Here is a 288,358-nt window from a genome sequence, read left to right on the forward strand (position 1 = left end):
TTCTTTACATGACAATGTATGTTTGTTGTTTGACCTCAATAAACATTGATTGCGTCAAAAAATAATAATAATCAAGTGCCCATTGATCCGCTCGACAAAGTTTGTGGTCTATATGCTTTACTGCCCATGTGGCTTACATTATGTCGGGAACACCAACTGCTCTTTCAAAACTAGGATGGCACAGGATTGCAGTGCTATCCGTGCAGCACTTTAGATGGGCACCAGTGAGCAACTGGTAGCTCGACACTTTGCCTATAAAAAACATGGCATGGCCACTAAAAGATACAAGATCTTGGATCATGTACCAGCTTCAATTCGGGGAGGCAACCGGTCAAAACATTTATTACAATTGGAATCTTGGAATTTATTACAATTGGATTTTTAAATTGGACACACTTCACCCGAAAGGCCTTAATGATAGCCTGGGCCTGCAAAATTCTCTGTAATGGCACCATGGCTCTAGTATAGTCCTTTTAAGCCTAGGTAGTCCAGTTCTCAATGTGTATACAAATTTACATCAACTGAGTAGATATATATAATGTTTCTTTTCTTTTTCGGTGTATTATCAGGTCATTTTCCCTGCCTCCGTTCTTGTTTAGCTGTGTATGCCAGCCTTACTTCTTATGTACGTTCACATTCATATCACAAGACTGCAGTAGATTGCAGTTTATTAAAATTACAGTTTATTAAAACCGCGGCCATTTAAAAGCAGGGCCACATTATCTGTATTTATCTTTACTGGTGCCATACTATATAGAGCTCCTTATATGGGAGCACTATATTAGGCTATTCTTTTCTGTTTTTTTTTTTCCCAAATGTAGGGTTTTTTATCATATATATTCTTCCAACACAATTTTTTTGCACTGGTGTCATATATTTTTAGGCCACTAGATGTCACCACCATACAATCTATTTCATATATTTTTGTCCATTTTTTTATTTTTTACATTTTTTTCCCTTTGGCACATTATTACAGTATACTGTATCCTCTTAAGCTAAGCATGTCTGGATACACTCTTGCAGTGGTGTAGCTAGGTGCCACGGTGCCCGGAGCAAGGGCATGTTTTGCTCCCCCCCCCCCCCCCCCAATTTGTAGTAGGTGGGGCTCTTGCGTGGGGAAAAGGGGGTGCGGCCTAACATTACCATACCACACACCGTAATGCCCCCCATTGCACATTTTAGAGAACTTTGTAATACCCATTACACATAAGCCACATGCCGTAATGCCAATTACACGTGACATAAGGCCACACATGATGCCCATTACATACTATATAACAAACCGTAATGCCCATTACATACTATATAACAAACTATAATGCCCATTACATACTATATAACACACCGTAACGCCCATTACATACTATATAACAAACCGTAATGCCCATTACATACTATATAACAAACCGTAATGCCCATTACATACTATATAACACACCGTAATGCCCATTACATACTATATAACACACCGTGATGCCCATTACATACTATATAACACACTGTAACGCCCATTACATACTATATAACACACCGTAATGCCATTACATCATACTATATAACACACCGTAACGGCCATTACATACTATATAACAAACCGTAATGCCCATTACATACTATATAACAAACCGTAATGCCCATTACATACTATATAACACACCGTAACGCCCATTACATACTATATAACACACCGTGATGCCCATTACATACTATATAACACACCGTAATGCCCATGACATACTATATAACACACCGTAATGCCCATGACATACTATATAACACACTGTAATGCCCATTACATACTATATAACACACCGTAATGCCCATTACATCCTATACAACACACCGTAACGCCCATTACATACTATATAACACACCGTAATGCCCATCACATACTATATAACACACCGTAATGCCCATTACATACTATATAACACACCGTAATGCCCATTACATACTATATAACACACCGTAATGCCCATTACATACTATATAACACACCGTAATGCCCATTACATACTATATAACACACCGTGATGCCCATTACATACTATATACCACACCGTTACGCCCATTACATACTATATAACACACCGTAATGCCCATTACATACTATATAACACACCGTAATGCCCATTACATACTATATAACACACCGTAATGCCCATTACATACTATATAACACACCGTCACGCCCATTACATACTATATAACAAACCGTAATGCCCATTACATACTATATAACACACCGTAATGCCCATTACATACTATATAACACACCGTAATGCCCATTACATACTATATAACACACCACAATGCCCATGACATACTATATAACACACCGTAATGCCCATTACATACTATATAACACACTGTAATGCCCATGACATACTATATAACACACTGTAATGCCCATTACATACTATATAACACACCGTGATGCCCGTTACATACTATATAACACTCCGCAATCCCCATAACATACTATATAACACACCGTAATGCCCATTACATACTATATAACAAACCGTAATGCCCATTACATACTATATAACACACCGCAATGCCCATTACATACTATATAACACACCATAATGCCCATTACATACTATATAACACACCATAACGCCCATTACATAATATATAACACACCGTAATGCCCATTACATACTATATAACACACCGTAATGCCCATTACATACTATATAACACACCGTAATGCCCATTACATACTATATAACACACCATAACGCCCATTACATAATATATAACACACCGTAATGCCCATTACATACTATATAACACACCGTAATGCCCATTACATACTATATAACACACCGTAATGCCGGTCACATACTATATAACACACCGTAATGCCCATTACATACTATATAACACACAGTAATGCCCATTACATACTATATAACATACCGTAATGCCCATCACATACTATATAACACACCGTAATGCCCATTACTTACTATATAACACACCGTAGTGCCCATTACATACTATATAACACACCGCAATGCCCATTACATACTATATAACACCGTAATACCCATTACATACTATATAACACACTGTAATGCCCATTACATACTATATAACACACCGTAATGCCCATTACATACTATATAACACACCGTGATGCCCGTTACATACTATATAACACACCGTAATGCCCATTACATACTATATAACACACCGTAATGCCCATTACATACTATATAACACACCGTAATGCCCATTACATACTATATAACACACTGTAATGCCCATTACATACTATATAACACACCATAATGCCCATTACATACTATATAACACACCGTGATGCCCATTACATACTATATAACACACCGTGATGCCCATTACATACTATATAACACACCGTAATGCCCATTACATCCTATATAACACACCATAATGCCCATTACATAGTATATAACACACCGTAACGCCCATTACATACTATATAACACACCATAATGCCCATTACATACTATATAACACACCATAACGCCCATTACATAATATATAACACACCGTAATGCCCATTACATACTATATAACACACCGTAATGCCCATTACATACTATATAACACACCGTAATGCCCATTACATACTATATAACACACCATAACGCCCATTACATAATATATAACACACCGTAATGCCCATTACATACTATATAACACACCGTGATGCCCGTTACATACTATATAACACACCGTAATGCCCATTACATACTATATAACACACCATAATGCCCATTACATACTATATAACACACCGTGATGCCCATTACATACTATATAACACACCGTAATGCCCATTACATACTATATAACACACCGTAATGCCCATTACATACTATATAACAAACCTATATAACAAACCATAATATCCATACTATATAACAAACCTTCTAGAACACCCCACGTGACCACGGGTGACGCGCAGGGGGAAGCGATACGCAGCCCATGTCGCAGATCTGGAGACTTAACGGTGTTAAGGGGAACCTGGCTGACATGCAAACAGTATGGGTGGCAGCACAGGACACTGCTTAGATTTCTATGTAGAGTACGTTTATGCTCAAAAAAGAAATACTAACAGGAGCCCCCCCGCTCACCGCTTTACTAAAAATCGTGTATTTAACAGGGTGGTCTGATCACTATTATAAAGTGTCCACTCTACCAAAGTGCGCTATGAAAAAATAAAAAAAAAAGCAGGGATATCTATTATTCTGACATAAAACCCTGGATACGTCGGTGATACTCGACTACATACAGTATGTGCAGCAAAATACAATTATAAATCTTTTCACACTGTGAATAAATCTGTTCTCCTTTCCCAATGTACACCGCCGCAAAAACACTGGTCAGCGGCGGGTCATGCCGTGTCCCTTTAAACGGGACTTCTACCCAGGTCCTAGGACCTGGGTAGAGGGCGGTGTAAACGGGTAAACCGGGTCATCAGCTAAACCGGGTCATCTGACCCGGCTCCCGTTTACAAGAATGGGGGACATCCAACCTGAGGACCGCTGCTGTCTGCTATACTCTGCAGGCGGTAGTGGAGGAGGTAAATGGATGCCTGTGTGTGGCATCCATTAACCTCCCGTATGACGGCCTGGGGGGGGGTGCACGGGGGCTGGGGGCAGCCCAGCAGCTTACCGGGATTTTTGGTGTAATAGGGGTATAAATTTCGTACTGGAATAAGACATAATTGTTGACACCTAGAGTGTCATAATATTGCTTGACAGCAGAACCAGGGACACATGTAAACTCATAGGGACACATTACCCCTGCAAATATTGGACCAAGATAGACAGTGGTCCCTTACATTTTATCATATTAGCCGCAAATATTAAGTATTCCCCAAATGTATCAGGAGGGACCGTAAAAGGAATCTCTGATCCCTGCTGCGAGCCCTCCTGTATCAACATCATGCAGCAGCGCATCCCTGGGCTACCGCCATTCTGAGATGGAAGTAGCCCATTGTAGCCTGTGGGCTAATCACTGCACTGCTGCCAGGGCAGTGCGGTCAGCGGGGGTGTCAGCACTAACCACGCATGTGCAGACCCCCTGGCGCCCAGCTCAGCACATTGCAGGGACAGGGCTCCTTTCGGGGCCCTGTCCCTGCGAGCGGGGGGTGACACATCCCGCCGTTAGGATCGCACTTTACAATGCAATCCTGGGCGTTAATATTCCGCCCAAATCGCATTGTAAATGCGATCATTGATAAATGGGCCCCTTATTCTTTTTCTTTTCACTCTTGTTTGCTACATTCTAAAATGTCACAATTTTTATCTTGAATTAAAGGAATATTTTATATACCAATACATATACTGTGTGGAGATAAGACAGTCCTGTATATAACAGCTCAGACTGGTGCGGGAATCATTCCTGTCAGCTCTGACTCCTCCTCTTATGTCTCTGACAACTCTTCAGGTCTGACTCCGCCTCTCATATATCTGACAACTCCTCCGCTCCAAGACTCCTCCTCTCATGTCTCTGACACCCTCCCACACACCTCCTCTCCTCTTACGTCTCTCTTCTTTTCATGTCTCTGACTCCTCCTCGGCCTCCAGACCCCGCCTCTCGCATCTCCGACTCCTCCTCCCGTCTGGGCTCCGGCTGAGGGCGGGGCAGCGCTCCGCCTGCTTTCTGCGTTCTCCCTGCAGTGCGGCTGCGCTCAGGGCGATGGGTGACGCCAGGGGATGGGCGTGTTCTCCTGCGTCACGTGGGCGGACTGACCCGGAAGGGAAGCGGTGAGAGCGGCGGTTACTGCGGGAGCCTGATCGGGACTAGAGCGTGAGGAGCGGAGAGCGAGCGCCGCTCAGTCCGGCATCAGGGTACCGGTTACATGAGGGAGAGGGGGCGGCGCAGGGTGACATGAAGATGAGGGGTGTACAGGGCAACGATTGGGAGCTGGGGGGGTTACAGGCTGATGTAAGAGAGGGGCAGTGACAGGAGGTGGTGTGTATTTGTATGTATGTATATGGGGCAGTGTCAGGAGGTGGTGTGTATATGTATGTATATGGGGCAGTGACAGGAGGTGGTCTGTGTGTATGTATATGGGGCAGTGACAGGAGGTGGTGTGTATGTATGTATATGGGGCAGTGATAGGAGGTGGTGTTTATATGGGGCAGTGACAGGAAGTGGTGTGTATATGTATGTATATGGGGCAGTGACAGGAGGTGGTGTGTGTGTGTGTGTGTGTGTGTGTGTATATATATATATGTATGTATATGGGGCAGTGACAGGAGGTGGTGTATATATGTTTGTATATGGGGCAGTGACAGAAGGTGGTGTGTGTGTGTGTGTATATGTATGTATATGGGGCAGTGACAGGAGGTGGTGTGTATATGTATGTATATGGGGCAGTGACAGGAGGTCGTGTGTATATGTATGTATGTATATGGGGCAGTGACAGGAGGTGGTGTGTGTGTGTATATATGTATGCATATGGGGCAGTGACAGGAGGTGGTGTGTGTATGTATGTATGTATGTATGTATATGGCGCAGTGACAGGTGGTGGTGTGTGTGTGTGTGTGTGTGTGTATATGTATGTATATGGGGCAGTGACAGGAGGTGGTGTGTGTGTGTGTGTATATATGTATGCATATGGGGCAGTGACAGGAAGTGGTGTGTGTGTATGTATGTCTGTATATGGCGCAGTGACAGGAGGTGGTGTGTGTATATATGTATATGGGGCAGTGACAGGAGGTTGTGTGTGTGTGTGTGTGTGTATGTATGTATATATATATATATATATATATATATATATATATATATATATATATGTATGTATATATATGGAGCAGTGACAGGTGGTGGTGTGTGTGTGTATATATATATGTATGTATATGGGGCAGTGACAGGAGGTGGTGTGTGTGTGTGTATATATGTATATGGCACAGTGACAGGAGGTGGTGTGTGTGTATGTATATGGGGCAGTGACAGGAGGTGGTGTGTGTGTGTGTGTGTATGTATGTATATGGGGCAGTGACAGGAGGTGGTGTGTGTGTATATATGTATGTATATGGGGCAGTGACAGGAGGTGGTGTGTGTGGGCATATATATATGTATGTATGTATATGGGGCAGTGACAGGAGGTGGTGTGTGTGTGTGTGTGTGTATATATGTATGTATATGGGGCAGTGGCAGGAGGTGGTGTGTATATGTATGTATATATTTGGGGTAGTGACAGGAGGTTATGTATGTATGTGGGGCAGTGATGGGAGATGTGTGTGTTGGCTGCACTGACAGGAGGTGGTGGTGCGTGTGTATGTTGGCAGGCACAGGGAGATGGTGTGTGTGTTGGGGGAGTAGTGACACATGAAGGTGAGGGTGGTAGGAGTAGGTGTGTGTATGGGGGCAGTGACAGGAGGAGGTGTGTGTTTTGTTGGGAGGGTGGCAGGTGTGTGTGTGTCTGGAGCAGTAACAGGAGATTGTATGTATGACGGCAGTGACAGGAGATGTGTGTGGGTGCAGTGATAGTAGGAGGTGTGTGTGCTGGGGGGGGTTAGTGACACAATATGATGAGGGTGGCAGGAGTAGGTGTGTGTTGGGGGCAGTGACCGGATATCAGGTGTGTGTGTGTAAATGGGACAGTGACCGGAGGTGGCGTGTATGTTAGGCAGTGACAAGGGATGGTGTGTGGGTACAGAGGTGGTGCGTGTGTTGGGGGCAGTGGCTGTTGGGCATATTAATAGGTGGTGGATAGTGAAGAAGCCAGGAGGGTGAACAGTTTGAGTTGATGTGGGGGTACAGTGACATATGGAGGTGGGTCATTATGACCTGGCAGGCATAGGATGGTAGTGACAGGAGTATATAAAGCACAACTATATGGCAGAGAAGGGACAATAGTGAGAGAAGGAAGTAAGGGTGACAGTTATATAGGGATTCCACAATGGGGTGACAGGTGGACAGTAATGTAAGGCAGACTGACGGGATGACAGGAAGAGATAGAGGGGGACAGTGATGTATGGTACAATGACTGGGTGACAGGAGGAGGTAGGGAACAATAATGTGGGGTGTAATCATGGGGTTATAGAGGGAGACAGTAATGTGAAGTACAATGATAGGGTGATAGATGGTAGGGGTACAGTGATGTGAGACAGGAGGAGATAGATGGACAGTGATCTGTGGCAGATTGACAGGGTGACAAGGGGGTAGGGGGACAGTGATGTGGGGTACAATGACAGGGAGACAGGAGAAGGTTGGGTGACAGTGATATGTGTTATATAAATGGGGCGATTTATTGAGATCTCATTTCTTTGCTCAAAAGTTTCAGTAATTGGAAGAAAATTGTTAAAATCAAATTTTGTTTTCTCCCTTTAGTGTTCACCATGTTGGTGGGGGAGCGGAGGAATGGCAATCTCATGGTGCAGCTGGGACCAACGCTGCAGGCCCAACCTGAGGAGCTGCTGAGACAGCGATGGAGCACAGATGGGAAAATCGAGTATCTTATTCGTTGGTCTGTACAAAATACGGAGGAAGGAGCAGGAAATAGTGGAATGGCCTTACAGGCTGAGAGCAAGTCCTCCAACATCCTGATGTGGATGTCTGCAGAGGAGGTGTACACAAATTGCCCTACTTTACTAGGGAAGCGTAAGCCTGAGGGACCAGGAATTCCAGAAGAGAAGGCAACTGGGGCCCCAGATGAAGGTGCTCTACAGGAGATGACAGAAGATGTTCGGATGCTGGTGCAGAGAGCTGCTAGACAGATGTCACAGAGTTCTGGTCCTGACTCATCCATCCTGAATACTATTCATGTTCTGAGTGCCTACGCCAGCATCGGCTCCTTGGCCGGAGTCTTTAAGGAGACTGGCGCGCTGGACTTGCTCATGAAGATGCTGTGTAACCCAGAAAAACCAATCTGCAAGAATGCTGGGAAGATGTTGCGTGCGCTGGCCTCACACGATGCAGGTTATAATCTTATTGCAGTTTTAGTACATAGAACTGAATGATGAAGGCTTGTGGCAGGTCCGCTTATGGTCTGTCTAGTATTGGGATCTGCGTAGGCCTTCCCTGTAGAGTAGGGTGGTGAATCCCTGGCCATTTTCTCAGTCCCAGGATTCGGGATGGGAAAACTGTCAATCCTGGGATTGGCCTCCTGACGGCGGAGCGCGTGGGTTTTCTGTGGTGGAGCGGGACAGAGAGGGCGTGTCGGGGGCCGGCGGAGAGGATGTGCGGGAGCTGTTGGACACCGCAGATGGGCAGACAGGTGCATGCCCAAAATCCTGCAGATCCCGTTCCTGGGATTGGCATCCCTACTGTAGAGTAAATGGGTTGAAGGTTTCATGTTTTTTTATTTTCTTGCAATGCATGTTGGGTAGCTATTGGGTTGTGCGAGAATCAGGTCTGTGCTTTTCAGTGTGCGATTGGTTCTGTCTTCTGCAGGTAGTCGGGCCCACGTCTTATTGTCTCTCAGTCAGCAGGATGGCATTGAACAACACATGGATTTCGAGTCCCGTTACACATTGTTGCAGCTCTTTGCTGAAACCACCAGCTCAGAAGAACATTGCATTTCTTTTGATGGAATACACCTACCTCAGGTAAGTGAATGCGCTGGGTATTATTAGTCATCGGGTCAATTATATATTGCTATGTTTTTTCCCCGTTCTGGCCAAGTTGTCTTCTCCAAGCTGAGACGGCCCAGAGTTGTGGTGCTACTAGTTGTCATTCCCAGGTAGTCGGTGGGCCAGTGTTACCTATAGAATGTGCTGAGACGTCTGGTGTTCTATAAGCGATGCATATAGTGATCCGCTGTCTCGTTGTCTTGCAGATCCCGGGGAAGCAGCTGTTCTCACTGGTGAAGCGTTACCTGTGCGTCACATCGCTTCTTGACCAACTGAGCAGCGACCGGCCAGACCGCAATAATAAAATCCGCCTCAAGCACCTGTTTGACTTCAGCATGGCCATGGGCAGCCTGATCTGCGAGCTTGTGCGGGTCATGGGCTGGGTGAATGAACAAGCTTCCGAGGTTGATATTTCTGGAGACTACGAGCAGCCTCGCGTTCTGCGATCAATCTTCCAGCCTAAAGTACCGTCCACTTTCCAGATGGCAGTCACACCGCCATTGCGTGCCGCAGCCGCTAAGAAGAAATCGGTCAAAGAATTCATGTCTCCGGCCGATTTTGTTTACCGAAATGCTTACGTGGATTATATCCAAGAAGCCCTGAAGCCTGGGATGTCTGTCCGGATGCTGGAAGACTATGACGAGATCAGCGCTGGAGATGAGGGGGTTTTCCGTCAAAGCAACAATGGGATGCCTCCGGTTCAGGTGAGCGATATTGACAGCAAGTGTAAGATCATTCCTTTTCTCTTAAACCAAATTGATGCTGGGTTCTAGATGGTGATTTTACGTTGCGGGGAAGAAATGTAGGGATTTTCCTGCAGTCGTAAGAGTTGCGTGATTTTTATAGAAATCAGAGCAGGTCTGATTTGCCTTAAAATCGCTAATTATAAGAGAAAACACCAGGGCCTGCTGTTCACCCCACTGACCCCTCTCTCCACTAAGTAATACCTCTTTTACACCGCCGCTAAACCCTGGTTCAGCGGCGGTGTAAATGGGTCACCCCGTGTCCCTTTACACTGGACCTCTACCAAGGTCCTGACCTGGGTTGAGCACTGCTAGTACCAGGGTCATCTGACCCGGCTCCTGTTTACATCAATGAGGGAAGCCCAACCTGCGGACCACCTTGTCATCTCCAAGCGCCGCCTCCGTCTACACTGCGGGTGGGCACCGTAGTGTAAATTGTGACAATCACGGATTTGACCTGGCTTGGATCCCTATTCCAAATGCCAGGTCGGATATAAAAGAATCTTCCTTTGACTGATCTTTATTCTTGGCATAGATTCCAGTATCACATAAGTTCTGTTTGGAAACCACCTAAGGCAGAATGAACGGTTATTTCCTATCCTCATGAAAAAGAGGATTTAGAGGTTTTGTAAACAGGTCTCCATCTCCGAAACCCTCCGCGCTGCGGTGATACTATAACCAGGACTAAAACCATTTTAAGAAACCTACCTTCCGCTAGCTCCTACCGTTTGGTGAGAGGTGGTGGGGCAGCGGTTGCTTTGAATGCTAAAAAAAGTGGGGTTCTGAAGTAGCTCTGTGAGGACTGTGTGGCTGCAGCACCTGCGTCATTCTCCGCAGAATACTGTAGGTCTGCAATTCTGTACCTTTGAGGAATGAAGTGTCATCTGCTTAAGTGAAACTGCTGCAAAAACAGAAACTAATGGGTTTACTGGGAATATGCCTTTGGAAGCATCTTCACATACAGAGATCTTTTTCTTTTAAACTGTATGATTTCTAGCCTTGGCCATGGAATCAAGAACCGTGTATGAAAACACCTTTGCCCTACATAAATCTTGCAGCAGGATGGATGGGTTAAGGTTACAGTAACAATACCTACGTATTCAAAATAAATTGACGGCATTTATACTGTCGCTGGTATTCCCACCAATCCTTGTAGAAATTTTGGTAAGATATTTGTCCGTACTGGGTTGATCACCCAAATAGCTTTTGGTAGAGGTAATATACAACTCCCATCTCCCTGGTATCTGAAGTGGAACTTAACCAATGCTTCTGGAAGAGATGTACCCCTCAATCTGTGTTTCAGGGTGGGTAAACTGTTCGTCATGCCAATTGTTTTTTTTGAGGGTTTGAAGGCCACTGGCATTGCAAGCAGCGGGGCAGATGTATTTAGCCTTAACAAGAGATAAAATGCAAGGGTGATAAAGAGAGATAAACGTCCAGCCAATCACCTGCTAACTGCCATGTTACAGGCTGTGTTTGAAAAAAGTCAGTAAGGAGCTGATTGGCTGGACTTTTATCTCTCTTTATCACTCTTACATTTATCTCTTGTTAAGGCTTAATACATCTGCCCCAATGTTTGTTGTACTCCACAAGAAGTAGATAATTGTCTTCTGGATATTGGACATTGTGTGGCAGATGTATTTAGCCTTAAAAAGAGATAAACAGGAGGGTGATTGTGGTTAGTGCAAAAGTCCGATGGTGGGCGCACTGCGCATGTGCAGAACCGGTCCATTCCTTAAAACCGAGGTGTGTGTCTATTTTTTTTTTCCTGAGTGCCGCCATATGGCTGCACAGATTGACTGTCCTCTGCTGCGGAGTGCGGACCTGAGACAGCATTCTGAGTAACGTGAAGACTACTCACATGACCGATGGTCACGCAGAGTGAATCGATGGAGCGTCTTGAGATGTGACAGCACATCACTGAAGCAGGAGGAGGTGTCTATTTACACTAGCCACTTCCTACTGCATATGGGCTGTACGGTGTTGCATTGCCGCTTCCTTGCAGCTATGCGATAGCATATTTATTTATTACCAGTTATTATATAGCGTATACAGATTCCGCAGCGCTTTACAGAGAATATTAGAACACTCACATCAGTCCCTGCCCCAGTGGAGCTAACACTCTATATTCCCTAACAAATGTACATGCACACACAGACAATCTAGGGTTAATTTGTTGAGAGCCAATTAACCTAGCAGTATATTTTTGGATTGTGGGCGGAAACCGGAGTACCCGGAGGAAACCCACGCAAGGGAGAATATACAAACTCCTCACAGTTAGGGCCATGGTGGGAACTCTTGAATCAGGCATAAAGTCAGCAGTTTGAAAGCCAAAGTAAATCTGATTGCAAATCCTTCAGCAGTTTCTCTGAACACTGTTCCACTTGCAGTTCCAGCTCCACCCTGTTGCCATATTTGTTGCAACTAGTAGTGCATGCAGATCATCTATATATACAGTATGGGTGAGAGAAAAATGTTAGAACTCACAAGGTGCGCACAAATGGCGGCTGCCATTTTACCGGTGTGTGTCAAGAAATTAGGTAATCCTCTATACCTCCAATGTGCAATAGTGGGAAATGTGAATTATGACACACACTGATATTGCGCCTCCAGCAAACAAGACAAGTGATGCAGTTAAACACAGTATACGTCCCTGTTGCCGAAAAGTATTAGTTCCAAGGGGATAGTTAACGTTGCTCCTCCGTTGTAGCGATGTTAACATACATGGAAAAAGAAAATGGTGCAATATAGTGTCATACCATTTTAATTAGTGACAAATATACAAACATGAGATTTAAGATAAATTCTGTCTGCTGTGGTGTTTCTAGCACAGGTCTGGTTTGCATATCAGTGCTGATATATAGACCACTCTGCTAGAAACACCATAGCAGACAGAGACACCCCTGGCAGGGAGGAGGAACTGCATGGGTTTTCAAATATGGCGGGTGCTAGAATGAACACTAGAAAACCAGGACGCCACTAGTTCTCAAACAGAGCAGTCGAGGTGTTTTAGACACATCCTTATCGCATAAGCAGTAAAAGCCAGGATCCGGAGGTCAGTAGTCCCTGCCCCCAAAAGTCCCAATCAGGACTTTTGGGGCGGATACTAATGGAACTAATACTTTTTCAGGATGTGACTCCTGGGAACAGGGACGTATACTGTGTTTAGTTGTATCACTTGTCTTGTTTGCTGGAGGCGCCATATCATAGTGTGTGTGTGTATATATACAGTATGTCTAGTATCTCTGACTCCGAAACACTGCTATCTGTTGTCAGCAAGTGAAACTACATCTACTAGTTTTCTAAGCATTTGCTTTGAGCAGGCTTACTAGTATGTTTTTTTTTTTTTAACATTCGATTTTTATTCAAGTTTTTGGTATACAAAAAACAAAAGGGAAAAAGAAAGAAAGGTATAGGATTATGCAAACAGTTATGATACAGGTAATGTACTTATACATGTCAGGCATAAGATATTACAGAAATCAACCCACAATAAACACGGGTAGGTAGCTGGTATGGTCGTCAACAGTTGTCAATGCTCAAGGGGGAACTGGGGAGTGTAATACAGACAGATCTATGGGATTAGTACTGGTACATGTGTATAGGCGACCTGATTTTTCCCTGTAAGTGCTCCAGCAAAACCCGGCTTACTAGTATGTTAATACAGATGTCCCTTTTGGAGGTTAGATGGCTGCTCATGGAGGCCTGGAAATGTATTATGTCGCCTATCGCTGAGCTAAAATGTTTTTGAGAGTATGGCCACCTCCGCTACATCGTGCATTTGCGGGTTGGTGCCATCCGTAAGACATTTATCTATATCTCCCTAGTTCAGAAGATAAAGAGTCTGTGATACCTGAAGTGTGCACAGATTTTGTCTACTCTTCACATATTAAATAGCTGGAGGGAAGAAAGAAAGGAAATCGATGGTCTGGCCGGGCAATCATGTCATTCTGGAATATACTGCTTGCCACACAGCCCGCACTAAATTATCCGCACCTTTCTGCATAGTGCGGCCCTCGTCACAGTAGGAAGAATCCTCCATTTTTGAACCAATAGCCACCTCCTTGTTTCTCTGGAGTCTGGTAAAACTCATCTGTAAAACTGTCCCTGGACCCTTTTAGTTCACTTAAACTCACAAGACAGGAGAGTGGTGCTAACTTACAGCGGTATCCTCATACATCATTGCTGCAGTCGCTCCAGGTCCCGGGAGACTCTTCTAGCATTGGACTTAGCAGAAAAAATGCATCTTCATCAAAGCGTTACTCAGCTAGGATGCACCACTAGACCATGCTGATTCATTGGAAATGTGACACTTGTATATCTGTGTGCAACTGAGTCTTTGAATCTCCATACGAAATGCTGCAATGGAGCAACTGCAGCATTTTTCCAAGTTCTATTCTAACCCATATATATCAAATGAATCAGCACAGTCTCGTCGTGTTTCCTAGTCCTGTTGCGACTAAGATGCGCTTTCAGCAAAAACAGATGCACAATGCTAGCAGAGATGCATGGGAGCTGGAGGCTCATGCTGCATGGTGTATTGAGGCTAGATGTATGAGGACACATCTTCACCGAAAGCTGCTCTTCTAGTCCAGTGGCAATGGTGTGCAGGGTTCCACAAGTCACTACCTGCACCAGCAGCTTCTGTGTCTGGGGTACGCCCAGAGGCAGTCCCTCATCAGTAGAGGGAAGTAACAGACTATTACCCTCCGGGCCCATTGCTGGCATCCACCAGCCCTGCAAGCTGTATTAAGTATTGAAGCCTTGTGTCTTTTGCTACACCAGATAACTCTGGGGCCTTGATGGATAACCTTGACACTACAGCTGTTGTTGAACTACACATCCCAGCATGCTCTGCTTCAGATTTAGCTTGACCAAATAGCAAAACTGAATCCGAGCATGCTGGGATATGTAGCTCCATCAACAGCTGGAGTGTCAATGTTAGCCATCCAGGCTCTAGAGGCTTGTTTCCTTTGTAACTGTGCCATATATGACTCCTGTCATGTGTCCTCCCTTCAGTTCTAGTAATGGCATGCTCACTTTATGGAGGGTTCGGTGCTGGTCCGGACCAGGCGCCAGGTGTATGCCAGCACCTTCTCAGGTGCAGGGATGCCGCTATGATGGGACAACTGTCAGTTGGAGCTAACGTTGCTGCTGGTGCCCAGAAAGGGGACACGGGGGAGACACTCTGTAAACTAGGCAAGTTCACTTGGTGGTAAGGGGAAACTGCCGTTCCTGCACAGCGTGAGTGGGGAACTCCGAGACATTCGTTTCACAGAGGCCTTCTCAATTGGAAGTCAGGTTTTCCTGTAAGGGCGGAATTTATGTAGCTGTCCGCCAATTCTGAATGAGACAGGGAGGGGGAGAGGTTACATCTGTAAATAGGAGCTGGTAGGAAAGACGAAAATGTATTTTGCCCTATTTTTGCAAAGCTTTGTGTCTGTAAATGGTTACGTATGTTTCTAAAGCATGAACATTTTCAATAGATTGTGATTCTGATCTGTGAACTACTGTTGAAAGGTGAGTGCACATCTGTAACACAAATAATCACACACACAGGTGCTCTGGAGGTCCACCGGACGCACCTACTGGGTACACTGGCATATGGTGGAGATCATCAGCTCAGGAGATCTGACGGATGAGGACAATCAGGAGAAAGCATCTTCCTTGGCCGAAAATACAAAGGTGTCTCAAGGTGAGTGGCTGTGATGGAAAGATAAATGATGATTATCTTCCGTGGATTCGAGGCTTCAATCCTCCGTTCTGGTTTAGTTTGTATTAAGAAATAGAATGGGATTGTGGGGAAGTTTGAACACCTACAGTAGTTGTGTTGTGAAACTAAAAGTCCCATCATGCCTTGCCATAGTTTTGCTATTAGGGAATGCTAAAACTATGGCAATGCATGCTGGGATGTGTAGTTGCACAACAGCCGGAGGGCCATAGTTTGGACATGCCTGACTTAGGGTTTCTGGGGCTGATGTATTAAGCCTGGTGAAGTGTCAAGTGATAAAGTGGAAGGTGACAGATAACACTTTATCAGTGTGTGTAATGTGGCCACGGAAGATGGAGAAACTGGACATTTTTATACATTACTTTTACTGGGCGTCCAGTAGAGGATATCGGACACCCTGTCCTCCCTTTGTTCAGACTCCTGTTCCGGTTTTTGTATACCCCATTCTGTCTTTGGCTTTGTTAGAGAAATTATGGTCTTCCCAGCGGGAGAGGGAGGAGCTTGAGTTTTTGGATGTACTTTTGAAGATGCCCCAGGCTCCTGTTACCGAGCGTATCCCGTGTCTCGTCGGACTTCCAGCGCCTGTACAAAAACCCCTATTTTCAGAATAGACTTTTCGACGTTGAACTGCTTTCCAATGTGTTATCCATCCCATTCACTTCACTTCACTAGTCACTAGGTTGTGTTTCCTCTGCAGTGTCCCAAACTTTGCATTGTAAACCCTCAGGGGGTATATACACCCTCCCTTATCTTGGAAGTGGGACCTGTGAGGAGAGAGGGAATCTGAGGCAGGACGAGTGGTGGGAGATCATGTTCTTTGTTCGCAAACTGGAGCCTAAGGAGCAGAAAGAGGCGCATGGGATTATAACACAGAACCTGGAAGATCCGGTAAGACATTCGCTGAATTATTACAGGGACACAGTGATGGGAACTTATATGGGACACAGTGATGGGAACCTACAGTATATGGGACACCGTGATGGGAACCTACAGTATATGGGACATAGTGATGGGAACCTACAGAATATGGGACATAGTGATGGGAACCTACAGAATATGGGACACAGTGATGGGAACCTACAGTATATGGGACACAGTCATGGGAACCTACAGTATATGGGACACAGTGATGGGAACTTATATGGGACACAGTGATGGGAACCTACAGTATATGGGACACAGTGATGGGAACCTACAGTATATGGGACATAGTGATGGGAACCTACAGTATATGGGACACAGTGGTGGGAACTATATGTGACACAGTGATGGGAGCCTACAGTATATGGGACATAGTGATGGGAACTTATATGGGACACAGTGATGGGAACTTATATGGGACACAGTGATGGGAACTTATATGGGACACAGTGATGGGAACTTATATGGGACATAATGATGGGAACTTACAGTATATGGGAACTTATATGGGACACAGTGATGGGAACTTATATGGGACACAGTGAAGGGAACTTACAGTATATGGGACACAGTGATGGGAAATTATATGGGACACAGTGATGGGAACTTATATGGGACACAGTGATGGGAACTTATATGGGACACAGTGATGGGAACTTATATGGGACACAGTGATGGGAACTTATATGGGACACAGTGATGGGAACTTATATGGGACACAGTGATGGGAACTTATATGGGACATAATGATGGGAACTTACAGTATATGGGAACTTATATGGGACACAGTGATGGGAACTTATATGGGACACAGTGAAGGGAACTTACAGTATATGGGACATAGTGATGGGAACTTATATGGGACACAGTGATGGGAAATTATATGGGACACAGTGATGGGAACTTATATGGGACACAGTGATGGGAACTTATATGGGACACAGTGATGGGAACTTATATGGGACACAGTGATTGGAACTTATATGGGACACAGTGAAGGGAACTTACAGTATATGGGACACAGTGATGGGAAATTATATGGGACACAGTGATGGGAACTTATATGGGACACAGTGATGGGAACTTATATGGGACACAGTGATGGGAACTTATATGGGACACAGTGATGGGAACTTATATGGGACACAGTGATGGGAACTTATATGGGACACAGTGATGGGAACTTATATGGGACACAGTGATGGGAACTTATATGGGACACAGTGATGGGAACTTATATGGGACACAGTGATGGGATCTTACAGGATATGGGACACAGTGATGGGAACCTACAGTATATGGGACATAGTGATGGGAACCTACAGAATATGGGACATAGTGATGGGATCCTACAGTATATGGGACACAGTGATGGGAACTTATATGTGACACAGTGATGGGAACTTATATGTGACACAGTGGTGGGAACTATATGTGACACAGTGATGGGAACCTACAGTATATGGGACATAGTGATGGGAACCTACAGAATATGGGACATAGTGATGGGATCCTACAGTATATGGGACACAGTGATGGGAACTTATATGTGACACAGTGATGGGAACTTATATGGGACACAGTGATGGGAACTTATATGGGACACAGTGATGGGAACTTATATGGGACACAGTGATGGGAACTTATATGGGACACAGTGATGGGAACTTATATGGGACACAGTGATGGGAACTTATATGGGACACAGTGATGGGAACTTATATGGGACACAGTGATGGGAACTTATATGGGACACAGTGATGGGAACTTATATGGGACACAGTGATGGGAACTTATATGGGACACAGTGATGGGAACTTATATGGGACACAGTGATGGGAACTTATATGGGACACAGTAATGGGAACTTATATGGGACACAGTGATGGGAACTTATATGGGACACAGTGATGGGAACTTACAGGATATGGGACACAGTGATGGGAACTTATATGGGACACAGTGATGGGAACTTATATGGGACACAGTGATGGGAACTTATATGGGACACAGTGATGGGAACCTACAGTATATGGGACACAGTGATGGGAACTTATATGGGACACAGTGATGGGAACCTACAGTATATGGGACACAGTGATGGGAACTTATATGGGACACAGTGATGGGAACTTATATGGGACACAGTGATGGGAACCTACAGTATATGGGACACAGCGATGGGAACTTTAAATATGGTTATCGGAAGCCGGAATTATTTAAAACCCCCTTTTTTTTAGTTGGGTGGAAATAACCTGGATTTGAGAATTATTGTGTGTTAAAATGGGATTACAGGAAAAACGGCCATGAAAACACCATCTGTGACACTGAGGGCCTGATTCAGATCTGCTGGCTATGCTACATATAAACGCCACCCCACAGACCAATTCCCAGCACTAGAAAAATAATTTGATGGTCACACACCTGTATGTATGGTCACACACCTGTATGTATGGTCACACACCTGTATGTATGGCCACACACCATCAATTTTTTTTTTTTTCCTCCCCCATTCGGTCTGAAAAGTAAATCTATATTTTTCTGATGGCCGCCCTCCGCAAAAATGGAGGTGGGCACTGACGTCATGTGACCTCACCACCGGCCCCAAGCAGCCAAGGACACGCCCACTGTATGTGCAGGCACGCCCATATAACGCTGGGTGCTCCCCTGCGTCCACTCCCCCTGCCCACCCATCAGTGAGCGAATGCCCCGGCATATGTGATACTCCTCCAAAGGCGGTCGCTCCGGGGGTTTGCACATGTGCATATTCGCGCATGCGCAAATCCCAAACATCAGTCGGGGTAGCGAATTCGAACCTGAGCCATCAGGTCTGAATCGCCCCCCACCCCCTGAGTGTCTTTTGGAGTAGAGCGGATAACTGTACCCATTGTTTATGTCCAATTGTCCTTCCAGCTGTGTGACCTGGATGAGCACGCCTTCATGCAGACATCTATATGTGTGGACGTAGCGCAGAAGATCCTTAGCTTTCTGGCCGAGCGTTGTCATGGCAGTGTCCATAGTGACCTACAGAACTCTCGCGTCTACACAAAATACGTTCTCCGTCCCGGGGTGGCCGAGAAGCAGTCTTCAAGGTCTGGCTGCTCCTCACAGGATACTCCTTCACAAGGCGTTTCAAAAAAGACAAAGAGCGAGGAGCCTCACAAGTCCGTGAAGAGTGGAGCCAACGCTAGTGCGGAACCTTCTGACCTCCAGCTGCTCAATGGCTTGCTGTCTCAGGAAGGCCTTCAGATCCCTGCTCCAGGAGAGGAGAAAAGCAAAGGTGAGGTTTTTATATAGAAGAGATGACTGGAGACATAGATCGTGTAAGCGTTGTTGAGAATTTAGGTGGGACAATAGAGTCTCTGGTTTCAGTGGGATGAACTTCATGTCCTATATCCAGAGATGACCATAGTAGAGTGTATGAATAGGGAACGGAAGCAGCTTATTGCCAATATCTGAGTCTTCCAAGACTTTTATTTAATACTGTCATAATTAACTGGTTGTGGGATAACATGCAGCCATTAGTGAATCGGCCCAAAAAGGTTGCGGTGAAGGAGAGATATGAGATAAAAGGACTAAGGTGAGTACTAGGCCAGAAGACAGCAGCCTCCTGATGGGCAAAATCCTGTCACCCTGGTGGTGAGTATTTGAACCCCACGGACTCTGCCGGCATTGTGAGCGGTGTCGGAATTCCAGCGAATGTCAGCTCACCAGTGTCAGTATTGCGGCATCATTATTCCAACTACCGGTATCCCAAGCGCCACTATGCTGACCGGATCCCACTGTATGCTAATACAGGAAGTAATGACGCCGAAGTTCGTCGGACGTGCGGGATACCGACTGAACTCGTGTTTTTTTTTTTTAAAGAGGCAATCCCTTTCGAGGCATGGTTTTGCCTAGTGAATGATTACCTCTTTAACAAAAACGTCAGAGTTAGGCCGGGATCCCACTAACTCGGACGGCGATACATCCCGCCCGTTGTGTGCTTTCTAGTTGCACTTTTGACAAATCATGGGCAACTATTACAAATACAGTGTGGGGGAATAAGGGAGAGTCGTTAACGGTCTGTAGTGGTATTTTATGAATGTTTTGTTGAAAAACGCCAAAAGGTCCTGAGAGAATTGGCTGACATGAATGCTTTGTTGTATTGGCTTCAGGCTTTGGAACCTCCTGGGGCACATCGTCAGGCATTTCTCTGGAGACATTACTGGAGATGTTGGAGAACGTAAAGAAAAGTGTCTGCGGGCCTGAAGTGTTGGGCTTTATTGTACAAATCCTGCAGCAGCAGCAGACTGGAGAAGAGGTCCACAGTATGAAAGCTGAGGGGCGGTCTTCTAACAGGTACCTACAAGGGGACATTGGCAGTCTTGTTCAATAAGTTTGGGTCAGACCTTTTGCTGTACGATAGCCGTTGAATGCACTGGAGATCTCGAGGTGGCAATTACTCCTTGAATAACATTTGGTTTTCTCTAAGCCATTAAATAGCTGCTTTGTTCTGCCTTAGGGACCCGACCGACTATGGGTTAAGAGCAGGGATGGGGAACCTTCGGCCCTCCAGATGTTGTTAAACTACACATCCCAGAATGCCCTGCAACAGTTTCAGCATGACCAAATGCAAAACTGTACCAGGGCATGCTGGGATGTGTAGTTCAACAACAGCTGGAGGGCCAAAGGTTCCCCATCCCTGGTTTAGAGGAAAGCCTGGGGAGGAGGCAGTAAATAGTTAAAACTGTTGCATATGGCCACCACAGCCGCTGGGTGGGGGTACCGCTGGGTGGAGCAGTGCACCATTTAAAACACTGGAACCTTAAGCTCCGGTTCTACTGGGGGGTGTTTGTGGTGCGCAGAGTTTAATGCCTGCTCTTGCTTCCATAGTTTTACTTCCTTCTGATAGGAGACTTAAGAGGAGGGAGGGGCGGAGTTTCAGCTCCAATAGTTTAACTATTTATTGCCTACTCCTCAGCATCCCCTCTAAACCCACAGTTTGCAGCGTCCCCCAGATGGGACTCGGACTCGGGAATTAATTTTAGGTGAATACAAGAAAAAGAATCTGCTTTCGCTTTCCTTCAGGGCTTCATATCCTGTTTTGTCTGACATTTCTTTACAGAGAGAAGATCGTGAAGATGTTGGTTGAAATTTTGACAAACCAAATGAAGGAGATGCTTCTTGTGGTGACGTGTCTGCAGCTGACTTATGTGGTGATGTCTAAATATGACTGGCGAGTTCTGTTTGCTACAGAAGGAGGCGTTCGGGCAGTGCTGGGCTGCATGCAAGAGCATCAGTCCTCGTCGGCCGTCCAGCATATAGGCCTGGCGGTGAGTGAGGTCATCGCGACATCGTCTTGGTTTCTAGACTGACCTAATTGCTCAGGGATTTGCTGTCTATTCCATTCGGTAATATGGCGTCTTCATTTCCTGGTAGGTCCTGAAGGTACTGACCGGCGTGGGGAGCTGCGATCTGCGTGGGGGAAGTACGCGCCGCTACACCCTGAATCCCGCGGACTCTCAGGTCATTAAAGAAATCTTCTCCAGCATCGGATCGGCCGCCAGCGGTAGCTCCACCAGTCTCCTCAGGGCGATCCCATCCGCCATCGGCAAGATGTTGTGTACACCAGGGTAAGCGGTTGATAATAAAGGTGCGTGCACATGGATAGATTTGGCAAAAGATCTGGGCGTTCCCGACCGATTTGAAACGACCAATCGCTCAAATCATTCCCTGTGTATGAACGATAACGATGCGCGTACCCGACGGCCGTTGGTGGAGGTTTTTGGTCTTTCCTGCATGTACAAAGATCATAGACCAGTCGTTAGCGATGCGTGCCAATCGTTTCATGTGTATTCACAGTTTGGTAAAGCTGATTGGCTGGCTCCCACTCCCCTCCACCATCGTTAAAGATCGATCATGTGCAATCGTTTGTAGAATCGTTCACTATTTGACACCAAATCGTTTGTCCAGGAGTTCTGAGGAAATCGTTAATGAGATTGGATCGATTGTTAAATCTTTCCGTGTGTATGCACCTTAAGATACGAACAATCTCATTCTGAGCCCTTCCTCCTAGCTTGTATGGAAATGGATGTCCCCACCACATCCTACAGATTTCCTTTTCTGTAAATGGAGTATGCCTGCGTATTTTTTTTCTGCTTTTATCTGTCTACTATACTATTGTATATACAGCCCATTATTTTCTTTTATCTATAAATTCAGTGCAACTCTCCATTTCCTGTATTTTTCAGTGTCCCAGGTTCCTCTCTCTGGTACATTGCAATGACATGGAACTGCTGTATCTCACCCAACTCTATATACTGTGGCATAGTTAATCCTGTTATGCCACCAGTTACAGGGCTAGCGCTGACCTCCGCGTAGGTCTCACCTCTGTCCTCAGCGTAGGTCTCACCTCTAACCTCAGCGTAGGTCTCACCTCTGTCCTCTGCAGCTCTTTTTAAAATGAACCTTGCCTTTAGGAGTGGGGAATCTCACCTTTCGCCTTCTGCACCGCAGGTGTTTCACCGCTGTACACAATGGACTCCTGGTTGTCCGCATGTTGACTGAGAACCACAAGGGTTTGACTGAGCAGCTGTCCAACTGTGAGCTCCCCTCCGTCCTCCAGAGCATCTCCGAGGACACCAGTAATTCCATGTATGGGAGGCTGGATATCTTCATGCAGAAACAGCTGTGCGATCTCTTAAAGAACACCCAGGAGAAAGGCAGCTCAGATGCCAAAGGTGAGGTTTTTTTTTTTCTTCTATAAGAAAGGTTCCGTTCTCCCTTATCGGTTCAGTTATTGATGGGAAACCAGAACGTAGTCTGCCGAATTTGTGTAAAGCTGGTAGTGATGAGGGGCGCAGGCGTTCTACAGCAGGTACGGTGCTGGAATATACAGATTATCAATACATTTATGGGAATATTCCTTAACTAACTGGGTATAAATAGTCTGATCCCTATTTGCATTTACAGGCTTCCATACTTCCGATATACTGGGTACAGTGTTCTGTCACTTTTCCATCTTCATTACAGTACTGAAGTCACGCAGACATATGGAACAAAAACCGTGTCTGGAGTACAAATGGGAAATACTTTAGGGAATGACCACTAAGAGCTGTGGGGATTGGTTATTGTATTTATCATGCTGATACGCTGCAGACTTAAAGGACTGTTGCTCCGTTTAATGGTGGATAAGCTGCTCGTTCTAGTGTGTGTGACGATCTAGCGCTACCAACTGTATACTGTGCAATGGATGATCAGAACCATGTTGATGGTCAGAAGGTTGACATTGCTCAGACCGTCAACAGGTAGATCGAAATCCTTACATTTTTGACAGGTTCACAATGCTGTCATGTGAGTTTCTGGCTGCTGATGGTTAGGCCGCAGCCAGTATGGTTAGGATTATAGGGTGTTGGATGTATCTGTGTGCAGAGGAGGGGAGTTAAGGCCCCCATACACTATACCGACTTGTCCTAAGGACAAGTCGGCCTAATGTCGGCCCCGACTTCCCCTGAGCTCCACCGGCAGCTCCTGATATGATTTGGCACTTGATGTGCCATTTTTTACATGTGATAAATCGGATCGATTTATCACATGTAAATCCGGGGGAGCTGTGGGAGAGCAGGGTCTGGGGGAGCTTGCAGGTAGGGGGGGCGTCAGGGTCCGTCTGGGGGAGCGGGGACCAGAGACCGGAGAGCAGGGTCCGGTCCAGTCCATGTGTGATGAGAGAGGGTAGTCACCTAGCGGCAGGAGAGGTGGCGGGGAGCGGGGTCCAGTCCAGCTGCAGGAGGGGAGCACGTCCAGCTGAGACTAGGTAGCGGCAGCTGCAGGCGGGGAGCACGGAGCGCACGGCGCATAGCAGAGTCCGGGTAGCGGCGAGTGGGAGAATAGGAAACATCCTATTCAAAAGACTGGGCGGGCAGGGCGGACGCTGATTGCCTGAGCTCTCGGCCAATCAGCGTCCCCCCAGTCTTTTGAATAGGATGTTTCCTATTCTCCCGCTCGCCGCTACCCGGACTCTGTTATTATGCGCCGTGCGCTCCGTGCTCCCTGCCTGCAGCTGCCGCTACCTAGTCTCCAGTCCACACACTAGCTCACTACCCCTCCTGCAGCTGGACCGGACCCCGCTCCCCGCCACCTCTCCTGCCGCTAGGTGACTACCCTCTCTCATCACACATGGACCGGACCCTGCTCTCCGGTCCCCACGCCCACAGACCAGCTGAATGCCGGCTGCACATAAGATTTATCTTATGTGCAGACCGTCCGACATCCAGATCTGATCTGATGCGCACGGGACCGTGCATCGGATCAGATTGGATGTCATACCCTACGCGATTTGGGCAATTTCACCCGATTTCTCAGCCCGATCCTCCAGAATCGGGTGAAATCGGGCCCAAATCGTGTAGTGTATGGGGGCCTTTAGTGTTGGGCAATAGGAGGAGGCTTAGATATGAGGCAGATATACTAACCAGAAAGAGCTGTATTAGAGGTTCTCTCTGTAAGTGACTGTCACATGGCTGCCGGGATCTGAAAGAAGATGTGGTAGCCGCACTACCGCTGAGTCAAGGTGAGAAACCATTATACCAGGCCTGTGGCTCTCCAGCTGTTGTGAAACTACACATCCCAGCATGCCTTGCCACAGTTTTTGCATTTTCTAATGCTGGGACTCGCAGTTTCACAGCAGCTGGATGGCCACAGGTTGGCTAGGCCTGCACTAAATCATAGACTGGTTGTAGACAGTTCACATATGTTCCTGGCAGACAGGTAGATGCATGTCAACAGTTCAACTTTATGACTGGCAACAACTCCTAGTACATAACCCATAAAGATTTATCCGGTCCAAGTTTAATACATATGGGAACAGGTTCAGTATGATTTCTCGACAGGCGTTTTGTCGACGGTCATTATACTGACACCCATTGGTGAACAGTCAATATACCGACATTTGCTATGCCGACATCTTCAGTTGACGACAAATTAAAAATGCCAACATGCTGACATGGTTTTTTGTGTCTGGACACCGTCTCAGTGTACCGCGTGCGCTGGCCATACTTTGGGCACGGTGCCTCATAGTTCTATTCCCCCCTCCAGGTGCGCTGGGATGGTAAATTATGAACAAGTTGGTTGTTGACATGTCGGCATGTTAATTATTTCTTACATCTATGCAGCGGGGTGGAAACCAAATGGTAGCAGCTACATGGCATTGTCAGAACATACAGTTGAGTGCTTGTTGTCTCTTTCAGAGAATACTCCAGTATTGACCCTCGAGGAGATGGATCTACCTGCTTTGCTGAGCGGCCTCAAGGACGGACAGATGTGTCGGGAGCTGCTGCCCTCTCTGGAGAGATGCGTTTCTGATGAGGTCTGCCCTCTACGTTGCGAACTCCCTCAGCTTCTCACCGACCCGGACTTCTTCCTGCTGCTTCTCTCTATTCTGGAGCAGTTCAGAAGTGAGAAAGCCCTTCAGCTCTCCGTGTACAGGTGCGTGGCCTGCAAGTATCAGTATTTATACAGTAAAAGGCCTTGGACAGGAACTCTTAGCCCTGGGAACTAAATGACAATATACATCATTTCTGTCTACCCCATCTGTGCCACCCCTGTCTCTCTGCTCCTCCCCTTTAGAATGTACGCTCTGATGAGCAGGGCCCTCTTCCCTCACGTGCCTTTTGTTCTCTTACTTAACCATCTTTGTTGGCATCAAATCCTGCAGTTTTCTGCCACGCTGATACTTATTCCAGTGTCCTCTGCTCATGCAGCTATGTGTATGTACCCTGTACTGTACTCTATTGTATTCAACTGTAAGTCACTGTTTTTGCTTATCCATTAGAACAGGCCAGGACTGGTCTTCTGGTGGAAGTGACCTTAGAAATAGATAAAACAGGCAGTTTTTACGCTGAAATTACTTTTACAAGCTTGTGATAAATATCCATTTGTAAATCTGCCAATATTGGTATCACCCGTCAAATGCCCAGTACTTCTTAAGCTGGCCATACATCTACAGTTTTAGTGTCTGATCTGGCTGGTTTGGAACTAATACTGTACATCAAGTATATAAAATTTACATTGTTTTTGAGTACTAAATAGTTAAAAATACTGGGAGATAGCGGCACTCGTGGGTCTTCATATGCTGTGTAGAATCAGGTGACAGATGCCAAGTAATCAGTCAACATTTCAGGTTATTTTCAAACTTTCCTCAGGATAAAGATAATAGTGAACATAACACCTACATATATAGACACCCAGTGAGAGACCATCATGCTACCCAGGGTGGCTGACAAGCAGGAGGGGTTGGTCTAACATTGGGGGGGGGGGGGAGTTGAAATTTGTAAAAAATAGGTGTATTTGTATCCAGAAATACACTTATTTTTGACATTTACTATCCCGAAAATACGGCTTTTCGTATTCGGATTGATAGCACATCAATACGACTACGAATTGCCGTATTTTCGGGATAGTAAATGTCAAAAACAAGTGTATTTCTGAATACAAATACACCTATTTTTACACCTTTTTTTTTTTTTTTTACAAATTTCCTTTAGTAAATTCCCCCCTGGGTGTCTATATGTATGTGTTATTTTCACTATTGTCTTTATCCTGAGGAAAGTTCAAAAAATAAACTGAAATGTTCACTGATTACTTGGCACCTGTCGTCTGATTCTACACAGCACATAAAGACCCATGAAAATCTCCCAGCGTTGTTGTTGTTGTTGTTGTTATTATTAAGCATCTTTTTTAGTAGTAAGTGATCATGTTCATAGTGTGTATATACTGTATGGTTAGTGGGCAAAAAACCTTGGTAACTGAGGGCTGGTGGACCTACATTTTACGCGCCACCATGGTGTGCTTCACATATAAGGGCTGCTCTGATTGCCTATAATTATGGTTGCAAGACCCGGTCTGTAAATGGGACTAATATTAGATGGACTTAGCTTACTTGTTGCGGTCTATAAATATTGGCCTGTGGAGTAATGATTTTCATGCTTTATTAATGCGTATGAACACCACTTATATCTAATGAGTTAAATGTGTAGTTTGCCTGATGGTATAATATATAGTGTTCCCACTAGGCTATTTTAGCGGGGCACTGCCCCCTGCCTGATTTTTAAAGGGCAAAATGTGCCCCCTGGCAGCGCCCCGCTAAAACAGCCTGCCTCCGACCCCTCTGGTGTGACCGGGGAAGCCCGGCGCCGCTGTAGATAGCGATGCCCCGCGTTTCCCCGGCAGGGTAGAGCCTTTGCCCACCCCCTTTCGTCACAGCGCGGCCCGGGTACACCCCTTTTGTGACGCAGGCGGCCCGGACCGCCCGAAACAGTGAAGTCGGCAGGCCCGGTCCGCCCCCCTTATGCTGCCCCCATGCAGTGGCACCCTGCCCGCCCTGGTTCCTAGAGGGAACACTAATCTATGTCTATTAGGATTTGATTAATAAAGTGGTTCCATATTTGTAATGCAAACAATGTAAGTTTGTGACTAATTTACATTAATTAACGACACTAGCTTGCGCTAATTGCTATTCCTTAGTGGAATCGCTCACTGTTAATTTAGTAGTTATAAGCCACAAGCATCACTGCGTATTCTTTATTTTATTTTTTATACATAACAAAAGGAAGTGAATATGTGAAAGCATTCACACAGTAGTCTGATTTGATTACAGATTGCGTTGCTTACAGTATCCATTCCATATCTAAAATAATGTTGTGTGAATGCTTTCTTGAAATTACTGTGTGCAATAACGTCATTCAGTGGATGAATCCGTGTCCTCAATAGTTTGGGAGAATGCTACATGGTTCGGGAGCAGTGTCTGAACTAATTATTTGCTCTAAGAAAACTTTCTCTGTTTACTTCCAGAATACTGAATAAGAGTCTTGATTTCTACCAAGAAGATGCTCTACCCTGGCACAAGAGTATAGAACCATGTCTGACTTCTCTCGGAAGCACCAGCAGTGACCAAGAAGTGAGACTGGGGTGTAATGAGTGCTAGGGGGGGAGGGGGTGGGCTGCATTTTGGGCTTCAGGTTTATAAAAATATGAATGAGGCTCTAGAATTGCGTCATACATGGTGCATGTTTTTCTGGATCTAGGTTCTGCAGGAAGTGGTGAGTTTTTTGCACCGCCTGGCGTCCACTAACAAAGATTGCGCTGTGGTTATGTGCCGGCTTGGTGCAAAGGAAATGCTGATCAAAGTGCTGGAGAAGCAGAGCTCCAGTCTCCTGCAGGCATCGGAACTGAAAGACCTACTGACGGACTGTGAGAAATACGCTAATCTCTACCAGAAAATGGCCACCAGCATCTTAGCTGGCTGCATCCAAGTGAGTCTGTAATTTGTAAACCGTTGTGTGAAGCCAGACACTCTAACCAACAGTACCTGTGAATTAGGAGACACAGTATTTGTATGGTGTGTTTGGTGTCCAGCTGCATTTACCTTTTTGTCTGTTACTCTCCCATCAGATGGTTCTGGGGCAGATAGAAGAACACAGGCGCTGTCAGCAGCAAATTAACATTCCTTTCTTTGATGTATTTCTGAGGAATCTTTGTCAAGGTGAGTGTCATGTCATCCGAGCGCCAAGTAGATCACAGTACCTCCATCTGCCTGTAGCAGCCATGCCGAATATTGGTCTATTGACATCATCCTCCGTAAATCTGGTCTGGTCGCTGCCAATAACCATGTGCACAAGCTTAGCACTCAACATTCAGTTTATATTATTGTGGTCTACAGACCCTTTAACAGCAAGGGTTTAAAAAAATAAATAAATAAATAACTTGAGCCCTACACATTAAGGATTTGAGCCACCAACATTTGATTGCAGGCGAATCTCCTTTTCTGCTTCTTGATATACAAGTGGAAACTCATGAGCTTTTGCTTGTACGTTTTTATCCTTTTTATCAGTTTTCCTAAATTCCCCTCTGATATAGCAATTCTGTACATACAGGAGCTGTCTTACTTTTTTATTTTTTTATTATTATTATGTCCTACATTTGTGATAGAACACCACTTTCCTACAAAATTTTCGGTACTTGTGAGTTATCTGGGCTGCCGATTTTTTGATTGTATGCCTTAAGTTAAGGCATACAATCAGATGCGATGCGATATCGCATCGCATCACATGCGACCATCGGATGCGATGACCCGATTTTTCCATAGGAATCAATGTTAAAATGGACTGAGTCCATTTTAACATGGAATTCAATGGGAAAAAGGGGTCCTTTTCATACCCCTACTATCCAAGTGGGCATGGAGTTGGATATAAACCTGTGGCGAGCGTAGCGAGCCACCGAGCCCGAAGCATGGCGAGCGAACGGTATTCTGTGTCCCCTCGCGGGGCTCGCTACGCTCGCCACGCTTCGGGCTCGGTGGCTCGCTACGCTCGCCACAGGTTTATATCCAACTCCATGCCCACTTGGATAGTAGGGGTATGAAAAGGACCCCTTTTTCCCATTGAATTCCATGTTAAAATGGACTCAGTCCATTTTAACATTGATTCCTATGGAAAAATCGGGTCATCGCATCGCATCCGATGGTCGCATGCGATGCGATGCGATGTGCCTGATCCGACCCGATTTAGAAATCGGCAGCCCGGATAACTCACAAGTACCAAATTTTCTTCTCTATGTGCTTCCACCATCTCAAACCATTCTTCTGGTTGTCTCAATCTTCTCAAGCCATCCTTTTGGGATGGGCCTCCAGTTTCTCAAGCCATCCTTGGGGATGGGCCTCCAGCTTCTCAAGCCATCCTTGGGGATGGGCCTCCAGCTTCTCAAGCCATCCTTGGGGATGGGCCTCCAGCTTCTCAAGCCATCCTTGGGGATGGGCCTCCAGCTTCTCAAGCCATCCTTGGGGATGGGCCTCCAGCTTCTTAAGCCATCCTTGGGGATGGGCCTCCAGCTTCTCAAGCCATCCTTGGGGATGGGCCTCCAGCTTCTCAAGCCATCCTTGGGGATGGGCCTCCAGCTTCTCAAGCCATCCTTGGGGATGGGCCTCCAGCTTCTCAAGCCATCCTTGGGGATGGGCCTCCAGCTTCTCAAGCCATCCTTGGGGATGGGCCTCCAGCTTCTCAAGCCATCCTTGGGGATGGGCCTCCAGCTTCTCAAGCCATCCTTCTGGATGGGCCTCCAGCTTCTCAAGCCATCCTTGGGGATGGTCCTCCAGCTTCTCAAGCCATCCTTGGGGATGGTCCTCCAGCTTCTCAAGCCATCCTTGGGGATGGGCCTCCAGCTTCTCAAGCCATCCTTGGGGATGGGCCTCCAGCTTCTCAAGCCATACTTGGGGATGGGCCTCCAGCTTCTCAAGCCGTCCTTGGGGATGGGCCTCCAGCTTCTCAAGCTGTCCTTCTGGATGGGCCTCCACCATCTAAACAGTCTTCCTTGATGTCACCCCAGCTTCTGACGTCATTCTTCTTAATATTTATCTTTCTTTTTATCCTTCTCTACGGCCCTCTACCTTTTCCTGCCAGCCTTTTCTATGGGCCTCCACATTCTCAAACAGTCCTTGATTTTACCCCATCTTCTCATCCTAAAGCATTCTTCTCTCTGTCCTTTTTAGATCAACACCAGTTTCCCTATTAGACTTGACTAAAAGAGTAGTCTAATAATAATAGTAGTAGTATTGATTAAAAAAATATGTATTAAATGTTTTTCATTTAAATATATCTTTTCTTGACAAGCAGAGTTCTTGTTTCACCAATGCAATTTCTCCGATTTGTATAGACAACCCCACCACTTTATAGTAGCAGTAACCGGATGCTTTCTGTGCAGGTTCCAGCGTGGAAGTTAAAGAAGACAAATGTTGGGAGAAGATCGAAGTCTCCTCCAATCCTCATCGTGCCAACAAGCTAACAGATGGAAACACAAAGTCTTATTGGGAATCAAGTGGGAGTACTGGATCCCATTATATCAACATCTACATGCACCGAGGAGTGGTGATCCGGTAAGATTCATGGTTTATGGCATGTTCCATACAACCCCTAATGCTTCATCTTGCCAGGAGGAGGAGCTATGCAAAAAGCATTCAATGCGAAGATGGGGAGTAATAATAATGATTATGATAATTTTCGTTTTGTAGCGCTTTTCTCCTGTAGCGCTCAGTCGCTTTACAGACATTTAGCAGTAAAAGAATCACAGAGAAATTAAAGAAAATGCAACCGAGGGAGCCCAATCAGCTTGCTGGGGTATCCTGTCCTGTATGGGCAGGAGGCACGATGCACCCTATTTTTCACTTCTTTTTCAGGATAGGCTGCTTGGCATATAGGTAGATCAGCTAAAGGTGGCACCGGACTAACAGAATCTCCCTTGGTTCATCTCCCTGTATCTCCCAGTTACAGCGAAATGACTGCGTAGCGCTTTAGTGTGGGCTGTGTGTCACGTTTGTCACTGGTTTGGCTGAATGAGTTTATCAGTCGATTGACAGCTGGTGAGAGCTGTTTCCTAGCAATAAACCTTCCCAATGTACACTGTTCAGTTATCGGTCCTTACATCCTGATCGTAAAGGAAAATGTCATGTGGGCATCATATAGATAAGTGGATAAAGTATACCCCTTTTCTACTGACCTAAAAATCCCAGGTTTTTGCACATGCGCATTGCACCTACCTGGGAAAAATCCCAGGATTTGTAACGAGCAGAATATTTTATTGGGTCTATCCCGGGGATTTTCAACCCACATAGGGGAGGCTGGCCTTACGCAGGCACCTCCCCCTGCCCGCCCGCTGGTTACCAGCCCACCACTGACCACTTACTGTCGCTGACAGCCTGCCAGTTCCCGCCCACTGCTCTGCTTTCCCGGGTTTCCTGTTCCTGTGGAAATGGTGTAAACCCGGGAAAACCCCAGGTTAAAAGGGCAGTGGAAACAGGGACATGTCAGTGGAGACCCACCAAAATCCCAGGTATGACTCGGGATTTTGGTGGAAAAGTGTTATAGGTCAGTGATCAGGACCTCAGGCAGTCTGTCTGCACAATGGGCGACGCCCCCACTCAGCGACAACTGGTTCCTTTCAGCAGAGGCGTAACTAGAACCTTGCGGGCCCCATAGCAACATCTCGAAAAGGCCCCCCCCTCCAGAAAGAGTGAGCATCAAAAAAAGTGTTAGAGAGAGAGAGAGAGAAAGGGAGGGAGAGGGGTGATCAGGAGAGAGTGCTTCATGCAAAAAGATAATGAGTGCAAGAAGGGAGAGCATGGAGAGAGAACAGGATAGAGACATGGAGAGAGATATAAATTAAAGATCAAGAGAGCTTGTCAGGTAGATACAGGGAGAGAGGGGGTGTCAAGTAGAGAGATAGAGAGAGGGTGTCTGGGAGAGAAAGGTGGAGATACAGGGAGTGAGAGGGTGTCAGGGAGAGAGAGGGAGAGGGGTGTCAGGTAGAGAGATAGAGAGAGGGTGTCTGGGAGAGAAAGGTGGAGAGACAGGGAGTGAGAGGGTGTCAGGGAGAGAGAGGGAGAGGGGTGTCAGGTAGAGAGATAGAGAGAGGGTGTCTGGGAGAGAAAGGTAGAGAGACAGAGAGAGGGTGTCTGGGAGAGAAAGGTGGAGAGACAGGAAGTGAGAGAGGGTGTCTGGGAGACCGTGCCAGGCAGAGAGAGATGTGAGGGATGGGGAAGAAAGAGAGAGGGGAAAAAGATGGGGTTCAGAGAGACAGAGGAGGAAAAGAGGGGATGAGAAAGATGAAAAAACAAGTGACAGAATTGGAGGTGGAGTGACAGAGGGTTGAGAGAAACAAGGGGTCAGGAAGCATGGGAAAAAAAAATAGAGCAGAGGAGTGAGGGTCAGAGAGGGAGAGGGTGGGGGAGCACAGGAGGGAGAAAAACATTAGAAAGAGCAAAGAACGAAGCGCAGGGTAGAGATGGCAAGGATGGAGGAGCACAGAAAAAAAAAGGAGAGAGAGCAGGGGACTACAGGAGAGAGGGAAGGAGTAGGGGAGCATGGGAGGGAGAGCCAGGCATCTTTTATGTGCATATTTAACCCCACCTCCTCCACCAGAGGGTATCTTGCCCCCCCCTCTCCCCCCAATTAAAACACTGAGTACCTTGCTCCCCCCAGTAAGACGAGTGCACCTCCAGTGTCAGTTCCGTGCTGCTGCTGGGTGGGTCTCTATCTCCCTCGCTCACCTCGTGCCATCTGTATCCCCACACACTGCTGACGCCGGGTCTCTTGTTTCAGCTCCCCTGGTCATTGCTGCCGCTGGCCTCCTGTTCTCCCGGTCATTCTGCAGCCAGGCCTCCTTCCCTTGTCACCGCCGCAGCCAGGACTCCTGCGCTGCCACCGCGCCTTCTGCTCCGGGTCTCCTCCCCTGGTCACCTGCAGGACTCCTGCAGTGCCACCGCGCCTCCTGTTCTTCGTGTCATTGCTGCAGCCAGGCATCCTCCTCCCCTGGTCACTGCCAGGACTCTGCTGCCAGCAGAAGCTGGACCTGGCTTCTGCTGGGTTATATCCTGCAGTTACCCCGTGTACAGATGCGGCTGCCGGAAGCAAGAATAAACTTAAAGGTCAGGTGGGGAGGATCCCCGGCTGCGGACGGGTAGGGGGACATTCAGCATAATTTGAAAAGTAGTAGAATGAAATAAAAAACTTGAAGAGGGTGCAGGGGATAGCCGCCTGGGTCCTCGGGCCCCTCAAACCGCCAGGCCCCATAGCAGCTGCACCTCCTGCACCCTCTATAGTTACGCCACTGCCTTTCAGATCTTCTATGATTTGCATTTTGGTTCTGTTATTTATCATCAAAGTTATTCATAAAGTTCAATGCAGGTGCACACTGGGGTGTGGTATGGGACTCCGACAGTCGGGAACCCGTCCGGCACCCGCACACTGTGTTAATCAGAATAATCTCTGCAATATAACTGAGAGTAACATTGAGGTACTTAGCAGACCATGCTCTGGACTTTAAGGACTGCTAGGGATCCACCAGATGAGGTCACCTGGTTGCGGCTTTTATATTGCAGATTATGATAATTATTCTGATTAGCAGTTCTTAGTACATGGTGTTCGTCTGCAGTGTCTTTCTTTTCTGTGTGGAACTACAAGGATCAGCATGGTAGCACTTCTCATTGTGTGTAGGATTAGGGAGTGCAGCCCAAATCCCCTTATAGACTGGGTTCATCTCCAACCTATTCTTGGTCCAAATACCAAATGATTTATATCACCCAGTATGAACATAAATTCCCCAACCTGGGTCTCTCTCCTTAGGTGCGGAAACCAATCTTTTTGGGGGATACGGTCATTGGGTCACCAGCATGTTGGTCGACATTCATTATGTCGACATGCAGGAAGGTCGACACGAGTCTAGGTCAACATGGGGTTTTTCATATATTTTTTTGAGTCGACATGTGCCGACAGGCAGTGTTTCATGCCCTACCATCCACTTGGGCGTGGTGGGAGAACAAAATAGTGTGCCGAGCATAGCGAGGCACCGTGGCCAAAAAATGGCAGGCGGACGTGATGCTACATTTCAGTGTCCATGTCGACATTCGGGATAGACCGTTTGACTTTCGACCTAACCCATGTTGACCTTTTGGCCCTGCATGTCGACCTAGACTCATGTCGACCTAATGGTGTTGACCTAATGATCCACACCCTCTTTTGGACCATGGGTTTGTTGTCTTTCACTAGGTATTGGTGCTCTGTGGTCACCAGGCTTCTGATCAATGTCTTGCATTATTGCTCTCGGTAAGGGTCCGGGATTCAAAGGTTCAGTCGGCATACATCAAGCGTCGGGATGGCACAATGGGGAGGAGCTAAGCGATCACATGACCAGAACAATGTGTTCCAGAAATACCGTAGTGGAGATATGGGAGAATGATGGTCTCACTAAGCGCTGCCTCCACCCGAGAGTGCAGCCTCTGAATATGGTCATGTCAGCAGATGGGGAAGCCAGACATCCTGGGTGTACAATCGGTGGCACGTTTTTTCTATAGGTCCAGGGAACTGCAGATTTTTGTCTGGGGTGCTGCTGGTAGAACTGGACTTGCCCAGATCCACACATATAGTTTCAATATGTCGGTGGGTAAGTTGTGGCGACATCCTTAAGCAGAATCGTGTAAGTGGAAGGAACATTCTTCCGTCATGGATTAGATGTCTGCTTATGTCCTGATTCTTTAGAGGAATGGATTTGGTTTAATCCCTGCCATGCTTCGATACAGACCCGGTGGGCCAAATGAAACCAATTGGTTGGATAGATAATGAAGGTATATCAGTCTATCAGATAGAAGAAGGAATCGCGGCCGAATAATCTTCTCTAGCAAACCCTTATACAGCAAAGCTTATGGCATTTTGTTCCAGAGTAAGATTCCAATATAACCTCTGGGCAGCTCCTGTATATTCCTGACAATTTATCATATCCCTTCTGGGCACTGCCATTGCTATCCGTATCTCAGTCCCTAGGTGAAGCTGCAGGTCAGAGGGCAGCTAGAACTGGGTGGAGTCTTTTCCCAAGATGCATCTCTGTCCAACATACATCTCTAGAAGTTAATTAGCTGCTGTGACTAAGCAGTGGTTTTTATTGCTCACAAGTGTCTAATGCCCGGAAATCCGTCACAAGTAATGATTTTAACCCCTCGGGCCACACAAAGACCACTATAGAGTGTAGAAGCTTCTTGGAAGAATTGGAAGTTTCCAATGGCTTATTGCCAGTTGACTATTACTGATAATCCCACAGGGTGATTTGGATAATTGAGGCTCTATACTAGCATACATACATTAAGGAGAAGCGTTCTAAGCTCACATAACGTGCGCTGGTACTCCTTCTGCCCCCCATAGTACAGCTTGATACATCTGCACCACAGCCTGCAACATGGCAGTTAGGAGCTAATTGGTTGGTACTTATACTATGTCCACTTTATCTCCCTCCAAGGCTTAGTAAATAGACGACTACGTTTTGATGGTTCGGGTTTCTGCTCTTTTTAACCCAGAAGAACTCTGTTACATTGCTCCTGAGGTGATCTGAATTGCCATAAAAGGTGCTGCCCCCTGATTCATTGGGGCAATCGTTCTAATGGATTTGGTATGAAATCCCGACGGTCAAAATCCCGAATGGATCATAAACAAGGCCAAAATCCCGACATTTAAAATACCGACAAGGACAAAATACAGACATATAGAATGTTCAGGTGAAACTGTCAACATGACTTTGGGTCGACAGGTCACGAGGTCGACATGTTTTTTTTTTACTGTTTTTTGACCCGAATGTTGACACAGTCGACATGGACACAGTTGGAGGTGAACCGCAGCCCCTTGCGTTGCTCGCTTCGCTCGTGGATGGTAGGGCATGAAATACTGCCTGTCGGCACATGTCGGGTCAAAAAACAGTGAAAAAACCCATGTCGACCTGTCGACCCAAAGTCATGTTGACAGTTTCACCTGTACATTCTATATGTCTGTATTTTGACCTTGTCGGTATTTTAAATGTCGGGATTTTGTCCTTGACGGTATTTTAAATGTCGGGATTTTGACCCTGTCGGGATTTTGACCGCATTCCGTTCTAATAGATGTTGCGATAACAATTGGAAATTGCAATAGAAATTGCTGGGGTGCCTTCTTTAAATCAACCACAAGAGGGAGTCATTTCTCCAAGAACAGGAGCGCATATAGCATGATCAGATGTTTTGTATTATGAAGACATTTAAATATTTTGATTACCAAATAGACTTTTCCTATTACCCGAAGTGATTCAAGTATAAACCATGCAAGATAGTGACTGATAGATACTGTATACTCTTGTATACCTTAATCAATGAAAGTATTTAGCATTTTGCTGAAGGATCAATTAAGTGGAGTCTTTGAGGTCACGTGCACGGCTAATTCAGCCTTTACTTGGCACTTGTGCTCCTTTTGTGTAGAGGTGCAACGGTAGCACATATCAGTAATAGATGAGTGATTTTAACTGCTGATTGCTGCAGTAAATTAGGACTTTGCAGGATGCTTATATCTCTGCGCTTACCTCACTAAGCTGCATGCAGACTGTGTATATCTCTGCGCCACCCTCACTAATCTATGTGCAGACTGTGTATATCTCTGCGCCACCCTCACTAATCTACATGCAGACTGTGTATATCTCTGCGCCGCCCTCACTAAGCTGCATGCAGACTGTGTATATCTCTGCGCCACCCTCACTAATCTACATGCAGACTGTGTATATCTCTGCGCCGCCCTCACTAATCTACATGCAGACTGTGTATATCTCTGCGCCGCCCTCACTAATCTACATGCAGACTGTGTATATCTCTGCGCCACCCTCACTAATCTACATGCAGACTGTGTATATCTCTGCGCCACCCTCACTAATCTACATGCAGACTGTGTATATCTCTGCGCCGCCCTCACTAATCTACATGCAGACTGTGTATATCTCTGCGCCGCCCTCACTAATCTACATGCAGACTGTGTATATCTCTGCGCCGCCCTCACTAATCTACATGCAGACTGTGTATATCTCTGCGCCACCCTCACTAATCTACATGCAGACTGTGTATATCTCTGCGCCACCCTCACTAATCTACATGCAGACTGTGTATATCTCTGCGCCACCCTCACTAATCTACATGCAGACTGTGTATATCTCTGCGCCGCCCTCACTAATCTACATGCAGACTGTGTATATCTCTGCGCCGCCCTCACTAATCTACATGCAGACTGTGTATATCTCTGCGCCGCCCTCACTAAGCTGCATGCAGACTGTGTATATCTCTGCGCCACCCTCACTAATCTACATGCAGACTGTGTATATCTCTGCGCCGCCCTCACTAATCTACATGCAGACTGTGTATATCTCTGCGCCACCCTCACTAATCTACATGCAGACTGTGTATATCTCTGCGCCGCCCTCACTAAACTGCATGCAGACTGTGTATATCTCTGCGCCACCCTCACTAATCTACATGCAGACTGTGTATATCTCTGCGCCACCCTCACTAATCTACATGCAGACTGTGTATATCTCTGCGCCACCCTCACTAAGCTGCATGCAGACTGTGTATATCTCTGCGCCACCCTCACTAATCTACATGCAGACTGTGTATATCTCTGCGCCGCCCTCTCTAAGCTGCATGCAGACTGTGTATATCTCTGCGCCACCCTCACTAATCTACATGCAGACTGTGTATATCTCTGCGCCACCCTCACTAATCTACATGCAGACTGTGTATATCTCTGCGCCGCCCTCACTAAGCTGCATGCAGACTGTGTATATCTCTGCGCCACCCTCACTAATCTACATGCAGACTGTGTATATCTCTGCGCCGCCCTCACTAATCTACATGCAGACTGTGTATATCTCTGCGCCGCCCTCACTAATCTACATGCAGACTGTGTATATCTCTGCGCCACCCTCACTAATCTACATGCAGACTGTGTATATCTCTGCGCCACCCTCACTAATCTACATGCAGACTGTGTATATCTCTGCGCCGCCCTCACTAAGCTGCATGCAGACTGTGTATATCTCTGCGCCGCCCTCACTAAGCTACGTGCAGACTGTGTATATCTCTGCGCCACCCTCACTTGCGCACGTTAAGCTCTGCGGCATGTGCAGTGTAAACGCACAGAAGATACGCTCTGCACAACAGACTTGTGGCACCGCTTGGCATTCAAAATAGTTTTTTTAAATTGTTGATTTTGTGCTTGTAGATATGACCACCTCAGGCTTTGTTGGTTTATTCCTTTTATTTATTTATGCATTGTAAGTAATATGAACATACAACTGTTGTCGCCTTGGTGTGAATTGCGCAGTATCATAAATAAACGCTTTTGTGTCATTGTCCCCCACCTTGCAGGCAGCTGGTTCTGATTGTGGCAAGCGAGGATTCCAGTTACATGCCGGCCCGGGTAGTGGTAATGGGAGGGGAGAACGCGTCTCTTATCAACACAGAACTAAATGCGGTAAGACCAGTGTTCCAATGATTGTTGGGCAACGTCAATGGATTTATTTGTTTACTATTCGTTCAGATAAAGGATAAAGTCAAACAAATACAGATTCGATTTACGTGCTCATAGAACACATCCGGGTTCATCCACAAATCGTCAGCCAATCAGGAACAAGCCGCTTACTTCCAGATGTCACTGCCTATTATATCAATATAAATTACCGAACTCTTCCTCTTATATCCAACAGCATCGGGGTTTAGAGACTCCATCTTGGACGCTGGATCTTTAAAATATTCTGCCCAAAGCTTTACTCATTCCCCATTTATACCCCCACTATCAAGGTACCTCTGTGACATTTGCTGTTAGACAGACCATTAGTTCTCCCTTTTATTATATGGATTCCTTCTTGCTGTAGACCTTGGCTGCGGTCAGTAGTTTGTGACCGTGAGGATTATCAGGGTGGGTGGGGAGTTGCCATTCTCTGTGTCTCCCCCTTGCTACCTCCCGCCATGGGAACAGGGTCGCTGGGGGAGTGTGGGCAGTCAGTGCAGACAGCTGGACTGTCAGTCTGACCGTTCTCCTCTGACCTCCATAAAAAGGGGTGGTACTCTTTACCTAGAAGGGCGCCCATCGCGACCATCGAATGCACTAAAAATCGGGTGCGACGCGATGGCCGCGATTTCCCATAGGGACCAATGTTAAAAATGAGATTGGACCCGATTTTAGTGTTCAATGCCTCAATGCCCGCGATTTTTACATAGGAAACAATGTTAAATGGGCCACAGAGCCCTAATAGTGACCGTGAACTCTGAAATGGCCCCCACAATTGTTAACGCCACCCCACGATCAACGTGAACCCGAAGCGTGGCGAGCGGCGGCGGTACGCGTCCTCCGACCTTTTCATGCCCTACTATCCACGTCGGCGTGGAGTTGAGAATAGAATAGTGTGGCGAGCGCAGCGAGCCACCGAGGCCCGAAGCGTGGCGAGGGGACGCGGATACCTTCACAGTTATACGCGTCCCCTCGCGGGCTTCACAGGTGTCCATGGCGAAAAGCGGACACCTGTGAAGCCCGCGAGGGGACGCGTTTACCTGTGAAGGTATCCGCGTCCCCTCGCGGGTCTCGCTGCGCTCGCCACGCTTCGGGCTCGGTGGCTCGCTGCGCTCGCCACACTATTCTATTCTCCACGCCGACGTGGATAGTAGGGCATGAAAAGGTCGGAGGACGCGTACCGCCGCCCCTCGCGGGCTCGCTACGCTCGCCACGCTTCGGGTTCACGTTGATCGTGGGGTGGCGTTAACAATTGTGGGGCCATTTCAGAGTTCACGGTGACTATTAGGGCTCTGTGGCCCATTTAACATTGATTCCTATGGCCAAATCGCGGGCATTGAGGCATTTAACATTAAAATCGCGGTCAATCACCGTTTTTAACATTGATCCCTATGGGAAAATCGCGGGCACCCGATTTTAATGTACCCGCGATTTACCCGCGATGGCCGCGATTTTTTACCCCCGACGCCCGCGATTCCAATCGCGGGCGCCCTTCTAGGTAAAGAGTACCAAAGGGGTTTTCCCAGCAGATCAGTATATTCTAAAATTTACCCCTTCCAGCACCAACAACCGTTCCACAGTCACATCGGCCCCAAAATCTGCATAGTACTGCTACCACATGATTGGCTGTTTAGATGGATTCGGTATGAAATCCCGACGGTCAAAATCCCGAAATGTAAAATACCGACAAGGACAAAATCCGACATTTAAAATACAGACCAGGACAAAATCCAGACATTTAAAATCCCGACATGGGTTTTTTCACTGTTTTTTTTTATCCGGATGTCGACATGGACACAGTTGGAAGTGAACCGCAGCCCCTCGCATCGCTCGCTTCACTCAAAATGCTTCGGGCACGGTGCCTCGCTGCGCTCGGCACACTATTTTATTCTCCCACCACGCCCTAGTAGATGGTAGGGCATGAAATACCGCCTGTCGGCTCAAAAAAACAGTGAAAAAACCCATGTCGACCTGTCGACCCAAAGTCATGTTGACTGTTTCACCTGTACATTCCATATGTCGGGATTTTGTCCTTGTCGGTATTATGACCCATTTGGTATTATGACCCTGTCGGTATTATGACCCTGTCGGTATTATGACCCTGTCGGTATTATGACCCTGTCGGTATTATGACCCTGTCGGGATTTTGGATTGCATCCCGTTTAGATATGTGTGTTAACCAGCAGATAACCCAGATAAATGTATACATACACACCGGGTCATCGCAGCTTGCCGTCCGCTCTGCCCTGTTCCCTCGGTACCCGCTGCTCTGTCCCGCCACATTTAGCTGATAATTAATATTCTGTGTAGTGTTACTCTTCTTGTTCTACGGAACAATAAATCCTCGATGCAGTCTCAGCTCACTGGTTATTGGGGGCAATCTGCGGACCGCCTGCAGTTGCATAGTTCCGTGTTTTAGATCCATCTCCTCCTCCTCACTGGTTCATGTACTTTTCAGGTGAACATCTCCAGCACCGCTGGACGCGTCGTGCTCGTCGAAAACGTCACCCGCTTCTGGCCGATCATTCAGATCAAGATAAAGCGATGTCAGCAGGTAAAGTCACGACTTGTGATTTTATGTTTCTCGTGATGTATTCGCCCCGGGTTTCTTAAACTATATGTGCGCATTTTCGTATTGACCCCCTGCAGGGTGGTATTGACACGCGTGTGCGAGGTGTGGAAGTCTTGGGACCAAAGCCGACCTTCTGGCCAGTGTTTAAGGAGCAGCTTTGCAGAAGAACTTTCTTGTTCTACACCAGCAGAGCCCACAGCTGGGGGCAGGAGATCTGCGAGAAGAAGGAACATTTGCTGCAGCTGTTCAGCAGGTGAGTGACGGCATCTGTGTCCTAGCGAGAGGTCTGAGATCCGTTCTGTCTACACTTCTACGTGACCTCATACGTTGTTGCTGCAGTCACATGACAACAGCCCTTGTCGCCTGCCAATGCAGACCCACGCTAGGCATAAATATAAGACCATAGAACAAATTGTGTGCAAATTTAAAACCCTTTCACATCACGCAAATATCCCAGTTCCGACCCTGGTTGTTGCTGGGTCAACCCAGGTCACTGTGCGTTGTGAAAGGGTCTTTTGAAAAATCCAGCAAACCGGCAATCCGACCTGGGTTAAAAGAAGGGTTTTACCCGGGTCGGACCAGGGTTGCCTGGGCAGTGTGAATGGATAACCTGGGTCCCGTTCACAGTAAAGGAAGGAAGTGCCGCCTCCTCCCCTGCCCCCTTGTGACGTTCCACTGCTCAGCCTCACCTTCCCAATGACATCAGCGACTTGGTTTATTGCTAGAGACAGGATGCATATTTGCATATGCATTTGCATATTTTGCCCATTCTCACTGGTTATTGCATATTTTACCTAAAATCTAGTGATGGTGCATATTTTAGGCCCTGCCCTCTACCCACCCGCAAGTCACAGCACTGCTTTGCCCTGCTGCTGCTGGCCAGGTAGTGTGCAGGCTGGGGCAATATGTACGCAGTGTGGGGAACCTTGGATGTACGCTATGTCTGACACTGCTCTAGGCTGTCAATCCATGTCTAAAAGTCAGTCGGGGCGGATGCCGTCACAAAGCTCCTGAACCGTTGCCTGCCCTTGGCCTGGGACTTTACACCAAGAGACAGACTTCTGCAGCAGAGGAGGCGGGCGGAAGGGTTGTGACATCACGCAGCGCGGAGGAAATTCTGTGTCACAGAGAGTATGCGGCACAGGGAGGAAGCCTTCCACTGCGCCGCCCTCACACGCTATGCTGACATTTGATCCATCAGCGCTGGAGATGAGGGTCCGTGTAGTTGATGCCAGAAGAGCCTAGGACGCTGCAGTATGCTGTAGCAGCCAGGAAGAAAAAAAATCCTGTGTACAGCACTAGACATCTGCAGATGCTGTGGGCCTATTTTTGAGGTTTATTTGCAACTTGTATGATGGTTTTTAAATAAGTTAAAAATTACTTTTTTTTATTATTTAATGTAGCACATTTTAACACTTTTCATGCATATTTTACGTATTTTTCATGCATATTTCAAGCTTTTTTATGTTGCATATAATTCTGTCTCTACTTATTGCCAATCACTACAGTGCAGCGGGGTTGGAAACCGGTTATGTTACGCAACACAGAAGCTGGTATCCTATTAGCATTAAATGACTGCGGCTAATGGATTTCCATGGGGCTGTCCCAATTAGCTCTGACAGTCGGCATTAATCCTGAGGCACACGTAGCAGGATCATTCCCCAGGAGATCTGTTTCTGCCTCTCATTGGTTCAGAAGCTTATACTGGTTCTCTTGTGTTATCGGATAGATCGATGATTGGATAGAATGATAGTGACCATTGGGCTGAGATTGCGATATTAGGCCATTTAGTTTTCTGTTACCTGGGAAACGAACGTGCCTATAATAGGATGGTCCTGATCCCTAATGTGTTCCTGCAGATTGAACCGCGCATTGTCGCACGAACAGGTGTTTGCAGAGCGCTTTCTACCAGATGACGAGGCTGCGCAGGCTCTGGGCCGGATGTGCTGGGAGGCGCTGATAACCCCACTGGTGCAGAGCATCACTACCTCAGGTACAGACGGTTCCGTCTGGGATTATCAGTAGGAATAACGGTGAGACAACTGAACTTGTGACATTTCTTTCTGTGTTCCAGACCCCGAAGGAGTGAGCCCCCTGAGCTGGCTCCTCACACGCTACCTGGAGAACATTCGGGTCTGTAAACATCCCAAGTCACGCACTTCTATCTTCAACTCCCGTGTGCGCCGGCTGACTCATCTGCTGGTTCATGTGGACAACAGCCCACCGGACACCGCGGAACTCAAGCCCCTGGGTAAAATAAGTGAGTTCATTACATGTGCACTGAAACGCGTTCCGTTCTGGGGGTCTGTGGGCACAAAAGCACTCAGGATAGTTCTAGAGTTCTATATGCAAATATTGTTATCAATTCTTAACAATATCCATAAAGAAATCTAACGCTCCCTGGGTGCCCTGGTCTCCAGTCAGCACCATGATTTGTATTACATCAGGTCAGTTGTCTGGTGGGTGCTAATGAACAAGGTTCTGGTCATCCAGGAGACAGCAGCTGCTGCTCTATAACTCCCTTTCTAGGTGCTGGTGATGGGACATTGGGTAGGATATTGATTAATGGTCTTTGCAGAGGAAAGGCAAGTCCTGGTACACTGGGGAGGAGCTGTGTTTAGGCTGGTGATGAGACATTGGGGGAGGAACTGTGTAGAAGGCGGGTGATCGGACATTGGGGATGACATGTGTAGGAGGCGGAATGATGGTATACCGTGTAGGAGGCTTGTGACGGGGAATTGGGTAGGAGGTGGAGGATGGGGCATTGCGGAGGAGCTCTATAGGAGGCGGGTGATGGGACATTGTGGGAGGAACTGTAGTGGAGGCGGGTGATATGACATTGGGGAGGATCTGTGCAGTAGGCAGGTGAAGGGACATTGGGGAGGAGCTGTGTAGTAGAGGGGTGATAGGACATTGGAGGAGGAGCTGTGTAGGAGGTGGGTGAAGGGACTTTGGGGAGGATCTGTGCAGTAGGCGGGTGAAGGGACATTGGGGGAGGAGATGTGTTGGAGGCGGGTGAAGCGACTTTGGGGGAGGAGATGTGTAGGAGGCGGGTGAAGGGACATTGGGGAGGAGCTGTGTAGTAGAGGGGTGATAAGACATTGGAGGAGGAGCTGTGTAGGAGGTGGGTGAAGGGACTTTGGGGAGGAGCTGTGTAGGAGGCGGGTGAAGGGACATTGGGGAGGGGCTGTGTAGGAGGCGGGTGATGGTACACTGGGGAGGAGTGGTGTAGGAGGGGTGATGGGACATTTGGGGAGGAGCTGTGTAGGAGGTGGGTGAAGAAACATTGGGGATGAGCTGTGTAGGAGGGGGGGGTGAAGGGACATTAGAGTGGAGCTGTGTAGGAGGCAGGTAAGGTGACATTGAGGGGGGAGCTGTGCAGGAGGCGGGTGAAGGACATAGGGGAGGAGCTGTGCAGGAGGCGTGTAATGCACATTGGGGGAAGAGCTGTGCAGGAGGCAGGTGATGGGACATTGGAGATGAGATGTTTAAGAGGCAGGTGAAGGGACATTGGGGAGGAGCGGTGTAGGAGGTGGATGAAGGGACATTGGGGAGGAGCTGTGCAGGAGGCGGGTAACAGGACAATGGGGGAGGAGCTGTGTAGCATGCAGATGAAGGGACATTGGGGAGGAGCTGTGTAGGATGCAGGTGAAGGGACATTGGGGAGAAGTGGTGTAGGAGTTGGGTGAAGGGACATTGGGGATGAGCTCTGTAGCACACAGATAAAGGGACATTGGAGAGGAGCTGTGTGGGAGGCGGATTAAGGGACATTTGGGGAGGAGCTGTGTAGCAGGTGGGGGATTGGACATTGGGTAGGTGGTGGAGGATGGGACATTGGGTAGGAGCGGTGTAGGAGGCGGATTGTAGGACATTAGGGAGGAGCTGTGCATTGAGTCAGTCTTTAAGTCACACATTAAGAAGGGTACTCTGTTTATATCTACTTGTCTTCTCAGATGGGAAAAACCGTGATTCTTCCAAAGTGTCTGCGAAAGTCACCAGTTTGGGCTTGAGCAGTATGGCTGGTATCGCTCAGTGCTGGCAAGGAGTGGTCCAGAAGCAGGTAAGTGACCTCATTGTGAGTGTGGATGAGCTCCACCTATAAAATCCTGATTAAGTTCTGTAGTACATTGTCATTTTTCTTGTCGCCACCAGGTGCAGCGCTTTCTGGAGGTGTCCTGGAATGATGAAGATGTGGTTCTCCGCTTCTGCTCGCTGTACCTGACCCTTAGGCGGGCAATGGAGGAGATGTTCGGCCAGCAGACACGCTTTCTGCTTTCCCTACGCCAGGGCTTTTGTGAGGGGCTGTTACAGCTTTCATTCCTGACCGCTTTACATGTGAGTCTGGGCTGCCAGCACCCTCATACATACCTGCTAACATTAGTCCTACCATTTAGAGCAGCATTGCCAACACATGTAACCAGTAGTAGAAAGCTCATAGATTTTGGCTGGTATGTATTGTATCTCTATGTGTAACCTTCCCCGCTTTCTTGTATGTGTCTTTGTGAAAGTACGTACCGGTTTGGCCAATCTGTGTACACCACCGACCTCTGTTGTGTAGCCTGGCTTTTTCCCTTACCTCATTGTGTAATCCTGCTTTTCCCACCCATTGTGTGGAATTGTGCATCACTCCATCTCCTTCCCCCAACACTCCACAACCCACCTCTCTCCTCATCATTGTGCAGTCCCCTGCCCACCACCACCATCGTTTGCCCTTCCAAGCTTTTAGTGTCTGTTGTGGTGGCACGACCGCCGGACGGGTTGCATTACTTTGATGCTGGTACATTGCAGGTAACGGAGCAGTTTGCACGGTACATTGATCAGAGGATGATTGCCATTCGCGCCAACTCTTCGGACTTACAGTCACTGGAGCATCTCCAGCAGTTCCTGGAGTTTGTACTTTTCTTGTCTGAGCTGGAACTTGCGAATTCCTTTGAGCATTTCTACAGGTAAGTGAGTTCCCAGGATAAGAGGGATGTGTGTAGAAGTAGTGTGTATGTGTGTGTTGGGTACATACAGGCAGTGTAATGTGTGTGTTGTATACAGGTATTGTAGCGTGTATGTTAAATGAATATATATATATATATATATATATATATATATATATATATATATATATATATATATATATATATATATATATATATATATATATATATATATATATATACAATGGTGTTGGACGGCAGCACACTAAATGGATAGAGCAAGCTGATTTGCCATATATATATATATACATAGCCAGTATGAAATGTGTGTGTTAGTTAGATACAGACATTCCAATCTGTGCCTTGGGTATAGACAAGTTGGAGGTAATGATTTCTGGGTATAGACATATCAAGCACATAATTGCTAAACCCTCATAGATTACCCCACATTGTGTGCAGCCACTAAACTACTGTATTATACATTTCTGTCACTGAGAGGAGAACGCCGACGTGCGTTTCGCGGCTGACTGCTTTATCAGGGTAGGGGTCTTGCTCTGCATTTACATCAGGACTGTGGAAGACTCAAGACTAGTCCCAGTCCTTGCCCAAAACCACCAGGAGGAGAGCAAAAAAGACACTGCCTCCAGCGTCCGGAAGTTGATGTTACGTGAGACAATATAGTGTGATGGGTTTATATAGACACTATAGTGTGTGTTTATGCTTCCATGGAACCTGTGGGGGAACAAGTTATTTGCCCACGATCTCTTCTAAGATTAACCGTCAGTGTCTCCCGCTCCAGATCAGGGTGCTTACAATTATTCCGCACACATTTTCAGCTGTGCAATAGCTTCACTCAATCAGTAGGACACCAAGGAAATACAAAATGATACCAGTAGCATAGCCAACCACTCTGAGCACAATCTGGTGTTAGTGTGACACCTCTTCCGTCACTGAAGGGGCCCTCAGTCCAGCAGGAGTCATGTTGCCTAACCAGGCCTGATGTCCAGCTTCTTCTCCAATCTAAAGGCTCAGCCAATAATTTTTTTTTTGTGGTCCAGATGCTGCTGCTACTTCTTGGTCCCCAACTGGAAGCACTTATCTCCCGATAGCTAAGGTCCGGGACTGGCAATATCCATCTCGAACAGCTCCCCAATATCTGCATATACATAGAGGTGCCCATAAAGGCACCTGGAGAAAGTCTGGTCACATGATCAGCAGAGGGAAGCCCCGGCTGCTCTGATGCGGGCCTTGCTTGGGATATTCCCTGGGTTGGGTTCCTTTAGCATAAATACAGCTGTCTGAGACATTGGTACAGTGTACATGCAGAAATCGTACATATAATACGTATTCTATACACATGGGGAAGTACCTGAAGAAGATATGGTTTATTTGAACATTCTGGTACCAATCTATACTTAAGCATGGGAATCTTGGGAAAAAACCAGTGTAGAAGACCACCGTCCACTTAATATCAGAAGGGAAGTACGGCAAGGTAACCCTTTAAATTGACATGTGAATGGACGAGTGCTTGTGTATTGAGGCAGTATAAGTGTGTGTGCGCGTGCGCAGTGCTGGTCCCCTGTATGCTGCTTTGCATTTCTATCTTCAGCCTGTCTGACATGATGCTGTGTTTCAGGCATTACCTAGCCGATCGCCTGCTCACCCTGGGACCGTGCTGGCTGGAGAACTCGGTGGTAGACCACATTGGCATTTGTTTCCCAAACCGGTACCCTCAGGAAATGCTGAAAAATCTACAGGAAGCAAATGTCCTGCAGAGAGAAGAGCATCTGTTCCGTCTTCAGGAGATGGACGAAGGACTGTTATCGGAGGAGGAGGATGAGGAGGAGGAAGCAATGGTGAGTTCTATCTGCTAGATGAACTCCAGTGACATGAGCGGTGGAAAGCAGGAGATCAACTTGGGATGTGGGGGCGAGGGAGGGGTGAGAAGGGGTATCACAGGTAGGAGATGAACATATAAAGGTTTGTGTGATTTGTCTGTGATGGCGCATTGAGATTCTGCAATATTCACTCATTTAGTCTGTATGATATAAATGATATGTGATCGAGAGCCAGGGACGGACAGGGCATCCTATTGACAGTCCTCATTATTGCCCCTATGTGGACTGGAGATCATTTGGGCATCAGGCATGGAGAACGCTGCTCACTGATATTCTGTGTTACTTATTCATTGCTCTGTATGTTAAATGGATTTGGGCAGGGGTGACCAGACTGGTCCTCAAGATCTACAAACAGTTCATGTGTGTCAGGCAACCTGTGGATCTGTAGGAATGAATGCAGCAGGTTTGACAATGTGACAGTTAGTATTGACAACAGCTGTGCACCAGCTAGGTGATCTGGGAACTGTGGCAGTTAGTAATGACTACAGCTGTGCACCAGCTAGGTGGTCTGGGAAATGTGACAGTTAGTAATGACTACAGCTGAGCACCAGCTAGGGAATCTGGGAAATGTTACAGTTAGTAATGACTACACCTGTGCACCAGCTAGGTGACCTGGGAAATGTGACGGTTAGTAATAATGACTACAGCTGTGCACCAGCTAGGTGGTCTGGGAAATGTGGCAGTTAGTAATGACTACAGCTGTGCACCATCTAGGGAGTCCGGGAAATGTGACAGTTAGTAATGACTGCACCTGTGCACCAGCTAGGTGGGCTGGGAAATGTGACAGTTAGTAATGACTACAGCTGTGCACCGGCTAGGGGGTCTGGGGAATGTGACAATTAGTAATGACTACAGCCGTGCACCAGCTAGGTGGTCTGGGAAATGTGACAGTTAGTAATGACTACAGCCGTGCACCAGCTAGGTGGTCTGGGAAATGTGACAGTTAGTAATGACTACAGCCGTGCACCAACTAGGTGGTCTGGGAAATGTGACAGTTAGTAATGACTACAGCCGTGGACCATTGGTAGAGTCCGGGACAGGTTTTGAGTAATCTCATTAGACTGTACTCAGTTGTGCTGATCTGCAACTGAAACTTTAGGCCCGGAATGAAGTCTCGGAATGGCCTGATGTTTGTGTTTTATCTCTGGTTTTCTGATAACCGTCCTGTCTATGTCTCTAGGTGATGGAGGAGAACTTGCATTCCCAGGATGAGAGCGCGGAGGATGTAGATGTACAGATTTCTGTCCTTTCCCCCCGATGTTGGTCTATCTCTCCCTTCTGCTACATGGCTGATCCCTCCAAATATTTCCCAGAATCCCTCAGCAGCTCTCTGCAACATTTCACAGACTTTTATACAAAGAGTAAGCATCCCAACGCCATTCTGTATTTACAGTATAAAGCGTAGTAACAGGTCCAGTACTGGCGGCTGGAGTGGGGATATAACAGCGTCTTGTTCATTACTTGCATCTCTTACTGGCATTGCATATTCCCCCCAATGTAGCCTATGCAGTGGGCCCAGGGTGGCAGCTTCACCCTGCACCTTTTTTTGGGTAGGATGTGTAATCCTTGGAACCAATATAGCTGCCGCATCTAAATGCGTGTGTCAGATGTGTCTATAACTAGGATGAGTGCGGTTCCAGCTGTTAGACCTGATCGTTATTGTGCCAATTAGCAATCCATGCGATTATTGAACTGTTGGGTGCGGATTGAAGCCTGAGGCCAAATAGTGTCTGGATCTATTGCCTTCGCAATTTGATGGACAAGAAGACGGTGCTTTGGGGGGTGGGAACCAGACGTTGTCTGGGAGTCTCCAGAAAAACGCAATGCATTTGCAATATTACCTAGGGTGGGTTTTTACTCTGTTTGGGCGGTGGCTATCTACTCTCAGTGATCTGCGGATCAGCGATCAACTCTGAATCAGGCCCTTAGTGCTCGGGTTTTTCCTGACTCCTAGTATTGAAGGGGCGTGGATCGTATTGTCGACAGTCATTAGGTTGACAGTCATTAGGTCGACATGGATGAAGGTCGACATGGATGAAGGTCGACAGGGGTCTAGGTCGACAGGGGTTTAGGTAGACACAGGGTTAGGTTGACCAAAACCCATGTTGACCTAAACCCATGTCGACCTTGTACCCTGTCGACCTTGACGCCTGTCTACCTAGACACCTGTCGCCCTTCCCACCTGTTGACACAATGGTGTCGATCTAAGTGCAGTCCACAATACGACCGTATCCCTATTGAAGACACTTTAGTTGCCTGAACTGTCTTTAACCCTGTGAGTGCCAACATCTCTGTAAGAGATGTGCAAAATATCCGCTAAAAAATGCCGGCGCCGCTCACATTTGTTATATAAATTCAAACAGGAAATGTTGGGTAAAAAATATATTTCCTATATAAGGTAACGTTACAGGTCATTATGATGAATAAAGATGTTTTTTTTTTCATTTTCACACGTATTTTGACAAATTCACTTGGCACTCAGTGGGTTAAAGGGTCTCAAAGAATATGATCATTGCAAAGTCCCCTTTGTAATCCGTCCATATCTGCGGCTGATTTTACTGGTTTCTTTTTCTGCAACAGCCGCACTATAAGATTTTCTGTGATTCTTCTCATTCCTCAGGTCAGTCTGTCCGTGGCTCCAGTCTCGCTCCGTCTCGGCAGCTGCAGTGGACGTGGTTGGGAAATGCAGAGGTCCAATACGGAGATCTGACCCTTCGTGTCTCCACCCTTCAGATGTTTGTCTTGCTGCTATTTAACCACCAGGAGGTGAGAGACAATTGGCAGCTTTGCTGCGCAGGTTTATTCTTACCGAATACTACATGTGGCGTATGGGAGAATACAGTCTGGTGCAGTGGTGGGGAGGTGGGAGGATACAGTCTTGTGCAGTGTGGTGGGGTGGGAGGATACAGTCTGGTGCAGTGGTGGGGAGGTGGGAGGATACAGTCTGGTGCAGTGGTGGGGAGGTGGGAGGATACAGTCTGGTGCAGTGGTGGGGAGGTGGGAGGATACAGTCTGGTGCAGTGGTGGGGAGGTGGGAGGATACAGTCTGGTGCAGTGGTGGGGAGGTGGAAGCATACAGTCTGGTGCAGTGGTGGGGCTGGGAGGATACAGTCTGGTGCAGTGGTGGGGAGGTGGGAGGATACAGTCTGGTGCAGTGGTGGGGAGGTGGAAGCATACAGTCTGGTGCAGTGGTGGGGAGGTGGGAGGATACAGTCTGGTGCAGTGGTGGGGAGGTGGGAGGATACAGTCTGGTGCAGTGGTGGGGAGGTGGGAGGATACAGTCTGGTGCAGTGTGGGGGGTGGAAGCATACAGTCTGGTGCAGTGGTGGGGATGGGAGGATACAGTCTGGTGCAGTGTGGGGAGGTGGAAGCATACAGTCTGGTGCAGTGGTGGGGATGGGAGGATACAGTCTGGTGCAGTGGTGGGGATGGGAGGATAAAGTCTGGTGCAGTGTGTGGGGGGTACAGTCTGGTGCAGTGTGGGGAGGTGGAAGCATACAGTCTGGTGCAGTGGTGGGGATGGGAGGATACAGTCTGGTGCAGTGTGGGGAGGTGGAAGTATACAGTCTAGTGCAGTGGTGGGGATGGGAGGATACAGTCTGGTGCAGTGTGGGGGGGGTTGGAGGATACAGTCTGGTGCATTGGTGGGGATGGGAGGGTTCAGTGGGAGGGTACAGTCTGGTGCAGTGTGGGGGGTGGGAGCATACAGTCTGGTGCAGTGGTGGTGGGTGGAAGCATACAGTCTGGTACAGTGGTGGTAGACTGGATGATATGATCGGGCACAAGGTTGGGGAGGATACCAGTTTATGGTCTGGTACAGTGTTGGGGGATTCAGTCTGGCACAATGAGTTAGATGGGAGGATACAGTCTGGCGCAGTGGTGGGTAGGAGGATATTGTATGCACACTGACTTTAATGGGATTATATAATAGGGCATGTTGGGGATAGGTGCAGTGTGTTTGCGGGGCTCCTGTATGTGCTATTGCTAGGTGCAGTGTGTTTGCGGGGCTCCTGTATGTGCTAGTGCTAGGTGCAGTGTGTTTGCGTGGCTCCTGTATGTGCTATTGCTAGGTGCAGTGTGTTTGCGGGGCTCCTGTATGTGCTAGTGCTAGGTGCAGTGTGTTTGCGGGGCTCCTCTATGTGCTATTGCTAGGTGCAGTGTGTTTGCGGGGCTCCTCTATGTGCTAGTGCTAGGTGCAATGTGTTTGCGGGGCTCCTGTATGTGCTAGGTGCAGTGTGTTTGCAGGTAGGGTGGCCAATCCCGGGATCGGGATCGGCGGGATCCCGGGATTTGGCCTAAAAAACGCCGGGATTTGAATCCCGGGATTTCGGGATTATATGCGCATGCGCATATCTAATGCCGGGCAGTGTCTGAGCGAGTGCTCAGGCGCTACCCAGGAGTTCCTGATCCCCAGACTGCAGTCTGGAGCTGGTATGGGCAGTTCGACCTGCGCAGCGTGACCTCTGACCATCACGCTGAGCAGGTCGGACTGCCCATACCTGCTCCAGAATCATCTCTGACCTGGACCGGACCTGGCAGCGTCGGCCGCCCGCTCTGCTGCCCGCCCGCTGGACCGGACCTGGCAGCGTCGGCCGCCCGCTCTGCTGCTACCGCCGCCGACGCCTCCCGCTCCTGTCTGCCCTGCTCCTGGCCGCCGGTGTAAGTAAATGAATGTGCAGGGCGGCTGAAGCAGGGGGTGGACTGGGCTTTTTGTTTTATTGTAGCGTGTTTTTTGGCCTAAACTGATTTAGAGATGCCAATCCCGGGATCCCGGGAATCCCGGGATTGAGCATTTTTCAATCCTGATTCCCGGGATTGAAAAAATGCCCCAGGATTGGCATCCCTATTTGCGGGGCTCCTGTATGTGCTAGTGCTAGGTGCAGTGTGTTTGCGGGGCTCCTGTATGTGCTAGTGCTAGGTGCAGTGTGTTTGCGGGGCTCCTGTATGTGCTAGGTGCAGTGTGTTTGCGTTGCTCCTGTATGTGCTAGGTGCAGTGTGTTTGCGTGGCTCCTGTATGTGCTGGTGCTAGGTGCAGTGTGTTTGCGTTGCTCCTGTATGTGCTAGGTGCAGTGTGTTTGCGGGGCTCCTGTATGTGCTGGGGCTAGGTGCAGTGTGTTTGCAGAGCTCCTGTATGTGTTCGTACTAGGTGCAGTGTGTTTGCGTTGCTCCTGTATGTGCTAGGTGCAGTGTGTTTGCGGGGCTCCTGTATGTGCTAGGTGCAGTGTGTTTGCGTGGCTCCTGTATGTGCTGGTGCTAGGTGCAGTGTGTTTGTGTGGCTCCTGTATGTGCTGGTGCTAGGTGCAGTGTGTTTGCGTTGGTCCTGAATGTGCTAGTGCTAGGTGCAGTGTGTTTGCGGGGCTCCTGTATGTGCTAGTGCTAGGTGCAGTGTGTTTGCGGGGCTCCTGTATGTGCTAGTGCTAGGTGCAGTGTGTTTGCGGTGCTCCTGTATATGCTAGTGCTAGGTGCAGTGTGTTTGCGGGGCTCCTGTATGTGCTAGGTGCAGTGTGTTTGCGGGGCTCCTGTATGTGCTAGTGCTAGGTGCAGTGTGTTGGCGGGGCTCCTGTATGTGCTAGTGCTAGGTGCAGTGTGTTTGCGGGGCTCCTGTATGTGCTAGGTGCAGTGTGTTTGCGGGGCTCCTGTATGTGCTAGGTGCAGTGTGTTTGCGGGGCTCCTGTATGTGCTAGGTGCAGTGTATTTGCGTTGCTCCTGTATGTGTTCGTACTAGGTGCAGTGTATTTGCGTTGCTCCTGTATGTGCTAGTGCTAGGTGCAGTGTATTTGCGTTGCTCCTGTATGTGTTCGTACTAGGTGCAGTGTGTTTGCGGGGCTCCTGTATGTGCTAGGTGCAGTGTTTTTGCGTGGCTCCTGTATGTGCTAGTGCTAGGTGCAGTGTGTTTGTGTGGCTCCTGTATGTGCTAGTGCTAGGTGCAGTGTGTTTGTGTGGCTCCTGTATGTGCTAGTGCTAGGTGCAGTGTGTTTGCGTTGCTCCTGTATGTGCTAGTGCTAGGTGCAGTGTATTTGCGTTGCTCCTGTATGTGTTCGTACTAGGTGCAGTGTATTTGCGTTGCTCCTGTATGTGCTAGTGCTAGGTGCAGTGTATTTGCGTTGCTCCTGTATGTGTTCGTACTAGGTGCAGTGTGTTTGCGGGGCTCCTGTATGTGCTAGGTGCAGTGTGTTTGCGGGGCTCCTGTATGTGCTGGTGCTAGGTGCAGTGTGTTTGCGTTGCTCCTGTATGTGCTGGTGCTAGGTGCAGTGTGTTTGCGGGGCTCCTGTATGTGCTGGTGCTAGGTGCAGTGTGTTTGCGTTGGTCCTGAATGTGCTATTGCTAGGTGCAGTGTGTTTGCGTTGCTCCTGTATGTGCTAGTGCTAGGTGCAGTGTGTTTGCGTTGCTCCTGTATGTGCTAGTGCTAGGTGCAGTGTGTTTGCATGGCTCCTGTATGTGCTAGTGCTAGGTGCAGTGTGTTTGCGGGGCTCCTGTATGTGCTAGTGCTAGGTGCAGTGTGTTTGCAGGGCTCCTGTATGTGCTAGTGCTAGGTGCAGTGTGTTTGCGTGGCTCCTGTATGTGCTGGTGCTAGGTGCAGTGTGTTTGCGTGGCTCCTGTATGTGCTGGTGCTAGGTGCAGTGTGTTTGCGTGGCTCCTGTATGTGCTGGTGCTAGGTGCAGTGTGTTTGCGTTGCTCCTGTATGTGCTGGTGCTAGGTGCAGTGTGTTTGCGGGGCTCCTGTATGTGCTAGTGCTAGGTGCAGTGTGTTTGCGTGGCTTCTGTATGTGTTCGTACTAGGTGCAGTGTGTTTACGTTGCTCCTGTATGTGCTAGGTGCAGTGTGTTTGCGTGGCTCCTGTATGTGCTGGTGCTAGGTGCAGTGTGTTTGCGTTGCTCCTGTATGTGCTAGTGCTAGGTGCAGTGTGTTTGCGTGGCTCCTGTATGTGCTGGTGCTAGGTGCAGTGTGTTTGCGTTGCTCCTGTATGTGCTGGTGCTAGGTGCAGTGTGTTTGCGGGGCTCCTGTATGTGCTAGTGCTAGGTGCAGTGTGTTTGCGGGGCTCCTGTATGTGCTAGTGCTAGGTGCAGTGTGTTTGCGTTGCTCCTGTATGTGTTCGTACTAAGTGCAGTGTGTTTGCGTGGCTCTTGTATGTGCTGGTGCTAGGTGCAGTGTGTTTGCGTTGCTCCTGTATGTGCTAGTGCTAGGTGCAGTGTGTTTGCGGGACTCCTGTATGTGTTCGTACTAGGTGCAGTGTGTTTGCGTTGCTCCTGTATGTTCTAGTACTAGGTGCAGTGTGTTTGCGGGGCTCCTGTATGTGCTAGGTGCAGTGTGTTTGCGTTGCTCCTGTATGTGCTAGTGCTAGGTGCAGTGTGTTTGCGGGGCTCCTGTATGTGTTCGTACTAGGTGCAGTGTGTTTGCGTTGCTCCTGTATGTGCTAGTACTAGGTGCAGTGTGTTTGCGTTGCTCCTGTATGTGCTAGGTGCAGTGTATTTGCGTTGCTCCTGTATGTGCTAGTACTAGTTGCAGTGTGTTTGCGGGGCTCCTGTATGTGCTAGGTGCAGTGTGTTTGCGTGGCTCCTGTATGTGCTAGTGCTAGGTGCAGTGTATTTGCGTTGCTCCTGTATGTGCTAGGGCTAAGACTGGTGAACTTTACTTGTTTCTAGGAAGTTTTGGAAGAGGCAATTATTCAATCAACAGGATTAGCAGAGACTCTTGTGAGTCATGCACTTGCCCCTCTAACTGCCAAGGGGAGTATCTTGGCACACAAGAAGAAAGGTATTCTATGTTTCTCCAGTCAGTCTTCCCGTTACTCCCGTCTTCCCCCGTCGGTGCCCTTCCCGTCTTCCCCCGCCGGTGCCCTTCCCGTCTTCCCCCGCCGGTGCCCTTCCCGTCTTCCCCCGCCGGTGCCCTTCCCGTCTTCCCCCGCCGGTGCCCTTCCCGTCTTCCCCCGCCGGTGCCCTTCCCGTCTTCCCCCGTCTGTGCCCTTCCCGTCTTCCCCCGTCTGTGCCCTTCCCGTCTTCCCCCGTCTGTGCCCTTCCCGTCTTCCCCCGTCTGTGCCCTTCCCGTCTTCCCCCGTCTGTGCCCTTCCCGTCTTCCCCCGTCTGTGCCCTTCCCGTCTTCCCCCGTCTGTGCCCTTCCCGTCTTCCCCCGTCTGTGCCCTTCCCGTCTTCCCCCGTCCGTGCCCTTCCCATCTTCCCCCGTCCGTGCCCTTCCCATCTTCCCCCGTCCGTGCCCTTCCAGTCTTCCCCCGTTCCTGCTCCCGTCCATTGAATGTCATCCATTTTTGAAGGGCTCCTGTGTTTGAATGAAGAGAAGGTAATAGAACAAGGTCCAAGATCGGTTTTACAGCTGTTGCCCAGACAGACCTACCTGAATGTGGAGGAAGATGATGGGTGGACTTTAGAAAAGAAAAGGAACATTATCCTCTGTCTAATAACGCAGATAATGAAGGAGGAGAGCGAGCTTCATATTGACAATCTGGTGTTCCGGGTAAGCCTGACATAGTCTTTATGCAGTGATTTTATAACCATCTGGGTTGTTAGTACAATGATGACCATGTCTCATCACTTTTCAAGTGCTAAAGGAACGTAAACCACTCTATACTTGATTTTCCAGGTCATTGAATCCTGTCGGAAATCGGAGTTTGGAAAGAGCCTTAAGTTTCTGAACTTCAGTTGCAGCCACACAGACGTCCTGTCCTGCATCATGTACCTCATCAGCCAGGGCTATGCCCGTCGCAGCGAGGATAGCCCCCATATTCTGGAATACCTTTCCAAGGATCCTTCCACGCCACACAAGGGCAAAGCCCACATCAGCTTCCAGAGTTCCAGCAAGAAGAAGCAAGACATGATCATCAAGTCCAGGTACCAATAAGGTTCTTCTGGGAATTCTGTATATGTACTGTATCTGGAATAATGGATGTCCTGCTGTTGTTTAGGGAGCCAGGACGGACGTGTTGTATTATATATTGTCATGGTGGGTCCTCTGTTTCAGCTCTGGCGGAGTCGTCGAGCAGGTGGTTTTGGAGTCTGTTCTACTCCCCATGGGGCGTACACTGAGCCAGGAGGAAGTGTGGGCCTTGATGTGCCAGATGGTTAATCAAGTATCAGAAACACTCAGTGTCACCCAGGATACCGCCCAGCACCTTCTAATCCACTGCAAGTGGAACGTGGACTTACTGCTGCAGAAGTACACTGATGACCCCGAAGTTCTACTGATCGCGTCCGGGTTGGAAGTTCAGGCGCCACTCGAGTCTGAGAGCCCACAGCCCGCGTGTCCTGTGTGTATGAGTCCGCTGAGTCCCTCTGACAGCCCCCCATCTCTGTGCTGTAAGCACTGCTGCTGTAAGGTGAGACACCATACAAGTTCCATTCTGCAGCAAGATAATGATGAGGATCCAGAGGATCAGACTGGATCAGTGGTTAGGGGCTATGAATGTATAACCATGATCTTCTGCCCTATGTTGTCTCCTCATACACATACTTTTATTCGGTTTAGTATAGTATAGTATCCCACCAGTTTGATAAGCGTGAGTGGACTGTTACTGATGAGTCCTAACTCCTCTGTGCCGCTAGCCGCCGCAATTGTAAATGGTTTGCCATATGTAGAGTCCTGAGGCCGCTCACATACCATATGATCGAATGGATGCGTATGCGCTCGGAAACGGGTCGCACTAGGGCTAGACTAGCCGCAATCGCAACTAACATGTCCGTGTGATCCTTTCGCTGGAACGAGGACCACGGACGCATCTGTAGGGATCAATTGATGTTTTTTTCTGGCCATCCTGTCCTTATGGGGCCCATACAATGCAATCATTTGAGCCAATTCTGCATTTGCAGACGGTTTTGGAAATGTATGGGGTTCAACTGTCAGCAACTTCAACCAAAAGGGGATCGGAATTGGTGAATGGGGTTTGTCCAACTTGTTGGATTTTGCAGACCAATCAGGGCTGTAGATTGCCAGTGTATGGTAACGATCAGCCATTTTCAGACTGTCGCGCTATTAGAACAATCTGAGACTTCTGTCTAGTGCTTATGAGCTGTTTTACGAGTTGAAGATCTGATCTGTGAATGAAAAAATTGCAAATCACTAAAATATCCCAATTGTATGTTCGCATATTGGCGGATTAGAAAATTGATAAAGCGAGGCTAACAAACGCAGAAACTCAAGGAATCTCTTTTTTTGTGATTGCTGATGAATGGGCCTCGTTAGACGGGCTGCCTGTGAGGAATGAGTCTAGGAGACTCTGATTTACACTAATGGCCTCCTTAATGTCTGCAGAACTGCTGGAATGAATATCTAACCACTCGGATTGAGCAGAACCTCGTGCTGACCTGCACGTGTCCAACTACAGACTGTCTGGCACAGCCCACCTCTGACTTCATCCGCAAGATCATATCCTCCAAAGAGGTCATTGAGAAGGTACGGCAGACGTATTATCTCATGGAAGCTCTTTTTTATCCTCTAAACTCTGATTACAGAGACCCCTCTGTCTGCATGTAAATTATTGGTCTTCTGCCCCATCTGCATGTAAAACATTTCCTTTGTTCTCCAGTCCCATAGGATAATCTATTTTAATCTGGGTGGAAAAGTGTAACCTTGTTCTTGCCTCCTGTAGTATGAGAAAGCCTTGCTGCGTGGGTTTGTGGAAAGTTGCTCGAACCTGACCTGGTGCACGAACCCCCAAGGCTGCGACCGCATCCTGTGCAAAGAAGGACTGGGCAGCGGGGCAGCCTGTGCCAAGTGCTCCTGGCTCTCCTGCTTCAACTGCAGTTTTCCTGAAGTGAGTCTTCCCCCTCTGATGGTTCCATGCACTGACAGTCTGTTGTGCAGCTAGAACTTGTTTAATTCTCCTTTTTTTTTTTTTTCTCTCCCATCCTAATTGTATCAGGCTCATTACCCGGCAAGCTGCAGTCACATGTCTCAGTGGATGGATGATGGGGGGTTCTACGATGGAATGACCATCGAAGCTCAGAGCAAGCACTTGACGAAGCTCATTTCGAAGCACTGTCCCAGCTGTCAGGCCCCGATTGAGAAAAATGAGGGCTGCCTGCAGTAAGTCACGTATTGACATAACCTTCTGCGCCTTACATATATCCCTTTCTCTGGTCTGATCACCGGTCTCTTTCTCTACCACAGTATGACTTGTGCCAAATGTAACCATGGATTTTGCTGGCGGTGCCTCAAACCCTGGAAGCCCACCCATAAGGATTATTACAACTGTTCTGCTATGGTGAGTGTGACTGCGTCCCCCCCCCGTATACGCTTGGACTAGGCCATTTCATTCTTTGATTGAGTTTCATTTGTTAAGATTAGTTAGAAGTTACATCCTTTATTAGGTTTTTATCAAATATAAATCCAGCCGCTGTCGCTTAGTACATGTAACATATACATTGTATCCGGAGGATGGGTCAATCTGTATTAGGTTGACTCCATACGGTGGACATGTCAACATGTACAAAAGATCAACAGGTTAAAATGGTCAACACAATGTTTTTCCGAACCTGTGCACAGCAATTGGAAATGGGAACCTGTGCCAAGCGCAGCGCTAGTGGATTTGGGCACCTTGCTCGAAGGATGACAAGGGAACGTGGTACACCAATTGTGACCGCTCCAGGGGTTGTGCTGTAGCACAGTCCAGAATTTAAATAGGGGTGAAACTCCAACTGGCAGTGAAGGTCCCCATACATGCTGCAATAAGCAGCGTGCAGTGCGATAAGCAGCGTGCAGTGCGATGCGTTATCAGGCGGATCGCAATGAATGCATTTTGCATGCGATGTGATCCGCGGGCAGTACAAAAAGTATGTGCAGCACAGACCTTTTTGTATTGTGCGATGCCCGTGGGAGCGTGCGTCGCATTGTATGGGGAACTTGAGTCAATTTGGAGTGGCAGTTGCTGTGCATCCCCCTATTTAAATTTTGAAGTGCGCGGCAGCCCCACCTCCTGGAGCCTCCCCTGGTCACATGTGGTTAAACATACAATTGGCACCAGAAAAGGTAAAAAAAAAAGTGACTATGTTGACCTTTTGATCCTGTCGATCTTTTCAAATGTCTACTTTTAAGCCTGTCGGCCATATAGGGCGGAGCTAGTGATTGTTTACCCAACATGGGAGATGTCTAAGGGAAGTCACACGAGGGAAACAACTTTCGCCATTTAAATAGAGTCTTCCAGGAGTGATCTCATAGACAGGATAGGTGGGAAGGAGTAGGAGGGAGTAGAGCCATCTCTGGGCAACCACAAGACCTCAGACAAATCCGGAAACGTGCAACTTCATCAAGGAGATGTTGGGTTGTGATTTTCCATGGTTAGGAAATGCCAAATGTACATGAGTTTTTGGGATTAGGTTGTGCGTGGGTGCTTCCAGTTCCGCACTCACTTGACTGATACTAATATGTGAGAGAGACTAAGTTCTAGAAATGTTTTCTTCTTTTTTTCTAATTTTTTTTATTTTTTTAATTTAACGGATTTAAACAGTTTGTCTGAACAACCATTATTGCTTTCCTGTGTTTGAAAGCAAATAGTTAATGGTTATTTGTTCCCATACATTACCAGATTTTTATTCACATCAGACAAATTGGAAAGATAAATGTTTAGGTGTGTACCCAGTTATAGATTTATGAGGAGGGTAAGCAAGCTAAAAACTAAAGGTGCCCATACATCTACGATATATTTGGGAAATCCTTTTGTTGGGGAATCAAGGCTATTAAGCATTTTTAACAATTCTAATCTTCCGATCCTGGCGGGGATTGTTAAATCTGGATTTTTTTTTTATTGATGGCCCCGATCAGCGGATCTGGTCGGAGCTTTTGACAGGTTGGGGCATCGCGCAGCCTTATATATATGGGCACCTTAAGTTGTAGTGTAGAAATAAAGCTGTCAAGTGTCTGTGGGCTGCAAAAGCAACCAGTATTTACCCTGCAGGGAAATATAATAAATGCATTTGCGCCCCCTGCAGTGCAGCATGGTTTCTTCCAGATACAAAACGACTTGCTTCTTTTGCAATATCTCCCAACTCAGAATGGTTTAGTTGTGGCTTCTGTATGTAACATCTGCTGATGCTCAGTTCGGAAGGAACGTCCAGTAAAGAGACGTTTGCTCAGTTTCCTTTCCGTTTATGCTTATCACATCCTCTCCTTCATAACATTGGTGGGGCACGTCCCACACATCATGGCTGCTACAGAGTTATAGAAGGGAATGGAAGAGTTATTTGAATGTTCTTTCAGATTCTTAGGCAGAGGAATTATGTCAGATGGATAGAACTAGAAAGTAATATAAGAGTTAACCCCTACCTTGTAGCTACCATGAATACTATTACTTTCTCTCTCTCTCACACACACACACACACACACACACACACACACACACACACACACACACATTGTCCTGTTTTGACGGCACTCAAACAATTCAGACAGCTGGCCCGGTGCATGCACCAAAACAATGCAGCATAACAATCAAAGATAGGAATAACGGCACTCCAGAGGCATGTGTATTAAGGTCAATGTTTCAGGGATTAACCCCGTCACCAGGACACACCTACAGCAAAGTACTACAGACACACTTACCGATACTTATACCCGGTGTCTAATGCTCCTAGCACCACCTCGTGCCCACGCAACCACGGACATCACGGCTGTTTCATTCACTGAATCGGCTGCCGGGCTGACCGTGGTGTCTCTGCATCTCGTGGTTATGCGGCACCTCTAAGACATTGAGAATTACCATGCTTGAGACATCATTGAAAATGTAAAATTCACTATGCATCAATAAAGGCTTTAAGCAATTTTAAGGTGATGTACTCACTAACAACTTGCTCTGCCTTGTGCAGACCGGATTGGTCATAGTTCATAAATAAATAAACAAAAAAAAAAAAATATATATATATATATATATATATATATATTTGCTCTGCTATATACATGATCGGGTGTTTGTCTTGGGACAGGTCAGCAAAGCTGCACGTCAGGAGAAGAGGTTCCAGGACTACAATGAGAGGTGCACGTTCCAGCATCAGGCGAAGGTATGTTATCCCTATGAGTATATGTGCAGGGTGGGCCTGGAATTGTCTGATGTTTAGGAGTCAGAGCTAAAACGGTTACATCTATCTTAGTATAGGATATGACCTTCATCCTATGCTCAGGCTTGATCCTCTTGGCGAGTACACACTGTCCTGAGTCTAGTATAGGGTATTCGTATCAACTTAGTCTATACCTAATTTAAGCGTTAAGTCCTCCCAGTCACACGAGCTTTTCTTATTTTAAAGGATTTTGCAATTTCACTGAGAAATCGATTGTGCGTCCTCAATGAAGAACCTCCGCTTCGTGCTCTGACCTTTGTCATCAGTGCCTGCAGGGTTCTAGAGATGAGCCGGAAGGTAAGAGCAGCACTGTCATCACATTATTCCCACATCCCTCAGTGATGGGGTCACGCTCCAGCACGTTCCACTCCCTCCGCTGGACAACAATCCTTTCATTATAAGTTCTCTTAGCTGAGGAAGAGACTAGAACGGTTTTCCACATAGAATCACAGGTGAAATGATTAGAACCACCTGTGGATCTTTTTATATTGTGTTTGTATATAATGCACCTGTGATTCAGCAAGAAGATATATGGAAAACATGACCTGTTGGCGCATCCTGAGAAGCACCAGACCAGCTAGTGGATTTTCTCGTGTTCTGGCTTCGGACAGAAGTTTCCGTTTTTTTCTTTCTTTTTCTTATTGATCTTCAGATTTTATAACCATTATTTCTCACATTGTTATGGAAGTAACTGTGCAGTAGCATGAGATCCATCTCCTTCATTTCTCCTTACACCTGTAATGTCTGACTCTACTACAATGACCTGTAACCTCTGGCGTGACCCAGTTACAGAGCTTTCACTGGGAGGAGAGAGCAAGGCGAGAAAATGGGTGAGGGGAGAGAGCAAGGCGAGGAAATGGGTGAGGGGAGAGAGAGCAAGGGGAGGAAATGGGCAAGGCGAAAAAATGGGTGAGGGAAGAGAGCAAGGCGAGGAAATGGGCGAGGGGAGAGAGCAAGGGGAGGAAATGGGTGAGAGGAGAGAGTGCAAGGGGTGGAAATGGGCGAGGGGAGAGAGTGCAAGGGCAGGAAATGGGCGAGGGGGAGAGAGCAAGGGGAGGAAATGGGTGAGGGGAGAGAGAGCAAGGGGTGAAAATGGGCGAGGGGAGAGAGTGCAAGGGGAGGAAATGGGAGAGGAGGAGAGAGCAAGGCGAGAAAATCGGTGAGGGGAGAGAGCAAGGTGAGGGGAGAGAGCAAGGTGAGGAAATGGGCGAGGTGAGAGAGCAAGGGGAGGAAATGGGCGAGGGGAGAGAGAGCAAGGGGAGGAAATGGGCGAGGGAAAAGTGCAAGGGGAGGAAATGGGTGAGGGGACAGAGTGCAAAAGGAGGAAATGGGCAAGGGGAGAGAGAGCAAAATGAGGAAATGGGCAAGGGGAGAGAGAGCAAAATGAGGAAATGGGCAAGGGGAGAGAGATCAAAAGGAGGAAATGGGCAAGGGGAGAGAGATCAAAAGGAGGAAATGGGCAAGGGGAGATAGATCAAAAGGAGGAAATGGGCAAGGGGAGAGAGATCAAAAGGAGGAAATGGGCAAGGGGAGAGAGATCAAAAGGAGGAAATGAGCAAGGGGAGAGAGAGCAAAAGTAGGAAATGGGTGAGGGGAGAGAGTAAGAGGAAATAGGCAAGTGGAGAGAGTGAGAGGAAGAAAATGGGTGATGAGGGAGCAAGAGGAGGAAATAGGAGGAAATGGGCAAGAAGAGACTGTGTGTGAGAGGAGAGAATGGGAGTTGGAGGGAGAGTGACCATACTGACTGACATGCAGCCTAGCAAGCATACAACCTACAGAATGGAGGTATAGAGGAAGGAGGAGCAGAATAATTCTCCCGTGCAATTGTCTTAGAGCAGTCTCCCCGTATCCTATTACCACTATAAATGTTATGATGAAAGAGAAATCTAATTTACACATTTGTGTTTGTATTGTTCTAGACCTTACTTTGTATCGGTGCTGAGTGTTCTAGATTCTAGTGTAAATCTGTATGTAATGCTTCACTTACAATCCTGGAGGATCCTGTGTATCAGCGCCCTCACATATTGTTGTAACATGCACATTACTGCTGTCTGTTCCAGGTTCTAGGCTACTCCTGTGTGTACAGTTACTACAACCAGGACTCTGAGCGGCTTGATGTTCTGGAGTCTCAAACAGAAAACCTCGAGTTTCACGTCAATGCACTGCAGATCCTGCTCGGTGAGAACGCTGCGTGACCCTAGTAACCGATGGTATCCCTGTTGTAGCTGCTTCCAAGGTTATCAGTGTCCGCTATTGCCTCTCTGCTTTCTCTGAGCGCGTTACCATTAGGGTTAGTAACGGAGTCCGCAGCAATGGGCAGGGACACTAGTAAATTACACTTATAATGGCAGAGTGCATATATGGGTGATTAGCTCTGATGAAGCAAGGAACAGTCCTTAATGTAAGGTAACACAAGAGGCCAGAGAAACAACATGTCTCATTCCCCTCCCGCAGAGTACAGCCTTCTGCAGAGCGAGGACCTCGCCTCGTCTGTGCGGCTGCTGAGTTCCGACAAGTACAACAGCGGTTTGGAACTGGTCAGGAGAGTGCAGGAGAGACTGAACGGCATTCTACAGCACTCTACCCAGGTGAGAGGAACCTCTTCGAACTCTGTTCTAGTAGCAATTATGAGTATATTAGGACAATTATGTCTCTTGGTAAAGATGGGTACAGAAAGTATTTGACAGGGTTATAGGGGCCAAAATTGATACTCTACTAAACAGGGAGACCATCGATGGAATATAATATAGTGTTTTTTTTCCCCTTGACTTGGAACACAGGCCAAAAATGTCAAACATTTTAATATACATTGCGGGGCTTTGCATCTAGAACAAACCCTGTTGCCATGCAAGTGGTTGCAAATACATAATATTTTGCTATGAAGGGCAAATACTGTCTGCTCTTGCATGTAGCCCACAATTGCTGGGCAGCTTTATTTTTACAGTGCAAGTTGGATTTCAGCTTGGACACGCTCCATCCAAATCTATTCTCTCTGCGCATATACATCTATGTCTCTTTCACGCAGGACTTCCGTGTAGGGTTCCTCTGTCAGCCAGATGACCGACAAATGAAAGCGTCCAATGTTCCAGATGTACCGGCTTTCCCCGGCGGCACAGAGTAAGCACCTCTGATTCTTAGGCCCAGTCGTCCCTTGTGATCTCTTGTAACACACTAAGCTCTTCAGCCTATTCACAGCAGTGTTGTGTGTTCAGGAGAGAGTATAACTGATGTTAATGACCGAGTGGTACCTGAGAGCTTGGGCTGTTTTTATGGAATGTTCAGTCAGCCAATAGGACAGCCTATAGCTCGGAGTTAACAGAGCACAGTGGTTCTGTAGACGGCAGCAGTCCATCAGTTAGGTTAATAGTCCAGTCGTATTCCCTCTCTGAGGATATAATGGTGGTTACCGGAATGTCGCTGCATCAGTGGCTTTCTCTTCACCACAGGCAGCGCCAGATCAAACAGGGCAGGCGGGCCGGTCACCCAGGAGTCCCCACGCATAATTACACCACCAGTGTGTGGGGAACTGTGGCAAAATGTGAATAGGGGTTTTTGTGGCATAATATGAACTTGGGGCACTACAGTATGTTTAACACATTTGCGGTGCTGGGGGGTATTGGAACGTTAAACTTTTTGATTTACATCACCAGGATGCAATTGACAATATTATCGGTAGGGAGGGGCAGAACAAGTCCGTTGCTCTGTGTAGTGGAGACTAACTCCTGTTGGTGTTTATAACTCTCGGTTAGTTACGTTCATTATTTTAAGGCGATTTTCAGGAAGAGAGATGCTAATCTTATGTATGTATGTATGTATCTCTATATGGGCAAGGTGTCCTGGAACACATTTTCTCATTATTGTTGGGTACACAGTCATTAGCATTATTAAGGTATACATGTGCTTCTGTACGGGTGCATTACTACCTTGCAGCACTGATCAGGGATCCTCTGGTATGGTCTTTGTACTGTATTGGTGCATTCACACTGGGCGATATAATGCTCATTTTGACCCTTCTTAATCTCCGTACACACGGAGCGATTAGTCGCTGAGCAACCAAATTAGTGAGTGTCCCATTTTCATCAGCCACCAGCGATGGTGGCTGATGAAAACGAGACCCTCTGCTGGGGGGAAGCCGCTGGTCGCAGGAACTCAGTGACCGTGTCCCTGCCGATTGCGTTCATAATATGACCAAGTGTGTACACATCTAACGACCACTACTCGATCATTACCGGCCCCCATCACTAATGTAGACCATGCTCCCACCAGCAAGTGTATGCATTTGCTGATGCCGTAACGTCGCAGCCGCTAGGACCGGCGGGGGATGCAATTGGCCAGTGTGTACGGGGCTTGTTTCATCTCCAAGTCAATTCTTGTGACACTTGTGACCTGTGCTGGGTAAAACGTTTTTTTTTTTTTCTGCACCTTCCTCTTTCCAGCACGATGGATGGGGCCTCTGATTCCGGAGACACAGCGGGTGAGCAGGAAGACGAAGACGATGACTATGTCCCCGAGTGGCAGGAGGAGTATGACGACGATCTAGATGAGGATGATTTCTCATACGACGAAGACGACGGCTCGGAGAATCTGGAGCCAGATTCCTTCATCTTTGAAGATTTCGATGGGGAGGCCTACGAGTGACCCCTACTCAGATTCATATCTTTCCTAAGTTTTGTCCAAAGTCTTCATTTCAAATGGGTGTGTCCATCCGGGTGCTTCTTTATACCCAACCTCTTTCTTTCCATCCGGCTTCCCTTCCCCCCAACGTGCCTCCACCGCGGATACCTTGGAAGTGGTGTGCTTGGCTCTCGGCACAGCAGGAGTTAATTACGGATAATTCATCACTTGACTATTACAGTTCTAACCCCAGTGACTGAGCTGGAATTATATATATATTTATAATTAAGAGTTATTTTTATTAGAATTAATGCTGTTTATTTCAGTCTCATTGTGATGCCTCAGTATAACGTATTATCTGGGGTCAGCGCCTCTGGCGGGTAAAAGGTGGTAAGACGGCAGCGCAGTCAGAAATATCTGCAGCTGTCTCTGAAAAACTGTCACGCTCATTTATTAAAGGTTCAGCTAAGCTGTTATGAGAATGGACTTGTGTGGTTTCTTGTAGATTTCAAGCTTGATCCTGTGTAGGGATGACCATCGATGAGTCAAAATCACCGATGGTTTATGGCCAATGTAGAATAGTCAGTGGGGGAGTACCAGATGGTTTCCCTCCATCGATGTCTGAGCATAACCGAATAGTTTCTCTTAGCAAAGGGGGCGGGACACTGAGCATAGCTCTGCCCCCCGACACCCGTAAAGCCCTGCCCCCCGACACCCGTAAAGCCCTGCCCCCAGGTTCTGATTGGCCCACCAGTAAAAAAAAAAAAAAGGGAAGGCCATCGATAGTTAAAACCATTGACTATGCTACCATCGATGGACATACCCAGATCTGTATACAGAGACCGGAGTTCTACTGCCTCCCATTTTCTGTGATGTGAGACTCCAAGAGACCGCCATTGTCACTGTAACCAGAGTGCTGTGAGTAATAGAATGAAGTCACTAAGTCCTGTACAGTCACCAGAATAAAACCTCTGCTGCCTCCATACCACTGTATGCATTAAGTGACAGCTTGAAGCCTACGCAGAGTATGTACCACCCCGAGAGAAATAAAACACTGGATATGAGAAGTAGGCCTGCGTCAGGCATAGAAAACGTTTATTACAGCTGTATGTGGAACGTCACAATGAGGGGAAAGTGACCGTAAAGTACTCTGACAGAATATCAGTCACTTCCTGCGGTTCGTAGTCTCTAACCTGCACCGAGCGACCGTTCTGGGCTCCCCGAATCATTGCAGAGAGGGCTGGAAGGAAAGGGAAAGTGTCACAGACCTTATACAGTATATCCCATCAGCCCTGTAACCACACACATACAATGTTACTGACACAGACCACTGTGCTCTCTCTCCAGAAGGCATGATGCCCAGCAAATAGCGGTTTATCAGCAATGTGTATTTAAACCCGCCCTCTACTAGGTTCAAGATGAGTCTCCTAGCCAGCGTGTATATATATACTTTCATTCTGGGTTGCCGATGCGTAAACACACGCTACTTACATCCCTGGTCAGCAGTGTCAGACGCATGCAGAATGGTTTGATCCAACATGCTTGTATGTACGTGCGTGCAGTTTCTAGGCTCCCCGCGTCGCTGTAACTCCCTGCATCTGTAAGTGTGTGCACATTTGCCCAAGCAGGCTCTCTCTGCCCGTGATGTGGACAAATTCCCTCCTAAACAGGCTGGATACATCTCCTGCTGTGATTTGTAGTTAACCGTAATACAAAAAAATTATTGGGGGGACCACAAAACAGGAGAGAGCTGGGATTGGGATCCAAGAGAGTAGGTGGGAAACCTACCTGAGGCGATAATATTCAGGGGCTATTGGGCAGAGGGTATAATGATATTAAAATGATTTGCCCTCTTTTCCATGCCTTATATCCGTATTGTAGCTGATGCTAGTAATATGATTCACATACCAAATTATATTGGCAATTGCTTTTATGGTTGGAGATCTCCAACCACTGGTAGCTATCGAAATATGTCTGATCAATCGATTTTAGCAGGGGTAGATGTATGTAAGTGCCTGGTACTTTATCACTGGCCAATCAGCTCCTGACTGTTAAGTTACAGGCTGGGTTCAAAAAGGGACAGTTAGAAGCAGATTGGTCAGTAATAAAGTTCCAGACACTTTATCACTGCTTCATACATCTACCCCTGAGTTACTAATTCTAACAATAATAAAACCGTCCTTATAAATCCTGCCCTGTTCAGTATCAGTAATGCTGAAAAGGTTTCAGAATCCTGCTCCGAGGCCGCCTTGATTTGGGCTAGAGGGCTCTATGGCATGGGTCTTTAACCTGCGGCAATCCAGATGTTGTGAAACTACATGTTCCAACATGCATTGCCACATTTTTTCCTATGAGAGCATGTCAAAAGTGTCAGGGCATGCTGGGACATGTAGTTTTACAACATCTGGAGGGCCACAGGTTGAAGACATGTGTTCTATGGTGTCAAGGAACCAAACCAATTGCAGGTAAGATGCCAAAAAGGACCACGGAGATGCTCAGCTGCCACATACACCATATATCCTGTGCCTACAATATGGCTAGTTATCCTATACATTGTTCTGGCACTCATATTGGGCACATATACTGGTCGATCCAGCTGAACGTATCAGGACAAGTTCATTCTGGTGTGTACCCAAATTTAGTTCCATGTGTTCACAAATCTTAAAAAAAAAAAAAAGGTAAGTGCAAACAATCCCTATTTATACAATATGCCTCAGATATAGTAATAAAGCTGCAGATAATACAAACAATATATGCTGCTGTATACAGTAAATGCTGTATGTGCATAATAACAGCAGGTGGCGCTGAAAGCACTTCAATGGCCGCAGCTTCAAGGAAATAATACTGAGTGGCGCGCCTGATTCAGACAGGGACAAAAATGCAATGAAGCCTAAAACCAGTATTGTATGTCTGTCTGACCGCCAGGAGGGGCCTGCAGGAGACATGGAGCTGCGAACTCAGCACTGCAAGCTGGGATCAACTATTCCACGCAACTGTGCTGGGATCAACTGTTCCATGCAACTATGCTGGGATCAACTGTTCCACGCAACTGTGCTGGGATCAACTGTTCCACACAACTGTGCTGGGATCAACTGTTCCAGGCAACTGTGTACGCTCCTGAATCAGGCCCAGAGAACGTTATATCTTTTACACAAGTAGGCCATATGATACCGCTCACCTCGGCCACTGGATGGTCTGAACAGGCACAAGATCTTCTTGTTCATTGCAATAGCCCTGCCGATTTCATAACCCACACCTAAGGATGGCTGCGTCACTTCTGCTACTACAACCGCTGCCTGCTGAAGCCACTCAACATCTCGGTCATGGATGTACTTGTCTCCCCCTTTAACATCCTCCCCTAGAAAGAAAGTGACTGAGTTACCGATAAATTATACAGATGTTTATGTCCCCTACCAATAAAAGGACCTGAAATACAGAGTTGGATGTAAATTGGACAATTTGCACAAAGCTGTTCCCACATTGCGTGCTCACTGCCCACCCAGTTTCTGTGTTTATTTCATTCAAATTCTCATTAACACTGCAGCAATATTGAGCCTTATTTCATGTGAATGAGCAGCAACCTGGGATATTGGGCAGTGTGAATGCATCCAGATGAAATAACCCAGGTCCTGCATTTCACCCTGAGCATTGGTTCAACCCGGGTTGACGCGACCGGTAATTCATTCACAGCATTTGAAGACTTGGGGCTTAAAGAGGATCTCATATTTAAGCGCTGGTCAATCACTTGCCTCTGGTGAGGTCACAAACCAGTCAATAAGCCAGTTCGGACCACCAGTTTGAAAGGGGTCTCAGCCGGTCATGTCCGGGATGGGCCGAGCGAGTGCAAGGAGTATAAGTGTACAATCGCACCTAACATGTACAAGGTGCCAAAACTGCATTTGGGAACAGGAGAGGATATCCAACTCTGCATATCCCACAGAAGGGTGCACACACCCGCACAGTAGTTTGCAATACAAGAATGCCGCTGCAAGCCCACTTTAGTGTACACACACACGGTACGATTTACTTTCTATTCAATCCTGATTAGATCATGGTGTACATATAAAGCTGTGTACACATGCTTAGATTTTTCCCTGTTTTCGATTCGATTTTGCTTATAGACTCCACATCGAATGGTTTTTAGGACACTTTCAATCTGCATTTGATTCGATGCGCGCTCCCGTGTTCTCAAAATCAAATAGAAAAATCTACTGTGCAGCCAAGGAAATCTCGAATTCGATCCAGTAAATCGAATGATTACATTGTGAAATCGAAATCGAATGCAAAAGTACAGATCTAATGCCAAATGGAATGGGATGCTCTAATGCCAGATCTAATAGAAAATCGAATCTAAAGCAAATCTAAGCGAGTGTACAGGGCATTAGATTTAGGCTATATATAGTCTTGACTGCACAGTCTATTTTCTATTCAATTTCAATGCAGCAAATCGGCATCGAATGCATTCAATTTCCATTTAATTTTGCTTATATAAGCAAAATCGAATAGAAAAATAGACCAAATTGAACCGTGTGTGCAGGGCTTTACACCTATCCAGTACATTTGGATGTGATCTGTACTTGTATGCTCAGCGCTCGTCCAATGTCGCATCAGTACTAGAAAACATCAGCACCATCCTGTTTACTGGCTACCAATTTCAGCTTGCACTATTGCTCACATCACAGCACGCTTATTGGGGGGGGAGGGGATGTTTTACTTTGTTGTTCACTTTACTAATCTTCCGAGTTGCGATAATTCTCTGGAACTTTAATGGTGTTAGAAATAGGAGCGACTGCGCACACAACCTACGCAGCAATGGTGGTAAGGAACACTGGCACACTGGCACCGTAGCGGGCGCTAAATGACTGCCCGACAGCTGGTATACTGACATCGAAATACCAACTGTTCGACAGGGGCTATACTCCCTTGTGGGGCTCCACAACCCCCCTAGCGGTGGAATATACCTATGGCGAGCGCAGTGAGCCCATAAGAGGCTTTTTTTTTTTTTGCACTCGCCCCCCCCTGTCGGAGTGCTGGCAGCTGGGATTCCGATGTCTGTACTGACCGTCGGGTAGTCATCCCACACCCCATTGTAGCACTTAGTCCAGCAGTGCTTCCATGTTGTAGCAGGGTATTACAGGCCTGGCTTGCGGACATTTACTATCACAGTTACTGCCTACATCCCTGAACCTAGAACTCTTTAGATGTAGGATACAAATGCATATTCCGTATACCAGAAAGAACATAATGACAATATTGTATAGTAATTTTCTGCGATTGGCCTAAAAGAAATCAGGGAGACAATTCGGAAGAAGAAAATATATATATTTCTGTTACAAAAGATTAAATATAGCCTCACAAGCAGGACCCTCGACCCTCATACACTTTTCCTTGCGTCAATTCTACCATCGTCTCTTCCCCCTTGTCAATTGCATGGCCAGGCTCACCTGGCATCGTATGCAGTCCTGCTGCCCAGGAGGTTCTTGGGTAGTTCAAGGGGGATTGCGGGTTAGGGTAAACACTGAACCATATCGGGACCAGCTGAACATGCAGGTTGCTGGCTATCTAGCCAAAATTGACCTGCATGTCGCAGCAGACCAGGGGTAAGAGGAGTTGTTAACGATGTGCGTGGTCATTACGGATACTGCGTGTACAAGGTATCGCTGACAAGGGCGCTTCTGATTGATATCTTCTACATTCTAGTCTAGTGTACGGGGCTTTAGTTTATGGATGAGACCCTAACAACCCTCGCAGGTAAGATACAGAGGGTGAATTCTGTGAGGGGGTAGATAGAATGGGGTATATTCAATGGCTTTTGTGAGCTGTGACAGCGAGCAGTGCTGACAGCTCGTACGGTCAGTATTCAACTGACCCCCCTGCACACGCCATTCCCAAGTCACTAGGTTTTTGCAGCATTGTGGAAACCGTGTGCGGCCGCTAAAACAGCGAGGCTCGCGGCTAATGCAGGGAGCCCGCTGCATTTAACCGGGGGAATCCTCGCCGTCACCTGACAGCGAGAGTTCCCCCGGAACATTGAATAGGGTGAGCGGCCGGGACAGGGGTTAACCAGTGCGGCTCGCTTCTTTTCGTCCATCCTCGTCATTTAACCCCCTCGTCTGACGCATTTAATACGGCCCAAGATGTAAAGGGAAATGAACTCCCCCTCCTCCTCCTTAGAGATTACAGTATAATACAATTGGGGGGTCAATATAACATTTCCCTTGACATTAGAGCAGTATTATAACGGTACCAGTATAAATAACAGATGTATAGAGGCCAGTGAGTCAGTATATATAGAGCAGCAGCAGTATATAAGCGGCCACACTGTTACAGGTGGGGTCAGTGCTGCTGTGTCCCTCGCAGCAGGTGATATGGGGAGAAGGGGGCAGTGGTAGTATATGGGGGTGCACCAGTATTATACTTCCCCCTCCCCCTGAGCGCGCGGGCCCCGGATGCGGCTCCAGCTGTGGCGGCGGAGGCAGCAGCTGGCGGGTACCGGCTTCCCCCCACCCCTCGTACCGGCGTCGGTGATCTCCGGGTGCGCGATGTGCTCGGTTAATACCGCTCCGTAGCGCTTCAGCTGCAGTATGATGCGCTCGTACAGCGCCCGGTCCTCCCGCCCGCCGCGGATGCTGCCGCAGAAGTAGATGGGCGTCTGCGCCATGCTGCCTGTGTGTGCCGCCGTCCTGAGCCCGCCACTACTACGGAAAGCACACGGATGTGACATCAGATGGGGATGGCCATCGACCAGAGCAGAGCTACCTGTCCTGACAAACATCGATGGGTAGCAACCGGCGGATAACGGGTTTGCTATCGATGGCTGAGAGCCAATTTGTCACTGCCATCGATTCCTGAGTTTATTTTTTTGCCCTGGCTATAGCACCTGCCAGAGAGGTGGTCATGAAATGACGCAAAACATTGATGATCACCCTTAGATGGATTTTTTTTCCATTCAACCGTTGATGGTTATCATACATCGATGGCTGTCCCTAAAAGCCGAGTACATACTGAAGCAATCCCCATCACCGATAATGTTGGCTATATTGGCGGTGTCGCAGAGGAACGATATAGTGCATACACAATGTCAACGACCGATATTGTGACATCGCCCACTCCTTGCTCCGTACATGTGGGCTTTGACGATATTGTCAGATCGACCTGCATGTACAGACAACAGGGGGAGTCGTTAACGATGTGCGAGAGCGTGCATCGTTAACGACATAATGGGTACACACTGAGTAATTTGCACTATATATCGTTAACAACATCAATATCATCCATATCCTTAACGATCTATCACCCAGTGTGTACCCAGCTTAAGCTCCGTACACTTGCCTATCCTACCCGAATGGCTGAGAGGTTAGAGAAAATTGGGTAGCCCTTCCCCGCTGACTGAAATACCGACATTTGCGGGTCCGTGGAGAGGGGGCCGGCCTAAAATGACATGATTTGCGTCAGTTTTAATCATTAAGTCCCCCCTCTATCCGCGGCTTTTCGAATCACGGTGTTTGTACAACAGGAGGTAGGGCTTATTGACGTCAGCCTCATCCCCGCCCCCACAGTGTGATTCCGTGCTTCTCCCGGAGAGACAACTTCAAAAGAAGGATACACACTAGACAATAATTTAAAAGATAGGGCCCTTCTGAGCGATATATTTTTTTTTTAAAAGTGTAATGCATACACTCTATCGTTAAATATGTGCGCATCGGTGACGACCCCTTCCGTCTGCTGAACATGCTATTTAGCCATCGACCCACCTGTTCAGTCGGTGCTGGTGATGTCACTGAATGATATTGTTTACCGATATTGAAGGTGATCTACTCGTAGACATTAGGGATGATTCAGTGTCATCAATATTGATTCAATATCATCGATGATCTATGGACGATTTTGAATACTTTCACCATTGATATTTAATCTTGATGGCGGGAAACCATCTGCAAGGGAACCATAGATGGTTTCGCCCACCAATGGTCACCACTGTTTTAGTATATACTAGGCTGTGGGCCAATCAGAGCCTGGTGGGGGTGGTTTGTGGGAGAATAGGGGGCGGAGTTAAGCTCTATGTCCTGACACCCTAAAGAACAAAAATATATATATATTAGTTGCAAAGGGATTGTCAGGAAGCTTATATTTGTGGGTGTCAGTCGCCCATTTACTAGGAGTGTCAGGAAAACGCAGGAGTGCCCAAAGGTTTTCATGGAGGTCTGAATAACCCCCATAGTGAAAACAGTGATGAAGAATGATTTGCAAGGCGCAAAACATTCCCTCTTGCAGCCACCTGTAAAAGAAGGATCGTCCAATCTTATAGACCAAATAGTAAAAAAATCAGGTATAGGCAGTGAGTTATGTTCCATATAAATATTCACCAATCATAGGGCCTTATTTTGGTTCATTCTTTCTGACAAAATCCTTCTTAGATGGGCAAAACCATGTGCACTGCAGGGGGGGCAGATGTAACATGTGCAGAGAGAATTAGATTTGGGTGAGTAATTTTGTTTCTGTGCAAGGAAAATACTGACTGCTTTATTTTTACACTGCAATATGGATCTCACTTTGAAGTAAAACCCCACCCAAATCTAATTCTCTCTGCACATGTTACATCTGCCCCACCTGCAGTGCACATGGTTTTGCCCATCTAAGAAGGATTTTGTCAGAAAGAATGAACCAAAATAAGGCCCATAGAGAGGATCGTGGTAACTATGTCCTCTTTTTCACAAGTCTTTCAAATCCCCAGCTGCGAATACAATCCCAAACGCTCATCATCCAATGATTCAATGGTGAAATTATTCAAAATTGTCCATAGATCATTGATGATATTGATTCAATATTGATGACATTGAATCATTCCTAATGTCTACGATTAGATCATCTTCTATATCGGTCTGTACTGCACTGAAGAGCAGAGGCACACTGTAACGGAATGCACACTGAAGAGCAGAGGCACACTGTAACGGAATGCGCACTCAAGGGCAGAGGCACACGAAGAGCAGAGGCACACCGTAACGGAATGCGCACCGAAGAGCAGAGGTACACTGTAATGGAATGAGCACTGAAGAGCAGAGGCACACTGTAACGGAATGCGCACTGAAGAGCAGAGGCACACTGGAACGGAATGCGCACTGAAGAGCAGTGGCACACTGGAACGGAATGCACACTGAAGAGCAGAGGCACACTGGAACGGAATGCACACTGAAGAGCAGAGGCACACTGTAACGGAATGCGCACTGAAGAGCAGAGGCACACTGTAACGGAATGCGCACTGAATTCGCATTGGTACGTGCGAACGGTTAGGCAACTGTGCAAGTCGCCAAGTCCGTTGCCCATGACCCTGCACATGTGCATAAATCATTATGTGCATGCGCAGAAAACCCATCACTCCCCCGTGAATACGCCTCACTGTATCATAATGCGCACTGAGGAGCAGAATCACACTGTAACGGAATGCGCAGTGAACAGCAGAGCCACACTATATTGGAATGCGCACTGAAGAGCAGAGGAACACTGAAACGGAATCCGCACTGAAGAGCAGAGGAACACTGTAACAAAATTCACACTGAAGTCACAGGGGTGTGTCAAGAGCACCCACTTTAAATGGAAGGAGGGCTAATCTTGGTGTAGTGTCCATAAACACAAACCAACCACCCAAGTTCATCCATGAGTCTATACTACCAGGTTGTTAACCTCTAGAGGAAGGAGCGGGGCGCGCAGGTAGTGGGGAATGACTGACAAAAGAATGTTCAGGATGCCACAAAATGGGTGGAGTTAAGGATGATGTACAGGTAGAAGACCTTGGGGAAAGAGTTGGGGAATGTGCTATCAACAAATAGAAGAGTGGAGGAGATATGGGGTGACATTTAATGGGATGAGTTTTTTTTAGTCACTTTCCAAAATCGCACTCTATCGCACTTTTTAAAATGGCATTTTTTTTTGTTCCCCGGAATACGCATATTTAATGAGATGCGAATTATCGGCCAAAAAAGTGCGATAATGGCCGATTTTTAGTCATGAAAATGGGCGAATTTGAGGGCATGTGTGATTTGTGTGTAAAAAAAGAAAAAAATGGCATGAGGTCCCCCTTCCTGAGCATAACCAGCCCCGGGCTCATTGAGCCGGACCTGCTTCCAAAAATAGGGGGAACAAAAAGCGTAGGGGTCCCCCGTATTTCTGATACCAGCAACGGACTCTTGGGCCGGGCCTGGTTCCAAAAATACGGGGCTCAAAAAATCTGGGGGTCCCCCGTATTTTGAAACCAGCGGAGCAACGGAGATCGCCGGCTCCCCCAACTGTCATCCTCGCCTGCAGGACCCTGCAATCCATGGGTGGGCCAGCATGTCCAATTAGCAGTACTGAGGTATGCATCTAAGAATGCAGCCTGCTTGCAGTAACAAATCCATGACGCCACCTCTAATCCTGCTGTTCCCTCCCGCAGTTTACAGTAACCTTGCATAGTTTAACACCACAATGGTGTTAAATCATGTAATCCAGAGCTGTTTAAATTGAGTTACGGCTGTGTTGCATTGTGTCAGATTTGTAATTCATTACGTTGGGTCCATGCTGTCCAAGCAACATGGTTTTCCAGTGATTGCTGCTTTAAAACAATGGGAAAACTCTCCCAAAATATCTCACTTTCTGATTCTCACACCATATTACATTTGGCCCCATATCTTTAAAACGTATACAAACAATTTTATAATTTTTTTTTTTACTTATGTAAAATATTAATTTGTCCAACCTTACAATCATCACCACTGGAACCATTGGACCATCACACCTATTACATCTACCCCAGCAGCTGCTCATCTGACCACCTGCCAGATACACACTGACAATTGGTTAAAACAGTCAGGGTTGTATTACATTGTGTCAAGGCTTTGATACAGGGGCAGGATGTAATGCTGCCCGAGTTTGACGGCCGTGTGGAATGCCGGGCCAAACTCCTAACGTTTAAAGGGGCAATCAGTTATGAGGTAAAACCATGCCCTGTGATTGCCCTTTTAATAAAAACACATATGAGTTTGACCAAAATTTTCCAAGACCACCAAACTCAGGCGGCATTAAATCCCGACCATTGTGTCAGTCAGGGTTGTGTTACCAGACATCAGTCAAGTCATATCATATTGGGGAAGATGTACTATTCCTTGGAGAGAGATAAATTGTTGAGAGATAAACTACCAACCAATCAGCTCTTGTTATTTTTCAAACACACTGTAACATGGCAGTTAGGCTTGCATTGGCTAGCATTTTATAACTCCGCTCTATCACTTACAATTTTTAGTATATCTGATGTTTGTGTTAGGCCACATTGTGTCTGGGTTGTGTCACAAGTGTTTAGAGAAATCAGGCACACGGCGATGGTGTTTTGTTCTTCCACCGAGGATTCGTTTTGATGGGGTTCTCTCGTGACCAGCAGAATATGTCAAAGAGAGAAAAAGGAGGGGAATATAGTGTCTATTGGTTCTAATTCAAAGAAACACAATCAGGGATAGAAATCAAGGGCCATAGAATGCAAACCCTCACTCACATAGAGAAGGATAGGTACCCGTGCATAAAGGTTTCTTTATCAGTCGTACTCCGTGATAGAAATGTTGTTTCCCTCCACCTGGTAAGATTGTACACGTACCGTACTCACATTAAGTACACTTTCAACACTCGTATAAAGGTATCTTTGAACAATCAACGATCTTCTCAATCACTTTCCCATGAAGATGAACTCCAGTACACATTCAAGAGAGGACGCCGGATGGATATATCAAGAAAAACAAAAAAAAGATGCAGTGTGTAGAGGGTCTTAACCCTAATACAAAGTAATCTAGAGGGACCCAAGGTGCATACCCTCACTCACATGAAGACAAAAGATCCCATGTGCATAAAGGTTTCTTTTATTTGGGTCACACTTTGTGGTGAATAAAAACGATTTCCTCCACCGGTAAGGTTATAAACGTACCATACTCACATATAGTGCATATGGATACCACATATAAGGGTATCTTTTTAGGTGCAGGCTTGTCCCCTAGATAATGCAGAGCTCAAGCACATGGACTCCAATGTATGGTTTGTAAAAATAAAGAGAGGGTTCCTAGATCCGTGCAGTGGCCACATGCGCCGGAACTCCACCATCCAGTACAGTCACAGTTCATAATGGTTGGCACCTCTCTCCACCGAAGCGTTTCGATAGGTCCTCCATACGAGTGTTGAAAGTGTACTTAATGTGAGTACGGTACGTGTACAATCTTACCAGGTGGAGGGAAACAACACTTTTATCACGGAGTACGACCGATAAAGAAACCTTTATGCACGGGTACCTATCCTTCTCTATGTGAGTGAGGGTATGCATTCTATGGCCCTTGATTTCTATCCCTGATTGTGTTTCTTTGAATTAGAACCAATAGACACTATATTCCCCTCCTTTTTCTTCTACGATCCCCATGGCAGCCATACATTGGGATATTCCCTTCCCCCACTAGAGCAGACAGGACTGATTTCTCTTGGGACCGCCCACCTTGGGTATAATAGACCCCTCCTTCACCTCCGCTGTATCTTTTTTTCCTGTCTCCGTTTTAGAGTAGACAGAGTAGGCTATTATATTTTGTTTAAGCAGGGTTACCTCGGCAGCATGGAGCTGAAGGGGTGGCTCCCCGGGGAGAAGAGGGTGCAGGAGGCCAGTCTGACTTGCCTCCCTGCACGTACATACCCTGCCGCTGGCTGCAGACTGGGAGGATTCTCGCGTGGATGGACTCCATTCAAAGCGTCCGGACAGCTAAACATGTTCTCCCCCGCAGCGTCAGCCCCGCTGGAAGCCGCGGCTGCACGCGACAGCGTCTAAAGGCAGAGGGGCGGAAGTGCCGGGTACGCGTCACTTCCGCCCACAGACGCCGGAGGTGCGTCTCACAATTCAGTCCCCTGGCTACACGGGACGGGGGAATTGGTCCCGCTCGGCTATCCTGATACACACGCACGTTTTGGCGGCAATTCAGGAGTTAAATAGCCGCAGAATGGAGGATTCAGCGGCGTTCAGAGTGGTTACAGCGTGGAGTACTACACTGTGGGCTGTGTTTTATACCATGGATGCGCCTTCTCCCCAGAAGCCTGATGATGCCCCAGTGAGGTAAGCCCTTTGGTTTTGGGCATCAGTTTGTTTTATTTCTAGATAGATACTGAGTGTAGTTTCTCTTTTTTAGTGTGCCTGTCTCTCCTGTGCATAAGAAAAGAACAGCTAAGAAAAAGTTCATTGAGTCCATATGCATGACATGTGACCAGTCCTTCGCTTCAGCACAGAAGAAGGCAATATGTGACCTATGTGAAATGGCACAAACTAAAGTGGAAAAAAAGTCAGAACACACTGAGGTCATTAAAGAGTTAATGGCCTGGTTGAAAGAGAACTTTGTTTCTAAAAATGAGTTTACCCAGAGCCAGTCTGTAAAGAGGTCTAGAGTACAGGCTGAATTCACACCGGAGGAGGATTCCTCAGATGAATTGGACTGTGAGGATAAGGGTTCGTCAGAGGAAGGCGAACTAGAAGATGTCAGAACATTTAATTTGGAACTGGTAGAAAGCTTGTTAAGACACATATATAAGGCTATGAACTTTAAGGAGCTGGCATCTACCTCTGAGACTAAGGATCCACTGTATGAAGACAGGGATAAAAGAGGAAGAACCTTTCCGGTAAATAAAGTCATAAGAGAAATGATACTTAAAGAATGGGTCAGCATTGACAAGAGAGTTACCTTAGGGAACAGGATAGAAAGAATGTACCCGTTCAAAGATGAGGAATTTCTCGGTTGGTGCACTACACCTAAAGTTGACGCGGCGGTGGCTGAAATTATTTCGAAATCCACCATTCCTGTAGAGGACGCAGCGGCATTTAAAGATGCCATGGATAGAAAAATGGAAACGTCATTTCGCAAGGTCCATTCAGCTTCAGCGGGTTCCCTGAAGACTAATGTAGCGGTGGCATCAGTGGCCAGGGCAATTAGATTGTGGACCTCTAATCTAAAAACAGATGTGGAGGAGAAGATATCTAAACAGTATCTTATTAAAAATCTGGACGTTATACAGAAGGCTGTCGACTTCCTGTGTGAAGCTTCTCTTGATGGGGTTTCCTTTGCAGCAAAGGCTATGGCGGCAGGTGTAACAGGCCGTAGGGCGCTATGGCTAAAACCCTGGAATGCTGACGCTAATTCCAAAAATAAGCTAACAAACTTACCCTTTGAAGGAAAATTCTTATTTGGTTCCAAACTTGATACCATGATACAGAGAATTTCGGGGGGAAAATCCGTCCGATTACCCCAAGAGAAGAAGAATCGGTTTAGTTTTCCTGCCTCCACAAGACAAGCATACAGAGAGGCAAGGACATATCGTCCGGGGAAGACGTATTACAAAAGGGGGAGTGCGAACACCTCTAGACAGTCATTTCGTCAAAACTTTCGGGGCCGATACCAACCTGAGAAGGATTGGAACCAGAAAGGAAAACTATGACTATCACCAAAAGAACAGGATTGGCACCAGACTACTGAGGTTTGTGACAAGTTGGGAAGAGATAATAAAGGACACTTGGGTGTTGAATATAATCCATCAGGGTTATTATATCGAGTTCGAGACAGCACCCCTCCATCACAGATTTGTAAGATCAAGGATACCAGGCGTACCCGAAGAAAGGAAAGCCCTATTTCTGAAGTTAGAACAACTCCTGCAGACGGAGGCCATAGAAGCGGTCCCAAAAGGGGAACAGGAAAGGGGCTTTTATTCGAATCTATTTTTGGTGAAGAAACCAAACGGGACGTTCAGAACTATCCTGGATCTCAGAGATCTGAATGTCTACATAAAACAGATAAAATTCAAAATGGAGACCCTAAGTTCCATAGTGATGGGAATCAGAAGGGGAGACTACCTCGCATCAATAGATTTAAAGGATGCGTATTATCATATCCCAATAAATCCAAGACACAGAAAATTCCTCAGGTTCTCGGTGGCCAGTCGTCATTTTCAATTTACCTGTCTTCCATTTGGGCTGAAAACTTCTCCGAGGGTTTTCACCAAGGTGCTAGTTACAGTGATTGCGGCTCTGAGGCTCCAAGGGATTCAGGTATGGCCCTACCTAGACGACCTACTCATTGCAGGAGACTCTGTGAGAGAAACAGAGGACAATGTGAGGAAGACTATGAATCTACTACAACTTCTAGGTTGGGTAATAAATACAGAAAAAAGCCAAACTACTCCGACACAAAGGATACAGTTTCTAGGGGCTATGATAGACACAGATCAGTTTCAAATATCCCTGTCGGCCGAAAGATGTCGGAAGATTCGAGAGCTAACAAGTATAATGTTACTGGAAGACAGGTGCCCTCTGGGTATGGCTACCCAGATGTTGGGGATGATGGCATCCTGCATCAGGATCATCCCTTGGGCACAGTGGAGAATGCGACGACTTCAGTGGTCCCTCATCCCATTACAGAAGAGGGGGTATGCCGATCATCACCTGTTCATACTGAGTCAGGAGGAAAGACAAGACCTAAAGTGGTGGCAACAGGGTCTAGAAGAAAGGAATACCAGTCTAAAAGATCCTACATTTCGTATACTGACTACAGATGCCAGTCTGTCCGGTTGGGGTGCTCATATAGAGGGAAGGTCCATACAGGGCTCCTGGACAAGAGAAGGAACAAGGAACTCCTCAAACATGAGAGAATTGCAAGCGGTTTGGGAGTCCATACAACTCCTAAAAGAAGATATTCACCACTCACATCTGAGAATAATGTCAGACAATGTGACAGTAGTGTCCCACATAAATCACCAGGGGGGCACAAGAAGTGTCAAACTCATGCATATGTCAGGGAAGATACTGAGCTGGGCGGAGGACAATCTGGAGTCCTTATCAGCAGTGTATATTCCAGGCAAGAGGAATGTACTAGCAGATTTCCTGAGTCGAGAGGTGATATCGCCAGGAGAGTGGGAGCTGAATACAGAGGTCTTTTCCCAGATAGAGAAAATATTCGGTACCCCAGAGGTAGACATGATGGCCAACTTTCGGAACAGAAAGGTGAACAACTTTTTCTCAAAATCATTTCATCCACGGGCCCTAGCCATAGATTCCCTTTCAGTGAAATGGGCTACATATTTCCCCCCTTTCCGATGATCGGGAGAGTCTTAAAGAAACTGAGAGAGGATCAAGTCGAAGTAGTGGCAATATTGCCCTACTGGCCGAGGAGGCCCTGGTTCGTCAACGTTTTAAAGATGGCAGTTCAGGAACCTTGGTCACTACCCGTCAGACAGGACCTACTGCATCAGGGTCCAGTTTATCATCCAGAGCCAACAAGGTTGTCACTAAAGGCATGGAGATTGAGCGGGGCATACTAAGGAGGCATAACTTGTCATCCCAAGTCGTGGAAATGATGCTGAAGGCCAGAAAGAACATTTCTTCCCTATCCTATTATAGAACCTGGACCAAGTTCATTGAATGGGGTCAGTTCAGTGGTGACTTTTCATCTATATCGACGGATAGAGTACTTCAATTTCTATATGACAGCTTTCAGATTGGTCTTGCCCCAGCAACGATAAAGTCTCAGATCTCTGCCCTGGGAGTACTATTAGATAGACCTTTGGCGGAAGAAAGGCTGATAAAAAGGTTTAACAGAGCCATGAGGAGAATCAGACCACCAGTCAAAGCTATAGTGGCACCGTGGGACCTAAACCTTATGTTAGCAGTATTAGCTAAACATCCCTTTGAACCCTTAAAAGAGTGTCCTTTAAAGTATTTGACTTGGAAGACGGTGTTCCTGGTCGCAGTCACCTCGGCCAGAAGAGTAAGTGAGCTCCAAGCTCTATGGATAGAGGAGCCTTATCTAATTATCTTCCCAGATAGAGTGGTACTAAGGACACATCCTGAATTCGTACCCAAGGTGATATCGTCGTTTCACCTCAATCAGGAGATTGTTTTACCTAGTTTCTACCCAGAACCTGAGAATGAGGAGCAACGATGTTGGCATACGCTGGACCTAGTCCGGGTCATTTCCGTATACTTGGAAAGAACTAAAGTCTTTAGATCGACCAAACATCTATTTGTCATCCCGAGTGGTGTCCGTAAAGGGAAAGAACCGGGAAAACAGACCATATCCAGATGGATAAGAGACACGATCGTGGCAGCTTACAAACTGGAAGGCAAGAAAGTACCTCCCATAGTACAGGCACATTCCACAAGGGCAGTCTCTGCGTCATGGGCGAACAGGGCCAAAGCTTCAGTGACCGAAATCTGCAAAGCTGCTACCTGGTCGTCAGTACACACCTTTGTAAAACATTATGCACTTGACGTTTCTCTTGCCCACTTTGGGAAGCATGTTCTTCAGGAGGCAGTATCTGCTAAGTCCTCCGTATAATAAATTTATTCATGCATAACTATACCCTCCCGTTTATTTGTCTTGGGTATGTCCCAATGTATGGCTGCCATGGGGATCGTAGAAGAAAGAGTCGAATTATACTCACCGATAATTCCTTTTTCTTCCTAGAGATCCCATGGCAGCCACTTATTTCCCTCCCTTGTATTATGATGTGTTTTCTCTAGGGACCTTGGTACGGAGACACTCAAAAGATACAGCGGAGGTGAAGGAGGGGTCTATTATACCCAAGGTGGGCGGTCCCAAGAGAAATCAGTCCTGTCTGCTCTAGTGGGGGAAGGGAATATCCCAATGTATGGCTGCCATGGGATCTCTAGGAAGAAAAAGGAATTATCGGTGAGTATAATTCGACTCTTTCTCTCTTTGACATATTCTGCTGGTCACGAGAGAACCCCATCAAAACGAATCCTCGGTGGAAGAACAAAACACCATCGCTGTGTGCCTGATTTCTCTAAATATTTGCTCCAAACAAGGACTTGTTGGTGGTCCTATTTTTGAAGGCCTGGCTGAAGGTGCTAGGTAGCGCCTTGGGACTTTTCTTTTTGTTTTCTATTTTGTGTCACAAGTGTGTTACATTGCTTCTAAGGTGATAAAATGAAAAGTGATGAACAGCCAGCCAATCAGCTCATACCTGACATTTTTCAAACACAGTCTGTGACATGGCAGGCAGGAGCTGATTGGCTGTCTGTTTATCACTCTCCATTTTTTCACTTTTGAAGATTAGTGCATCCGGCCCATTGTCACATGATATCAGAGTTGCGTAACAATTTTTAACCCAAAGTTTGTCACTCACATTGTGTCGGTCAGAGGTGTTTTACACACATCAGAGTTGTGCCACATTGTGTCAGGATAATACATTTTATCAGGGATGCAATATATTGTGTCAATGCTATGCTACTTTGTGTCAGCCAGGGTTGTGTCTCATTGTGTTAGAGTTGTGCTAAAGGCCCATACACACTGCGCGACTTATAGCTGAAAGTCGCTCAAAACAGCAGGTTTGAGCGGCTTTCAGCTCAAAGCCGCCCAGTGTGTATGGCCCGGCGGTGAGTGCTGCTGCGGGCTCCCGCAACATCGCCGGGAAAGCCGCTCATCTGCTGATATTACAGCAGATGAGCGGCTTTCAGGACGGCTTTGCATGGCACTGCGCTATGCAACACCGTCCTCCCCCTTCCGTCGGCGCCGGGCAGGGGAAAAGCTGCTCAGTGTGTATGCACTCCGCTATGCAACACCGTCCTCCCCCCCTCCATCGGCGCCGGGCAGGGGGAAAGCTGCTCAGTGTGTATGCACTCCGCTATGCAACACCGTCCTCCCCCCCTCCATCGGCGCCGGGCAGGGGGAAAGCTGCTCAGTGTGTATGCACTCCGCTATGCAACACCGTCCTCCCCCCCTCCATCGGCGCCGGGCAGGGGGAAAGCTGCTCAGTGTGTATGCACTGAGCGGCTTTCCCCGCAGCTATGACAGCGGTCATCGCTGTCCATACACGCTGGGCATAGTCGCCCAGTGTATATGGACCTTAAATTGTATCTATCAGGGTTATGTCACATTGTAACAGTCCAGGTTAACAATTTTTTTGTATGGGTTGTAATTCATTGTTTAAATCAGGGTTGTGTAATATTTTGGCTGTCTATTTCTTATGTATATTTTCTCTCTTTTCTTCCTTTTTGATATTGGCTTGATTAATATGTATACAGCCCATATAATTGGCATGTTGTCATTGCTGGCATGGAATGGGATCATTGGGTCGACCTAAAGATGGTTGACAGTCATTAGATCGACATACTGCAAGGTCAACATGGGTCTAGGTCGACATGGGATAAGGTCGACAGGTGTTAAGGTCGACACAATCATTAGGTCGACAGTTAAAAGGCCGACATGGGGTTTTCAACTGTTTTTTTTACCCAAATGTCAACACAGTTGACATGGACTCAGGATTAAGGCGACCGCGTCCCCTCGCATGGCTTGGCACACTATTTTATTCTCCACCATGCCCTAGTGGATGGTAGGGCATGAAATTCCACCTGTCGGCACGTCGGCTCAAAAAACTGTGAAAAACCCCATGTCGACCTTTTGACTGTCGACCTAATGCTTAACACATGTCGACCTTGTCCCATGTCGACCTAGACCCATGTCCACCTTGCAGTATGTCGACATAGTGGTGTCGACCTAATGACTGTCGACCATCTTTAGGTCGACCAACTGACCGTATCCCGCTGGCATAACTAAGAATGTAAACATTAATTTTAAACATTTTCGATATTACTAGACTTGCCGTGAAAGTTTTTTCTCTACATGTTGTATGTATACACAGTTTGTGTCTGTCATTTTTTTCTTTTTAGGAACAAAAAATTTCAATAAAGAGCATTAAGATCAGGGTTGCGGAACTTTTTGTCAGTCTTGGCTATGTCACATTGGGCCTTATTTTGGTTCATTCTTTCTGACAAAATCCTTCTTAGATGGACAAAACCATGTGCACTGCAGGTGGGGCAGATGTAACATGTGCAGAGAGAGTTAGATTTGGGTGAGTAATTTTGTTTCAGTGCAGGGTAAATACTGACTGCTTTATTTTTACACTGCAATATAGATCTCACTTTGAAGTAAAACTCCACCCAAATCTAATTCTCTCTGCACAAGTAACACCTGCCCCACCTGCAGTGCACATGGTTTTGTCCATCTAATGCTGTGTACACACGGGGAGATAGGTGCTATAATCGCTGGGAATATGGTCGCAGGCGACCATATTGCCAGTGATTGGGAGTGTGCCCCGGAGATAAATCTCCGGGTGCGCGCTCCCGTTTTCTGCCCCATTGTAATCGCTGGTCGCAGGAGCTTGCTCCTGCGACCAGCTAATTACCTCTGCGGCTCCCCTGGCAGAGGTTCGTTTTCAACAGCGACCATCTCTGGTCGCTTGTTGAAAAAGAGACACTGAGCCATATATTGCTCAGCAATATATTGCAAGCAATATATTGCTAGCAATATATCTCCCCCCGTGTGTACGCACCTTAAGAAGGATTTTGTCAGAAAGAGTGAACCAAAATAAGGCCCATTGTGTCTTTCAGGGTTGTGTCAAATTGTTTCACTTTAGATTGTGTAAGGGTTGTGTTACATTCTGTCAGAGTTTTGTCACATTGTGTCAGGGTTGTGATACTTCATGGAAGTTTTGTGTTACACTGTGTCTGTCATGGACCTGTCACATTGGGGGTTATTCTAGTTCACTCTTTCTGACAAAATCCTTCTTAGATGGACAAAACCATGTGCACTGCAGGTGGAGCAGATGTAAAATGTGCAGAGAGAATTAGATTTGGGTGAGTTATTTTGTTCTGTGCAGGGTAAATACTGGCTGCTTTATTTTTACACTGCAATATAGATCTCACTTTGACGTAAAACCCCACCCAAATCTAATTCTTTCTGCACAAGTTACATCTTCCCCACCTGCAGTGCACATGGTTTTGTCCATCTAAGAAGGATTTTGTCAGAAAGAGTGCACTAGAATAAGGCCCATTGTGTCAGTAATGGTTGTGTCACATTGTTTTGATCAGGGCTGTTTTACATTATGTCAAAGTTGTGTTAACCCCTTACCGACGCAGCCTGTTTTTGCCTTCCTGACAGAGCCCTTTTTTTCAAATCTGGCATGTATCACTTAAGTGGGGATAACTTTTTTTTGCTTTTACTTATCCCAGTGATTTTGAGATTGTTTTCTCGTGACACATTGTACTTCAAGTTAGTGGTAAATTTTGGTCGATACAGTCTGTGTTTTTTTGTGAAAAATACCAAAATGTCATAAAAAAAATTGAAAATTTTGCAATTTGCAAAATGTTAAATTTTCTGCTTGTGAGACAAATAATCATACCACTCAAAATAGTTAATAACTAACATAGACCATATGTCTACTTTATGTTTCCATCATTATTTCAACCTCCTTTTAATTTTTTTGGACACTAGGAGGCTTAAAATATGAATAGCAAATTCTCAAATTTTTAAGAAAATTTCAAACACTGATTTTTTTAGGGACCAGTTCAGTTCTGATGTGACTTTGAGGGACTTGTATGTGAGACACCCCCATAAATGATGCCATTTCGAAAACTGCACCCCTCACAGTATTCAAAACAGCATTTTGGAAGTTTGTTAACCCTTTAGGTGTTTCACAGGAATTAAAACAAAGTGTAGGTGAAATTTCAAAATTTCATTTTTTTAGCAGATTTTCAATTTTAATACATTTTTCTAAGGAACACAGTAGATTTTACTAGAGAAATGTGACTAAAAATTGATTCCCCCAATTCTTTTGTTTTCATAAATATCCTATATGTGGCCCTAGTGTGCACGTTGACCAAACCACAGGCTTCATAATAGAAGGAGCACCTACTTGATTTTGGAGCCTCCTTTTTATGAGATTATTTTTAGGCACCATGTAGGTTTCTAGGCACCATAAGATGCTAAAAGTTAGGAACCCCCCCACAAGTGACCCCATTTTGCAAACTACACCCCTCAGGGAATTCATCTAGGGGTATAGTGTACATTTCAAACCCCCAGGGGTTTCACCAATTTTGGTACAACTGGGCTGTGAAAATGAAAAATTAATTTTTTTTACACAAAAATGCAGTTCTGGCTCAAAATTTTTCATTTTCACAAGAAATGAAGGAGACAAAGCACCCCAAAATCTGTGCCGCAATTTCTCCCGAGTACGGAAATGCCTCATATGTGACCAAAAAATACCATTTGGGTGCATGGCAGGACTCAGAAGGGAAGGAGTGATATTTGGATTTTGCAGCACAGATTCTGGTGGAATGAATGGTGGGTGCTATGTCGCATTAGCAAGACCCCCGAAGCACCAATACAGTGGAACCCCCCCACAAGTGACCCCATTTTGCAAACTACACCCCTCAGGGAATTCATCTAGGGGTATAGTGTACATTTCAAACCCCCAGGGGTTTCACCAATTGTGGTACAACTGGGCTGTGAAAATGAAAAATTACATTTTTTACACAGAAATGCAGTTCTGGCTCAAAATTTTTCATTTTAACAAGGAATGAAGGAGACAAAGCACCCCAAAATCTGTGCCCCAATTTCTCCCGAGTACGGCAATGCCTCATATGTGACCAAAAAAATACCATTTGGGTGCATGGCAGGACTCAGAAGGGAAGGAGTGATATTTGGATTTTGCAGCACACATTCTGGTGGAATGAATGGTGGGTGCTATGTCGCATTAGCAAGACCCCCGAAGCACCAATACAGTGGAACCCCCCACAAGTGACCCCATTTTGCAAACTACACCCCTCAGGGAATTCATCTAGGGGTATAGTGTACATTTCAAACCCCCAGGGGTTTCACCAATTTTGGTACAACTGGGCTGTGAAAATGAAAAATTACATTTTTTACACAAAAATGCAGTTCTGGCTCAAAATTTTTCATTTTCACAAGGAATAAAGGAGACAAAGCACCCCAAAATCTGTGCCCCAATTTCTCCCGAGTACGGCAATGCCTCATATGTGACCAAAAAATACCATTTGGGTGCATGGCAGGACTCAGAAGGGAAGGAGTGATATTTGGATTTTGCAGCACACATTCTGGTGGAATGAATGGTGGGTGCTATGTCGCATTAGCAAGACCCCCGAAGCACGGTGAAATGATGAACCTAATAATCCATAGATGTGTGGTATATTTTAAAGCACTCCTTCATACATAGGCCGGGTTTGTCGGGGCAAGTTTCACAGTGGAAAATAGTTTGCTTTCGTATTCCCTTTTTATAGCAAACTTTGCACCTTTTTTGTGTCCTGCCCTTTTTTCCAGTGGAGGGGATTTCGTTAGGAAAATGCTGCCCTGATACAATACGGGGGCCAGTACTAGAAGTACTGGGGCCAGTACTAGAAGTACTGGGGCCCTCTGCCTGCTGGTTCCCAAATATTAGGCCCTTTATGACTTCCTCTTGAAAGTGCATAAATGTCCCCGTCTGGCTGGTAGAACGGAATAGTACGTAAGCGTTATACAGTGCCATCTGGATGATATACACGGCCAGCTTCTTATACCATATTTTTGTTTTCCGCAGGGCACTGTACGGCTTTAGTACCTGATCTGAAAGATCCACTCCGCCCATGTACTTATTGTAATCTAGGATACAAATAGGTTTTGAGGTGTGGGTACTGGTACCTCGTACAGGGACGGAGGTGGTACTGTCTCCGTGAATTGTTGTCAGTATAAGGACATCCCTCTTGTCCTTATATTTGACCAACAACATATTTTCGGTGCATATTCCCCTGCTTTCACCCTTTCTCAGTAATTGGGCAATGTGCGTTTTTGGGAGGCCTCTTTGGTTCTTGCGCACAGTACCGCAAGCTGCTGTACCTCTTGAACCAAGGGCCTTAAACAGGGGGATGCTGGTGTAAAAGTTATCCACATAGAGGTGATAACCCTTATCCAGGAAGGGGTGCACTAAATCCCAGACAATCTTTCCACTAACACCTACGAGGGAGGGGGGGCATTCTGGCGGTTCAATTCTTGTGTCCTTCCCTTCATATACCCTAAACCTGTGGGTGTACCCTGAGGTACTTTCGCACAGCTTATACATTTTTATGCCATACCTTGCCCTCTTATTGGGAAGGTACTGGCGGAATTTAACCCTTCCTTTAAAATGTATAAGTGACTCGTCTACACAAATGAATTTTTGGGGGATGTACATCTCAGCAAATTTGGCGCTGAAATGATCAATGACCGGCCTGACTTTGAATAGCCGGTCAAAGGTGGGATCATCTCTGGGTGGGCACTGTGCATTATCGTTGTAATGCAAAAATTTAAGGATCATCTCAAAACGAGTCCGGGTCATGGCCATACGATGAAGTGGGGTGCTGTACAGAACATCTGTACTCCAATATTGCCTAATTTCTGGCTTTTTAACTATGCCCATATGTAACACCAGACCCCAAAACGTCATCATCTCTACTGCATCTACAGGGGTCCACCTAGCAAATGATGACGTGGGGTTTTGGGCAATAAACTGCTGGGCATATAAATTACTTTTATTAAATTTTTTAAATTAAATTAAATTTATAAAATCATCAGAGAAAAAGACTTTAAAAAGGCAATTTCTTTGAGGCCTGTAGTTTCAAATTGGATTCCTGGGTTGGCCAAAAACTCAGGAACCTGGGGCTCAAAATTGTCTGGTGGTGGGGTCCATACGAGATCAATCATTGGGGGGGGGGGTCTCAGCTGCTCTACGGGGGCGTCTTTGAGGGGGTCCCTCATCACTAGAGGAGGAAGAGGAGCTTAAGGCGAATGCAAATTCATCGCTTGCATTACTGGCTGTGTCAGTGTCAGAGGCAATAAGGGCATATGCCTCCTCCGCTGAAAACAGTCTTTGCGATGATTGGGACATTTTTATTATTTTTGTGTAGGCGTGTATAGTGTAGGGGGGGGGGGGGGGTACAAACTTTATTTCAACACGGGGGGTATGTAGTGTGTATGTAGTGCTTTAACACGTGTAAGTTAAAAGAAAAAAAAAAAGCTCCTGCGCCAAAAATTGAGCACAGATGTTGGTCAGTAACGTCCATCACTGATCAGCGCTCAGCGGGCACAGGACACCCACAAAAGCACCGTGGGTGTAAAAAAAATTTAAAAAAAAAGACTCCACAGCACCCTCCAAAAAAAAAAATTAAAAAAAATTCTGATGAGTCAAAGACAACAGGAATTTGATCCAAAAAAAAAAAAATTTGATCAAAAATGCTGATCAGTGATGTACGTCACTGATCAGCGCTCAGCGGGTACAGGACACCCACAAAAGCACCGTGGGTGTAAAAAAAATAAAAAAAAAAGACTCCACAGCACCCTCCAAAAAAAAAAAAAATTTAAAAAAACTTCTGATGAGTCAAAGACAACAGGAGTTTGATCCCAAAAAAAAAATTTGATCAAAAATGCTGATCAGCTCTGCGGCCAGAGGACACCCACAAAATCACTGTGGGTGTAAAAAATTTTTTTAAAAAAAAACCCCACAGCACCCTAAAAAAAAACAAAAAACTGCTGATCAGTGATGCAACACTGATTAGCAGTGAGGGGCAGCAGGCACACAGCTGTGGGTGCAACCTGACAGGGTATATATAAAAAAAAAACCCTGCACCCCAAAAAAAATGCTGATCAGTTAGTTTACACTGATCAGCACAAAAGGGGGGCAGCAGATACAAAATTATATCACACAATTTAAATCTCTGACACAATGACGCTGCAGCAGCAGCAGCAGCACAAGCAGCACAAGCACCAGGAAGTCACAGCAGGAGCTGGCAGCACAGATGCCACCAACGCTGATCAGGTCAGTATAGGCACAGATGGGCACGGAGACCGCTCTGCACGCTGTTCCTGACCGGAATGGCGGCTGCAGGGCTGACTCCGTTATTTCATTTGAGGTGTAATGGCTGTTATTGGTCCGTCGGTCCGACGGACCAATCACAGCCTTTGGGGGCAGGTGGGGTGACCACCAGTGACACCCTTACACCCGGTGGTGATTGGTGCTGTACTTAACAGCACCAATCACCACCGATCCCTGTGTCACCGGCGAACGTTATTCGCCGGTACACAGAAAACGCTGTAATTGGCTGTTCACATTGAACAGCCAATCACAGCGATCGCCGATGGGTGGGGGCATCGCTGCCCCCCCTGGGCAATGAGGGAAGATGTCTGCTGTCAGGGACAGCAGACATCGTCCCTCTGTCACCGCGTCTATAGACGCGGTGACCGTTTAATGGCATGACGTACATTTATGCCATGTGTCGGGAAGTACATCCCGACCATGACGTAAATGTACGTCAAATGTCAGGAAGGGGTTAAATTGAGTCATGTGCGAATGCCTCACACGTACGAACAAGATGTGAGTTCCGTGCAGAAAACGATCGGTCGGAACCATCCGAGCAGGGGGTGTAGAGGGGCGTGAAGGGCTGTTTGGGCTCATTAACATATGCATATGCCCCGCGTTTCATGGGCGTTCCCATGAAAATGCTGGGCGTACGTATGGTAATCCGGCCGTGACGCACGTGTGTGGGGCGGACATATGACATAGCCGGATGCCGGCTGCCCGCCCATATCCCTGCTTTCGCACGGAGAAATGCCAGAGTGGTCTTGAGCACTCAGAGCTGTCTGACCGCTCGGTCCATCATTCGATGGTCGGCAACCATCGGAGAATGGGGGGGTTCCCACAGATGGAGGAGGTGTTCACATGAAACATCCACTCGCGTTCAGCTCGGTCGGCGTCTCGCCGCATTCAGATGGTGTGAGCGATCCTAACGGTAGGCGGAGCTAAGAACACTCGGTTCCTGTCCGAAATACACATTTGTCCGATTCAACTAGAATAAGGGTCATTGTGTCAGTCAGGGCTGTGTCACTTTGTGTGAAGTGTGTGTTAATTGTGTCAGGGTTGTGTCACATTGGATCAAGCTTGTGTTACACTGTGTCATGGTTGTGTGTAACATTATGTCAGTCATGGCTGTCACATTGGGTGAAAGTTGTATTACATTGTGCCAGGGTTGTGTTGTACATTGTGTCAGTCAGTGCTGTGTCACATTGGATAAAGCTTGTGTTATGTTGTGTCTGGGTTGTGTGGTACTGTACATTGTGTCAGTCAGAAAGGGGGTGTACCAGCGCCGGCTTTATGTGTCAGGGCTGTGTCTTATTGGGTGAAGGTTGTGTTGCACTGTGCCAAGGCTGTGTGGTACATTGTGTCAGTCATGGTTGTGTCACATTTGGTAAAGGTTGTGTTATGTTGTGTCAGGGTTGTGTGTTACATTGTCAGGGCTGTGTCACATTGGGTGACAGTTGTGTTGCACTGTGCCAAGGCTGTGTGGTACATTGTGTGAGTCAGGGTTGTGTCACATTGGGAAAAGGTTGTGTTATGTTGTGTCAGGGTTGTGTGTTACATTGTGTCAGGGTTGTGTGTTACATTGTGTCAGGGCTGTGTCACATTGGGTGAAGGTTGTGTTGCACTGTGCCAAGGCTGTGTGGTACATTGTGTGAGTCAGGGTTGGTTCACATTGGGTAAAGGTTGTGTTATGTTGTGTCAGGGTTGTGTGTTACATTGTGTCAGGGTTGTGTGTTACATTGTGTCAGGGCTGTGTCACATTGGGTGAAGTTGTGTGTTACACTGTGCCAAGGCTGTGTGGTACATTGTGTGAGTCAGGGTTGTGTCACGTTTGGTGAAGGTTGTGTTATGTTGTGTCAGGGTTGTGTGTTACATTGTCAGGGCTGTGTCACATTGGGCGAAGGTCACACTGGGTGAAGGTTGTGTTGCACTGTGCCAAGGCTGAGTGGTACATTGTGTGAGTCAGGGTTGTGTCACATTGGGTAAAGGTTGTGTTATGTTGTGTCAGGGTTGTGTGTTACATTGTCAGGGCTGTGTCACATTGGGTGAAGTTGTGTGTTACACTGTGCCAAGGCTGTGTGGTACATTGTGTGAGTCAGGGTTGTGTCACGTTTGGTGAAGGTTGTGTTATGTTGTGTCAGGGTTGTGTGTTACATTGTCAGGGCTGTGTCACATTGGGCGAAGGTCACACTGGGTGAAGGTTGTGTTGCACTGTGCCAAGGCTGAGTGGTACATTGTGTGAGTCAGGGTTGTGTCACATTGGGTAAAGGTTGTGTTATGTTGTGTCAGGGTTGTGTGTTACATTGTCAGGGCTGTGTCACATTGGGTGAAGGTTGTGTTGCACTGTGTCAAGGCTGTGTGGTACATTTTGTGAGCCAGGGTTGTGTCACATTGGGTAAAGGTTGTGTTATGTTGTGTCAGGGTTGTGTGTTACATTGTGTCAGGGCTGTGTGGTACATTGTGTTAGTCAGGGTTGTGTCACATTTGGTGAAGGTTGTGTTATGTTGTGTCAGGGTTGTGTGTTACATTGTGTCAGGGTTGTGTGTTACATTGTGTCAGGGCTGTGTCACATTGGGTGAAGGTTGTGTTACACTGTGTTAAGGCTGTGTGGTACATTGTGTGAGTCAGGGTTGTGTCACATTGGGTAAAGGTTGTGTTATGTTGTGTCAGGGTTGTGTGTTACATTGTGTCAGTGGGTGTGTTGCAGGCCGTGACGTCAGTGCAGTGGCCGCGGTGCATTGTGGGAGTATCCGGATCCTCTGCAGCACCAGGGACAGCACCGGGCGCCCGCTGCACGCGGATACAGGGAGTCGCCGGGTCACCACTACACCCGGGACGCGACGCCTGCATTCAGATGAGCCGCCCGGCGCTGCCCGCAGCTCAGACCCGAAACAGGTCCCCGGAAAGACCGGAGCCCAGCGGTGAGTCGGGGGAGAGATGCCCGGGCGGGGAGTGACCTCTGCTGGGTGAGGATAGTAATGATACCAGGGGACATTACCGTCACCGGGCGCCATGTGACCGCACCGGGTAACCTGCATTGTCCGTCTTATTGTGTCTGCAGCCACAGTCTGCTTATTCAACAAGTTCCATAGACTGCAGCCCAGGTACTGACATTTGGGGGATGTCATTGCCAAGGTACTGAAATATGGGGTGTCACATGGTCTGGGTACCAAGAGATGGGATGCTCTATAGCCTGGGTACCGAGAAATGTGGAATCCAAAGGTCTGAGTACCAAAGGATGGGGTATCCCAGAGTCTGTTTACCGAAGGATGGGGTGTCCCATAGTCTGGGTACCAAAGGATGGGGTATCCCAGAGTCTGTTTACCGAAGGATGGGGTGTCCCATAGTCTGGGTACTGAGAAATGGGGTATCCCACTGTCTGGGTACTGTGATTGATTGGGATTCAGTACCAAGAGATGGAGGATCCCACGTTCTGAGTACCAAATGATGTGGTGTCCCATAGTATGTTTACCGAAGGATGGGGTATGTCATAGTCTGAGAACCACGAAATGGGGTATCCCACTGTCTGGGTACAGTGATTGATTGGGATTCCACTGGTTGGGTACCAAGAGATGGGTTGTCCCACATTCTGTGTACAAAGAATGGGGTATCCCACAATCTGTATACCAAGAGATGGGGGATTCCATAGTCTGTGTACTGAAGGATAGCATATCCCACAATCTGGGTACCAAGAGTGGGGTGTCCCACAGTCTAGTTACAGAAATATGGGGGATACCACTATTTGGGATTTGAGATATGGGGGATCCCACAGTCCGTTTACTGGAACACAGGAGATCACATAGCCGCGTTACCCCAGTGTGGGTACCGAGAGATGGGAATAGCATTGCAAAAATGAGGATCCCATAGTTTACTGAGAGATGGAATGTTATACTCTAGATACCAAGAGATGGTATTGTACTGAGGGGTTACTGAGAGAGTGATGGTATTGTACTGAGGGGTTACTGAGAGAGTGATGGTATTGTACTGAGGGGTTACTGAGAGAGTGATGGTATTGTACTGAGGGGTTACTGAGAGAGTGATGGTATTGTACTGAGGGGTTAGTGAGAGAGTGATGGTATTGTACTGAGGGGTTAGTGAGAGAGTGATGGTATTGTACTGAGGGGTTAGTGAGAGAGTGATGGTATTGTACTGAGGGGTTAGTGAGAGAGTGATGGTATTGTACTGAGGGGTTAGTGAGAGAGTGATGGTATTGTACTGAGGGGTTAGTGAGAGAGTGATGGTATTGTACTGAGGGGTTACTGAGAGAGTGATGGTATTGTACTGAGGGGTTACTGAGAGAGTGATGGTATTGTACTGAGGGGTTACTGAGAGAGTGATGGTATTGTACTGAGGGGTTACTGAGAGAGTGATGGTATTGTACTGAGGGGTTACTGAGAGAGTGATGGTATTGTACTGAGGGGTTAGTGAGAGAGTGATGGTATTGTACTGAGGGGTTAGTGAGAGAGTGATGGTATTGTACTGAGGGGTTAGTGAGAGAGTCAGGATGCCATAGTTCAAGTACTGGACTAATCCCATTGGTTACTAATTTGGTGCTGATTCATTTTTGTTACTTAGAAATATTTAATCCCGTTATCTGAATAGAGCAAGGTGATTTAATTATCTTGTTAATGAACTAAAGTTTATTGGGCTAATCCGCTTTGTGGCTCATACTGTATATCCGCGATCATGGGCCAACCAATTCTCATTTTTACAGTTGTTTTTGTAAAGAAAAGCCGCAATGTATGCAGTTCACCAATCTCCCAAAATGAGTATAGGTGAATCAAGTTGTCCATCATGTTGGGTTTTGTAGCTTGCCGATGTATGGTAATGATCGGTCATTTTACAGTTCTGAGGCTAGAACAATCTCTTCTTCACATGTGACGATGACCCGTTGAGAGAGAAGTATGGGCACTTTCCATTGGGATTCGCAGATCCGCTCGTGGCATGAAAACATCTGAAAAACATTGTCGTTGTATTGGCACTTATTGATGTTTTGGAGAATTGTTAAATTAAGGAAAGAAATGCAGAATCAGTGAATCTTATTGTGACTCCTAATCTTTGGGCTGACTGAAAGAGTGTTGATTTTATCTGGTTGGTGAGTTAGACATGGTTGATTTATTGATCTAGTTACAGAGTTAAGGTGCGTACACACTAGATGATTTTTGATGTGCACAATAATAATATTAACTATATTTTTGTGTATATCATCTAATGCAGGCACGTCCAAACTACGGCCCTCCAGCTGTTGTGGAACTACACATCCCAGCATGCCTTGCCATAGTTTTAGAATTCCCTAATAGCAAATCTGTGGCAAGGCATGCTGGGACTTATAGTTTCACAACAGCTGGAGGGCCGCAGTTTGGACATGCCTGGTCTGTTGTGTATGCACAGTAGTGAACCGAATTCAGCCCCCGCATTTCTGCGCAAACCTTGACTGCAAACGGCCACAGCGAATTACATAGTTGCCGGGCCGTTTGCAGTGGGGAGGGAGGGGCGGTCATGGGCGGTGGCTGCGCTGGCCGTTCCCATGGGTATGTGGGTGGGTTGATGCCTGCCGGGGGGTGGGGGGCTGACATCACTATCTTTGTCCCGGCAGGCGCAAATATAAGTCAGTCACTGACCAATGAATGATTTCTCCTGCTGTGGGCACATGCGAGGGGATGTGTGTTCATAGCATGGTTGCATGGTTGCGAGGGGAAACAGCGGCATAATTTAGCATGCCCTCCGCTGCCCCCAAAATCCCCTTCCCCCAAAGTCACTCGTTACTGCCGGCATTGGCAAGTGTGCTTGTATTTGCCGATGCAGGCAACCCTGCTGGGTCCCGTCCCTCCTGACATCACCGGGATTGGAGTTTTCATGGTTTTGTTTATGTGAATTGATGCTCTGGTTAAGGCCCATACACACTGGGCGATTTTGAGCTGAAAGCAGCTCACTTTTACCATTTGATCTGCTTTCAGCTCAAAAGCCGCCCAGTGTGCATTGCCCGGTGCATCATCGCCGGTCGCCGTCGCTATTCAGCAGGTATTACCAGCAGATGAGTGACTATGTGGACTAATTTCCATAGCGTCCTGCTTGGATAAGCGAAAATCAGTCAGTGTGTACGCAATGAGCGATTTTCCCCATCATCGCTGTACTTGCATGCATGCTGGGTAAAATCAACCAGTGTGTAGGCACTTTTAGTGATTGGAGTTCGGAGATTTATGGTTTGATTAGTAATTTAATCTGGTTAGTAAGCTAAAGTTTGAAGATTTTATGTTTCTGATTAGTAATTTAGAGATTGGAAATTGTATGGTCATGTTGGTGTAAATTGATTGTCTGGTTAGCGAATTAGAGTTTGGTGATTATGTGTTCTGGTTAGTTAATTAGAGATGGTTGACTTCATGGTCTGGTTAGTGAGTAATATATTGGGGGAAATGTACTAAAATGGTAATAAGACTTCACATGTGATGTTGCTACGGGCAACCAATCAGATCCTGTCTACTATCTGCTGGGTCCCCGCCTTCCCTGATATTGGCGTCAGCGGGGTCGCCTAGTGTGTATGTGGCTTAACCAGACCATGAAATCTCTCGGCATCGGCTAGTGCTTACACACTGGCTGATGCCGTCTCCGCGGTGAGCACCGGGGGTGGGAGCATGGGCGTTGTTAACAAGGACCTCCCACGTCGGTACGCGCTGGACGAGGGAGGGGGTCATTAACGTCGCACCAGGGGGCATGCATCCTTAACGACATCAAGCGTACTAGAAGATAAAGTATGTAAGAGATATATTTCAGAATGGGCTTAGCACCGTGATGTATCGCATCCATTGCAGGGAGACGCTGAGAGCCGTGCGGAGGGAGCCAGGCGGCGGGATGCCGGGAGCCAGGCAGTGGGCGAATTAATAAAAAAAAAACATACAAATGAATAGTGGCTGCTGATTGGCTGAGAGAGCTCTCTCAGCTATTTAGTAGCTGCCCAATCATTTGTATTGTTTTTTTTTTGCTATTCTCCTGCATCCCTGCTCCCTCCGCCCGGCTCTCGGCGTCCCCCCCACCTGGCTACTGGCTCCTTCCACCTGCAGCTCCCGGGAGTTACATGCGATAAATCCAAATCAAATTATAAGTGAGCCCTCCCGGGGAGCTGCCAGTGGAATTCAGGTCTGACAAGTCAGCCTAGTGCAGTGATGGGAAACCTTGACACTCCAGCTGTTTTTGAACTACACATCCCAGCATGCCCTGCATCAGTTTTAGTATGACCAAATAGTAAAACTGTAGCAGGGCAAGCTGGGATGTGTAGTTCAACAACAGCTGGAGTGTCAAGCCATCATTGGCCTAATGTATGGGGGTGTTTATAGATTGGAGATTTCAGGGCCTGATTAGTGACTTAGAGATTGGATATTACATGGTCTGATTAGTTAGATACAGGTTGGTGAGTTATGCCCCGTACACACACGCTCAGATCCCTCAGCACACAGAGCTGCACCAACGATGTGTGCTGGGTGACACTGCATCGTTCAGATCCCTCAGCACTGATCGCTCAGCACACAGCTGCACCAGCGATGTGTGCTGGGTGACACTGCATCGCTCAGATCCCTCAGCACAGATTGCTCAACACAGAGCTGCACCACCGATGTGTGCTGGGTGACACTGCATCGCTCAGATCCCTCAGCACAGATTGCTCAACACAGAGCTGCACCAACAATGTGTGCTGGATGACACTGCATCACTCAGATCCCTCAGCACAGATCGCTCAGCACACAGAGCTGCACAAACAATGTGTGCTGGATGACACTGCATCGCTCAGATCCCTCAGCACAGATCGCTCAGCACACAGAGCTGCACCAGCGATGTGTGCTGGGTGACACTGCATCGCTCAGATCCCTCAGCACAGATCACTCAACACACAGAGCTGCACCAGCGATGTGTGCTGGGTGACACTGCATCGCTCAGATCCCTCAGCACACATCACTCAACACACAGAGCTTCACCAGCGATGTGTGCTGGGTGACACTGCATCGCTCAGATCCCTCAGCACAGATAGCTCAGCACACAGAGCTGCACCAGCGATGTGTGCTGGGTGATATTGCATCGCTTAGATCGCTCAGCACACAGAGCTGCACCAGCAATATGTGCTGGGTGACACTGCATCGCTCAGATCCCTCAGCACAGATCGCTCAGCACACAGAGCTGCACCAGCGATGTGTGCTGGGTGACACTGCATCACTCAGATCCCTCAGCACAGATTGCTCAGCACAGATCGCTCAGCACACAGAGCTGCACAAACAATGTGTGCTGGATGACACTGCATCGCTCAGATCCCTCAGCACAGATCGCTCAGCACACAGAGCTGCACCAGCGATGTGTGCTGGGTGACACTGCATCGCTCAGATCCCTCAGCACACAGAGCTGCACCAGCGATGTGTGCTGGGTGACACTGCATCGCTCAGATCCCTCAGCACAGATCGCTCAGCACACAGAGCTGCACCAGCGATGTGTGCTGGGTGACACTGCATCGCTCAGATCCCTCAGCACACAGAGCTGCACCAGCGATGTGTGCTGGGTGACACTGCATCGCTCAGATCCCTCAGCACAGATCGCTCAGCACACAGAGCTGCACAAACAATGTGTGCTGAATGACACTGCATCGCTCAGATCCCTCAGCACACCGAGCTGCACCAGCGATGTGTGCTGAGCGATCTGTCACTGCTCGTGTTCTAAATAGACAGAACACAGGCGATGAATAGAAATTTCAAGCATGCTTGAAATATCCAGCCCGTGATAGCCGTGCACAGGGCCTTGCACCGCTGTCGCTATAGGGCAATACACACACAGCGATTTGGGCTTCATTTCTAAGCAATCTAGTCAGATCGCTCAGAAATGGGGCTTAAATCGCCCTGTGTCTACGCCCCATGAGCTATTGGATATTACATGGTTTGATTAGTTAGTTAATGGTCGGTGATTTCATTGTTTGTGAGTTAGAGATTGATGATTTCATGGTCTGGTTAGAGAGTTAAGGGGGTCATTTTGGTTACTTCACTCCCCACGTTTCCGCACGAGGGAGTGATTTTTTTTTTCTGCGCATAATAATTTACCCGATATGGGACAGGGGAGTGGGGAGTGGCGAGTTGGGCGTTCCCATGGGATTGTGGGTGGGAGGAGGTGTTCCGGGGCGGGCGGCTGACGTCACATGATGTAAGCCACCCGCCCTGTCTTCGGGCAAAATCCCGCAACTATAAGTCAGTCTCCACTGGCTACGATTTGTGAACCCTGGAGAAATAATTTGATCGTCAAATTATTTATCCGGCAGCAGGACATCCCCCTCGCATGGTTGCAAAAGGATACAGCAGATGGGTGGTGTTCCAGCGATTTGCCAGAGCGGCGGGATGTGCCCTCCGGGACTCTGCGAGCTTCGCGGCCCTCCGATTCAACTAGAAATGACGGCCTAGAAATCTGGCTGGTAGAAACGAAAATCTGGTAATATCTGGGAACAAACCATTTGCTCCCAAAACCTGGAAAATGGACAAAAATATTTGCATGATTTTCATTTTTGGGAGCAAACAGTCATTTTGCTCCCAGAATTTACCAGATTTTCATTCCAACCAGTCAGATTGGAAAGATAATCTTATAGTGTGTATGCAGCTTTAGAGATTTAAGATTTCTGGGTCTGCTAGATTGGTGATTTTATAGCCTGTGTATTGGGTTAGACATTGGTATATTGTCTTACCCTGGTTATATCCCTTTCACACTAGCAGAGGTGGGTCATACCCGGGAATGTGTTCCCGGATGCTTCCCGGGACTCGACTCGGGAATGTATCCTTTCACACTGCACTCAGACCTGGGATCGACCCGGGACAGCCCCATTCACACTGATCTCGGGAAATCCCTGCAAATACATCAGCATTTGTGAGCCCAAGAAAGCTCCAATCAGCAGCCTTTTTAAAATCCCGTGCACCCAATTCTGGGTACGGGACCATTCACACTGACCGCATCCCAGGTTGATTCCGGAATTCAGGACCTGGGTAGAAATCTCAGGATGTTCATCCTGGGATATTCTTTCAAGACCCTTTCACACTGAGCTAAATCCCGGGTTGATGCGCGTTCATGTGCAAAAACCCGGGATATTTTTGCAAGTGTGAAAGGGGCATTAGTGAGTGATTGTAAGCACACTGCGATGTTGAGAGGTCCCCCTATGTACGCATGTAGCGGGACCTCTCACCCTCAAAACCTCTAGTATTAACAACACAACCCTCAACTCCTTCACATAATTTTCATTGTATTGATAATATGAAAGATGATTATATATCGGACACTGTTTATGAAAATGGTTGCATTTCTTGAAAGATATGTTTTGATTTTATATTGGATAATCAGATATATGAAACATCATAGTCTAGTTAGTTAATTAAAGATACAGATGTGTCCTAATTCATCTATAGACTCAGTACACCAAACGGTGGGAGATATCTGGTACTAGCGAGCTGACAGGTTCCTTGCAACTCCACTAGCGTTTATTTTTTAAATGCAACTTAGAGTCGTCAGGAGATTCTGCCGATTTAATTTGATATTCAACACTTTTTTATATCTGTGTACGACTGAGGCTGTATATGAAGCATAAAGGAACTGACTGAACGTGGAAAAAAGTCAAGGCCGCTGCATCATAGCATTTAATACGCAGATTCAGAGACTCAGTTGCACGCAGTTATAAAATTAATGAGCAGAGTCTCCCACGGTGCATCCTAGTTGCACTGCGCTGTGAATAAGACACATTTTACCCAACTCTAGCAGTGTTCCTTTATGCTCCGTCGTACACAGATATAAAAGTGTTGCATATAATTTTTGGCTGATGTAGCCAATGACCTGAATGTTCATCGGGGTCCCATTGACGTCACTGAAAGATAACGTTAATGATACCTTTCAGTGTGTATGCGCTATATAATGTCCACCCGCGGCCACCACTGATATTGTGGTGGCCGCGGGTGGACAATATCGTTGGTGAGCGGTTCCTCTAGTGCAGAGGTGTGAAACTTATGGCCCTCCAGCTGTTGTGGAACTACACGTCCCAGCATGTCCTGCCACAGATTTTATATAATGGATTGCTCAAACTGTGGCAGGGCATGCTGGGACGTGTAGTTCCACAACAGCTGGAGGGCCATGAGTTTGACACCACTGCTCTAGTGTTTACAGGGCTTTAGATATGGTTGCTTACATTTTTTGGGGGCTACTTCACATACCCTCAAACATTTGAAGGGCAGAAATCGGTACACATATAGGAAGGGGCGTGGCCATGGGTAAAGTGGGCGTGGCCTTGTGGAAAGCGGGCGTGGTCACATCCCGAGGCACCCGGGCCAGTGCCTGATGCAGCTCATGTCACATGGTGGCTTAGTGGGCTGCTGGCATATTAAAATAAACAAGTATATTTAATATACTTATTTCATATACCAGCAGCCCACCAAGCCACCATGTGACATGAGCTGCATCAGGCACTGGGCCGGGTGCCTGGGGATTTGACCACGCCCACTTTACACAAGGCCACGCCCACTGCAGCCTGCAGCAGGTGCGTCACACGATGGATATTTAAAGAAGAGTCCAGAGAAGTGTGGTACACAGCCAGGCCTGAGCCACCTAAGTTGCTGCAGTGGACTTACAGTGTGTGCTGTGGCAGGCTCCTCCGATGCGAGGTGATCCCGGCCCCAGTCAGCGTGTCACGCGCGCCGGGGCTCCCGGCTGGCCACCGCACCCCTGAGCAGAGAGAGTCAGGCAGATTCGTGCCAAGAGGAAGAGGAGACTGAGGGCTGAGACGAGTCCTACTCCTCCCATGAGTGCGCAGGGTGTGCGGTGCCGGCGCGTGACGTCATGACGCACGGTGCCGGCCCTTGCATTGCACTCTTGGGAACGGGTGAGGGGGAGAGGTGTTAATGGCGATTAAATATGACCAAAGAAACAATAAGTGAAAAGCGCAGGTTACGTATTATGTCCGTAACCAGCGTACCCTTTATACCTAGCTACGTGCGAACAAAACGTAGCGCAGCGTAGCGTACCTTTATTGTGTATTGCACACCAAAGAACCAATACCTTAATAAGAGATCCCTTCGCAGTACTCTGACTCTAATCTGCGAATATACCTTTAAGGACAGTGTCCGTAATATACCTTATCGCTATATGCGAATAAACAGACACAACCACAGTATAGAAGTAAGGAGATAGGAACTCCGTAAAAAGATGTTTTTAAGTCCCTAACGGACAAAAGGGGGTTACAGGAATACAGGTATAACAAGTGATACAATAGTCTAACAACGAGTATAATAAACAGGCTCTACTAGGGGAAGAAAATACAGATACAGGATACAATCAGCCAACAATACAATGAAAATAAGTACCGTGAATGCAACCGTTTACCGTCTATCAAATATGCGCAGTGCAGTCCGGTCGGAGCTCGCTATCGTTCAGGGTTGAACTATAGCCCGGTCGAAGGTCAGGGAAAGGAAGATGTGCCGCCCTGGGTCACCTATCTTATAGGGTCAGAAGGGGGAGGTCAAAGGCCATTCCTATTGGTCGGGGGTCGTATGTCAGGTTCTCTGTGATTGGGGGTAAAATGATGCACCTGGTTTGAATAGGTGCAGGGGAGTGAACTTTTGGAGTTCTTTGTTTGTTGGTTTCGTCGTCAGGGGTTGTAAATAGCAGTAGAAACCGGTTACATCTGGATTCCTTTGTTATACCTTTTTCAACAGAAACTGTCCTGGGAATATGGATTATGTCCATAACTATCGGGCCGTGTATATTGCGAAATATTCGCAATGACCGAAATACTGCGCATAAGGAACGGAACGGTACTAAACATGATACAGACGGATGTATGCAATGCTAACTAAGCTATGTGTGGTGCTCTAAACCTTTAACTATATTTTATTTAGTGTCAGTATGTTCTTATGAATTTATGTGTAATAGTATGGCTGCGCTTCTGGTCCACTTTGTCACACAGACTCGGGTATGGAAACTTTATTTGCGCAACTCTGCAAACCAAAATGGCGGCCATACTATCCTAAAATGGCGTGTGTGTAACTCGACTTTAACAGAGGCAACGCAGACCAGACACTCTCAGCACACACGGAGCCGGGGCCCGGGGGCCAGGAGGATGCGGCGCACACTGCAGTGAGTCAGTGACTGACCACTGAAATCTGAAAATGCGGTGCATTCGGTACAATTTCAATTTGCCGGTACAGACTGTTAAAGAACGGTAGCCGCCGGTTGGTGGTCCAGGTCAAAATCAAGTTATTTATGGTCTTTGGTTATGGGTCATTGGGTTGACCAAACAAAGGTCGACATGTATTGAGTCGACCACTGAAGGTCGACATGGCTTAGGTCGACACCTGGAATAGGTTGACATGTATGTAAGGTCGAAAAAGCATTATGTCGACCATGGCTAGGTCGGCAGTCAAAAGGTATCATGGGTTTTTCACTTTTTTTTTAGTCCCAGATGTCGACATGGTGCTTCGGGACACTATTCTATTCTCCCACCACGCCCTAGTGGATGGTAGGGCATGAAATACCGCCCGTCGGCACATGTCGGCTAAAAACAAGGGGAAAACCCCAATGTCAACCTTTTGACTGTCAACCTAGCCATTGTCGACCTAATGCTTGTGTTGACTTTCCATCCATGTCGAGCTTGGACCTATTTCAGGCTTCGACCTGCAGGAGAATGTAACAGTCGGGTTATGGAGGATCATAGATGAATTTGTAGCCTTCCTATTGACTTTGCATTGAAGTTTCACATCCTGATTATGTGTTTGAATCTCATGATTTCATTCGCTGGGTATGGAAATGGTCATCTGTGCGCTGCCCGGCCCGGTCACAGATGACTGCTCTATCCATTCACTGTCTGGTGTAAGAAGTAGCATTTGGTACAGTCATTTCCTAGTCTGGTTACATTACTAGAGATGTAGGCCCTTATTCTGGTTGACTCGCAAGCCTGACGTCAGCTGCCTGCCTCCCGCACCCGCCTCACTGCCAATTTGCATGGGAATGCCCAGCGTTCACACGGGAATGCACACGAAACGCTGGGCGTTCCCATATGCAAATTGCCTGCCAACCCCACGCCCGGACTTCTGTGTGCGAGCGATGTGGGCGCATGCACAATCGCAAACAATCGGTCAGGTTATTGAATAGGTGGTGGTGGTGGTGGTGGGGGGGGGGGGGGGGGGGGGGTCGGAGTCTTGTGTGTGATTGGAACACTGGTGGTTCCATTTCCTGGTTGGTTGGATTATGCTGTGTTATCTCATTGCTTTGTTCCTGAGCCACGGGGGGCTTCACACTCTGGTTATTGAATTTTGGCTGGATGATAAAACGAGGCGGTTTCACAGCTGGGTAATAATAGAATTATCAGAGTTCTCTGTGCATATTGGAAAGTTGTGGAAATAGTAGGCCCAATTCAGGCCTGATCGTACAGCACATTTGGGGGGTGATTCAACACCGCCTCCGTAAGCAGCGGTCGTTCCCTGCTTACCGAGCGGCTTAACACCGCCCCGCCAAACGCCCACCCTGCCCTGCCGCCGAATCCCCTTGTCCCGCCATCGCAAATAAAAGTCACTCTGAAGTGACTTTTATTTACGAGAATTTTCCTCGAGACGCCCAGCGCCCCCGGCCCTCCCTGCAATAAACGGCCCGGCGAGTGTGGAACTTTCCGAAGCCGCGCTTGTGCTTAACCCCCCATCATCAGAACGGGGCCGAATTCACCTTGGTTTTCTAATGGCCATGTGCACTGCAGGTGGGGCAGATGTAACATGTGCAGAGAGAGTTAGATGTGGGTGAGTTATGTTGTTTCTGTGCAGGGTGAATACTGGCCGCTTTACTTTTACAGTGAAATTTTGATTTCAGTTTGAACACACACACCCAAATCTAATTCTCTCTACACCTGTTACATCTGCCCCACCTGCAGTGCACTATATTTTTGTCCATTAGCAAACCAATGGCCTGATGCAGTGTGCATACATACTGCTTAGCGAGCCCATAAACGTTGAACGCATCCCCCCCTGCCTAATTCCCCTCGGTACCATGCAGGGGGATGTACACATACACATCCCTGAAGAGGAGATCATTCCGTGGTGGATTTCTCTCCCCTTAGGTAATAAGTCAGTCTAAACTTTTCCGATGGAGGTCGCCGGAGATGGGGCGGGTGCTGACGTCATGTGACGTCCGCCCTGAGCACGAAACGCTACGCCTGCATGCCCAGCGTTTTCACGGGGACTCCCATAAAACGCTGGATGTTCCCCTCCAGCCGCCTACCTCCCTCCCCTACCTGTGCGAACGCCTCGGCCAATGCGATACTCGCGTTCACACAGGGGATCTGCACATGCACAAAAAGGAATGTGCGCATGTGCAGGCCCCCCGCCATCGGAACGGGGCTGAATTCGGCCCCTTCCGAGCCCATTGTGAATCATCCCCTAAATGTGCTGTGCAATCGGGTCTGAATTAGGCCCTGTATTCGGTGATATTGTTTGTTTATAACCTAGTGCTGGATGTATGGATAGTCCGTAATGATGGAGTGTTGAATTAATACAGATACTAACAGAAGGGGTGCCCTCAGATATTGTGGGGCCCGGGACTTGCAATAGGGGCAGCTTGCCCAGTGAGACTTACTGGACCCATTCTAGCACCCTGCATTTTTAAAACCTGTGCAGTTCCTCTTTCCTGCCGGGGGTGTCGCTCTCTGCTGTGGTGCTTGTAGCACAGTGTGGTCTGTATTTCAACACTAAAATGCAGACAAGAGACATGTGCAAGCGTGTAAGTTTGTGCGGCATAGGAATGAATGTTTAACATAAATGTCAGCTCCCCCCCCTCGCACCCGCGTCACTGTCTCATTAGTATAAGAATGTGTGTGTGCCCCCTCCCTCCACCCACAAGGATGGGTTTGTTCACCGCGGCTGCACGCACATGCACAGAAATGCGCGTGCACAAGCAACAAACCTTGGCCCCGTGAGAACGAGCGTGGCCCTCCGAATGGCCCAGAATAAGGTCTAAGTTTCGCTATTTCATGTGTTCTTGGTAAAGCTATAGTATGATAATAAACCAATGCTGGATAAAGGAATAGGAATCGTTTCAGATGTGGCCGTCAATAAAGCATCACTTGATCTACACTGCGCATGCGTCCTGCTGGTCACTTACATAGGACGCAGGACGGAACTGCATCGAGAACCCAGTGGGGTAGACCAAGTCGGCAAGTGTGCCGCGTCAGAGACTGCGTCGGAAGACACCGTTTTTGTGACACCAGAAGTTAATAGAGAACAGAGAGTGGTTGTGAATGGCGCAGTATCAAATATGATACCAGAACTAAGTGGAGTGCCACAGGGGTCGGTAATGGGGCCCATTTTGTTTAACATACTGTATTTATTAACGATATTGGGGTGGGAATACGCAGCAATGTATCCATCTTTGCTGACGACACTAAATTGAGCAGAGTCATTAGATCAACCGAGGATGTCTCCACGCTTCAAAATGATCTTAATAAACTAGACGAGTGGGCAAACAAGTGGAAAATGAGGTTCAATGTGCATAAATGTAAGGTTATACACCTTGGGAGACACAACCAGTGTGCTAGTTATAACCTAAGTGGGTAATTCAGAACTTGAAAAGGATCTAGGAGTCCAAATAGACAACAAGCTGGGGTGCAGTGCTCAATGTCACATAGCAACTAACAATGCAAATAGAATACTAGCATGTATAAAAAGGGGCATGGAAACTAGGGACTCAAAAGTAATTATGCCGCTGTACAAAGCATTGGTTAGACCGCATCTAGAATACGGAGTACAATCCTGGGCCCCACACTATAAAAAGGACATCATAGCACTGGAAAGAATCCAAAGAAGAGCAACAAAGCTAATAAAGGGAATGGAGAATTTAAGCTACGAGGACAGATTGAACATATTGGGACTGTTTACTCTAGAGAAGAGACGTTTAAGGGGGGACATGCTCAACATGCACAAATATATCAGGGGCAAATATACGGAACTGTCCAGCGCACATTTTAATACAAGGAAGGACTCTAGGATTTCGTTCCCTTAGAAGGAAATATTTTTTCATGGCCAGGGCAACCAAACTATGGAACTCTCTTCCGGGTTAGGTGGTGTCGGCAGACTCAATAAATACATTTAAAATAAGATTGGACAAACCTTTATTGACTAAAAACATCCAGGGGTACAACTAAGAAAAACAATATGTCTTTAAAATAAAATATCAGTATTCACTACATAAAAACAAGGGTTAAGCTAATAAACCAAGGTTGAACTAGATGGACGCAATTCTTTTTTCAGCCTTAACTACTATGTGCCTTTGTGTGCACCATGACAGGTTAGACCTGTGGCCAATGGGCATCTCAATAGACAGGGTCAGCATTGGCACCTATTCGCAGTGGCTGCAGCGACACAAGTAGTGTTCCTGCTAGGCTGTTTTCGCGGGAACACTACCCGCTAAAAGAGCCTGCCTCCATTCCCGCCATGTGACTGGGGAAGCCCAGCGCCACCATAGATGGTGATGCCCAGCGCTTCCCTGGCAGTGCAGAGCCTTTGGAGGGGCCGGGCCCGCCCCCTTCAGTGACGGCGGCGGCTGGGTCCGCCCCCTTCAGTCACGGCGGCGGCCGGTCCGCCCATTTTCGTGATGCGGCGGCCGGGCCCGCCCCTTTTTTGTGACAGCACGGCCCCGGCACGCCTCTTTTGTGACGTTGCCGGCTCGGTCCGACCCCTTACGCTGCCCCCCCCCCCCCCCCCGTGCATCATCATTGTATATCCTTCTCTGAATTGCAGAATTCAATCCAATAAAGATGTGATGCCAGCATCCGCTCCCAGTTCTCTGGATAGGGGGCATCTTAAAAATAAGTATAGACTTACTTTTCAGAGCGAAGGCTTAGAGAAATCATTTGAAGGTATATCTCCTCCGTGCGTCCGCATGCATGTGAATGTGTAAGCCTACACACCCGCTAGCGCAGGGATTCGCTTGGCGGGGGAGGCCTGCGTTCGGCTGAGCGACATTTAGCTGCTTAGCGATCAGGTTTGAATCAGGCCCTTTATTTGCAATGCCCAATGTTCGGGTCAGATCCCCCTGTCTGTCAGGTGCAGCATATCCCTGTATTTCTCTGCTGAATGTAGCGTGTCCCCAATTGTGTGATTTCCCTTTTCCGCAACTCATTGCTACTCCTCTGTTATTATCTGATCATCCGAGGGAACGTCAGTATTATCCAGCATATAAATAACCAAGGAGAAAGCGAGAGCGATATAGTGCAGCGCATCTAGCGCATTACTGGTGATTGATATATTCCACACACAGATATATATAAATACTTTCTCATGAAAATAATATATATATATATTCCAACGGCTGTGGCATTAGCAGAACTTTGCAGCCGCATCAGGTAAAAATCAGCATCCACCCCTGAATCTGAGAAATCTTACCTACCTATCACATCCCGTGATGTCAGCTGCTGCACCCCCCCCCCCCCCCGCGCTTGTCCGTCATGGCCACATTAGCATGAGAACGACCATGGAATGATTTCTCCCGCTCACCTATATTGTCACTCTAAACTGCGGGCGCTCTGTGCAAGGGGACCTTCATGAAACGTTGGGCATTCCCATCTGTGCTACCCCTTGCCGCACCCCCCCCCTTGCCGGCACTGCTTGGTGCATACGGGCTGGCGAGTAAGCAATTCACAATGCTCGCTAGTAAAAAGGTGCTGCACATGTGCATAAAAGTTGCGCAGTTGCTAAACATCGCTCGCACAGGGGATTGTATGAACCAGAATTGCCCATAGCAACCAATCAGCTTCTGACTAATTATTCTAGCACAGTTTTTAATAAGGCCTATAGAAGCGGTTTGTTGGCCTTTACAAGCGGTTTGTTGGCCTTTAGAAGTGGTTTGTTGGCCTTTAGAAGCGATTTCTTGGCCTATAGAAGCGGTTTGTTGGCCTTTAGAAGCGGTTTGTTGGCCTTTAGAAGCGGTTTGTTGGCTTTGATCAGCTGATCCATCTTTTCTTTTTCCAAGGCTTGTTACATCGTGCCCATAAGGGGTATATTTATCAAATCTGGGAAATTGTCATTCTTCCAGTACAGCCTGTAAAAACTGATTGGTTGATACTTTAACACTTTCCACTTTATATCTCTCTATGATTTGATTGGGTAAATCTAAGTCTGGTAATGAACTAGTACTGGCGGTAGTGTCTGATTAAGGGGTGTGCGCAATTCATGTACATCCACAATTTCAAATATCCAAATATCAGGTTTAGCGTTCCCTGTGTGCATCACCTTGTGACGGACTGAGACATCTCTGCAACGCCCACGTTGCATATCCTAGCAATTCTCATCTGCGCTGGTGGATTCGATCACTCCATCGTTGATGCATGATCGGTTACCTGCTCCTCGAGCATACCCAGGAAAATTTATAATAAATGCTGCAAAATACTGTAACATGGAGTACAATTGACATGTATTATATCTATCCTATCTATCTATCTATTTATATATCTATCTATGCTTTATATATAGATATTGCTATATTTACAGATGGAGCGGGTCTTATTGTTGCTGGCGAATCGCCAGCAGCATGTTGCTGGCGATCCGCCAGCAACATGGCGCTCCATCTGACAGACGCGCGTGCGTCCCCCACACACACACGCGTCTCAGTATCCGGGCGGCGAGGTGGACGCAATACTGTTCGCCTCCCGCTTCAGGGGGCTGCGGGGGGGCTTCAGGGGGCTGCGGGGGGGTGACACTGGGCGACCGCCGGCAGCACCATCGGAAGGGGACGCGTGCGCACGCGTCCCCTTCCGGCATACAGATGGCCCCTGGATAGATAAGTCCCGCTCCATCTGTACTAGTAAGCCGCTCAATGCTAATCCTTCAAAAGCTAGTCTGCTACCTTGTGATTTTTATAAAAAATTGTTGGTACTTGTTTAGTTTCACGGCGGCAGATACATCACTTTACATGTATTCCGCGTCCCCTCGCTGCGCTCGCCACGCTTCTGGCTCGTTGGCTCGCTGCGCTCGCCACACTATATAAAATCATCTCCATGCGTAGTGGATAGTGGGGTTATGAACAGGTACAAAATCGCATACGATTTATCTGCCGCCGTGAAACTAAACAAGTACCATTTTTTTCTTCTCTGGCTCTTCTCTGTCTATAGCTTCGGCTTCCTATCACTAATATTTATTAACACTATAGTATATTCACTGGCGTGCCGCTTTGGGCTTTCTGGCTTATGCTGTTTTTTTTGGGGTGCCACACCCTGCACTTAGATATAGCGCTAGGGACCCCCAATATACAGAGAAGCCTTGACGTTGGCTTGGGGGCATATCATACTCCTGCGCAGGTATATGTAACCAATATCTCTGAATTCCATTATCATGTAGTGTTCTAGACTGGTTACTAATACCACTCAGTGTGCTGGGAGAAACTATCATGGATTTATTATACAGGTTGAGTATCCCTTATCCGAAATGCTCGGGACCACGAGCATTCCGGGTAAGGGAATTGGTACTCTTTACCTAGCACGGCGCCCATCGCGGGCATCGCGATGGCCGCGATGCCCGCGATTTCCCATAGGGAACAATGTTAAGTGTCAATGGACGCGATTTTAGTGTTCAATGCCTCAATGCCCGTGATTTGTCCATAGGAAACAATGTTAAATGGGCCACAGAGCCCAAATAGTCCCCCTGAAGTCTGAAATGGCCCCCACAATTGTTAACGCCACCCCACGATCAACGTGAACCCGAAGCGTGGCGAGCACAGCGAGCCCGCGAGGGGCGGCGGTACGCGTCCTCCGACCTTTTCATACCCCCACTATCCATGTCGGCGTGGAGTTGAGAATAGAATAGTGTGGCGAGCGGACGCGGATACCTTCACAGGTAAACGCGTCCCTTCGCGGGCTTCACAGGTGTCCGCGTCCCCTCGCGGGGCTCGCTGCGCTCGCCACGCTTCGGGCTCGGTGGCTCGCTGCGCTCGCCACACTATTCTATTCTCAACTCCACGCCGACGTGGGAAATCGCGATTTTTTACCCCCGATGACCGCGATGCCAATCGCGGGCGCCGTGCTAGGTAAAGAGTACCAGGGAATTTTCAGGTTTTTGGAATTAAAGTTTGTTAGGCATACTTACCTGGTGGTGCCCGGTGGTCCCTCGGTGTCCACGTTGTCCCCTGGAGTCCACAGCAGGACTTCTGGGACCGCTAGAGACGCCGGAGAGGATGCTGAAGGCCTGCCATGGACGTCGGGGGACTTGGTAAGTATTAAAAAAGGGTTGGGGAGAGAAAAAAAATAATTTTGAATTATTCCAAAAAAAAAACCGCGGTTTTTGGAATAAAGGATAAAGCAGCGGCGCTCCACAGACTTTTAAGCAGTTAAAATTTCCTTTCTTACACCCTATGGCGTTTCAGGGAAAGATCCCCCGTCATCAGGGACTTATGGATCCTTAAGTCCCTGAAGACGGGGGATCTTTCCCCGAAACGCTGCAGGGAGTAACCAAGGAAATTCTAACTGCTTAAAAGCCTGTGGAGCGCCGCTGCTTTATCCTAATGTATATTTGGACTGGCACACAGCCCATGGAGGGCACCCATCCTAATATTTCTGTCCGCCTGGGTAAGTGACTCGCACATTATCACAAGTCATGCTTACCTTTTATCCTGCCCAGAGGCAGCACGGGAGGAAGGCTCCGGCACATATAACAGCAGCAGTGGTTGTGCGTCGATGCTGGGCTGTGCTCCCATAGCCTTAGTAAAGCTTTATAACATTTCTGATGTGAATCGTTGAAGTGATTTGTGGCTCTCTCTGACTTGATGCTCCCTGGAACTTGTTCTAATTCACAGGCTCCTAGCTGCAGGTGAGCATCTGACGGCTCTGGAATCACTAGCGAGATGGTGAGAGACATGGGTAATTCCTGGCATGTTTCCTGACTGGCATCACTCTCTCCCACTGCCGATTCCTCAGCACCCCAAATGATACATCTGATGTATCTGAAATAACGGAGTACAACAAACTTCCAGTGCATGGTGAGCTTAAACGCCCTAACTCCTTGACTGGCAGAGGGGTGGTGAGCTGGGGCCACCACCACGCACAGTGGAAGGAGTTAGAGGATGCATGAACTTTTGGTTGAAGTGATATTAATTGGGAAAATATACAGTGTATAGTTCAAGTTGATGTTCTAAAGCAGGCGTGTCCAACCTTGACCCTCCAGCTGTTTTGAAACTACAAGTCCCATCATGCCTTGCCACAGTTTTGCTATCAGGGACTGCTAAAACTATTGCAAGGCATGCTGGGATGTGTAGTTTCACAACAGCTGGAGGGCGAAGGTTGGACATGCCTGTTCTAAATTAATAAGCTTAGGGGGGATTTATCAAGACTTGGAGAGCGATTAAGTGGAGTGAGATAAAGGGCCTGATTCAGGACCTCTCGCTATGCAGCGTTCCTTTGACAACGCTGTGCGAATGTCCGCGCTGGCATGCGAATATATGAATATACTTACGGGCAGGCATAGCGGCAAAAAAAATCATTTGATGGTCACCTACCATCGAATATTTTTTTTCACTCGTTCGCAAATAAAAGTCAGTCTAGACCATGGGGTCCCTGGGTGTTCCCATGGGACGTCCTACTGCCTGCACCGCTCTGTGCAAACACCTTGGCGTATGTGATTGTTGCCGTAGGCGTTCGCACATTGGTTCCGCACTTGCGGATATATATTTGCTGATTTGCATGCGCAGACCCTAAACATCGGTCCCCGGACCGAACTCGCTTTTCAGCTAGCGAACCAGAATCACCCTCAAAGTACCTATCGGTGTCCGTTTACAAGATGTATTTGAAACACGACAGTTAGGAGCTGATTCGCTGGTGCTTTTTCTCTCTCCAAGGGTTGATTTCTCTCTCCCTTAGTATAAAGGGAATGGAATTCTAGAGAAGGATGATTGGGAGCAATATAAGTTATTATATAGAGGGCTTATATGGAGTAGAGGTTGGTGCTCTAGGGGGTTCTATAATCAGGAGTAGATTGAGTGCTATCTTATCAGTAGATGTATGGACAGTTCTAAATAATGGATAATGGTCATTAGGTCTACAGCATGACGGTCGACAAGCATTGGGTCAACACCATTGTGTCGACATGGGTCTAGGTCGATATGGGTCTAGGTTGACATGGCTTTAGTTCAACAGGTCATTAGGTCGACACAAGCATTAGGTCGGCATGGGCAAGGTCGACAGTAAAAAGGTCGACATGGGGTTTTTCACTGTTTTCTGAGCCGACATGTGCCGACAGGCGGTATTTCGTGCCCTACCATCCACTAGGGTGTGGTGGGAGAATAAAATAGTGCGCAGGGAGCCATGCAGGGGGACGCAGTGAATTTTAACCTATGTCCATGTCGACTGTGTCGACATTCGGGCCAAATAAAAAGTGAAAAACCCCATGTTGACCTAATTCTTGTGTCAACCTAATGACCTAGACCCATGTCGACCTAATGGTGTTGACCCAATGCTTGTTGACCTACTTGCTGTAGACCAAATGATCCATACCCCTAAATAATGTTTGGATTTGATATTTGATTGTATTTAAAATGATCTCAGAATGTTTGAGGAAATGTCCTGCATCTTCTGTTCCCGTCTCCTGTACAGTGAGAGCTCTGTATGATTAGGATCCCCGTTCCTTTTGTTGTGCAGTGCATGGCTTTAGTTGACTGTGTCCCGTCTATCCATCGGTACTGAGCCTCCTCTCCAGTCCCCGAGTCCCCCATCTGAAGCTTCTCAGGGGACTTGCTAATCTGCTCTCCATGCTTCCAATGAGTGCAGAAGCTCCAGCTGGGGGACCGGGGTGTCCTGTCCGCTATCGCTCTGCTGCTGCATGTTCTATTGCTGGAGCAGCGAGCCCGCAGATGGTCCCTCCGCATGCGGAACCTCTCACTGACTCGCCTCACACTGTCATAGGCACAGGTCAGAGATAGGATTTGGAGGAATGTTTCCAACACAGTATAGAACTGGATATCAGGATGATTGTCCCTTTTTTATCTTTAATATGTCACCCATTACAAGTCTGTAGCGAGTGGTCACCGTCAACTATAGTGCCTGGCCACTCGTAATGATGTAGGGCAGGGGCACATTGCAATGTCACTCATGAGAAGTTATAAGGTCAGTGTCACAATGTTGGAGCCGTTGCTTGATGGAGGTCTTCCCATTGTTGTGTCTCTTATGACTGTAGTGCCACTCTGTAGTGTTGCTCTTAAGAAGTCATTAGGGCTAGTGTCACATGTAAGGAGTCAGTAGGTTAGTGTGAAATCGTACATGTAGCGTTCCTCATGAAGTCATTAAGAGTGTCACATTGTGATGTCACTCACAAGCTGCAAGTAGGCTATTGTCCCATTTTAGTATGAATCCTGACAAGCCAATAGGCCAGTGTCACATTGTAATGCCACTTATAAAAGTCAGTAGGTCACTTTCACATTATAGAGTCATTATGGTAGTGCCTCATTGAGATGTCACTTGCGAGAAGTCACCAGGGCATCCGCTACGAGCATCCCCATATTGCGGTGTTACCGAGAGGCCGGTGTCACATGGGCAAAGTCATTAGCTCTACGTCATATTCCAGTACCACTCATAAGCGCCATAATGTAGAAATGATCCCGGACACCCTACAGAAAAGCAGCGAGGCAGGTTTTGGTTGGAAACCACATGTACAAAAATAATGCCGAACATCTGTCTTCGATGCAATGAAAAAAGGAGTCTCACTGAAACATTTTTATACCTATTGGCCCCCTTTCTTAACAGATGATATTTGTAAAAGGTACCCATAGTCATCCCCTCTAACATAATTGAAAATCAGACCTATGTATCCACTGACAAATCCTTGTTCTTAATATACAGTATATGGCCAAGTAGCAGTGCCATATTGTAGTGTCCCTCATGGGAAGTCAGCAGGACAGTGCCACATTGTAGTGTCCCTCGTGGGAAGTCAGTAGGACAGTGTCACATTGTAGTGTCCCTCATGGGAAGTCAGTAGGACAGTGTCACATTGTAGTGTCCCTCATGGGAAGTCAGTAGGACAGTGTCACATTGTAGTGTCCCTCATGGGAAGTCAGTAGGACAGTGTCACATTGTAGTGTCCCTCATGGGAAGTCAGTAGGACAGTGTCACATTGTAGTGTCCCTCATGGGAAGTCAGTAGGACAGTGTCACATTGTAGTGTCCCTCATGGGAAGTCAGTAGAACAGTGTCACATTATAGTGTCCTTCATGGGAAGTCAGTAGGACAGTGTCACATTATAGTGTCCCTCAGGGGAAGTCAGTAGGACAGTGTCACATTGTAGTGTCCCTCATGGGAAGTCAGAAGGACAGTGTCACATTATAGTGTCCCTCAGGGGAAGTCAGTAGAACAGTGTCACATTGTAGTGTCCTTCATGGGAAGTCAGTAGGACAGTGTCACATTGTAGCGTCCCTCATGGGAAGTCAGTAGAACAGTGTCACATTATAGTGTCCCTCAGGGGAAGTCAGTAGGACAGTGTCACATTGTAGTGTCCCTCATGGGAAGTCAGTAGGACCGTGTCACATTATAGTGTCCCTCAGGGAAAGTCAGTAGGACAGTGTCACATTGTAGTGTCCCTCAGGGGAAGTCAGTAGGACAGTGTCACATTGTAGTGTCCCTCATGGGAAGTCAGTAGGACCGTGTCACATTATAGTGTCCCTCAGGGGAAGTCAGAAGGACAGTGTCACATTGTAGTGTCCCTCATGGGAAGTCAGTAGGACAGTGTCACATTGTAGTGTCCCTCATGGGAAGTCAGTAGGACAGTGTCACATTGTAGTGCCCCTCATGGGAAGTCAGTAGGACAGTGTCACATTGTAGTGTCCCTCATGGGAAGTCAGTAGTACAGTGTCACATTGTAGTGTCCCTCATGGGAAGTCAGTTGTACAGTGTCACATTGTAGTGTCCCTCATGGGAAGTCAGTAGAACAGTGTCACATTATAGTGTCCCTCATGGGAAGTCAGTTGTACAGTGTCACATTGTAGTGTCCCTCATGGGAAGTCAGTAGGACAGTGTTACATTGTAGTGTCCCTCATGGGAAGTCAGTAGAACAGTGCCACATTGTAGTGATCTTAATGGGAAGTCAGTAGAACAGTGTCACATTGTAGTGTCCCTCATGGGAAGTCAGTAGAACAGTGTCACATTATAGTGTCCCTCATTGGAAGTCAGTAGGACAGTGTCACATTGTAGTGTCCCTCATGGGAAGTCAGAAGGACAGTGTCACATTGTAGCGTCCCTCATGGGAAGTCAGTAGGACAGTGCCACATTGTAGTGATCTTAATGGGAAGTCAGTAGAACAGTGTCACATTGTAGTGTCCCTCATGGGAAGTCAGTAGAACAGTGTCACATTATAGTGTCCTTCATGGGAAGTCAGTAGGACAGTGTCACATTGTAGTGTCCCTCATGGGAAGTCAGAAGGACAGTGTCACATTGTAGCGTCCCTCATGGGAAGTCAGTAGGACAGTGTCACATTGTAGCGTCCCTCATGGGAAGTCAGTAGAACAGTGTCACACTGTAGTGTCCCTCATGGGAAGTCAGTAGAACAGTGTCACATTATAGTGTCCTTCATGGGAAGTCAGTAGGACAGTGTCACATTGTAGCGTCCCTCATGGGAAGTCAGTAGGACAGTGTCACATTGTAGCGTCCCTCATGTGAAGTCAGTAGAACAGTGTCACATTGTAGCGTCCCTCATGGGAAGTCAGTAGGACAGTGTTACATTGTAGTGTCCCTCATGGGAAGTCAGTAGGACAGTGTCACATTGTAGCGTCCCTCATGGGAAGTCAGTAGGACAGTGTCACATTGTAGCGTCCCTCATGGGAAGTCAGTAGGACAGTGTCACATTGTAGCGTCCCTCATGGGAAGTCAGTAGAACAGTGTCACACTGTAGGGTCCCTCATGGGAAGTCAGTAGAACAGTGTCACACTGTAGGGTCCCTCATGGGAAGTCAGTAGAACAGTGTCACACTGTAGTGTCCCTCATGGGAAGTCAGTAGAACAGTGTCACACTGTAGTGTCCCTCATGGGAAGTCAGTAGAACAGTGTCACACTGTAGTGTCCCTCATGGGAAGTCAGTAGAACAGTGTCACATTGTAGTGTCCCTCATGGGAAGTCAGTAGAACAGTGTCACATTATAGTGCCCCTCATGGGAAGTCAGTAGAACAGTGTCACATTGTAGTGTCCCTCATGGGAAGTCAGTAGAACAGTGTCACATTGTAGTGTCCCTCATGGGAAGTCAGTAGGACAGTGTCACATTGTAGCGTCCCTCATGGGAAGTCAGTAGAACAGTGTCACATTGTAGTGTCCCTCATGGGAAGTCAGTAGGACAGTGTCACATTGTAGCGTCCCTCATGGGAAGTCAGTAGAACAGTGTCACATTGTAGCATCCCTCATGGGAAGTCAGTAGAACAGTGTCACATTATAGTGTCCCTCATGGGAAGTCAGTAGGACAGTGTCACATTGTAGTGTCCCTCATGGGAAGTCAGTCGTACAGTGTCACATTATAGTGTCCCTCGTGGGAAGTCAGTAGAACAGTGTCACATTGTAGCGTCCCTCATGGGAAGTCAGTAGAACAGTGTCACATTGTAGTGTCCCTCATGGGAAGTCAGTAGGACAGTGTTACATTGTAGTGTCCCTCATGGGAAGTCAGCAGTACAGTGCCACATTGTAGTGTCCCTCATGGGAAGTCAGTAGGACAGTGTCACATTGTAGCGTCCCTCATGGGAAGTCAGTAGGACAGTGTCACATTGTAGCGTCCCTCATGGGAAGTCAGTAGGACAGTGTCACATTGTAGCGTCCCTCATGGGAAGTCAGTAGAACAGTGTTACATTGTAGTGTCCCTCATGGGAAGTCAGTAGGACAGTGTCACATTGTAGCGTCCCTCATGGGAAGTCAGTAGGACAGTGTCACATTGTAGCGTCCCTCATGGGAAGTCAGTAGGACAGTGTCACATTGTAGCGTCCCTCATGGGAAGTCAGTAGAACAGTGTCACACTGTAGGGTCCCTCATGGGAAGTCAGTAGAACAGTGTCACACTGTAGGGTCCCTCATGGGAAGTCAGTAGAACAGTGTCACACTGTAGTGTCCCTCATGGGAAGTCAGTAGAACAGTGTCACACTGTAGTGTCCCTCATGGGAAGTCAGTAGAACAGTGTCACACTGTAGTGTCCCTCATGGGAAGTCAGTAGAACAGTGTCACATTGTAGTGTCCCTCATGGGAAGTCAGTAGAACAGTGTCACATTATAGTGCCCCTCATGGGAAGTCAGTAGAACAGTGTCACATTGTAGTGTCCCTCATGGGAAGTCAGTAGAACAGTGTCACATTGTAGTGTCCCTCATGGGAAGTCAGTAGGACAGTGTCACATTGTAGCGTCCCTCATGGGAAGTCAGTAGAACAGTGTCACATTGTAGTGTCCCTCATGGGAAGTCAGTAGGACAGTGTCACATTGTAGCGTCCCTCATGGGAAGTCAGTAGAACAGTGTCACATTGTAGCATCCCTCATGGGAAGTCAGTAGAACAGTGTCACATTATAGTGTCCCTCATGGGAAGTCAGTAGGACAGTGTCACATTGTAGTGTCCCTCATGGGAAGTCAGTCGTACAGTGTCACATTATAGTGTCCCTCGTGGGAAGTCAGTAGAACAGTGTCACATTGTAGCGTCCCTCATGGGAAGTCAGTAGAACAGTGTCACATTGTAGTGTCCCTCATGGGAAGTCAGTAGGACAGTGTTACATTGTAGTGTCCCTCATGGGAAGTCAGCAGTACAGTGCCACATTGTAGTGTCCCTCATGGGAAGTCAGTAGGACAGTGTCACATTGTAGCGTCCCTCATGGGAAGTCAGTAGGACAGTGTCACATTGTAGCGTCCCTCATGGGAAGTCAGTAGGACAGTGTCACATTGTAGCGTCCCTCATGGGAAGTCAGTAGAACAGTGTCACACTGTAGGGTCCCTCATGGGAAGTCAGTAGAACAGTGTCACACTGTAGGGTCCCTCATGGGAAGTCAGTAGAACAGTGTCACACTGTAGGGTCCCTCATGGGAAGTCAGTAGAACAGTGTCACACTGTAGGGTCCCTCATGGGAAGTCAGTAGAACAGTGTCACACTGTAGTGTCCCTCATGGGAAGTCAGTAGAACAGTGTCACACTGTAGTGTCCCTCATGGGAAGTCAGTAGAACAGTGTCACATTGTAGTGTCCCTCATGGGAAGTCAGTAGAACAGTGTCACATTGTAGTGTCCCTCATGGGAAGTCAGTAGGACAGTGTCACATTGTAGCGTCCCTCATGGGAAGTCAGTAGAACAGTGTCACATTGTAGCATCCCTCATGGGAAGTCAGTAGAACAGTGTCACATTATAGTGTCCCTCATGGGAAGTCAGTAGGACAGTGTTACATTGTAGTGTCCCTCATGGGAAGTCAGTAGAACAGTGTCACATTGTAGCATCCCTCATGGGAAGTCAGTAGAACAGTGTCACATTATAGTGTCCCTCATGGGAAGTCAGTAGGACAGTGTTACATTGTAGTGTCCCTCATGGGAAGTCAGTAGGACAGTGTCACATTGTAGCGTCCCTCATGGGAAGTCAGTAGAACAGTGTCACATTGTAGCATCCCTCATGGGAAGTCAGTAGAACAGTGTCACATTATAGTGTCCCTCATGGGAAGTCAGTAGGACAGTGTTACATTGTAGTGTCCCTCATGGGAAGTCAGTTGTACAGTGTCACATTGTAGTGTCCCTCATGGGAAGTCAGTCGTACAGTGTCACATTGTAGCGTCCCTCATGGGAAGTCAGTCGTACAGTGTCACATTATAGTGTCCCTCGTGGGAAGTCAGTAGGACAGTGTCACATTATAGTGTCCCTCGTGGGAAGTCAGTAGAACAGTGTCACATTATAGTGCCCCTCATGGGAAGTCAGTAGAACAGTGTCACATTGTAGCATCCCTCATGGAAAGTCAGTAGGACAGTGTCACATTGTAGTGTCCCTCATGGGAAGTCAGTAGAACTGTATCACATTGTAGTGTCCCTCATGGGAAGTCAGTAGAACTGTGTCACATTGTAGCGTCCCTCATGGGAAGTCAGTAGAACAGTGTCACATTGTAGTGTCCCTCATGGGAAGTCAGTAGAACAGTGTCACATTGTAGTGTCCCTCATGGGAAGTCAGTAGGACAGTGTTACATTGTAGTGTCCCTCATGGGAAGTCAGTAGAACAGTGTCACATTGTAGTGTCCCTCATGGGAAGTCAGTAGAACAGTGTCACATTGTAGTGTCCCTCATGGGAAGTCAGTAGAACAGTGTCACACTGTAGTGTCCATCATGGGAAGTCAGTTGTACAGTGTCACATTGTAGTGTCCCTCATGGGAAGTCAGTAGAACTGTATCACATTGTAGTGTCCCTCATGGGAAGTCAGTAGAACTGTGTCACATTGTAGTGCCCCTCATGGGAAGTCTGTAGAACAGTGTCACATTGTAGTGTCCCTCATGGGAAGTCAGTAGAACTGTATCACATTGTAGTGTCCCTCATGGGAAGTCAGTAGAACTGTATCACATTGTAGTGTCCCTCATGGGAAGTCAGTAGAACTGTGTCACATTGTAGTGCCCCTCATGGGAAGTCTGTAGAACAGTGTCACATTGTAGTGTCCCTCATGGGAAGTCAGTAGGACAGTGTCACATTGTAGTGCCCTTCATTTGAAGTCAGTAGAACAGTGTCACACTGTAGCGTCCCTCATGGGAAGTCAGTAGAACAGTGTCACACTGTAGTGTCCCTCATGGGAAGTCAGTAGAACAGTGTCACACTGTAGTGTCCCTCATGGGAAGTCAGTAGAACTGTGTTATATTGTCACTAATATACAGTAATAAGATATAATAATATCACAAAGATATCTTTCATCAATTTTAGCTCATAGGGCTGAAAGCTTCCAGATGGTAAACCGAGAATATTTCCTGAACTTCTGTGTTCATCTAAAATGTTCCCATATGTGATCAGTTACTATTTTTTAATTTCTGAGTGTGAAAGGGTGCCATGTAATCCTCAGTACATCTACATACATAATTACATTGTAATTGCATTTCAGACTGGTGTGTAGCAGTATTCCTCTACATGTGATTAGGTCAGTTTCACATCACAAGAGGTTACTTGGACAGTGTGACTTTGTCTCTCATGAATAATGGATGAGAAGCTTCTGCTGACACAGGCCTGTGTCCATCTGCGCTCCTGCATTTGTGCTTTCTGCATGTATCTGTGTGTTTCTCCTGTGTCTTACATCATTTGTATGTCTTGTCTTCCTCCCTAAACTGTACCCTGGACTTCCTCTCATCCTCAGTCCAGCCACGGCAAGAAAAGCACAGTAAGAAGCATGTATGTGGGAAGGGACTGTAGTGGTGGGTATTGGCATTGGAGGGGGTACATATCTGTGGGAAGGGTCTGTAGGACTGGGTATTGGCAGTGGAGGGGGTACATGTCTGTGGGTAGGGTCTGTTGGTCTGGGTATTGGCAGTGGAGGGGGTACATGTCTGTGGGAAGGGTCTGTAGGGCTGGGTATTGGCAGTGGAGGGGGTACATGTCCGTAGGAAGGATCTGTAGGGCTGGATATTGGCAGTGGAGGGGGCACATGTCTGTGGGAAGGGTCTGTAGGGCTGTTATTGGCAGTAGAGGGGGTACATGTCTGTGGGAAGGGTATGTAGTGCTGGGTATTAGCAGTGAGGGGGCACATGTCTTTGGGAAGGGTCTGTAGGGTTGGGTATAGTCAGTGGAGGGGGTACATGTCTGTGGGAAGGGCTTGTAGGGCTGGGTATTGGCAGTGGAGGGGGTACATGTCTGTGGGAAGGGTCTTTAGGGCTGGGCATTGGCAGGGGAGGGGGTACATGTCTGTGGGAAGGGTCTGTAGGGCTGGGTATTGGCAGTGGAGGGGGTACATATTTGTGGGAAGGGTCTGTAGGGCTGGGTATTGGCAGTGGAGGGGGTACATATATGTGGGAAGGGTCTGTAGGGCTGGTATTGGCAGTGGAGGGTACATGTATGTGGAAAGGGTCTGTAGTGCTGGGTATTGGCATTGGAGGGGGTACATGTCTGTGGGAAGGGTTTGTAGGGCTAGGTATTGGCAGTGGAGGGGGTACATGTCTGTGGGAAGGGTCTGTAGGGCTGGGTATTGGCAATGGGGGGGGGGGCACATGTCTGTGGGAAGGGTCTGTAGGGCTGGGTATTGGCAGTGGGGGGTACATGTATGTGGGAAGGGTCTGTAGTGCTGGGTATTGGCATTGGAGGGGGTACATGTCTGTGGGAAGGGTTTGTAGGGCTAGGTATTGGCAGTGGAGGGGGTACATGTCTGTGGGAAGGGTCTGTAGGGCTAGGTATTGGCAGTGGGGGGGTACATGTCTGTGGGAAGGGTCTGTAGGGCTGGGCATTGGCAGTGGGGGTACATGTTTGTGGGAAGGGTCTGTAGGGCTGGGTATTGGCAGTGGAGGGGGTACATGTCTGTGGGAAGGGTTTGTAGGGCTGGGCATTGGCAGTGGGGGTACATGTCTGTGGGAAGGGTCTGTAGGGCTGGGTATTGGCAGTGGGGGTACATGTTTGTGGGAAGGGTCTGTAGTGCTGGGTATTGGCAGTGGAGGGGGTACATGTCTGTGGGATGGGTCTGTAGGGTTGGGTATTGGCAGTGGAGGGGGTACATGTCTGTGGGAAGGGTCTGTAGGGCTGGGCATTGGCAGTGGAGGGGGCACATGTCTGTGGGAAGGGTCTGTAGGGTTGGGTATTGGCAGTGGAGGGGGCACATGTCTGTGGGAAGGGTCTGTAGGGCTGGGTATTGGCAGTGGAGGGGGTACATGTCTGTGGGAAGGGTCTGTAGGGCTGGGCATTGGCAGTGGAGGGGGTACATGTCTGTGGGAAGGGTCTGTAGGGCTGGGCATTGGCAGTGGAGGGGGTACATGTCTGTGGGAAGGGTCTGTAGGGTTGGGTATATTCAGTGGCGGGGGTACATGTTTGTGGGAAGGGTCTGTAGGGCTGCGCATTGGCAGTGGGGGTACATGTCTGCGGGGAGGTTCAGTAGTGCCAATTATCAGGACGATAAGAGGACTGTGCCCATGCAGAGTCCAGAATATTGGTGTAGAACTTAGGGCTGGGCATTGGCAGTGGGGGTACATGTCTGTGGGAAGGGTCTGTAGGGCTGGGTATTGGCAGTGGGGGTACATGTTTGTGGGAAGGGTCTGTAGTGCTGGGTATTGGCAGTGGAGGGGGTACATGTCTGTGTGAAGGGTCTGTAGTGCTGGGTATTGGCAGTGGAGGGGGTACATGTCTGTGGGATTGGTCTGTAGGGCTGTTATTGGCAGTGGAGGGGGTACATGTCTGTGGGAAGGGTCTGTAGGGCTGGGTATTGGCAGTGGGGGGTACATGTATGTGGGAAGGGTCTGTAGGGCTGGGTATTGGCAGTGGAGGGGGTACATGTCTGTGGAAAGGGTCTGTAGGGCTGGGCATTGGCAGTGGAGGGGGTACATGTCTGTGGGAAGGGTCTGTAGGGCTGGGCATTGGCAGTGGAGGGGGCACATGTCTGTGGGAAGGGTCTGTAGGGTTGGGTATTGGCAGTGGAGGGGGCACATGTCTGTGGGAAGGGTCTGTAGGGCTGGGTATTGGCAGTGGAGGGGGTACATGTCTGTGGGATGGGTCTGTAGGGCTGTTATTGGCAGTGGAGGGGGTACATGTCTGTGGGAAGGGTCTGTAGGGCTGGGTATTGGCAGTGGGGGGTACATGTATGTGGGAAGGGTCTGTAGGGCTGGGTATTGGCAGTGGAGGGGGTACATGTCTGTGGAAAGGGTCTGTAGGGCTGGGCATTGGCAGTGGAGGGGGTACATGTCTGTGGGAAGGGTCTGTAGGGCTGGGCATTGGCAGTGGAGGGGGCACATGTCTGTGGGAAGGGTCTGTAGGGTTGGGTATTGGCAGTGGAGGGGGCACATGTCTGTGGGAAGGGTCTGTAGGGCTGGGTATTGGCAGTGGAGGGGGTACATGTCTGTGGGATGGGTCTGTAGGGCTGTTATTGGCAGTGGGGGTACATGTCTGTGGGAAGGGTCTGTAGGGTTGGGTATAGGCAGTGGAGGAGGTACAGTACATGTTTGTGGGAAGGGTCTGTAGGGCTGCGCATTGGCAGTGGGGGGTACATGTCTGCGGGGAGGTACAGTATTGCCAGTTATCAGGACGATAAGAGGACTGTGCCCATGCAGAGCTTAGAATGAATATTGGTATAGAACTCAGCAGTGTCTGATGGAAGAGTCCCTATATCAGGGTGTTTGGCAGGACTACGAGTAGGGTATTGATGATGCGGGAATGGGTATCTGGGTGACAGGTCCACAATCACTAGGTCGACCCACAATGGTCAACACCCAAAAATGGTTGGCATACTATAGCTTAACATTGACAGACGGGCGACACGAGTTTTTCATGATTTTTTTAAAACCGACTTGTTCATACTTGACGCTAATTTTTAGGTAGACATGGAGGGGGGAATATAATCGCGAGGCACCGTTCCCGACGCATGGCCAAAGTAGCGCTACACTTATATGGTCGTTTTAGACACCAAAAACCATTAACACTCTTGTCAACCATGTTCATGTGGACCCTTTGCCTGGGATGACTTTGTCACTGTCAACCTAGAGTATGTCGACCATTTCTAGATGTCAACCTAGCGGTTCTCGCCCTAGACATTGTATACCAGAACCGGAGGAATGATGGTGGTCGTGTCCCCACTTGGTCTAAGTCACCATCTGAAGCCTAAATAATGGATACCCTGAATTATTGGGGAACTCAGCCATACGGCGTGCATACGGGAATCTACTGGAACTTCTAGAATGTGAGACATGCGCGTGTTCTAGGTGTTCACTCCACTGTCATTCTAGAATATTCCCCTTCCATATATAAGTGATTGGCCAGCCAATCCGAAGTCAGTTGACCGTTCTATTATTCTTTTGTTTCACTTGTTTCCGGACCATGTATCTGCAAACTTCTCTAGCAAACCCACTGTCATATTCGGAATCCACATCCAAAACCTGCTAATAAAATGAGTGTTATCATTAGAGACAGGATTATATGCAACAAAAAAAGCTTGAAATCTGCATGAAAAATACTTAAAATATGCATGAAATGTGTTAAAATATGCTACATTAAATAATAAAAAAAGTAATTTTTAACTTATTTATTTAAAAATCAGCATAAAATTAGTTGCAAACAAACCTCAAAAATAGGCCCACAGCACACTGCAGCGTCCAAAGCTCTTCTTGCACCAACTACACGGACCCTCATCTCCAGCGCCGATGGATCAAATGTCAGCATAGCGTGTGAGGGCTGCGCAGTGGAAGGCTTCCTCCTTGCGCCGCATACTCACTGTGACACAGCATTTTCTCCATGCTGCGTGATGTCACAACCCTTCCGCCCACCTCCTCTGCTGCAGAAGTCTGTCTCTTGGTGTAAAGTCCCAGGCCAGGGGCAGACAAGCCTAGAGCAGTGTCAGACATAGCGTACATCCAAGGTTCCCCACCCTGCGCACATATTGCCCCGGCCTGCACACTCTACCACTACCTGGCCAGCAGCAGCGGGGCAAAGCAGTGCTGTGACTCGCGGGTGGGAAGAGGGCGTGGCCTAAAATATGCACCATCACTTGATTTTAGGTAAAATATGCAATAACAAGTGAGAATGGGCAAAATATGCAAATGCATATAATCCTGTCTCTAGTTATCATTCTGTCTTCTCTACAGTTCCCGACCATACTCCGATTGGAATTATTATTACCGGCACTAATATTCCATTGTATTTATTAAGGTTGTTTTCAGGAGCAATTTTGCAGACCCTCTCCCATGCATCTGGGGTGCCGGATAGTTGGGATTACGTCAGTCGGGACACTGACCGCCGGGATCACGATTGTTGGACTGCCATACCACACCTGAAATGCCGGGGGTCTACCCCGAAACTTGTCCTGTAGAATCTTAGCCTAAAAATACAGATTTGAGAAGTGCACCACCCCTGCTGTCACGCTGCGTGTTTGCTGTGTCACCAAGTTTCCGCAGATGTACCCGTTATATAGGGAAGTTGGCGTTCACATGTGGCCAGAAAAGTGACTCCGGCTTCTGATATTTGTACATCCAGTGTCTGACTTCTTGCTACAGTACGTTCCCAAATCCACATACTGTAGGGCCTGATTCTAGTTAACTCACCAAACCGGTATTTCGCTGCTTATCGAGCCGTGTAGCGCCGCCCGCCCAGCCACCCTGCGCATATCCCCGCCGCACAGTGAATGGTAGCGTTGGGGCCCAGAATCCCTGCTGACTTAGACTTGCGGCGTCCTCTCCAAGAATTGGGTGTGACGTCAGTCGCCTGCCCCCGGAAGGCAGGTTCCCGTCTGCGCTCGCAAGGCGACAACCAGTGTTTTCCTGGGCACACCCAGCATTTTCGTGGGTACGCCCAGTAAACGCTGGGCCCCTGGCCCGCCACCGTCACGCCCCTCCCCCCTGCACGAGAGCACCGTGGAGAGTAGACTACACAGAAGCCCTGCACATACGTATAGGCGAATATGCACAGTGCGAACACCCGGGGGAACCTTCACTAATCAGAATCAGGCCCTTAGAGTGGTATCCGGATGTGTAGATGGACAGCCATAGGTTGACTGCAGAAGGTTAACATTGAGGTCAACACAAGAGAAATCATGACATGGAAAAGGTCGACACACGAAAAGGTCGACACATGAAAAGGTCGACATGGGTTTTGCTGGGAATGATAAAGTATGCCGATTGCAGCAGTGCGGAGCAGTTATTGGTCCTCTGGCTCAGGTGTCGACTTTGACACTAAAAAATACATGAACTCATGTTGACCTTGCTTGTGTCGACTTTGTCAACGTGAACCTTATTCATGTCAACCTTTTGCTGTCAACCTAATAACTGTTGACCTAGACATGGGCCCTTATTCAGATCTTATCGCAGTTTTGTGTGAGTTATTTTGTTTCTGTGCTGGGTAAATACTGGCTGCATTATTTTTACACTGCAATTCACCTACCCAAATGTAACTCTCTCTGCACATGTTACATCTGCCCCACCTGCAGTGCACATGGTTTTGCCCAGTTTGAGAACAAATTTGTACTGCGATCAGATCTGAATAAGGGCCCATGTCTGTGAGCTATACCACACCCATGTAGGGATATTCTGGCTACTGTAGGTGAATATAATGCTATGGTGTTAGGCAGATCCAAATAGCAGTAGTAACAGTTGTTAGTGCGGCATAAGGAAGTGTTTCATGTTCCCATTTACTGTACAATCACCTGGAGACGAGCCCCGTACTGTCCAGGTAAGGCTGCTAATTGATCATGTGACTTATATTGAGAATACTTACTGGTAGGAATGGGACAGAGGGCTAAATAGCCTTGCAGATTATTGGACGGATGCTATGCATAGTGTGAAGTCAGCCATCGCTGGCTTCTTGCATTGATTGACACCCTGCGGCCGTTTGGGGGCGGTGACCCTGGGTTTCCTGGGAGTGCCCCCGGCCGTTGGGAGGGAGGGCCGCTGACCTCAGGACACTCCCAGAAAATGCAAGGTTACCTCCCCCAAATGGCCACCTGCTGATCAACTTGTGCACGGCCAGCGATGGCTAGTCATCGCTGGTTGTGATCACAAGAATAGCTCACCCATGCGCACCGTGTTCAATAATTGCCCTGGTCTGTGAAATCTCAGCTGTGAGATTGGATCGCTGCCACCCCGCCAGAGTGAATCCTGCCCTGTGCAAGGCTGTTAAAGGCCTGTAAAAATATCTTGGATCTAATGATTTTTTTCAGTGTGTGCAGTCTGTACATAGCCCAGGACTTAGTGCAATAGAAACATGCTGTGAGGGGTCGGAGCTGACATCACACGCCTTCCCTGAAACCGCCGGAGTTTTTCCAGATACTCCCAAAAAACGGCTGATTACCAGCCCCAAACGCTGGCTTCCTGTCAATCTTCTTGCAAACGGCCAGCGATCAAAAAAGATGCTGGATTTTATCTCAGGATGGCCTTGCGCATACACAGTCCTTGATAATCCCCGGGCCTGCGCAATTGTAGCCGGTCTGAATAACCCCCTATGTCTGAGGATGCAGGAACCATACTGGCCATGTGCAGTACAGGTCGTGCGCCTACGCAATGTAACAAACATTGGTCCTTTCCGCTTTTCACTGTGACAGGACCTGAAGCCGGACCCTAATGATTAGGAAATGCTAATCGAACAATGAGGTTTTTTTGTGTTCTCCCCACCATCCAAAGTATTAAATCCATGGTATCATCGATGTTCAGGCTTCGATGCCACAACCATACTCGCCAGCTTCACAGAGGTGTCTCTGGAGACTGAGCAGCCAGCGGGAGGAGTATTGCGCAGTGTAAATTGTGGAGAACATCATCTACACCTATGAATTACGCTCAGTTGTAAATCTGTGATGATTATTGATGAACTTTAATAGCAGTTGAGAACATTTTAACACCGGTGTACAAATGTTATCTTTATTTCAATTCCCTATACTAACCTGCTTGTCATATGCTAATACTGTAGCTGGACATATTCCCCAACCATTTCTTGGGAGCCTTTTCTGTCTGTTGTGGTGGAGAAGGCTTAGGGGCCAATTCAGGGTCGCTCATAGCGATTCAAATTCGTCCCCAGCTCCGATTGTTGGGGTTTGCACATTACTGCACATGTCTTGCGAAAACGGGTATTGATACATAGGAAAATGCGGTAAAACGGGGGTTTTACCGCATTTTCCCTTTAGTACATCCCGCCCTTAATGAGCCGTTCTGAATGACCCCTACAGTGTGCGCTGTAGCAGAGAGATCTGTAGTAAGCCCTGATCACTGGACATGACCCTGATACATCTATTACATCCTATACAGACATAGGACACTACATCCCAACATGTACAGAATACAGGGGTACACAACAGGTGTCCCATCGCGTTTATAGATACCGTTACCGCTATACTTATTGAGTTGGAATAATCACCATACTCTAACTTTATTGATAAATGTTCTTTTATTGATCTCACAAAAAAAATGTGTAGACAGTCCAATAAAAATAGTCAATCACACATTGTAATGACCTATAGTAAAAACTGCCCTTGTGATCAGGTCTGAATGACCCCGATTATACACAGATGTAAGCAGTAGCATTTGTTGCAGGGGTTTAAGTGAACTGGTTATTGTACATAAAAGATAAATGTTCCAGATCTGATGGCTTTATCTGTAGACTGTGACTGCGGATTGGCACCTACAGTAAGGCAGGATGTAGTGCAGCCCGAGTTCGGCTGCAGCGCGAGATGCCGGAAGACCTTGGATGGTTTTGTAAAGGGGCAATTATTCACAGGGCAAAACCGTGCCTTGTAAGTGATCGCCCCTTTAAAAAAGTCAGCGTTCGGTCGGCAAACCCGCACGGCCGGGGACGCCCAGAAAATGCCGGCAGCGTACCCCCAAACGCCCTGCAAATTGGCCTGCTATCATTTAGATACAGGGGCGCATGGCGGAGAAGAGGTATCAATGCACATAACGTGCGCTGATACCCCTCCTCTACCATATCGTCTCTTCATACATCTGCCCCATAGATTGTAAGCTCCACTGGGACAGGGGCTCCTGTGAATGGCTATTCTCTGTACAGCTCTGCGGAATATGTGTGCGCTATATAAATAACTGGTATTAGTAATAACTGTGGATTGGCGCACAAGGTCTGTGCTCGTGTATGAATTTGATGCCAGTGAATGGAGCTCATCTGAATGGCATTCTCCTTATCTGGCATCTGTCCCCTAGTCCAGCAAGTCAGACTGAGCCCTGGGGACCAGGACAGGCCCAGAATAGAATAGCTGAGGCATGAGAAGTGTTCCTGTGCACGCACTCTGCAGTGGCTGTCAGGTCTGCAATCCTCCTCATCACAAGCTACCGGCCTGATTCTGAGTCTCACAGCGTCCGTGCTGCGTGCAATTGGCCAATGTTTTATATCTGTATCGGAGTTGCGCCCGATTGCACTGCAGAGATGCGCTATAGAATCAGACGCAGAGTCTGTGGAGTTTAGTGGCCGTTCCTGGGAGGTCACATGGCCAATGCTGGCATGTCTCTGAATGATGCCCAGCCGCTCACACAGGAATCCACAGTCATAGGGAGAAGCTGCGCCTGCATTAGGACTGGTGCAACTAGAGATGGTGCAACTAGAGATGCGCTGTGGTGGAAATGTGCTTTATAGCGGTGCTGCACGTGGGTGTCTGCTTCATGGGATATGGTGCAGTACAAAGCAGCTGCGGAGTTAGTGGCTCAGCGGGTGTGGATCAGTTGGTCACCAGCAAGTTGTTAGACAGTCATTATGTCGACATAAATATGTTGACATGCATTTAGATCGACATGCAGAAAGGTTGACATGAGTCTAGGTCGACATGGGTTAGGTCGAAAGGGTCATAAGGTCATCTGGGTTAGTAAGGTCGACCGGGTCATTAGGTCGACATGGGTAAGGTCCACAGTGAAAATGTCGACATGTTTTTTTTTTTCTTCCTTATGTTGACACAGTCAACGTAAACACTAAAACATACCACCGTGCCCGCTCGCCATGCTTCGGGAACAGTGCCTTCGCTACACTCGGCACACTAATCTATTCTCCCACCACCCCATAGTGGATGGTAGGGCATGAAATACCGCCTGTCGACATGGACATTAAAACGTACCGCTTCCCCTCACTCGGCTCGCTGCGCTCGTCATGCTTCGGGCACACTATTTTATTCTCCCACCGCACCCTAGAGGATGGCAGGGCATGAAATCGGCACGTCGGCTCAAAAAACAGTAATAAACCCCATGTCGACCTAATGACGCTGTCGACCTGATGACCCTGTTGACCTAACCCATATTGACCTAAAGTCTTGTCGACCTTACTGCATGTCGACCTAAACTCATGTCGACCTATCTGCATGTCTACCTAGTGGTGTCGACCTACTTGGTGGTGACTTGATTTAGACACGTAAAGGGCGTAAACGAGAGTTGCCCAATTCCCTCTTCACCATGAGAATAGCGGCCTACATACACAACCGTCCTAGAGCAATCGCAGGCAATTCACACATGCGGTTCGGTCATTTATCCACTTGCGATACAGTTGGTGTAACTGGGTGGGACTTGCCGGCATCCGCACGTAGTTGCTGTGAGTGTGGTATACTGTAGGTGTGGTGACAGAGCTACGGCCTATTCGATGTGAGTGTATCCATGCTACATCAGTAAGGGTTTCCTGCAGCAGGGTGGTGCTGCAGCTGGTGCACATATGTGCAAGGGGGACGGCAGCCACTGCCACCAGCAGATGGATGGGGATGGGGCATAGGTGCGGCCACCTCTGAACACAGCCAGATAGCTGTATGTATCTCTGCGCACGGAATACGCCGGCTGTACAGTACTTGCAGCTCGGCACTAGCCAGCTTTGCTTTCTACAATGCAGGGATATCCTCATAGATCGTATCAGTAGCATTGTTACATGGCTAAGATCATTCCCCTCCTGCTCACTACTGATTCTCTACCTTTTCCCACAGGTCAATGTCTCTATTAGGTCTGGGGCGGGACGGATCCTGTCCGGGTGGCCAATGCAGTGTCTAGTGGCTGTAATTAGGGACGACGGCAACATGAGTGGTGGAGCAGAGCCAGCTGACATCCTGCCGGTCAGCTACGTGGTGAAGGACCGCTGGAAAGTGGTGAGTAGCCTTCAACTACCAGATACCAGTACTCGGGTACACTCCTGGTGGATGCTGTATATAATGATATTGATGCTTCCTTGGTGATGAAAAACAAAAGTGTAAAGTCCTGCGCCACGTACAGATCGACAATTTTACAGTAACCAGACTTGTTTGTAAATACTGTCCCTTCCCGTCTATTGCTGCGGTTCTAATGGGGATAGCTCAATACCCCTAGTACCAGAAGACAATAAAAAGAAATATAGAACTGCGCAATATAGGGGATAAGCAGTAATAGCAACTTATTTGCTCTCTATAAAGACATATATCACATCAAAAACATACATAAAAATGAATACTCATATTAAAATTAAGAAAAACTTTGCACAACTGGTTGTGACTATATATAGCATGCAAAAAATTCTTTGTTAAAAAACTGGTAGTGCTAGTTTGGATATACACTTCTCTTGAAAAAAATAACAGTCGGATTAGGGTATTTGTTAGTTCGATTGAAATGACTGGTTAATAAGCAGTCTGTTATGAAGTTAGTAATTGGTTTGTTAACAGTTATTGATGTGAAGCAAGTTAATACTGTCCAGGTGATCGGTCTGGCCAGACACTTTGGGGGAAATTTACTAATATGAAAAATCTAGTTTTTCGTATTAGTATTTCCCCTACGACTGCATACGACTGTTTCAGCCGTATGCAAAGTCGTGTTCCGGAGGGTCATTTACAAAGCAGTCATATACGACTGCTTTGTAACCCTCCGATGTCGTATTAATTCGTATTAGTGGCCGTATTTACGGCCGCTAATACGAATTATTTGTAGCAGTCTGCACGGATCAGTCAGATCCGTGCAGGCTGCAGAGTGTAAAAAAAATTAGAAAAATAAATAAATATAAAAAAAAAAACGGCGTGGGGTCCCCCCCACAGCCGAAACCAGCACCAGGCTGACAGAGCCTGGAGCCGGTAATTAAAAATCAGGGAACCCGACAAATAGGGGTTCCCTGATTTTTAACAACCAGCCCCAGGCTCCTGCTCTGGGGCTGGTTCCATAATACGGGGGACAAAATGACTAGGGGTCCCCCGTATTTTAAGAACCAGCCCCAGGCCAAACCAGCCGACTTTACTGGCTCCTGATTGGCCGCTAGGCGGCTCCTAATTCATTCTTAGTCCAGACGTCGAGGAGGAAACCTCTCTGAAGCTCTAAAAGTCCCGGGAGCCCGGCAGCTTGAAGAAAGAAGATAAAGAAATAAGCCATGGAAAAGAATACAGAAGACACAAGACCATCCATGGAGGACCTGGTGAATAGGATTTCCTTCCACAGGTCCACCATGGATTTTCTTCAGACAGGACGCCGACCCCGGAGCCGCCGAAACCGGAGCCAGCGACCTACCGACGGGATCAAGATAGGTAAGTATCAGTGTGTGTGTGATGTGTGTATTTTATTTAAAATTTGTGTCAGTGTGTTTTGTGTACTATTTTTTTAACTGTGGAACTACAAGTGCCAGCGGGCCCTTTAATGCCCAGCAGGCTGGGACTTGTGGTTCTCCAAGTCCCAGCTTGATGGGGAGGCTTGCTGGCACTTGTAGTGCCACAGTAAAAAACAATAGTTTAATCTTTTTTTTACACTTGAATCAGCCCGATGCCCACTGCCCAGGGGCATCGGGGACAGCACCAGGCTTCAGCTTGGTCAGGTAAGTCCTGGAGGGGGGGGACCCCTTTATTGGGGGGGGTCCCCACTCCCCCAGGGCCCCTGGCCAGGCTGACTGGTCAGAGGGCTGAATGCTTTGGCTGGGGGGACTTGTATAAAAAGTCTCCCCCCGGCTGTCGTATTACCCTGCTGGCTGGTTTTGCCTGGGGCTGGTTCTTAAAATACGGGGGACCCCTACTCATTTTGTCCCCCGTATTTTGGGAACCAGCACCAGAGCAGGAGCCTGGGGCTGGTTGTTAAAAATCAGGGAACCCCTATTTGTCGGGTTCCCTGATTTTTAATTACCGGCTCCAGGCTCTGTCAGCCTGGTGCTGGTTTCGGCTGTGGGGGGGACCCCACGCCGTTTTTTTATTTATTTATTTTATTTTATTTATTTTTACACCGCAGCCTGCACGGATCTGACTGATCTCGTGCAGGCTAAAACGAGAATACGACAGGAAAATGGTGTTCTATTTTTCTGCCGTATTTTCGTGGACAAAAGCAGCCGTATTTTCTATACGGCTGCTTAGTAAATCAGGAACCACCATTCTTTTGAATGGTGATTTCTGTTGTATCCTAACGATGGTGTAGACATTCGTATTTGTAAATACAAATACGAATGTTCCATCCCTAGGACTACGAATTGTTGTATTTTGGGGATAGAAAATCCCGAAAATACAAATTCGTAAAAAAAAAGATGTATTTCTCCCTACGAATACACCTTTTTTCTACGAATCCATATTAGTAAATTTCCCCCTTTGTGTTGAGGGTACCTTACAGCTGCCACCTGTATTTCCTCGGGCCTCCCAGTTGATGGTGCTAAATCACCTTTACAGACAACTTTATCTGGAGTCGCCTTGGGATAGATGGTGTAGTTCTGTAAGGTATGGTGTCCCTCTGGTGCACTCTTTTATATATATCCCAACGCGTTTCCCCGCCTCCTATTCTCTGAAACAGCGGCTTTCTCAAGGAAGGATATTCCAACGCGGGGAAATGCGTTGGAATATCAAAAAGTGCACCAGAGGGACACCATACCATAGCAAATAAATAGCTACAGTATTACTGCTTATCCCCTATATTGCTCAGTTCTATATTTCTTTTTATTGTTCCTTGGTGATGATCTATGACATTCTGGTGCTTGATGTATAGATGTGCACTTTTACATTGTTGCGCTCACACCCGCTGCCCGTTCGCTTTACCTGGGAGACCCCATTCGCGACTTAGCGCCACATTCCATGCTATAGAATCACTGCGATTCGGGCATCGCTGGAACTGTCATAAAAGCACCGTGGACACATCTGTATATATTTCTAGATGGGGAATTAGTGCGTTGGAGTATTTCACCTATGGCGGTGATCTCCGATGTTTGATTTGTTGGTGTATTTCCTGATCATTTCTGGTGTATATTCTGTTGTTGTAGGTCCCATGTGATGCAGTGATCTGTGATGTTTGTTACAGATGTGTCCCCAATATGCCACGCAGCCCGGGATGCCCTCTAAGCGCGGGGCATCGTCTACCTGTCATCTTTTGTAAACGTGGGGTCTAAGGGGCCGGTTCAGGCCTTTTTCCCCCCCACCCCCTGGGGGATACAGTCATATTGTCGACAGCACTTAGGTCGACACCGTTGGGTCGACAGGGTTCTAGGTCGACATGGGTGAAGGTCGACATGGGTGAAGGTCAACATGGGACAAGGTCGACATATGCGTTCAGTCGACATGGGTTAGGTCAACAGGTCGTTAGGTCGACATGGGTTTTTTCACTGGTTTTTGAGCCGACATGTGCCGACAGGCGGTATTTCATGCCTTACCATCCACTAGGGCGTGGTGGGAGAATAAAATAGCGTGCCCGAAGCATAGCGAGCGGCTGCGGTTGACTTCCAACGGTGTCCATGCCGACTGTGTCTACATTCGGTTAAAAAAACTGTGAAAAAACCCACGTCGACCTAACGCGTACGTCGACCTAAACCCATGTTCACCTTGTCCGATGTTGACCTAGACACCTGTCGACCTTCACCCATGTTGACCTAGAACCCTGTCGACCTTCCCACCTGTTGACCCAACGGTGTCGACCTAATGACTGTTGACCTAACTATGGTCGATAAAACGATCTACACCCCCCTGGTGTGTAGCGCTACGTAAGCCAAGACTTAGGGCGGTATTCAATGTGAATACCTGCGAGGTGCAGCGAATCCTCTTTCGGATTCGCTGCACATTCGCCATGTTCCGGAGCCTCGCCGGCTCCGGTATTCAACGAGTCAGGCTCGCTGCCCCTGACCGGCGAATATGAGCTCCTGCGGCGAAAGCCGCAGGGAGCCTGAGGACGGTGGCAGGCAGAGAGATGGAAGTCTCTCTGCCTGCCCCAGAGCGTTTGTGGGGGGGAGGTGGGCTCCCCGGGTGCCAGGCAGCACAGGCTGCCCCCCGGGGGTGCCAGCCCAGCAGGGGACCGTGTATATTCACTACACCTGATCGTAACGATCGGGTGTAGTGAATATATGAATATCTAATGAGCGGCTCGGCTCCGGCGCCCCCTGCTGGCTTTTTTTTTTAAATAAAATATATATTCATGTGCTTACTGTACATGAATAAAAATAGCATGCCCCTCCTCAGAATAAAATTCCTGATTTTTTTACACCAAATGTAAAAAACAAAACACTTTATTTTAAAAGTTCACATTCCACTTCTCCATCAAAAGATAGCGATTGCTACTCGGTGAATCATGGCGAAAAAAACCTTCAAATGTATTCGCCATGTGGTCATTGAATAGGGTGATTCACCGTTTTAGTCAACAATTCGCCAAACAGCACAAATTCGCCATAAAAACATGGCGAATCAGGCTCATTGAATACCGCCCTTTGTCTGTTTTGCAATGGGAAGATCAGGGCCACTGAAGAAGTCAGAGGCCCTCCCTCTCAATGGCCGTGCCCCCCTGCGTTTTTGCCAGGGCTGTGAATTCACAGGGCTTTACCGGCCCCTAAGTCACAATAGGATACATCTAACTCCCTTCACTAGACTGTGCTGATTCATTTTAGATTTGTATATTTGTGTGCAACTGAGTATTAATCAACATATGAAATACAGAGGAACTTGGATGATGCATCACAGCACAACTTATTCCGCAGCGCATTGCAACTTACATTCCCTGGTATACGAGAACAAATGTTGGATGTGACTGCAGCAGTAGTGTATGGGGACACAGCTGTATGTTGCTATAAGTCGCCCACTGGTGTATGTCCCAGTGCTGATGATAATGGTGTTGATCTCCGGTATTTTTATGTTGGTATATCTCTTGCATGATTGTGGTGTTGATGTTGGCTTATGTACCCCATGATGCTGATGATGATCTTATGTACCCCATGATGCTGATGATGATCTTATGTGTGGTTATATTGGTGTATTTCTCAGTGGTAATAATGGTTTCTTGTATTTGGTATGTCAATCTTTTTACCCCATGATGATGACCTTTGGTGTTGATTATGTCGGTATTTGTCACCCATGATGATGCTGATGATAATGATCTCTTCTGTGCAATGTAGTTCCCCATTCTTTGATGGTAGGTACAGCATTTCTCCCATGATGATGATGATGATGATGATGATGATGATCTCTAGTGTTAGGTATGTTGGTGTATTTCCCGCATGATGATGATCTCTGGTGTTAGGTATGTTGGTGTATTTCCCCCATGATGATGATGATGATCTCTAGTGTTAGGTATGTTGGTGTATTTCCCCCATGATGATGATGATGATCTCTGGTGTTGGTATGTTGGTGTATTTCCCCCATGATGATGATGATGATCTCTAGTGTTAGGTATGTTGGTGTATTTCCCGCATGATGATGATCTCTGGTGTTAGGTATGTTGGTGTATTTCCCCCATGATGATGATGATGATCTCTAGTGTTAGGTATGTTGGTGTATTTCCCGCATGATGATGATGATGATGATGATGATGATGATCTCTGGTGTTAGGTATATTGGTGTATTTTCCACATGGTTATAATCAGGGCTTTTTTTCAGCAGGCTCCAGCAGGAACTGAGGGCCTTATTCTAGTTCACTCTTTCTGACAAAATCTTTCTTAGATGGACAAACCATGTGCACTGCAGGGGGACGGATGTAACATGTGCAGAGAGAATTAGATTTGGGTGAGTTATTTTGTTTCTGTGCAGGGTAAATACTGACTGCTTTATTTTTACACTGCAATACAGATCTCACTTTGGAGTAAAACCCCACCCAAATCTAATTCTCTCTGCACAAGTAACATCTGCCCCACCTGCAGTGCACATGGTTTGTCCATCTAAGAAAGATTTTGTCAGAAAGAGTGAACTAGAATAAGGGCCTCAGTTCCTGCTGGTGCCTGCTGAAAAATAGCACTGGGTATAATTATCACTGGTGTTAGATATGTTGGTGTATTTTCCCGATGATGATGATGGTATTAGATATGTTGGTATATTTTCATGATGATGATGATGATCTCTGGTATTAGATTTGTTGGTGTATTTTCCCGATGATGATGATGATGATGATGATCTCTGGTATTAGATATGTTGGTGTATTTTCCCGATGATGATGATGATGATCTCTGGTATTAGATATGTTGGTGTATTTTCCCGATGATGATGATATCTGGTATTAGATATGTTGGTATATTTTCATGATGATGATGATGATGATGATGATGATGATGATGATGATGATGATGATGATGATATCATCATCTTCTGGTATTAGATATGTTGGTGTATTTCCCCCATCATGATGATGATGATCTCTGGTATTAGATATGTTGGTGTATTTTCCCCATGATGATGATCTCTGGTATTAGATATGTTGGTATATTTTCCCGATGATGATGATGATCTCTGGTATTAGATATGTTGGTGTATTTTCCCCATGATGATGATGATCTCTGGTATTAGATATGTTGGTGTATTTTCCCCATGATGATGATGATGATCTCTGGTATTAGATATGTTGGTGTATTTTCCCCATGATGATGATGATGATCTCTGGTATTAGATATGTTGGTGTATTTTCCCCATGATGATGATCTCTGGTATTAGATATGTTGGTGTATTTTCCCCATGATGATGATGTTGATCTCTGGTATTAGATATGTTGGTGTATTTTCCCGATGATGATGATGATCTCTGGTATTAGATTTGTTGGTGTATTTTCCCCATGATGATGATGATGTTGATCTCTGGTATTAGATATGTTGGTGTATTTTCCCCATGATGATGATGATGATCTCTGGTATTAGATATGTTGGTGTATTTTCCCGATGATGATGATGATCTCTGGTATTGGATATGTTGGTGTATTTTCCCCATGATGATGATGATGATCTCTGGTATTAGATATGTTGGTGTATTTTCCCCATGATGATGATGTTGATCTCTGGTATTAGATATGTTGGTGTATTTTCCCCATGATGATGATGATGATGATGATGATGATGATGATCATCTCTGGTATTAGATTTGTTGGTGTATTTTCCCCATGATGATGATGTTGATCTCTGGTATTAGATATGTTGGTGTATTTCCCCCATCATGATAATGATGATGATATCTGGTGTTAGGTATGCTGGTGTATTTAGTTACATAGTTACATAGTAGTTAAGGCTGAATAAAGACTTGCATCAATCGAGTTCAATCTTGGTGTATCAGCTTCATCCCTTGTTACACGTAGTGTATGCTGATATATTTAAGGTCAGATTGTGATTATTTCTTGTACCCCTGGATGTTTTTGTCCAATAGATGTTTGTCCAACCTTATTTTAAACGTCTTTATTGTGTCTGCCGACACCACCTCTCTATCTGCCGACATCACATCTACAACTGCCGACACCACCTCACTAGGAAAAGAGTTCCACAGTCTGGCTGCCCTGACCGTGAAAAATGTTTTCCTTTTTAAGGGAACGAAATCTTCTTCTAATCTAAACTCGTGCCCACATGTCCTAGAGTCTATCTTTGCCGTAAAAAGGGTGTTTGACAGTTCCGTATATTGGCCCCTGATATATTTGTACATGTTGATCATTTCCCCCCTTAAACGTCTCTTCTCTAGCGTAAGCAATCCCAATTTGTTCAACTGTCCTCGTAGCTTAAGTTCTCCATTCCCTTTATTAGCTTTGTTGCTCTTCTCTGGATTTTTTCCAGTGCTATGATGTCCTTTTTATAGTGTGGGGCCCAGAACTGTACTCCATATTCTAGATGCGGTCTAACCAATGCTTTGTACAGTGGCATAATTACTTTTGAGTCCCTAGTTTCAATTCCCCTTTTTATACATGCTAGTATCCTGTTGGCCTTTTTAGTTGCTATATTACATTGAGCGCTACACCTCAGCTTGTTATCTATTTGGACTCCTAGATCCTGTTCAAGTTCTGAATTACCCAGTGCCTCCCCACTTATATTATAACAAGCACACTGGTTATGTCTCCTAAGGTGCATAACCTTGCATTTATCCACATTGAACCTCATTTTCCACTTTTTTGCCCACTCATCTAGTTTATTAAGATCGCTCTGAAGCGCGGAGACATCCTCAGTTGATCTAATTACTCTGCTCATTTTTGTGTCATCAGCAAAGATGGAAACACTAGGTGATTCATCGCGCCCTACGGGCGCTCTTCACACCGTCGTAAGGGGCTGCGCCCCCTTAATTTGTGAACATTTGCATATGAGAAAGATGGTTAGAATTGTATGAAAGATGGCCTGTATTGCAACTTGAGTTATAGGTGAAATGTGTTAAATAGAGAGCATATGATGTGGAAGGGGGTGTGTATTGTTTTGTTTAATTAAAAAGCGGTTACAGAGTAAGATGTACATTGATAGTGTGGATGTTACAGTGACATTTGTGGGTGTGGGGGGGTGTGTGCGTGTTGTTTAGGTGTGTGTGTGCAATAGTATAGTAGGGTGTTTCTGAGTCAGCGGCTCCCCACTGGCGGAGGTCACGACACAGGAAAACAGGAGGCTGGGTAGTGATAGGGGTGTGTGGGCATAAGGGGGACTAAAGAGGAGGGTGGGAGATACTGTGCAGCTTCTGCCAGTGGGTGAGGGTCCAGCGTGGCAGTACAGGAGTACAGGATGGTGGCCCTTAGTCAGTGTCTCCTCCTACTGGGTGGGAGTTCGGGTGCATGAGAGCAGGAGGCTGGGCTATGAGGCATGATAGGGGCATGTGGGCAAAACAGCGTCAGCGACTCCCCAGTGGTGGAAGTTACGGTTCAGGAGAGCAGGAAGCTGCGTAGTGATAGGGGTGTGTGAGTATACGGGGTACTAAAGAGGGGCTTAGGGGTGCTGTGAATTGTGGGAGGGGCGCGGGGGGTGCTGTGAATCAAGGGAGGGGGGCGCAGGTGTCTGCGAATCGCGGGAGAGGGCGGGGGTCCGCAAAGCGTGGGAGGGGGCGTGAATTGCGCGAGGGGGGGTTGCGAATCGAGGGAGGGGGGTGCGCGGGGGGGGTCCGTGAATTGCGGGAGGGGGGGGCACGGGGCACGATGAATCACCTATTTGGTTATATATTCTTGTAGAAGGATGGTAGGATGTTGCTGTCATTCAGAATGCATTTACATAAACAGTAATAGTATCAGTAAAAGGTCTGACTTAAAACACCTACAGTAAAACAGAACAGGTGTTATATATTATACAAAGAATTGGTTGATGATGTGTAGGTTGACGTGCACATAGTTCATAGTTGTCACTGGAAAAAAATTGCTACAAGAAAAAATCAACACAGAAGTTCAACATGTAATTGTTGACATAAGTGTGGCACTTCATCGGTGTCCATGTCGACACATGAGAATGAATATGAAAACATTCCATAAAAGAAAAATAAATCTTTAAAAACTCATGTCAACCTTTTTCATTGTCGACCATAGCCGTGCCAGTGTTTTGCATATGCCATTTAATCCTGGGGTTGCCGTGAATCACGCGCGGGGTGGGGGGGAGGAGGTGAGGGGTGTCCGTGAACCACGGGAGGAGGGGTCGTGGGTGGATGCCGTGAATTGCGGGAGGGGGGGTCGCGGGGGGGTGCTGCGAATTGTGGGAAAGGGGGGGGCGCGGGGGGTTGCAGTGAATCGCGGGAGGGTGGGTCGCGGGGGCTTGCCGCAATGACAGGAGGGGGGTCAGGGGTGGGGAATCACGGTAGGGGGGGTCGTGGGGGGCACCGTGAACCGCGGGAGGGGGGGCCCGGGGGGTTGGCGCGAATCGTGGGAGGAGGGGTCGCGGGGTGCCGCGAATCGCAGGAGGGGGGGTGTCACGGGGTGGGGCCGCGAATTGCAGGGGGTGTGCTGCAAATTGCGGGAGGGGGGTCGCGGGGGGTGCCGCGAATCGCCACAAGAAAAAATCAACACAGAAAGTTCAACACATGTAAATATTGACATAAGTGTGGCACTTCATCGGTGTCCATGTCGACACATGAGAATGAATATGAAAACATTCAAAAAAATAAAAATAAATCTTCAAAAACTCATGTCAACCTTTTTCATTGTCGACCATAGCCGTGCCAGTGTTTTGCATGTGCCATTTAATCCTGGGGTTGCCGTGAATCGCGCGTGGGGGTGGGGGGGGAGGGAGGAGGTGAGGGGTGTCCGCGAATCACGGGAGGAGGGGTCGTGGGTGGACGCCGTGAATTGCGGGAGGGGGGGTCGCGGGGGGGTGTGGGTGCCGCGAATTGTGGGAGGGGGGGGCGCGGGGGGTTGACGTGAATCGCGGGAGGGTGGGTCGCGGGGGCGGGGGGTTGCCGCAATGACAGGAGGGGGGGTCAGGGGTGGGGAATCGCGGTAGGGGGGGTCGTGGGGGGCACCGTGACCCGCAGGAGGGGGGGCCCGGGGGGTTGGCGCGAATCGTGGGAGGGGGGTCGCGGGATGCCGCGAATCGCAGGAGGGGGGGTGTCACGGGGTGGGGCCGCGAATCGCAAGAGTCACCGGGGGTGCCGCGAATTGCGGGGGGTGTGCTGCAAATCGCGGGAGGGGGGGTCGCGGGGGTGCCGCGAATCGCCACAAGAAAAAATCAACACAGAAAGGTCAACACATGTAAATGTTGACATAAGTGTGGCACTTCATTGGTGTCCATGTCGACACATGAGAATGAATATGAAAACATTGAAAAAGTGAAAAATAAATCTTGTCAACCTTTTTCATTGTCGACCATAGCCATGTCAGTGTTTTGCATGTGCCATTTAATCGTGGGGATGCCATGAATGGGGGGGGGGGGGGGAGGGAGGTGCATACCTCCCAACATGACCCTCTCGAGGAGGGACACATTGCTCTGTTTTTGGACTTTCTTCTTAATTTATGGATTACCATCACCTGTGCTTAAACACCTTTCTTATCAATTACCCTGTTTAAAACAGGTGATGACAATCATAAATTAAGATGGAAGTCCACAACCCAGCGTTACAGCTCCAGACACACTTTGAGTGACAGATGTAGCCAAATATATAAGAGATTGCTGAGTAACCCCTCCCCAATATCGTTAATAAATATGCTAAATAAAATGGGCCCTAGTACCGACCCCTGTGGCCCTCCACTTAGTACCGGTATCATATCTGATACTGCGCCATTCACAACCACTCTCTGTTCTCTATTACACAGCCAGTTCCCTACCCATCTACAAATTCTTACCACTAGTCCCAGGTCCTCCATTTGAATTACTAACCTCTTATGTGGCACTGTATCAAAAGCCTTACAAAATCTAGGAAGACCACGTCTACAGCAATTACATTATCAAGATTTTTGCTGACATCCTCATAAAAGCCCAGTATATTTGTTTGGCTTGAGCGATTTTTCACAAACCCATGTTGGTTAATACTAATTAAACTATGAAGATCTAAATATTCCTGGATACCATCCCTTAAAATCCCTCAAATCATTTACCCACTATTGATGTTTAGCTCACAGGTCTGTAATTAGTTGTGTTGTGCCTTTTTCCTATTTTGAATGTTGGCACTACCTCTGCTATTCTCCAGTCTTTTGGTACCTTACCTGATGAAAGTGAGTTATCAAAAACGTAATACAGAGGGGTCGGTAATTCCTCCCTTAATTCCATTAGTACACTGGGATGAATGCCATCTGGGCCTGCTGATTTGCCCCATGTTTATAATAATCGCTGGTATTAGCTATGTTGGTGTATTTCCCCCATGATGATGATGATCTCTGGTGTTAGGTATGTTGGTGTATTTCCCTCATGATGATGATGATGATGATCTCTGGTGTTAGGTACGTTAGTGTATTTCCCCCATGATGATGATCTCTGGTGTTGGTATGTTGGTGTATTTCCCTCATGATGATGATGATGATCTCTGGTGTTAGGTATGTTGGTGTATTTCCCCCATGATGATGATCTCTGGTGTTGGTATGTTGGTGTATTTCCCTCATGATGATTATGATGATCTCTGGTGTTAGGTATGTTGGTGTATTTCCCCCATGATGATGATCTCTGGTGTTAGGTATGTTGGTGTATTTCCCTCATGATGATGATGATGATGATGATGATGATCTCTGGTGTTAGGTACGTTAGTGTATTTCCCCCATGATGATGATCTCTGGTGTTAGGTATGTTGGTGTATTTCCCCCATGATGATGATGATGATGATGATCTCTGGTGCTAGGTACGTTAGTGTATTTTCCCCATGATGATGATCTCTGGTGTTGGTATGTTGGTGTATTTCCCGCATGATGATGATGATGATGATCTCTGGTGTTAGGTATGTTGGTGTATTTCCCCCATGATGATGATCTCTGGTGTTGGTATGTTGGTGTATTTCCCGCATGATGATGATGATGATGATCTCTGGTGTTAGGTATGTTGGTGTATTTCCCCCATGATGATGATCTCTGGTGTTGGTATGTTGGTGTATTTCCCTCATGATGATGATGATGATGATCTCTGGTGTTAGGTATGTTGGTGTATTTCCCCCATGATGATGATCTCTGGTGTTAGGTATGTTGGTGTATTTCCCTCATGATGATGATGATGATGATCTCTGGTGTTAGGTATGTTGGTGTATTTCCCCCATGATGATGATGATGATGATCTCTGGTGCTAGGTACGTTAGTGTATTTTCCCCATGATGATGATCTCTGGTGTTGGTATGTTGGTGTATTTCCCCCATGATGATGATGATGATGATCTCTGGTGCTAGGTACGTTAGTGTATTTTCCCCATGATGATGATCTCTGGTGTTGGTATGTTGGTGTATTTCCCCGATGATGATGATGATGATGATCTCTGGTGCTAGGTACGTTAGTGTATTTTCCCCATGATGATGATCTCTGGTGTTGGTATGTTGGTGTATTTCCCTCATGATGATGATGATGATGATCTCTGGTGTTGGTATGTTGGTGTATTTCCCTCATGATGATGATGATGATGATCTCTGGTGTTGGTATGTTGGTGTATTTCCCTCATGATGATGATGATGATGATCTCTGGTGTTAGGTATGTTGGTGTATTTCCCCCATGATGATGATCTCTGGTGTTGGTATGTTGGTGTATTTCCCTCATGATGATGATGATGATCTCTAGTGTTAGGTATGTTGGTGTATTTCCCCCATGATGATGATGATGATCTCTGGTGTTGGTATGTTGGTGTATTTCCCTCATGATGATGATGATGATCTCTGGTGTTAGGTACGTTAGTGTATTTCCCCCATGATGATGATCTCTGGTGTTAGGTACGTTAGTGTATTTCCCCCATGATGATGATCTCTGGTGTTGGTATGTTGGTGTATCTCCCCCATGGTTATAGTGATCATGGTGTAGGTATGTTGGTGTATCTCCCCCATGGTTATAGTGATCATGGTGTTGGGTATGTTGGTGTATCTCCCCCATGGTTATAGTGATCATGGTGTTAGGTATATTTGTGTATCTCCCCCATGGTTATAGTGATCATGGTGTAGGTATGTTGGTGTATCTCCCCCATGGTTATAGTGATCATGGTGTTGGGTATGTTGGTGTATCTCCCCCATGGTTATAGTGATCATGGTGTTAGGTATGTTGGTGTATTTCCCCCATGGTTATAATGATATCTGGTGTTATTATTATTTATTTACTTATTAACAGTTTCTTATAGAGCGCAGCAGATTCCGTTGCGCTTTACAAAAGGAGACAGTGATACAACAAACTGGGTATTTACAGACAGTCAGAGGTATGAGGGCCCTGCTCGCAAGCTTACAATCTATAGGGAAATAGGCATTGCTACATAAGGATAGATACTGTATTCTATATTGCATCGATTCCACCAGAATGCAAGGTTCTATGACTGGTTCTGGAATTTGATAGGCTGCCTGAAGAGATGAGTTTTCATGTTGGTGTATATGACTCATCTGTGGTGGTTGGTGTGTTAGTATATTTCCCCATAAGGTAATTATCTGTATGTCTTCAGTGCTGGTGATGATATTTTTGGACCCTTTGGAATAGAAATGATAGCATTGCTGTATTATAAATCCAATATTGTCTGTTTTATTATTCTATTTTTGTTACCTTTCACATGTCACATCCCCGATGTTGCTGTCACTTTGCATGTGTCACTTCCCTGATGTTGCTGTCACCTTGCCCATGTCACCACCCCAGTGTTGATGTCACCTTGCCCATGTCACCTCCCCGATGTTGCTGTCACCTTGCCCATGTCACCTCCCCGATGTTGCTGTCATCTTGCCCATGTCACCTCCCCGATGTTGCCGTCACCTTGCCCATGTCACCTCCCCGATGTTACTGTCACCTTGCCCATGTCACCTCCCCAGTGTTGCTGTCACCTTGCACATGTCACCACTCCGGTGTTGCTGTCACCTAGTACATGTCGCCCCCCCCCCCCCCCCGATGTTGCTGTCACTTTGCCATGTCACCACTCCGATGGTGCTGTCACCTAGTACATGTCATCCCCCCCGATTTTGCTGTAACCGTGCCATGTAACCTCTCCGATGTTGCTGTCATCTTGCCCATGTCACCTCCCCGATGTTGCTGTCACCTAGTACATGTCACCCCCCCCCCGATGTTGCTGGCACTTTGCCATGTCACTACTCCGATGGTGCTGTCACCTTGTACATGTCACCTCCTCGATGTTGCTGTCACCTAGTACATGTAATCCCCCCCCCCCCGATGTTGCTGGCACTTTGCCATGTCACCACTCCGATGGTTCTGTCACCTAGTACATGTCACACCCCCCCAATGTTGCTGTCACCTTGTACATGTCACCTATCCGATGTTGCTGTCATCTTGTACATGTCACCTCCCCGATGTTGCTGTTATCTTGTACATGTCACCTCCCCGATGATGTTGCTGTCACCTTGCACATGTCACCTCCCCAGTGTTGCTGTCACCTTGCACATGTCACCTCCCCGATGTTACTGTCACTTTGCCCATGTCACCACTCCGGTGTTGCTGTCACCTAGTACATGTCACCCCCCCCCGATGTTGCTGTCACCTTGCCCATGTCACCTCCCCGATGTTGCTGTCACCTAGTACATGTCATCCCCCCCCCCGATGTTGCTGTAACCGTGCCATGTAACCTCTCCGATGGTGCTGTCATCTTGTACATGTCACCTCCTAGATGTTGCTGTCACCTAGTACATGTAATTCCCCCCCGATGTTGCTGGCACTTTGCCCATGTCACTACTCCAATGGTGCTGTCACCTAGTACATGCCCCCCCCCCCAATGTTGCTGTAACCTTGCCCATGTAACCTCCCCGATGTTGCTGTCACCTTGCCCATGTCACTTCCCCGATGTTTCTGTCACCTTGCACATGTCACCTCCCCGATGTTGCTGTCACCTTGCACATGTCACCTCCCCGATGTTACTGTCCCCTTGCCCATGTCACCTCCCCGATGTTGCGGTCACCTTGCCCATGTCACCTCCCCGATGTTGCGGTCACCTTGACCATGTCACCTCCCCGATGTTGCTGTCACCTTGCCCATGTCACCTCCCCGATGTTGCTGTCCCCTTGCCCATGTCACCTCCCCGATGTTGCTGTCCCCTTGCCCATGTCACCTCCCCGATGTTGCTGTCCCCTTGCCCATGTCACCTCCCCGATGTTGCTGTCCCCTTGCCCATGTCACCTCCCCGATGTTGCTGTCCCCTTGCCCATGTCACCTCCCCGATGTGGCTGTCCCCTTGCCCATGTCACCTCCCCGATGTTGCTGTCCCCTTGACCATGTCACCTCCCCGATGTTGCCGTCGCCTTGCCCATGTCACCTCCCCGATGTTGCCGTCCCCTTGCCCATGTCACCTCCCCCGATGTTGCTGTCCCCTTGCCCATGTCACCTCCCCGATGTTGCCGTTACCTTGCCCATGTCACCTCCCCGATGTTGCTGTCACCTTGCCCATGTCACCTCCCCGATGTTGCCGTCCCCTTGCCCATGTCACCTCCCCGATGTTGCCGTCCCCATGTCACCTCCCAGATGTTGCCGTTACCTTGCCCATGTCACCTCCCCGATGTTGCTGTCCCCTTGCCCATGTCACCTCCCCGATGTTGCTGTCACCTTGCCCATGTCACCTCCCCGATGTTGCTGTCCCCTTGCCCATGTCACCTCCCCGATGTTGCTGTCCCCTTGCCCATGTCACCTCCCCGATGTTGCTGTCCCCTTGCCCATGTCACCTCCCCGATGTTGCTGTCACCTTGCCCATGTCACCTCCCCGATGTGGCTGTCCCCTTGCCCATGTCACCTCCCCGATGTTGCTGTCCCCTTGCCCATGTCACCTCCCCGATGTTGCTGTCCCCTTGCCCATGTCACCTCCCCGATGTTGCCGTCGCCTTGCCCATGTCACCTCCCCGATGTTGCCGTCCCCTTGCCCATGTCACCTCCCCGATGTTGCCGTCCCCTTGCCCATGTCACCTCCCCGATGTTGCCGTCCCCTTGCCCATGTCACCTCCCCGATGTTGCCGTCCCCTTGCCCATGTCACCTCCCCGATGTTGCCGTCCCCTTGCCCATGTCACCTCCCCCGATGTTGCTGTCCCCTTGCCCATGTCACCTCCAAGATGTTGCCGTTACCTTGCCCATGTCACCTCCCCGATGTTGCTGTCCCCTTGCCCATGTCACCTCCCCGATGTTGCCGTCCCCTTGCCCATGTCACCTCCCCGATGTTGCCGTCCCCATGTCACCTCCCCGATGTTGCCGTTACCTTGCCCATGTCACCTCCCCGATGTTGCTGTCCCCTTGCCCATGTCACCTCCCCGATGTTGCTGTCCCCTTGCCCATGTCACCTCCCCGATGTTGCTGTCCCCTTGCCCATGTCACCTCCCCGATGTTGCTGTCCCCTTGCCCATGTCACCTCCCAGATGTTGCCGTTACCTTGCCCATGTCACCTCCCCGATGTTGCTGTCACCTTGCCCATGTCACCTCCCCGATGTTGCTGTCCCCTTGCCCATGTCACCTCCCCGATGTTGCTGTCCCCTTGCCCATGTCACCTCCCCGATGTTGCTGTCACCATGCCCATGTCACCTCCCCGATGTTGCTGTCCCCTTGCCCATGTCACCTCCCCGATGTTTCTGTCCCCTTGCCCATGTCACCTCCCCGATGTTGCTGTCCCCTTGCCCATGTCACCTCCCCGATGTTGCTGTCCCCTTGCCCATGTCACTTCCCCGATGTTGCCGTCCCCGTGCCCATGTCACTTCCCCGATGTTGCCGTCCCCGTGCCCATGTCACCTCCCCGATGTTGCTGTCCCCTTGCCCATGTCACCTCCCCGATGTTGCTGTCCCCTTGCCCATGTCACCTCCCCGATGTTGCTGTCCCCTTGCCCATGTCACCTCCCCGATGTTGCTGTCCCCTTGCCCATGTCACCTCCCCGATGTTGCTGTCCCCTTGCCCATGTCACCTCCCCGATGTTGCCGTCCCCTTGCCCATGTCACCTCCCCGATGTTGCCGTCCCCTTGCCCATGTCACCTCCCCGATGTTGCCGTCCCCGTGCCCATGTTACCTCCCCGATGTTGCCGTCACCTTGCCCATGTCACCTCCCCGATGTTGCTGTCCCCTTGCCCATGTCACCTCCCCGATGTTGCTGTCCCCTTGCCCATGTCACCTCCCCGATGTTGCTGTCCCCTTGCCCATGTCACCTCCCCCGATGTTGCTGTCCCCTTGCCCATGTCACCTCCCAGATGTTGCCGTTACCTTGCCCATGTCACCTCCCCGATGTTGCTGTCACCTTGCCCATGTCACCTCCCCGATGTTGCTGTCCCCTTGCCCATGTCACCTCCCCGATGTTGCTGTCCCCTTGCCCATGTCACCTCCCCCGATGTTGCTGTCCCCTTGCCCATGTCACCTCCCAGATGTTGCCGTTACCTTGCCCATGTCACCTCCCCGATGTTGCTGTCACCTTGCCCATGTCACCTCCCCGATGTTGCTGTCCCCTTGCCCATGTCACTTCCCCGATGTTTCTGTCACCTTGCCCATGTCACCTCCCCGATGTTGCTGTCACCTTGCACATGTCACCTCCCCGATGTTGCCGTCCCCTTGCCCATGTCACCTCCCAGATGTTGCCGTTACCTTGCCCATGTCACCTCCCCGATGTTGCTGTCACCTTGCCCATGTCACCTCCCCGATGTTGCTGTCACCTTGCCCATGTCACCTCCCCGATGTTGCTGTCCCCTTGCCCATGTCACCTCCCCGATGTTGCTGTCCCCTTGCCCATGTCACCTCCCAGATGTTGCCGTTACCTTGCCCATGTCACCTCCCCGATGTTGCTGTCACCTTGCCCATGTCACCTCCCCGATGTTGCTGTCCCCTTGCCCATGTCACCTCCCCGATGTTGCTGTCCCCTTGCCCATGTCACCTCCCCGATGTTGCTGTCACCTTGCCCATGTCACCTCCCCGATGTGGCTGTCCCCTTGCCCATGTCACCTCCCCGATGTTGCTGTCCCCTTGCCCATGTCACCTCCCCGATGTTGCCGTCCCCTTGCCCATGTCACCTCCCCGATGTTGCCGTCGCCTTGCCCATGTCACCTCCCCGATGTTGCCGTCCCCTTGCCCATGTCACCTCCCCGATGTTGCCGTCCCCTTGCCCATGTCACCTCCCCGATGTTGCCGTCCCCTTGCCCATGTCACCTCCCCGATGTTGCCGTCCCCTTGCCCATGTCACCTCCCCGATGTTGCTGTCCCCTTGCCCATGTCACCTCCAAGATGTTGCCGTTACCTTGCCCATGTCACCTCCCCGATGTTGCTGTCCCCTTGCCCATGTCACCTCCCCGATGTTGCCGTCCCCTTGCCCATGTCACCTCCCCGATGTTACTGTCCCCTTGCCCATGTCACCTCCCCGATGTTGCCGTCCCCTTGCCCATGTCACCTCCCCGATGTTGCCGTCGCCTTGCCCATGTCACCTCCCCGATGTTGCCGTCCCCTTGCCCATGTCACCTCCCCGATGTTGCCGTCACCTTGCCCATGTCACCTCCCCGATGTTGCTGTCCCCTTGCCCATGTCACCTCCCCGATGTTGCTGTCCCCTTGCCCATGTCACCTCCCCGATGTTGCTGTCCCCTTGCCCATGTCACCTCCCCGATGTTGCCGTCCCCTTGCCCATGTCACCTCCCCGATGTTGCCGTCCCCTTGCCCATGTCACCTCCCCGATGTTGCCGTCGCCTTGCCCATGTCACCTCCCCGATGTTGCTGTCCCCTTGCCCATGTCACCTCCCCGATGTTGCCGTCCCCTTGCCCATGTCACCTCCCCGATGTTGCCGTCACCTTGCCCATGTCACCTCCCCGATGTTGCCGTCCCCATGTCACCTCCCAGATGTTGCCGTTACCTTGCCCATGTCACCTCCCCGATGTTGCTGTCCCCTTGCCCATGTCACCTCCCCGATGTTGCTGTCCCCTTGCCCATGTCACCTCCCCGATGTTGCCGTCCCCGTGCCCATGTCACCTCCCCGATGTTGCCGTCCCCGTGCCCATGTCACCTCCCCGATGTTGCCGTCACCTTGTCCATGTCACCTCCCCGATGTTGCCGTCACCTTGTCCATGTCACCTCCCCGATGTTGCTGTCCCCTTGCCCATGTCACCTCCCCGATGTTGCTGTCCCCTTGCCTATGTCACCTCCCCGATGTTGCTGTCCCCTTGCCTATGTCACCTCCCCGATGTTGCTGTCCCCTTGCCCATGTCACCTCCCCGATGTTGCCGTCACCTTGCCCATGTCACCTCCCCGATGTTGCTGTCACCTTGCCCATGTCACCTCCCCGATGTTGCTGTCCCCTTGCCCATGTCACCTCCCCGATGTTGCCGTCCCCTTGCCCATGTCACCTCCCCGATGTTGCCGTCGCCTTGCCCATGTCACCTCCCCGATGTTGCCGTCCCCTTGCCCATGTCACCTCCCCGATGTTGCTGTCACCTTGCCCATGTCACCTCCCCGATGTTGCCGTCCCCGTGCCCATGTCACCTCCCCGATGTTGCCGTCACCTTGTCCATGTCACCTCCCCGATGTTGCCGTCACCTTGTCCATGTCACCTCCCCGATGTTGCTGTCCCCTTGCCCATGTCACCTCCCCGATGTTGCTGTCCCCTTGCCTATGTCACCTCCCCGATGTTGCTGTCCCCTTGCCCATGTCACCTCCCCGATGTTGCCGTCCCCATGTCACCTCCCAGATGTTGTCGTCACCTTGCCCATGTCACCTCCCCGATGTTGCTGTCCCCTTGCCCATGTCACCTCCCCGATGTTGCTGTCCCCTTGCCCATGTCACCTCCCCGATGTTGCTGTCCCCGTGCCCATGTCACCTCCCCGATGTTGCTGTCCCCTTGCCCATGTCACCTCCCCGATGTTGCTGTCCCCTTGCCCATGTCACCTCCCCGATGTTGCTGTCCCCTTGCCCATGTCACCTCCCCGATGTTGCTGTCCCCTTGCCCATGTCACCTCCCCGATGTTGCTGTCCCCGTGCCCATGTCACCTCCCCGATGTTGCTGTCCCCTTGCCCATGTCACCTCCCCGATGTTGCTGTCCCCTTGCCCATGTCACCTCCCCGATGTTGCTGTCACCTTGCCCATGTCACCTCCCCGATGTTGCTGTCCCCTTGCCCATGTCACCTCCCCGATGTTGCCGTCCCCGTGCCCATGTCACCTCCCCGATGTTTCTGTCCCCTTGCTGATGCTCTCGTGTTTCTTGCAGCTGAAGAAGATCGGCGGAGGAGGGTTTGGGGAGATCTATGAAGCCATGGATTTGCTGACTCGGGAGAATGTTGCTCTGAAGGTGGAGTCAGCACAGCAGCCAAAACAAGTCCTCAAGATGGAGGTGGCCGTTCTGAAAAAACTGCAAGGTGAGTGTGTGTGCAGGGAACCATATATACAGTAGGTATGGCGGTGTGTCACAGCCTCTCCTGGCATGTCAGAATGCCGCGGGAGAATCTTCTAGCACGGGCGACCTTTTTGCTACATCTTTTTGATGAGGCCTCGCTGAATGTGATATAAGACCCTTGTATATCTGTGTGCCATAGAAGCTGTATACAGTGCAAAGTGCTACAGTGCAGCAGCTGCAGCTTTTTTCCAAGTTGTGTTTGTTGTATACTGGGGCTGATTCACACCTGATCGCAGGGATACTAATTTTCGGAGCCCTGTTATTGGATACCCGCCACAGTGAAATCCCACCCTGTGCAAGTCTGCAAATTGATTAGCATGGCTTGTAAACTGGATGGACAATTCCCTGCAAATCCTCCCCACAAATTATGTTTCCAGTGTGTGCAGTCTGTGCGTAGCCCAGGACTTACTCAGCGGCTGTGATAGAATCAGGCTGATCGGGGGCAGAGCTGATGTCACATGACTTCCCCTCACACACCTGGCCACGCCCCTCACCTTATAATGATTCCCCAGTGTGTGCAGTCTGTGCGTTGCCAAGGACTTACTCGGCTGCTGTGATAGAATCAGGCTGATCGGGGGCAGAGCTGATGTCACATGACTTCCCCTCACACACCTGGCCACGCCCCTCACCTTATAATGATTCCCCAGTGTGCGCAGTCTGTGCGTTGCCCAGGACTTACTCAACGGCCGAGATAGAATCAGGCTGATCGGGGCCGGAGCTCACGTCACATGACTTCCCCTCACACACCTGGCCACGCCCCTCACCATATAATGATTCCCCAGTGTGCGCAGTCTGTGCGTTGCCCAGGACTTACTGGGCTGCTGTGATAGAATCAGGCTGATCGGGGGCGGAGCTGATGTCACATGACTTCCCCTCACACACCTGGCCACGCCCCTCACCATATAATGATTCCCCAGTGTGCGCAGTCTGTGCGTTGCCCAGGACTTACTGGGCTGCTGTGATAGAATCAGGCTGATCGGGGGCGGAGCTGATGTCACATGACTTCCCCTCACACACCTGGCCACGCCCCTCACCATATAATGATTCCCCAGTGTGTGCAGTCTGTGCGTAGCCCAGGACTTACTCAACGGCTGTGAAAGAATCAGGCTGATCGGGAGTGGAGCTGACATCACATGACTTCCCTTCACACACCTGGCCACGCCCCTCACCATATAATGATTCCCCAGTGTGCGCAGTCTGTGCGTTGCCCAGGACTTACTGGGCTGCTGTGATAGAATCAGGCTGATCGGGGGCGGAGCTGATGTCACATGACTTCCCCTCACACCCGGCCACGCCCCTCACCATATAATGATTCCCCAGTGTGTGTGTAGCCCAGGACTTACTTAGCTGCTGTGATAGAATCAGGCTGATCGGGGGCGGAGCTGATGTCACATGACTTCCCCTCACACACCCGGCCACGCCCCTCACCATATAATGATTCCCCAGTGTGTGCAGTCTGTGCACAGCCCAAGACTTACGTGCGCAGCCCAGGACGTTTTCAGTAAGGGTCTGTGACGTCAGCTCCGGCCCTGCTCAGTCTGCGATAGAAACAGACTGAGCAGGGCCAGAGCTGACGTCACAGACCCTTACTGAAAACACCTGGGCACGCCTGTGTTACCCCTGACACTCCCAAAAAATGGCAGGTCACCACCCACAAATGCCAATGATAGAAAGTAGCAGGATTTTATCACAGGACGAACTCGCCCATGTGTACTACGGGCATCCGCATGCGCAGTCACTATATAATCGCCCGAATTCGCAGCCATGTGATCTAAATTAGGCCCACAGACTCAGTCACACGCACATACATGAGTCATATATCACATTAACCAGCACAGTCTTTTTGTGCATCCTAGTTACATTGCATTGCGAATTTGGGGGGTATGCAATAATACGCACCACGGTTATTCAATTGCATGCCTTTTTAGTTTTTTTTGTTGTTGTATTGGCAAGAGCAAAAACAGACCCAGAAACGTGCGAAAGCCTGCAAATTCGACAAAACACATGGATCCACAGCGAATTTGCTGATCCATGTGGTTACCGTCAGTGCTAGATTTTTGGGCCCAAAAATGGATGATAATTGCAGATTTTTCATTGGCGAAAAATCTGCCAATGATTGAATTACCCCCCTAAGATGCATTTTCAGGAGAAAAAGATGCCTGACATACGCAGAGCTGTACAAAACCTGACTGCTCACGTACGCCAGGCATCTGACCGCTGCCTGGCGTACTGAGGCTAGGTTATGAAGATGCTAGATGTACAGTATGTATATAGTCTGATCATCCAGAACATGAAAACCACCTGCTTAATATAATGTAGGTACCCACGTGTCGCAAACATAGCTCTGACCCGTCTGAAGGTGTCCTGTGGTATCTGACATTAGAAGTGAATCAGCTCAGTCCTGTAAAATGGGACCACCATGGCTTACACCTGTATTTCCAGAAATAGATAGATAGATAGGAACATGTATTAATTTCTGAGACCAGGGGTGACGTTTAATAAGATAAGACAATCAGAAAGTGAGAGATTTGGTAAGACATCTCTAGTTTTTTAAAGCGGCAATCATTTACACTGCAAAAACAGTTTGATTTTGAAGTGTAAATGATTGCTGCTTTAAAAAAAACTGGAGATGTCTTACCAAATCTCGCACTTTCTGATGCTCTCATCCTGTTACATTTCACCCCAGCAGAAAACCAACCAACGCATTTCGCCTGAGAGACAACTCCAACAGGTTTACCCACAAGTCTCGCAGGTCCCATCATTCCCTTCTCGGGAACTCTGTAATCTTTCTGCCTCTCTTCGTTTTGTGCGATATACCATTATCTCATTCTCATCACTCATGCGCTAGTGCAAGGACATCATATGCAGATTACTTACATGATGGACTGTTGATGTATTTGGCATTAAACCATAGCGTATTTTTCGGGACTTTTTGCAATGAATGTGTCTGCCTGCGCCTCACAGTCTGTCTGTCTGTCCAGGGAAAGATCATGTCTGCAGATTTATTGGCTGTGGAAGAAATGAGAAGTTCAACTACGTGGTGATGCAGCTTCAGGTAACGATAAGTCCGTGTGTGCGACAGCCGGCGGTGCGGGTGCTTCCTAGCAACTACAGTCTAGTTACATATCGGTGACGTTGGGTCCAATTCAGATATGGACGCAGCAAGCACAGCAGCCGCAGCGTCTTTGGATGCAGCCGCTGTGCCAAATGTGCAAATGATGCACCAGGCATCGTATGCTAAGCGGCGCCTCTTGCACGCTTTATGGTCTGCTGCTGCGTCCATAGACACAGCATCACATTACTCTACTCTATATGAGCGGTATACGATCTTTAGGTTGACACGATTAAGGTCCACATGCATTGGCTATCGACCTTCAGTGGTCGACCCATACCCATCTGAGTAGCCCCCAGGATGGACAGGGAATTCACGCTGCGGGGACTGGTAAATCTGCTTCTCCTGTTTGGGAAGAGGGTATAAAGCCGGGACCCCCTCTAATACTGGTGATCAAGCACATGGGATGCCTGCCATATACAGGGCCAGGTGCACTAAGCTTCACAAGTGATAAAATGGAGAGTGATAAACTACCAGCCAATCAGCTCCTGCCTGACATTTTTCAAACACAGTCTGTGACATGGCAGGTAGGAGCTGATTGGCTGGCACTCTCCATTTTATCACTTTTCAAGCTTGATACATCCGGCCTAAAAGCATTGAAAGACATGTGGTGCCTGATGCACACTGTAATATTAAGCTCTGGTATCTCATATAGAGCAATAAATTAAGGTTCTTGGAATATTTGTTGGCCAAGAAATACTGGCCCACCAACCGCGTCAAAGTAACCTCGTACATTTTCTGGTGGGCCCCTAATACTAAGTTTGAACTCAGATATTGTGTACTTAGTACACCTGAGGGTTGGGACTCCCTCACCTTGAAGTAGCACCCCGACCACCTGATCTAAATGGTATAACCAGTCTGGTCCCTGGTATCCACAGACTGCACATTGGAACCAAAGGCACCATTAAGGTGAGTCCTGAAAGTTTGTACATTGTGCCAGTTTTGGGGAGGGATTAGGGGCGCGGCTCCCTTTTGGGTTGGCATGGCTGGGTTGCCTTGGGGTGGCACACCGTGACATTTATTTAGCACTATTTAGTTATTTTTCCACTAATTATACTTTCTAGTATTGTCACTTATGTATCACTTTTTAACCCCTAGCTATTGCTTCTTTCTTATTAACCCAATAATACCTTATCAATTCACTTGTGCGCTGCCCTGAGGTGTCTGGCTTTTTTGGGGTGCTGCGCCCCAGGTGCCACCAGAAAATTTACGAGGTTACCCTGACGCGGTTGGTGGGCCAGTATTTCTTGGCCAACAAATATTCCAAGAATACGAGTGTGTGTTAATATTATAAAGTCTTTCTTTGTAGAACTACAGGTCCCAGCATGATAGCACCTCATATTACATGTATATTATTAGGGTGTGTGCATTTCAAGATTCCCCTCCCCCCCTTGCCCATTTACTAACGTGTGAGTGATGTTGCCCATCCCATCCAATCAGATTCTGCAGTACTTATCATTTATCTAGCAGCTAGAATCTGATTGGTAGAGTTACTCCTGACTCTCCCTGTCACATGATTCAGGAATCAGTGGACCATGTTTATTTATAGCTTATTGTCTCCTGCGGTTTCTGGTTGTCTTCCTCCCTCCGTTTCCCCTTTATATACTGAATTTGCAATATGTGTTGGAAGGAACGGTCACAGTGAGATACGGTCATATTGCACATAGGAATATATCCAAGGATGAGGACAACAAGTGAGAAACATTCATGATATAATTCAGCAGTCTGGTGTCAGGGGGAATTAGGACGGTCACACCCGTATAGACAGCACAAGAATACAGAGGAACACACTTTGCCGGCTTGCAGATTGTCCTGACTGCGCTTGATACAAGCTGCTCGTACGTGTGTCACATTACATTAGGAGCTGTCAGCCCAATGCGGGGGGGAACCAGGCCACTTCTTCAGAGTCTAGCGCCAGGGAACCGGCAGGCTGCCAGCAGTTATGTAACCACAAACCAGCTGAGTAATGCCGACGGTGTGCTCCTGATCTTCATCTGTTACCTTACAGGGTCGGAACCTGGCAGACCTGCGCCGAAGTCAGCCGCGTGGCACCTTCACCATGAGCACCACCCTGCGTCTCGGCAAGCAGATCCTGGAGTCCATTGATTCCATACATTCTGTGGGGTTCCTGCACCGCGACATCAAACCTGTGAGTGCTGCGGTTATTTCCATACTGGTGGTAATGACATCACTGTGGGGTGGGGCGGGGCGGGGGGGGGGGTTTAGACAATCTACAGTGTGAATTGTTTCTATGTTTATTCTGTTATATGCTATTAAATATAATTCCAGCGCCTCGACTTTTCTGCAGCGCTATTGGCCGGTTTCACATGAGCTGCTTTCAGTGAGCGGGGAAACATTCGGGAATGACGCTCCTGATCGTATCAGTGCGGTCTCCCAGGAGCCGTTTCTTTGCGCATGTGACAAATGCAGGACAAATGACAGCGGGACTCTAGCTGGTCCTAAATCTTTGATGCCAGGGCAGGAAATCTTTCCTTGTGACACCAATAAGATAAAAAAAAAACTTTCACAGAAATATCCGACCACATTGGGCCTGATTCTAAGCCGCCCGCTGTTACAACCACTTTAGACCTTTTGCCGTACACGTTGATGTTACTATTTGCATAATTCACATACGTACATAGTAGTATTCACAACTGCCATTTTGAAGGCTTTGGAACTGCTAATATTAGCAAGTAAAGCTGCTGCCCATAAAAGAGAATAATCGCCCTCCGGAACCATCGCAAACTCATTTGCAACCGCGTATAAACACCCAGCCTATACAAGAATGAGGAACTTAGACTGCAAGGGTTGCCCTATAGCTATGCAGACTGGTCGGGGCAGGAGCGACGCTGGCGCCATGTTTTTCTCGCAGTTGAAGCCGTATGCAATCCCATTAAGGGTTCCTTTCTGTCACTCTCAGTAAAATTCTCAGTACGAGTGCAATCGCAAAGGCACCTTGGTACGGGCACAGTGCGTTCTGCCCTCTGACGCATTCCATACAAACATTGATTAACCCCTGTGTGATAATATTAATATCAGCGCTCTCCCCAGTACATTCATGCATCTGACTGTGGGCCAGATGCACTAAGCTTCAAAAGTGATAAAATGGAGAGTGATAAACAGCCAGCCAATCAGCTCCTGCCTGCCATGTCACAGGCTGTGTTTGAAAAATGTCAGGCAGGAGCTGATTGGTTGGCTGTTTATCCCTCTCCATTTTATCACTTTTGAAGCTTAGTGCATCTGGCCCTGTATAAGGACGGAGGTGCCCTCTCTAAGTGTCTTCAGACTGTGTTATACCACTTGGTGTGTCTTTAGAGGTCACCGTAGTTCCCATATTCAAACTTCCAGCAGCCCTGTGGCGCAGTATGGCCTTCAGTATGAACGACTAAGGGCCCAAGTACACAACCACTTGGTAACACTCACCACATGTGCATAAGATGAACCATTCCCGTGTGTCTGAATAACCAAATCCCAGTCATAGCCCAGGAATGGCCAACATTTCCAATACATTTCTGATACCGCCTGTATTAGCTGCAACTGCTCCTCTCTGCTTAAACACAGTGGGGTAGAGGTTTAAAATGGTGAAAAAGAGTGGAGAAGTGACCCAATGGAGACGTTGCCCGTGGCAACCAATCAGTTTTGAAGTAAAATTTATCAAGCACATTCTCTAAAATTATACAGAGCAGCTGATTGGTTGCCGTGGGCAACCTCTACTCCTCCACTCTTTTCACTGCTTCATACATCCATACCCTCCAACATGACCCATTCCATTAGGCACAACATGCTCTGTTCCTGGACTTCCCTGCCAGTGGCAGTTGCAGAGGTGGGGCTGCAGCACAGTCCAATATTCAAAAAGGGGAGCCACACCTACTGCCACCTCAAACATCACTGTCCTGGACTCATTGGCAGTTGATGTGACCCCCCCTCTTTGAATTTTGGACTGTGCTGGAGCCCCACCTCTGTAACTGCCACTGGCAGGGAAGTCCAGGGACTGAGCACTTTGTACCTAATGGAATGGGTCATGTTGGAGGGTATGAAACATCTGATCCCTTGCGTAACACAGATTTTAGGGAATTTCATGCACGAAATCAGTCAACTCCAAAAACCTTAGCATTGGCCCAGTATCATTCATGTCAGCCATTTGTTCCTGGAACATACTGTAGCATGACCCATACATGGACAATGACTGGCAATTATTCTGAAGGACCCCACGCACACATTCTCCAGACACAGTGGAATTAATACTGATGTGTTGGTTTGCTCCGCAGTCTAACTTTGCCATGGGACGCCTCCCCTCAACGTACAGGAAGTGCTACATGTTGGACTTTGGTTTGGCACGGCAATACACTAACACCACTGGAGAGGTGCGACCGGTGAGTGATGGAACGAGACCGAGACAGAGGAAATAGGGCATCAAGTGCTATTGCGAACCCCAAAACTGTAACCACCGACGTGAGTGTTATTGTCATCCAAGTGACAGATAGGAGATAAAGCTCCGTCATGGAAGACCTTCTGCCGCCCTTTGCCGCTGACCCTGCCAGTTGAGGTTCCATTCCTGGGTTTCACGTGACATAGTCCTCACCCAATGGGGGGTTGGGTCGTTTTATTATTGTTCATTTGATTCAATGTTTTGTTTCCATTATTTTATGCTTTCTGTTTTTCAGTTTATTTTTCAAGCTGTTGCTCCGCAGTTTAGTTTTGGCGACTGGGATGCGCAGTGTGAGTCTCCATCCTTCATCCGTTTATTTTATTTCTGAAAATGTTTTCATTTGTAGCTGTTGTGTCTATGCCGGGCGCGGGAGAGGGGGCAATCCCAATGTGTTCAATACCTTCACCACCTCAGCAATGATTAGCAGCTGTTGATAAATGACTATATGTTATATTATTGATTCTATTGGTGCTTCGCTAGACCCCAGTCTTTGCGCTCAGCACCCAGTGGGACATTGTAAACCAAAAAATAAATTAAGGAATCACCTCTTCTTAACATTGGACGTTTTGACACAACTGTTACTTTCCTCTTTAGCTTATATTATTATTATTATTATTATTATTATTATTATTATTATTACTCATGTTCAGTTATTATTTGTTTTATTATATTTTATATTTAGTTTTATATCCATTTGGGTTTTCATCTGATAGAAGTATCCATTGGTGGTTTACTAATTATTGGTTGTGGACTGTGATTTATTGTATACCACGGGGCATATAGATTATAGCCAACAATGCCTGTTATATGGTCATCTTTAGGATCTGGTACAATATATATTTGGGTACTTGTGTATTTTGGCGGCGCCCATCGCATACCATAAGGCATACGATGGTATGCGATGCGATATCGCGCGATATTGTACAATGCCATACAATGCGATGCGATTAAACATTGTATAAGCACCCTAATGGGTGCTTACAATGTTAAATGCACCCCCACGCCACCCCCCCACTATAAACGTGAACCACACTTTCTATTCTCAACTCCACGCCGACGTGGATAGTGGGGGTATGAAAAGGTCGGAGGACGCGTACCGCCGCCCCTCGCGGGCTCGCTGCGCTCGCCACGCTTCGGGTTCACGTTTATAGTGGGGGGGTGGCGTGGAGGTGCATTTAACATTGTAAGCACCCATTAGGGTGCTTAAAAGCACCCTTTAGGGTGCTTATACAATCTTTCATCGAATAGGGGGCAAAAATTGCATCGCATCGCATGCCATCGGGTGCATGGCATGCTATGTGACGCGATGTACTCATCGCGCGATGGACATTGGGGGCGCCACCAAAAATACACAAGTACCTATATTTGACATATAGATAGTGGCAGGTGCTCAGTTTAGTTTGATAATACCATTCAGGTGCATGGAAAGGAGGGGTAATACTGAGTAAGTAACAAGACATGGTTTCCCCCAGCTCACTGAGTGGTATTAGTAACCAGTCTAGAACACTACATGATAATAGAATTCAGAGATATTGGTTACATATACCTGCGCAGTTGTATGACATGCCCCCAAGCCATCGTCAAGGCTTCTCTGTATATTGGGGTCCCTAGCGCTATATCTAGGTGCAGGGTGCGGCACCCCAAAAAACCAGCATAAGCTAGAAAGCCCAGAGCAGCACACCTGTAAAATACTATATATATATATAGAGAGAGAGAGAGAGAGAGAGAGAGAGAGAGAGAGAGAAAAAATAATGATGAAATGTAATTAATATATTAAAGAAATAGTGTTAGTAATACATATTTGTAAGGCAGCACAAACTATACAAGGTGAACATAGAATACAGTAAATGGTATAAGAGTATTAATACCATACAAAATGGGAGACCAAAGTACATAGTATAATACATTAATATCACACCATAGACTGGGTAGCACAAATAATAGGATCAGGGGTAAGGCAATATAGGTTGTAGCATACAGCGGCGAGTCACGGTAGGGAATCAATTTATTGATACGTTTTCCTGTACCCAACTTTTGAGTGAGTCAGGGAAATAGAGGACTAGAGAAACTGGGGTCCCGGATAGTGCAAGGGAGGAACAAGAAGGTGGGGGCCTAGAGCCCCCATACCCATACTGCACTATGGGGAATGGGTAAACAGGTGGGCGGGAACTATGGTGGCAGGGGTAGAGAATAGTGACTAGTTATTTTGGGGCACAGTTGTCATTATCGGATTCAGTATTGAATCCCGGCAGTCGGGATCCCGGCGTTCAGAATCCCGACGCCGTAATCCCAACAGCCGAAATGCCGACAAGGGGGGGACGTGGATCGCCCCCCCTTGCGGGCTCGCTGCACTCGCCACGCAGCGGGCCCGGTGCCTCGCTACGCTCGGCACACTAATTTATTCTCCCTCCAGGGGTGTCGTGGACACCCCAGGAGGGAGAATGTGTTGGCATTTCGGCAGTCGGGATTCCGGCGTCGGGATTCTGAACGCCGGGATCCCGACCGCCGGGATTTTAACTGCATCCCGTCATTATCCCCCAATTACCAGACATTATCAGTATTTGAAACTGGACCCCTTCTCTTGTACTGCGCCGACCCCCTTTATAGACCCCCTTCTTGTTCTACTAGATAGTACAGTCTCCGACATCTATAATGACAGTTAAACACTTGCGGAACATGATGTACTTGGGGGTACAGCCCCTAACATGCCATAAGAGATACCCACCTGACGCCTTTTATACACACCACCATTGAAAGGAGATACCCCTAGCAACTGTACTATTGGTCTGGTGGTAACTTTCATCACTATATATAATAGTGTAAGACTATATACATATATATATATATATATATATATATATATATATATATATATATATATATATATATACTACAATATAAATTAGTTGAACAAATGGTGATCAGGTGGCCTATTGTCTCCTACAGACATGTGCTGTATCGCGTTATAGCTATATGTCTTTAGTACAGAACCTACAATTAACATGGGTCACGGGATGGTCTGGAGACTAAGGTGTAGGCTGGAACAACCACCTCACAGCTAGTGATCACCCAGGACACGAGTAGTCCTCTTGCTCTGTGCAAGGCTGGTGTATGAACACAATACAGGGACCACCTACAGACTTATACCCATCACTAGCAGAATTATTAATCCCTGTCTGCCTCCATTCACAGCCTCGCAATGTCGCCGGCTTCCGTGGGACTGTCCGCTATGCATCAGTCAATGCACACAAGAACAGGGTAAGATCAGCTACAGCCAAGCACCACGACATTGCTGTCTTATGTTACATTTTCAACTGCTATTTGTGTCAAAGTCCTTTATACTTGCCATTATCCCGGGTCTTACTACTGTATGTGCCATTGTCCATTATATCTGCCATGATCCTCCACTACTGTCTCATTGTCCAATATACCTGCCATTATCCCTTATCTTATGTATGTGGTATTACCCATTGTATCTGCCATGATCTTCCTTGTACTTCATGTGCCATTGTCTTCTATATCTGCCATGATCTTCCTTCTACTATTTGTGTCATTGTCCATTATAACTGCCATGTGCCTCTGCTACTATATGTGTCATTGTCCACTATACCTGCCATGTTCCTCCACTGATGTATGTGCCATTGTCCAATATATCTGCCATGTTCCTCCGCTACTGTATGTGTCATTGTCCTATATTACTGCCATGTTCCTCCACTACTCTATGTGCCATTGTCCATTATATCTGCCATGATCCTAGGGGTGTGGTATGGTGGTCCGACAGGGGGGATCCCGACGGTTAGTATCCCGACTGCCGGTTTTCAGACAGTTGGGCGAGTGCAAAGAAGCCCCTTGCGGGCTTGTGGCTCCTTTCGCTCACCACAGGTTCTATTCTCCCTCTATGGGGGTCGCTTTCTTGCCCTGAGGAAGCGATCTTAGCGAAATGCGCGCCGCACCATCAGCCGCGCGGATCTTCTCTGTGTCTCTCTCCTGTCTGATTGATATATATGCTCAGTGCATCTGACTCTCAGCCCTTATAAGGGCTCTGATGCACTTAGTTGCCGGGTGCCTCCTGTATCCCTTGCCGTACAGCCGCTACGATGCCTGGTTGAGCTCACAGTGATATATGTGAACTTACTACGCAAAAAGTGACACTGCAATCTATGGCTGCTGCCGCTATTTATTCATACTATAATAGTTAGCTCATTTACCATTGATTATTGTGTGGTGCATTAGCACGCTTACAGTATATTATTGACTCATTGAGCACTGTCAGTGTCATTATACCTCATGTCAATAGAGATAAATCAATTTACTTAGCACCAATCAACCTAAGTGGATCACCCTGTGGCTGGGGCAGCATCAAAATAACCAGTAAATAAGGGTTATTTATCTTTGATGCAGATACAGTGTAAAAAGATCTACATTGATCTAAATTACATACAGCACCTCTACTCTGCACCAAAGTACATTCTCATAAAAGAAACTCGTAACATAAGCACTCAATTCATCCTATTAAAGAAATTCTGATTGATGGGTTACACAGCAAGGGAACCTGCATGCTTTTCCTTGAATGAATGAATATATATATATATATATATATATATATATATATATATATATATATATATATATATGTATTCATTTTTGTACATGTACAGAGAAAAAGATCAAATCCAGCAACTCGCTGAATTACCACATTAAAATAGGAGAGTACCACTGGACACACAGCCTTTCCGCACGTGCTGTTTTTTTAACATGCGCCACTTGCACTTTGTCTGTCTTATATATGTGTTTCTTGTCTATTGCACAGTTTTTAAGGAATCAATAAAGGTTACATTTTATTGTAATAAATTATTTTTTCTGGTGCGCCACACCCAGACAAACTCTTTCCTTTCTCATTTAACTAATGATCCTCCCCTAGAGTGTGTGTCATTGTTCATTATACCTGCCATGTTCCTCCGCTTTTGTATGTGTCATTGTCCATTATAGCTGCCATTATCCTCCGCTACTGTATGTGTCATTGTCCATTATACCCGCCATGTTCCTCCGCTACTGTATGTGTCATTGTCCTATATACCTGCCATGTTCCTCCGCTGCTGTATGTGTCATTGTCCATTATACCTACCATGTTCCTCCACTGCTGGATGTGTCATTGTCCTATATACCTGCCATGTTCCTCCTCTACTGTATGTGTCATTGTCCATTATAACTGCCATGTTCCTCCGCTACTGTATGTGTCATTGTCCATTATAACTACCATGTTCCTCCGCTACTGTATGTGTCATTGTCCATTCTATCTGCCATGTTCCTCCGCTGCTGTATGTGTCATTGTCCATTATAGCTGCCATGTTCCTCCGCTGCTGTATGTGTCATTGTCCATTATAACTGCCATGTTCCTCCGCTACTGTATGTGTCATTGTCCATTATAACTGCCATGTTCCTCTGCTACTGTATGTGTCATTGTATATTATACCCGCCATGTTCCTCTGCTACTGTATGTGTCATTGTCCATTATAGCTGCCATGTTCCTCTGCTACTGTATGTGTCATTGTATATTATACCCGCCATGTTCCTCCGCTGCTGTATGTGTCATTGTCCATTATAGCTGCCATGTTCCTCCGCTGCTGTATGTGTCATTGTCCATTATAGCTGCCATGTTCCTCCGCTGCTGTATGTGTCATTGTCCATTATATCTGCCATGTTCCTCCGCTGCTGTATGTGTCATTGTCCATTATACCTGCCATGTTCCTCCACTACTGTATGTGTCATTGTCCATTATACCTGCCATGTTCCTCCACTACTGTATGTGTCATTGTCCATTATACCTGCCATGTTTCTCCACTACTGTATGTGTCATTGTCCATTATACCTGCCATGTTCCTGTTCCTCCACTGCTGTATGTGTCATTGTCCATTATATCTGCCATGTTCCTCCGCTGCTGTATATGTCATTGTCCATTATAACTGCCATGTTCCTCCACTACTGTATGTGTCATTGTCCATTATAGCTACCATGTTCCTCCGCTGCTGTATGTGTCATTGTCCATTATAGCTGCCATGTTCCTCCGCTACTGTATGTGTCATTGTCCATTATAACTGCCATGTTCCTCCACTACTGTATGTGTCATTGTCCATTATAACTGCCATGTTCCTCCACTACTGTATGTGTCATTGTCCATTATAACTGCCATGTTCCTCCACTACTGTATGTGTCATTGTCCATTATAACTGCTATGTTCCTCCACTACTGTATGTGTCATTGTCCATTATACCTGCCATGTTCCTCCGCTGCTGTATGTGTCATTGTCCATTATACCCGCCATGGTTCTCCGCTGCTGTATGTGTCATTGTCCATTATAACTGCCATGTTCCTCCACTACTGTATGTGTCATTGTCCATTATAGCTACCATGTTCCTCCGCTGCTGTATGTGTCATTGTCCATTATAGCTGCCATGTTCCTCCGCTACTGTATGTGTCATTGTCCATTATAGCTGCCATGTTCCTCCGCTGCTGTATGTGTCATTGTCCATTATATCTGCCATATTCCTCCACTACTGTATGTGTCATTGTCCATTATACCTGCCATGTTCCTCCACTACTGTATGTGTCATTGTCCATTATACCTGCCATGTTTCTCCACTACTGTATGTGTCATTGTCCTATATACCTGCCATGTTCCTGTTCCTCCACTGCTGTATGTGTCATTGTCCATTATACCTGCCATGTTCCTGTTCCTCCACTGCTGTATGTGTCATTGTCCATTATATCTGCCATGTTCCTGTTCCTCCACTGCTGTATGTGTCATTGTCCATTATACCTGCCATGTTCCTGTTCCTCCACTGCTGTATGTGTCATTGTCCATTATATCTGCCATGTTCCTCCGCTGCTGTATATGTCATTGTCCATTATAACTGCCATGTTCCTCCACTACTGTATGTGTCATTGTCCATTATAGCTACCATGTTCCTCCGCTGCTGTATGTGTCATTGTCCATTATAGCTGCCATGTTCCTCTGCTACTGTATGTGTCATTGTCCATTATAGCTGCCATGTTCCTCCACTACTGTATGTGTCATTGTCCATTATACCTGCCATGTTCCTGTTCCTCCACTGCTGTATGTGTCATTGTCCATTATATCTGCCATGTTCCTGTTCCTCCACTGCTGTATGTGTCATTGTCCATTATACCTGCCATGTTCCTGTTCCTCCACTGCTGTATGTGTCATTGTCCATTATATCTGCCATGTTCCTCCGCTGCTGTATATGTCATTGTCCATTATAACTGCCATGTTCCTCCACTACTGTATGTGTCATTGTCCATTATAGCTACCATGTTCCTCCGCTGCTGTATGTGTCATTGTCCATTATAGCTGCCATGTTCCTCCGCTACTGTATGTGTCATTGTCCATTATAGCTGCCATGTTCCTCCGCTGCTGTATGTGTCATTGTCCTTTATATCTGCCATATTCCTCCGCTGCTGTATGTGTCATTGTCCATTATAACTGCCATGTTCCTCCACTACTGTATGTGTCATTGTCCATTATACCTGCCATGTTCCTCCACTGCTGTATGTGTCATTGTCCATTATACCCGCCATGGTTCTCCGCTGCTGTATGTGTCATTGTCCATTATACCCGCCATGTTCCTCTGCTACTGTATGTGTCATTGTCCATTATACCTGCCATGTTCCTCCACTACTGTATGTGTCATTGTCCATTATACCCGCCATGTTCCTCTGCTACTGTATGTGTCATTGTCCATTATACCTGCCATGTTCCTCCGCTACTGTATGTGTCATTGTCCATTATACCTGCCATGTTCCTCCGCTACTGTATGTGTCATTGTCCATTATAGCTGCCATGTTCCTCCGCTACTGTATGTGTCATTGTCCATTATACCCGCCATGTTCCTCCGCTGCTGTGTCATTGTCCATTATACCTGCCATGTTCCTCCGCTACTGTATGTGTCATTGTCCATTATACCTACCATGTTCCTCTGCTGCTGTATGTGTCATTGTCCATTATAACTGCCATGTTCCTCCGCTGCTGTATGTGTCATTGTCCATTATACCCGCCATGTTCCTCCGCTGCTGTGTCATTGTCCATTATACCTGCCATGTTCCTCCGCTACTGTATGTGTCATTGTCCATTATACCTACCATGTTCCTCTGCTGCTGTATGTGTCATTGTCCATTATACCTACCATGTTCCTCTGCTGCTGTATGTGTCATTGTCCATTATAACTGCCATGTTCCTTCGCTGCTGTATGTGTCATTGTCCATTATACCTGCCATGTTCCTCCGCTGCTGTATGTGTCATTGTCCATTATACCTGCCATGTTCCTCTGCTACTGTATGTGTCATTGTCCATTATACCTGCCATGTTCCTCCGCTACTGTATGTGTCATTGTCCATTATACCTGCCATGTTTCTCCTCTACTGTATGTGTCATTGTCCATTATAGCTGCCATGTTCCTCCTCTACTGTATGTGTCATTGTCCATTATACCTGCCATGTTTCTCCGCTGCTGTATGTGTCATTGTCCATTATAGCTGCCATGTTCCTCCGCTACTGTATGTGTCATTGTCCATTATAGCTGCCATGTTCCTCCGCTGCTGTATGTCATTGTCCATTATACCTGCCATGTTCCTCCGCTGCTATATGTGTCATTGTCCATTATACCTGCCCTGTTCCTCCACTGCTATATGTGTCATTGTCCATTATAGCTGCCATGTTCCTCCGCTGCTGTATGTGTCATTGTCCATTATAACTGCCATGTTCCTCTGCTACTGTATGTGTCATTGTCCATTATACCTACCATGTTCCTCCACTGCTGTATGTGTCATTGTCCTATATACCTGCCATGTTCCTCCTCTACTGTATGTGTCATTGTCCATTATACCTGCCATGTTCCTCTGCTACTGTATGTGTCATTGTCCATTATACCTGCCATGTTCCTCTGCTACTGTATGTGTCATTGTCCATTATACCTGCCATGTTCCTCTGCTACTGTATGTGTCATTGTCCATTATACCTACCATGTTCCTCCGCTGCTGTATGTGTCATTGTCCATTATACCTGCCATGTTCCTCCTCTACTGTATGTGTCATTGTCCATTATAGCTGCCATGTTCCTCCGCTACTGTATGTGTCATTGTCCATTATACCTGCCATGTTCCTCCGCTGCTGTATGTGTCATTGTCCATTATACCTGCCATGTTCCTCCGCTGCTGTATGTGTCATTGTCCATTATACCTGCCATGTTCCTCCTCTACTGTATATGTCATTGTCCATTGTATCTGCCAAAAAGGCCCTCATCACCTAGTGCGATCTGACCGTTTTTCCTCCGATTCCAAGCTTACAGCGCAAGGAATCGCATGAAAACTGTCACATTGCAGATCAGAGTCATGACTGCCATGAATATTTAACAGATATTTACTGTATGCAAAAGGCCCGGAGACGATGTATTGTATGTGGTCCAGCTGCCGGGTGATTGAGCGGGTTGTCGCATGCGATACCTGGCACTAGTGGATGGGGGCCTTAAAACTATCTTACTTGTCCCCATTGCCCTGTATAATAGTCTTTATTACTTTGCTTCACTTGCCAACCTCTTTTTACTCTCTTTATCCAGGAGATGGGGCGACACGATGACTTGTGGTCACTATTTTACATGTTGGTGGAGTTTGCAGTTGGGCAACTGCCCTGGAGGAAAATCAAAGACAAAGTAAGTGTCGGAATACACTATCTGTGCCATGACATAAGGGTGGTGCAGTTCTAGCCTGGAGGGTGGTGACCTTCTCGCTCTCTCTCTCTCTGGTCTCCAGGAGCAGGTGGGGATGATTAAAGAGAAGTATGACCATCGGATGCTCCTGAAACATATGCCTTCCGAGTTCCACCTCTTCCTTGAGCACATATCCACTCTGGACTATTTTACTAAGCCAGACTATCAGGTACCTGTGAATCCACCTTCAGTGCATTGTGCCGCTACGCCATACATGACGAGTATACAGAGCGTGTAGTGATTTCTATACCATGTGGTCATCGCACCAGCCTATATGTCACTTATGCTGCATACCCACTGGCCGATAGATATTGGACATTTAATTGAACAGCCGATATATCGCTGGTCCGTCAGCCAGTGTGCGGCAGCGATATGTCTGTGGTCAACGCCATTCACAGATATATAACGTCCGCTGTGCAACACAGCCGATGTGCGATACATCTAATATTACAGTATATGGGCGATCACATGAGCGCCCATACACCCCCTGCACCAGCCAGCAGTAACTGACAGCCCAACTGGGCGAGCACACGGAAATTTCCGCTCAGTTGTGATGTCACTGATCTGGCAGTGTGTATACAGAACATCAATTGATATGCAGATATATCTACAGACGGATCGGGCAGTATGTTCTCCCTACAGCCCGCACAGTGAGCTGTCAATCACCAGCGGCTCTTGTAGCGGCTGTACATGTGGTCAGCTGATCACCCGTACAAACAGAACGATGTGTTGCACACCCGACGCGATATGTCTGTGAACAATGCGCAGTGACCTCTCACCTCCCTTGTATGAGCTGAGTGCCGGCAAGACCGAGTGCCCAGAGTCCAGCAGCTTCGGCGGAGACACTGGCAGCAGCGAGTGATTTCCCCGTACTAGCACAATGCAGCGCTGCCGCCTACGCCTGAGTGTTCCGTGAGGGACGAGACACTGTGTGCGAGCCAGCATCGGGATCCACCTGGGCACTGACTGAGGGAGGGGATGGGGGTGACAGAGAACTGCTGCTGGGGAACCAGCAGAAGGGGAGCACTTTTTTTCACACAGCACTGTGGATTAGATGAGTAAAAGATCTGATCTTCGGTGGCGTGTGGGCCACCTCCCCAATTCAGCTTTGGCACGCGGCTGTCTGACAGTAGCCCGGCATATTCTGCTGCTTCTGCTGCTGCCCGGCACACTAATTGGACTGGCTGACAGCAGCAGGCTGGTGTGGTCCAACTCCCAAGGCGGCAGCGGCAAGGACAGTGGATGGACTGGAGGATGTAGTAGAGGACCGGCTGATGTAGGATCCTACAGATTCTGATCCTGGGATTGACGTCCCTACTCGCAATGCATCATGGTTTGTTACAGATACAAGTTACTTGCTTAATTGCAATCCTCGCTGTTTAACCCCCTCGCTGGCCGCTCGCCGCGGCATTGAATACACCCCAATAAGGTGACTAGGGAGGAGAGCTGCCATCTTTTTTACTATGGGATAAGCAGGAGTAATGTCCAGTATACAGTGAGAACCGTGATATACACAGTAACTGTGGTGGCACTGCTTGCGGTAGGAGGGACAATACCTGTTCTGTGAACACTCTGTGACCGCGTTTCCTTGTTGCAGATGATCATGACTGTGTTTGAGAACAGCATGAAGGAACGTGGGATCACAGAGAATGAGGCCTTTGACTGGGAGAAAGGAGGAACGGACATCTTACTCTCCACCAGCACATCTACACCCCCACAGCAGAACACCCGACAGACAGCTGCCATGTTTGGGTGAGATAAACAATGACTGGGCACCAGTCTAAACTGGTTTTTATTTCCTTCGGTGTCTGCTGAAGAGGGGGCGGGTGCAGACGTCTTGCGGCATCAACCACCCGCCCCCGGCAGGCATCAGCTGGGTCTGTTGAAGAAGTGGGTCTTGAGAGCCCGGTTAAGGTTGTGTTTAGAGGTGTAGAGTCTGAAAGGCAGGGGAAGTGAATTTCAAAGAACGAGAGCAGCACCTGAAAAGTCTTGGAGGAAAGAGTGGGAGGAAGTAATCAGTTGGCAGAAGAGACAGCGTGCATTAGTGGAGTGAAGAGGACGGGTGGGAGTGTATAGGCAGATAAGGTCGGAGATGTATATGGGAGAGGTGTGGGTGAGAAGCATGAATTGTATTCTGAAAGGTAACGGGAGCCAGTGGAGGGCTTGTAGGAAAGGGGAGGAGGATGTAGTTCATTTGGGTAGCTTTATGATCCGGGCTGCAGCATAGAGGATAGAGTGGAGTACAGGGAGTCATTTGTGTAGGCCCCATAAGAGGAGAGGGGGTCCACAGTCCCAAAAGCAGCAGAGAGGTCAAGAAGAATAAGCAGGGAGTAGTGGCCCTTACATTTGGCAGCATTGAGATCATTGCAGACTTTCAGTAGAGTGAAGAGGACAGAAGCCAGACTGGAAGGGGTCAAGCAGGGAGTGGGAGGAAGGAAAGGCAGTAATGCAGTTTTAGACAATACGCTCAATGAGTTAAGAGTTAAAACAGAGGAGAGAGATGGGTCGGTAGTCGGGGAGGGTGTTTGGATCAAAGGTAGGTTTTTAAGAATAGGGTAGACGAGTGCATGCTTGAAGGCAGAAGGGACAGTGCCTGATGGGAGGGAACAGGGAAAAGTGGGGAGGTGGTGGTAGTGGTAGTGGGGTGGAAAGGAGGAGGACCATGATTTCCTCACCAGATACATAGGAGACGATGTCAGCGTTGGTAAGAGGAATGGAGAGGGGAGATAAGGCAATGTAGATGGATGGTTGCTGAAGGTCTGGTGAGATGTGATGTCCTGACGTCTGGAGTCAATTTTGGATGTTAAATCAAGAGCAGAGAGAAAACCATTGTATTTGGAATGTATAGGACACCAATATTTCCTCTGTGACCAGTACATGATGACTGGTTGCTACTGGTTTTTGAACATTCATGTAATTTAACCAGGTAACAAAGAGTTTATATAATGTCACTAGTTGATCTGCTGTGCGGCAATGGAAATGTTTTCCAATGTATAGCGCAACGGAATTTGCTGCGCTATATAAGAAACGATAAGTAAATATATATTCCCATCACCGTGATTGCTACAGTATTAATAATCTATTGTGAATTTTTACTCTGATACGATATACTATTACTAATATTTTGTTAGCTACATGGTATGATATAGGTATAGTATAGTTATGGGGAAGCGGTCATCTATTAGAATGAACTTAGGTCTACAGTCATTAGGTCGACCCCACTAGGTCGACTGGCAGGAAGGTCGACCTGACTTAAGGTCGACATGGGCCAAGGTCGACATGACTTAAGGTCAAATTTGCATAAAGGTCGACATGAGGAAGGTCGACTGGTCATAAGGTCGACAAGGGGTTTTTCTATGTTTTTTGAGCCGACATGTGCCGACAGGCGGTATTTCATGCCCTACCATCCACTAGGGCGTGGAGGAGGTTATTAAAGCTGTGGCGAGCGAAGCGAGCCACCGTGCCCGAAGCATTGCGAGCGATGCGAGGGTCCGATTCTCATTGCCAACTGTGTCCATGTCGACTTTGTCGACATTCGGATAAAAAAACAGTGGAAAACCCATGTCGACCTTATGACCAGTCGACCTTCCTCATGTCGACCTTTATGCAAATTCGACCTTGTCATGTCGACCTTGGCCCATGTCGACATTAAATCAGGTCGACCTTCCAGCCAGTCGACCTAATGGGGTCGACCTAATGACTGTAGACCTAAGTTCATTCTGACAGTTGTACCGATTCCAGTTATGGATATGTATAGGTTAGGTATAGTATGGTATAGTATAGGCTGGGATAGATATGTGATGGTATGATATAGGTATAGTATATATATGGATATGTATAGGTTAGGTATAGTATGGTATAGTATAGGCTGGGATAGATATGTGATGGTATGATATAGGTATAGTATATATATGGATATGTATAGGTTAGGTATAGTATGGTATAGTATAGGCTGGGATAGATATGTGATGGTATGATATAGGTATAGTATGTATATGTATAGGTTAGGTATAGTATGGTATAGTATAGGCTGGGATATATATGTGATAGTATGATATAGGTATAGTATATATATATGTATATGTATAGGTTAGGTATAGTATGGTATAGTATAGGCTGGGATAGATATGTGATGGTATGATATAGGTATAGTATATATATGTATATGTATAGGTTAGGTATAGTATAGGCTGGGATAGATATGTGATGGTATGATATAGGTATAGTGTATATATATATGGATATGTATAGGTTAGGTATAGTATGGTATAGTGTAGGCTGGGATAGATATGTGATGGTAGGATATAGGTATAGTATATATATATATGGATATGTATAGGTTAGGTAAGTATGGTATAGTATATGCTGGGATAGATATGTGATGGTATGATATAGGTATAGTATATATATGTATATGTATAGGTTAGGTATAGTATGGTATAGTATAGGCTGGGATAGATATGTGATGGTATAATATAGGTATAGTATAGTTATGGATATGTTATAGGTTAGGTATAGTATGGTATAGTATAGGCTGGGATAGATATGTGATGGTATGATATAGGTATAGTATAGTTATGGATATGTATAGGTTAGGTATAGTATGGTATAGTATAGGCTGGGATAGATATGTGATGGTATGATATAGGTATAGGATATGTATAGGTTAGGTATAGTATGGTATAGTATAGGCTGGGATAGATATGTGATGGTATGGTATAGGTATAGTATATATATGGATATGTATAGGTTAGGTATAGTATAGGCTGGGATAGATATGTGATGGTATGATATAGGTATAGTATATATATGTATATGTATAGGTTAGGTATAGTATGGTATAGTATAGGCTGGGATAGATATGTGATGGTATGATATAGGTATAGTATATATATGTATATGTATAGGTTAGGTATAGTATAGGCTGGGATAGATATGTGATGGTATGATATAGGTATAGTGTATATATATATATGGATATGTATAGGTTAGGTATAGTATGGTATAGTGTAGGCTGGGATAGATATGTGATGGTAGGATATAGGTATAGTATATATATATGGATATGTATAGGTTAGGTATAGTATGGTATAGTATATGCTGGGATAGATATGTGATGGTATGATATAGGTATAGTATATATATGTATATGTATAGGTTAGGTATAGTATGGTATAGTATAGGCTGGGATAGATATGTGATGGTATAATATAGGTATAGTATATATATGTATATGTATAGGTTAGGTATAGTATGGTATAGTATAGGCTGGGATAGATATGTGATGGTATGATATAGGTATAGTATAGTTATAGATATGTATAGGTTAGGTATAGTATGGTATAGTATAGGCTGGGATAGATATGTGATGGTATGATATAGGTATAGTATATATATGGATATGTATAGGTTAGGTATAGTATAGGCTGGGATAGATATGTGATGGTATGATATAGGTATAGTATATATATGGATATGTATAGGTTAGGTATAGTATGGTATAGTATAGGCTGGGATAGATATGTGATGGTATGGTATAGGTATAGTATAGTTATGGATATGTATAGGTTAGGTATAGTATGGTATAGTATAGGCTGGGATAGATATGTGATGGTATGATATAGGTATAGTGTATATATATAGATATGTATAGGTTAGGTATGGTATAGTGTAGGCTGGGATAGATATGTGACGGTAGGATATAGGTATAGTATATATATATGGATATGTATAGGTTAGGTATAGTATGGTATAGTATAGGCTGGGATAGATATGTGATGGTATGATATAGGTATAGTATATATATATATGGATATGTATAGGTTAGGTATAGAATGGTATATTATAGGCTGGGATAGATATGTGATGGTATGATATAGGTATAGTATATATATATGGTTATGTATACTAGTATGGTAAAGTATACTATACTATACTATAGTATGGTAAAGTATAGGCTGGGATAGATATGTGATGGTATGATATAGGTATAGTATATATGGATATGTATAGGTTAGGTGTATAGTATGGTATAGTATAGGCTGGGATTGATATGTGATGGTATGATATAGGTATAGTATAGTTATGTATAGGTTACATAATGTATAGTTATGTATAGTTATGTATAGGCTGGGATAGATATGTGATGGTATGATATAGGTATAGTATAGTTATGGATATGTATAGGTTAGGTATAGTATAGTATAGGCTGGGATAGATATGTGATGGTATGATATAGGTATAGTATATATATATATGGATATGTATAGGTTAGGTATAGTATGGTATAGTATAGGCTGGGATAGATATGTGATGGTATGATATAGGTATAGTATATATATATGGATATGTATAGTATGGTATAGTATAGGCTGGGATAGATATGTGATGGTATGATATAGGTATAGTATAGTTATAGATATGTATAGGTTAGGTATAGTATGGTATAGTATAGGCTGGGATATATATGTGACGGTATGATATAGGTATAGTATATATATATGGATATGTATAGGTTAGGTATAGTATAGGCTGGGACAGATATGTGATGGTATGATATAGGTATAGTGTATATATATATGGATATGTATAGGTTAGGTATAGTATGGTATAGTATAGGCTGGGATAGATGTGTGATGGTATGATATAGGTATAGTATATGTATATATATATATATATATATATATATATATATATATATATATGTATAGGTTAGGTATAGTATGGTATAGTATAGGCTGGGATATATATGTGATGGTATGATATAGGTATAGTTTATATATGGATATGTATAGGTTAGGTATAGTATGGTATAGTATAGGCTGGGATAGATATGTGATGGTATGATATAGGTATAGTATATATATGGATGTGTATAGGTTAGGTATAGTATGGTATAGTATAGGCTGGGATAGATATGTGATGGTATGATATAGGTATAGGATATGTATAGGTTAGGTATAGTATGGTATAGTATAGGCTGGGATAGATATGTGATGGTATGATATAGGTATAGTATATATATGTATATGTATAGGTTAGGTATAGTATGGTATATTATAGGCTGGGATAGATATGTGATGGTATGATATAGGTGTAGTATATATATGGATATGTATAGGTTAGGTATAGTATGGTATAGTATAGGCTGGGATAGATATGTGATGGTATAATATAGGTATAGTATATATATAGATATGTATAGGTTAGGTATAGTATGGTATATTATAGGCTGGGATAGATATGTGATGGTATGATATAGGTATAGTATATATATGGTTATGTATAGATTAGGTATAGTATGGTAAAGTATAGGCTGGGATAGATATGTGATGGTATGATATAGGTATAGTGTATATATATATATATATGGATATGTATAGGTTAGGTATAGTATGGTATAGTATAGGCTGGGATAGATATGTGATGGTATGATATAGGTATAGTATATATATGGATATGTATAGTATGGTATAGTATAGGCTGGGATAGATATGTGATGGTATGATATAGGTATAGTATATATATGGATATGTATAGGTTAGGTATAGTATAGGCTGGGATAGATATGTGATGGTATGATATAGGTATAGTATAGTTATAGATATGTATAGGTTAGGTATAGTATGGTATAGTATAGGCTGGGATTGATATGTGATGGTATGATATAGGTATAGTATATATATGGATATGTATAGGTTAGGTATAGTATGGTATAGTATAGGCTGGGATATATATGTGATGGTATGATATAGGTATAGTATATATGGATATGTATAGGTTAGGTATAGTATGGTATAGTATAGGCTGGGATAGATATGTGATGGTATGATATAGGTATAGTATATATATGGATATGTATAGGTTAGGTATAGTATAGGCTGGGATAGATATATGATGGTATGATATAGGTATAGTATAGTTATAGATATGTATAGGTTAGGTATAGTATGGTATAGTATAGGCTGGGATTGATATGTGATGGTATGATATAGGTATAGTATATATATGGATATGTATAGGTTAGGTATAGTACGGTATAGTATAGGCTGGGATATATATGTGATGGTATAATATAGGTATAGTATATATATATGGATATGTCAAGTCAAGTCAAGTCAAGTCAGGTTTATTGTCATCAACAGAGGAGAAACTCCCTCTCTGCAGACGAAATGATATCATACATAAAATACCAGTACAGTAAAAGCAATATCCGCATAGATACATACATACATACATACAAAAAGAGGTACATAAAAGATACATAAAACCAAACAAGATGCATAAAACCAAACAAGAGCGTCAAGCATTCAACAACCGTACTGCTGACGGTAGGAAACTGTTATATAAGCGGCTAGTGCGTGCTCTAAGGGTTCTAAACCTTTTTTGCGAGGGTAATAACTCAAATGAGCTAGAAAACGGGTGACTAGAGTCGGCCAGAATGTTTTTAGCACGCTTTCGAATTCTAGAGTTATAGAGCTCTAATAGGGTTGGCAACTGCACTCCAATGATTTTTCCTGCGGTCTTAACAATACGTTCTAATTTTGAACGATCTCTGGCCGTGCAGTTGCCAAACCAGACGATGATGCCGAGAGTCAGGATACTTTCAATCGAGCATCTATAAAAATTTGTCATGGTGGGCCTGCTCACACCAGCAGCTTTTAAACGCCTCAAAAAAAAGAGACGTTGTTGGGATTTTTTTAATTGAGCCAAAATATTACCAGACATATAGGTTAGGTATAGTATGGTATAGTATAGGCTGGGATATATATGTGATGGTATAATATAGGTATAGTATAGTTATGTATAGGTTAGGTATAGTATGGTATAGTATAGGCTGGGATAGATATGTGATGGTATGATATAGGTATAGTATATATATGGATATGTATAGGTTAGGTATAGTATAGGCTGGGATTGATATGTGATGGTATGATATAGGTATAGTATAGTTATGGATATGTATAGGTTAGGTATAGTATGGTGTAGTATAGGCTGGGATATATATGGGATGGTATGATATAGGTATAGTATATATATATATATATATATATATATATATATATATATATATATATATATATATATGGATATGTATAGGTTAGGTATAGTATAGGCTGGGATATATATGTGACGGTATGATATAGGTATAGTATATATATGGATATGTATAGGTTAGGTATAGTATAGGCTGGGACAGATATGTGATGGTATGATATAGGTATAGTGTATATATATATATATATATGGATATGTATAGGTTAGGTATAGTATAGGCTGGGATATATATGTGACGGTATGATATAGGTATAGTATATATATGGATATGTATAGGTTAGGTATAGTATAGGCTGGGATATATATGTGATGGTATGATATAGGTATAGTTTATAGATGGATATGTATAGGTTAGGTATAGTATGGTATAGTATAGGCTGGGATAGATATGTGATGGTATGATATAGGTATAGTATATATATGGATGTGTATAGGTTAGGTATAGTATAGGCTGGGATAGATATGTGATGGTATGATATAGGTATAGTATATATATGGATATGTATAGGTTAGGTATAGTATAGGCTGGGATAGATATGTGATGGTATGATATAGGTATAGTGATGGATATATATATATATATATATAGATAGATATGTATAGGTTAGGTATAGTATAGGCTGGGATAGATATGTGATGGTATGATATAGGTATAGTATAGTTATGTATAGGTTAGGTATAGTATAGGCTGGGACATATATGTGATGGTATGATATAGGTATAGTATATATATATATATATATATATATAGATATGTATAAGTTAGGTATAGTATGGTATATTATAGGCTGGGATAGATATGTGATGGTATGATATAGGTATAGTATATATATGGATATGTATAGGTTAGGTATAGTATGGTATAGTATAGGCTGGGATAGATATGTGATGGTATGATATAGGTATAGTGTATATATATAGATATGTATAGGTTAGGTATAGTATGGTATATTATAGGCTGGGATAGATATGTGATGGTATGATATAGGTATAGTATAGTTATGGATATGTATAGGTTAGATATAGTATGGTATAGTATAGGCTGGGATAGATATGTTATGGTATGATATAGGTATAGTATCATACCTCCCAACTGTCACGATTTTGGAGGGACAGTCCCGATTTTCGGGTCCTGTCCCGCTGTCCCACCCGCGGCAGGCATTGTCCCGCTGCGGGGGGTGACAGTTGGGAGACCCCCAATCCATATATATGGATATGTATAGGTTAGGTATAGTATAGGCTGGGATAGATATGTGATGGTATAATATAGGTATAGTATATATATATGGATATGTATAGGTTAGGCATAGTATGGTATAATATAGGTTGGGATAGATATGTGATGGTATAATATAGGTATAATATATATATGGATATGTATAGGTTAAGTATAGTATGGTATAATATAGGCTGGGATAGATATGTGATGGTATAATATATATATGGATATGTATAGGTTAGGTATAGTATGGTATAATATAGGGTTGGATAGATATTTGATAATTTACCATCCATTTATCCTATACTTCCAATGTGACTACCAGGGTGGTGAACGTGACGCCTGTACCGGGGGACTTACTTCGGGAGAACACAGAAGACGTCTTACAGGGTGAACACCTCAGTGATCAGGAGAATGCCCCCCCTGTTCTTCCTGGCAGGCCAGCAGATCTCACCGGGCAGCTCCCCAACACTGGCTTTAATGACACCGAGGTGTGGGAGGAGACAGACGTCAACCGGAACAAGCTCAGGATCAGCATCAGCAAGGTGCGTGCTCACGGCCGGGAGGGGAGGGGGGGGGACACAAATTAGGAGGAGACTGCTCCAGTTTCAATGTAAACAATACATCAACCTCACCTAATATATGAAACGCCCACAATTATCTAAAATGCAATATCAAAAACACTCACTAACGCCTACGCTTGTATGACAGAGGTACTGTACTAATAACGTGTAAAAGCTCTGATTCCTTGATAGAACATTGTATTTATATTGCAGCACAATGAGAGTGCTATCTCCGATTGGTTATTTCAGACACCCATCCATGGTGTCACTGGCAGGAAATCTGCTGTGCGCAGGAAATGTCTTCCCCCCACACAGTCACACCCTTACCTCAAGTATCTGCAGTGTAGACAACTCCCGTGACTGTTGTATACTGTATCTCAGCGAGTGTTACTGGTAACTGTATATAAGTGTTCCTCGGTAGAACCATCAGTATATTATATCGCCTTCTGACACAATGTCACCTGCTCTATCTATACACACAGGAAGGCCTCCACCACTGAACTGTGTTCTCTCATTATTCCTAGGCCATTATAACTTATAGTAATTGTGTGTGCGCGGCCTATCTTCACAGACACAGTGCCTAATGGAGGATGACCACAGTCGGCATGGGTGTCCCAGTTCTCCTGTCCGAGCCCCTCCTGAGTCTCCTACTACACAGGCTCGCTCGCTGCGTTACCGACGTATCAACAGCCCAGAGTCTGACCGATTGTCGACGGGTGATAGAGCTGAGCTTCCGGAGAGAAGGTGAGGTCATGTCCTTTGTAATAAGTGCCCAACGCAGAGGCTGCTATAGCCACCACATGTCTTTCATAGGGGGGAATTTACTAAGATGGGAGTTTCTGTTTCACATGGGATGTTGCCATGGGCAACCAATCAGATACTATCTTTTATCTTCTAGAAGGTGCTAAATAAATAAGTAGGTTCTGATTGGTTGCCCAAAGCAACATCCCATGTGAGATACAAGTCCCATCTTAGTAAATTTCCCCCATATTGTGGTCAATACATCTTCCATCCAAATGTAAATGTCTCTTCCAGATGTATTTACGGGAAGAGTTATATCATTGTTATTATATACAGGTCGGGTCTCCCTTATCCGTGTATTCCAAAAAACCGAAATATTCCGAAAGCTGTGGTTTTCAGAACATTTCGTTTCAACAACCCCCCCACATCCCTTTTTTTCATACTTCCCTTGTCCCCCAATGTCCACGGCGTCCTTCAGGATATCACCAGTGGACCAGGTAATTATGGGAATAAAAAATATTCCAAAATCCAGAAAAATCCCTTATCCAAAATGCTTGTGGTCCCGAGTATTTCGGATAAGGTACACTCAACCTGTATATGTTCTTATATATAAGGGACAATAAACAGTGACAGGATATTTTGTATCTGCCATTACAACCTGGTGTCTTATAGTCTATTGGTGGGAATGGACCGTGGCTCCTGGGGTTTCACTCTAAGGTCCTCATTTAGAGTTAGACATACTTTAGGAGAGGTGAATTAAGGTGCGTGGAAGTAAAAGTTGAGTACATTAATGACTGGTACACATGAGATGTGCCCGACACCAGGTACAGTGTCCTAACAACATGTAGACACATCTCCATCTTCTAATTCTGTAGTGTGTAGCGATCAGAGGCCTGGCGAGAAGAACTGTGAGGGTCATGATCTCACCAACAGCACTGTCTTCTGATTGGCAGTTTGCATATTGACCCCTCTGACAGCATTACACCCATAGCATCACTGCTGTCTTTTTAAATTACTTAATTGTCCAAAATGATGCACTGGTTTGAGTTGGATGCAGATTTAAGTTACCTGATACTCAACATATATTCACCAGACTGCAATTCTTATATGCAAGGAATGCGTTCAACTCTTGATGAAGGCCCTAAGAAATAACAGGTTTGACGCCAACTCCTGCAGAACGTAGTTCCTGGGCATGACACAGTCCACATACTGTAGTACTATTACCTGAATAGCGATGGAGGCCAGGAGACACTAATACACTGCTGTCTGCATCACCTTCTACACAAAACTGGAATCTACTGACTTCACCGCATGGGTTTTCCCTGGACAACATCAGCACATTTCCCACCTCATCCAGAGGATCCTTCTTTCGGATTGTCCATTCTGGACCGGAGGCTCTAGAGGGGAAGCTTCCCATTGACAGAATACCGACGGAAGATGAGTTGCATAGCCACACAAAGATGCCAGTTGTTAACTGTTGTGAGAACCCAAGGGAAAGACGAAAGTTGTAAAACGACCTGTATTTGGTTATGTTTAAAATGAAAGGGTACACACCACATCTCCATGTCATACCGGCTACAGAAGGTACAACATGGAGTATACAGAAGAATTACGTCTTGATAAAGATGGAATAAGATAAGCGCTTTGACTGCTGTTGGAGAAAGAGCACTATATAAATAAGATTTCTATTGGTTGAAAATGTAAGGATTGCTCACATAAGTACATTGTCTTGTGTAATGTGATAAAAGGCTCCCTGAGTGGGTAGGAGGCTTTTTTCACCACGAAAAGTGCAGCTCCAAACCCCAAGGTTTTATCTTGTGTAAGCAAGAGTCACACTACAGCCTCCACTATGTGCAATAGGTCTAGTTGTAGATCAGACACCCCAATATTATGTCCATTGGAAGATACCATGGTGCATTAGCAATGTGGGTGGTGTCTTAGGATCTTATTCTTGTTCACTCTCAAAGGCAAATTCCTTCTCAAATGGACAAAACCATGTGCACTGCAGGCGGGAGATCTAACATGTGCAGAGAGAATTCGATTTGGGTGAGTTATTTTGTTTCTGTGCAGGGGAAATACTGACTGCTTTATTTTTACACTGCGATATAGATCTCACTTTGAAGTAAACCCCACCCAAATCTAACTCTCTCTGCACAAGTTACATCAGCCCCACCTGCAGTGCACATGGTTTTGTCCATTTGAGAAGGAATTTGCCTTTGCGATTGAACCAGAATAAGGGCCTGAGTACCAGACCTTTCTGTAGCTTGCGGACAGCCAGCGATGGCTAGCCATCACCGGCTTCATTTGCAGAGGGACCTTACGCATGTGCACAAAATACCATGCACGGTCTATCGATAATGGTCAAGCTGCGAAGACCCAGCTCTGTGAATAGGTCTGAATTGGGCCCATAGTTCTCTTTACAACCTCGGAGGGGTAAACCACCTTATATTGCTCCACACAATGCTCCATACAAAAGAGAAAATAGCATTACATGAGCCCTTTTTCAAACATCTAAATAACTTTAATCTACTGTATGATGCTGTAGGGGCTAGAAGATCGTTTAATTGTAAGACATGGTCTCAGATAATATTGAATGAGTTGACTATTTATAGGGACATAAGTGATTTTAGGTTTTAGTATTGTGACTTTAATAATGAGGCAATATGAGTAATGGGTACTTGTGTAGTTTCACGGCACCACTAGATAGGATACTAGATAGGATACGATTTAGTATGCGATTTGACATAAGATATTGCATAAGATATAGTATAAGATTTACTATCCATTTCATTACCCCACTATCCACTAGGGCGTGGAGTTGATTTTTTATAGCATGGCGAGCCACCGAGCCCGAAGCGTGGCGAGCGGACACGGATGTTGTTTCAAAGCAAGTCATCAATATCGCATGCCATTTGCATGCAATTCCATAAAATACATTCCGTGTACCCTCGCGGGGCTCGCTGCACTCGCCATGCTTCGGGCTCGCTGCACTCGCCACGCTATATAAAATCAACTCCACGCCCTAGTGGATAGTGGGGTAATGAAATGGATAGTAAATCTTATACTATATCTTATGCGATATCTTATGTGAAATCGCATACTAAATCGTATCCTATCTAGTATCCTATCTATCCTATCTAATGGCGCTGTGAAAATACACAAGTACCGAGTAATGTGGCAGATTGCGAGTCCGATGTACTGCCGATGTCAAATGCAGTTGAATGATTTGTTTTTTGCGGCACAAGCCCCTAGAGTCTGGGAGTCACAGTTGTAATCAAGAATCACAGTCTTGTAAATGTCTTGAAGAAACATTGGGTGTTCCTGGGTGGTAAGTGGGAAGTGGCTACTGTATGTTGACCCATTGAAATGTTCCTAATTATGAGGGTGTTATAAGAGTTTCACAGATGTATCACGGAACTGGTTGCGAGCTCAGAGACCTAATCACGCTCATTGGAGTCCATTCTCTAATGCAGGGGTTTGGAACCTCAGGCCCGGGGGCCGTATGCGGCCCCCGTAGCTGGTTTGAGTGGCCCGCCCAACCCACCCTGCGGCTTTGCCGGGAGTCAAGTACAGGGAAATTCTCGTGAGAGGTCGGGAGTTCTCACGAGATTCCTCTTAATCAACAGCAGCGGGAGACTGTCAGTCCTATTCAGCAGCAGCCGCTGGAGCGTGGGACGGCTGCAGCAGGACAATTTGTAAGATGCGTTTTTACATATGGCCCCCGAAGGATTTTTTCCCCATACAAACGTCCCTTGGCACAAAAAAGGTTCCCCACCCCTGCTCTAATGGATAATTTGCACCGAGCATAGGCGGTTATTTTGGTTCACTCTTTCTGACAAAATCCTTTTTAGATGGACAAAACCATGTGCACTGCAGGGGGGCAGATGTAACATGTGCCGAGAGAATTAGATTTGGGTGAGTTATTTTGTTTCTGTGCAGGGAAAATACTGGCTGCTTTATTTTTACACTGCAATATACAGTATATCTCACTTTGAAGTAAAACCCCACCCAAATCTAATTCTCTCTGCACAAGTAACATCTGCCCCACCTGCAGTGAACATGGTTTTGTCCATCTAAGAAGGATTTTGGCAGAAAGAGTGAACCAAAATAACCACCATAGTGCTAATGCAAGTTTCCATGATGCCACCAAGGGTTGCATCTAAACATGTACCAAGCAGTATTGATGTATGGGAAGTAGCGGTATTGTAATGTTGCAGGCGCTACACCTGTCAAAAGCCGTAGTCACAAGTCTTACTTTATAAGGCATTAGTGAAGGAAAGTTAAACGGCTCCTTCATTCAGAGAGCTTGCGAAATACTGACTTCAACATTAAAGCCTAAACTCCATGGAACAAATAGCAATAACTTTTTATTCCTTCCTTTTTATTTTTGTTCATGGCCATATTGTCTCCTGTTGTTCTATCGTTACTTGTTTGTCTTCTCGCCTTTAGATCCCGCATGGACCTCCCTGCATCTCCTTCACGACAGGCGTGTTCCTCGCAGCCGGCTCAGATGTACTCCATTGATACAGGGCAGGTTGACCGACAAGCCAGTGGCCGCATGGAGGTCTCGGCATCTGTAGAGCACGAAGCCTTGAGTAATGCCTTCCGCTCTGTGCCACTAGCCGAAGAGGAGGACTTTGACAGCAAAGAATGGGTTATCATTGACAAAGAGACTGAACTCAAAGACTTCCACCCTGGGGCAGAGCCTACCACCTCAGGGACAACAGACGAAGAACCCGAGGAACTTCGACCTCTGGATGATGGAGAGGATAGACGGAAGCCTGGTGGAGCAGATGCAGCCGTCAGGCCTAAGGTGCATGATGTTAGGCCTCGTGCCATGCAAACTGTAGCAGAGGAAGAGACTTCTTCCCGACACGAGGGCTCCGAAAGCAGGCCACTTCCACAACCTGCAAGCCCGTCACACTCCCATTCAACATCAGCAACTCGGCAGCGAAGGAGAGAGTCTGATCCCACTGGACCCCAAAGACAGGTAAGAAAAGAGCTGATGTAAGACACGGCTGTCATTCTTTACCAGGTGAAACGGAAAGGAATTATTCACCAACACATACAAAGGAATGATGCTACAAGTTGGGGTAATAGGTGAGGTAAAGGGCAGGCTAGATGGGCCAAGTGGTTCTTATCTGCCGTCACATACTATGTTTCTATAAGGTGAACGCCAAACTAAATATATACATCTCCACAGCACGACAGAATGGGCGTGCACTCCAAGGGCGGAAAGGGAACGGGGTGTGCTGTTAGTGTACACATAGTACTGAATTGTCATATTAGCTTATTAAGAGATTAAAACAAAGGAAATGAGAAGGGTGGGGTAGGAATGGGCCTTGGACTGCATACCATAAATCTAAATATAATGAGAGGTGAACACTTTAAATACCAAACACTGCTAACCATAATAATTGTAATAAACTCTGCAATAATAACATAGTGTCAATTTCAGGTGCTTAGAATAATGTTAACCAAAAATATCAGCCAACCATGACCAGGTGACCTCATCTGTTGGGTCTCTAATATTTAGGTTCAAGTCCAGGGCATGGGACCCTGCAGGACAGCACAAGTCAACCGCGCCCAAGGCAGTACACTAGTTAGAGGTTTTAAGTGTTTGTCCAAGAACAGAGCCTTATGGGACCTTAACAGATAGGGAAAGGGCTGCAGAGGCAGCCACACTGAATGAGCACTTGGATTCGTAGGAAGTGACCCAAAAACTCTGCCATAAAGCCCAGTGGAACAAAAGATAGGCAAAGCAAGAGATTGAGCAAAAGTGCCGAACGTGTCATTGTTGTCCATAAGGATGATGACAAACAAGTGATCTTCAGACTGGAGGTAGATCATTGATCACTCGGGCGGGGACAGTCTCAGTGGCCTATTCAACAGTCAATACATAATACTAACGCATTGATATCATTTCAAATACTTCTTAAGTATTTATCTGCTTTGTTAAAATGCTTCAACGTTTTCCCCAGGACCTGTGGAATTGATTTAATAAGAAAGGACTTCTATCGAAGATGGGATGTTGCTAGAGACAACCAACCACAGTCTATTATATTCTTGAAGGTGCTAGATAAATAATAGGTAGATATTGCTCGGTTACCCATAGCAACGTTGCATCTTCAACAGAACTCCGTTCTTATAAATAAACCCCTTTGTCAAAAGAAATCATTTCCATTTTGGGACACTTCTTTTTTTTTTTTTTGGAGCCCAAAAGCATTTTTCCTGACTGCGAGGCTAATTTGGAGGCTGTCACACTGGGTTTTATTTTGTCTTCTTCTGGATAGATGGATTGACCCTGAAGGGCATGTTTCTATTTTCCGACTACGTTTACTGTTTTCTTTACTTTTATGTCACTGTTTTCATCCCTGGCAGAAGCTCCACCGACTGGTGAATGAAGTAAGAGGAGAGAAAGGGAGATAAGAAATTTGTATGCAAGCTTCTCGGGTAGTTAGTAAGGGGGTAAGAATGGCTGGGAGAAGAGCTGGTTTCTCCTCATGGTGTGGATTTGGGTGCCAGAGCATGACAGACCATGAGGCACATCTGAAGGAGCCTGTGGCAAAAGTGCGGGAATGCTGAGATGGAGATGAAGTAGATGTGGGACACATGGTAAGATGTGGTATCCACTGGGGGAGATTAAAGAAGGAAGCACAAATAATGGGGTTGTTAATGGGGATTCTAAATTACCTAGAGTGAGCTATGGCATGGTGTGATAGGGAAGAGGTGATCAGCCATGGTGTGATAGGGAAGAGGTTATTAGCCGTGGCGTGGTGTGATAGGGAAGAGGTTATTAGCCGTGGCATGGTGTGATAGGGAAGAGGTTATTTGCCGTGGCGTGGTGTGATAGGGAAGAGGTTATTTGCCGTGGCGTGGTGTGATAGGGAAGAGGTTATTAGCCATGGCATGGTGTGATAGGGAAGAGGTTATTAGCCGTGGCATGGTGTGATAGGGAAGAGGTTATTAGCCGTGGCATGATGTGATAGGGAAGAGGTTATCAGCCGTGGCATGGTGTGATAGGGAAGAGGTTATCAGCCGTGGCATGGTGTGATAGGGAAGAGGTTATCAGCCGTGGCATGGTGTGATAGGGAAGAGGTTATCAGCCATGGCATGGTGTGATAGGGAAGAGGTTATCAGCCATGGTGTGATAGGGAAGAGGTTATTAGTCATGGCATGGGATGTTATATGGAAAAGTTGCTCAGCTGTGGCAAACAATCCGTGCTGTGAATTCCTGGTAGATGCCAGGTTTTCTCCCACTCTCTGTATGAAAGTAATCCGATCTGCTCTTGTGAGAGGTGATATCATTGTTGAACCATCCCACTAGTGGTATTTAGTGGTGGCCATTCCAGTAGAGGTATTTAGCGGTGCGCCATTCAAGAAGTGGTATTTAGTGGTGGGCCATTCTGGTAGTGGTATTTAGCGGTGGGCCATTCTGGTAGTGGTGTTTAGTGATGGGCCGTAATGGCATTTAGTGGTAGGCCATTCTGGTAATGGCATTTAGTGGTAGGCCATTCCGGTAATGGCATTTAGTGGTAGGCCATTCCGGTAATGGTATTTAGTGGTAGGCCATTCCGGTAGTGGTATTTAGCGGTGGGCCATTCTGGTAGTGGTGTTTAGTGATGGGCCGTAATGGTATTTAGTGGTAGGCCATTCCGGTAATGGTATTTAGTGGTAGGCCATTCCAGTAGTGGTGTTTAGCGGTGGGCCATTCCAGTAGTGGTATTTAGTGGTGGGCCATTCCAGTAGTGGTATTTAGAGGTGGGCCATTCCGGTAGTGGTATTTAGCGGTGGGCCATTCCGGTAGTGGTATTTAGCGGTGGGCCATTCCGGTAGTGGTATTTAGCGGTGGGCCATTCCGGTAGTGGTATTTAGCGGCGGGCCATTCGGGTAGTGGTATTTATTGGTGGGCCATTCCAGTAGTGGTATTTAGTGGTGGGCCATTCCAGTAGTGGTATTTAGCACTTAGTATTTAGTGGTGGGCCATTCCGTTAGAAGTATTTTGTGGTGGGCCATTCCGGTAGTGGTATTTAGTGGTGGGCCATTCCAGTAGTGGTATTTAGTGGTGGGCCATTCCAGTAGTGGTATTTAGTGGTGGGCCATTCCAGTAGTGGTATTTAGTGGTGCGCCATTCCAGTAGTGGTATTTAGTGGTGGGTCATTCATGTAGTGGTATTTAGTGGTGGGCCATTCCATTAGTGGTATTCAGTGGTGGGCCATTCCAGTAGTGGTATTTAGTGGTGGGCCATTCCAGTAGTGGTATTTAGTGGTGAGCCATTCCAGTAGTGGTGTTTAGTGGTGCGCCATTCCAGTAGTGGTATTTAGTGGTGGGCCATTCCAGTAGTGGTATTTAGCGGTGGGCCATTCCAGTAGTGGTATTTAGCGGTGGGCCATTCCAGTAGTGGTGTTTAGCGGTGGGCCATTCCAGTAGTGGTATTTAGTGGTGGGCCATTCCAGTAGTGGTATTTAGCGGTTGGTCATTCCGGTAGTGGTATTTAGAGGTGGGTCATTCCGGTAGTGGTATTTAGTGGTGGGTCATTCCGGTAGTGGTATTTAGAGGTGGGTCATTCCGGTAGTGGTATTTAGTGGTGGGTCATTCCGGTAGTGGTATTTAGCGGTGGGCCATTCCAGTAGTGGTATTTAGCGGTTGGTCATTCCGGTAGTGGTATTTAGAGGTGGGTCATTCCGGTAGTGGTATTTAGTGGTGGGTCATTCCAGTAGTGGTATTTAGAGGTGGGTCATTCCGGTAGTGGTATTTAGTGGTGGGCCATTCCGGTAGTGGTATTTAGTGGTGGGCCATTCCGGTAGTGGTCTTTAGTGGTGGGTCATTCCAGTAGTAGAATAATGTTCTATGTTTACAGATGTGTCCTAATACATCGAGCCTCAATACACCATGCACCTTGAGATGTCCGGCGGGAGTGAGCCGGCGGTTCTCAGGCAACTCTGATAGTGTCAGTCATCTATTTTTGTATATGAGGCTTCATGTCCTGATGCAGTATACCGTATATATGTGAGACAGACTTCAGTGGACAGGTCTAGTAACACTGATTTATTGTTATTTAAGCCTACCAGTGATTAATAAGAGAGCCTGTTCCTCCTGAGACGTTCTATATTTCCAACACTCGTTGCTCACTAACCAGCAATATGACTCAGCCGGCCCTCATCCAGTCTGTGTGGGGAAGATTGACAGCTTATTGCTGAGACCCATAGCTGTATAATGGCAGATATATACTTTTTATGCTCACTGTTAAGCTGTGTAATATGGCTTTATTTTTCACCCTGGCTACTGTACCTCCTCCCATACCGAGTCACAATGTGTGGTCTTTGTGTGGAGTATGTAATGCGATGCATCAAATGCACATCATCCTATAGGAACTGCCACAATTCCCCTGCACTGCACATCCCCGCTACCAATTGTCATAGAGGTACTGACGACATTCTCTGCACTGTACATTATCATAGAGGTACTGCCACAATTCCTCTGCACTGCACATCGTCATAGAGGTACTGCCACAATTCCTCTGCACTGCACATCATCATAGAGGTACTGTCACAATACCTCAGCCCTGTACATCATCATAGAGGTACTGTCACAATTCCTCTGCACTGCACATCATCATAGAGGTACTGCCACACTTCATCTGCAGCGCACATCATCATAGAGGTACCGCCACAATTCCTCTGCAATGCAAATCATCATAGAGGTACTGCCACAATTCCTCTGCACTGCACATCATCATAGAGGTACTGTCACAATTCCTCTGCACTGCACATCATCATGTAGGTACTGTTACAATTCCTCTGCACTGCACATCATCATAGAGGTACTGTCACAATTCCTCTGCAATGCACATCATCATAAAGATTCTGCCACAATTTCTCTGTACTGCACATCATTATAGAGGGTATTGCCGCACTTCCTTTGCACTGCACTTAATAATAGAGGTACTGTCACAATTCCTCTGCCCTGCACATCATCATAGAGGTACTGCCACAATTCCTCTGCACTGCACATAATCATAGAGGTACTGTCACAATACAGTACCTCTGCACTGCACATAATCATAGAGGTACTGCCACAATTCCTCTGCAATGCACATAATCATAGAGGTACTGTCACAATACCTCTGCACTGCACATCATCATAGAGGTACTGCCACAATTCCTCTGCACTGCAAATCATCATAGAGGTACTGTCACAATACCTCTGCACTGCAAATCATCATAGAGGTACTGCCACAATTCCTCTGCACTGCACATCATCATAGAGGTACTGTCACAATACAGTACCTCTGCACTGCACATAATCATAGAGGTACTGTCACAATACCTCTGCACTGCACATCATCATAGAGGTACTGCCACAATTCCTCTGCACTGCACATCATCATAGAGGTACTGCCACAATTCCTCTGCACTGCACATCATCATAGAGGTACTGCCACAATACCTCTGCAATGCACACCATCATAAAGGTACTGCCACAATTTCTCTGTACTGCACATCATTATAGAGGGTATTGCCACACTTTCTCTGCACTGCACATATTTATAGAGTTACTGTCACAATTTTTCTGCACTGCACATCTAAAGCACTGCCAATTGTCATAAAGGTACTGACGACATTCTCTGCACTGTACATTGTCATAGAGGTACTGCCACAATTCCTCTGCATTACACATCATCATAGAGGTACTGCCACACTTCCTCTGCACTGCACATCATCATAGAGGTACTGTCACAATACCTATGCACTGCAAATCGTCATAGAGGTACTGCCACACTTCCTCTGCACTGCACATAATCATAGAGGTACTGCCACAATACCTCTACACTGCACATAATCATAGAGGTACTGTCACAATACCTATACACTGCACATCATCATAGAGGTACTGCCACACTTAATCTGCACTGCACATCATCATAGAGGTACTGCCACAATTCCTCTGCACTGCACATCATCATAGAGGTACTGCCACAATTCCTCTGCACTGCACATCATTATAGAGGTACTGTCACAATTCCTCTGCACTGCACATCATTATAGAGGGTATTGCCGCACTTTCTCTGCACTGCACATCTATAGCACTGCCAATTGTCATAGAGGTACTGACGACATTCTCTGCACTGTACATTGTCATAGAGGTACTGCCACACTTCCTCTGCACTGCACATCATTATAGATGTACTGTCTAAATTCCTCTGCATTACACATTGTCCTAGAGGTACTGCCACATTTTCAATGCACTTTGTCATAGACTGTAAGGTTCTTTATAGAGAAAACATATATATATATTGATGTTAGGGTGCATCTAAGGTGGAGATGTATCAAACATTATATAGATAAATGAAGTGAAAATGTTTAACCGAAGCAGCTAACCTGCATCTAGAAGCTGATTAGTTGCTATGGGCAACTTATCTACATGATCTCTCTCTCTCTGCAATTTGCTACATCTTCCCCCAGGAAACAGTTGCCGGGTGATAATTTGCTTTGTGGAAGGGAACCTGATGCCGCTAACAGTGTGATCTTCTCACCCTTCTCCCTGTAGCCTGACGCTGCTTCCGCCTGCCAGTATTAACCTGTTAGCAGCCACTCGCTGGCTGGCAGGATGGGAGTACGGTGACTGCGGCCCTGGTGTACCCTTAGTCCCAAGGAAAACCCGCATGTGTCACACCTGGTACTCCTGTGCTACTGATGTGTGTGGTGGGCTGGCTGCGGCCTTTTGTGGTTTTATACTCTGTAAATCTGACTGCACAGTTGACTTCAGCAAAAGCCTCTCCTCAGACGCAACCTCCTCAGCGCAGGGCACTGACTAAGCAGCAGCTGTATCCCTCCGTCAGGGCAGCCCATTGGGGAGGGGCAGGTGGTGCAGGCTCATGACACAGGGGGGGATCCCCGAAGACGCCCACAGCATGCACTTAGCTAGAAGCAGGAAGCAAGTCTCTTCATTGCCTGACTCCTTTCCCTCCGCTCTTCTTGATGTTTTTCAGCTGGAGGAGGACAGGCTCTCCCAGCACCCCCTGCCGAGGTACAGCCCCCTCCGTAGACTGGCGTCTTCCGTCTTCTCATCCTCTACACTGGAGACAGAACATTACCCGCACTCTGCAGGCGCCTTCATCCAGCGGAGCCGGTCTGCCGAGAGCAGTCCCATCCGCCTGCCTCACCGCCGGCACCCACCGCTACAGTCCGGCAACCACAGACTTGTGCCCTCCGTGCTGCGGATCTCCCGCTCCCAGCTCCAGCAGGTGTGGGCACGCTTCACACACAAAACATAGTTACGGAGGATAATCTAACGGGGAGGCGCGAAGGGCCAGAGGTTGGATGAAGATACCACGAGATCACTCAGAACAATCATATAAAGGCTGTGCCCGGGCATCGACATCTCAGAGCTTCCCTCGTCATCTTCCTACGGAGATGTCCTTCTTCCTTCTTCCTCCGAGAAATGAGATCTCATCGGCTCATTGCTAGAACTCCACAAAAAGCTGGTTCTGTACACTGTCTGCCTGCGCCAGGGGCCTCCGGAAGGTAATTCACTGTCTGTTTCGGAGTAGGACCTGTGCAGAGGTGGCTGGAGACACCACCTGTTAGATCCTGTAGCAAGACAGTTCCTCTGTACACTGCAGACTGTTCCCCGTCCACCACCCTCCCTTTACCAGCACAGAAAAACTATTTAACGTTATGGAACTGTCTCACCTGCGGCTGCGTCAGAGAGATGACGGTGATTGGACGCCGCAAGTCACAGAAAATTTTACTCTACCGTTTTACAGTAACTTCCTACCTGCAGATGGATGGGGATTCTACTAGTAAAGGATACAAGCCAGCCCCTCCCCCCTGACGTGCAATGTGACAGAGTACGGAGTCTTCTTTCAGTTACTGGTCTCTGGGAGACCACTTGCACTGCGGAAGGAAGATATAACTGAGCACAGGAAACTGCATGTCTCACCTCCCAAGCCTGCGCCACCTGCCTGCCCCTGTACTACCAATCCTGCTGTGCCTACCCGCTAATCCCTATATGCATTGTAAGCCCCTATATATAAACAAAGGGCTCTTTACAAGAGAGGTGCTTTTGACATGTATGCATACGGCAGCATATAGTCTTACTGAGTATTACTGCAAGGCTGACTTTACTAAGTTACTCCGGGTGCCCAGATCTTCTTGTTCAGACCACGATCTATGGTATTATTCGCGCCATTTAAGTCCTGCCCCCTATCCGCGGACCCAGTTCAGTAAAGCAAAAAAAAAAAAGCATTTTGTGTCTGGAACGCGCCATGTTGCATTGCAAAGGGGAGCAAATGCATCTATATTGTTTATCTGCAGGGTAAATACTGGCTGCTTTTGCATGCAGACCACAGATGTTATAAAGCTTTATATTTGCACTACAATTTAAATTTCAGTTTTAACACACCCCACCCAAATCTAACTCTCTCTGCACATGTCACATCTGCCCCCCCCCCCCCTGCAGCGCAACATGGTTTTGCCCATTTGCCTGCTTTTTATTCCCTCTCTCCTCCTCCTTTCCCTATAAACCAATGAGATTCTATCTATTATCTACTAGAAGGTGCTAAATAAATACGTAGATTCTGATTGGTTGCCCGTAGCAACATCCGATCTCCCGTAGAACTTCCATCTTTGTAAATAATCCACTTTGTCAGTCGCTTCCTCTGAACACTCACTGGGGTGAATTTTCTAAGATGGGATTTCGTCCATAGCAACAAATCAGATTCCACTTCTTATTCTATCAGCACCATCTAGAAGATAATGGATAGAATCTGATTGGTTGCTACGGCAACATCCCATCTTTAATATAACTCCCACTCTGCACAGTAATAGGCCAGAGGAAGAAGGGCTCAGTGACCCATTCACGTTGGCCGCCGCCCGCACCTGCGTTCTTCTCTCTCTCTCCCCCCCCCCCCCCCCCCCCCCCCCCAAATATTTGTTAACCACCACCCACTTTTTCGGTAATACCTCCCTGTACATTTTCTCATAATGGACCAGAAATACTAATCTTTAAAAGGTGATAAAGTAGAGAGTGATAAACTACCAGCCAACACTGCCTGAAACATGGCAATTAGGAGCCGGTTGGCTGACAGCATATCACTCCCTACTTTTTCACTATGCGAAGCTTATCCCATCTAACCCTTCCCTGTAAATCCAACCATTATATATAACCCCGTCACTGAAATTCCTCATATTCTATGTAACGCCACCCATTCTATATAACCTATCCATGTAGTACCTCCTGTTTTTCTGTAATCCCTCCTATTACCCTAGAGCAGAATGGCCGCCATATGTGTGGTCAGTGGAGTGACTGCTTTGGTGACAGGGAAGTAGTGGGTAACGGGGGGGATGGCGAAGGGTGACAGGATGGATGGCAGAGGGAGTTTACTTAATACGTTTTCTCCTATCTCCCCTCCACAGACACATTAGCCTGACGGTCAGCACCCCCGTGCTGAGGTGGTTTGGACCCACTTTAGGGACGGGACCCACAGCTTGAGAACCTCTGTCCTATTCCATCCCTCCTATTACCTAATATAACTGCTCCCTGTAAAATACTTTTAACGCCTCCCTTTCTATATAACCCTATGCTTTAACATCTTCCATTCTATATTACCCCTCCCAATCTATATTATATCGCACATTCTTTAAAACCCCTCCCAATACCCCATCTAACCTCCCCCATATTAGCGCACGGGGCCTGTGACATGTGACCTGGCGGAACCTCCTGCAGGGGGTATACTAATAACAGCAGTGCTTGGTATGACTATAAGCTGCGTATGTTCATTTTGCAGATAGTGGGAGATCTGAACACGGAGCTAGACACTGCTCCGGCCTCACACGGACTGTATGTAGGAGACGGGATGCCGGAGTGTTGTATGATCACACACACGCAGACCTCACTTTAGGAGGGGAGACATCGTCTGTAACCCAGAACTCCCCTCGTTGAGCTAGATTATAAATTGATGCTGCTGTTAAAAGTTATGGGGTCAGTGGTACTCGCCTCTGTTGTGGTAAGGAGATTTGATATCATGGTGGCCTCCTCTTAGTGTGTGCCACTGACCCGCTAACTTTTATTTAATGTATGATCTTATGGAGAGAAAATATGTGCACTTGAGTTTATACTGTGAGCTACTGTACTATCCCCCCCCCCCCCCCATGGAATAATGCTGAATGGAACGTTCCAATGTTGTTTAGAAGAGGTTCGGTGTTTCCATGACAACATTCTGAGCCAACTGGAGTGACTGTATCTGAACGTATGATGCATGCATCGTTCCTATTGGAAGATCTACTTCATGTGCGATACCTGAGTAAAGGATGTGAATTCAGGTGGTGCTGCATTCACGCCCCTAGGCTCTGGTCTCAGCGTTATGTAATGGGGACTTACAGTATTTTTTTTTTTGTTTTTTGTTTTTTTAATTATTTAGTAGAATTTTTACAATATCCAAAGGAATTAATTAGTTCTGTCGGCAGACGTGATGCTTCCTCGCGGACTCTAAAAGATTTTGGACGCAATCAGAGGAAAAATGTATTGTATGCAATAATAAAAAGTGCAAAGATTCCAAGTGTACTGATATATACGGCAGATCCAAACCACAAGCCACACGTTCTTTTCTCCTAATCAGCTACAACACAGGTTATCATTCTATGTCACATGATCACACAAGCCACTCCTCCGTATCATGCAGTTACACAAGCCACTCCTTCACATCATGTGATCACTTAAGCCATTCCAGCTCATCCTTTGTTAATCTAAGCCACACCTCCATGTCATGTGATCACATCTACACATCATGTGATCACTCAAACCAGAGAATGAATAAATTGGGTGGGGATTAATTATCTGACCACGCCCATTCCGCCAGAGTGCCACCACACTGCCATAGCATAGCACAGTGGTAGCCAACCCTAGCCCTCGAGAGATACCAACAGTGCACATTTTCCAGACAACCTAGCTGCTGCACTCATTAATCACTGACAAATTTTAAAAGATACACAGATGGAGCTAATTAGCTCACTTGTGATTCTGTGAGGAGACCTGCAAAACATGCACTGTTGGTAGCTCTCGAGGACTAGGGTTGGCTACCCCAGGCATAGCACTTATAACTTTTTGTCTCATATTAGTTATTTTTGGTATGGGGCTCAGATGAGCATTAATGATGATATATGACATTATGTTGTGTGTTCTTGTCCTAGGATCTGGATAAAAAAGTGAGGCTGTCTGCAGCACTGCAGCTTGTCATCGTTAAGTCCCGCCCCCATTCCTGTAAATGCTGGGATTCGCGGCTCTTTGGGGAGGGGGTGGTACTAAATGATGTGATTTGCTTCATTTTAGCCCCGCCCCCTCCCCCAAAGAGCCACGAATGCTGGTATTTGACCAGCAAGAGGGGGGTTGAGGGGGCTGATGCTGGGGCCCCGCTAAATGCGGGAGGCTTGCCCATCCTTCTGGGGGGGGGGGGGGGGGGGCGGCAGGAGGGGATTTTCAGGACCCTCCCGGCCATTCCAGGAGGGTAGGTAAGGATGTGCTTTATACATTTGCTCCACTGATTAATATTGCACTGGTGTAAAGATTTATTAAACATGTTAACTTTACTGGGGGGGGGGGTCAGATTCAAATCATCTCCACCTGTGGATCTTTTAAAATGAGTCACCTGAATACTGAGTACACCTGTGCACCTGCCGGGTGACCAGGAAAATGTGAACTGTTGGGGGTACTTGAGGACCAATGTTGGCAACCACTATTATAAGACACAGTTTCTCAAACAAGGGGGGAGGGGGTATTCAGACATTTATTAATCTTGCATCCCAGGGTTTCATTTCTGTTTACAGCTCTGTGCTGCTGCTCAGCGTTCTGTCTGCTGGTATTCCTCTCGGGTGTGGTATGACGGCCGACAGTCAGGATTCCAACGGCCAGTATACCGACATCGGAATCCAACTGCTGGAACTCTAACAAGAGGGAGAATAGAACCTGTGACAAGCGCAGCAAGCACGCAAAGAAGCTTCTTGCTGCGCTTGTCACAGGTTCTATTCTCCCTCTGTAGGGGTTGTGTATCACCACGAGGGCAGGGCCGCCGATGGGGGGGGTACTAACTACCCGGGCCCAGGCTTGCTGGAGGGGCCCTGGTCCGACTCCCCCTTTCCCCCTCCGTCCCTCCCGGGCAGCATCAGCATACACCTCTACAGCATGTGGTGTGCTGACAGCAGTGTTTTTTTCACCCACCTCTAAACATTTTGGGGGGCATGGCCTAATTGCTGGAGGTGGCCACGCCCCGGCAATTAGGTCATGCCCCAAAAATTTTACCGGAGCCCGGTATACCTCTCGGCTGCCCTGAACAAGGGAGTATAGCCCCTGTCAGTTGGTATCCCCGCTGTTGGGCAGTTGAACAGTCGGGGAGCTGACTGTGGGAGCGTCATCCGGCACTGATTCCTCTCCCATCTCCGTTTCACATCCGTATATCCGTGCAATGTATAATATGCTCCATGTTACTGGCTTGGTGTCATCAGCAGAGGTGGAGATCTTACTGTCTGGTCCTTCTACACTCATTAGTAAAGAGATGGAAACCTTCTACTGACATAGGGCGGTATTCAATGAGAATACCTGCGAGGTGCAGCGAATCCTTTTTAGGATTCGCTGCACATTCGCCATGTTCCGGAGCCTCGCTGGCTCCGGTATTCAACGAGTCAGGGGCTCTCTGCCCCTGACCGGCGAATATGAGCTACTGCGGCGAACGCCGCAGGGAGCCTGAGGACGGTGGCAGGCAGAGAGATGGAAGTCTCTCTGCCTGCCCCAGAACGTTTGTGGGGGGGAGGTGGGCTCCCCGGGTGCCAGGCAGCACAGGCTGCCCCCCCGGGGTACCAGCAGGGGACCGCATATATTCACTACACCCGATCGTAACGATCGGGTGCAGTGAATATATGAATATCTAATGAGCGGCTCGGCTCCGGCGCCCCCTGCTGGCTGCTGTGTAGAAAAAAAAAATATATATTTTTTTTAAATTAAATATATATTCATGTGCTTACAGCACATGAATAAAAGTAGCATGCCCCTCCTCAGAATAAAATTCCTGATTTTTTTACACCAAATGTAAAAAACAAAACACTTTATTTTAAAAGTTCAAATTCCACTTCTCCATAAAAAGATAGCGATTGCTACTCGGTGAATCATGGCGAAAAAACCTTCAAATGTATTCGCCATGTGGTCATTGAATAGGGTGATTTACCGTTTTAGTCAAAAATTCGCCAAACAGCACAAATTCGCCATAAAAACATGGCGAATCAGGCTCATTGAATACCGCCCATTGTATCTACTCACCTCCTTCTATTGTGTGGACATCATCAGGGGAACCACCCTGTCTATTACACAGCAAACCCCTCTGACACAGCTGGGACCTGTGTTAGTACAAGTGGCCACAGACCATAGACTGATGGAAGACACAGTTATGTTTTACCAAGTAGCAACATTGCGGGTAATAGGACCTGGTGGGAAAGCCGGCATAAGCAAGTGCCCACAAACATGCTGATACCGGAAGATATACGGACGAGGGATGTCTTCAATGCAGGACCCATAGAGGATATCGCTGATGATACGAACCAATGTACAGGATCTGATGACATATCATCTAGTGTCTACCGAGTTTACCAGTGGATGGGGCTGAGATATCGTATGAACTCCCATGTGTATGACATCACGGGACATCAGGAGTATATACATGCGATAAGTGAGCCCTTCGAGGGAGCTGCTGGGGGAGCTCACCGGAAATAGGATCCGACTTGTGTAATAGAAGATGTAGAGACATATCTGCATGTGCCGACAGGCAGTATTTCATGCCCTACCATCCACTAGGGCGTGGTGGGAAAATAAAACTGCATTGTCCAGCGAGCCACACGAGGGGACGTGGTGTTACGGTGTGGTGTCGACACCTTTTGACTGTCGACTTTCCCCACGTTGACCTAATGCTTGTATTGACCTTCAGTCATTTCATCCTTCTGTGGTGAACCTAATGCTTCTCGACCTAATGCTTGTCTATCCAATGATCCATACCCCTGGAGTCCCGGGCCGTGACAGAACAAGGGACCCGCACTTGGGTCACAGCAGTGGTATATTCTCAGGATCCGACGGGACGGTATCCCAGAGCCCCCCACATTGCTGCAAACATTGCACTGACCGCCGTCTCCCTGCTTTAACGCAGTAGGTGGAGTTTTGCTTGTTGAGACGGAGACAGCTTTGTCTTGGTAGCAAAGGCCATTTGAGTTTTGATAAAAATAACACACAGCTAGGAGGTATGGGTAATAACATTCAGTGGCGTCAGAGATGACTTCATTGTCTGCAGACTTTACAGTTAATTATGAGCCTCATTAATCAACGAAGGTGATAACACTGGTTGCATAAGATAAATGCAGTTCCTGCTAACTCATAAATGGTAGAGCTGTTTTTCTATAATCCAGAAGCGCTATTGAGTTGTATCATGCCCACCTATATGTGGCGACACAGTGTCAGCAAGGGAGCTGCCTATATTCTCAGTGCAGGGCTCCACAACTGATGGTAAACATACCAACTGCACTACTGTTCTTGGAGTAGAGCCGTACTTGCCTAGCTGACCCTCTCCATGAGGGAGAAAATGCTCTGTTCCTGGACTTCCCTGGTAATGTATGATTGCCATAACCTGTGGGGAGCTAGGTAATTGATAAGAAAGGTGTCACAGGTGATGGCAATCCTACATTACCAGGGAAGTCCAGGAACAGAGCATGTGGTATATAACTACTCCTTACCTCTCTGAGATGATGTCTCGCCCCTTCGTCGGACCAAATGACTCCTTTGTAAAGTTCAAAGTGAAAGTAAAAACTGTCACAGCTGAAAGTGAAAATACATTGCCGAGGCCATCATTTTGACTAGTTGTTGTATATTTTGTATTCAGTCCCTTCACGTATTATAAATGATCCTTTACCTCTCTGTGGTCTTTCACGCAGGTCCTCCACCTGAAGCACTTTGATCTCAATGAACTATCCAAGGTGGTGCCTTTAAGTTTGTCCTACCAAGACTTCAAGAAGGACATCTCCGATAGCAAGGAAATGCTGCGTGTTCCACACAGGATAAAGAGAGTGGACTTTTCCAGTGTTCTCCTGCCTGCTCTGCATGCCCCTGAACCCCACATAATCATTAATGGTCGGTCTCCACGAGAGGAAGAGACAGAAGATGTTGAGTGTCTGGGACAAGACCTAGACCTCCAAAGCAAATCCAGCAGCGACGCTAGTCAGAAAAGCACAGAGAAGAGTCAGGAAGGAGCTCCCTCTACACTTTTGGCAGACGACCAGAAAGATTCGAGAGGGAAAGCCTCCATGGCAGAGAATGACCTAGAACTAGAAGAAGGTTCAAAGACCTTAGTGCTGTTTTCTCCTGGAGACATGAAAAAGTCACCAGTCACCAACGAACTGATGCCAGATATTGACCTGGGAACTCTTGCCGTGCTGACACCTCAGGCAGAGAAGCCCCAACCCACAGTCAGTCAGCTAGATATGTCAGAACCTGGAACTTTATCTTCCATACTTAAGTCAGAACCAAAACCACCTAGCACAGCTGCTGCGGCCACAGCCTCTTCCCCCTTTACCAAAGTTGAACGCACATTTGTTCATATTGCTGAAAAGACGCACTTAAACGTCATGTCTTCCACTGGGCAGTTGATAAGACTAGAGGAGCATATTTTCCCAGGCCTATTGGAAGAGCCGATTTTTGAGGAAGATAATGAAGAGTTTGATCTGCAGAAAGTGAACGGCACCATTACGTCTGCCGTAGAAATAGGCGAGATTGACAGCTGTGCAATGTCAGCGAGTAATGGTGAGGTTGGGGTTGAGGTTCAGACAGACCATCATGCTGCTAATGGAGTCATTGAAGCAGAAGAACCGTTTGAAGCTGTGGACCTTGATTTCAAAGACACTGAGCCAGAAAAGATTGTGCTTTCCACCAACCGCCTTAAGGAATCTGAAGATGGCAACAGCAAGGGTTCAACCCAGACCACTGGGCTTCGCTTTAGAAGTCGCATTCCTGTGTTCCTGTCAGAGGAGGACACAGGGTCAGATAGGTCTATGTCAAACTCTGCCAAAGAGAGGTTTCACAAGAGGACAAAGCAATTAGACTTAGCCCGACTTGTGATGGAGAAGAGACAGTATCGGCTACAGAGGTTGGCCTCAGCAGGGTCTTCTTCTGCTTCCTCTAGTGATGACAGGAGGAGAACATCTGAGACGTTGTCCACCACGGGATCTGAGGAAGATACTCCTGAGGTGCATGACTCAATCCAAAAGAAGGTTTCTAAGGAGAAAGCACCCTGCACAAGGAAGGATGATAATGTAAAGAGCAGAATTCCTCGTCCCATCACACCAGTTAAAGATATACGTTCACCAGTCCCACCATGCTCAAGTGTTAGCAAGCTTAAAGACTCTCCAGCTGCTCAGAGGTAAGAGTGTATAGTGCCCTGGTGTTTATAGCTAGAGAGACTGTTACAGTAATGTCATGTGACAGTTCTACAGCCTCTATGGTAATGTCATGTGACCGATCCTACAGCCTCTATGGTAATATCATGTGACCGATTCTACAGCCTCTATGGTAATGTCATGTGACGATTCTACAGCCTCTATGGTAATGTCATGTGACCGATTCTACACTCTCTATGGTAATGCCATGTGACAGACACCTGCAGCAGACTGTAGAGTAATGCCATGTGACAGAGACCTGCAGCAGACTGTGTAGCAATGCCATGTGACAGACACCTGCAGCAGACTGTATAGTAATGCCATGTGACAGACACCTGCAGCAGACTGTGTAGTAATGCCATGTGACAGACAGGTGCAGCAGACTGTGTAGTAATGCCATGTGACAGACACCTGCAGCAGACTGTATAGTAATGCCATGTGACAGACACCTGCAGCAGACTGTATAGCAATGCCATGTGACAGACACCTGCAGCAGACTGTATAGTAATGCCATGTGACAGACACCTGCAGCAGACTGTGTAGCAATGCCATGTGACAGACACCTGCAGCAGACGGTGTAGCAATGCCATGTGACAGACACCTGCAGCAGACTGTATAGTAATGCCATGTGACAGACAGGTGCAGCAGACTTTGTAGTAATGCCATGTGACAGACACCTGCAGCAGACGGTGTAGCAATGCCATGTGACAGACACCTGCAGCAGACTGTGTAGTAATGCCATGTGACAGACAGGTGCAGCAGACTGTATAGCAATGCCATGTGACAGACACCTGCAGCAGACTGTGTAGTAATGCCATGTGACAGACACCTGCAGCAGACTGTGTAGTAATGCCATGTGACAGACACCTGCAGCAGACTGTGTAGAAATGCCATGTGACAGACACCTGCAGCAGACTGTATAGCAATGCCATGTGAAAGACACCTGCAGCAGACTGTATAGCAGTGCCATGTGACAGACACCTGCAGCAGACTGTATAGCAATGCCATGTGACAGACACCTGCAGCAGACTGTATAGCAGTGCCATGTGACAGACACCTGCAGCAGACTGTATAGCAATGTCATGTGACAGACACCTGCAGCAGACTGTATAGCAATGCCATGTGACAGACACCTGCAGCAGACTGTATAGCAATGTCATGTGACAGACACCTGCAGCAGACTGTATAGCAATGCCATGTGACAGACACCTGCAGCAGACTGTATAGTAATGCCATGTGACAGACACCTGCAGCAGACTGTATAGTAATGCCATGTGACAGACACCTGCAGCAGACTGTATAGTAATGCCATGTGACAGACACCTGCATCAGACTGTATAGTAATGCCATGTGACAGACACCTGCATCAGACTGTATAGCAATGCCATGTGACAGACACCTGCAGCAGACTGTATAGCAATGCCATGCGACAGACACCTGCAGCAGACTGTATAGTAATGCCATGTGACAGACACCTGCAGCAGACTGTATAGCAATGCCATGCGACAGACACCTGCAGCAGACTGTATAGCAATGCCATGTGACAGACACCTGCAGCAGACTGTATAGCAATGCCATGTGACAGACACCTGGAGCAGACTGTATAGCAATGCCATGTGACAGACACCTGGAGCAGACTGTATAGTAATGCCATGTGACAGACACCTGCAGCAGACTGTATAGCAATGCCATGCGACAGACACCTGCAGCAGACTGTATAGTAATGTCATGCGACAGACACCTGCAGCAGACTGTATAGTAATGCCATGCGACAGACACCTGCAGCAGACTGTATAGTAATACCATGCGGCAGACAGGTGCAGCAGACTGTATAGTAATGCCATGCGACAGACACCTTCAGCAGACTGTATAGTAATGCCATGCGACAGACACCTGCAGCAGACTGTATAGTAATGCCATGCGACAGACACCTGCATCAGACTGTATAGTAATGCCATGTGACAGACACCTGCAGCAGACTGTATAGTAATGCCATGTGACAGACATCTGCAGCAGACTGTATAGTAATGTCATGTGACAGACACCTGCAGCAGACTGTATAGTAATGTCATGCGACAGACACCTGCAGCAGACTGTATAGTAATGTCATGCGACAGACACCTGCAGCAGACTGTATAGTAATACCATGCGGCAGACAGGTGCAGCAGACTGTATAGTAATGCCATGTGACAGACACCTGCATCAGACTGTATAGCAATGTCATGTGACAGACACCTGCAGCAGACTGTATAGTAATGCCATGTGACAGACACCTGCAGCAGACTGTATAGTAATGCCATGTGACAGACACCTGCAGCAGACTGTATAGCAATGCCATGCGACAGACACCTTCAGCAGACTGTATAGTAATGCCATGCGACAGACACCTACAGCAGACTGTATAGTCATGCCATGTGACAGACACCTGCAACAGACTGTATAGTCATGCCATGCGACAGACACCTGCATCAGACTGTATAGTAATGCCATGTGACAGACACCTGCATCAGACTGTATAGTAATGCCATGTGACAGACACCTTCAGCAGACTGTATAGTAATGCCATGTGACAGACACCTGCATCAGACTGTATAGTAATGCCATGTGACAGACACCTGCAACAGACTGTATAGTAATGCCATGTGACAGACATCTGCAGCAGACTGTATAGTAATGTCATGTGACAGACACCTGCAGCAGACTGTATAGTAATGCCATGTGACAGACACCTTCAGCAGACTGTATAGTAATGCCATGTGACAGACACCTGCAGCAGACTGTATAGTTATGCCATGTGACAGACACCTGCAGCAGACTGTATAGTAATGCCATGTGACAGACACCTGCAGCAGACTGTATAGTAATGCCATGTGACAGACACCTTCAGCAGACTGTATAGTAATGCCATGTGACAGACACCTGCAGCAGACTGTATAGTTATGCCATGTGACAGACACCTGCAACAGACTGTATAGTAATGCCATGTGACAGACACCTGGAGCAGACTGTATAGTAATGCCATGTGACAGACACCTGCATCAGACTGTATAGTAATGCCATGTGACAGACACCTGCAGCAGACTGTATAGTAATGCCATGTGACAGACACCTGCAGCAGACTGTATAGTAATGTCATGTGACAGACACCTGCAGCAGACTGTATAATAATGCCATGTGACAGACACCTGGAGCAGACTGTATAGTAATGCCATGTGACAGACACCTGCATCAGACTGTATAGTTATGTCATGTGACAGACACCTGCAACAGACTGTATAGTAATGTCATGTGACAGACACCTGCATCAGACTGTATAGTAATGCCATGTGACAGACACCTGCAGCAGACTGTATAGTAATGCCATGTGACAGACACCTGCAGCAGACTGTATAGTAATGCCATGTGACAGACACCTGCAGCAGACTGTATAGTAATGCCATGTGACAGACACCTGCAGCAGACTGTATAGTAATGCCATGTGACAGACACCTGCAGCAGACTGTATAGTAATGTCATGTGACAGACACCTGCAGCAGACTGTATAGTAATGCCATGTGACAGACACCTGCAGCAGACTGTATAGTAATGTCATGTGACAGACACCTGCAGCAGACTGTATAGTAATGCCATGTGACAGACACCTGCAGCAGACTGTATAGTAATGTCATGTGACAGACACCAGCAGCAGACTGTATAGTAATGCCATGTGACAGACACCTGCAGCAGACTGTATAGTAATGTCATGTGACAGACACCTGCAGCAGACTGTATAGTAATGCCATGTGACAGACACCTGCAGCAGACTGTATAGTAATGTCATGTGACAGACACCTGCAGCAGACTGTATAGTAATGCCATGTGACAGACACCTGCAGCAGACTGTATAGTAATGTCATGTGACATACAGGTTCAGCAAACTATGGTAATGTCATGTGACATACAGGTTCAGCAAACTATGGTAATGTCATGTTACATACAGGTGCAGCAGACTGTATGATAATATCAATAATGTCATGTGACTCACATAACCAGCCCCCCCCCCCCCCATCCCTGTAAGACTACAGCTCCCCCTAAGTAAGACCCTCCAGTCAGTATGATGTATGATACTGTACAAAGCAATCTCTGCCGAGTGTCCCATTCTCCTCATCAGTGTCTGCCTTATTTTCCATTTCAGGTACCAGCTTCCACGAACATCTATTTGTGGTACTATCGGCCTCTCCCCTGACCACAAACCCAAATCTCTACACATGAGGCTTCCACCCCTGTCCAGTCCAACCCCCTCCAGAACAAACGTACGAAGGCTCATTCGCGGGCCGCCCAAAAGTCCGGTTGTCCCTGCACGAACACTCAGCGCTTCCTCCCGAAGCCAGTCCCTCTCCAGGACCGAAAGCCCATCTCCATCCCGACAGAGAAGAACAGTTTCCACGACTGCTCGCCTCCACCCAACTCCCAAACTCCAACACCGAGCCCAGGTCCCCGGGGAGTGTCCTGCGACCCCCGCCGTAGCAAGGAAGGGACAAAAACTAAAGGTCCAAGTGCCGAGTCTGGCAACCAAAGCAAAGCAGGGAGCAAGTGATGGGAGATAATGACTGTCTCCGGGTACTTTCCTGTACAGCCTGCGCTGCTGTCATTGCCGCTCAGTTAGGGAACGCTGCGCTTAATTCAACCTGTCTTACGCAATATACACAACCGGGGAACAGGATCCTGCAAAGAGAAAAGAGCTTTACAACGGTTCCCTTTTATTCGCAGATGGGACAGTGTATCACTAGGATTAATGTAAAGTTCCCATTGCAACAATTTTCAGAATGAGGCCGGACCACATATTACCAGCCCTGATTCACTGTGTAGGACCCAACTATACCAATAACCAGCTAGTGATTGGGGGTCTGCGCCGACTCTGACCGCAATACCTCCCGCGTCCCTTACTCGCTCGCACGCCATGGGCCTGTGGGCACCGTATTACCGCCAACAGGCTACATAGACTAAACACACACTGTATGTAGACATGTATATGGTATGTGTTAATCCTATGCACACATACTGGAGTGAAACTCTCACCAAAGAGTTTCAGGACTCGCTGAGAACTTGTTCTAGCTGACATAGTTTTCCATATAAATGACTATGGGGTGTAAGGGCTGAGCACAGACACTGTTGAGCATAACACATAGCTGTGACCACCGCATACACAACTCACATTATGTACAGGGCACCACAGTGTAACACAGCGCAGCACAATGATTCTACATAGAGAAAAGCCCGGACTGAGCGGGATTACGTGGGGTCCAAAAACTGTTTACACACTGCAACCAGAATGTATCATCTTCGGCCGTGTCCTGGCCAAACCTGCATGCATGTCATGGGGGCGGCATTGCAGGCAGAAGAAGAACCGGCAGCCTGTTCACCTCCTATAGCACGAAAGACTTTGGGGAAGAGCAGAAGTATTTATCGCTTCTTATTTAATTAAACATCCCATTATATCATCAAATAAAGCCTGCTATCCAAAGGCCGGACTCGTTTTTCAGCTGCCGGTGGTGAGCTAGTGGCGTATACAGTTGGTGATTGGGCAATGAGTGATTAAAGAGGTGTAAGGGGTGAGTTACGTTACATTACAGACTTTCTCGTATTATGGGTGTACTGTATGTGAGGCAGTGATTTTCAAACTTTTTCCATCCCCCCACAGGAAAAAAAAAAAAATCACATTAGCCCCCACATAGAAAAAAAAATCACACTGTTCCCCACAGAGCAAAAATATGAAACACAATGTACTCTAGATAAACACAGTAAAGTACAGTACAGAGTCTGTCGGGCTTATCTACTTTCAAAACACAGGAGAGACCTTTGGCAATGCCAACAGTTTTCAATATAGAGTCCCAAGGGTGTACAGTCGAAAATGCATCTCTGGAGGCACACTTGAGAACTAATCACACTGAAAAACGCTGATATGAGAGGTCCTGTTAGATGAGAGGTCTGCACTATACTAGACTAATGGGCCCCATACATCAGCCATCACAATTAATGGTTTTCCAGATCCAGTGATTTTTTGGCCAGATAAATGGTTTCTACAATCTATTTGACTTGCCCACACATTACAGATTTATTTCAGTGATCGGCAGATTTTTCCCATCTAAAGATTGCATCTTCATATCTGGAAAGTGCCCATACATCACCTCAATCGATTGTCATTTCAGATGTTTTACTTCTTTTCATAATGTAAATAGAAGAAGATGACGAAACGGGAATGCCCATACATATAAAAAACAACCGCAGATAATACTAGATTATTAAACATGTTTAAAAATCTGATTCAGCAATCGATTGGCCATCCCGATCAATTTTTGATCAGGATCGCCAAAAAGGGGAGCCCACACATTAAAGATTAATTGTGACAATCATCTCCAGATCTGAGGATTGTCACAATTAATTGCTGATGTATGGGGCCCATTAAGGTGCCCATACACTAGTAAGATTTATCTTCAGATCTGCCTGGTTGGAACAAAAACATGGTTATGGATGAGTGACAGTTTGTCAGTTTTCCAGCATTTCCAAGCAAATGGTCAACTGTCATTTGCTCTCATCCATAATCATGTTTTTGTTCCAACCAGCCAGATCTGAAGATAAATCTGCGTGTGTATGGCCACCTTAAGCTAAACACCAAACTCTCAACACCAGAATGCTGGCGAATCGGAGCTCTGACACAGAGGAAGCAGCTGCAGCTGCCAGGGGCAGGTAAGTCACTGCTGGACTGCCGGTGACCATAAGTTGACATTTAAACATTTCAATCCAGTAATGACCCACAGGAACATCAGGCCTAATTCAGAAGTGGTCGCAGGGCACATTTTGTTTGGAAATGGGAAAAAACCATGCTGCACTGCAGCTGGGGTAAATGTAACATGTGCAGAGAGAGTTAGATTTAGTATCGTATGGGGCCTGAAACATAAGAATTTGTAATGGTTCATCAGGTGGTGGATGTTGAACCTGGGTAACAGCTTTCTGGTGAGGCCAAACAAAATGTCACAGTCCAGGATTCCACACGGTTACACACTGTACCCCAAACGCGTTTCATCTACCTCAAAGCCTCCCTCAGCAGTAGAGACCTTGATGTTTATTAATATTTATACTACCAATTAGACACACCTACTTCCTCTTTTGGGGAGGAAGTAGGTGTACAGTACTCTACTTCTGTACACCCTGAGGAAGGCTTTGAGGTAGCTGTAATGCGTTTGTGGTACAGGAGAGTGTGTAACCGTGTGGGAACCTGAAAACAGAAGGAGTGAATCAGTCGGTAGCGCACACAGCTGCCAATAGGTCAATATTCCTATAGGTCCCTCAAAAACCTACACCAACACGACAAGAACAGAAAAGTGGAATACAACTTATCAGGCGCTTAGGATCTTGAATACTCTGGAATTCCTCCCATGTAGTTGATGATATATAAAAAGAAATGAAAATAAAATATAGTGAAGTACGTTTCACATAAATTCCAATTTAATGATAACCTTCACAAAACATTAAAACAATGACATCACAAGACAGTTAAAAACTTGATGAATAAAATGCATAGCAATTAGCTATGCAATTAGCATTTTTGGAGAGAGCCTTGTTAGCAGGCACTCTCCAAAAAGTGCGGAGAATGGTCAATCCATGAGCAAGCAGAGATGAATAATTACCGGATTTTTAGGAACTGGGTTTTAAGCATGTCACACGGTCTCACAACGGCATTTCAGCTGGACCTCCTGTGAAGAAAGCCGGGAGATATCCAAGATCTTATGCGCCTGATAAGTTGTATTCCACTTTTTTGTTCTTGTGGTGTGGGAAGTTTGTGCTTATTTTGTTTCTGTGCAGGGTGAATACTGGCTGCTTTATTTTTACACTGCTATTTAGATTTCAGTTTGAACACACCCCACCCAAATCTAACACTCTGGCCGAACAGAGAGGCGGCCTAAGTAGCAGCAGTGTTGATTGGTGCAGCCAGGCAGAGACAGTGCCAGTGGCAATTTAAACACAGAGCCGATTATGAGCCAATCAGGTCTCAGATTGACTTGCAGTCAGCTCCAAATGTGAAGTTCTACCAACACTGTCTCTACCTGGCTGCAACCCAGCGCTCCAGCTGGTGCCACCTATCCATCGCAGGCAGACGGGTACTGCCTAAATTGTCTGTCTTGGGCCAAAAAATTTCTGAGGGCAGCCCTTATTGTTACCATCAATAAAGAACCAGTAATGACCAACAGGAACATTGTTACCATCAGTACAGATACAGTGATGGCCACAGGAACATTGTTACCATCAGTACAGGTCCAGTAATGACCCACAGGAACATTGTTACCATCAATAAAGAACCAGTAATGACCAACAGAAACATTGTTACCATCAGTACGGATACAGTAATGGCCACAGGAACATTGTTACCATCAGTACAGGTCCAGTAATGACCCACAGGAACATTGTTACCATCAGTACAGGTCCAGTAATGACCCACAGGAACATTGTTACCATCAGTACGGATACAGTAATGACCCCAGGAACATTGTTACCATCAGTACGGATACAGTAATGACCACAGGAACATTGTTACCATCAGTACGGATACAGTAATGGCCACAGGAACATTGTTACCATCAGTACAGGTCCAGTAATGACCACAGGAACATTGTTACCATCAGTACAGATACAGTAATGGCCACAGGAACATTGTTACCATCAGTACAGGTCCAGTAATGACCACAGGAACATTGTTACCATCAGTACAGATACAGTGATGGCCACAGGAACATTGTTACCATCAGTACAGGTCCAGTAATGACCCACAGGAACATTGTTACCATCAATAAAGAACCAGTAATGACCAACAGAAACATTGTTACCATCAGTACGGATACAGTAATGGCCACAGGAACATTGTTACCATCAGTACAGGTCCAGTAATGACCCACAGGAACATTGTTACCATCAGTACGGATACAGTAATGGCCACAGGAACATTGTTACCATCAGTACGGATACAGTAATGACCACAGGAACATTGTTACCATCAGTACGGATACAGTAATGGCCACAGGAACATTGTTACCATCAGTACAGGTCCAGTAATGACCACAGGAACATTGTTACCATCAGTACAGATACAGTAATGGCCACAGGAACATTGTTACCATCAGTACAGGTCCAGTAATGACCACAGGAACATTGTTACCATCAGTACAGATACAGTGATGGCCACAGGAACATTGTTACCATCAGTACAGGTCCAGTAATGACCCACAGGAACATTGTTACCATCAATAAAGAACCAGTAATGACCAACAGAAACATTGTTACCATCAGTACGGATACAGTAATGGCCACAGGAACATTGTTACCATCAGTACAGGTCCAGTAATGACACACAGGAACATTGTTACCATCAGTACGGATACAGTAATGGCCACAGGAACATTGTTACCATCAGTACAGGTCCAGTAATGACCCACAGCAACATTGTTACCATCAGTACGGGGTCCAGTAATGACCCACAGGAACATTGTTACCATCAGTACGGATACAGTAATGACCCCAGGAACATTGTTACCATCAGTACGGATACAGTAATGACCACAGGAACATTGTTACCATCAGTACGGATACAGTAATGGCCACAGGAACATTGTTACCATCAGTACGGATACAGTAATGACCCCAGGAACATTGTTACCATCAGTACGGATACAGTAATGACCACAGGAACATTGTTACCATCAGTACGGATACAGTAATGGTCACAGGAACATTGTTACCATCAGTACGGATACAGTAATGACCCCAGGAACATTGTTACCATCAGTACAGATACAGTAATGACCACAGGAACATTGTTACCATCAGTACGGGTCCAGTAATGACCCACAGGAACATTGTTTCCATCAGTACGGATACAGTAATGACCCCAGGAACATTGTTACCATCAGTACAGATACAGTAATGACCACAGGAACATTGTTACCATCAGTACGGGTCCAGTAATGACCCACAGGAACATTGTTACCATCAGTACGGATACAGTAATGACCACAGGAACATTGTTACCATCAGTACGATACAGTAATGACCCCAGGAACATTGTTACCATCAGTACAGATACAGTAATGACCACAGGAACATTGTTACCATCAGTACAGGTCCAGTAATGGCCACAGGAACATTGTTACCATCAGTACGGATACAGTGATGGCCACAGGAACATTGTTACCATCAGTACGGGTCCAGTAATGACCACAGGAACATTGTTACCATCAGTACGGGTCCAGTAATGACCCACAGGAACATTGTTACCATCAGTACGGATACAGTAATGACCACAGGAACATTGTTACCATCAGTACGATACAGTAATGACCCCAGGAACATTGTTACCATCAGTACAGATACAGTAATGACCACAGGAACATTGTTACCATCAGTACAGGTCCAGTAATGGCCACAGGAACATTGTTACCATCAGTACGGATACAGTGATGGCCACAGGAACATTGTTTCCATCAGTACGGGTCCAGTAATGACCCACAGGAACATTGTTACCATCAGTACAGGTCCAGTAATGATCCACAGGAACATTGTTACCATCAGTACATCAGTGTTGCGGGTCTGCGTATGCATATGGGAAAATATGCATATGCAGACCTGCTGTCCCTTCAACGAGTATCACACTCAATGAGGTGTTCGCATTTAGAGGTGTGGATAGTCGGCCACAAAAAGAGTAGGTGCACCCAGGAAAATGCTGGTGGTCCCCCTGCAAACCATCAGTGACCATCAAATTATGTGTAAGCACACACAGGGGGGCAGAAGTGTAATGGAATTTTTGGTACTCTTTACCTAGAACGGCGCCCATCGCGGTGATCGCGACATCGCGGGCAGTACATAAACGGCCGCGACGCGATGCCCGCGATCACCGCGATTTTCCCATAGGGAACAATGTTAAAAAGCCAGATTGACCGCGATTTTGCATTCAATGCCTCAATGCCCGCGATTTTCACATAGGAATCAATGTTAAATGGGCTACAGAGCCCAAATAGGCAGAATTAACCCTTAAATGTCCCCCCAATTTTTGTACGCCACCCCACGATCCACGCGAACCCGAAGCGTGGCGAGCGCAGCGAGCCCGCGAGGGGCGGCGGTACGCGTCCTCCGACCTTTTCATGCCCTACTATCCACGTCGGCGTGGAGTTGAGAATAGAATAGTGTGGCGAGCGCAGCGAGCCACCGAGCCCGAAGCGTGGCGAGCGCAGCGAGCCCCGCGAGGGGACGCGGATACCTTCACAGGTAAACGCGTCCCCTCGCGGGCTTCACAGGTGTCCGCTTTTCGCCACGGATACCTGTGAAGCCCGCGAGGGGACGCGTATAACTGTGAAGGTATCCGCGTCCCCTCGCGGGGCTCGCTGCGCTCGCCACGCTTCGGGCTCGGTGGCTCGCTGCGCTCGCCACACTATTCTATTCTCAACTCCACGCCGACGTGGATAGTAGGGCATGAAAAGGTCGGAGGACGCGTACCGTCGCCCCTCGCGGGCTCGCTGCGCTCGCCACGCTTCGGGTTGGCGTGGATCGTGGGGTGGCGTACAAAAATTGGGGTGACATTTAAGGGTTAATTGTGACTATTTGGGCTCTGTAGCCCATTTAACATTGATTCCTATGTGAAAATCGCGGGCATTGAGGCATTTTAAAGTAAAATCGCGGTCAATCAGGCTTTTTAACATTGTTCCCTATGGGAAAATCGCGGTGATCGCGGGTACACGATTTTTATGTACCCGCGATTTACCCGCGATGCCCGCGATTTTTTACCCCCGACGCCCGCGATTCTAATCGCGGGCGCCGTTCTAGGTAAAGAGTACCGAATTTTTTGTGATGTGTATCTTATTTCAGTTGCAGCAATGCACATAGAGAAATGTGTCCGCTTTTCGCCACGGATACCTGTGAAGCCCGCGAGGGGACGCGTATAACTGTGAAGGTATCCGCGTCCCCTCGCGGGGCTCGCTGCGCTCGCCACGCTTCGGGCTCGGTGGCTCGCTGCGCTCGCCACACTATTCTATTCTCAACTCCACGCCGACGTGGATAGTAGGGCATGAAAAGGTCGGAGGACGCGTACCGCCGCCCCTCGCGGGCTCGCTGCGCTCGCCACGCTTCGGGTTGGCGTGGATCGTGGGGTGGCGTACAAAAATTGGGGTGACATTTAAGGGTTAATTGTGACTATTTGGGCTCTGTAGCCCATTTAACATTGATTCCTATGTGAAAATCGCGGGCATTGAGGCATTTTAAAGTAAAATCGCGGTCAATCAGGCTTTTTAACATTGTTCCCTATGGGAAAATCGCGGTGTTCGCGGGTACACGATTTTTATGTACCCGCGATGCCCGCGATTTTTTACCCCCGACGCCCGCGATTCTAATCGCGGGCGCCGTTCTAGGTAAAGAGTACCGAATTTTTTGTGATGTGTATCTTATTTCAGTTGCAGCAATGCACATAGAGAAATGTGTCCGCTTTTCGCCACGGATACCTGTGAAGCCCGCGAGGGGACGCGTATAACTGTGAAGGTATCCGCGTCCCCTCGCGGGGCTCGCTGCGCTCGCCACGCTTCGGGCTCGGTGGCTCGCTGCGCTCGCCACACTATTCTATTCTCAACTCCACGCCGACGTGGATAGTAGGGCATGAAAAGGTCGGAGGACGCGTACCGCCGCCCCTCGCGGGCTCGCTGCGCTCGCCACGCTTCGGGTTGGCGTGGATCGTGGGGTGGCGTACAAAAATTGGGGTGACATTTAAGGGTTAATTGTGACTATTTGGGCTCTGTAGCCCATTTAACATTGATTCCTATGTGAAAATCGCGGGCATTGAGGCATTTTAAAGTAAAATCGCGGTCAATCAGGCTTTTTAACATTGTTCCCTATGGGAAAATCGCGGTGATCGCGGGTACACGATTTTTATGTACCCGCGATTTACCCGCGATGACCGCGATTTTTTACCCCCGACGCCCGCGATTCTAATCGCGGGCGCCGTTCTAGGTAAAGAGTACCGAATTTTTTGTGATGTGTATCTTATTTCAGTTGCAGCAATGCACATAGAGAAATGTGGCGCCAGCAATGTTACTGCCGTGGCAGTCTCCAAAGCTTCAGGTCAACCCTTAAGACATTGCTCAGATGGGTTTTCCCCATCGGCTGAACATACAGGTCATTGGCTAGATAGCTGCAGCAGGTCCCGGTGACATCACTGGACTATATCGCTTACCGAAAAACAGACATTTCTCAAAGTTGGCCAACTCAATAGTGTCCATGTTCAGTCCAACTCGGAAAGTTTCATACAACTTGGCCAATGTAATCAGAGACAAGTTTGTAACTCAAAGGGGGCGAGTCCACCAAATCCCACCTACACAGTAACATCCATTCGCAGGCCTGGGGGACCCACCCACATCTTTCATTGGTCATCAACCATTGAAAGATGTGGAAGGTGCAATATGTAAGGTTGCTCTGTGCATGCATGCTGGGAAGGAACTGGGCTGGCAGCTAACATCCGGTGATGGATGATCAGCCACCTGCACCCGTGTCATGGCCTCATGTATCAGGACTGGTGTCTTAACTTTGCGTATTCCCTGTACGGGAAGAGGGATGGCAGCTGACATCCGGTGATTTCATCTGCCCGCCTCCGGCAGCCGCGGCACTGCCTAGTGACCATGGGAATGCCCAGCGTTTTCATGGGCACACTCATGAAACGCTGGGCATTCCCATGGGCATATCCTGTTGCCCCCACTCCCGTCCGCACTGGTAGGTGAGAACAGGGTGGAGAACTTGCCCATTCGCACCCAGTGTATGCACATGTGCATTAGGAAAACATCGATCCCCCGTCCTACATTTCCCCCTCACCCCCATTCTACACTGTGACATAACGGGCAGCTTTTCCACGCCACGGAGCACATTATACCGTACATTGCTCAGGCTGCATCCTTGTCCCTTATATAAGATGGAGTGGTGCGGCCCAAGGTCGCGTGTCTAACCTCAGACAGATAATCAGATAACGCTAACAAAGCCCTCATTCATGGTTGGGCGCTGCGTGCAGTCACATGGCATCTAAGGGGTTAAACACACACACGCACACAGGCTAATGCATGGAGTGTATAACATGATACACAGATTTGTGTGATCCTGTTGCCTATACCTTCCTTCACCTGGATGGTTGGGACAATGACAGCTAAGTATAGGCAGAGCGTGTTTGTGCAGAATGGCCTCATATAACCATTATCAGCGGGCAGTCATGGACATGTGCCAATGCAGGATGGTGGTAATCACTGGCACTAGCAAACTGCTTATGATTGGCTGTTGGCAAATCTTCCACTGACACTGATTGGTGTTTTCGTGATCACCTGCGTACAGATGACATATTGGTGAGCGATCGATGGTTGCATACTATGCGATGGATGACCATTGACGGTTTTACTTATCGTTGGTCATCCATTTTCTTTGACTGAGTGGCCCGTCGGCCAATCAGAACCTGGGGGCAGGGCTGCATCAGTGCGGGGGGTGGAGCTATGTTCTATGTGTCCCATCGATGTAGGGAAGCCATCTGCTTCTCCCCCCTTGATGGCAAAACTATTCTACATCGACCATAAACCATCATTGTTTGCGCATATGAAATGGGAAGTTGCCTCTGCCGTCTAAGAGGGTGTCTGCAATTTAGCTTATGTGTCTCTTGCACCATATGACGTAATCTACTGTAGATCTAGATTTGGACACTCTCGAGGAATGAACAGATGAATTTGATATCTAGTGCACCTCTCCCGGACAGCCATAGATGCCTGGTACAGATGGCTCTCCGATACAACAATCTGCTCAGATTTGCATCTCTCAGTCTGTTTCCTGCTTTACAATGACAGTAACATTTGGATTGTATAGGGGCGGGGTCATGGTGAGGCAATCATGGTGAGGCACCGCCCACTTAGCCGAACCGCCCCCCCTGTAAGTTACAGTCCAGATGCATCTATTACCCTGAACGGATTGCATACTGGGTTATGGATCGGGCCTACATACCCTGTCACACCAGTTTATCTGTCCCTGTGAGCAGAACAGCACGGCGTCGGCAGGAGTTACATTGTGCAGTGTAATAAGTGGAAATCAGGATATAAAAATGACAAGTTTTGTTTGTTTTCTGTTGTTATATAAACGGAGTCTAAAAAAAGATTCCCCAAAAGTATTCTAAGGTCACAGACAAAGGAGCGAATTGTCCAGCAAAGGCGGCAGAACATTGTGTCCTGCTGGAAATGCTAAAAAGAGAGAAGACGTCACAATCCCAACTCCTCCTCCTGTCTGTATTACACGTGTCCTGTGATAACGGGGTCAGAGTAAGTAACATGATGTACTGGCCATTGCCGGTGCTAGGGTGATCGGCGCCCTCCTGCAAACGATAAATTTGCACCCTTCTATGCTTTACAAAGGGACAGCGCATGGCCACACAATAGTATCCCATTACAAATTACACCACACACTAGCACAGTGGTTCCCAAACCGTGTGCCTAGGCACCCTGGGGTGCCTCAAGACACTTGCAGGGGTGCCTTCATTTGGTGGACCAGGACCAATTCATATTATAAATGGTCAATGTAACAGGCAAAACCAGTGCTGGTGGCTGCCAATCATAATATATGTGGACAAACAGAAGCAAAGCCTGTCCCTCACCAGATAACTGTGACATATAAACACAATGTACTTCATTTAATATTTTTTTTCTGAATTTATCGATGAGAAGCATTTGGCCTAGGGGCGCCTTGAAAATGTTTTGATGCTCTAGGGCGCCGTGATTCAAAAAAATTTGGGAACCACTGCACTGCACCGTATCCCTACATAACACCCACACCAGTTGCCGACAGTAGTAGCGTTGTCTATACATAACACCCACACCAGTTGCCGACAGTAGTAGTACATAAAACAGGGAAAGGGGTTTGGGATTTTAGTTCTGCACAAGATAAATGGGAAAAAAGGTTTGTCGGAAAGCCCCAATATTAAGTTACCGTGTTGAGGCTACAATTAATATATGACTGGGGGTGCTGCCAAAGACAATAGTGGTCATACAGGAAACAAAAAAGAAAAGGATTGTCTTTGTTGCTGGCGCACTGAAGAAGAAGAAAATTGTTGAGAAATTGTTTTGTATTAAAATTTAACTTTTAATTCTTTCTAATAAAATAAGCCATTAAAGTGAAATAAGGTTAACATACATGACTGACAAAAACATTGAACAATAGTAAAAATGCACGTGCAGTTTGTGTGTCGTTAATCTGATATATAATTCAAATTATAAGTGTTATTGTTGGCAAGAAAAGATACTTCAATATGGTACACAAAGTGCCCGTATCCGCCGTGAAGGTACACGAATGTTTGCGGTCCAATATTAGGTGTTGTGGGTCGCTTGTAACAATGGTCCAATATGGTACACAAAGTGCCCGTATCCGCCGTGAAGGTGCACGAATGTTTGCGGTCCAATATTAGGTGTTGTGGGTCGCTTGTAACAACGGTCGTATGGGTTGCCGAACGTTCGGTCGTTGTTTGGCTCCTCTATTATTTACGACTGTGTGTCTTAGTAGGTACACAAGTGTATACGGTCCAATAAGGTGTTATAGGTCGCAAGAGACAAGGGTCGTATGGGTGGCCGGACGTTCAGTCGTTGTCTGGCTCCTCTGTTAGTTGCGACTGTGTGTCTAGATGATTGGTTTAGTTTTTATTTTTATTATTATAAGGTGGTTAATGTCCCATGTCCAATATACAAGTCAAGCTTATGACAATTTGATACGTTGAAGTTATGTATCTTATAAGATTTGTACGTGTTTAAGCAGGTAGGTGTAATTCTATGTCCTGCGTACAAGGGATGTTGACAGGCTCGTATTGGATCTTGTCTGGTTGTAATTTTAATGATATGTTGCATGGGTAATTCACCAGTAATTACACTGATTAGTCCCTCTATTAAACAACAGTTATATTGAGATCTGTATACAATCAGATCAATAGATATGGCAGACAAATATAGTTATGTAGCCTGCATAGGTATTGATTGGACATATTGGGTACATAAATCATTAATTGCTGTTTGACAGCATATTGGAAGAAAGTTGCATGGGCGGTCTGACAGTAAGTGTACTAACCAGATCCCTCTATAGTATCACAAGTGTAAAAAAATGGATTACTCAGAGCGCGTGTGATTTTCTTGCAAAAAGGGGGGGATTTGGCATTTAATTGGTCCAATAAGTTGAATGGTGTGTATGTCACCCCAAGATCATACAAAATGTTAGTAAGGTTAGTAAGACATACCAGATCAGGCAAAATACATCATATTTGTATGTCACAGGCGTGAAAGAATGGATTTTAGCACTTTTATCACCACCAACCAATTGTATGGTGTGTATGCCACCCTACGGCTTTGCAAACAACAATTTCTTTAGATGAACTAAACCGATCAATTAGGGCAAACTATATTTTCATAAGTAGAACGTACCAATACGGCGGCTGTGTGGCGTACCCACTAGCTTTTGATAAGCCGGTTTTAGGATGGATTTCACGTTTGTGATGGTCCAACAAATTGTGTAATGTGTATCATGCCTCAAGATTGTACAAAACTCGACATGAGCATTTGGACACAAAAATGGTATATTTTAAATACACAAGCTTGAGCTTATCCAGCATCAATTTATTTAGTCAGTTGGACCAATCGGTATTTTCATAAGTAGAACGTATCAATACAGCGGCTGTGTGGCGTACCCACTAACTTTTGATAAGCCGGTTTTAGGATGGATTTCACGTTTGTGATGGTCCCACAAATTGTGTAGTGTGTATCATGCCTCAAGATTGTACGAAACTCGACATGAGCATTTGGACACAAAAATGGTATATTATAAATACACAAGCTTGAGCTTATCCAGCATCAATTTATTTAGTCAGTTGGACCAATCGGTATTTTCATAAGTAGAACGTACCAATACGGCGGCTGTGTGGCGTGCCCCCTAACTATTGATGATGTACTAATATTGTGGGACGGTCAGCAGGAGGACTTGAAAAAATTCATTTCCATTTTGAATACCAACAAGCTCAATTTGAAACTTACGGGGGAGGAAAGTCAGAGTGAGGTAACCTTTTTAGACCTCACAATTAAAATTGAAGAAGATGGGCAAATCACCACCGATATTTTCAGGAAAAAAACGGCAACTAATAACATCTTGCACGCTTCTAGCTCCCACTTACCGGCTACCATCAAGGGCATCCCCAAAGGGGAACTTTTAAGAACAAAACGCAATTGCTCGCAACCCCTGGACTTCCACATAAGACAGACACAACTATGTGACCGATTAAAACAAAGAGGGTACAGTAATACAATTATTAAGACAGCTAAAAATGAAGTGAAAAGTTACCCACGAGAATCGCTCCTGGTCCCTAAATCTAAACCGAAACGAGAAGAACCCATCAGGTACATTGGGACCTTTAACAGTCGATGGCGAGATGTCACCTCAATTCTCCAGAAACATTGGACAATTTTACATACTGACCCAGACCTCAAAGAAATATTGCCAGCCAGAGTTGAAACCAGTTGGAGACGCTCCCCCAATCTGAGAGATAGAGTGGTTCAGAGCCACCTGGCATCCCCCAAAAAATCATTATATACCAAAAAAGGCTCTTATCAATGCAGACAATGCAAGGCATGTCAATATATGACACCGACCACACACTTTGTGGACAGATATAACAAGAAATGGACAATCGACACTTACATCGATTGCACCACTGTGGGAGTCGTGTACCAACTGATCTGCCCATGTAATAAAATCTACATAGGCAAGACAAAACGACAGCTGAAAGTGAGAATCTTGGAGCACATTGGCAGTATAAGAAACTCCAAACAAGACAAACTTAGATTCAAGACCCTCACACCAATAGCTAACCACTTTTTACAAGCCCACAATAGTGATCCCAAGCATTTAAGAGCCTTCGGAATGAAAAACATCAGAATGAATACACGTGGGGGTGACATTGACAAAATCCTACTCCAACAGGAAACAAAAATGATATTTTTAATGAATAGCCTGCAACCGGCAGGACTTAATGAAACGAATAGTTTTTCATCATATTTATAGATAATCTGTATTCATGTTTATCTGACCACCATATAATCAAGAATGGTAAAAATAATAAAATACTGTCTGTCATGACAACCATAACCCCTTCCCCATCACCTTATCACAGGTATTTTCACCCATGGAATCACGTCCAATATCCTCATCATATCCCCTACACTTTATTCCCTTTCTTCCTTTTATTCCATTCCACCCTTATGCCCAATCACTAAAAGACATACATTACCATCTTATGGTACTTTATCTTATCTCCTGATTACCAATTGAAGAACACAGGAATTTATTTCCCTTCCCACCATATTTTCACGTTTGATACTCACCTTTTTATTGCTGTGGTTTTGTTCACTTTTTTCTTCTTTCTCTCACTCCACTCCTGAAAAACAAACAACAAATAATAATAACTAATAGAAACACTCCCTATATAATCCTAAATATATAAAAACCAATAGTTATATCACGGTATATAATTCATATAATCATAGTAAGGTCAGACATCCATGTAATATACAATCTTTATCCTTATTTTTAATTTAATTTTTATTGTCATTACAATTTATTTTTATATTTATTTATTTTTATTTTTATTATCATTATTTCTATTATATTTATTTCATGATTAATTACAATCCGGTTTTTTAATTTATATTCGTTTAGCAGGGATCATTTTTGTCAATAATAGATTTATGGACTGGCGTTAAGGCAAGATACACAAATCTGTTCAACACAAGATATAAGAGGATGACATCATCGCAGGTCCTGATTGACTAGACATCAGATGACTGCAATCCAGCACCCGATTGGCCCAAATATCTGACTTATACCCACTGACATGGCTGTTCTGATCCAGCCTTGAAAAAGCCTATGTGAAACGCGCGTTGGCCGTATGCACGTGCAGTTTGACATGTGTCTCACATAATACAATGTTTATTTATTAATAATGTGTTTAAATGATGTATTGAATGCTCAGATAGATAACTGGACATTTAGCGGTAGACATTGGAATTTATACCCTAGTACTGGTCCACTTAACTTTAATGCACGCTGCGATCTGTACCTGACGGGAGCAATAGCACACTGAAGCCGGTGCTTAACCTCCAGACGCAGGACTAACAGCCCGTAACCTAACGGGCAGCGCATCTTAGTGAGAAGCGGGCGCCCTACTTACAATACAAGCTATTTCAGCGCAATACTATTTTGAATGTGCTGAGCGCTCAGACATTTAAAATCTACTTTGTAGCTACGCGCTAAGATTGGAGGCGCACCTGCTCATCACTTATCTTTAGCCTGTAAAATCGGGCATATATCACGGACAGTAACCGCATGTCCTTTTGAAAATCATTGGTTTAATAACCTATTCTGCATATATCTACAGCCCATGGTCTTATAATTGTGCAATAGGGTTGACAAATCAATAAGCTCAATACACCATTTTTTGTTGGTATATAATTTCTCTAATCCCTGTGCCCCTCTCTGCCCATACAAATAAAATGTGCCTTGATCGATTGGGTCTATTCGACCAATCCAATTTGATAATTGTATAGTCTTGGGGTTCCATACACATGATCCAATTTGTTGGATCACCAAATACACGAAATCCACCCCAAAATTTTGGCACAGATAGGGTAAACAGGTACACTGCTCATCTACCACACGGATACGCTTCACACAAAATAAATGTGACCCATTCCGATTGGTTCAACTGACTAAATAAATTGATGCTGGTTAAGCTCAAGCTTTTGTATTTATAATATACCATTTTTGTGTCCAAATGCTCATGTCGAGTTTCGTACAATCTTGAGGTATGATACACACTACACAATTTGTTGGACCATCACAAACGTGAAATCCATCCTAAAACCGGCTTATCAAAAGTTAGGGGGCACGCCACACAGCCGCCGTATTGGTACGTTCTACTTATGAAAATACCGATTGGTCCAACTGACTAAATAAATTGATGCTGGATAAGCTCAAGCTTGTGTATTTATAATATACCATTTTTGTGTCCAAATGCTCATGTCGAGTTTCGTACAATCTTGAGGCATGATACACACTACACAATTTGTGGGACCATCACAAACGTGAAATCCATCCTAAAACCGGCTTATCAAAAGTTAGTGGGTACGCCACACAGCCGCTGTATTGATACGTTCTACTTATGAAAATACCGATTGGTCCAACTGACTAAATAAATTGATGCTGGATAAGCTCAAGCTTGTGTATTTAAAATATACCATTTTTGTGTCCAAATGCTCATGTCGAGTTTTGTACAATCTTGAGGCATGATACACATTACACAATTTGTTGGACCATCACAAACGTGAAATCCATCCTAAAACCGGCTTATCAAAAGCTAGTGGGTACGCCACACAGCCGCCGTATTGGTACGTTCTACTTATGAAAATATAGTTTGCCCTAATTGATCGGTTTAGTTCATCTAAAGAAATTGTTGTTTGCAAAGCCGTAGGGTGGCATACACACCATACAATTGGTTGGTGGTGATAAAAGTGCTAAAATCCATTCTTTCACGCCTGTGACATACAAATATGATGTATTTTGCCTGATCTGGTATGTCTTACTAACCTTACTAACATTTTGTATGATCTTGGGGTGACATACACACCATTCAACTTATTGGACCAATTAAATGCCAAATCCCCCCTTTTTTGCAAGAAAATCACACGCGCTCTGAGTAATCCATTTTTTTACACTTGTGATACTATAGAGGGATCTGGTTAGTACACTTACTGTCAGACCGCCCATGCAACTTTCTTCCAATATGCTGTCAAACAGCAATTAATGATTTATGTACCCAATATGTCCAATCAATACCTATGCAGGCTACATAACTATATTTGTCTGCCATATCTATTGATCTGATTGTATACAGATCTCAATATAACTGTTGTTTAATAGAGGGACTAATCAGTGTAATTACTGGTGAATTACCCATGCAACATATCATTAAAATTACAACCAGACAAGATCCAATACGAGCCTGTCAACATCCCTTGTACGCAGGACATAGAATTACACCTACCTGCTTAAACACGTACAAATCTTATAAGATACATAACTTCAACGTATCAAATTGTCATAAGCTTGACTTGTATATTGGACATGGGACATTAACCACCTTATAATAATAAAAATAAAAACTAAACCAATCATCTAGACACACAGTCGCAACTAACAGAGGAGCCAGACAACGACTGAACGTCCGGCCACCCATACGACCCTTGTCTCTTGCGACCTATAACACCTTATTGGACCGTATACACTTGTGTACCTACTAAGACACACAGTCGTAAATAATAGAGGAGCCAAACAACGACCGAACGTTCGGCAACCCATACGACCGTTGTTACAAGCGACCCACAACACCTAATATTGGACCGCAAACATTCGTGCACCTTCACGGCGGATACGGGCACTTTGTGTACCATATTGGACCATTGTTACAAGCGACCCACAACACCTAATATTGGACCGCAAACATTCGTGTACCTTCACGGCGGATACGGGCACTTTGTGTACCATATTGAAGTATCTTTTCTTGCCAACAATAACACTTATAATTTGAATTATATATCAGATTAACGACACACAAACTGCACGTGCATTTTTACTATTGTTCAATGTTTTTGTCAGTCATGTATGTTAACCTTATTTCACTTTAATGGCTTATTTTATTAGAAAGAATTAAAAGTTAAATTTTAATACAAAACAATTTCTCAACAATTTTCTTCTTCTTCAGTGCGCCGACAGTAGTAGCGCTGACAGACTTGCGGTGTCCGGGTCCAAGAACTGGGCAGGCAGCTGACGACCTTTGATGTCAGCAACCCACTGCCTGGCAGGCAGGTGCCCGCCTGCGTTTGCATTGGGATGGCCAGTGTTTTTCCAGCATTTTCGTGGGCATCCCCCCCTCCCCCCCATGGCAACTATGCCAGTCGCCGAAGGAGCCCGCACAGAAGCCATGCTCATGTGCCTATGCAGAAAGAAAACATCGGTCAACAGTGCGAACACCCCGGGGGCCGAAGCAACTAGAATCAGACCCTTAATGTAAATTAAGCCCTAAGATTTTATTTGACGATCTGACCACAGGGTCCCTGGTCTATACATGAGCACAACCAACTCAGCAATTGTATTGGAATCTGCAGCGAGCGCAATGACGACAATATCTTCCTACTTAGGGCCTTATTCTGGTTGGTGCGGTCCGTTCCGAATTCTTTTGGAGGGCGCTTTTTAGCCGTCTGCGCATGCGTAGGCAACGCAATGCGCATGTGCCACGCATGGTCTACGTACTCGTTCTCACTAATACCGTACAGAAATGTCCACCGAATTGACTCTGGAAATATGGGCGTCATTCGGACCTACACAAGGGCGTGGTTTCAAAGTGGGCAAAACTGGGCGTAAACATGGGCGTACACGAGGGAGTGCACGAACTCTGGTAGGCGTGCATTCGGACAGCACACCGACTGCAAATGAACCAACACACATGAAATATGCGGTCTTCATAAGCAAGTTTCACTTTGCGGAGAGCACTTGTTCATGCGCTAGGCATTTGGTTCGCCCAATTAGTACGCCCGCACCTGAATCACTCTCAGCTGAACACAATCCACTCCTCTACTCATTAGTGATTAATTACACTCTTTTCATAGCTTCAATTGGAAGCATTGCTGCCTAAAAGGACCATTACTAAATACGCAAATATATGCTGAAAGCACGACTGCATTTTTGCTATTTTACACACATTTACACTGCAAGAAATGGGCATAAGTGTGTCATGTGGCAGATGTATGAGTTCAGATAACAGTCGTGAGTTTTGCGGAAATACCCCGCATCGGTGCGTACGGGCAGCTTCCCGTCCGTTCGGACGCTGTTAGACCGTGCAGAATCTTTTTGTTGCCACCGCACACGCACGGTTTGGTTGTTGTCCGAAAACACACCCTCTTCTTAGAGAGTGAGTCCGTCCGAATGCGGAGGACCTGTGGGCGTTTGTTCTTACAATGTCCGCACAGCGTGGCGTTCGGTCAGCTCTGAAAGAATTCGGGACGGACCGCACCAACCATAATAACCTCCTTAGTGACAGCGATGGTGAAGTGGTTGGGGTTGGGACTCTAATGTGCCCGTTGCATTGTAGTAACAGTCCACTTCTTCAGATTTTACCACTTCTTCTAACTTTAAGTCCTATACGCACGGTGCGATTCATTATCTATTCAATCCCGATTCTTTCGGTATGGAATTGCACGGCGTAGTGCGCACATTTGTTTTGGACTATAAAGTACAGAATGCAGCAACGAATGCAGCTGAACACCATTCGATGTCAAAATCGAATCGAAACCTAACCCTAATCGCAAAATGAGTACGGGGCATTACTGTTAGGGAGGCCAATCCCGGGATCGGGTTCGGCGGGATCCCGGGATTTTGGCCTAAAATTGTCGGGATTTGGATCCCGGGATTGAAGCTTCCAATTCCAGGATTAGTACCCCCATACAAAAATGAACTTTTTGTTTAAAGCCGGGCAGCGATAAGCGATTTAGAATATGGCTCAGACGCTGCCCGGCTGAATGCTCCTTACCCCGATGCTGTTTCGGAGTCGGGACAGTGTGCGGTGCTGAGTCTGACAAGCATGGCGGCACCCAGGCTGCGCAACGTGACCCCTGACATCACGTCACGCTGCGCAGCCTGGCCAACGCTATGCCTGTCAGACTCAACACAGTCACTGTCCTAAACCCGGACAGAGCCCGCTGTGCCGCCCCCAGGAGACAGTCAAACGGTCCTGCTCCCTGCTGCGCTCACCACTGCCGCAGTGAGTGACAGGACAGGGCAGGGGGGTTGGGGAAGGATTGCGGGGAGGGGGGTGCAATTTTTCTAGTGACATTTGGGCAAGGAGCCGGGTTTTTTTCTTATTAGGGAGGCCAATCCCGGGAATCCCGGGATTGAGCATTTTTTTAATCCCGAATCCCGGGATTGAAAAAGTGCCCCGGGATTGGCATCCCTAATTACTGTTTTATAAAATTTACATTTATTTGATCTGTTTATTAGATTTTACCATTGAGCAAGTACACAGAGTTACTGTGATTCCACCCAACAGGGAATCTTATTGGGTAAGGCTGCCACCTCTTAGCCAATAAGCAAACCTTATTATTTATGCAGATGTAACAGGCTGATCACTCTAAATTGTATTTAACATACTGTAGCCTTGATCAGATATTGTTCATTTACTTGTTAAGGAAATACGTAATTGCTCAGATGGATAAAACGCCCCTGACTTCCTCAGCAGGCCCCATGTCCTACTGTGAGAAATGAGTTATATAGCCTTATTTAATCTATCCCTTATGTAAAATACATACTGTACACACTATTCTCTATGGTTAAAACCACCTACAATATTTATCATTAAGGATATTTTCGATCTCACAATTAATTTGGCCAGATATATCAAGCTTCACAAAGAGATAAAATGAAGAGTGATAAACAACCAGCCAATCAGCTCTTACCTGACATTTTTCAAACCCAGCTTGTAACATGACAGGTAGGAGCTGATTGGCTAGCTGTTTATCGCTCTCCATTTTATCACTTTTTGAAGCTTGATACATATGGCCCAATGGACCTAATTCACTAATCGTGATTTTGGCGCTTTTGCGTATGCGCACCTGTGGTGGTGCACTTGCGTTCATATTCCAAAAATTGCAAATGCAGTCAACGCAGCCTTTTTGGCGTGTCAACAAGGGGTCGAGGGCATTCGTGGAGCAGGCCGCTGCAGCTATGTGACGTTACACGCGGCCGCTGCGACCGAAACATTCTAGACTGCGCAGGCAGGGAGCTACTCTTAGGCAAGTTTGACTCTTTTGGAGAGGGCGCCAGTTCAGTGAGGCCATGGGGGCGGATGCATTGCACAACAGGGGGCGGGGCTACAAAGATATGATTCGCGTCATTGTAACCCTGCCCCACAGTGCAATGCCTGAAATACTGCCAATACTGCTTGACAGCGAGGATGTGATCGCACTGGCCATGCCCCCCCCCAAACAGGATGATGCCTTAATTCACTCCGCCGCGGGGGGGGGGGGTTGCAGGAGATTGCCTGCATTCCGGGAGGGGAACCCAATTTCCGGGACCATCCCAGCCATTATGGCAAGGTCGGTAACCCTGCTTTTGAGATGTGGGCATTTTGCTGTATAACAAAGCGTATGCATCTATGCAATGCGATTAAAGTAATTTGCAATCACATTGCGTGTAAGGACCCAGCATACATGGTGGCCTTACGCTTTGCTGGGCGCTAAAGCCCCTTCCCCCCATGCTAGTGACAGCAAGTGTAGTTTTGCAAGGATTTGCAAAAGTACAATTGAAGCTGAATTGGGCCCAATATCTCTATATTATTACCTCTCTGGCAAGAGAGTGTGAACATGATTGTATTGTGGAACTTCTCAATGAACAGTGCACGTGCTCCTTTATTAAATTAAAGTCTCATGATTCCTGAACTTTTTACCTGGGTCTGATGAAAGGTCCTGGGTCCTGCTCCCCCATTACAGGGAGTTGGACTGCAGCGCAGCCTCTCTCCTCAGCTCAGCACAATCTGCTTAGTGATGTGTGCTGAGCTGGGGAGATAAAGAGAGGCAGCTGCAGCACAGCCTCTCTCCTCAGCTCAGCACATGCTGCTCAGTGATGTGTGCTGAGCTGGGGAGATAGAGAGAGGCAGCTGCAGCACAGTCTCTCTCCTCAGCTCAGCACATGCTTCTCAGAGATGTGATTTGAGCTGGGGAGATATAGAGAGGCAGCTGCAGCACAGCCTCTCTCCTCAGCTCAGCACATGCTGCTCAGTGATGTGTGCTGAGCTGGGGAGATAGAGAGAGGCAGCTGCAGCACAGACTCTCTACTCAGCTCGGAGCATGCTGCTTAGTGATGTGTGCTGAGCTGGGGAGATAGAGAGAGGCAGCTGCAGCACAGCCTCTCTACTCAGCTCGGAGCATGCTGCTTAGTGATGTGTGCTGAGCTGGGGAGATAGAGAGAGGCAGCTGCAGCACAGCCTCTCTCCTCAGCTCAGCACAAGCTGCTCAGTGATGTGTGCTGAGCTGGGGAGTTAGAGAGAGGCAGCTGCAGTACAGCCTCTCTCCTCCGCTCAGCACATGCTTCTGTGATGTTGGTTGATCTGGGGAGATAGAGAGAGGCAGCTGCAGCACAGCCTCTCTCCTCAGCTCAGCACATGCTGCTCAGTGATGTGTGCTGAGCTGGGAAGATAGAGAGAGGCAGCTGCAGCACAGTCTCTCTCCTCAGCTCAGCACATGCTTCTCAGAGATGTGATTTGAGCTGGGGAGATATAGAGAGGCAGCTGCAGCACAGCCTCTCTCCTCAGCTCAGCACATGCTTCTCAGTGATGTGTGCTGAGCTGGGGGGATATAGAGAGGCAGCTGCAGCGGCAGCCTGTCCTCTCTCCCTGCGGTGGTGTGCATGCCTTCCTGGTGGCCACGGTCCTTCATTTTACAGAGGGGCCGTTAACTTGTCGGTGCCCCTGGGTAAAGATCCCGTGTTTCATCTAAAACACATACACACTGGGGGTGATTCAGTAGTAATCGGACGGGGCTGAATTGGCCCAGTTCCGACGGTGGGGGGAGTCTGCGCAGACCCCCTGTGTAAACGCCTTTGGTGAGTATCACACTTGCCACGTCATTCACATGGGTAAGGGAAATTCTGAAAATGCTGGGCGTGCCCCGGGTAAACGCACCCGGGTATTTTAGATCACACAATGAGCCTAATTCAGCTTCAGCTGTTAAAGTGTGATTACATAATTCTGCAATCGCATTACGTGGAGGGAACCGGCATGCCCTGCGCTGGGCACCCAACCCCCCCCCCCATATGCTAGTGACGGCAAGTGTAGTTTTGCAAAAATCTGAAAACTACAATTAAAGCTGAATTAGGCCCAATATTTTGTTATAAATTAGATTTTATGCAAACAATTACCTATCTTGCAAGAGAGTGTGAACATGATGGGATTGGTCGTGTTCTGCGGAACTTCTCAATGAACATTGCACGTGCTCCTTTATTAAATTAAAGTCTCATGATTCCTGAACAGGGACCTCGCTCTCACTGCCGGAATTGAGCTAATTGCAAACAGTGTACAGAAATTAGTAAATTTATTTTGCATATATTCCTGTAAAAACACACCCTAGTCCTAATTCGAGACGTGCTGCTCTCCATTCATACTCACTCGTACATTTCAACTTCATGGTCGCACGGACTCTCGAGGCTTGTGCAGGATGAAGTTTGAGGATGTCCTCTCAGAAGCCGGCGTCTTCGGCAGATTTCAGAAATTGTCCCTTCTAATCCTCTGCCTCCCAAGAGTCATTCTTCCTCTACACTTCCTATTACACATCTTCATCTCAGCTGTTCCACCCCATCACTGTACCGTTCCCAACCCGGGGAACCTGAGCCAGGAAGACCTTCTTCTCATCAACATCCCCAGAGAGGCCGATGGGACCTTCAGTTCCTGTACCATGTATTCCCAGGCACAGCCTCACCTGCTACTGAACAGATCCCAGAAGATGGTCAATGAGTCCCAGGTGCAGGGATGTCACCACGGCTGGACCTATGATGTCTCCACGTTCTCCTCCACCACCGTCACAGAGGTAGGACTTTACTGTAGATACCACAAATGTGCAAAGTTTGATTATGTTATAGACTAAAAATATCAGAGGTAGTGCCAATATTCAAAAAAGGAAAAAAGGAAGATCCCGCTAATTACAGACCCGTTAGTTTAACATCAATTGTGGGTAAACTATTTGACGGATTTTTAAGGGATGGTATCCAGGAATATTTAGATCATCACCGTCTACTCAGTACTAACCAACATGGGTTCGTGAAAAATCGTTCATGCCAAACTAATCTACTAGGGTTCTATGAAGAGGTTAGCAAAAACCTCGATAATGGAAATGCTGTAGATGTGATTTTCCTAGATTTCGCTAAAGCATTTGATACTGTCCCACACAAGAGATTGATTAATAAAATGGAGAACCTAGGATTGGGTGAAAATATCTGCAGATGGGTAGGGAATTGGCTATGTAATAGAGAACAAAGAGTGGTTGTGAATGGTGCCGTATCAGATATGATACCGATACTAAGTGGAGTGCCACAGGGTTCGGTTTTGGGGCCCATTTTGTTTAACATATTTATTAACGATATTGGGATAGGGTTACTCAGCAATGTATCCATCTTTCCTCTACCTCCCCATGGCAGCCGAACACATGGGTTTCCTCCCTTATAGGTAGACATCTGGAAAGGAAAGAAAAGACACTGCCCCTATATAAGGTCCGCCCACCTAAGGCTCTGTGTCTTTTTTTTCCTTTCCAGGTGGACAGGAGGCTTACCCTGTGAACAGCTGCTGGTCTTCCCCACTGCCTAGTGCAGCAGGGGTTTTAGACCTATGGTGAGGTAGAGGTGGCCCGCTACCTAGTGTGGTTGGGAACCTGGTCTGCTAGGCGGCCCGCTGCCTAGTGCAGTAAGGGCCGTTCTTTGTGTTTTTGCCCCATGTACTGACCGCTTGTAGTAATACCGGGCGTCCGGTATAATCATGTGCCTCTGTGAGCCAGGCGGCTGGCGCGTGCAGCGTCTCCCCCTCTGTGTAGCGCGGATGCAGGCGCTTCCTGCCGCGTGCGTGTCTGGAGTGCCGGGGGCGCGCGCGCGCGTGTGCCGGCGCTTGATGATGACGCGGCGGACGCTGCGGCGTCTGACGTCGGGCGGAGGGGAGGGGACGCTGGAGGGGGCTGCGGCGGTGACGCGGGCGGGCGTCCGGCGTCATAAGAGGGCGCCAGGACAGCCTGGCCTGCGTATCTGGAGCGCACGGAAGTGGAGTTCTGAAGGGACAAAACGGACTGAGTTCTATTGGAGGGGCTGTATCCCTGCACTGCAGAAATAAGAATACTTTACAGCAGACTGGTAAGGTCCCTTACAGCATGCGCTGCAGGGACTTCTTCTCTCTATATTACTGTGGCTGATTGGTGTTGTTTTTACAGTACTATATAATGGAGGAAGAGAGAAGGCAGCCATCTAAGTCAGGGTAAGCCTAAGCTGGATGCTTTTTAGTTTTTGGCTGATTTTTACTGGGCTAGTTTATGGTAGTTGTGTTCTATTGGATTCTGATGGTATATTGCTGTATACTTAGGTCTGAAACTGGCAAGGAGAAAGCTGAGGCCAAGGCAAAGCACAAGAAAAGGACTGCTAAATGTGTCCTCTGTGATAAAGACCTGCCAGAGAAATGTACAGGGTCTGTGTGTGAGAAGTGTAAAAGGCCGCCAATGCTGGGGCCGGATCAAATGAAGGACCTGGTGTCCATGTTGAGAACCTCCTTGGCAGATACCTTTGTCACAAAGGATGACCTAGCCAAGATGTCCCTGAAAAGACCCAGGGAGGTGTTGTCAGAGGATTCGGATGGATCAGAGGGCCCGGCAGCAGGCCATGATGATGAGGTTATAGAGGAAGGCGAAGTCGTACAGGAAAAACCAGATCCTGGGTTTAATCCAGACCTGCTGGAAAACTTGCTGGGTTTAATCAATAAATCCCTGAACATAGAAGACCCCCCTGAGGAGGGCAAGTTGCAGGACTTGTTGTTCAAAGACAAGAAGAAAAAAGCCAAAGCTTTTCCCTTGTCTGAGGCATTAAAGGAGGTAGTTGAGGAGGAATGGGCCAACCCCGATAAGAAGGTTGCGGCCCCAGTCAGGGTGGCAAAGATGTACCCTTTCGAGGATAAGCTTGTTAAGCATTGGGAAGCTGCTCCCAAAGTGGACGCGGCTATCGCGAGAATATCAAGAAAGACTACTCTCCCATTAGAAGATGCCAATATCTTTAAAGATAGCATGGAGAGAAAAATGGAGATTACCCTGAGGAAACAACATGTGACATCAGGGGCGGCCATTAAAGCATCCTCAGCTATTGCGGTGACTTCACGGGTTCTTAGGTCATGGTGCCAGGACCTAGAATCTGACTTAATGGATGGCATCAAAAGGGCTGAACTACTTAAAGTGGTACAGAATATGCAAGTAGCCATTGAGTTCGTCTGCGACGCATCTTTGGATGCGGTAAGGTTGTCGGCAAGGGCTAATGCGAGTACAGCGGTAGCAAGGAGAGCTCTATGGTTGAAGCCTTGGGCGGCGGATGCCCAATCCAAGAATAAATTGGTTTCATTGCCCTTCCATGGTGAATATTTGTTCGGTGCCAAACTGGACGATATTATCTCTAAGCTTTCTGGAGGGAAATCAGTATGGCTCCCGCAGGACAAGGCAGCAAGGAAACCTTTCAATAGGTTTCAGCGGTTTCAAACCCCAGACCTTAAAGAGGCCAGAACATATAGGCCAGGTAGGGGGTATAGAAGGCCCTGGTTCGGGAACAGAGGCTCCTTTCGAGGGCAGCGTAGCAAGGAGGGCAGGTTTGGATTCCGTAACCTGTCCCAATGACGCCAGGTGCAGGGTCGGAGGCAGGCTATTGAAGTATCAGCAGGCTTGGCTCCGCTCCACACAGGACAAGTGGGTGCAGGAGATCGTTTCCAGCGGGTATCGGATAGAATTTGTCAAACCGCCAGGGAACTGGCAAGAAGCTTCTCCCATGCCAAAGTGCCTGCAGGAGAGAAAAGCTCTTTTAGACAGCCTAAAGACAATGATGGCCCAAGGAGTGGTGGTGAGAGTCCCGGAGGATCAGGAAGGCCGGGGGTGGCAGTCACGGTTCTTCGTGGTGAAGAAAGCCTCGGGGGGCTTCAGGACCATTCTGGACCTGAGGAGGTTGAATTCTTTCGTGCACGCAAAAAAATTCAAGATGGAGTCTATCCGGTCCATTCTACCGGATATAAGGCAAGGCTCTTTCCTCACCACCATAGACTTAAAGGACGCTTACCTGCACATACCCATACACGCAGATCACCAAAAGTTCTTAAGGTTCTGCCTAGGGGGAATTACGTATCAATTCACAGCGCTTCCATTCGGACTCTCCACGTCCCCAAGGACTTTCACGAAGGTTCTGATAGTGCTCATTGCCAACCTCAGGCAAGAGGGGATAGCAATTTGGGCGTACCTGGACGACCTTCTGATAATGGCCAGTACGAGAGAGTTAGCCTTGACTCATACACAAAGAGTGATACATTACTTAGAAAAGCATGGCTGGATTGTAAACGTGGAAAAAAGCCAGCTGAGACCGTCAAGGGTGGTAAAGTACCTAGGGGTCGTGATAGACACCGGACTAATGAGGATCACCCTGACGGAAGAGAGAATAGAAAAATTGAGAAAAGAGATAAGGAACCTGCTGGTAAAGCATGCAGTAAGATCAGCGGACTGCATGAAAATTCTTGGCCTAATGGCGGCAGCTCAGGACACGGTCGGTTGGTCTCGGTTCCATACAAGGTCCCTACAAAACTGCTTCCTGTCCCAATGGGACGGGGACGGAAAGAACCTGAATCAAAGGATCACACTATCAAGAGGCGCGCTGGCAGACCTAAAATGGTGGTCAGAGACAAGCAAATTTCGCCAAGGGAGATCCTTCGTAGAGGAAAATCAGGTGGTTCTCACAACCGACGCCAGCAAGACAGGCTGGGGAGCGCAACATTTTTATTGGTAAGCTGCTCAATCAGAGGTCTGTCATTCAGGTGCCAACAGGGAGGGGTAAATCTGGTTAGGAAAGAAAAACAGTTTGTATCCCTATTGCACACTGAATGAGAAATATACATATAATAATCAGACAATACAGAGATCTTGGTTGCATATATCTGCAGATATAGGGTTAAGCCCCCAGGCCGTACGTCAAGGCGTCTCTGTCACTGGGGGTCCCTAACACTGGGTATGGGTCTGGGGTGTGGGCCCCCAACATGCCGACACAGGCTGACTACTCCAGGGCAGCACACAAATGAAAATTAGTAAGTGTTAAATAAGAAGCACATAAGTGCTATGTAGGGAGGTGAAGGTGTGATTAAAATAATACATACAATAGGGAAAAAACATAAATGTTAATAAAGTGTTAGGGTGTGCTACCCTGGAGCAGACCAGCCATACCAACAAAGGGGGAATCACACTCCCAAACCCATCCCATGCACAATAACAAATTTATGGGCCTAATAGCCCAGTGTAAGGCCACATGATAATGGCTTACAACATCTGAGAGCCAGCTTACCTGGAGATACCCCTGGCTTCTCCAATGGCACTCAGGTGTCAGCAATCCCTCCTATTGCTGACCCATCTATGCCTCTCAACTGCACAACATTTTTATTGGTAAGCTGCTCAATCAGAGGTCTGTCATTCAGGTGCCAACAGGGAGGGGTAAATCTGGTTAGGAAAGAAAAACAGTTTGTATCCCTATTGCACACTGAATGAGAAATATACATATAATAATCAGACAATACAGAGATCTTGGTTGCATATATCTGCAGATATAGGGTTAAGCCCCCAGGCCGTACGTCAAGGCGTCTCTGTCACTGGGGGTCCCTAACACTGGGTATGGGTCTGGGGTGTGGGCCCCCAACATGCCGACACAGGCTGACTACTCCAGGGCAGCACACAAATGAAAATTAGTAAGTGTTAAATAAGAAGCACATAAGTGCTATGTAGGGAGGTGAAGGTGTGATTAAAATAATACATACAATAGGGAAAAAACATAAATGTTAATAAAGTGTTAGGGTGTGCTACCCTGGAGCAGACCAGCCATACCAACAAAGGGGGAATCACACTCCCAAACCCATCCCATGCACAATAACAAATTTATGGGCCTAATAGCCCAGTGTAAGGCCACATGATAATGGCTTACAACATCTGAGAGCCAGCTTACCTGGAGATACCCCTGGCTTCTCCAATGGCACTCAGGTGTCAGCAATCCCTCCTATTGCTGACCCATCTATGCCTCTCAACTGCACAACATTTTTATTGGTAAGCTGCTCAATCAGAGGTCTGTCATTCAGGTGCCAACAGGGAGGGGTAAATCTGGTTAGGAAAGAAAAACAGTTTGTATCCCTATTGCACACTGAATGAGAAATATACATATAATAATCAGACAATACAGAGATCTTGGTTGCATATATCTGCAGATATAGGGTTAAGCCCCCAGGCCGTACGTCAAGGCGTCTCTGTCACTGGGGGTCCCTAACACTGGGTATGGGTCTGGGGTGTGGGCCCCCAACATGCCGACACAGGCTGACTACTCCAGGGCAGCACACAAATGAAAATTAGTAAGTGTTAAATAAGAAGCACATAAGTGCTATGTAGGGAGGTGAAGGTGTGATTAAAATAATACATACAATAGGGAAAAAACATAAATGTTAATAAAGTGTTAGGGTGTGCTACCCTGGAGCAGACCAGCCATACCAACAAAAACAGGCTGGGGAGCGGTCTATGCAGGAGAGGCCGCTCAGGGAGTTTGGAGAGGTGCAGCAAAAAGGCTACATTCCAACTTAAAAGAGATGAGGGCAGTCACCTTGGCCTGCAAGCATTTCCAACATCGCCTATACCAAAAAAATCTGTTAGTAAGGTCAGACAATCAAGTTGTCGTGGCCTATATAAACAAACAGGGAGGCACGAGAAGCAGGAGCCTCATGAAAGAAGTGGCAGTACTGCTGCAATGGGCCGAGACATGGACGAAGAGTCTGAAGGCAGTATTTATAGCCGGAGAGAGGAATCAGCAAGCAGACTCTCTGAGCAGGGTATTATTAAAGCCAGGGGAATGGGAGCTGCGCCAGGAGGTCTTCAACAGGATAGTTCACAGATGGGGCTTACCATCAGTGGATCTGATGGCGACCAGCAGGAATGCGAAGGTGCCGAGATTTGTGTCAAGACACTGGGAGCCTCGAGCGTGGCAAGTAGACGCTTTGTCGGCAGAGTGGGGGAGAGGTCTGCTGTACGCCTTTCCACCATTCCCTGTGATTCCTCGGGTCCTCAGCAAGCTACAGAGGGAACAAGCCACTGTAATAATGATTCTACCGTTCTGGCCGAGGAGATCATGGTTCTCCAGGGTGACGAGGATGGCTGTAGAAGGCCCATGGTTTCTGCCTCAGGAACAAGATCTACTGAGGCAAGGGGAGTTCGTCCAACCACAGCCAGAGCACTGGAGATTAGCGGCGTGGTTACTGAAACCAGAACCCTGAGGGGTGAGGGGTTCTCAGTGAGAGTTGTGAACACTCTGTTGAAAGCTAGGAAGAACTCGACATCAAAGACCTACTACAGGATCTGGGAGGCTTATGTGCGGTTCTGCAGAAGTAAAAACAGGAATCATCGGGACGTCTCTACGATCCTAGAGTTTCTTCAAGAGGGCCTGGATAAAGGGTTGTCGGTAAGCTCCCTAAAGGTACAGATCTCAGCGATTAGTGCCATGCTGGATTCCAGGATAGCGGAAAACCGCTACGTGCAGAGGTTTGTGCAGGCTATTAAGAAAATCAGGCCGGTGTTTCACAACCCAATGGCACCCTGGGATCTCAATATGGTGCTGAATGCTCTGATCGAGGAGCCTTTCGAACCTTTGGACAAGGTGCCCATGAAGTTCCTTACGGCGAAAGTGGCGTTCCTGGTGGCCATCACATCGGCCAGGAGGGTGTCTGAGCTCCAGGCACTCTGGGCCGAGGAGCCTTTCTTAAACTTCTTCGAGGAAAAGGTGGTCTTGAGGACAAATCCTCATTTTCTGCCCAAAGTGGTATCCCAATTCCACATAAATCAAGAGATCGTTTTACCCTCTTTCTGCAGCAAACCAAGTAACACCAAGGAAGCCAAGCTTCATAAACTGGACGTTAGCAGGGCCTTGAAGATCTACCTTCAAAGGGTGGAATCAGTGAGAAAAACCAAAAGGCTATTCGTAATTTCAGAGGGTAGAAATAAAGGACTGGGAGCCTCCAAAGCCACCATTGCAAGGTGGATCAAGAACTGTATCATAGAAGCATATAAGATAAAGGAAGTGGAACTCCCAAAAGGCCTGAGAGCTCACTCCACCAGAGCTGTCGCTTCATCCTGGGCCGAGAAAGAAGCGATTTCTTTGGATGAATTATGTAAGACAGCTTGCTGGGCCTCGGCTCACACTTTTACTAAACATTATAGGGTGGATGTGGGATCCTCAAGCGATGCCAAAGTAGGCAGAAGGATCCTTAGTGCAGTTATTTGAATAAAAGATATAAAGGAGTGGAGAAAATGAGAGAAGGCTGAAGCTCGGCAAAGCAACTGAGCGGAAAAGCGATAAAACGGAGTGAAGTTAACTCCGCGGAGTATCCTTTTTATATGGTTTTGTTTTTCTTCATTAAATCTTCTCTCTCTCTACCTCTTATATCACTTGTATTGTATATGTTCATTGTATTCAATTGAGCGTAATATTATGTTGCCCGCCCAGTGAGTGAAACTGCTAGGGTATTACCCATGTGTTCGGCTGCCATGGGGAGGTAGAGGAAAGTACGGATTCTTACCGGTTAATACGCTTTCCTCTACTCCTCCATGGCAGCATATTTCCCGCCTCTTATGGGACTGTTAGATTAACATTTATTATTGTATTTATATTTTGTGGTTATTATGCTATGAAGAAATAGTGTATAAGCTTTATAATTGAAAGACACAGAGCCTTAGGTGGGCGGACCTTATATAGGGGCAGTGTCTTTTCTTTCCTTTCCAGATGTCTACCTATAAGGGAGGAAACCCATGTGTTCGGCTGCCATGGAGGAGTAGAGGAAAGCGTATTAACCGGTAAGAATCCGTACTTTGCGGACGATACAAAACTTAGCAAAGTCATCAAATCATCAGAAGATGTCACCATGCTTCAAAATGATCTTGCAATTCTAGATGAGTGGGCAAAAAAATGGAAGATGAGGTTCAATGTAGATAAATGTAAGGTTATGCACCTTGGGAGACACAACCAGTGTGCAAGTTACAACCTTAGCGGAGAGGAACTGGGTAATTCCATACTTGAAAAGGATCTAGGAGTCCAAATAGACAGCAAACTGGGATGTAGTGCCCATTGTAATGTAGCTACAAAAAAGGACAACAAAATTCTGGCATGTATTAAGAGGGGAATGGAAACTAGGGACTCAAGGATAGTTATGCCACTATATAAAGCATTGGTGAGACCTCACCTAGAGTACGGAGTACAGTTCTGGGCCCCACACTATAAAAAGGTCATCATAGAATTAGAAAAAGTCCAAAGGCGAGCAACAAAGCTGATTAGGGGAATGGAGAATTTAAGCTACGGGGAGAGATTAAGCAATTTGGACTATTTACATTGGAAAAGAGACGTTTAAGGGGGGACATGCTCAACATGTACAAGTATATCAAGGGTGAATATAAGGAACTGTCACACACCCTCTTTTCTACTAGAAAGGAATCTAGGACGCGAGGGCATGAGTATAGATTAGAAGAAAAAAGATTTCATTCAGCTAGTAGAAAGAATTTCTTTATGGTCAGAACAGTCAAACTCTGGAACTCTTTTCCCAGAGAGGTGGTAACGGCTGGCTCATTAAATGCGTTCAAGGCAAAGTTGGACAAACATTTACTGGAGAAAAACATCCATGGGTACAAATAAGAAATATAATTTGTCAGTAAAATACCAGAACCTACCAAATCAGCAATGGATATCTATACCAGGTTGAACTAGATGGACGCAAGTCTTTTTTCAGCCTTACCTACTATGTAACTATATATTGGGTCTTTCCATAAGGGTTGAGGTCAATCACTCACATGGTTGGATATCACACAAAGGAGGATATGTATCAAACCCTAAAAAAAGGGCCTGATTCAACGGGATACGGCCATTGGGTCACCACCAAGTAGGTCGACACCACTAGGTCGACATGCAGATAGGTCAACGTGAGTTTAGGTCGACAGGGTCATTAGGTCGACATGAGTTAGGTGGACAGGGTCATTAGTTCAACATGGGTCATTAGGCCAACAGGGTCATTAGGTTGACATGGGGTTTTGTTACTGTTTTTTTTTTAACCGACATGTGCCGACATGCTGTATTTCATGCCCTACCATCCACTAGGGCGTGGTGGGAGAATATAATAAAGCGCCAAGCGTAGTGAGGCAGAGTGCCCAAAGCATGGCGAGCACAGCGAGCTATGCGAGGGGACGTGGTGGTATGTTTCGGTGTCCATCTTGACACAACATGTGCCGACAGGCGGTATTTCATGCCTCACCATCCACTAGGACATAAGAATAATAAAAACAAAAAAACATGTCGACTTTTTCACTGTCAACCTTACCCAAGTCGACCTAATGATCCTGTCGACCTTACCCATGTCGACCTAATGACCCTGTCCACCCTATGACCCTGTCGAACTAACCCATGTCGACCTTCCTGCATGTCGACCTAGACATATGTCGACCTAAATGCATGTTGACCTAATAGTGTCGACCTAATGACTGTCTAACAACTTGCTGGTGACCAACGGATCCACATCCGATTCGGCAAGGCTCTCTAAGCACCAGTTGCCCACTGCTTAGCGAGCCCTGAAACGCCGCCCGCTGACGGTTCGCTCCCCAGCCCCAGCCACTGAATCCCCTCGGTACCATGCGAGGGGATGTATGGGAATACATTACCTAGCATGAGGCCAAAGGGGAGAGACATCATATGCTGGTCTCTGGCACCCAATACGACTGGCTGCGAAAAGTGTATGTATTGGATTCCTTGGAGAGGACGAGGCCCTGTTTTCAGTGCTCCAGGAGCCCAGGAGATGCTGGTTGTCCGCAGATAGTGCTTTGGTTGCAGTGCCGGCTCCTTAGCAGCAGGGCCGTCTTTTCGTATGGGCTTAATGGGCACTTGCCCAGGGGCCCCAGGTGTATAAGGGCCCTATACTGATAGCTGAGGGTCCCCTTTTTCCAGGGATACCAGAATTTTTAAAATCGGCCCTGGGGAACTGGAGATATCCAACATCAAAGCAGCAGTCCACATCCGACCTGTTAATTGCACTTCCCAGTCATATTTCTCAGGTTCTGTCTGACTTTGGGCCAGATTTTCTAAGTTTCAAAAGAAATCAAATGGAGAGTGATAAACAGCCAGCCAATCAGCTCCTGTCTGACATTTTTCAAACACAGTCTGTGACATGGCAGGTAGGAGCTGATTGGCTGGCTGTTTATCACTCTCCATTTTATCACTTTTGAAGATTAGAGAATTTGACCCTTAGAGCTTTTCTGAGAGATATTCCAAAAGCTGGGACTCTCCCCTTTCTGACGACACTAGTGGCTTGTCTCTATCATGCCCAGAACTAGAGATATCAGCCTTCCAGCAGCCGGTCTGTGCTCCAGCTCCAAACTTCTGGTGTACCGTTTTATATTTTTGTCAATGGATTGCTCTGGCTCCTGATCTCAGATCCCCAAGTCCCCAGCACCTCCTGAAAGTTGGGACTCTAGGTTTTTATACTATTGAAGGCTAAGAAATTTATTTCCACATAATGGTGATATCTGCAGTCAAACAAGCTGCCCTTCCAACAGAAAATGATGAATATTAAGCCCACTCCATTATCCAACCCTCCCCTGTGTATAAAACACCCCCTACCTCCCTGGAAGTCATTTAGTGTTCCCTCTAAGCTGTGCGCGTGTGCGCACGCACACAACTTGACGAGCGTGCGCACAGACATTACAACAGAGCGCACAAAGCAGCAGTGGTCCCTTTTTGCAGTTGTGGACTCAATGAATGTGTGTTTCACCCATTAACTACATTGTGTGCTGTGTTTTGAATGTTTAAATGTTTAATATCATTTTGAAGTAAAGTTAACACAAATGCTGAATGTCATTTTCCAGTTATATATAAGTGACGCACAAAAATTAAATTTCCTTCCAAAGTTGCACAGCCAAAATCTTTTGCCGCACACAGCCTTCATAAAATTAGAGGGAACATTGCAAGGGACCCTTCATTCAGCTCAGTGCCCCCTTCCACACGTTAGTGTTCACCCTCCCACCACCTGTGCAGTAAAGGAGTAATTAGCAGAAGTTACTGCTCCAGGTCCTACATGTTGAGTGGTAGATAGAGCACCCCCTGCCACCCATGGGACATCAAAGCTGCTGCTGATAGCATCCCCCACCCCTAGGAGGGGAGAATGGGTAAGGGCCCCAGTGCATTGCTTTGCCCAGGGGCCCACACTGTTGTTAAGATGGCCCTGCTTAGCAGTGACGGTGACAGTGCTGCATGTAATGAGACAGAGCGGCACTGGCTCCTGTCATTGTGATGGAGCCGGCATTTTGGTGTTACCCCTCAGCAGGTTACACGGGGGCCGGGTGTGTACCACCCCCCCTTGTGACACCACTGACTGGTTAACTGGTACTTTTATTCCTCCCCAGTTTATCTCTCTCCAAGGTTTGTTATATATAGTATCAATGTGAACGTGAAGTGAACAACAGAGATGAGGTTGGGTGGTCTTCCATATGGCACATCCGCATTGGCGTTGTCTAATCTTGGTGTCCCCACTTTCTCAGGAGTCGTCGGAGTCATTCATGTAAATAAACCAAGGAGAATTATGGGAGAAATACTGTATTGGAAATGTCTGATGTTAAGAAAGTGGTGGCACTGGAGCTGTAGGGTGGTGGAAGCTGCAATGGCTTTTATGTGGCTGTAGCATATATGTATCAAACACTGGAGAGAGAGATAAAGTGGAGGTAGATAAAATGCCACCCCATCAGCATCTAACTGCCATTTTACAAGCCCCTCCTCCCCATCAGTTACTCATTCACCTTTGCTCGGCGGACGCTGGCGTATTACAGAGCATCACTGCAGCATAGAAGAATGAGCTATCAGTAACTGACTTCCTGGTGTTTTATCTCTTCACTCTGGGCCTAATTCAGCATCACTCGGCCCCCAGTGTATTCGCGCCGGGGCCCGATGATGAAGCTCTACGCAGGCATATAGGCGAATATACGCATGTGCAGGGCCACAATACGGATGCCTTCAGTGACTATCACAGTCGGCAGGTTTGTACAGAGGTGCCGGACAGGGGGCTGGCACATGATGCCCGGCATTTCCTGGGCTTGCCCACAAAAAACAGTGGACTGACGGACAGACTGACTTTTATTTGCGAGCCTGCGAAAAATCATTCAATGGTCGGCGACTATTAAAGGATTTTGCGCACATACAGTGAACACATCTATTCGCATGATGCTGCAGTTATATTGCTACATCTGAGAGGAATCTTGTAACATGACTTATAGCCAAATGTAGATGAGCCCCAAAGCAGTTAGTAAGAGCTACTATACTTGTTAAAGTGCTGGGAAATGGTGCTGATGATTCAATGTAAATGTATCTGTCTTTTATTCCTTGTTTCCCCAAAACTGTAATGTGTAATGTGGGCTAGGTGACATGAGGGAGATTGCTAGACTAATGAGAGAGGGAGATTGCTGCTATGTCAGGGAGTCTCCTGCAGAATGTAGGAGGAGAGGTAACTATGATGTAAAGGTGCCCATACACTAGTAAGATTTATCTGCAGATCTGGCTGGTTGGAACAAAAACATGGAGTGACAGTTTGTCAGTTTTCCAGCATTACCAAGCAAATGGTCAACTGTCATTTGCTCTCATCCATAACCAGGTTTTTGTTCCAACCAGACAGATCTGCAGATAAATCTGCGTGTGTATGGCCACCTTAACAGTGTAATGTGGGCTAGGTGACATGAGGGAGATTGCTAGACTAATGAGGGAGAGAGGGAGATTACTGCTATGTCAGGGAGTCTCCTGCAGAATGCAGGAGGGGAGGTAACTATGATGTAACGGTGTAATGTGGGCTAGGTGACATTAGGGAGATTGCTAGACTAATGAGGGAGAGAGGGAGATTACTGCTATGTCAGGGAGTCTCCTGCAGAATGCAGGAGGGGAGGTAACTATGCTGTAACAGTGTAATGTGGGCTAGGTGACATGGGGGAGATTGTTAGACTAATAAGGGAGAGAGGGAGATTGCTGCTATGTCAGGGAGTCTCCTGCAGAATGCAGGAGGGGAGGTAACTATGATGTAACGGTATAATGTGGGCTAGGTGACATGAGGGAGATTGTTAGACTAATGAGGGAGTAAGGGAGATTGCTGCTATGTTAGGGAGTCTCCTGCAGAATGCAGGAGGGGAGGTAACTATGATGTAACAGTGTAATGTGGACTCGGTGACATGAGGGAGATTGTTAGACTAATGAGGGAGAGAGGGATATTGCTGCTATATCAGGGCGTCTCCTGCAGAATGCAGGAGGGGAGGTAACTATGATGTTACGGTGTAATGTGGGCTAGGTGACATTAGGGAGATTGCTAGACTAATGAGGGAGAGAGGGAGATTGCTGCTATGTCAGGGAGTCTCCTGCAGAATGCTGGAGGGGAGGTAACTATGATGTAACAGTGTAATGTGGGCTAGGTGACATGAGGGAGATTACTGCTATGTCAGGGAGTCTCCTGCAGAATGCAGGAGGGGAGGTAACTATGATGTAACAGTGTAATGTGGGCTAGTGGACATGAGGGAGATTGCTAGACTAATGAGGGAGAGAGGGAGATTACTGCTATGTCAGGGAGTCTCCTGCAGAATGCAGGACGGGAGGTAACTATGATGTAACAGTGTAATGTGGGCTAGGTGACATGAGGGAGATTGTTAGACTAATGAGGGAGAGAGGGAGATTCCTGCTATGTCAGGGAGTCTCCTGCAGAATGCAGGAGGGGAGGTAACTATGATGTAACAGTGTAATGTGGGCTAGGTGACACGAGGGAGATTGTTAGACTAATGAGGGAGAGAGGGAGATTCCTGCTATGTCAGGGAGTCTCCTGCAGAATGCAGGAGGGGTGGTAACTATGATGTAATGGTGTAATGTGGGCTTGGTGACATGAGGGAGATTGCTAGACTAATGAGGGAGAGAGGGAGATTGCTGCTATATCAGGGAGTCTCCTGCAGAATGCAGGAGGGGAGGTAACTATGATGTAACGGTGTAATGTGGGCTAGGTGACATGAGGGAGATTGCTAGACTAATGAGGGAGATTACTGCTATGTCTGGGAGTCTCCTGCAGAATGCAGGAGGGGAGGTAACTATGATGTAACAGTGTAATGTGGGCTAGTTGACATGAGGGAGATTGCTAGACTAATGAGGGAGAGAGGGAGATTACTGCTATGTCAGGGAGTCTCCTGCAGAATGCAGGAGGGGAGGTAACTATGATGTAACAGTGTAATGTGGGCTAGGTGACATGAGGGAGATTGCTAGACTAATGAGGGAGATTACTGCTATGTCAGGGAGTCTCCTGCAGAATGCAGGAGGGGAGGTAACTATGATGTAACAGTGTAATGTGGGCTAGTGGACATGAGGGAGATTGCTAGACTAATGAGGGAGAGAGGGAGATTACTGCTATGTCAGGGAGTCTCCTGCAGAATGCAGGAGGGGAGGTAACTATGATGTAACAGTGTAATGTGGGCTAGGTGACATGAGGGAGATTGTTAGACTAATGAGGGAGAGAGGGAGATTACTGCTATGTCAGGGAGTCTCCTGCAGAATGCAGGAGGGGAGGTAACTATGATGTAACGGTGTAATGTGGGCTAGGTGACATGAGGGAGATTGCTAGACTAATGAAGGAGATTACTGCTATGTCAGGGAGTCTCCTGCAGAATGCAGGAGGGGAGGTAACTATGATGTAACAGTGTAATGTGGGCTAGTGGACATGAGGGAGATTGCTAGACTAATGAGGGAGAGAGGGAGATTACTGCTATGTCAGGGAGTCTCCTGCAGAATGCAGGAGGGGAGGTAACTATGATGTAACAGTGTAATGTGGGCTAGGTGACATGAGGGAGATTGTTAGACTAATGAGGGAGAGAGGGAGATTACTGCTATGTCAGGGAGTCTCCTGCAGAATGCAGGAGGGGAGGTAACTATGATGTAACAGTGTAATGTGGGCTAGGTGACACGGGGGAGATTGTTAGACTAATGAGGGAGAGAGGGAGATTCCTGCTATGTCAGGGAGTCTCCTGCAGAATGCAGAAGGGGAGGTAACTATGATGTAACAGTGTAATGTGGGCTAGGTGACATGAGGGAGATTGTTAGACTAATGAGGGAGAGAGGGAGATTCCTGCTATGTCAGGGAGTCTCCTGCAGAATACAGGAGGGAAGGTAACTATACTGTAACAGTGTAATGTGGGCTCGGTGACACGGGGGTGATTGCTAGACTAATGAGGGAGATAGGGAGATTGCTGCTATTTCAGGGAGTCTCCTGGAAGTATTGTAGGGACAGATCTTCTCCAACTGGGATTGTCCTGGTAACTATCAGCATACCAAGAGATAGTGCTCCTCTTGGTTATGGTATAGATCAGGGGTTCTCAACCTCAGTCCTCAAGGACCCCCAACAGTGCACATTTCCAGGTCACCTGACCGATAAACAGGTGCACTCATTATTCACTGACACATTTTAAAAGTTCACAGGTGGAGCTAATTATTTCACCTGTGATTCTGTGTGGAGACCTGGAAAACGTGCGCTGTTGGGGGTCCCTGAGGACTTAAGGTGTGTACACATGGTGCGATCTTGCTTGCTATTCGATCCCGATTCTAGTGGGATCGAATCGGTATTGAATCGAACGGTATGCGAAGTACATACAATTTGTACTTTATAGCACAGATCTGTAGTATATAGTCTCGCCTGCACAGGCTATTTCACGGTTTCATTTACACTAAACGGGAGCGCGCATCGGGATTGAATCGGCATCGATTTCGATGTGATTTTGACTATACAGTATAGTCAACAACTCACCGTGTGTACACAGCATAAGTTGTCACCTAAGAATGGTCGACACTGAATAAGATCAGGATGAGTTTTTTATGTTATTTGGTGTCTAGGTCGATCTATGTCAACTTGGACCCCGACTGTATACTGTGTCCCCTCGCACGGCTGGCTGTGCTGCAGGCATGGTGTCACGCTGCGCTCTGCACACTATAATGTTCTCACTTACGCTCATTTGCATAGTAAAATATGAAAAACCACCTTTAAAAAAAGAAAAGGAAGAAAAACGCATGTCGACCTTATTCAAGTCGACCATGTCCATGTTGACCTTAAGCTTTTGTCTACTTTCTGTCAGTGTCGATCTAGTGCAGGCCTGGCCAATCTGTGGCTATCCACATCTTGTGAAACTACACAGCCCAGCATCAGGATGGCCTACCCTCCCGGAATGGCGGGGAGGCTCCCGAAAATTGGGTCCGCCTCCCGGCTAGCCTGGAAGGTGGGCAAGTCTCCCACTTCCTGGCAAGAGCCTCCATCCCCGCTGGTTCAATTACCGCAAGTCACGGGTCTGCAGAAAGGGGGCGGGGCTAGAATTATGTTATAGCGTTTTATGGCATGGGGGGCGGGAACAAGTGATGTCAGCCTTGCCCCCACCCGCCCATTAGTGGTCGACCTAGGGATTGTTGACTTAGACATTGTTGACCCAGGGAGCGCATACCCTCCTCTCATCATGCAGATATACTCTGTATAGTCTGACTTCCAGGGACAGATCATGTATAAGGGTAGCTGCCGCAACAATGAAGGAAGGGACACTATAGGTGCTAATAAGGGCCCGCTCCCAAGCTCTGCTTCATCTGTTGCAGTGGGACCTGGTTTGCGGACGGAAGTGGTTAAACCAAGCGGCTGCCACCTTCTTCTTTATGGGCCTCACCACTGGGTCGCTGATCTGCGGATTCCTGTCAGACAGGTGAGCTGCAAACACACAATGCTTAATAACATCGTACTGTACTTACTCTCCCCAAATGTCCAGGAGACACCGGGATTGGATAAGAGCAGCGACCCAACACCAACGCTTTTTTCTTTACATAGAAAGTTAAGCACATTTCTTCTTCTTCTTCTAAATGTAATTATCTCCTTTTCAAAACCTCTCTAGGGAAGAGGAAATAGGCTGCCATTCACTCATACACAAAACCGCAGCTAGCAGTATGTCATGCGGCAGCAAAGGGGTGAGGCTCTTATGGTGCGGTCAAAGCTCAAAGGAACATTCCAAAGCCTTGCTGCTCATTACATTGTGTGCAATGCAACTGTGGTTGCCATGGTACTAACATAACACTGTCTCTAACTGATGCATACACCAACTACCAGCCACACATGAGCAGTAAGCTCACAGACGCCAAGCCAGAAAGCAGACAGACAGCATAACCCGGCATGGGCTAATATTAGGGGATACGGTCATTGGGTCACCAGCAAGTTATTAGACTGTCATTAGGTCGACATGCATTTAGGTCGACATGTGTCTAGGTTGACACGCAGGAAGGTCGACATGCAGGAAGGTCGACATGGGTTAGGTCAACTGGGTCATTAGGTTGACATGGGTTAGGTCGACAGTCAAAAGGTCGACATAGGGTTTTTCACTGTTGTTTTGAGCCGACATGTGCCGACGGGTGGTATTTCATGCCCTACCATCCACTAGGGCAGTGGTTCCCAAACTGTGCGCCTAGGCTCCCTGGGGTGCCTCGGGACACTTGCAGGGCTGCCTCGGGTTGGTCGTCCAGGACCAACTCAAATTATTTATGATCAATTATTTCTGGACAAAACCAGTGCTGGTGGCTGCCAATCATAAAATGTGTACAATCAGAACCAAATCCTTCCCTTTACCACATAACTGAACCTAAGAAGCACATATAAACACAATCTACTTTATTTGATATATATCTTTTGGGGCCTAGGGGTGCCGTGGAAAAATTCTGATACTCTAGGGTGCCGTGATTAGAAAAAGATTGGGAACCCCTGCCCTAGGGCGTGGTGGGAGAATAAAATAGTGTGCCGAGCGTGGTGTGGCACCGAGCCTGAACATGCGAGGGAACGTTGTGCACTTTAACCTGGTGTCAAAATTTGTGTAAAAAAACAGTGAACAACCCCATGTTGACCTAACCCATGTCGACCTTATGGCCCTGTCGACTAGGTATGGCCATCGACTATCGATGTTCCCAAAACATCGATGGTCGGGACCTAGTGCTCGATGTTTTGGGCATCGATAGGCGAGGGTCGAATAGTTTGATGCCATCGATGAATGGCATCCGATGGCGATTTATTTTATTTTTTATCCCTGCTGGCTGCTGGCCAGCTGCTTGGCTATACTACCCTCTCCGAGTCCTAGACTGTGACTCATTCTTTCTGAATTGATGAATGATGTCATCAATGCATCATGTCACACGGCACAGCGGCACTGGGAGTCGGGACTGTCTTGAAGTTGTTTGTGCGCATGCGCGCACTGGTGGTGGCCTGCCTGGTCTCTCATTGCAGCCCGAGGAAGTGAGCAGCCGCTGCACCACTCCCCCGGAAACAAGTTGAGCGTGAGACTCCGGAGCAGGAGCCGGCCGGTCGATGGTTCCCACCATCGTCTACCCTGCCCGGGTGCGTGCGCGGCGCTCGAATATACCTTATTATCCAGCACGTCAGGTATAGTTCTATTACGCATGCGTGCACCTCCAGGTGGCGGCGGCCCTGTTCTTCCTCTGCGCATGCTCAAGTAGACGATGGTAGGAACCATCGACGGCTGCCGATTGATTAGTTTATAGCCGAGATAAACTGCCATCGATGGGAACCATCGATTGAAGATGCGTTGATGGCTATCCCTAATGTCGACCTAGACACATGTCGACCTAAATGCATGTCGACCTAATGACTGTATAACAACTTGCTGGTGACCAACTGATCCACACCCAATATTAGAGCCTACAGTATCAGATGGCGTTTGTCTGCTTCCATCTATTGGAGGAGGCTCTCACGGTGCACATGATCTGCTTGCACTGATTGTACCTTATGCTGCCCATACACTTAGGAGATATTGCATACAATCATTTGATTAACCACATGCAATCGCTCTAATGCAATTCGTGGGTGGGGGCGGAGGGAGGGCTTTTGGCGGAGTCGGGTTTGGGTAGAGTGGGCCGAAGGGACTGCTGGAGGTGTCCATCTGAGTAGCTTAGGGCTGTGACAGAGCGCTACCAGATGGCGGGGGTCAGTGATGGAGGCAAAATTTGAAAAAACGGTTTCAAATACCTGGTGACCCTCTGACTGGCTGCTCTCAGCCAATCAGAGGGCTGCCCAGTGTTTTAAACTGTTTTTTTTTTTTAATTCTGCCGCTGACCCCCGCCGCTCACTAGCGCTCCTTCAAAGCGCTAAGCTACTCAGATGGCCGCCGCCCACCCTCTCCCAGCACCCGATGTGCCAGCGCAGATGCCCATACACTGATCAATCACATAAGTGTATGGGCAGCATTAGCTTTAGTCATGAGTTACAGCTGGGATCCTAATCCTGCCCTCAAGATCTACCAAGAGTTCATGTTTCCCAGGCAACCTGTGGATTTATAGTAGGAATGAATGCAGCAGGTTTGAAAATGTGACAGTTAGTAATGACTGCACCTGTGCACCAGCTAGGGGATCTGGGGAATGTGACAGTTAGTAATGACTACACCTGTGCACCAGCTAGGTGATCTGGGAAATGTGACAGTTAGTAATGACTACAGCTGTGCACCAGCTAGGTGATCTGGGGAATGTGACAGTTAGTAATGACTACACCTGTGCACCAGCTAGGTGATCTGGGGAATGTGACAGTTAGTAATGACTACAGCTGTGCACCAGCTAGGTGATCTGGGTAATGTGACAGTTAGTAATGACTACAGCTGTGCAGCAGCTAGGTGATCTGGGGAATGTGACAGTTAGTAATGACTATAGCTGTGCACCAGCTAGGTGATCTGGGGAATGTGACAGTTAGTAATGACTACAGCTGTGCACCAGCTAAATGATCTGGGGAATGTGACAGTTAGTAATGACTGCAGCTGTGCCCTAGCTAGGTGATCTGGGGAATGTGACAGTTAGTAATGACTACAGCTGTGCCCCAGCTAGGTGATCTGGGGAATGTGACAGTTAGTAATGACTACAGCTGTGCCCCAGCTAGGTGATCTGGGTAATGTGACAGTTAGTAATGACTACACCTGTGCACCAGCTAGGTGATCTGGGAAATGTGACAGTTAGTAATGACTACAGCTGTGCACCAGCTAGGTGATCTGGGGAATGTGACAGTTAGTAATGACTACAGCTGTGCACCAGCTAGGTGATCTGGGGAATGTGACAGTTAGTAATGACTACAGCTGTGCACCAGCTAGGTGATCTGGGGAATGTGACAGTTAGTAATGACTACAGCTGTGCAGCAGCTAGGTGATCTGGGGAATGTGACAGTTAGTAATGACTACAGCTGTGCACCAGCTAGGTGATCTGGGAAATGTGACAGTTAGTAGTTACTATAGCTGTGCAGCAGCTAGGTGATCTGGGGAATGTGACAGTTAGTAATGACTACAGCTGTGCACCAGCTAGGTGATCTGGGAAATGTGACAGTTAGTAGTGACTACAGCTGTGCACCAGCTAGGTGATCTGGGGAATGTGACAGTTAGTAATGACTACAGCTGTGCAGCTGCTAGGTGATCTGGGGAATGTGACAGTTAGTAATGACTACAGCTGTGTGCAGCTAGGTGATCTGGGGAATGTGACAGTAAGTAATGACTACAGCTGTGCAGCAGCTAGGTGATCTGGGGAATGGGACAGTTAGTAATGACTACAGCTGTGCAGCAGCTAGGTGATCTGGGGAATGTGACAGTTAGTAATGAATGCAGCTGTGCACCAGCTAGGTGATCTGGGGAATGTGACAGTTAGTAATGACCGCAACTGTGCACTAGCTAGGGGATCTGGGGAATATGACAGTTAGTAATGACCACAGCTGTGCACCAGCTAGGTGATCTGGGGAATGTAACAGTTAGTAATGACTACAGCTGTGCACCAGCTAGGTGATCTGGGTAATGTGACAGTTAGTAATGACTACAACTGTGCACCAGCTAGGTGATCTGGGAAATGTGACAGTTAGTAATGACTACAGCTGTGCACCAGCTAGGTGATCTGGGGAATGTGACAGTTAGTAATGACTACAGCTGTGCACCAGCTAGGTGATCTGGGAAATGTGACAGTTAGTAATGACTACAGCTGTGCACCAGCTAGGTGGTCTGGGTCATGTGACAGTTAGTAATGACTACAGCTGTGCACCAGCTAGGTGATCTGGGGAATGTGACAGTTACAGTAGTAATGACTACAGCTGTGCACCAGCTAGGTGATCTGGGTCATGTGACAGTAAGTAGTGACTACAGCTGTGCACCAGCTAGGGGATCTGGGGAATGTGACAGTTAGTAATGACTACAGCTGTGCAGCAGCTAGGTGATCTGGGGAATGTGACAGTTAGTAATGACTACAGCTGTGCAGCAGCTAGGTGATCTGGGGAATGTGACAGTTAGTAATGACTACAGCTGTGCAGCAGCTAGGTGATCTGGGGAATGTGACAGTTAGTAATGACTACAGCTGTGCAGCAGCTAGGTGATCTGGGGAATGTGACAGTTAGTAATGAATGCAGCTGTGCAGCAGCTAGGTGATCTGGGGAATGTGACAGTTAGTAATGACCGCAACTGTGCACCAGCTAGGGGATCTGGGGAATATGACAGTTAGTAATGACCACAGCTGTGCACCAGCTAGGTGATCTGGGGAATGTGACAGTTAGTAATGACCACAGCTGTGCACCAGCTAGGTGATCTGGGTAATGTGACAGTTAGTAATGACTACACCTGTGCACCAGCTAGGTGATCTGGGAAATGTGACAGTTAGTAATGACTACAGCTGTGCACCAGCTAGGTGATCTGGGGAATGTGACAGTTAGTAATGACTACAGCTGTGCACCAGCTAGGTGATCTGGGAAATGTGACAGTTAGTAATGACTACAGCTGTGCACCAGCTAGGTGGTCTGGGTCATGTGACAGTAAGTAATGACTACAGCTGTGCACCAGCTAGGTGGTCTGGGTCATGTGACAGTTAGTAATGACTACAGCTGTGCACCAGCTAGGTGATCTGGGGAATGTGACAGTTACAGTAGTAATGACTACAGCTGTGCACCAGCTAGGTGATCTGGGTCATGTGACAGTAAGTAGTGACTACAGCTGTGCACCAGCTAGGGGATCTGGGGAATGTGACAGTAACGACTACACCTGTGCACCAGTGAGGTGATTTGGAAAACGTGGACCGTTGGTAGATCTCGAGGACCGGTTTGGACACTCCTGAAGCTCCATACACATGGAGCAATATATTGCAATCATATAGCTCAGTGTCCTGTATTCATCAGCAACCAGAGATGGTCACTGATGAGAAGGAGACAATGCCGGGGAAGCCGCTAGTCGCGGGAGCTGGCAACCGGCAACAGTTGCCCAGCACACACGTGAGTTAGATGATAAGTTACTGTTTCTTGGTAAGTGCCGCCCGTTCTCTGTATATAATATATAGGCGGTATTATATGCCACGTGATAGTGTCTCTCACTCTCCAGGTTTGGGCGCAAGAAGATTCTGCTGGTTTCCTTCATAGTAAGCACAGTGTTTGGAGTGATGTCTGCATTCTCCGTGTCCTACGCCATGTTCTGCATCTCCAGATTGCTCTGCGGTGTGGGGCTTATGGGAATGACGCTTATTTCTATCACCTTAGGTGCGTTATGTATCTATATGTGCATGTATGAAGTGCTTGTAAATAGGATCTCATTGGTGTCTAACCCAGTATCAGAAGAAGACCTAAATCCGATGGAAGTGGGTGAAAATCAGAGTATTGTACATAGGGCCGGATAAATGTTTGTAAGTAAAGCAAGAAAAAACAACTGGGCAAAACTATGCTGCAGTGCAGATGAGGCAGATGCAACATGTGCAGAGAGATTTGGGATCTGGACACCTACAGCAGCGGTATGCAGGGCCGCCGACAGGGGGGTGCCCTGGGTACAGCTGTCCCGGGCCCCGGCCTCTGGAGGAGCCCGGGCAGCTGCCCACAGCCCCCCCCCCCCCCTGCACACAGCCTCCCCCACCCAACGCTGGCAGCCAGGCAAGCACAATACACAGTGCAGCCTGCAGAGCACCGAGTCTAGGACACAGAGGGGCTTGGCGCTCTGCAGGCTGCACTGTGCAGTGTGCGCTCCGGAGGACGTTGCTGTGCCGTGATGGTAAGTAATGGGGACAGGGTAGGGGGATGCGGGGTGCTGGCAGCGGGGCCGGGTGCGCAGGGGGGGGGGGGAGGTATGGCGCTGTGTCACTGGGGGCCCGGACTGTAGGTCAGTCCCGGGCCCCAACATTTCTAGTGGCGGCCCCGGCGGTATGTATGTGAGTGTAATGTGTGTGAGTGTGCTTGTGACTCCCAGTGTGTGTGGACCTCCCAATCTACTCCCCCAGTCCTTGCTTCCTGTGTTATGTCATTCCACCTGAGCAGGGTTGCCGACTTGCAAAAAATCCTCTCTGGGAGAAGCCCGGAGAGTAATCTTTCATTACGAGTTTGGGGCGGGGCTTAACGGTGACGTCATTAAGCCCCACCCCCATTACGGCAAATAGCCGAAATAACTGATCTCCTTGGAGGGGGCGGGGCTAAAATGACACGATTGTGCCATTTTAGCTCTGCCCCCTCCTCTGAGACCCGCGGATTGCGGCATTTAAATGCCGCTATCGGGGGGGGGGGGGGCTCAGTGGGGGTCCCCCTGATTTTGGAAGGGTTGCCCACCCTTCCGGGGGCCGAGAGGGGGACCCGATTTTTGGGAGGGTCGGCAACCCTGCACCTGAGGCAGCAGCTAGGTTTATATAGGGATGCGGCCAGTGGTGGTGCAGGAGGGATTGAAGCAGGGATCAGAGATTCCGGCTGCGGTCCCTCCATGATACATTCGGGTGATACTTAATATTTGCGGCTAACCCCCCGATTTAGCCGCAAATATTGTATGATAAATGGGCACCATGTACTGGCTTATTTTTTACACTACAATTTATATTTCAGTATTTCACTTTACCAAGATCTAACTTTGTGCACGTTACATCTGCCTCACCTGCAGGGCAGCATGGTTTGACCAGTGGCTTGTTGTTGGATTTTTTTTTTGCATTACTGTCAAACATGATTTAGGCCCAAAGGCCCTTATTCTAGTTCACTCGTTCGGATAGGACACATCGGTACTGTGAGCGCACACACGCCTACCGCATCCGTTCGGACGGACTACCACATGAGGGAGTGGCGTCGGTCTGCATCCACACTACCGTGTATGGATGGAACGCAACAAGTTTGCACGGTCTCCCAGCGTCGGAGCGGCCGCACAGGCGACCGAACGCCCTCTGTTGGGTTTTTTCAGAGCACAGCACAAATCCGCACGGAACTAATGCTTCAAACCCATTAAACAATTAGCTAAACTCTATGGTCTCTATTACTTTCAATTACATTCAATTACATTCAATTTAATGCTTCTACTCACAAATTGCAATTTACATGAACCCTTACAACATTAATGTGTATTCTTTAGAATGTGCCAGTTTCAAACCTATACCTGTGCCTCCATTTTCTAGAATGCAATGACATTTACAATACTACAATATAAAGACTTCAAACCACCCATTTATTTTTTTAAACTGCCACAGTTGTGTACACATTATATAATATTTGTATTAAACATTATGCATAATACATTAATTAATGTCATTGCTGAGTAATCTAATATTGTGTCATGCAATGCTGTCACTTCATTATAACTCATGCTTGCCTACTTTTGAAAACTAGTTTCAGGGAGATTATAGTCAGTAGTAGAATTTTCCACAGCACCCCACTGAGGGGGCGTGTCATGCTCCACCAAAAGGCGTGTCTAGTTTCATATAAGGACGGATTGTGAAAAGAGATTGTGAATGTGGCACCTAGAAGCGTGGGTGTGTACTGCTACATCTGAGCGGAATCTTGTAAAATGACTTATAACCAAATGCAGTTAGTAAGAGCTACTATACTTAGTAACGTGCTGGGAAATGGTGCTGATGATTCAATGTAAATGTATCTATCTCTCATTTATTCTTTCCCCAAAAATGTAGCAGTGTAATGTGGACTAGGTGACATGAGGGAGATTGCTAGACTAATGAGGGAGAGAGGGAGATTGCTGCTATTTCAGGGAGTCTCCTGCAGAATGCAGGAGGGGAGGTAACTATGATGTAACAGTGTAATGTGGGCTCGGTGACATGAGGGAGATTGCTAGACTAATGAGGGAGAAAGGGAGATTGCTGCTATGTCAGGGAGTCTCCTGCAGAATGCAGGAGGGGAGGTAACTATGATGTAACAGTGTAATGTGGGCTAGGTGACATGAGGGAGATTGCTTGACTAATGCAGGAGAGAGAGATTGCTGCTATGTCAGGGAGTCTCCTGCAGAATGCAGGAGAGGAGATAACTATGATGTAACAGTGTAATGTGGTCTCGGTGACATGAGGGAGATTAATAGTCTAATGAGGGAGAGAGGGAGATTGCTGCTATGTCAGGGAGTCTCCTGCAGAATGCAGGAGGGGAGGTAACTATGATGTAACAGTGTAATGTGGGCTAGGTGACATGAGGGAAATTGCTAGACTAATGAGGGAGATAGGGAGATTGCTGCTATGTCAGGGAGTCTCCTGCAGAATGCAGGAGGGGAGATAACTATGATGTAACAGTGTAATGTGGGCTCGGTGACATGAGGGAGATTGCTAGTCTAATGAGGGAGAGAGGGAGATTGCTGCTATGTCAGGGAGTCTCCTGCAGAATGCAGGAGGGGAGATAACTATGATGTAACAGTGTAATGTGGGCTCAGTGACATGAGGGAGATTGCTAGTCTAATGAGGGAGAGAGGGAGATTGCTGCTATGTCAGGGAGTGTCCTGCAGAATGCAGGAGGGGAGGTAACTATGATGTAACAGTGTAATGTGGGCTAGGTGACATGAGGGAGATTGCTAGACTAATGAGGGAGAGAGGGAGATTGCTGCTATTTCAGGGAGTCTCCTGCAGAATGCAGGAGGGGAGGTAACTATGATGTAACAGTGTAATGTGGGCTCGGTGACATGAGGGAGATTGCTAGACTAATGAGGGAGAAAGGGAGATTGCTGCTATGTCAGGGAGTCTCCTGCAGAATGCAGGAGGGGAGGTAACTATGATGTAACAGTGTAATGTGGGCTAGGTGACATGAGGGAGATTGCTTGACTAATGATGGAGAGAGAGATTGCTGCTATGTCAGGGAGTCTCCTGCAGAATGCAGGAGGGGAGATAACTATGATGTAACAGTGTAATGTGGTCTCGGTGACATGAGGGAGATTGCTAGTCTAATGAGGGAGAGAGGGAGATTGCTGCTATGTCAGGGAGTCTCCTGCAGAATGCAGGAGGGGAGGTAACTATGATGTAACAGTGTAATGTGGGCTAGGTGACATGAGGGAGATTGCTAGACTAATGAGGGAGATAGGGAGATTGCTGCTATGTCAGGGAGTCTCCTGCAGAATGCAGGAGGGGAGATAACTATGATGTAACAGTGTAATGTGGTCTCGGTGACATGAGGGAGATTGCTAGTCTAATGAGGGAGAGAGGGAGATTGCTGCTATGTCAGGGAGTCTCCTGCAGAATGCAGGAGGGGAGATAACTATGATGTAACAGTGTAATGTGGGCTCAGTGACATGAGGGAGATTGCTAGTCTAATGAGGGAGAGAGGGAGATTGCTGCTATGTCAGGGAGTGTCCTGCAGAATGCAGGAGGGGAGGTAACTATGATGTAACAGTGTAATGTGGGCTAGGTGACATGAGGGAGATTGCTAGACTAATGAGGGAGAGAGAGATTGCTGCTATGTCAGGGAGTCTCCTGCAGAATGCAGGAGGGAGGTAACTATGATGTAACAGTGTAATGTGGGCTAGGTGACATGAGGGAGATTGCTAGACTAATGAGGGAGAGAGGGAGATTGCTGCTATTTCAGGGAGTCTCCTGCAGAATGCAGGAGGGGAGGTAACTATGATGTAACAGTGTAATGTGGGCTAGGTGACATGAGGGAGATTGCTAGACTAATGAGGGAGAGAGAGATTGCTGCTATGTCAGGGAGTCTCCTGCAGAATGCAGGAGGGGAGGTAACTATGATGTAACAGTGTAATGTGGGCTAGGTGACATGAGGGAGATTGCTAGACTAATGAGGGAGAGAGGGAGATTGCTGCTATTTCAGGGAGTCTCCTGCAGAATGCAGGAGGGGAGGTAACTATGATGTAACAGTGTAATGTGGGCTCGGTGACATGAGGGAGATTGCTAGACTAATGAGGGAGAAAGGGAGATTGCTGCTATGTCAGGGAGTCTCCTGCAGAATGCAGGAGGGGAGGTAACTATGATGTAACAGTGTAATGTGGGCTAGGTGACATGAGGGAGATTGCTTGACTAATGATGGAGAGAGAGATTGCTGCTATGTCAGGGAGTCTCCTGCAGAATGCAGGAGGGGAGATAACTATGATGTAACAGTGTAATGTGGTCTCGGTGACATGAGGGAGATTGCTAGTCTAATGAGGGAGAGAGGGAGATTGCTGCTATGTCAGGGAGTCTCCTGCAGAATGCAGGAGGGGAGGTAACTATGATGTAACAGTGTAATGTGGGCTAGGTGACATGAGGGAGATTGCTAGACTAATGAGGGAGATAGGGAGATTGCTGCTATGTCAGGGAGTCTCCTGCAGAATGCAGGAGGGGAGATAACTATGATGTAACAGTGTAATGTGGGCTCGGTGACATGAGGGAGATTGCTAGTCTAATGAGGGAGAGAGGGAGATTGCTGCTATGTCAGGGAGTCTCCTGCAGAATGCAGGAGGGGAGATAACTATGATGTAACAGTGTAATGTGGGCTCAGTGACATGAGGGAGATTGCTAGTCTAATGAGGGAGAGAGGGAGATTGCTGCTATGTCAGGGAGTGTCCTGCAGAATGCAGGAGGGGAGGTAACTATGATGTAACAGTGTAATGTGGGCTAGGTGACATGAGGAGATTGCTAGACTAATGAGGGAGAGAGAGATTGCTGCTATGTCAGGGAGTCTCCTGCAGAATGCAGGAGGGGAGGTAACTATGATGTAACAGTGTAATGTGGGCTAGGTGACATGGGGGAGATTGCTAGACTAATGAGGGAGAGAGGGAGATTACTGCTATGTCAGGGAGTCTCCTGCAGAATGCAGGAGGGGAGATAACTATGATGTAACAGTGTAATGTGGGCTCAGTGACATGAGGGAGATTGCTAGACTAATGAGGGAGAGAGGGAGATTGCTGCTATGTCAGGGAGTCTCCTGCAGAATGCAGGAGGGGAGATAACTATGATGTAACAGTGTAATGTGGGCTCAGTGACATGAGGGAGATTGCTAGTCTAAGGAGGGAGAGAGGGAGATTGCTGCTATGTCAGGGAGTCTCCTGCAGAATGCAGGAGGGGAGGTAAGTATGATGTAACAGTGTGATGTGGGCTCGGTGACATGAGGGAGATTGCTAGGCTAATGAGGGAGAGAAGGAGATTGCTGCTATGTCAGGGAGTCTCCTGCTGAATGCAGGAGGGGAGATAACTATGATGTAACAGTGTAATGTGGTCTCGGTGACATGAGGGAGATTGCTAGTCTAATGAGGGAGAGAGGGAGATTGCTGCTATGTCAGGGAGTCTCCTGCAGAATGTAGGAGGGGAGATAACTATGAAAACTAGTTTCAGGGAGATTACAGTCGGTAGTAGAATTTTGCACAGCACCCCACTGAGGGAGCATGTCATGCTCCACCCAAAGGGTGTGTCTAGTTTCATATAAGGACAGATTGTGAAAAGAGATTGTGAACGTGGCACTAGAAGCGTGGGTGCGTACTGCTACATCTGAGAGGAATCTTGTAAAATGACTTATATCCAAATGTAGTTAGTAAGAGCTACTGTACTTGGTAACGTGCTGGGAAATGGTGCTGATGATTCAATGTAAATGTATCTATCTCTCATTCATTCTTTCCCCAAAAATGTAGCATTGTAATGTGGACTAGGTGACATGAGGGAGATTGCTAGACTAATGAGGGAGAGAGGGAGATTGCTGCTATTTCAGGGAGTCTCCTGCAGAATGCAGGAGGGGAGGTAACTATGATGTAACAGTGTAATGTGGGCTCGGTGACATGAGGGAGATTACTAGACTAATGAGGGAGAAAGGGAGATTGCTGCTTTGTCAGGGAGTCTCCTGCAGAATGCAGGAGGGGAGGTAACTATGATGTAACAGTGTATTGTGGCCTAGGTGACATGAGGGAGATTGCTAGACTAATGAGGGAGAGAGAGATTGCTGCTATGTCAAGGAGTCTCCTGCAGAATGCAGGAGAGGAGGTAACTATGATGTAACAGTGTAATGTGGGCTAGGTGACATGAGGGAGATTGCTAGACTAATGAGGGAGAGAGGGAGATTGCTGCTATGTCAGGGAGTCTCCTGCAGAATGCAGGAGGGAGGTAACTATGATGTAACAGTGTAATGTGGGCTAGGTGACATGGGGGAGATTGCTAGACTAATGAGGGAGAGAGGGAGATTACTGCTATGTCAGGGAGTCTCCTGCAGAATGCAGGAGGGGAGATAACTATGATGTAACAGTGTAATGTGGGCTCAGTGACATGAGGGAGATTGCTAGACTAATGAGGGAGAGAGGGAGATTGCTGCTATGTCAGGGAGTCTCCTGCAGAATGCAGGAGGGGAGATAACTATGATGTAACAGTGTAATGTGGGCTCAGTGACATGAGGGAGATTGCTAGTCTAAGGAGGGAGAGAGGGAGATTGCTGCTATGTCAGGGAGTGTCCTGCAGAATGCAGGAGGGGAGATAACTATGATTTAACAGTGTAATGTGGGCTCGGTGACATGAGGGAGATTGCTAGTCTAATGAGGGAGAGAGGGAGATTGCTGCTATTTCAGGGAGTCTCCTGCAGAATGCAGGAGGGGAGGTAACTATGATGTAACAGTGTAATGTGGGCTCGGTGACATGAGGGAGATTACTAGACTAATGAGGGAGAAAGGGAGATTGCTGCTTTGTCAGGGAGTCTCCTGCAGAATGCAGGAGGGGAGATAACTATGATGTAACAGTGTAATGTGGCCTAGGTGACATGAGGGAGATTGCTAGACTAATGAGGGAGAGAGAGATTGCTGCTATGTCAGGGAGTCTCCTGCAGAATGCAGGAGAGGAGGTAACTATGATGTAACAGTGTAATGTGGGCTAGGTGACATGAGGGAGATTGCTAGACTAATGAGGGAGAGAGGGAGATTGCTGCTATGTCAGGGAGTCTCCTGCAGAATGCAGGAGGGGAGATAACTATGATGTAACAGTGTAATGTGGGCTCAGTGACATGAGGGAGATTGCTAGTCTAAGGAGGGAGAGAGGGAGATTGCTGCTATGTCAGGGAGTGTCCTGCAGAATGCAGGAGGGGAGATAACTATGATTTACCAGTGTAATGTGGGCTCGGTGACATGAGGGAGATTGCTAGTCTAATGAGGGAGAGAGGGAGATTGCTGCTATGTCAGGGAGTGTCCTGCAGAATGCAGGAGGGGAGGTAACTATGATGTAACAGTGTAATGTGGACTAGGTGACATGAGGGAGATTGCTAGACGAATGAGGGAGAGAGGGAGATTGCTGCTATGTCAGGGAGTCTCCTGCAGAATGCAGGAGGGGAGGTAACTATGGTGTAACAGTGTAATGTGGGCTAGGTGACATGAGGGAGATTGCTAGACTAATGAGGAAGAGAGGGAGATTGCTGCTATGTCAGGGAGTCTCCTGCAGAATGCAGGAGGGGAGGTAAATATAATGTAACAATGTAATGTGAGCTAGGTGACATGAGGGAGATTGCTAGACAAATGAGTTAGAGAGGGAGATTGCTAGACTAATGAGGGAGAGCGGCAGATTGCTGCTATGTCAGGGAGTCTCCTGAAGAATGCAGGAGGGGAGATAACTATGATGTAACAGTGTAATGTGGGCTCAGTGACATGAGGGAGATTGCTAGTCTAAGGAGGGAGAGAGGGAGATTGCTGCTATGTCAGGGAGTGTCCTGCAGAATGCAGGAGGGGAGATAACTATGATTTAACAGTGTAATGTGGGCTCGGTGACATGAGGGAGATTGCTAGTCTAATGAGGGAGAGAGGGAGATTGCTGCTATGTCAGGGAGTGTCCTGCAGAATGCAGGAGGGGAGGTAACTATGATGTAACAGTGTAATGTGGACTAGGTGACATGAGGGAGATTGCTAGACTTATGAGGGAGAGAGGGAGATTACTGCTATGTCAGGGAGTCTCCTGCAGAATGCAGGAGGGGAGGTAACTATGGTGTAACAGTGTAATGTGGGCTAGGTGACATGAGGGAGATTGCTAGACTAATGAGGGAGAGAGGGAGATTGCTGCTATGTCAGGGAGTCTCCTGCAGAATGCAGGAGGGGAGGTAAATATAATGTAACAATGTAATGTGGGCTAGGTGACATGAGGGAGATTGCTAGACGAATGAGGGAGAGAGGGAGATTGCTGCTATGTCAGGGAGTTTCCTGCAGAATGCAGGAGGGGAGGTAACTATGGTGTAACAGTGTAATGTGGGCTAGGTGACATGAGGGAGATTGCTAGACTAATGAGGGAGAGAGGGAGATTGCTGCTATGTCAGGGAGTCTCCTGCAGAATGCAGGAGGGGAGGTAAATATAATGTAACAATGTAATGTGGGCTAGGTGACATGAGGGAGATTGCTAGTCTAATGAGGGAGAGAGGGAGATTGCTGCTATGTCAGGGAGTCTCCTGCAGAATGCAGGAGGGGAGGTAACTATGATGTAACAGTGTAATGTGGGCTAGGTGAAATGAGGGAGATTGCTAGTCTAATGAGGGAGAGAGGGAGAGAGGGAGATTGCTGCTATGTCAGGGAGTGTCCTGCAGAATGCAGGAGGGGAGGTAACTATGATGTAACAGTGTAATGTGGACTAGGTGACATGAGGGAGATTGCTAGACTAATGAGGGAGAGAGGGAGATTGCTGCTATGTCAGGAAGTCTCCTGCAGAATGCAGGAGGGGAGGTAACTATGATGTAACAGTGTAATGTGGGCTAGGTGAAATGAGGGAGATTGCTAGACGTATGAGGGAGAGAGGGAGATTACTGCTATGTCAGGGAGTCTCCTGCAGAATGCAGGAGGGGAGGTAACTATGGTGTAACAGTGTAATGTGGGCTAGGTGACATGAGGGAGATTGCTAGACTAATGAGGGGAGAGAGGGAGATTGCTGCTATGTCAGGGAGTCTCCTGCAGAATGCAGGAGGGGAGGTAAATATAATGTAACAATGTAATGTGGGCTAGGTGACATGAGGGAGATTGCTAGACGAATGAGGGAGAGAGGGAGATTGCTGCTATGTCAGGGAGTCTCCTGCAGAATGCAGGAGGGGAGGTAACTATGGTGTAACAGTGTAATGTGGGCTAGGTGACATGAGGGAGATTGCTAGACTAATGAGGGAGAGAGGGAGATTGCTGCTATGTCAGGGAGTCTCCTGCAGAATGCAGGAGGGGAGGTAACTATGATGTAACAGTGTAATGTGGGCTAGGTGACATGAGGGAGATTGGTAGACTAATGAGGGAGAGAGGGAGATTGCTGCCATGTCAAGGAGTCTCCTGCAGAATGCAGGAGGGGAGGTAACTATGATGTAACAGTGTAATGTGGCCTAGGTGACATGAGGGAGATTGCTAGACTAATGAGGGAGAGCGGCAGATTGCTGCTATGTCAGGGAGTCTCCTGCAGAATGCAGGAGGGGAGGTAACTATGATGTAACAGTGTAATGTGGGCTAGGTGACATGAGGGAGATTGGTAGACTAATGAGGGAGAGAGGGAGATTGCTGCCATGTCAGGGAGTCTCCTGCAGAATGCAGGAGGGGAGGTAACTATGATGTAACAGTGTAATGTGGGCTAGGTGACATGAGGGAGATTGCTAGACTAATGAGGGAGAGAGGGAGATTGCTGCTATGTCAGGGAGTCTCCTGCAGAATGCAGGAGGGGAGGTAAATATAATGTAACAATGTAATGTGAGCTAGGTGACATGAGGGAGATTGCTAGACAAATGAGTTAGAGAGGGAGATTGCTAGACTAATGAGGGAGAGCGGCAGATTGCTGCTATGTCAGGGAGTCTCCTGAAGAATGCAGGAGGGGAGATAATTATGATGTAACAGTGTAATGTGGGCTCAGTGACATGAGGGAGATTGCTAGTCTAAGGAGGGAGAGAGGGAGATTGCTGCTATGTCAGGGAGTGTCCTGCAGAATGCAGGAGGGGAGATAACTATGATTTAACAGTGTAATGTGGGCTCGGTGACATGAGGGAGATTGCTAGTCTAATGAGGGAGAGAGGGAGATTGCTGCTATGTCAGGGAGTGTCCTGCAGAATGCAGGAGGGGAGGTAACTATGATGTAACAGTGTAATGTGGACTAGGTGACATGAGGGAGATTGCTAGACTTATGAGGGAGAGAGGGAGATTACTGCTATGTCAGGGAGTCTCCTGCAGAATGCAGGAGGGGAGGTAACTATGGTGTAACAGTGTAATGTGGGCTAGGTGACATGAGGGAGATTGCTAGACTAATGAGGGAGAGAGGGAGATTGCTGCTATGTCAGGGAGTCTCCTGCAGAATGCAGGAGGGGAGGTAAATATAATGTAACAATGTAATGTGGGCTAGGTGACATGAGGGAGATTGCTAGACGAATGAGGGAGAGAGGGAGATTGCTGCTATGTCAGGGAGTTTCCTGCAGAATGCAGGAGGGGAGGTAACTATGGTGTAACAGTGTAATGTGGGCTAGGTGACATGAGGGAGATTGCTAGACTAATGAGGGAGAGAGGGAGATTGCTGCTATGTCAGGGAGTCTCCTGCAGAATGCAGGAGGGGAGGTAAATATAATGTAACAATGTAATGTGGGCTAGGTGACATGAGGGAGATTGCTAGTCTAATGAGGGAGAGAGGGAGATTGCTGCTATGTCAGGGAGTCTCCTGCAGAATGCAGGAGGGGAGGTAACTATGATGTAACAGTGTAATGTGGGCTAGGTGAAATGAGGGAGATTGCTAGTCTAATGAGGGAGAGAGGGAGAGAGGGAGATTGCTGCTATGTCAGGGAGTGTCCTGCAGAATGCAGGAGGGGAGGTAACTATGATGTAACAGTGTAATGTGGACTAGGTGACATGAGGGAGATTGCTAGACTAATGAGGGAGAGAGGGAGATTGCTGCTATGTCAGGAAGTCTCCTGCAGAATGCAGGAGGGGAGGTAACTATGATGTAACAGTGTAATGTGGGCTAGGTGAAATGAGGGAGATTGCTAGACTTATGAGGGAGAGAGGGAGATTACTGCTATGTCAGGGAGTCTCCTGCAGAATGCAGGAGGGGAGGTAACTATGGTGTAACAGTGTAATGTGGGCTAGGTGACATGAGGGAGATTGCTAGACTAATGAGGGAGAGAGGGAGATTGCTGCTATGTCAGGGAGTCTCCTGCAGAATGCAGGAGGGGAGGTAAATATAATGTAACAATGTAATGTGGGCTAGGTGACATGAGGGAGATTGCTAGACGAATGAGGAAGAGAGGGAGATTGCTGCTATGTCAGGGAGTCTCCTGCAGAATGCAGGAGGGGAGGTAACTATGGTGTAACAGTGTAATGTGGGCTAGGTGACATGAGGGAGATTGCTAGACTAATGAGGGAGAGAGGGAGATTGCTGCTATGTCAGGGAGTCTCCTGCAGAATGCAGGAGGGGAGGTAAATATAATGTAACAATGTAATGTGAGCTAGGTGACATGAGGGAGATTGCTAGACAAATGAGTTAGAGAGGGAGATTGCTAGACTAATGAGGGAGAGCGGCAGATTGCTGCTATGTCAGGGAGTCTCCTGCAGAATGCAGGAGGGGAGGTAACTATGATGTAACAGTGTAATGTGGCCTAGGTGACATGAGGGAGATTGCTAGACTAATGAGGGAGAGAGGGAGATTGCTGCTATGTCAGGGAGTCTCCTGCAGAATGCAGGAGGGGAGGTAACTATGATGTAACAGTGTAATGTGGGCTAGGTGACATGAGGGAGATTGGTAGACTAATGAGGGAGAGAGGGAGATTGCTGCCATGTCAAGGAGTCTCCTGCAGAATGCAGGAGGGGAGGTAACTATGATGTAACAGTGTAATGTGGCCTAGGTGACATGAGGGAGATTGCTAGACTAATGAGGGAGAGAGAGGGGGTTGCTGCTATGTCAGGGAGTCTCCTGCAGAATGCAGGAGGGGAGGTAACTATGATGTAACAGTGTAATGTGGGCTAGGTGACATGAGGGAGATTGGTAGACTAATGAGGGAGAGAGGGAGATTGTGCCATGTCAGGGAGTCTCCTGCAGAATGCAGGAGGGGAGGTAACTATGATGTAACAGTGTAATGTGGGCTAGGTGACATGAGGGAGATTGCTAGACTAATGAGGGAGAGAGGGAGATTGCTGCTATGTCAGGGAGTCTCCTGCAGAATGCAGGAGGGGAGGTAAATATAATGTAACAATGTAATGTGAGCTAGGTGACATGAGGGAGATTGCTAGACAAATGAGTTAGAGAGGGAGATTGCTAGACTAATGAGGGAGAGCGGCAGATTGCTGCTATGTCAGGGAGTCTCCTGCAGAATGCAGGAGGGGAGGTAACTATGATGTAACAGTGTAATGTGGCTTAGGTGACATGAGGGAGATTGCTAGACTAATGAGGGAGAGAGGGAGATTGCTGCTATGTCAGGGAGTCTCCTGCAGAATGCAGGAGGGGAGGTAACTATGATGTAACAGTGTAATGTGGGCTAGGTGACATGAGGGAGATTGGTAGACTAATGAGGGAGAGAGGGAGATTGCTGCCATGTCAGGGAGTCTCCTGCAGAATGCAGGAGGGGAGGTAACTATGATGTAACAGTGTAATGTGGCCTAGGTGACATGAGGGAGATTGCTAGACTAATGAGGGAGAGAGAGGGGGTTGCTGCTATGTCAGGGAGTCTCCTGCAGAATGCAGGAGGGGAGGTAACTATGATGTAACAGTGTAATGTGGGCTAGGTGACATGAGGGAGATTGGTAGACTAATGAGGGAGAGAGGGAGATTGCTGCCATGTCAGGGAGTCTCCTGTAGAATGCAGGAGGGGAGGTAACTATGATGTAACAGTATAATGTGGGCTAGGTGACATGAGGGAGATTGCTAGACTAATGAGGGAGGGAGATCGCCTCGTGTACTTGTCTCTGGTAATCCGTTGGCATTGGAAATGGGGTTTCACATGACTCTTGGTATTGATTTATTACACATGTATTAATTGTTAGCATAAAGTATTTGGAATTGACCTACGAACCCAAAACTCATTTATACACAGGATTACAGAGGGTACTGCTGGCAACATGTAACTAACTACAATGATGGAGAGACATCCAGTTGTCTACTCTATTAATTGTTTGGATTATGCCATTTCAGAATGTCAATAGGCCTGGGATGTGAGGTTGGCCTCCCCAATGTTCATACATCGCCGTGCTTTGCTAACTCCATACAAACCTACAGTATGGGGGATGTTGGTGCTGCTGGTGAAGGGGGATAGCAGCAGGGATTAGACAGCCCCATAGATACATTAGGGCCTCACGTAATATTTTTGGCAGAACCCCAAACAATGGTGTTTAATGGGTTATAGACACAAATAATGGCCTCCATAGTATGTTACATGTGTCATTTACAATACTGTACATACCAAATACAGCATTTTAAGTACATGAGGCATATTGTGTACTTACCACTCTCCCCATCTTCTGCACCCATTCCTGCAGGCTGGGTGGTGGGTGGAGGGTAGTTGGGTGGTGTGAGAGTGGATCGGCTGGGGGGAGGGTAGGTGGGTGGTGGTGAAGGCAGGGAGTGGATTGGGGATTGGGAGCGGGTTAGGGGTTCGGGAGTGTGTAGGGGATTGGGAGTGGGTAGGGGTTTGGGAGCAGGTAGGGGATTGACATTGGGTAGGGGATTGTGAGCGGGTAGGGGATTGTGAGTGGATAGGGGATTGGGAGCAGGTAGGGGATTGGGAGCGGGTAGGGGTTTGGGAGCGGGTAGGGGATTGGGAGCGGGTAGGGGTTTGGGAGCGGGTAGGGGATTGGGAGCGGGTAGGGGATTGGGAGCGGGTAGGGGATTGGGAGCGGGTAGGGGATTGTGAGTGGATAGGGGATTGGGAGCAGGTAGGGGATTGGGAGCGGGTAGGGGATTGGAAGCGGGTAGGGGATTGGTAGAGGGTAGGGGTTTGGGAGCGGGTAGGGATTGAGAGTGGGTAGGGGATTGGGAGCGGGTAGGGGTTTGGGAGTGGGTAGGGGATTGGGAGCAGGTAGGGGATTGGGAGTGGGTAGGGGATTGGGAGCGGGTAGGGGATTGGGAGTGGGTAGGGGTTTGGGAGCAGGTAGGGGATTGGGATTGGGTAGGGGATTGGGAGCAGGTAGGGGATTGAGAGTGGGTAGGCAGATTGGGAGCGGGTTAGGGGTTCGGGAGTGTGTAGGGGATTGGGAGCGGGTAGGGGATTGACATTGGGTAGGGGATTGTGAGCGGGTAGGGGATTGTGAGTGGATAGGGGATTGGGAGCGGGTAGGGGTTTGGGAGCGGGTAGGGGATTGGGAGCGGGTAGGGGTTTGGGAGCGGGTAGGGGATTGGGAGCGGGTAGGGGATTGGGAGCGGGTAGGGGATTGGGAGCCGGTAGGTGATTGGGAGCGGGTAGGGGATTGGGAGCAGGTAGGGGATTGGGAGCGGGTAGGGGATTGGAAGCGGGTAGGGGATTGGTAGAGGGTAGGGGTTTGGGAGCGGGTAGGGGATTGAGAGTGGGTAGGGGATTGGGAGCGGGTAGGGGTTTGGGAGTGGGTAGGGGATTGGGAGCAGGTAGGGGATTGGGAGCGGGTAGGGGATTGACATTGGGTAGGGGATTGGGAGCAGGTAGGTGTTTGGGAGCGGGTAGGGGATTGTGAGCGGGTAGGGGATTGTGAGTGGATAGGGGATTGGGAGCGGGTAGGGGATTGGGAGCGGGTAGGGGTTTGGGAGCGGGTAGGGGATTGGGAGCGGGTAGGGGTTTGGGAGCGGGTAGGGGATTGGGAGCGGGTAGGGGATTGGGAGCCGGTAGGTGATTGGGAGCGGGTAGGGGATTGGGAGCAGGTAGGGGATTGGGAGCGGGTAGGGGATTGGAAGCGGTTAGGGGATTGGTAGAGGGTAGGGGTTTGGGAGCGGGTAGGGGATTGAGAGTGGGTAGGGGATTGGGAGCGGGTAGGGGTTTGGGAGTGGGTAGGGGATTGGGAGCAGGTAGGGGATTGGGAGCGGGTAGGGGATTGGGAGCGGGTAGGGGATTGAGAGTGGGTAGGCAGATTGGGAGCGGGTTAGGGGTTCGGGAGTGTGTAGGGGATTGGGAGCGGGTAGGGGATTGACATTGGGTAGGGGATTGGGAGCGGGTAGGTGTTTGGGAGCGGGTAGGGGATTGTGAGCGGGTAGGGGATTGTGAGTGGATAGGGGATTGGGAGCGGGTAGGGGATTGGGAGTGGGTAGGGGTTTGGGAGCGGGTAGGGGATTGGGAGCGGGTAGGGGTTTGGGAGCGGGTAGGGGACTGGGAGCGGGTAGGGGATTGGGAGCCGGTAGGTGATTGGGAGCGGGTAGGGGATTGGGAGCAGGTAGGGGATTGGGAGCGGGTAGGGGTTTGGGAGCGGGTAGGGGATTGGGAGCGGGTAGGGGTTTGGGAGCGGGTAGGGGATTGGGAGCGGGTAGGGGATTGGGAGCCGGTAGGTGATTGGGAGCGGGTAGGGGATTGGGAGCAGGTAGGGGATTGGGAGCGGGTAGGGGTTTGGGAGCGGGTAGGGGATTGGGAGCGGGTAGGTGATTGGGAGCAGGTAGGGGATTGGTAGAGGGTAGGGGATTGGGAGCAGGTAGGGGATTGGGAGCGGGTAGGGGATTGAGAGTGGGTAGGCAGATTGGGAGCGGGTTAGGGGTTCGGGAGTGTGTAGGGGATTGGGAGCGGGTAGGGGATTGACATTGGGTAGGGGATTGGGAGCAGGTAGGTGTTTGGGAGCGGGTAGGGGATTGTGAGCGGGTAGGGGATTGTGAGTGGATAGGGGATTGGGAGCGGGTAGGGGTTTGGGAGCGGGTAGGGGATTGGGAGCGGGTAGGGGTTTGGGAGCGGGTAGGGGATTGGGAGCGGGTAGGGGATTGGGAGCCGGTAGGTGATTGGGAGCGGGTAGGGGATTGGGAGCAGGTAGGGGATTGGGAGCGGGTAGGGGATTGGAAGCGGGTAGGGGATTGGTAGAGGGTAGGGGTTTGGGAGCGGGTAGGGGATTGAGAGTGGGTAGGGGATTGGGAGCGGGTAGGGGTTTGGGAGTGGGTAGGGGATTGGGAGCAGGTAGGGGATTGGGAGCGGGTAGGGGATTGGGAGCAGGTAGGTGTTTGGGAGCGGGTAGGGGATTGTGAGCGGGTAGGGGATTGTGAGTGGATAGGGGATTGGGAGCGGGTAGGGGATTGGGAGCGGGTAGGGGTTTGGGAGCGGGTAGGGGATTGGGAGCGGGTAGGGGTTTGGGAGCGGGTAGGGGATTGGGAGCGGGTAGGGGATTGGGAGCCGGTAGGTGATTGGGAGCGGGTAGGGGATTGGGAGCAGGTAGGGGATTGGGAGCGGGTAGGGGATTGGAAGCGGGTAGGGGATTGGTAGAGGGTAGGGGTTTGGGAGCGGGTAGGGGATTGAGAGTGGGTAGGGGATTGGGAGCGGGTAGGGGTTTGGGAGTGGATAGGGGATTGGGAGCAGGTAGGGGATTGGGAGCGGGTAGGGGATTGGGAGCGGGTAGGGGATTGAGAGTGGGTAGGCAGATTGGGAGCGGGTTAGGGGTTCGGGAGTGTGTAGGGGATTGGGAGCGGGTAGGGGATTGACATTGGGTAGGGGATTGGGAGCGGGTAGGTGTTTGGGAGCGGGTAGGGGATTGTGAGCGGGTAGGGGATTGTGAGTGGATAGGGGATTGGGAGCGGGTAGGGGATTGGGAGTGGGTAGGGGTTTGGGAGCGGGTAGGGGATTGGGAGCGGGTAGGGGTTTGGGAGCGGGTAGGGGATTGGGAGCGGGTAGGGGATTGGGAGCCGGTAGGTGATTGGGAGCGGGTAGGGGATTGGGAGCAGGTAGGGGATTGGGAGCGGGTAGGGGTTTGGGAGCGGGTAGGGGATTGGGAGCGGGTAGGTGATTGGGAGTGGGTAGGGGATTGGGAGTGGGCCTTCTGGTCGGCCCCTGCTTCATCTGCCTGGCTACGGTCCTGTGCGGCTCTTTGACGTGCTGTGTATATTTTATCCAATTGAAGATGTGGTGTTGTAGGTGGAAGCCATGGAGATTTGGTTGGTAAAAATAAAAAAAATATATATTAGTTTCACTACTGCGGTTCTAAAACAATACACATTACTCTTTTAAAACTAGCATGCAGAGGTTATGTGAAAAATGTTCTAACAAAAACCAACACTCACAATCAGTCACACTCACAATCAGTCACACTCAGTCACACTCACTCAGTCACTCAGTCACACTCACTCAGTCACACTCAGTCACTCACACTCAGTCACTCACACTCACTCAGTCACACTCAGTCACTCACACTCAGTCTCACTCACTCACTCACACTGGCACACGCAGTCACACTCAATCTCACTTTCCATGTACCAATGTCACACATTCTGACAAACATTCTGCCTAACATGGCCAAATAAGAACAAACGCAGGCAAAACCAAGCAATAAACAGCGATTATGTGTTCAAGGTAGGCCTAGCGCTTGTCTCTATTAGAGACATAGGGGCCCGCCCACCCCCAGCCTCCGCTCCATGATGGCAACTAGGGCCATCAGCTCCACAGTGGAAAAAGGGTGCTGCCCTCTGTGAAGCCATATTGGCAATGGCGCATTAAACAAATGCAGAAACAAATATTAATGATGCTGTTCTCTGATTGGTTATTAACATTCTTATTTGGTATTAACTTTATTGATAATACTTCAATTAACAGTATGTATGCGAACATTCGTTCGGCGATAGCATAGCATGGCATGGCAACTCATTGCATTACTTATTTTATGCATGTATGTACAGGCACAGTACTATTTTTCTGGAAAAATAGGTCCAGGAACTGTAGGTCTGGGGATGAATCAATGAAATAAAAAATAATATATATAATAAAGTGAGGAAGGGAGAGTTAGATGTACCGGTATATATTGTATTTAGAAACAAAGGCACTCACAGGTGACATTAAAATAACACTTATCTTATGGAAAGTAGATTTTCAGTTCCTGATGATGTTATATTTAATAAGAGGTTCAGGAACTGAGTTCCTGCTGGTTCCTGCTGAAAAATAGCACTGTGTATAGTCGTATAGTTATTTACTTAAATGTACACATACACATATGCGCATGACTCCTGCCTACATAATTACATTTTTTACAGTGATGACCATACCTGCCTGACTGAACCCCCCCCCCCCCACCCCCCCCCCCCCTCCCGCAATTCACGGCAACCCCCCCCCACGCGACCCCCCCTCCCGCAATTTGCGGACACCCCCCAATACCCCCCCCCCCCCTAGTGATTCACAGCAACCCCAGGCTTAAATGGCACATGCAAAACACTGACATGACTATGGTCGACAATGAAAAAGGTTGACATGAGTTATTTAAGATTTATTTTTCATTTTTTGAATATTTTCATATTCATTCTCATGTGTCGAGATGGACATTAATGAAGTGCCACACTTATGTCAACATTTACATGTTAACACATTTAACACATTTCACCTATAACTCAAGTTGCAATACAGGCATCTTACATACAATTCTAACCATATTTCTCATATACAAACGTTCACAAATTAAGGGGGCGCAGCCCCTTACGACGGTGTGAAGAGCGCCCGTAGGGCGCGATGAATCACGTAGTCTATAATAATTTGGAATGGGTTGTTTAAATTTGCAAACAAAATAGCAACAACATGCAAAAATAGAAACACACATCTTACTTTGTTAAGATGCCTAACTTCAATAAATGTGTATATTTAGTACATGTCAACTTGCCCTGTGTGTAATTAAGCAAAGGCACGTGTGCGGTATTTTAGCCAGTATTAACGGCGTAATTCCAGCGGATTTCACGCCAGGTTTTTTTGGCATGTGTTTCGCGGCGTGAACGCCGATTGTGGTGCGTGCGAGTATGGAACACTGCGTGGGAGGGTGGGATGTTTCAGGGGTATTTATAGAGGGACAAACATAAGGTCACTTTGCTGCTAACATGTCTGGGTCAGACTCAGAAACTGGAATCTCAGACCCTGAGCTGATCCTAGGCAAACTGGCCTCAATGGCAGCAAATGTTAGGCAGAGGCCCAATCAGGACCTAAGGAATGAGGGGCAAACTAGCACCTCACAGGCAGGACAAACTACGGCATCAACAGATTCATCAGGATCGTAGCTGGTGGCTTCCCAAGAGAGAAGCCATGCCAGCACTGCCAGTGCATCAGGAACTAATCCTGGCGGTCAGAGATCAACTGGAACAAAGATAAAAAGAAACAAAGCATTGCAAGAGGAGGAACTTGTGATATTGGAACCCCGAGCACGGGAATGGATTGAGTTGACAAACAAGATGTTGACACCCACAATGAAGGACAAGTTATGGGACCAAATTACGGAGGATATTAATAAGGTGGCACCACAACATCGTAATGCGGATCGTGCGAAGAGAAGGCAAGTTTTTTTTTTGTTTATTCACATTTGGGGAAAAACAAACAACATTAATCAATAGCCGGTCCATGGCAAATGTAAATCTGGTGGGATAGAATAGTTAATAGTTGATTTGTTTTGGCACGCAGAAAAGAGGGGTGTGATGGTGCCCATGCACACTGCTACTGAGCATTGTCGTGTACAGCACAACATTGTGGATACGGGATGTATTTTAAGCTATACACTATCATTTCAGCAACCCTTGTTATTTATAAACAGGCACAAATTGCTTCAGGAATGATGGTCATGTGTCGCTATAGACTTAGATGCAAAATACAAATCACATGTCCTGTTGCTAGGGCCAACCAATATGAGTGTCTGTCTCATTTATGTAGCAACCTTAACAAGATAGTAGTCAGGATCATACCCTCCAACATGACCCATTCCATTAGGTACAAAATGCTCTGTTCCTGGACTTCCCTGCCAGTGGCAGTTACAGAGCTTGGCCATAGCAACAGGACATGTTAAGTAAATGTAACATCTTACACAATGAAAGGCCATGGGCTGTATGACACCTTACTAACCTATGATTATAAGTATGGGAGTACTCATATTGTTTTGTTGAGCTTCAACACTTATACAATTTTTTTTATGGTATTGGATGTCATAAGTAAATGGCATGAATACAGCATATTAAATGGTGACATTGCAGTAATTGGTATGTGCATGGTTTACATGGATTGGAAATGATGTTATATAAATACAATAAAGTGGTCTATTAAGTATTAAGTGCTGCTGTTTTATTTTAAGGTGGCACGATTTCAAAAGCAACCTCAAAAAGAAGTTGACAGGACGGTGGACGCACAGCCACACCACCGGGGCTGACAGGATGCCGAAACATCTGGCACTGTCCTCCCTGGATCTCCTGGCACAGGACTGTATCACAATCGAGGAGATCCAGGGGGTGAGCAATATGGACAGTGAGCTCCCGGTGGAGGTGTTTGAGGCTGAATATGAAGGAAAATGGTGAAATCATTGTTTTGTTCCATTTTATTTGAGCATTTGTCTAATTAACTTTCATTTCAACTAGATTTTTAGACCAAGATGCATGTCCACCGTCCCCAGCCACTCCATGTCACGTGGGAGCAGCCAGCACTGCAACACCACCTGTGCACCACCCCAGATAGAGGACAATGTTGGGGGGCAGCTGCTGAATGCCTTCCTGCAGCAGGGAGAGGCAGCATCAGAGCGGCAGAGTAGGACCGAGGAGGTCATTAAGGCAATCGCTGCCAATCAGCAGGTCATAGCTGATCAAGCCATCTGGCAAAATGATCTGCTGGCCTGGCAGAATGACCTCCTCCTCCACCACAATGAGCTTGTGGTGGAGCTAATCACCACCGACAGGGCCCTACTGTCTGCCGCTTCTGGTGCAAATCCACCAGCACCACTCCCTGCTGCCCGAAGGGGAAGAACATCACCCCCTTCCCCAGCATTTGACCCCCCAGCCCAACGGGGGCGAAGAGCTGCAGGACCAGGAAAGGGGCATAGCAAGGCCAAACGTGGCCGAAAATAATGATGTTGTGCCCTCCCTATTGATCTCCTCCATTATTTGGTCCCAAATTTTGTCCTTTGTTGTGTGGCCCAGCTTCTTGTTTGCAATGTCGATCCTATTCTGTGTAAAGGGTACCCAAATTGCAGGTCCCTTCTTTTTAAATGCTTTATCTTTGTTTCTTGATGTTGACCCTGGCTGCCAGGATTCGTGGCTGATGCCCAGGCAGTGGTGGTGTGGTGAATCAATTTGGAAAACACCTGTTGTGTTACTTTTGAATCTGCTGATGCTATATTTTGACCTGGCTGTGTAATTTATTTATTTATTTTTTAACGTTCCTTACATTTTTCCTGTGAAAGGTAACAGGAATTAAATAAAAAAATAAATAAAAACTGATTCAAAGATAACTTTGTGTTGTTTGTGAATTGATTTGAGTGAATGGGTAAATGCATGAAATTACAGCAGAGGAATGGATTCATTATTCTAAATTGACCAGAGGACTGGAGTGTGTTGTGTTCAGCTGGGAGTATTTTAGGTGCATGGCGTACTAATTGCCCAATTCGAATGCGTTGCACATACACCATTGCCCTCCGAGAAGTCAAAGCTACTTGTTTGTACCGAAGAATCACGCCTACCAATTCTCGTGCACACCCATGTTGACGCCCCGATTTCCACCCAGTTTTGCCCACTTTAAAACCGCACATACGCCTGCATTACGCCCATATTGTCCGAGAGTGTTCGGTGGTAATTTTTTCAGTGTAGCGATCCGACCGAGTACGGAGTGCCACAGTTGCACATGCGCAATGCGTACCCTACGCGCGCACTCACCATAAATACGCAATCCGAACGAATGTGTACCTGTCCGACTCAATCAGAATAAGGCCCATAGTGAGTATGTTTAATGTATAAGTGTGTAATGTATGTAGTGTGTACAATGTATGTATTCTCCAAAGTTCAGACATGTTGTAATATTGTGTCCTGAGGGGTGCGTTCAGCATACTGACTGCCGGGGTGGGAAGTGGAAGTTAGGGTAAGGCCAGGAAAGCGGTGGTGGTGGTGGTTAGGTTTAACCACTAGTGGGGGAACTTACCATTAGGCTGTAGGGGGGAAGGTTAAGGTTAGGCTGTGAGGAGTAAAAGTTAGGGTTAGGCACTTAGACAGGGGGGGGGGTAAGCAGAGGGGGAGGTTAGGTTTAGGCGCTAGCTCCGAGCAGTGGGAGAGCGGGGAAGAGGCAGGATGAGGCGGAGCTTATGGAGAAGACCTCTGTTTGGGGAGTGGTCAGTACTACCCCATTATTGTGGCTACGCCACACCCGTGTGATGCCGTTAATACATGCATCGCACAGCAGGGGGTGGGGCTATGATGTTGCAATTTGCATAATTCGATCCTCATGGCCAATCTGGGAGTATAGGTAACCCTGGGTTAGGGTTGGGGGTGAGGTGAATATAACTGTGTTTGATCTTTCTTGCAGTATTAGAGTGGACCGACACGGCACATCGCACCTTCTGTGGCACCCTTAGTAGTCTCTCGTGGTCTTTTGGTTACATGATTCTGGCCCTACTGGCATACTTGCTCAGAGACTGGCATTGGCTTCTGCTCGCCACAACTTTGCCCTGCCTGCTCGCTATTGCCACCTGGTGGTGAGTATATGTAATTATCATGCAAAAACACAAAGGATACAGGACATCCCCACAGGACAAACCCACAGGACACAAGTGACTCACAGACCCGAAAACTCAGGCTCCCACCATAAGGGAACAGATTTATGTTAGGATGGCAGCACTCTGTCTTCCCACAACACTCCCAATACACACCCCATCATACACTATGTGGGACTGTTTAGCCAGCATCATTATTGTGAACATTGGCCATTTCGTCTGAAATTGAGGGGTCTCGGCCAGTGAATTATATTTAATGGGTGTAATGTGTGCAGAACCAGGAGGACCCACAAGGCACAAGCTGCCATCATTTATAAGTTATACATTACTGGTTAAAGACGAGGGGGATGGAACGAGGCCTGCACAAGGGCCCCCTCCTTAGGGATGGTCATCGTTGCCATTGCCATCAAAGGTTGCCATTGATGGAAATAGTGCCATCGATAGTTGCATACCATGCAATTCATGACCATCAATGTTTTTACCTATCGATGGTCATCCATTTTCTTTGACTGGTTGTCCTGTGGGCCAATCAAAACATGGGGCTAGGGCTTCATGGGTGTCGGGGGCGGATTCCATGTCCCAGCCCCTTGGGGAAAAAAGAAAAAAAAATTAGTTTATGCTTGACTTCGATGAAGAGAAACCATCTGGTTCTCCCCATCGATGGCAAAACTATTCCTCATCGTCCATAAACCATCATTGACGGCAATCCCTACCTCTCCTCTCTCAATATGCCCCTGATCATGGTAGATATCGGAGATTTCTGCTGGTGTCCCTCCATGTTACATCTCAGGGAGCCTTAATATTTGTGGTCAGCCCCAAAAAACTGTTGCTGGGGAGTGGGGGGGGGGGGATTTTTTAAATATTGTGAATGAATATGCCCCTTACTATCTAGGGATGGTGATCGGGACTATGTGAAGCCTAGTCCTAATCAATAGCGTCTATTAGGGCTAATGTGATAGTCCCATGCTAATCCGTTAGTCACAGTAATTCACCCCATCTAATTGGATGCCACCCAGAGCAAGTCATACAAAGACTGTCATTTAGCCTCACATGAAAGTCTTTTCTCCTTGGTGCCCCTCTGACAGCTGGAGCCCAGAGGTCAGAGCTTCCACTGTCTCTGGGTGTTACGCCACTGAGTGATTTGCAGGTGAGTGACACGTCAAAGTCTCACGAGAGTGATGTGTTGACCCCAGTAACATTATCCATTATTCTGATTTCCATATCTGTTTACACTTACTCTCAAAGACAAATACAATACATGGGATTAGGTGAAAGCTGGAATGGTCCAGACTCTGGAAATACGAATTGGACCAGCTACCTGCTGCAACATTAGCCGCTGTGGATCTCTCTGCATGCCTCCCTGCATTGCTTGCTGCGTGACAGCTGTCTCATACTCGTCAATGGGCACAGAGAGGTCTACAGTATCAAACATCTCTGTAGGGAGCCAGTCCGGTCCTGCATTCCAGAGTCCGGGCCATTAAGCTCCCATTCTCGCTGCCGGTGAAGAGGGGGCTGTACATCTCCATGCACCAGTTGCTGTGTCCCCTACACGGAGACACGCATAGAGATCTCCAGGTCCAGTGTTTCAGTGTCCAGACCATTCTGACTTTCACCCCAAAAACATCAAGGAGACAGACATACAGACATCAGAAGTTTCAGCCGTTATTGAAGTGCACTTCAGAAACAGATGTAAAACGGGACTCTCCTTCACAGGTGGGTTCCTGAGTCTGCGCGTTGGCTCCTCACCAAGCAAGACACCACTGAAGCCCACAAGTACCTGTCCAGGTGTGCAGAAATGAACAAGAAGCCAGGTTTCAGCCGTAAGATATCTCCAGAGGTAAAATGCCCCCCAGTAGAAACGTCAGAGGGTGCTCTTCAAAATATGGGGGTGTATTTAGACAGAGGGTGCAGATGGAATAACTGCGGTGTTGAGTAGAAGTTGACATAACAATAAGAGACATTCCAAGTGAATCAAAGTGTCATTATGTGCAATCAAGGGCAGTGGTGTAACTAGTAAACACGCCCCCCCTCCCGCTGATTTCGGCAGTGTCGCCACCCGCCCAAGTAAAGTTAAGCACCCCCCTTCCCCCTCCGCATGCCGCCGCCGCCTCATTCAGGGACCTGCAGATCTCCTCCTGGCTCCGTCTTCTCCTGCAGTGCTAATGAAAACTCTAATGACCCTCACAAAATGGCTGCCTACCTAATAGTAGACTGTTTTTAAGGATGTTAGAGGAGGCCGCCTCCTCTAGCATCCCTGAAAACCTGACTGATGTATGGGGGCAGCCATTTTGTGAGGGACGGTTTTCATTAGCACTGCAGGAGGAGACGGAGCCAGGAGGAGATAGAGAGACGGGATCGCACACACAAGTAATCGGCGAGTCCTGAGCACAGACGCTGCATCAGTGTAACCATGGCCCCACAGACTGGCACCATCACTTACTCAGCGCCTCTCCGCCATATAACTTTAAAAGTTAATTAAGCTGACATTTCAGAAGCATTTGTGGGGTGGACCAGTGAATTTGAAAGGTCTGAAAAGTGATGCGACGTCCATTGATTGAAGCAGTGAATATGGAAATACTGATTAGAAGGAGTGAGACATTGACAATGTGGTCCTCTTCCTCAGGTCCTACAGAAGACCGTTTCTGTGGAATGCAAGAAATACAATTTCATGGATCTAATCAGGACCCCAAAGCTCAGAAAAAACACCCTGTGTCTCGGCGTTATGTGGTATGAAACATCTTCTAGAAGCTGCTGACCTCATAGCTAGTTGTCCAGATGTCATCCAAATGATTGGTTGATCCCAGAATTTTCTGGAGTTCTTTAATGTAGGGATTGTCCCTCTTACATTGTTACTGTTAGTCTCTGATGGACCCTAGACAGGGACGGATTGGGAACTAAAAGTGTCCCTGACCAAAATAGGCGGGATTAGTACATCACTACACCTGTGTGGAAGCCATTGGTTTTAATATGTTTAGAAGTTTGGTGGCCTGTGACAAACTCTAAACCACCATATTTCCAATAATACCCCACCTTCCCCCACTGAGATCGACCACAGACCCCAAAACTTCCATTAAGCAAACAACTAATTTCCATAATCCCCTGAATATCCCAACCCCCTCCCATGGGTAGGGGCCGGAAACACTCAAAATTGTTACACTCCCAGATAGAAGTTGTACCCCTGTGGCCACCACCCTAATGTGACATTCGATTCTTGAGCTGCACAAAGGGGTACCGGTGGCAATGCAGAATTTTTAGAGGGGGTTTTCAAATGAAATCCAAAATCTTGCACTCTGCAGAGCGTGGGAGTAAGCACGGGAGTCTGGGGGAGCGGTAACAACCCTGATATTGGATTTTTTTATACACTGGATACTGTATGGATATTAATATTTAACATTACAGATGGTCTATAATATAGGCTGTTTCAAACATTTAAAGAAGATAAGTGGTCAGGAAAAGGTTAAACATAGAATAAATACACAAACATAATAGAACCAGTACTGTACTTTCTAATCTCACAATCTCCCGTAAGGCTCCTGTCTCTTCCTCCTGGCAGCTGCTCTCTGGTCCATTGCGATGTTTGAGGGCTCAGATCCACTCATACAGTAAATGTGGTAGAAGAAGCTGGTACACTTGGCATGTGCAGCAGGGGGTCTCGCTGGCTGGGCTTCATGTGACCGGATCTTCTCACATAGGGACAATTTTGGGTGTCCCTCTTCTGGGTTATGTGACATTTTCCTTCCTGTGCAGGTTCGGTGTGGCCTTCAGTTACTATGGTATCAGCTTCCACGTCACTGGTTTCAGCCTCAGTCCATTCCTCACCCACTTTATATTTGGAGCAATAGAGATCCCAGCTAAAGTTATGGTATATATCCTGCTGGATCGCATTGGGCGCAAACAGTGTCAGGGAGGGTCCCTGATTGTCACAGCTGCCTGCATAGGCCTCACCTGCATCATTCCTACAGGTAACTTTACTATAATCACCTACCTCATCATCCCACCCACCCCAGGTAACATCATTATTATCCCCTACCTCATCCCACCCCCCAGGTGACATCATTATTAGCACCTGCCTCATCCCACCCCCAGGTAACATCATTATTATCCCCTACCTCATCCCACCCCCAGGTAACATTAATATTATCCCCTACCTCATCATCCCACCCTCCAGGTAAAATTAATATTATCACCTACACCTCATCATCCTACCCCTCAGGTAACATCATTCTTATCACCTGCCTCATTCCATTCCCAGGTAACATCATTATTATCCCCTACCTCATCCCACCCAGGTAACATAAATTTTATCTGTTACGTATTCTCCAGATAACATCACTATTATCACCTACCTTATCCACTCCAGATAACATCACTATTATCACCTACCTTATCTGCTCCAGATAACATCGCTATTATCACCTACCTTATCCACTCCAGATAACATCACTATTATCACCTACCTTATCCACTCCAGATAACATCACTATTATCACCTACCTTATCCACTCCAGATAACATCGCTATTATCACCTACCTTATTCACTCCAGATAACATCGCTATTATCACCTAACTTATCCACTCTAGATAACATCACTATTATCACCTACCTTATCCACTCCAGATAACATCACTATTATCACCTACCTTATCTGCTCCAGATAACATCGCTATTATCACCTACCTTATCCACTCCAGATAACATCACTATTATCACCTACCTTATCCACTCCAGATAACATCACTATTATCACCTACCTTATCCACTCCAGATAACATCGCTATTATCACCTACCTTATTCACTCCAGATAACATCGCTATTATCACCTAACTTATCCACTCTAGATAACATCGCTATTATCACCTACCTTATTCACTCCAGATAACATCGCTATTATCACCTAACTTATCCGCTCCAGATAACATCGCTATTATCACCTACCTTATCCACTCCAGATAACATCACTATTATCACCTACCTTATTCACTCCAGATAACATCGCTATTATCACCTAACTTATCCGCTCCAGATAACATCGCTATTATCACTTATCTTATCCGATCCAAATAACATCGCTATAATCACCTACCTTATCCGCACTAGATAACATCGCTATTATCACCTACCTTATCCGCTCCAGATAACAACACTATTATCACCTACCTTATCCGCTCCAGATAACATCGCTATTATCACCTACCTTAATCGCTCCAGATAACACTGCTATTCACACTTACCTTATCCACTCCAGATAACATCGCTATTATCACCTACCTTATCCGCTCCAGATAACATCGTTATTATCACCTACCTTATCCGCTCCAGATAACATCGCTATTATCACCTACCTTATTCGTTCCAGATAACACTGCTATTATCACCTTCCTTATCCACTCCAGATAACATCGCTATTATCACCTACCTTATTCGCTCTAGATAACACTGCTATTCACACTTACCTTATCCACTCCATATAACATCGCTATTTTCACCTACCTTATCCGCTCCAGATAACATCGCTATTATCACCTACCTTATCCACTCCAGATAACATCGCTATTATCACCTACCTTATCCGCTCCAGATAACACCGCAATTATCACCTACCTTATCCGCTCTGGATAACACCGCTATTATCACCTACCTTATCCACTACAAATAACACCGCTATTATCACCTACCTTATCCACTCCAGATAACATCGCTATTATCACCTACCTTATCCGCTCCAGATAACATCTCTATTATCACCTACCTTATCCGTTCCAGATAACATCGCTATTATCACTTACCTTATCCACTCCAGATAACATCGCTATTATCACTTACCTTATCCGCTCCAGATGACACTGCTATTCACATTAATGCTGGGTACACACCAGGACGACTAGGGCCCGATCCCCTCAATCTAGATCCAATTGGATGTAGATTGTGTGGTGATTGGGCCCTTTTCTGTCCTGGTGTGGACCGATACCGATCCGATGCACGGTCCCGCGGGTCGGTCGTTATTGAGATCCTACTTGCTGCAGGTAGGATCTCAATAACGACCATACTGCCGGGTGCAGGTCGCCATTGGATCGGACCCGCTCACGGTGCACATCGTGAGCGGGTCGTGCCCCCCGCGTCACCGTGAGCGGGTCGGACGAGACACTGACGACCCGCTCATGATGTGCATCGTGAGCGTGTCGTCGTGGTGTGTGTACCCTACATTACCTTATCCACTCCAGATAACATCGCTATTATCACCTACCTTATCCGCTCCAGATAACATCGCTATTCTCACCTACCTTATCCGCTCCAGATAACATCGCTATTCTCACCTACCTTATCCGCTCCAGATAACATCGCTATTATCACCTACCTTATCCGCTCCAGATAACACCGCTATTATCACCTACCTTATCCGCTCCTGATAACATCGCTATTATCACCTACCTTATCCACTACAAATAACACCGCTATTATCACCTACCTTATCCACTCCAGATAACATCGCTATTATCACCTACCTTATCCGCTCCAGGTAACATCATTATTATCACCTACATTATCCGCTCCAGATAACATCGCTATTATAACCTACATTATCTGCTCCAAATAACATCGCCATTATCACCTAACTTATCCGCTCCAGATAACATCGCTATTATCACCTACCTTATCCACTCCAGATAACATCGCTATTATCTCCTACCTTATCCACTCCAGATAACATCACTATTATCACCTACCTTGTCCGCTCCAGATAACATCGCCATTATCACCTACCTTATCCGCTCCAGATAACATCGCTATTATCACCTACCTTATCCGCTCCAGATAACACCGCTATTTCGCTCCAGATAACATCGCTATTATCACCTACCTTATTCACTCCAGATAACATCGCTATTATCACCTACCTTATCCACTCCAGATAACATCGCTATTATCACCTACCTTATCCGCTCCGGATAACATCACTATTATCACCTACCTTATCCGCTCCAGATAACATCGCTATTATCATCTACCTTATCCACTCCAGATAACACCGCTATTA

The 288,358-nt window shown here is 47.1% G+C and overlaps 4 protein-coding genes across 10 annotated transcripts in view; 3 read left to right on the forward strand and 1 right to left on the reverse strand.

The window, feature by feature from the left end:
• Positions 1–5,643: 5,643 nt before the first annotated feature.
• On the forward strand, positions 5,644–68,397 carry CUL9 (cullin 9). Of its 5 annotated transcripts, none has more exons than XM_083175334.1 (41): positions 5,644–5,771; positions 8,347–8,934; positions 9,409–9,563; positions 9,794–10,291; positions 15,890–16,025; positions 16,759–16,949; positions 19,896–20,262; positions 21,140–21,323; positions 22,090–22,297; positions 22,404–22,597; positions 23,481–23,704; positions 26,207–26,444; positions 28,809–28,914; positions 29,042–29,269; positions 29,409–29,499; positions 31,713–31,884; positions 39,709–39,814; positions 42,309–42,404; positions 42,500–42,675; positions 44,282–44,415; positions 44,497–44,682; positions 46,376–46,482; positions 46,575–46,757; positions 47,211–47,368; positions 48,984–49,203; positions 50,426–50,606; positions 51,866–52,011; positions 56,888–56,999; positions 57,514–57,713; positions 57,840–58,087; positions 58,218–58,572; positions 59,505–59,645; positions 59,842–60,006; positions 60,115–60,278; positions 60,363–60,456; positions 63,170–63,244; positions 63,488–63,598; positions 65,362–65,479; positions 65,756–65,889; positions 66,327–66,418; positions 67,738–68,397. In XM_083175334.1, the coding sequence occupies exons 2-41, from the start codon at positions 8,355–8,357 to the stop codon at positions 67,937–67,939; spliced, it is 7,476 nt and encodes a 2,491-aa protein (XP_083031460.1). In that variant the 5' UTR covers positions 5,644–5,771; positions 8,347–8,354; the 3' UTR covers positions 67,940–68,397. The 5 variants fall into 5 exon arrangements, with proteins under 5 accessions (XP_083031460.1, XP_083031459.1, XP_083031461.1 ...); XM_083175333.1 differs by having other exon boundaries at positions 5,679–5,814; XM_083175335.1 differs by having other exon boundaries at positions 5,692–5,855; positions 44,497–44,673.
• A 579-nt stretch (positions 68,398–68,976) lies between these two features.
• Positions 68,977–74,696, reverse strand: DNPH1 (2'-deoxynucleoside 5'-phosphate N-hydrolase 1). Its single transcript, XM_083175337.1, has 3 exons — positions 74,432–74,696; positions 71,094–71,273; positions 68,977–69,155 (listed from the first exon to the last, which is right to left on the reverse strand). The coding sequence occupies exons 1-3, from the start codon at positions 74,688–74,690 to the stop codon at positions 69,034–69,036; spliced, it is 561 nt and encodes a 186-aa protein (XP_083031463.1). The 5' UTR covers positions 74,691–74,696; the 3' UTR covers positions 68,977–69,033.
• A 21,662-nt stretch (positions 74,697–96,358) lies between these two features.
• TTBK1 (tau tubulin kinase 1) lies at positions 96,359–212,093 on the forward strand. Of its 3 annotated transcripts, XM_083175339.1 has the most exons (16): positions 96,359–96,549; positions 115,442–115,624; positions 135,145–135,303; positions 156,046–156,193; positions 159,213–159,286; positions 161,352–161,492; positions 163,612–163,716; positions 166,965–167,030; positions 173,400–173,492; positions 173,593–173,718; positions 175,147–175,301; positions 184,151–184,370; positions 184,960–185,132; positions 189,579–190,119; positions 205,094–206,574; positions 210,765–212,093. In XM_083175339.1, exons 2-16 carry the CDS (start codon positions 115,622–115,624, stop codon positions 211,174–211,176), a joined length of 3,897 nt encoding a protein of 1,298 aa, XP_083031465.1. In that variant the 5' UTR covers positions 96,359–96,549; positions 115,442–115,621; the 3' UTR covers positions 211,177–212,093. The 3 variants fall into 3 exon arrangements, with proteins under 3 accessions (XP_083031465.1, XP_083031467.1, XP_083031466.1); XM_083175341.1 differs by lacking the exon at positions 115,442–115,624 and having other exon boundaries at positions 96,359–96,594; XM_083175340.1 differs by lacking the exon at positions 115,442–115,624.
• A 22,803-nt stretch (positions 212,094–234,896) lies between these two features.
• The window catches only part of LOC146063189 (solute carrier family 22 member 7-like), a 78,559-nt gene continuing 25,097 nt past the window's right edge, over positions 234,897–288,358 (forward strand). Inside the window, exons 1-7 of the mRNA XM_083175342.1 lie at positions 234,897–235,329; positions 252,200–252,303; positions 257,974–258,128; positions 281,133–281,301; positions 283,033–283,156; positions 283,943–284,046; positions 285,067–285,281. Of these exons, the coding sequence (XP_083031468.1) occupies positions 234,961–235,329; positions 252,200–252,303; positions 257,974–258,128; positions 281,133–281,301; positions 283,033–283,156; positions 283,943–284,046; positions 285,067–285,281 (1,240 nt within the window). The 5' untranslated portion in view covers positions 234,897–234,960. The remainder of the gene's footprint in view (positions 235,330–252,199; positions 252,304–257,973; positions 258,129–281,132; positions 281,302–283,032; positions 283,157–283,942; positions 284,047–285,066; positions 285,282–288,358) is intronic.

Source organism: Crinia signifera, chromosome 3, assembly GCF_055691185.1.
Source record: "Crinia signifera chromosome 3, ASM5569118v1, whole genome shotgun sequence".
NCBI classification, from domain to species: domain Eukaryota; kingdom Metazoa; phylum Chordata; class Amphibia; order Anura; family Myobatrachidae; genus Crinia; species Crinia signifera.

Excerpts from the sequence above, each read along its gene's own strand:
- CUL9 (XM_083175334.1), top strand. The coding sequence starts at position 8,355 with ATGTTGGTGGGGGAGCGGAGGAATGGCAATCTCATGGTGCAGCTGGGA. Across the intron at positions 60,007-60,114 it reads TCAACTGCAGTTTTCCTGAA|GCTCATTACCCGGCAAGCTG; the intron begins GTGAGTCTTCCC and ends TAATTGTATCAG. Across the intron at positions 66,419-67,737 it reads GCTTTCCCCGGCGGCACAGA|CACGATGGATGGGGCCTCTG; the intron begins GTAAGCACCTCT and ends TCCTCTTTCCAG.
- DNPH1 (XM_083175337.1), bottom strand. The coding sequence starts at position 74,690 with ATGTTTGTCAGGACAGGTAGCTCTGCTCTGGTCGATGGCCATCCCCAT. Across the intron at positions 71,274-74,431 it reads CCCGGAGATCACCGACGCCG|GGGAGGATGTTAAAGGGGGA; the intron begins GTACGAGGGGTG and ends CTTTCTTTCTAG. Across the intron at positions 69,156-71,093 it reads CAGACCATCCAGTGGCCGAG|CCCTCTCTGCAATGATTCGG; the intron begins GTGAGCGGTATC and ends CTTTCCTTCCAG.
- TTBK1 (XM_083175339.1), top strand. Across the intron at positions 135,304-156,045 it reads TGAAGGACCGCTGGAAAGTG|CTGAAGAAGATCGGCGGAGG; the intron begins GTGAGTAGCCTT and ends TGTTTCTTGCAG. Across the intron at positions 173,719-175,146 it reads TTACTAAGCCAGACTATCAG|ATGATCATGACTGTGTTTGA; the intron begins GTACCTGTGAAT and ends TCCTTGTTGCAG.